This window comes from Fistularia commersonii, chromosome 35 (genome assembly GCF_037954325.1).
Source record: "Fistularia commersonii isolate RoL2024-O1a breed Wild chromosome 35, RoL_Fcom_v1.0, whole genome shotgun sequence".
NCBI lineage: Eukaryota > Metazoa > Chordata > Actinopteri > Syngnathiformes > Fistulariidae > Fistularia > Fistularia commersonii.
This window is the reverse complement of record NC_141318.1, coordinates 10283409-10571766: the sequence shown is the minus strand read 5'-3', so window position 1 is coordinate 10571766 and position 288358 is coordinate 10283409. Positions and strand designations below refer to the sequence as shown.

The 288358-nt window shown below is 40.8% G+C and overlaps 8 protein-coding genes, 2 long non-coding RNA genes and 1 other non-coding gene across 24 annotated transcripts; 7 read left to right on the top strand and 4 right to left on the bottom strand.

Moving 5' to 3' along the window:
- The first annotated feature begins 18669 nt into the window (after nt 1–18669).
- Nucleotides 18670–42837, top strand: LOC147214111 (rho GDP-dissociation inhibitor 1-like). 2 transcript variants are annotated; one of them, XM_086142940.1, is made up of 6 exons: nt 18670–18776; nt 24286–24474; nt 29466–29549; nt 32219–32295; nt 33188–33251; nt 41311–42837. In XM_086142940.1, the coding sequence occupies exons 2-6, from the start codon at nt 24288–24290 to the stop codon at nt 41508–41510; spliced, it is 612 nt and encodes a 203-aa protein (XP_085999066.1). In that variant the 5' UTR covers nt 18670–18776; nt 24286–24287; the 3' UTR covers nt 41511–42837. The 2 variants fall into 2 exon arrangements, with proteins under 2 accessions (XP_085999066.1, XP_085999065.1); XM_086142939.1 differs by having other exon boundaries at nt 24286–24480.
- On the bottom strand, nt 42436–70490 carry ppp1r12c (protein phosphatase 1, regulatory subunit 12C). 5 transcript variants are annotated; one of them, XM_086142934.1, is made up of 20 exons: nt 70131–70487; nt 68019–68193; nt 67804–67934; nt 66522–66640; nt 65225–65384; nt 64103–64247; nt 61800–61874; nt 61646–61725; nt 60734–60846; nt 60568–60635; nt 57916–57998; nt 57500–57587; nt 55089–55212; nt 54031–54146; nt 49424–49476; nt 48133–48172; nt 47915–48019; nt 46129–46179; nt 45408–45458; nt 42436–44444 (listed from the first exon to the last, which is right to left on the bottom strand). In XM_086142934.1, the coding sequence occupies exons 1-20, from the start codon at nt 70325–70327 to the stop codon at nt 44358–44360; spliced, it is 2061 nt and encodes a 686-aa protein (XP_085999060.1). In that variant the 5' UTR covers nt 70328–70487; the 3' UTR covers nt 42436–44357. The 5 variants fall into 5 exon arrangements, 4 of the variants coding, with proteins under 4 accessions (XP_085999060.1, XP_085999063.1, XP_085999062.1 ...); XM_086142937.1 differs by having other exon boundaries at nt 68019–68155; nt 70131–70430; XM_086142936.1 differs by lacking the exon at nt 46129–46179 and having other exon boundaries at nt 70131–70488.
- Nucleotides 70491–71678: 1188 nt separating this feature from the next.
- On the top strand, nt 71679–71770 carry trnar-ucu (transfer RNA arginine (anticodon UCU)). Its single transcript is given in 2 exon segments — nt 71679–71715; nt 71735–71770. It is a non-coding gene; the product is annotated as a tRNA-Arg (tRNA).
- A 4114-nt stretch (nt 71771–75884) lies between these two features.
- LOC147214108 (fibrinogen-like protein 1) lies at nt 75885–78625 on the top strand. Its single transcript, XM_086142655.1, has 8 exons — nt 75885–75934; nt 76198–76382; nt 76949–77117; nt 77416–77575; nt 77645–77742; nt 77814–77902; nt 78074–78264; nt 78348–78625. The coding sequence occupies exons 2-8, from the start codon at nt 76326–76328 to the stop codon at nt 78586–78588; spliced, it is 1005 nt and encodes a 334-aa protein (XP_085998781.1). The 5' UTR covers nt 75885–75934; nt 76198–76325; the 3' UTR covers nt 78589–78625.
- Nucleotides 78626–111342: 32717 nt separating this feature from the next.
- Nucleotides 111343–112148, top strand: LOC147214107 (uncharacterized). The gene is made up of 2 exons (XR_015104460.1): nt 111343–111505; nt 111632–112148. It is a non-coding gene; the product is annotated as an uncharacterized LOC147214107 (long non-coding RNA).
- A 24069-nt stretch (nt 112149–136217) lies between these two features.
- LOC147214106 (uncharacterized) lies at nt 136218–137541 on the bottom strand. Its single transcript, XR_015104461.1, has 3 exons — nt 137372–137541; nt 136623–136687; nt 136218–136345 (listed from the first exon to the last, which is right to left on the bottom strand). It is a non-coding gene; the product is annotated as an uncharacterized LOC147214106 (long non-coding RNA).
- A 9246-nt stretch (nt 137542–146787) lies between these two features.
- On the top strand, nt 146788–167131 carry mtmr7b (myotubularin related protein 7b). 2 transcript variants are annotated; one of them, XM_086142487.1, is made up of 14 exons: nt 146788–146956; nt 147979–148104; nt 150417–150579; nt 150958–151115; nt 155639–155767; nt 155850–155984; nt 156073–156205; nt 157117–157226; nt 158017–158142; nt 158261–158310; nt 159826–160026; nt 164384–164518; nt 164620–164792; nt 166120–167131. In XM_086142487.1, the coding sequence occupies exons 1-14, from the start codon at nt 146930–146932 to the stop codon at nt 166185–166187; spliced, it is 1734 nt and encodes a 577-aa protein (XP_085998613.1). In that variant the 5' UTR covers nt 146788–146929; the 3' UTR covers nt 166188–167131. The 2 variants fall into 2 exon arrangements, with proteins under 2 accessions (XP_085998613.1, XP_085998612.1); XM_086142486.1 differs by having other exon boundaries at nt 164620–164746; nt 166120–167129.
- Nucleotides 167132–171808: 4677 nt separating this feature from the next.
- pmm2 (phosphomannomutase 2) lies at nt 171809–183229 on the bottom strand. Of its 2 annotated transcripts, XM_086142684.1 has the most exons (8): nt 182938–183229; nt 182153–182264; nt 179914–179990; nt 179051–179142; nt 178871–178970; nt 173471–173546; nt 173273–173388; nt 171809–172182 (listed from the first exon to the last, which is right to left on the bottom strand). In XM_086142684.1, exons 1-8 carry the CDS (start codon nt 182995–182997, stop codon nt 172078–172080), a joined length of 738 nt encoding a protein of 245 aa, XP_085998810.1. In that variant the 5' UTR covers nt 182998–183229; the 3' UTR covers nt 171809–172077. The 2 variants fall into 2 exon arrangements, with proteins under 2 accessions (XP_085998810.1, XP_085998809.1); XM_086142683.1 differs by lacking the exons at nt 173273–173388; nt 173471–173546 and having other exon boundaries at nt 178854–178970; nt 182938–183191.
- A 5034-nt stretch (nt 183230–188263) lies between these two features.
- hmgb2a (high mobility group box 2a) lies at nt 188264–190918 on the top strand. The gene is made up of 5 exons (XM_086142671.1): nt 188264–188390; nt 189178–189337; nt 189690–189838; nt 189916–190090; nt 190203–190918. Exons 2-5 carry the CDS (start codon nt 189191–189193, stop codon nt 190374–190376), a joined length of 645 nt encoding a protein of 214 aa, XP_085998797.1. The 5' UTR covers nt 188264–188390; nt 189178–189190; the 3' UTR covers nt 190377–190918.
- Nucleotides 190919–194511: 3593 nt separating this feature from the next.
- Nucleotides 194512–224814, top strand: wdr17 (WD repeat domain 17). 6 transcript variants are annotated; one of them, XM_086142755.1, is made up of 32 exons: nt 194512–194612; nt 197318–197446; nt 197842–198025; nt 198102–198332; nt 198479–198589; nt 198876–199016; nt 200068–200190; nt 200517–200704; nt 200819–200987; nt 202079–202170; nt 202734–202816; nt 202900–202986; nt 203646–203810; nt 205013–205128; nt 205936–206022; nt 207826–207975; nt 208052–208182; nt 209207–209332; nt 209702–209857; nt 210306–210370; nt 211034–211166; nt 212908–212996; nt 213399–213498; nt 214045–214184; nt 214922–215033; nt 215136–215277; nt 215500–215602; nt 215712–215813; nt 217753–217851; nt 223500–223567; nt 223786–223874; nt 223961–224814. In XM_086142755.1, exons 2-32 carry the CDS (start codon nt 197324–197326, stop codon nt 224078–224080), a joined length of 3825 nt encoding a protein of 1274 aa, XP_085998881.1. In that variant the 5' UTR covers nt 194512–194612; nt 197318–197323; the 3' UTR covers nt 224081–224814. The 6 variants fall into 6 exon arrangements, 5 of the variants coding, with proteins under 5 accessions (XP_085998881.1, XP_085998882.1, XP_085998880.1 ...); XM_086142756.1 differs by lacking the exon at nt 194512–194612 and adding an exon at nt 195102–195450 and having other exon boundaries at nt 214045–214163; XM_086142754.1 differs by lacking the exon at nt 194512–194612 and adding an exon at nt 195102–195450.
- Nucleotides 224815–243690: 18876 nt separating this feature from the next.
- hpgd (15-hydroxyprostaglandin dehydrogenase) lies at nt 243691–284667 on the bottom strand. 2 transcript variants are annotated; one of them, XM_086142752.1, is made up of 8 exons: nt 284355–284626; nt 282487–282610; nt 279505–279611; nt 276228–276324; nt 249058–249248; nt 246010–246086; nt 245744–245907; nt 243691–244171 (listed from the first exon to the last, which is right to left on the bottom strand). In XM_086142752.1, exons 1-7 carry the CDS (start codon nt 284445–284447, stop codon nt 245763–245765), a joined length of 834 nt encoding a protein of 277 aa, XP_085998878.1. In that variant the 5' UTR covers nt 284448–284626; the 3' UTR covers nt 243691–244171; nt 245744–245762. The 2 variants fall into 2 exon arrangements, with proteins under 2 accessions (XP_085998878.1, XP_085998879.1); XM_086142753.1 differs by lacking the exon at nt 249058–249248 and having other exon boundaries at nt 284355–284667.
- Between the last annotated feature and the right edge of the window lie 3691 nt (nt 284668–288358).

Below are 288358 nucleotides of genomic sequence, written 5' to 3'. Positions count from 1 at the left end.
CAAAGTTATTATCACTCCTAATCAAAAACGCTTCAACTCGGTGAGATAAGCACTTTTTGAACAAATGCCTATATATTTTGAACCTGTGAAGGGATTACACTGAATTTGACATATATTGTGCAGCATCAGGTCCTAAACAACATATTTCAACAGCAGAAACCAGCTTGATGAAATTCAAAAGTTATTTCCACTCCTGATCAAAAATGCTTCAACTCGGTGAGATAAGGACTTTCTGAACGAATGGCTATATCTTTTAAACTTGTTGCTGGATTACACTGAATTTGACATATATTGTGCAGACACATGTCCTAAACAACATATTTCAACAGCAGAAACCATCTTGATGAAATTCAAAAGTTATTTCCACTCCTGATCAAAAACGCTTCAACTCGGTGAGATAAGCACTTTTTGAACGAATGGCTATATCTTGTGAACCTGTGAAGGGATTACACTAAATTTGACATATATTGTGCAGAATCATGTCCTAAACAACATATTTCAACAGCAGAAACCAGCTTGATGAAATTCAAAAGTTATTTCCACTCCGAATAAAAAACGCTTCAAGACGGTGAGATAAGCACTTTTTGAACGAATGGCTATATCTTTTGAACATGTGATGGGATTACACTGAATTTGACAGTTATTGTGCAAAATCATGTCCTAAACAACATATTTCAACAGCAGAAACCAGCTTGATGAAATTCATAGTTATATAGACTCCTAATCAAAAACGCTTCATCTCGTTGAGATAAGCCCTTTTTGATGTAATGGCTATATCTTTTGAACTTGTAGCCGGATTACGCTGAATTTGACATATATTGTGCAGAATCATGTCCTATATAACATATTTCAACAGCAGAAACCAGCTTGGTGAAATTCATTAGTTATTTCCACTCCGAATAAAAAACGCTTCAACTCTGTGACATAAGCACTTTTTGACTGAATGGCTATATCTTTTGAACTTGTAGCTGGATTTCACTGCATTTCACTTATGTTTTGCAGATTCATGTCCTAAACAACATATTTCAACAGCAAAAACCAGCTTGATGAAATTCATTAGTTATTTCCACTCCTAATCAAAAACGCTTCAACTCGGTGAGATAAGCACTTTTTGAAAGTAAGTCAATATGTTTTGAATCTGTGATGGGATTACACTGATTTGACATATATTGTGCAGAATCATGTCCTAAACAACATATTTCAACAGCAAAAACCAGCTTGATGAAATTCATTAGTTGTTTCCACTCCTAATCAAAAACGCTTCAACTCGGTGAGATAAGCACTTTTTGAAAGTAAATCAATATGTTTTAAGTCTGTGATGGGATTACACTGATTCAACATATATTGTGCAGAATCATGTCCTAAACAACATATTTCAACAGCAGAAACCAGCTTGATGAAATTCATCAGTTATTTCCACTCCTAATCAAAAATGCTTCAACTCGGTGAGATAAGCACTTTTTGACGTAATGGCTATATCTTTTGAACATGTGATGGGATTACACTGAATTTGACAGTTATTGTGCAGAATCATGTCCTAAACAACATATTTCAACAGCAGAAACCAGCTTGATGAAATTCATGGTTATATGCACTCCTAATCAAAAACGCTTCAACTCGTTGAGATAAGCCCTTTTTGACGTAATGGCTATATCTTTTGAACTTGTAGCCGGATTACGCTGAATTTGACATATATTGTGCAGAATCATGTCCTATATAACATATTTCAACAGCAGAAACCAGCTTGGTGAAATTCATGAGTTATTTCCACTCCGAATAAAAAACGCTTCAACTCGGTGACATAAGCACTTTTTGACTGAATGGCTATATCTTTTGAACTTGTAGCTGGATTTCACTGCATTTCAATTATGTTTTGCAGACTCATGTCCTAAACAACATATTTCAACAGCAAAAACCAGCTTGATGAAATTCATTAGTTATTTCCACTCCTAATCATAAACGCTTCAACTCGGTGAGAAAAGCACTTTTTGAAAGTAAGTCAATATGTTTTGAATCTGTGATGGGATTACACTGATTTGACATATATTGTGCAGAATCATGTCCTAAACAACATATTTCAACAGCAAAAACCAGCTTGATGAAATTCATTAGTTATTTCCACTCCTAATCAAAAACGCTTCAACTCGGTGAGATAAGCACTTTTTGAAAGTAAGTCAATATGTTTTAAATCTGTGATGGGATTACACTGATTTGACATATATTGTGCAAAATCATGTCCTTAACAACATATTTCAACAGCAGAAACCAGCTTGATGAAATTCATCAGTTATTTCCACTCCTAATCAAAAACGCTTCAACTCGATGAGATAAGCCCTTTTTGACCGAATGGCTATATCTTTTGAACTTGTCGCTGAATTGCACAGAATTTGACATATATTGTGCAGAATCATGTCCTAAATAACATATTTCAACAGCAGACACCTGCTTGATTAAATTCATTAGTTATTTCCACTCCTAATTGAAAAACGCTTCAACTCCTTCAGATAAGCCCTTTTTGACCTTATGGCTATATCTTTTGAACATGTGACTGGATTGCACTGAATTTGACATATATTGTGCAGACACATGTCCTAAACAACATATTTCAACAGCAGAAACCAGCTTGATGAAATTCATGAGTTATTTCCACTCCTAATCAAAAACGCTTCAACTCGGTGAGATAAGAACTTTTTGAACGAATGGCTATATCTTTTGAACCAGTGAAAGGATTACACTGAATTTGACATATATTGTGAAGAATCATGTCCTAAACAACATATTGCAACAGCAGAAACCAGCTTGATGAAATTCAAAAGTTATTTCCACTCTGAATAAAAAAACGCTTCAACTTGTTGAGATAAGCCCTTTTTGACCTAATGGCTTTATCTTTTGTATATGTGATGGGATTACACTGAATTGACATATATTGTGCCGAAATCTTGTCCCAAAACAACATATTTCAGCAGCAGAAACCAGCTTGATGAAATTCATTAGTTAATTCCACTCCAAATCAAAAACGCTTCAACTCGGTGAGATAAGCACTTTTTGAACGAATGGCTATATCTTTTTAACTTGTGATGGGATTACACTGAATTTTACATATGTTGTGCAGAATCATGTCCTAAACAACATATTTCAACAGCAGACACCTGCTTGATGAAATTAATTAGTTATTTCCACTCCTAATTTAAAAACGCTTCAACTCCTTCAGATAAGCCCTTTTTTACCTAATGACTATATTGTATGAACTTGTGACTGGATTGCACTGAATTTGACATATGTTGTGCAGAGTCATGTCCTAAATAACATATTTCGACAGCAGAAACCAGTTTGATGAAATTCATGAGTTATTTCCACTCCTAATCAAAAACGCTTCAACTCGTTGAGATAAGCACTTTTTCCAACGAATGGCTATATCTTTTGAACCTGTCATGAGATTTCACTGAATTTTAAATATATTGTGCAGACTCATGTCCTAAAAAACATATTTCAACAGCAGAAACCAGCTTGATGAAATCATTAGTTATTTCCACTCCTAATCAAAAATGCTTCAACTCGGTGAGATAAGCACTTTTTGAACGAATGGCTATATCTTTTGAACATGTGATGGGATTACACTGAATTTGACATATATTGTGCAGAATCATGTCCTAAACAACATATTTCAACAGCAGAAACCAACTTGATGAAATTCATAGTTATATGCACTCCTAATCAAAAACGCTTCAACTCGTTGAGATAAGCCCTTTTTGACCTAATGGCTATATCTTTTGAACTTGTTGCCGGATTACGCTGAATTTGACATATATTGTGCAGAATCATGTCCTATATAACATATTTCAACAGCAGAAACCAGCTTGGTGAAATTCATGAGTTATTTCCACTCCGAATAAAAAACGCTTCAACTCGGTGACATAAGCACTTTTTGACTGAATGGCTATATCTTTTGAACTTGTAGCTGGATTTCACTGCATTTCACTTATGTTTTGCAGACTCATGTCCTAAACAACATATTTCAACAGCAAAAACCAGCTTGATGAAATTCATTAGTTATTTCCACTCCTAATCAAAAACGCTTCAACTCGGTGAGATAAGCACTTTTTGAAAGTAAGTCAATATGTTTTGAATCTGTGATGGGATTACACTGATTTGACATATATTGTGCAGAATCATGTCCTAAACAACATATTTCAACAGCAGAAACCAGCTTGATGAAATTCATTAGTTATTTCCACTCCTAATCAAAAACGCTTCAACTCGGTGAGATAAGCACTTTTTTGACGGAATGGCTATATCATATGAACATGTGATGGGATTTCACTGAATTGACATATTATGCAGAATCATGTCCTAAACAACATATTTCAACAGCAGAAATCAGCTTGATGAAATTCATTAGTTATTTCCACTCCTAATCAAAAAACACTTCAACTCGGTGAGATAAGCACTTTTTGAACGAATGGCTATGTCTTTTGAACCTGTGATGGGATTACACTGATTTGACATTTATTGTGCAGAATCATGTCCCCAACAACATATTTCAACAGCAGAAACCAACTTGATGAAATTCATCAGTTATTTCCCCTCCTAATCAAAAACGCTCCAACTCTGTGAGACAGGCACTTTTTGACCGAATGGCTATATCTTTTGAACTTGTCTCAGGATTACACTGTATTTCACATATGTTATGCAGACTCATGTCCTAAACAACATATTTCAACAGCAGAAACCAGCTTGATGAAATTCATTAGTTATATCCACTCCAAATCAAAAACGCTTCAACTCGGTGAGATAAGCACTTTTTGACCAAATGGCTGTATCTTTTAAATTTGTGGCTGGATTACACTGAATTTGACATATATTGTGCAGAATCATGTCCTAAACAACATATTTCAACAGCAGAAACCAGCTTGATGAAATTCATTGGTTATTTCCACTCCTAATCAAAAACGCTTCAACTCGTTGAGATAAGCCCTTTGTGACCCTATGGCTATATCTTTTTAACTTGTGGCTGGATTACACTGTATTTCACATATGTTGTGCAGACTCATGTCCTAAACAACATATTTCAACAGCAGAAACCAGCTTGATGAAATTCATTAGTTATTTCCACTCCTAATCAAAAAACACTTCAACTCGGTGAGATAAGCACTTTTTGAACGAATGGCTATGTCTTTTGAACCTGTGATGGGATTACACTGGTTTGACATATATTGTGAAGAATCATGTCCTAAACAACATATTTCAACAGCAGAAACCAGCTTGATGAAATTCATTGGTTATTTCCACTCCTAATCAAAAACGCTTCAACTCGGTGAGACAAGTTCTTTTTGACCGAATGGCTATATCTTTTGATCTTGTGACTGGATTACACTGTATTTCACATATGTTGTGCAGACTCATGTCCTAAACAACATATTTCAACAGCAGAAACCAGCTTGATGAAATTCATCAGTTATTTCCACTCCTAATCAAAAACGCTTCAACTCGTTGAGATGAGCACTTTTTGAACGAACGGCTTTATCTTTTGTATATGTGATGGGATTACACTGAATTGACATATATTGTGCCGAAATCTTGTCCTAAACAACATATTTCAACAGCAGAAACCAGCTTGATGAAATTCATTAGTTATTTCCACTCCAAATCAAAAACGCTTCAACTCGGTGAGATAAGCACTTTTTGAACGAATGTCTATATCTTTTTAACTTGTGATGGGATTACACTGAATTTTACATATGTTGTGCAGAATCATGTCCTAAACAACATATTTCAACAGCAGACACCTGCTTGATGAAATTCATTAGTTATTTCCACTCCGAATTGAAAAACGCTTCAACTCCTTCAGATAAGCCCTTTTTGACCTAATGGCTATATCTTTTGAACTTGTGACTGGATTGCACTGAATTTGACATATATTGTGCAGAGTCATGTCCTAAACAACATATTTCAACAGCAGAAACCAGCTTGATGAAATTCATGAGTCATTTCCACTCCTAATCAAAAACGCTTCAACTCGGTGAGATAAGAACTTTTTGAACGAATGGCTATATCTTTTGAACCTGTGAAGGGATTACACTGAATTTGACATATATTGTGAAGAATCATGTCCTAAACAACATATTTCAACAGCAGAAACCAGCTTGATGAAATTCATTGGTTATTTCCACTCCTAATCAAAAACACTTCAACTCGTTGAGATAAGCCCTTTGTGACCCTATGGCTATATCTTTTGAACTTGTCGCTGGATTACACTGTATTTCACATATGTTGTGCAGACTCATGTCCTAAACAACATATTTCAACAGCAGAAACCAGCTTGATGAAATTCATCAGTTATTTCCACTCCTAATCAAAAACGCTTCAACTCGTTGAGATGAGCACTTTTTGAACGAACGGCTTTATCTTTTGTATATGTGATGGGATTACACTGAATTGACATATATTGTGCCGAAATCTTGTCCTAAACAACATATTTCAACAGCAGAAACCAGCTTGATGAAATTCATTAGTTATTTCCACTCCAAATCAAAAACGCTTCAACTCGGTGAGATAAGCACTTTTTGAACGAATGTCTATATCTTTTTAACTTGTGATGGGATTACACTGAATTTTACATATGTTGTGCAGAATCATGTCCTAAACAACATATTTCAACAGCAGACACCTGCTTGATGAAATTCATTAGTTATTTCCACTCCGAATTGAAAAACGCTTCAACTCCTTCAGATAAGCCCTTTTTGACCTAATGGCTATATCTTTTGAACTTGTGACTGGATTGCACTGAATTTGACATATATTGTGCAGAGTCATGTCCTAAACAACATATTTCAACAGCAGAAACCAGCTTGATGAAATTCATGAGTTATTTCCACTCCTAATCAAAAACGCTTCAACTCGGTGAGATAAGAACTTTTTGAACGAATGGCTATATCTTTTGAACCTGTGAAGGGATTACACTGAATTTGACATATATTGTGAAGAATCATGTCCTAAACAACATATTTCAACAGCAGAAACCAGCTTGATGAAATTCATTAGTTATTTCCACTCCTAATCAAAAACGCTTCAACTCGTTGAGATAAGCACTTTTTGAACGAATGGCTATATCTTTTGAACCTGTCATGAGATTTCACTGAATTTTAAATATATTGTGCAGACTCATGTCCTAAACAACATATTTCAACAGCAGAAACCAGCTTGATGAAATCATTAGTTATTTCCACTCCTAATCAAAAATGCTTCAACTCGGTGAGATAAGCACTTTTTGACCTAATGGCTATATCTTTTGAACCTGTGATGGGATTACACTGATTTGAGATATATTGTGCAGAATCATGTCCTAAACAACATATTCCAACAACAGAAACCAGCTTGATAAAATTCATTAGTTATTCCCACTCCTAATCAAAAACGCTTAAACTCGGTGAGATAGCACTTTTTTGACGGAATGGCTATATCATTTGAACATGTGATGGGATTACACTGAATTGACATATTGTGCAGAATCATGTCCTAAACAACATATTTCAACAGCAAAAACCAGCTTGATGAAATTCATTAGTTATTTCCACTCCTAATCAAAAACGCTTCAACTCGTTGAGATAAGCACTTTTTGACCAAATGGCTGTATCTTTTGAACTTGTAGCTTAATTGCACAGAATTTGACATATATTTTACAGAATCATGTCCTAAACAACATATTTCAACAGCAGAAACCAGCTTGATGAAATTCATGAGTTATTTCCACTCCTAATCAAAAACGCTTCAACTCGGTGAGATAAGCGCTTTTTGAACGAATGGCTATATCTTTTCAATTTGTTGCTGGATTACAGTGATTTTGATATATATTGTGTAGAATCATGTTCTTTTCAACATATTTCATATTGAAAAGATATAGCAATACGGTCAAAAACTGCTTATCTCACTGAGTTAGAGCGCTTTTGATACAGAGTGTTAATAACTAAGGATTCCTTTCAAGAGGGTTAATGGTGCTGAAATATGTTGAAAAGGACAAGATTCTGCACAATATATGTCAAAATCATTGTGATCCTGCAACATGTTCAAAAGAAATAGCCATATGGTCAAAAAGTGCTGATCTCAATGAGTGAAGCCCTTTTTTATACAGAGTGTAAATAACTAAAGATTCCTTTGAAGATGGTTATTGGCGCTGAAATATGTTGAAAAGGACAAGATTCTGCACAATACATGTCAAAATCATTGTAATCCAGCAAGATATTGAAAAGATATAGCCATATGGTCAAAAAGTGCTTAACTCACCGAGTTGAAGCGATTTTGGTACACAGTGTAAATAAGTCATGAAAGTCTTCAAGCGGCTTAATGGTGCTGAAATATGTTGAAAAGGACATGATTCTGAACAACATATGTCAAAATCACTTTAATCCAGCATTATATTTAAAAGATATAGCAATATGGTCAAAAAGTGCTTATCTCACAGAGTTGGAGGCGCTTTTGATACAGAGTATAAATCACAAAAGATTCGTTTCAAGAGGGTTACTGGTGCTGAAATATGTTGAAAAGGACGTGATTCTGCACAATATATGTCAAAATTATTGTGATCCTGCAACATGTTCAAAAGAAATAGCCATATGGTCAAAAAGTGCTGATCTCAATGAGTGAAGCCCTTTTTTATACAGAGTGTAAATAACTAAAGATTCCTTTGAAGATGGTTATTGGCGCTGAAATATGTTGAAAAGGACAAGATTCTGCACAATACATGTCAAAATCATTGTAATCCAGCAAGATATTGAAAAGATATAGCCATATGGTCAAAAAGTGCTTAACTCACCGAGTTGAAGCGATTTTGGTACACAGTGTAAATAAGTCATGAAAGTCTTCAAGCGGCTTAATGGTGCTGAAATATGTTGAAAAGGACATGATTCTGAACAACATATGTCAAAATCACTTTAATCCAGCATTATATTTAAAAGATATAGCAATATGGTCAAAAAGTGCTTATCTCACAGAGTTGGAGGCGCTTTTGATACAGAGTATAAATCACAAAAGATTCGTTTCAAGAGGGTTACTGGTGCTGAAATATGTTGAAAAGGACGTGATTCTGCACAATATATGTCAAAATCATTGTGATCCTGCAACATATTCATAACATATAGCCATATGGTAAAAAAGTCCTTTTCTCACTGAGTTACAGCGTTTTTTATACGTGTGTAAATAACTGTAAATAACTGTGTGTGTAAATAAGTGTAAATAACTAAAGATTCCTTTCTAGCAGCTTACTGGTGCTTTAATATGTTTAAAAGGACCAGATTCTGAACAATACACGTCAAAATCAGTTTAAACCAGGGACAAATTTAAAAGATATAGCAATATGGTCAAAAAGTGCTTATCTCACAGAGTTGGAGTGCTTTTGATACAGAGTATAAATCACAAAAGATTCGTTTCAAGAGGGTTACTGGTGCTGAAATATGTTGAAAAGGACGTGATTCTGCACAATATATGCCAAAATCATTGTGATCCTGCAACATTTTCTAAAGATATAGCCACATGGTCAAAAAGTGCTCATCTCCTTGAGATGAAGCGTCGATGATACAGAGTGTAAATATCTAATGATTCCTTTGAAGATGGTAACTGGTGCTAAAATATGTTGAAAAGGACATGATTCTGCACGATATAGGTCAGAATCATTTCAATCCAGCATTACATTCAAAGATATGGTTGAAGTGTTTTTGATATTAAGTTTAAATAACTAAAGATTTCTTTCAAGCGGGTTACTGATGCTGAAATATGTTGAAAAGGACCAGATTCTGCACGATATATGTCAAAATCATTGTGATCCTGCAACATATTCAAAAGATATAGCCAAATAGTCAAAAAATGCTTATTTCCCTAAGATGAAGGGTCGATGATACAGAGTGTAAATAACTAAAGATTCCTTAGAAGCAGGTTACTGGTGCTGGAATATGTTGAAAAGGACATGATTCTGCACAATACATGTCAAAATGATTGTGATCCTAAAACATATTCAAAAAAGATAGACATAGGGTCAAAAAGTGCTTATCTCGTTAAGTTGAAGTGTTTTTGATATTTAGTGTAACTTACTATATTTCTTTCAAGCAGGTAACTGGTGCTGAAATATGTTGAAAAGGACATGATTCCGCACAATATATGTCAAATTCATTGTAATCCAGCAAGATATTCAAAAGATATTGCAATATGGTCAAAAAGTGCTTATCTCACTTAGTCGAACCGTTTTTGATACAGAGTGTAAATAACTAAAGATTCCTTTCAAGCAGGTTACTAGCGGTGAAATATGTTGAAAATGACCAGATTCTGCACAATATATGTCAAATTCATTGTGATCCTGCAACATATTCAAAACATATAGCCAAATGGTCATAAAGTGCTTATCTCAGTGAGTGAAGCGTTTTTTTATACAGAGTGTAAATAACTAAATATTCCTTTGAAGATGGTTACTGGTGCTGAAATATGTTGAAAAGGACCAGATTCTGCAAAATATGTATCAAAATCATTGTGAGCCTGCAATATATTCAAAAGATATAGCCATATGGTCGAAAAGTGCTTATCTAACTGAGTTGAAGCGTTTTTGATACAGAGTTTAAATAACGAAAGATTCCTTTCTGGCAGGTTACTAATGCTGAAATATGTTGAAAAGGACCAGATTCTGCACAATATATGTTAAAATCATTTTAAACCAGCAACATATTGAAAAGATATAGCCATTCGGTCAAAAAGTGCTTATCTCACTGGGTTAGAGCGCTTTTAATACAGTGTAATTAACAAAAGATTCGTTTCAAGCAGGTTACTGGTGCTGAAATGTGTTGAAAAGGACTAGATTCTGCACAATATATGTCAAAAACATTGTGACCATGCAACATGTTCAAAAGATATAGCCATATGGTCAAAAAGCGCTTATCTCACTGAGTTGAAGCTTTTTTGATACAGAGTGTAAACAACTAAAGATTCCCTTTTAGGGGCTTAATGGTGCTGACATATGTTGAAAAGGACATGATTCTAAACAACGTAGGTCAAATTCACATTAATCCAGCATTATATTCAAAAGATATAGCCATACGGTCAAAAAGTGCTGAGTTAGAGTGTTTTTGATACGGAGTGTAAATACCTAAAGATTCCTTTCAAGCAGCTTACTGGTGCTTTAAATGTTGAAAAGGACCAGATTCTGCACAATATATGTAAAAATCAATTTAAACCGGCAACGTAATTAAAAGATATAGCATTTTGGTCAAAAAGTTCTTATCTCCCTGAGTTGGAGCACTTTTGATACAGAGAGTTAATAACAAAAGATTCGTTTCAAGAGTGTTACTGGTGCTGAAAGATGTTGAAAATGACATGATTCTGCACAATATATGTCAAAATCATTGTGATCCTGCAACATATTCAAAAGATATAGCAATATGGTCAAAAAGTGCTTATCTCCTTGAGATGAAGGGTCTATGATACAGAGTGTAAATAACTAAAGATTCCTTAGAAGCAGGTTACTGGTGCTGAAATATGTTGAAAAGGACATGATTCTGCACAATACATGTCAAAATCATTGTGATCCTGAAACATATTAGAAAGAGAGAGCCATGTGGTCAAAAAGTGCTTATCTCACCGAGTTGAAGCGATTTTTGTACACAGTGTAATGAGTCATGAAAGTCTTCAAGCATGTTACTGGTGCTGAAATATGTTGAAAAGGACCAGATTCTGCACAATATATGTCAAAATCATTGTGATCCTGCAATATATTCAAAAGATATCGCCATACGGTCAAAAAGTGCTTATCTCACTGAGTTGAAGAGTTTTTGATATTAAGCCTAAAAAAACTAGAGATTTCTTTCCAGCAGGTCACTGGTGCTGAATTATGTTGAAAAGGACATGATTCCGCACAATATATATCAAATTCATTGTAATCCAGCAAGATATTCAAAAGATATAGCAATATGGTCAAAAAGTGCTTATTTTACTTAGTCGAAGTGTTTTTGATCCAGAGTGTTAATAACCAAAGATTTCTTTCAAGCAGGCAACTGTTGCTGAAATATGTTGAAAAGGACCAGATTCTGCACAATATATGTCAAAATCAATGTGATCCTGCAATATATTAAAAATATATAGCCATATGGTCAAAAAGTGCTTTTCTCACCGAGTTAGAGCATTTTTGATACAGAGTGTAAATAACTAAAGATTCCTTTCAAGCAGGTTACTGGTGCTGAAATATGTTGAAAAGGACCAGATTCTGCACAATATTTGTCAAAATCATTGTGACCCTGCAACATATTCAAAAGATATAGCATACGGTCAAAAAGTGCTTATCTCACCGAGTTGAAGAGTTTTTGATATTAAGTGTAAAAAAACTAAAGATTTCTTTCAAGCAGGTTACTGGTGCTGAATTATGTTGAAAAAGACCAGATTATGCACAATATATGTCAAAATCATTGTGATCCTGCAAGATATTCAAAAGATATAGCAATATGGTCAAAAAGTGCTTATTTCACTTAGTCGAACCGTTTTTGATAAAGAGTGTGAATAACCAAAAATTTCTTTCAAGTAGGTGACTGATGCTGAAATATGTTGAAAAGGTCCAGATTCTGCACCATATTCGTCAAAATCGTTGTAATCCAGCAAGATATTGAAAAGATATAGCCATACGGTCAAATAGTGTTTATCCCGCCGAGCTGAAGCGTTTTTGATACAGAATGTAAATAACTAAAGATTCCTTTCAAGCAGGTTAATAGTGCTGAAATAGGTTGAAAAGATAATAATTCTGCACCATATATGTCGATATCATTGTGATCCTGCAACATATTCAAAAGATATACCATATGGTCAAAAAGTGTTTATCTCACCGAGTTGAAGCAATTTTTTTACACAGTGTAATTAGTCATGAAAGTCTTCAAGCAGGTTACGGGTGCTGAAATATGTTGAAAAGGACATGATTCTGCACAATATATCTCAAAATCACTGTAATCCGGCAACATATTGAAAAGATATTGCCATACGGTCAAAAAGTGCTTATCTCACTGCGTTGAAGCTTTTTGATAAAGAGTGTAAACAATTAAAGATTCCTTTCTAGCAGCTTAATCTTGCTGAAATAGGTTGAAAAGGACATGATTCTGAACAATTTATGTCAAAATCATTTTAATCCAGCATTACATTCAAAAGATATAGCCATACGGTCAAAAAGTGCTTATCTCAATGAGTTAGAGCACTTTTGATAGAGAGTGTTAATAACAAAAAATTCATTTCAAGAGGGTTACTGGTGCTGAAATATGTTGAAAAAGACCAGATTCTGCACAATATATGTCAAAATCATTATGATCCTGCAACATATTCAAAAGATATAGCCATATGGTCAAAAAGTGTTTATCTCACCGAGTTGAAGCAATTTTTGTACACAGTGTAAATAAGTCATGAAAATCTTCATTACGGGTGCTGAAATATGTTGAAAAGGACCAACCGTATATGTCAAAATCATTGTAAACCAGCAAGATATTGAAAAGATATAGCCATATGGTCAAAAAGTGTTTATCTCACCGAGTTGAAGCGTTTTTGATACAGAGTGTGAATTACTAAAGATTCCTTTCTAGCAGCTTACTGGTGCTGAAATATGTTGAAAAGGACATAATTCTGCACAACATATGTCAAAATCACTTTAATCCAGCAACATATTCAAAAGATGTAGCCATTTGGTCAAAAAGTGCTTGTCTCACTGTGTTAGAGCGTTTTTGATACAGAGTGTTAAAAACTAAAGATTCCTTTCAAGCAGGTTACTGGTGCTGAAGTATGTTGAAAAGGACCAGATTCTGCACAATATAAGTCCAAATTATTGTGATCCTGCAACATATTCCAAACATATAGCCATATGGTCAAAAAGTGCTTATCAAATTGAGTTGAAGCGTTTTTTGATAGAGAGTGTAAATACCTAAATGATCCTTTCAAGCAGGTTACTGGTGCTGAAATATGTTGAAAAGGACCAGATTCTGCACAATATATGTCAAAATCATGGCGATCCTGACACATATTCAAAACAAATAGCCACATGGTCAAAAAGTGCTTATCTCCCTGAGATGAAGCGTTTTTGATATTAAGTATGAATAACTAAAGATTTCTTTCAAGCAGGTAACTGGTGCATAAATATGTCTAAAAGGACCAGATTCTGCACAATACATGTCAAAATCACTTTAAACCAGCAACATATTTAAAAGATATAGCCATAAGGTCATAAAGTGCATATCTCACTCAATTGAAGAGCACTTTTGATACAGAGTGTAAATAACTAAAGATTCCTTTCAAGTTGGTTACTGGTGCATAAATATGTCTAAAAGGACCAGATTCTGCACAATATATGTCAAAATCACTTTAAACCAGCACCATATTCAAAAGATATAGCCATATGGTCAATAAGTGCTTATCTCAATAGAGCGTTTTTGATACAGATCCCTTTGAAGCAGGTTACTCGTGCTGAAATTACAAGCATGTGGTCAAAAAGTGCTTAATCTCACTGAGTTGAAGTTTTTTCGGTACAAGTGTAGATAAGAAATGAATTCTTTCCAGCAGGTTACTGGAGATGAAATATGTTGAATAGGACATGATTCTGCATAATATATGTCAGAATCATGGGTAATCCGGCCTCAGGTTCAAAAGATATAGCCCTGTGGTCAAAAAGTGCTTATTTCACCAAGTTGAATTGTTTTTGGTACAAAGTTTAAATAACTAATATGTTCCATCAAGCTGTTATCTGGTGCTGAAATATGTTGAAAAGGACATGATTCTGCACAATATATGTCAAAATTTTATAATCCTCCCACAGTTTCAAGACATACAGGCATGTGGTCAAAAAGTGCTTATCTCACCAAGTTGAAGTTTCATTGGTAAATATTAAAAATAAAAAAAGGAATTCTTTCTAGCAGGTTACTGCTGCTGAAATATGCTATATGGGACATGATTTTGCATAATATTTGTCAGAATCATGGGTAATACAGCCTCGGGTTCAAAAGATATAGCCCTGTGGTCAAAAAGTGCTTATCTCACCGAGTTGAGGCATTTTTGGTAAAAGTGTGAATAACTATAAAATTCCATCAAGCAGGTATTCGGTGCTGAAATATGTTTAATAGGACATGATTCTGCACAATATAAGTCAAAACCAATGTAACCCAGCCCCAGTGTCAAGAGATACAGAAATGGTCAAAAAGTGCTTATCTCACCGAGTTGAGGCATTTTTGGTAAAAGTGTGAATAACTATAAAATTCCATCAAGCAGGCATTCGGTGCTGAAATATGTTTAATAGGACATGATTCTGCACAATATAAGTCAAAACCAATATATGCATATGTCAAAATTTTTGTAATCCTCCTACATGTTCAAGTGATACAGGCATGTGGTCAAAAAGTTCTTATATCACCAAGTTGAAGTGTTTTTAGTGCAAGTGTAAATAAGAAATGAAAACTTTCTAGCAGGTTACTGGGGTTGAAATATGTTGAATAGGAAATGATTCTGCATAATATATGTCAGAATCATGGGTAATCCAGCCTCAGGCTCAAAAGATATAGCCCTGTGGTCAAAAAGTGCTAATCTCCCCGAGTTTAGGCATTTTTGGTAAAAGTGTGAATAACTATTAAATTCCATCAAGCAGGTATTCGGAGCTGAAATATGTTTAATAGGACATAATTCTGCACAATATAAGACAAAATCAATGTAACCCAGCCCCACATTCATGAGATACAGGAAAATGGTCAAAAAGTGCTTATCTCATCAAGTTGAACCGTTTTTGGAAAATATTCAAAATAGAAAAATGAAGTCTTTCAAGCAGGTTACTCCTGCTGAAATATGTTAAATATGACATGATTTTTCATAATATATGTCAGAATCACTTTTATCCAAACGCTGGTTCAAACATGATTCTGCACGATATATGTAACAATCACGCAAATCCAGAGACAAGCTCAAAATTTATAGCCACGTGGTCAAAAAATGATTATCTCACAACGTTGAAGCGTTTTTGGGACAAAGTGTAAATAACTATAGAATCCTTTCAAGCTGGTGTCTGGTGCTGAAATATGTAGAAAATGACATGATTCTATACAATATATGTCGAAATAACTGTCATCAAGCCACAGGTTCAAAAGATATAGCCATATGGTCAAAAATTGCCTATCTCACCAAGTTGAAGCATTTTTGGTACAGAGTGTAAATAACTAATGACTTCTATCAAGCTGGTGTCTGGTAGTGAAATATGTTGAATAGGATATGTTTCTGCACAATACATGTCAAAATCACTGAAATCCAACAACAGGCTCAAAATTTATTGCCATGCGGTCAAAAAGTGCTCATCTCCCCGATATCAATGATTAATGGTAGAAATGTGAATAAGTTATGAATTCTTTCAAGCATTTGTCTGGTGCTGAAATATGTTGAATAGGACATGATTTTGCACAATACATGTCAAAATCAATCAAAACCAGCTGCAGGTTTAAAAGATATAGCCATGTGGTCAAAAAGTGCTTATCTCACCGAGTGGAAGCGTTCATGGTGGAAATTGCAAATAACTTATGAATTCTCTCAAGCTTGGTTCTGGTGCTGAAATATACTGAAGAGGATATGTTTCTGCACAAAATCAATCAAATTCAGCCACAGGTTTTAAAGACATAGCCATGTGGTCCAAAAGTGCTTATATCACAGAGTTGAAGCTTTGATGGTACAAACTGGTTAAATGCTTTAATATGAAAATGCATGTCTTGAACTAACACAACCAGGAGAAAAGCTATTCAAGGAAGTATGCAGACCATTTCGAATTATTAAGTAATCATGGACAAAATATAATTAACGTTTGTGATTCAGATATTTTTTTAGGCCAGCAGAGAAGGCCTTGTAGGCCCTGACGGCCCACCACTGCCTCGTCTATACAAGATGCAGTCTACCTGCGTGCTCCTACCTCCGCTCTCATAAGTTACCCTTTAGTCCTGTTTTTTTCTGGAAAAAAGTGTTCACTACAGCCATTTCCGTCCTTTTTGCAAAATCTACCACCATCTTTCCCTCTGCATTCCTATTCTGGATACCAAATCTACCCATCACTTCTTCATCCCCTCTTTTGCCTTCACCAACATGTCCATTGAAGTCTGCACCAATTACCACTCTCTCATTTCTGAGGGATATTCTGCATCGCTTCATCTAACTCATTCAAGAACTTCTCCTTCTCTTCAAATTCACATCCCACCTGCGGGGCATAGCTACTAACAACATTGAGCATCACATCTTCAATTTCCAGCTTCAGACTCATAAGTCTATCTGACATTCTTTTCACGTCCAGAACATTCCTCACAAACTCCGCCTTCTATCTAACTCCTACTCCATTTCTCATCCTATCGGTGCCATGATAGTACAACTTAAAAATTTGCCTTACTACTACTAGCCTTACCACATTTCTATTTGGTCTCCTGGACACACAGTATATCCACCTTCCTTCTCTGCATCATGTCGACCAACTCTCTACCTTTTCTTGTCATAGTCCCGATATTCAAAGTCCGTACTCTCAGTCCCAGGCTCTTTGTTTTCCTCTTCTATCTATGCTTCGGAACACGCCTTTCTTCTCTCCTTCTTTGACCTAGAGTAGCCCAGTTTCCATTGTTTCCATGCAGGTCATTGGTACCAATGGCAGTCTTGATCTGCTTATTATAGTTGATTTGCATGTTTGGTTTTGGCAAAAGTTTTACGCCGGATGCCCTTCCTTACACAACCCTCTGCATTTATCGGAGCTTGGGACCGGCTCAGGGAGACACTGCCCCGTTTCCCCCCGAGGCTGGCTTGGGGAAACGGGGCAGTGCCACCCTGAGGCTGCATTTTATATTGACCATGATTTAATTTTTAAAAAAAGGGGGAAACTTCCAAAGGGGGTTAATACTTTTTACAGGCTTTGTAATTGCAACGAAGAAAGCACCTCAAACTAACTAGGTGAGGACAAGCTTCCCACCCTCTATAGATCGGTAATTATTTTCATATAAATACATAAAGCTTGATCTCTAGAATTACAGTTTTGGAAGGCTGCATCCTTGAAATCAAAAGTATCAACAAGCAAATAAAAAAAGGAAAACATGCTAAAATCTAAATAGAATATATGTCCAAAATGTTCGTCCAAATTTATTTACGTTCAAATTTTGTTAACATGTGGATGTCCACCCTTATCTTGCTCCTCTTATTTTAATAGTGGAAATGGTATTTGGTGCAAAAATAGATCAGAGAAGTTAACAAACTTTTTGAAATTCCAGTTCAACAACAAAATAGTCATTACCCCCTTAATTTCAACCAATTAAGACATACAATTGCACAAGATAACCTGAACCTATTATCTCATGCTGACACAGGGAAAAAAAAAGAGTAATGTTAAGAATACAATTTATCCAACTTATTATACATTTAAATACATAGGAACTGAATGCATTTGTATGTTTTTTTCCTCAGTAAAATACAGCTACATTGTGTTGAAGACATGAAAGTGAGCTTTTAAAATTAGGTAACATTGCGAACTTTTATATTACGGACCCAAATATGTGCATTATAAGTTTGTATGTTCGAGAGGTTTCATACATGTCGATATTTTTATTGTCAACCAGATGGCGAGAAATGTAACTGTACAATGCTTGCGACCTGTTCCCGGAAACGTGTTGCGCTTACGGCGCACCGGGCGGCGCCGTCACTTGATCGCCATACTTGAACATCGGCGCAGACCAACGAACCCACTCACTGCGGAGGCACCTTGAATCACTGCAGCATTCAGTGTACAGGTTAGTCATCTCATTCCCCCCATTACCGTGAATTTCACTGGTCTTTCTACAATGCTTTCTGCCGGCCGGGATCGGTTGTATCATTTACTCGCTAACGGTGACTCCCCTCCCATCCACGAATGAGTACTTGTCGGGCTAGTGTTAGCCCGCAGGCTGTGGTTAGCCAGGCTGAATTGTTCCGACCGCATTAGCTGGTCATTTGTCTCTCCTCCGCCCCACCCAGAAGGAAGTGCTGGGCTCCAAGAAAAGTTGAGACTCGTAAATAACTGTATGGTGTTTCTCGTGTTTTTTTTTTCTTCTAGTTTTTTGGCAGCTAGCATACGGCCGCCCCCAATCGGGCGTGCTTAACAAAAAGTGAACGTTAGCCGGTTCTCCAAAAAGCTGGTGATGTATTGTTAAATCGGTCCCCCCACCTCCCCTTCTCTTCGTGAGGTTCGGTTCCCTCACTGAAAAACCGCTACGGCCGGGCTGAGGACGGAGCTATTGGGTTGGAGTGAGGGGTTGATCAGGCTAAACATGTTGGGTCGGGCTGAAGGATTAAAAAATCGCTTGTTATCGGGAAATATATAGACTAGCACAACCCTCAGCAGAAGTAGCTAAAGTTAGCAGTTTCATCAATGTACGTTCATGTCATTGGTCTACATCATTAAGTGCAATATCATCACAGCTGAGAGTGGTAACGAAAGTAAACGATCGCTGGGAACTGGACTATATTGTCATGTGTCTATATAAGTTTAAATATACTGAAATTTCCTGACTGCTTTTTTTGTATACAGAAATTCTTGTATAATTATTTTGCACAAGACAGGAGGGTGCCAAGTAGATGTAAGCTAAAGGTAGGGAAGCAAGGCAGTAAAACCCAAACACTGAAATAAAAATACTTCTGGATAAAAAGCGTGGGTCAGACAGAATAGACCCAAATCCTCTAAGTTTCCTTGAAGTTTTTCAGGTTTTATTTACCGTGTAATGTATTGTTATTATGTTTGTATAAATGTTAATTATTATTAAAGCTGCCTGTTCCTTTCTGTCGGGAATATTTCATTGCAGCTCTATTCCTCTTTACCGTCATAATGCATTTTATTTGACCTAATTTTTACATCGAGACAAGGAAAGAGGAACCAAAATGTTTTTTTTTTTGCCTTTTGCCAGAAGTTACATAACAAGAACAGAGATGAGAAATGAAGATGCTGAGGTTCTCTTTGGGAGTGACCAGGATGGATAGGATCAGGAATGAGTCTATCAGAGGAACAACACATGTTAGATGTTTTGGACAGAAGGTCAGAGAAGCCAGACTGAGATGGTTCGGTCATGTACAGAGGAGGGATAGTGCTATTGTTAGACGGGTGCTGGAATTGGAGCTTCCAGGCAGGAGGTCTCGAGGAGGACCAAAGAGAAGATTTATGGACGTAGTGAGAGAGGATATGAAGGTACTTGGTGTGAGAGAGGGGGATACAGAGAATTGGGTAAGCTGGAGAAGGTTGATTTGCTGTGGGGACCCCTGAATGGAAAAGCCATAAGAAGAAGTAGACATAACAAGAACAACCTCCCTTGTCGCTATCACACAGCCTTCAAACTATAAATGTTCTCGTTTGGATTTTCTTAGCTATACCCAAAGGAGAAATACATTTCCAGTTGAAATGAATGCTGTGTTGCTGCATCCTGTCATATATCAGTTTGCTGCCAGGGCCTGCATCTAAGCGTAATTTTAAGATAGACAATCTGGCAGGAATCAAGTATGCCTTACAATGCCAGAATTGTGCAAATTATGTTGTAGCGTTAGCATCACAAGGAATTTGAAAAAGGGTCTTTTGTCAAAGAACTTGCCTGAGCAGAAGCAAGACAGTGCAGGTTGCTATAAAGCACTGGCAGACATTCCTCTGATAGCTGCTAGTTTGGGCAGGTTAGAAGGTTTCATTGCAGACCTGGAACCTGACTGGTAAATAACATTATGTTTAGAGATATGATTTACATAACAGATACTCTCATTTTTTCAGTGTACATTAATGATGGAAATATAATTTGAAGTTATAGATAAAAATCCCTTTGGGACTATTTTGCCATTCTACAGGACATATATAACCTATAGTTTGTTAGCATTTGCCTTTTTTTTTGTTTTTCAAAATTCAGAATTGTATTGGGACAGAAATGCTTACTTGCTAATTTCTTTCTGATTCATCGAACATGGAAAATGTTAATGCACTGATCAGCATCTTTCTTATGATGAACAAAGATTTACTTAAATCAAGCAGTGACCTTACAAATACACCTGGAATTAGATTAAAAAAAAATCAGCAAGGAATTACTTAAAAATTAGACAGATTTAATTAAACGATATAGAATGAAACTTTCTTTGTTATCATTGAAACTTTACTAGGTCATATCTTTGAGCCCACTTTCTTTCAACTACATGCTTAGAAAAGGCTTCTTAAAGGTTTTGCTAAGAGATTTTTAGAATTTTGGTATCCTTAAAGGAAAACAGTGCCCTTTGTACTGAGGTTCTTCTAATATAGGAAAGTAAAGGGAAATCATTTTCTTTCTCTTACCTCCTGCTTTTTCACTTGGCATGAGAAAACTTTGCTCACAGGGATGGTTTTTGAAGGCAACTATAGTAACAGCTTGCTCACCCTGCATCAACTTCTCCCGTACTATGAGCAGCATAATTGTCTAATATGACTCTTATACACTTTCGAGTATTTTTTCAGGCAGGAGGCTAATTTTTATAATTCCCAATAAGATAGGTGATGGTTTTTACGATGATCTTGCAATTTACAAAATAAAAAACTACTAGGCAGATACATATAAATGTTGATGTTTGGGGGGTATCATATCAGCAACTTTAATGCGGGATTTGAAAGTAAATGACACTTTACTGCACACTTAAATTCAAAGGTAGCTTTAGCACAGTTTACTTGTGTGTGTAAAGACAAGTGATCTTCATAGACAAATTATTGATCTTACAATGGTTTACAATCTTTTTTTTCTTCAAACACTCCTAAATACTACCTTCTTCTTTTAGTCTTCATACTTCACCTCTATTCTTTAAAAACAGGATTATGAATAGCAATTTACAGTATAAGATGAAGAAAATATTAAAGAATAAAGAAGACAAAAATCTTTTGATTGTGGAACAACTTCTACACTACATTCACAGCACTCACAAACATCCCTAGTCATCCAGTGCCTGGGAGACCTATCAATAGATTAAGCTTAAACTTTTTTTCTTTTTGCTCTCCCACTGATGATTTATTCTGCAATGTAAATAGAAAAGTACAGAGAAGGTCAGAGGGAGTTGCATTGCGTTTTTGTAGACCTAGAAAAAGCATATGACAGGGTGCCAAGAGAGGAGCTCTGGTATTGTATGAGGGAGTCTGGAGTGGCAGAGAAGTATGTTAGACTGGTGCAGGACATGTATGCTAGCTGTGAGACACTGGTACGGTGTGCTGTAGGGGTAACAGAGAAGTTCAAGGTGGAGGTGGGACTCCATCAGGGATCAGCTCTGAGCCCCTTCTTGTTCGCAATGGTGATGGATAGGCTGACAGATGAGGTTAGACAGGAATCCCCATGGACCATGATGTTTGCGGATGACATTGTGATCTTTAGTGAGAGCAGAAAACAGGTAGAGGAAAATCAAGAGAGGTGGAGGTATGCTCTGGAAAGGAGAGGAATGAATGTTAGTCGCAGCAAGACAGAATATATGTGTGTGAATGAGAGGAACTCGGGTGGAACGGTGAGGCTACAGGGAGTGGAGATCAAAAAGCTTGAGGATTTCGGGTACTTAGGGTCAACAGTCCAGAGCAACGGAGAGTGTGGAAAAGAGTTGAAGAGACGTTTCCAAGCAGGTTGGAATGGGTGGAGAAATGTGTCAGGGTTACTATGTGATAGAAGACTTTCAGCCAGAATAAAAGGAAAGGTGTACAAGACAGTGGTGAGACCAACGATGATGTATGGACTAGAAACTGTTACAATGACCAAAAGACAGCAGGCAGAACTAGAGGTTGCAGAGATGAAGATGTTGAGGTTCTCTTTGGGAGTGACCAGGATGGATAGGATCAGGAATGAGTCTATCAGAGGAACAGCACATGTTAGATGTTTTGGAGAGAAGGTCAGAGAAGCCAGACTGAGATGGTTCGGTCATGTACAGAGGAGGGATAGAGAATATATCGGTAGACGGATGCTGGAATTGGAGCTGCCAGGCAAGAGGTCTCGAGGAAGACCAAAGAGAAGATTTCTGGACGTAGTGAGAGAAGATAAGAATGTAGTTGGTGTGAGAGAGGAGGATACAGAGAATAGGGTTAGATGGAGAAAGTTGACTTGCCGTGGCGACCCCTGACGGGAAAAAGAAGAAAAAGAAGAAGAAGAAGAAGAAGAAGACTGATGATTTATTCTGCATCATGCAAACACTTTTAATTTAGCAGAAATTGTCATTGCTGACATTTCTTTAGGCTGATCTAGTAGACAGTAAAGGGGTAGTCCTGTGTACAGCAACATGATTTCATGAAAATTGTTTTGCATTTGGGCTCAGCCCTTATATCTGATATGGAGTTATCTAGCTGGCCTAAATACATTGCTTGGTACTAGGCTCTGTGAGTCGACAGTATCATCCCCAAAGCGTCCTCTCATTGCCTATGTAACTGGTTATAGTGTGAAGGGACATAGAACCAGTATCCACTTAACTGTGTTGTTTTTTTGTTTTTTTTTTTGTGTAGTGTAAATTAGCAATTACTCACCTGTTAGATTAGCTAAATATGACCCAAAAGCTATTACTACACAATCAAGAGGAAAAAAACATTACAAACAGCAAGAAATTACCCAGAAACATGCATAGAAATTACAGAGATAAATATTTCATATGGTAATTCACCTGGAAAACATCAGAAAATTAGGAACAAAATATTTTCCAATATTGCCCTATTGTTTCAGTGATAAACTTCGGAAGTCAGGTCATCGATTTAGATTTATTTTATGTAAAGCCATTGAGCATTCAAACACCTCCAAGACTCGTTTGAATGAAGTGAAATTAGACTGCTCCCGAGGCTCATTTTAGTAGTGTTGTATATCTGGCGATTACCAAACCTGAACAGATAATGTGGCACATATTTACATGAAAAGTGATGTTGTAATTTTTATTTCAGTTTGTACTCTTAAAAAAAACAAAAACACTTCTTGAAGGGACTCTATGTCATGTTGCTCTGTAATGAGTTGCTGAAGTGATGATGTAGTTTCACAGAGGATTACTGTAATGATGTCACCGGCAAGTAGCATGATGACACTGACTTATCAGCTCCTCCATAGTGCAGCTTAAGATTCAGGAGGCTACAATGCTTTGGTTTCTATTCCAATGCTGGTGTTAAGGTTGTGGTCATAAATTTTTCAAGTGATATAGCCCTCTTTCCCTTAACCCTGGAGCTCATCAGAAGATGATGCCTGCATGTTATTCATAGTCCTTTCTATACCTTTGGCTGAATTTGTCATCAAATTGTTCTACACTTTCAACAAAATTATTCTGCAGCCATGGCTGACGACGAGGTGACTCGGGAGCAACTAGAGGCCATTGCTGCTGAGAATGAGGAACCAGAGACGGTGAATTACAAGCCACCAGCCCAGAAGACAGTACAGGAGATCCACGAACTGGACAAGGATGACGAGAGTCTACGCAAATATAAGGAAACTTTGCTCGGCTCTGGGGTGGCGGAGGCTGGTAATGGTGTGTGCGTGTGCATGTGCGAAAGAAAGTACAGTAGAGTAGTGTAACGGACATAAATAAGAGTAAAAGCCAGACCTGAACAGTCTTAAATTGATACCAGTCAGTCAAAAGTGCTTGAGCACAATATTACAAACACCAGGACCCAGGCTTTTATAGATATTCTTGGGTTTGGCCAGCCCTGAAGATAAGTCCATGGTTCTTTTATGTAAATATCAGTCTTAACCTCTGACCCAGAGTGATTCCTGGGTTATGTTTTATTAGAAATTGTAATATTTTTGTGAAAATAGTCAATATCTGAGACTTCCACTGGTCTGGACAGAATTGGCTTTACTGTCTCATTAGAGAACTACACCCACAGATTGAAGCTGCTGTATTGAACCCTCATTAGTACAGATTCAATTAATGTGAATCTTTGCACCCTGCTCTTTTTGTCACACCAATCTCCTGATGATTATGTTCTGACATGACTGATATGCCCTTTTTCTTTTTTTGCATTGGAATATACTGTATAGAGCAGGTTTGCCCAATAAGTCGATCGTGATCTACCGGTTGATGGCAAAGGTAGTGTGGGTAGATCGCATGGCATAAAAACGTCAGCCTATCCTCTTCGCTATGAAATTTGTCACTTGACTGACAGTTGGTCTGTCCAATCTGACATTTTCTGACACAGGCGTCACTGCACATGTGCACATATTGGCGCGTTCTAGAAGGCTAGCGAGTTAGCTTCCAATTTATGTCTTCTAAAGTTATGGGTATAAAAATGAGTGGGGGAGCTGGACGAAGTAAAAAGACTAAAACATATCACTTCCATATGGAATGGGAGGATGACTTTTCTTACTATGTCATTTTTCAAAGTGCATTTGCCTCATCTGCTAGTCTGCCATTGCTATACCGAAAAAGGGAAATGTGGAGTGGCATTTTCAGACTGTCCATAAAAACTACGACATTCTCCTTCTCAGCTCACTTTTTGGAGGGAAGTCAAAGGTGAAAGAACTAAAATCCCAGCTGACAAGACAGCAGTCATTTTTCTCACAGCTAACTTCAACTATGCTGCTGACTTCATTCAAGTCATCAGAATAAGGTTTTTAACAAAAAAATACTCTGCATGAGCCCTTATGGCACAGTACAACAGTTATGCAAGATCCACAAACATTTATTGTGTTAAGTATACATAGTAGATATATAGATAAATACATTTTCAGCATATTTAGTGGCGGTAGATCATTTTCACATGGTCATTTGAAAAGTAGCTCACAAGGCGAAAAAGGGCGCGCCCCAGGTATAGAGTATTTCACTTATGATAATTAAATCTCAAAAGAGGTCAAAGTTCAGAAGTGAAAAGTGAATATTAGTATATCTCACTTGTTAATAAGCTGGACCCTCCTAAAAGGAAATGTATGCATTATTTAATAACACCAAATATTTTCCCTCATCAAACCCATTATGTTCTAAACCTGCACTTCTTTGTAAGTGACTTGATTTGAGTGGATCTCTCCCCTTTCCTCTTAAGCTGTTTTAGTCGGATGATGGAAACTTGCTCCTCTGCAGCTTAATTACTTTGTAATACTGAAATTCTTCTGATGTGCATTTGTGTTTATTAATGCTTTTCTACTGTGTATGTTTTCTGTGTGCATGATGCTATATAAGCAGTCATCCATTTTCAAGCCTCAGATTGAACAATCAGTTTTACTAAGACCTCTAAACTGATTTATGCTAAATCCATCACTTTCACCAAGTTGATCAGTAGTAACACCCTTATTCAAATATAAAACAATTTGTGGTAGTTTGGTTAATCTAGTTGACTAAATTAGAATAAGGCGTAACAGCTTCTGATCACAGAAAATTACGAGCAATATAAGCACTAAATGTTTTAGTGCCTGCCTCTTTAAATTAAGAGATTAAAATTTATACCTAAATGATGTTTAACTATTACATTATCTGGTGTTTTTTACAGATGTGTTTGCCATAACAACATTTCCTGGATGTTTTGTCAAAGCTGTTCAAAGGTTTTGCTAATTCTTGGCGAGATACACTTAAAATTAGCTATAATTTGTTTTGAAGATTATAATGGTAATTTTGTAATTGATCTCCCTCAGACTTTACCATGATCTGTGTCGGGGTGTAAAACTATTTATAAAAAATTAGAAACTAGATTAAAAGGATTTTAAATATCAGTATCAAAAGCAATTTTATTAATGGATGTCAATATCTTGCTAAGCGGATAAGATGCTTGGACTATGGATTATGGACAGGGACAATGGCATTTCAAATCCCATAGTTTGTTTAATGCACAGGCTGGCCTGATGTCAGCTTTCCTGTCATAAACACATGCACTCGCACTTTGTCAGGTGAATATTTTTGTGTGTGAATCTCTTCAAGAAGAGTAGCAACAAATCTCACATTCTATGTGTTGTTGCCAGAGGTTGACATTTTAACAGAATCCCTTCATTTGTACTTGTGCTGAAATATATCTGTCATGTTTAATGCTAGCCTTGCACACTACTCATCACTTGCAAGCAGGTCTGGTGATTTGACCTCTCAATAGTCAGACCCATTTCAAGTAACTCCACAGCATATAGATAGGCCAGCACTTCGCTGAGTGACAACCATAGGTCCTCTGTATAGACCAGTAAAGACTTTATGCTTAGCTCCCATTTCGTCACAGAAAGATGTAATCATCCAATTTTCACAGGTCTCATCTTTCATTAGTCTATCATGTATACATCACCGCTTGGAACTAGATCTGCTGGTGAAGTCTTTATAACGAGTGCCTTTTGGCACAAAAAGCTCCTCCATCAGTGCAGACACCTATGCATTAAATCCTCTTTAAGCCCTCCTTGTACAAGATATCTGATGCAACCCAAAAAATTCCTCACTTGTTTTTTTTTTCTTGGCAAATCCTTTTAAAAAAAGTTTTCTCTGATGGCCTCTCCATCCACAAAATGAACATTCACGAGTTGAGCATGTCCACTAATATTTCTTAACTCAAAAAAGTTGCAATGCCAATTTTCCACTGATGCGTATCTTTTGCGAAACAACACTTTTGATGTCTGCAGAATGTCATTGGTAGGTCTGTGTTATCTGAGAGTGGGATTTAGCTATGCCTTTAAATATTTCTGTTACTATTGCAATGGCTTTGCAGCCTGGTAGTATTCATGTCTCTGCAAATGTGTGTAGATTTTTTTATTTCGCTTAGAGTTCGGCAAATTGGTGGCTAGTTTTCAGGGCTCTTTCATTCACCTTTGTGGTTTTTGTCATTAATGTTGCCTGTTTTTCTCTGTGTGTTCACACAGGCAAGCAAAATAGTTCACATTCTTGTTTTGAAGTGACCGTTTTAGTGGCACTGGATATGTTCCCATGTATAATAGTGTCTTCTTATACCTATTGACATTAAATCCAAATGAAAGACAGATTTCAATGTATTGCCTCAAGTTTGCTGTCTTTGTCCATGCCTGCCCTAGCCTGAGTGGTAGACATAAGGGAACAAACTACCGCCCGGATTTTAATTCAGGCTGCTGAACTTGAACTTTTATTTTAATTAAACCTGATTTATTTCACCTTTTCCCTGAAATACCTGTGTTCCCCAATAGATAGCATACATACACATTGACCTATGTTTGAGTGTGGCTCATTACACTCTTTCTTTTTCGATTTGCCCTTTGAACCTTTCTGTAAAGATGTGAGCGGATCATAGAAAAGGAAAGGGGACAGTGAGGGCCTGATGTTTAGTAAGCAGTGGACAAAAAATGTTCTACAGCTGTATGCCTGATATGCCAAGAAACTTCCGGTTTGCAAAGAATACAATATTAGCTATCACTTTGCTTTTACTTTCTGTGCTTGTGAGAAGTCAACACGTGAACGGGCAACCATGTCTCAGAGGTTCGCGGCTAATTTACAGACTCCGGAGCAAAAAATTTTCACTGACAAACCTTTGAACTACAAAAACCATGGAAGAGTTCATAGACTCTACTGAGGCTCTCTTTGCAGGTGAATAGTTTTTAATAGCAGAACGCAGAAGAAGCAGGGGTATCAGAGACAGGCAAGTGTGGGGGCTCCCGAAGCCCACCTAGAGAGCACAGAGACAGACCAGGTTGGTTCTGGTAGGTCCCCCATGGCAAACAAGGCGACCTGTCCACTGACAAGTGAAAGAAGACAACCTGGCCACTAGTGAGGCTGGAAGCGAGACTTAAGTCCACACTGATTGGCTGCCATGGATGAAAGCTGTTTGTCTAGGTAGACCACATCATTTGATGAGATGGAACCACCAGAAAAAGTAGACAACAATGACAGCCAAGTTTTATGCCGGCACTCAAATTAGGGATTAGCCATGTTTCCAAATCTCCAGAGGATGGCGCATAAGATGCTGACGTTTGTCTTGGCCTAGCGTCATGTACAACAACAAAGCCCTTCACAGATCCAAGTTAACTGACCAAATCTTCAATCCATCCTGAGAATTGCCACAACAAAACTAACTCCAGGCTTTGATGCACTGGCAAAAAAGGGGATCAACAACCCTGTTTCCATTTAAACTGAACATGAATTTCTCAACTGTGTGCTGCAATCAATGCATTTAGGAGGACAATCTGTACAATGAGCCTTGCAAATTTATGTTTTGCTAAAAGGCCAACTCCCTTCATGTAATGGCTTTTAGATGTACTTCTATCCTATCAATGTCATTTAGATTATTAGAAACCAACTGGTTTCTCATGTGGGAATTTTGGGTTTCTGTTAATCATCAAGAGTGTGGTCTAGACCTGCTTTAAATGTAAAGTGTCATAATACAACTGTGATAGGGTCCTATAAAAATAACATTCTACCTGACTATAAAATGTTTCGAAGAAATTTGAGGCATAACAATAGATGCGATTCAAATAGTTCAAATCCACTCAACATCTGTGTTCAAGACATTAATTTCAAGAGGTTTGAAAGTTACTGATGCATATTGGAGAGTCCATGTATTGAACAGTCTTTTGTCTCTGTCTCAGACCCCAGTATTCCCAATGTCCAGGTGACCCGCATGTCTCTTGTATGTGACTCTGCCCCATCCCAGCTGATGCTTGACCTTCAAGGTGAGTCAAATGTGCATGACATGGCAAAAATCAAACTTCTGTAAAGAGTAAGACCTAAAGCAATTAACTCAGTAATTATTAGCTGAACAGTAAGCAGTAATTAGTTCCACATCTACATACTGTCACAGAAATACAGCCCTCCATTGCTTTCTGCTCTGAAAATATTTTGTTTAAAAATGCCATTACAATACAGACTCAGACCAAATTAACTCTGTCAAGCCTCTCTGACATGTAAAGGTCTGAAATGTTTGTTGAAAGTTTTTATTGCCTATGGAGATGCATAGAGTGGTGTTGGTGTAGAGGTGTTGGTGTAAAGCTGAATTCATTATAATCCCACTCATGATTTGGCAGGTCAGACATTGCAATTATCACATCCATAGATTTCAATGCCATCTCAAACATTTTGTTAGGTGGCTTTTACCCTGCATCAATCTAGTCTCCTACTTTCTCAGCTTAAAATAAATTCTGCCTCTGCCAGCAGTGCCTTAAACTTGAGCTTCATTTAAATGCATAACTCTATATATCTATTCAGCCAAGCTCTCTATAATTTGTTCAGGTCTGTCATGGGCATCCAATCTGAGATTGTCTGTAATCCTATTTGATTCCGTAAATATGGTGGCATGGTGCGGAAGATAGAGCAATCGCCTTTGGAACCGAAAATTCCTGGTCGATTCCCGGCTCCTCCTAGTGTGTCGAAGTGTTGTCGAGCAAGAAACTGAACCCTGGTGCTGGTCGGCAGTATGCTTACTGCCCATGGTCCATTGATGGGTCAACTGCAGAGAATGAACCTGTTATGAAATTATAAATTGTGTGACAACATTTGGGAGTACCTGGCTAACTAGTCTCAGGGCCCAAACAAGCTGTGAAGAAGATCATCGGCCTCTGACATCACTCCTCTGCTGCTTGGGATTGAGAAACCAAATACAATTTGAATACCTTTTTTACATGACGGGATGTGAAAAAACAGTGTGGATAACTTATTGCTCATTTTGGTTATGAGTTTAAATATGCTACCACATTCTGAAAATGAAAAAGCATTTTTCTATAACATTTTGATTTAAATTATGATACCTATATGCCTCCATTCCACACGTGTGTTGAAAAGCACCCTTTAAACGATCTGTTGTTCTATGTTTAAAGGAGATACATTCTTCTGGTTTACACTGCTCCTAACAATAACATTTCTGAAAGGAAGGCAATGCTACTCAGTTTGAAAGTAGTTTTAGGAGATGAGGATGAATCAACATCTGCTGAAGATGACTCACAAACTTAGAGGCAGCGGTAGAATTTCTTGCTAGATTATTCAACAGGATATTTGAGAGGGAGAAGATGCCTGAGGATTGGAGAAGTGAGGTGGTTCCCATTTTTAAGATTAAGGGGGATGTGCAGAATTGCGGCGACTATAAAGGGATAAACATTTTATTACAGTCATTTGGCAGATGCCTTACAACACATAAAGTTGATGAACCATACACTGAATCTGCAATGAGTATAGGGAAACAGTTGTAGAAACTAGACTTGAGAGCAGAAGTCAGCATTTGCGCTTTTGTAGAACTAGAAAATGCATAATATGACAGGGTGCCAAGAGAGGAGCTCTGGTACTGTATGAGGAAGTCTGGAGTGGCAGAGAAGTATGTTAGACTGGTGCAGGACATGTGCGCTAGCTGTGAGACAGTGGTGAGGTGTGCTGTAGGGGTAACAGTGAAGTTCAAGGTGGAGGTCGGGGATCAGCTCTGAACCCCTTCTTGTTTGTAGTGGTGATGGACAGGTAGTTAGACAAAGTTAGGCAGGAATCTTCATAGATCATGATGTTTGCAGATGACATTATGATCTTTTGTGAGAGCAGGGAACATTTTGAGGGAAATCTAAAGAGGTGGAGGTATGCTCTGGAAAGGAGAGAGTTGATCACAGTAAGACTAAGGGAACGGGGAGGCTACAGGGAGTGGAGATCAAGAAGTTAGTGGATTTCAGGTGATTGAGGTCAACAGACCAGAACAGCGGAGAGTGTGGAAAAGAGGTGAAGAGACTGTTTCAAGCAGGTTTGAACGGGTGAAGAAAAGTGTCAGAGGTACTATGCGATAGACAACTAACAACGAGAATGAAAGCAAAGGTGTACAAGACATTGGTGAGACCAGCGATGGGCTAGAAATGGTGACAATGACTAAAAGACAGGAGGCAGGAGCAAGACGTTGCAGAGATGAAGATGCTATGGTTCTCTTTGGGAGTGACCAGGAGGGATAGAATCAGGAAGGACACAGACTGAGGAGAGAGGGTCAGAGAGGCCAGACTTAGGTGGTTCGGTCATTTACAGTGGAGGGATAGTGATTATATTGGTAGACGGATGCTGGAATTGTAGCTGCCAGGCAGGAGGTCTAGAGGAAGACCAAAGAGAAGATTTATGGCCGTAGTGAGAGCATATTAAGGTAGTTGTTGGGAGGGGGGAGGATGCAAAGAATACGGTTAGATCGAGAAGGTTGATTCGCTTTGGTGACCCCTGAAGGTTAAAGCCGAAAGGAGAAGACATTAGTGATGTTCTAACTTTTGAGGTGTTAAAGTTATCATAAATATAGAACTTTGATCTGTTATTGTAGGCTCTTATCCTCATCCCTCTACTGAATAGGAAGAAGTATTTGTTGAAAGTTTATTTTGTTCCCTTCTGCCCATTTCAGGAGACCTGGAAGCCATTAAAAAGGAGGCATTTGTTCTGAAGGAGGGAGTTGAATACAAAATAAAGATCAGCTTTAAGGTGAGAACTTCTGCAATAAGCAGAGGCACTTCTTCCACATACATGGGTTTTATGGACTAGAAAGGAACACCTCTCAATTTTTACCGCACTAATGAAAAGTAGATCTCTACAAACATCAGTATACACAGATATTTTTTACATTTGTTGGTAGAGTCCGGTGACACCACGAATTGAAAAATACAACAAAAGCCACCACCACACAGGACTTTCAGAGCCAGTATAGTTTCAAGTAAATTAATGCAATTTCTGAATTTAAATAGAAACACACACTCCCTAGAATGTCCCGCCTAATAATGAGTTAACTACTATTAGTTACTATTAGTCTACTAGCTTTTTGCTCTCTCCATTATGTTGTGTGAATTGTATGAATACGGCAGCAATAATAGTAATTACTCTTAATTATCCTAGGAAGTGTGTTCCAAGTCTCCTCCATATTCTGACTAACTGAAATAACTATTTTCAAGAAAAGAAAGGAAAAGTAATCTATAATTGGTAAACCTTGTGTTTTCCTCATAAAGTCCTTTTTTTCATCACCACATTTGTGAACCCTAATGGTCCTGTAAATGGTAGAAATTACTATTAGCATTTTTCCAGAAAAACAAAAGGAAATCAAGTGCTATGACTTGAAAGGACTGTAAATCCTGCTGTCTCTATTGTTTTTCTAAAATAACAAAGTTGTCATCTGCATGGGTTTATCAATAACTTAGTTTAGTTCAATAAATTAGTTCAGTGTGTTTGGTAACATAAATTGATATGATTGTTCGTTTATACTTAAAATTCATGCTTGTTTTTTCCAGTTTGATTTTCGATGTCTTGACTAAAACGAAAGTATATTCCATTGAATTTCTTGATATGACAGGAGACCAACGATGTGACATGAATTTCCCCTCAGGTGAACCGAGAGATTGTTTCAGGCCTGAAGTATGTGCAACAGACATACAGGAGAGGACTGATGAGTGAGTGTACAATTTCTTAAATTACAACTATCCGCCGAAATGCAGCGATTGTTCATGGCTTAACCCTCGTGTTGTCTTGCGGGTCAAAAGTGACCCACTACCATGTCCATGTTTAGCTGTAGAAAAAACACCTTAACCTATTTTTTTCCAACTTGAAATTTTATGACTTTTCCTAAAAAGACCCCATAATTATAAAAAGTGATACTTCTTTTTTGTTTATGTTTCCATGTGGGCTTTACACCACTAGGGTACAAAGATTGTCTTATGGGTCGTTTTTGACCCGTGAATTATAACAGCATTTAAACAACAGAAAAATATTTAAAAGGCCCCACACAGACTCTCTTTAATACTCATATAGACACACACACACACATACATCAAATAATTTGAAATGTACCTGTACTCTTGAGTTGCAGCCAACCCCTCACATCACACAAGCCCCCAAACAAAACAAAAACAATCTCTGACATTATAAAAACTAATTCAGTATAGAGGATATAAAGGTACCCTGAATCAAAGGACCCCTAGTTGGCTCCTTACTGAAGCCATGAGTAGACGTTTCACTGTCCAACAGATCATGGATGAGATCATTTCAGGAGCTCAGAAGGAACAAGAGGATGAAGATGTATCTGAAGAGGAAGATGGGTATGAATACAACCCAGAAGATGATGCATCTTCAGATGAAGAAGAAGAGGAAATCCTTCAAGCTGACAGAGAGACATTTTTGTCAAAGAACAGCAAAATTGCATTGTCATCAAATTCAGACAGCTACCAGGGAAGAGCAGCAGCACCAAACATCATGAGGATGACCAAACATCATGAGGATGACTCCAGGGCCAACAAGGTATTCAGCTGCCCATGTCCAGGACATTTTATCCACCTTTCTCCTGTTCATCACACCAGCCATCGAAAAAATCATCCTGGAGAATAAAAATTTGGAGGGTTTTCAGAAATATGGAGAGAACCAGAAAAATATGGATGAGATTGACCTGCATGGCTACATAGGGCTTTTGTTATTAGCAGGTGGCGTGGACAACCTAGACAAGGTTATTGGAACGTACAGCTGCAGAAGGATGACTGCAAGCTGGCCCCTGGTCATCTTCCATAACATCATTGATGTGTCCTTATATGATGCCTTCGTGATATGGCAGGAGATCAACCCGACCTGGATGTCAGGGAAGAGAAACAAGAGAAGGATGTCGAAGAGAAGTTGTTTAATTTTTCAAAATAGATATTGGATTTAAAATTCAATTAAGCTCCTTTATTTTGGGGCTTTGGTAGTGCGAGTCATTTTTGACCCGTAAGACAAGGGGAGTAAACACAATGTTAAGATCGCATGAGGATTAAATATGTTTTCAGTGTCAATTTCTTCTAACAGCATGTTAAAGTTTTGCTCATTCTGTCTCTCCTTCATCTACTAATAGGAAATGTTAACTGTTTCCAGTCGTAGCTCTAGTGACATTCACTTAATACTAGGGAACACCATCACAGCACAGAGCTGCGTCTTTCAAATCACAACCTTCCCCACATCTGATCAATTGGGAGTGTTTAATAATTGAGATAATTCAGAATCCAGTTCTTTAACTTTGTGAATGATATGCCTTGGTCGATAATAATCAGAGTCGTAGGATAGGGCAGTGATGAGTATCATTGAGTGAGAGTCAAGCTAACCCTGGATCAGTCACCAGTCCGTCACAGTGTCACATACAATCATTCACGCTGTAGTTCACACCTGCATGGAAATTGACCTCCAAAGTCTTCAATAATACTGCATGTTTCTGGACTTTGAGAGAACCGGGGGACCCTGGACGATTCAAGTTGGTGTGGGGAGACGTGCAAAATCTAGAACAGGCCCAAGCCTTTCTTGCAGTGAGGCGACAGCTCCAACCAATGCAATACATATGCAACCCTATATCATATACAGTTGTGTTCAAAATAATAGCAATTTTTTAAAATGTGAGTAAAGCTCAAAATCCTTATATATTTTTATTTCCATTCATTGGGAACACTGCACATTATATTTTACATCAAAACATGAAGAATAATTACAGAAAATGAAGGAAAAAATTATATTGGGCTGTCCAAAATAATAGAAGTTTCTGCATTTTTCATTACAAACTCAAATAAACTGAAAAAATGTTGATATTAGTTTAGTGATTCTCAGGAATGCTAAGCCTTTACCGTATTTTTTGGACAATACGTTGCTCCGGATTCTAAGTCGCACCAGCCAAAAATGCATAATAAAGAACGAAAGAACAAATATAAGTCGCACTGGAGTACACTCACCGGCCACTTAATTAGGTACACCTGTCCAACTGCTCGTTAAAACTTAATTTCTAATCAGCCAATCACATGGCGGCAACTCAGTGCATTTAGGCATGTAGACATGGTCAAGACAATCTCCTGCAGTTCAAACCGAGCATCAGTATGGGGAAGAAAGGTGATTTGAGTGACTTTGAACGTGGCATGGTTGTTGGTGCCAGAAGGGCTGGTCTGAGCATTTCAGAAACTGCTGATCTACTGGGATTTTCACGCTCAACCATCTCTAGGGTTTACAGAGAATGGTCCGAAAAAGAAAAAATATCCAGTGAGCGGCAGTTCTGTGGGCGGAACTGCCTTGTTGATGCCAGAGGTCAGAGGAGAATGGCCAGACTGGTTTGAGCTGATATAAAGGCAACAGTGACTCAAATAACCACCCATTACAACCAAGGTAGGCAGAAGAGCATCTCTGAACGCACAGTACGTTAAACTTTGAGGCAGATGGGCTACAGCAGCAGAAGACCACGCCAGGTGCCACTCCTTACAGCTAAGAACAGGAAACTGAGGTTACAATTTGCACAAGCTCATCGAAATTGGACAATAGAAGATTGGAAAAACGTTCCCTGGTCTGATGAGTCTCGATTTCTGCTGCGACATTCGGATGGTAGGGTCAGAATTTGGCGTCAACAACATGAAAGCATGGATCCATCCTGCCTTGTATCAACGGTTCAGGCTGGTGGTGGTGGTGTAATGATGTGGGGAATATTTTCTTGGCACTCTTTGGGGCCCCTTGGTACCAATTAAGCATCATTGCAACGCCACAGCCTACCTGAGTATTGTTGCTGACCATGTACATCCCTTTATGACCACAGTGTACCCAACTTCTGATGGCTACTTTCAGCAGGATAATGCGCCATGTCATAAAGCTGGAATCATCTCAGACTGGTTTCTTGATCATGACAATGAGTTCACTGTACTCAAATGGCCTCCACAGTCACCAGATCTCAATCCAATAGAGCATCTTTGGGATGTGGTGGAACGGGAGATTCGCATCATGGATGTGCAGCTGACAAATCTGCGCCAACTGTGTGATGCCATTATGTCAATATGGACCAACTCTCTGAGGAATGCTTCCAGTACCTTGTTGAATCTATGCCACAAATAATTGAGGCAGTTCTGAAGGCAAAAGGGGGTCCAACTTGTTACTAGCATGGTGTACCTAATAAAGTGGCCAGTGAGTGTATAAGTCACATTTGGGGGGAAATTTATTTGATAAAATCCAACACCAAGAATAGACATTTCATCTTGAAAGGCAACTTAAAATAAAAATAGAATAGAGAACAACAGACTGAAAAACTGTAGCCTAGTATAGCCTATTTGGCGCATAAACAACGAACTGAGAACATGCCTGGTAGGCTATGTTAACGTAACATATTACGGTAAGTCATTCAAATAACTAGCGTGTAGCACATGCTACAACCAAACAATCGGTGTCACCCTTAATCACTAAATCCAACAAAATCTTCTTCTTCGGTGTCACTCCTGAACAACTCCCCCAACTCCAAAGGTAGACAATGCGCCGCTTCCTCTTCTACCGGTACATTGCTTACATCAGAGTTGTCAGTTGCAGTTCCAATTATTCCAGCCTTTCTGTATCCCAACAGAATGGTGTCCTTGCTCTGATAGAGAGGCAATTGCGTTGCATGAAGGGGTAACACCAAGAAGGTCCTCCTGCAAAGTCATTTATAATCATCTCCTTGGCAACTACCTGGGTGTGAAGATGCAACTGTACTGTTGATAAGCCTCTCCTGGCAGCACGTTGTTCAAACACCAATGTGTAAACCTGTTCCTCTAGCTGTGGCCACCTAGCTTTTAGCCCCCCATTAGCTTTTTTAGTTTTCTTCATTTCAGTAAGAATAACGTCTGCTTTTTGCCAGTCCCTTACAAGTTTCTCACTAACTTCAAACTTTCTTTCTACTGCTCAGTTGCCGTTTTCAGCGGCATATTTCACTACCTCCAGCTTGTAACCTGCAGAATATGATTTCCTTTTCGGTGCCATTTTTGTTCAGCCCTTCTCAGTGGTTTTTATAGGTTACCGCGAATGTTGAAATTATCAATTTTCATAGGTACAGAAGTAGTAGGTAGCATCTTTTTTCACAACGCATTTCTGCCATGACCTACCCCTGCTGAATTTTGATTGGTTGGCGTGTGTGTGAGACGATCGCTGTTATATTAAAGACACACACACATACACAGACACACACACATCAGAGCAAGAGAGCTTAATGACTTCACATATAAGTCACTCCAGAGTATAAGTCGCACCCCGGCAAAACTATGAAAAAAACTGCGACTTATAGTCCGAAAAATACAGTAGTTGTAGAACCAATGTTTTTGACAACTGCTTCACATCTGTGCTGCATGGAGTTGACCAATTTCTGGCACTCTATTCTAGCCCAGGATGATTTGACAACCTTCCACAATTCCTCTGCACTTCTTGGTTTTGCCTCGGAAACAGCATTTTTGATGTCACCCCACAAGTTTTCTATTGGATTAAGGTCAGGGGATTGGGCTAGCCACTCTATAACCTTTATTTTGTTGGTCTGGAACCAAGATGCTGCTCGCTTACTGGTGTTTTTGGGGTTGTTGTCTTGTTGAAACACCCATTTCAAGGTCATTTCCTCTTCGGCATAAGGCCGCATGATCTCTTCAGGTATTTTGATATACTGGTAAGCAAAGTGATCCATGATCCCTGGTATGCAATAAATAGGCCAAACACCATAGTCAGAAAAACAGCCACATATCGTGACGCTTGCAACAACATGCTTCACAGTCTTTGGAGTGTACTGTGGCTTTAATTCAGTGTTTAGGGGCCATCTGACAAACTGTCTCCAGCCCTTGGACTCAAAAAGAACAATCTTACTTTCATCAGTCCACAAAATGTTTCTCCATTTCTCTTCGGGGCAGTCGATATGTTTTTTGGCTAATTGTATCCTCTTCAGCACATGCCTCTTTTTTAACAGTGGGACTTGCGGGGGTTTCTTGCCGATAATTAGAAGAGGCTTGTGTGAGGCTAATCTGTCACAGTACTCGCAGGTAACTTCAGACGTCTCTGATTTCCCTGGAGCTGATCATTTTTCAATCCATTTGAATGGTAGTCGTCTGTTTTCTTCCTAGCTCTCTGGTTTGACTTTCCATTTTAAAGCATTGTCGATCATTTTAGCTGAGCTTTGTAGGTTATGTTTTCCCCTCTCCAATCTATAGGTCCTTCTCAAAAAATTAGCATATTGTGATAAAGTCCATTATTTTCCATAATGTAATGATAAAAATTTAACTTTCATATATTTTAGATTCATTACACGTAACTGAAGTAGTTCAAGACTTTTATTGTTTTAATATTGATGATTTTGGCAAAAAAGTAAAGAAAAAACAAAAATCCCGATCTCGAAAAATTTGCATATGTCATCCAACCCAAAAAAAAAAAAGTGTTCTTAATACAAAAAAAAGTCAACCTTCAAATAATTATGTTCAGTTATGCACTCAATACTCCATCGGGAATCCTTTTGCAGAAATGACTGCTTCAATGCGGCGTGGCATTGTGGCAATCTGTCACTGGCACTGCTGTGGTGTTATGGAGGCCCAGGATGTTTCGATAGCGACCTTAAGCTCATCCACAGTGTTGGGTCTGGTGTGTCTCAACATCCTCTTCACAATATCCCACAGATTCTCAATGAGGTTCAGGTCAGGAGAGTTGGCAGGCCAGTTGAGCACAGTAATACCATGGTCAGTAAACCATTTACCAGTGGTTTTGGCACTGTGAGCAGGTGCCAGGTCATGCTGAAAAATGAAATCTTCATCTCCATAAAGCTTTTCAGCAGATGGAAGCATGAAGTGCTTCAAAATCTGACAACTAGCTGCATTGACCCTGCCCTTGATAAAACACAGTGGACTAGCACCAGCAGCTGACACGGCAACCAGAACATCACTGACTGTGGGTACTTGACACTGGACTTCAGTCATTTTGGCATTTCCTTCACACCATTCTTCCTCCAGACTCTGGCACCTTGATTTCCGAATGACATGCAAAACTTGCTTTCATCCACTGAGCAACGGTCCAGTGCTGCTTCTCTGTAGAACCAGAAACAGCGACAGAAGCGCCTGACCTGGGCTAAATTGGCTTGACCTGGGGAGTGCGGAACTGTAGCCCATTACCTGCACACACCTGTGCACGGTAGCTCTGGATGTTTCTACTCCAGACTCAGTCCACTGCTTCCACAGCTCCCCCAAGGTCTAGAATAATCCCTTCTCAACAATCTTCCTCAGGGTCCGGTAACCTCTTCTGGTTGTGCAGTGTTTTCTGCCACACTTTTTCCTTCCCACAGACGTCTCACTGAGGTGCCTTGATATAACACTCAGGGAACAGCATATTTGATCAGAGATTTTTTTCTGTGTCTTACCCTCTTGCTTGAGGGTGTCAATGATGGCCTTCTGGACAGCAGTCAGGTCGGCAGTCTTACCCATGATTGCGGTTTTGAGTAATAAACCAGACTGGGAGTTTTTAAAAGCCTCAGGAATCTTTTGCAGGTGTTTAGAGTTAATTTGTTGATTCAGATGATTAGATTAATAGCTCGTTTAGCGTACCTTTTCATGATATGCTAATTTTTTGAGATAGGAATTTGGGGTTTTCATGAGCTGTATGCTGAAATCATCAGTATTAAAACAATAAAAGACCTGAAATATATCAGTTGGTGTGCAATGAATCTAAAATATATGAAAGTTACATTTTTATCATTACATTATGCAAAATAATGAACTTTATCACAATATGCTAATTTTTTGAGAAGGACCTGTACGTTTTAATTGAAGCACGCTTCTGAACAATGTTTGGCACGACCCATCTTTCTCTTTCAGAGAGAATTATGAACATGCCCCTTTCACTTTATTATTCAATTACACAGTCTCAGGAACATTCCTTTCATGAATGTTGGGTCTGTTGTTTTCTCTGACCACTACACCTACTGGTAAATTATTTGCCATATGATAATATAATTTATACCCAAAACAGTGATTTATCTGATTAGTTATGTTAGACTGCTATTATTTTGAACACAACTGTAACTGCCACCAAAATATTTATTATCATGTGTCACCATACTCTTTAACAGGTGAGCTGATCCTTCTTTGTTTTTGAAGGTTATGGCACAATCGATAAGTTACTGACATCAGCAGACTGAACTAAGAGTACAACGCCAAATCCAAATCCTTCGCCCCCGTGTACAAAACAAAGACATGAGATAGCTTGTACAGGGCACCAAAGCCACATACTGTAATCTGGATAAGATGCAGAAAACATCCAGAATTGTAGTTCTTTCAATTTAAAGAAGCACAAAAACAAATACACCCAGTCACAGCTGGACTATGATCTAGTATCTCCATGATCCTAAGTGCCGGTTGAGCAGTAGATAATGGGTGGATTAATGGAAAACAAATAAAATTAAAAACAAAGCGCTTGGAACCAAAAAGGTGGTCTGCAACTGCTGGGACTGATTAAAAATGCTTACTGATTACGTGCTGATACACATTTGCAAAAGTAATTTTTGTTGGTAGTTTGAAAAGCCCTCTGTTTGTAAATGGAGGTATCACTGAGTTTTTGTTGTTTGACACCATTGCGAGTAAACAATTATGTCAGAGTATCACTCAGAAAATACCCATAAGTCACCGTTTTTTTTACCACTAACTCATACTAAATGCACTTGCTCTCCCTCACCTCCTAATCACATGCTTTTGTCTTTGCCTGTAGTCGACAAATCTGATTACATGGTTGGCAGCTATGGGCCGCGTGCCACCGAATACGACTTTATGACCACGTTGGAGGAGGCCCCAAAAGGAATGATAGCTCGTGGCAACTACCTGATCAAGTCCAAGTTCACCGACGATGACAAGCATGACCACCTGTCCTGGGAGTGGAACCTCAATATCAAGAAAGACTGGAAAGACTAAAACAAAAAATGAGGTCAATGCATTAGAAATGGTGGGGGGCACTGAAATGAAACCCCCCTCAGCTACCTGTGTAATCCTCAGCCCTGCCCCTCCTCGAAGCCCTGCCCACAGTCAGCCATCCTACCTTCTTTGGTTCTACACGGTTGTGCATTTCATGCTCTCATGCCTTATTTCCTGACCCAACCCTACCCCTTCTCTGTCAACAGTAGTAGCAGCAACAGCAGCACCCTCCACCCCCCTCCCCTGGCCGTCCATCCATTCATCCATCACTCCCAACTGAGCAATTTCATTTCCGACCTCCGCACCTTTTTTGTTCTGGGGGGGGGTCCCTCTGCTTGAAGAGATTAGCTCCGCCCTCCACTATACCCACCACCACCTCCATCTCTCCAGAATTGTGTCTTCCTCTCAGTATGAAGTACATGATATGGAAAGCAAGTGTACAATCAGCTTTAATTTGCCTTCTTTTATATAATTGTAATTATGCTTGTCATGTGTCTGTTTATCCTTGTGAATCAGCTGTTGTAGTCATGCCAACCCACTCTCAGAGGCACCCAACTTTCCCTTGTCTGTACCTGCTTGCTGTCTTTTGATAAGATAACCAACAACTGCCTTGTTTAAAAAAAAAAATCTCTCTAAATGTATACCCCACTCCCCGGGTCAAAATATAAGGGTAAGAAGAAAAAAGGTTGCCTTATGTATCAACTTGAGCGTGCACTATGAGCACACCTTTATGTCTGGTCTTTGGATGAGGGGTTACTGCTGTTGCATGCTGCCCCACTAAGGTAACTCTTGACACCCCAAGCTGACACCCTGTAATCACAGGGGATTGAATGTCACATTTCTGTGAGGAAAATTGGCACCATCTCAAAGCCAAGAGGCCTTATCCTGATAAGTAGTGACAAACTGTAACCAATGTTCTGCATTGTTTTGTTTTGTTTTGTTTTTTATTTAGCTTTGGTGGTTTTTTCCTCCTGCCTTAATGTAAATCAACACCCCTTCATCCTCTCTGTTCATAAAAACCTTGTCACTCCTGGGCGTGCTGTGGATGGAGCCAGGTGCAGTCCGCTGCTGCCAGAGACCTCAACAGCATCCTGATATTTACTGGGATGAGTGATCATACTTTTCTGGGGGGGACTAAGGGTCTATGTAGAGGTCAGGTGACTCATACCAGACATGATTTGTTGTCATGGTGAAAGCAATGCTTTACTGCTCCCCTAACATTCCTTCACATTGTACAGTTTCTATGATAATCGCTGGCCTGCTGGTGAGGTTCTATCGTCTTTCATTGTGATTGCTTGTTTGTCAATAAACATATTGCTCCACTTGGTCTGTTGTGTGCAAAGTATTAGAAAAACAAATACTTTCTTAGCTACCAAATACACAAAACAAGTATCCCTGTATGCATTTGAGTTATTTCCAATGGAAATCTGTGCTAACAGACTAGATTTGGGCTAGATTCACATTTTTTAACAGTAATTGTTGCTTGATCGTTTTAATTTGAAAGACACCTGGTCTGGAGTCACTTTGGCAAATACACAATGCATGGTCAAAAATGGCAACCTTTTTTGAAGCCATTGCACAGGGTAGTGCAGGGATTGTGCCAAGGCGGAATAATGATTAACATAAGTGTAGAGACAGGAACAGAATACATGCATTTTTTTTTTCATTTTTAAGTTCAGCTCATTAAAGAATCCAATCCTCTCACAAATGTCTGTCACTGGATGAATTCTTAGGGGTCGTTGCTTCCAGAAGCATCCAATATGATCATGTGAAATCTGCAAGGGTCAGACCCATATGAATCTATCTGATATCATCCATCTGCCATACTTGTTTTTTTCTCATGTGAAAAAGTGGGCTATTCTTTATGTCTAGATGTAGTTGTCTAGCAAAAACAAGTGGCATTAACTATTTTGTGAGTGTCAGTACTATCTTGTTGATATATTAATTAGTAAATTGTGTGGATCTGTAAAGCTTCATTTTCTGAAATGACCAGGTTCATAAAGTGACCTTGAAAGAAAGCCACAAATGACCTAACAAGCAATACCTGAAAATGTTATTCAACCACAAATTACCATGGAATTTAAGAATTAACCATAAAAATCTTGCTTTGTCATACTTCCTCTATAAACACTGAATGTGAAAAGCATACTCATTCAGTCAGTGATAATCATTTGAATCAAACTGAGCCAGTAAGTCTTTTGTTAGCCCAGCCCTAATCTCACATTTTCTAATTTCCTCCATAAATCAGCAGGACCCTGGCAGCATGAACATGATGAGCACCATTACATCACTGCATCAAGACAGAAGCTGACCAGCCCCCACATACATTCAGTGTGTGGGGGGGTGGGGGTTGGGGGGGCATTTGGTCCACATTTACAGCAGTTTGCTCGGCTAAAAAGCAGATTCATCCTGAGAAAGTGATCTCTTCCTTGCAATGTCATTGAAATCAAACTGTTTTGGCACATTTACATTACTTCAACTTTGTCGACATCTTAATTATTTCTTTTAATCTATTTACCCCTCCTGAGATCAAGAAAAACAAATAAATCTCTAATTGTCAATGCATCAAGTCTTAGTACAGAATTTTAAAGTGTCACAGAAACAAAGCACATAAAATGTTCCAGTTAAAAAATAACAATACAAAGAGAATATAAAGGGAATGTGAGTGGAAATGTCCCATATGTGCACTGGAGGTGCAGCTCTGCTCATATTTGGGTCCAGTGGATCGGCTGATCTACTGAACCAGCTGAGAACCCTGAAATCTGTTTTCTCTTTTTTGGCCCTCCATGCAGCCATCTCTCATCCCAGCTTTTCCAAGAAGAGTCCTGGCCAGGCATTCTTTCAAGTTCATCGGGAGAGTTTGCTGATGACTCTGATGAGGGCGGCATTCTCGTCCTTCAGCCTCTGGTTGTCGGCTTTGAGGTCACCCAGAACCTTCAGGATGATGTCAAATCACATTTTTTTAATCCATGCGGAGATATAGAAGAGTGACGAGAAGAAATGTACCTTAACTAACAATTTTTTGGGACCATTTTTTTTGATATCGCAGCTTTCACAAACAGGTTTTCATGTTTTTAGGTCATTCATACCTCTGATATTTGGACTTTCTAGCATTCCTCTGATTTTCTTTTAATGATGTTCAAGGCTAAAGGTGAGCGAGCTTTGCTTGGAAAAAAAGGAATAAAAGGTAGGTGAAGACCCATTTGTTGTACCTGCATGATTTTTTTTCTTTAGAATGTTAAATGGGTCCCACATTGACAAACCTTTTTACAATGGTTCAAGAACAAAAAAAAAGAGAGAAAATGTCGACTTGGTTATCATAAATATAGACCTCTTCCCAAAGATACCACACTCACGTTTAAGAGATCATTTTTCTAAATATATTTGATGTTATTCAAAATTTATCTTCCATAATTATTATGTCTAAAAATTCATCAGCACAAATGAGTAACATCAGAATCCATGCATTCTATGGACCTGTTCAAATCCTGTCCATAAGACTTTAACTGAAATAGATTTCAATTAATAATTGGATGCTGAGCCAAGCCACCCCAATTACACTGCATTTTTTTTCCAAACATTGTCTTGTCTTGTGGTGGGGGAGATCTGTTCATTTTTTTTTCTTTTACTTCATCTATACATTTTTATGAAATATGTCGCTTCTGGATATTTTCAGATCACTTGAATGTTTGGAGTGCTTACAAAAGTGTCATTTCTAATCAGAGGGCAGGGGCACAAAGTTGAAGTGAACCTGGATGATACTGACCTCTAGTGGCTTTTTCTACTTCAATCAAGGTTGAAAAAGAACCTCCTACACATCAACTAGTTCATCAACCTTCCAATGGGAACAATTAGGAGGGTCAAAGTCTTATATGATCCAGTTGCTTCCATCTTTACCTTTAACTCATCTTCCAGTTCCATGGCTTTCCTCTGGAGGGACAACTTCTCCTGGGAATTGAACACAGCAAAAAGTCAACTTTGAAAATAAAGTTTGGTTTTAAAAAAAAAAAAAGGAATATTTTGTGTTTTTTGTTTCAAATTAATTTAAAATGTTAGCTTTATATTTGCAACTGGTCGCCACCCATAATAATGATAAAACTTAGTATAGTTAATGAACACATTTTTATTTCACAAATTACCCTGCAGTCAGGGTCATGGGGGGGGGCTGCAACCTATCCCAGCTCTCATTGGGTGGAAGGCAGGGTGCGCCATAGTCGCCAGTTGATTGCATGGTCACATATAAAGAAAATTATTCACATGTCTGGCCAATTTTGAGCCTACCATTAACCTGCTGCATGTTTTTGTGCCTGAAGGGGTTTGTCTGGAGTTTATATGGTCTCCCCATGTTTGTGCAGATTTCTTCCCACATTCTTTTAAACTGGCAGTTTATCTAAAAATTTGATTCTGACTGTTATGTAAAAAAACTTTTCATTTAGTTATTTCTTTTAAAGTAAATTCAAAAGGACAGATAATTCTGTGTTCAATTATTTACACACTTATGACAGGCTTTTGATTGCAGTGGAAATAATCCTCCCCTCCTTTAATAGGCTTTTCATTTATTAATTTGAAAAAAAAAAAAAAAAAAAAAGGGGGGGGGGGGGGAGAAAAACAGACTAACAAATCTCTCCAGCTCCAGCAGGGCCGGTCTGTCAGCGGTGTTCTCTTGACTCTGTAAAACAGAAATATTAGTACTGTAACAGGAGGAGTAGGGCCCCAAATACAACAATGGTGTCTCTGCACCAACAGAGACTGAGCCCAGCATCAGGTAAACAGTTCATAATAGCACAACACAAGTGAAGCAGGCAAATCAGATACAGGGAAGAGTGGCGAGAGAGCGCGGAGACACAGGGTTGGTTCCAGAAGCTCTCCCATGGCAAACAAGACCTGGGAAGGGAAAAAAGTAACCTAGCCACTAGTGGGACTGCAGCTGAAGCTTTTAAGTCCAGAGATTGTCAGTCATGGGCAGCAGCTGTGCATCCAGGTACACCAAATAACCTGACGAGGTGGAACCAAGGTAAGGTTTATGCTAGCATTCAAATAAGTGATTAACCACGTTTCCTAACTTCCGGAGGACGGCATGTAAGATGCTGATATTGTTTACTCACATAATTATGTATATTGAGCCAGACATTAAGCTTCAGGAACACCAACAAAGAACTGTGACAGAGCCCCACTATAAGGAATGGCCCCCTATGAAAAGAAAATCCGGAGAATCATGGTTGGGAGGAAGGGAAAAACTGGAAGGTGGGCTGAAATTGTTGAGCCTGAAAGCTCTGAACTCGGAAAGTCAGAATCTAGAACTCAGGGACTCAGAAGCCGGAGCTTGGGGGATAAGAATCTGGAATAGAAAGCCGGAGCTTGGGGGATAAGAATCAGTTCTGATTCTTATCCCCCAAGCTCCGGCTTTCTATTCCAGAGTTCTAAGACACTCAACTGCTGCACTAGTGGGACTTCAGACCAAAGCTTCAGCGGCAATCTACTGAAGTCTGTACTGATTACCTCGACCAAATAAGCGGACATGGTGGAACTAAGGGAAAAAGCATTGAGAACCGTACCTGTAAACTGCAACCGTAGACCTTATGAGGTATGAGTATCCAACAGAAAACAAAACAAAAATCAGCCTAAAGTATTTCTGCCTGACAAAACGATAAATTGGGTGTTTACTTTAAACCTTTGTTTTTTTTTTGACACAAAATTCTCTCATCTTGGCTCTTAAAACATTCTAGTATTAATCTTTTCAACTAAAATAGTGAACAACTTTCAGACATCTGGGGGAAACACTGTTTATGAATTGATTTATTTCTCCATGAAATATTCGAAAGCGCTCGGCTACAAATCAAATATAATATTTGAAAGAAACCAGATCTATGGCATTGGGGAAGCTACAAGCATAATATTTGGATAAGTGTAATATATTTTATATTAATTAATTACATAATATTCTTACTTATTTTCAGCCATCACTTTGAATCAACATTTTTGTATCATATTATATGATTCTGTTTTTTAATAGTACACTGTGTGACATAGTTACATGAAAATGCTTTATAAATAGTTAAAGTCTTTTCTGATTATCATTATTGTACTTGACAGGTTTTTTATTATTGTAAATCATATGCTGAGGGAAAAAACATTTCAAAATCAGGTAAAATCATTTTAAATGCTCTTTTACCAAAAAATATTTTTGTGACTTTCTCCTTTAAATATGTTTTGTCTATTATTGCTTTTTCCCAACATTAAAATTGAAATAACTTATCAAATCATTTCTACCCATTTTGATCACATGATTATACATCCTACCTCTGAAAGCACCTCTGAAACTGGGTTTTATCATTATTTTTTGTTATATGAGAAACGCACTGTTCTTATCCCATACTAAACACGTTATGGCTCATCTATCCCACCTGTCTCAGCCTCTCCAGGTCCACTTTGTTTTGGCTGAGCAAGAGCTCCATCTCCTGCAACTGGTCCTTGAGTGAGAGGTTCTGCTGCAGTACCTTGAAGTACAGCTGGGGGGAAATACGCATGGAAAATCCTCAGAGGGCACAACTGTTCAGAAGGAAACAAGCTTCTAGCTCAGATTATCTGGTGTGTTTCTGTGGGAAGATACTTGGACTCATACCGTTCTGTAGTCTGTCAATGAGTCTCCCAGTCCTTCCTCGCTGCAGATGCACACATTTAGAAAACAGACACCTTTAGAAAACATTGGCCTTCCTCTGCATGAAACTCACCTGCATTTCTGCTGTTGTCACCACTTAACAGGAGCAGATTCAACATCCAACTGCACGTTTGTCTTTAAAGCTTGGAAAAAATTTAAGTGTACATATTATGCCCTTACATTTTGGGTGTCAGTGGGTTGTGTGTGTGTGTGAATGTATACAGCATATATCTATGAGATGACTTTTTTTGTCTTCTCTTATTCGGACATTTCAGCATTTTTTTAATGGGAACTATTTCCTTCTGTATTTTCAAGTGAATGTTTTTTTAAGACTGGGGGCAAAAGCAAGCTGGCAATTGCTCATCTTAAGCAATAAGCAGGAAATTGGACTAGCCATCAGCACAAAACTACTTGAAAATTAAGCAAAATTAAGAAAAATTGAACTTTTGAAATCTAAAATAAATGACAAGTAATTAAATAATCAGAGGGATTTAATAACCAAACCATTGGACACAAAATAGGAAAGCTAATGACTAAAATGTGCTTGAGCTATAAAAAGAACAGTCAGTAATTGTGTATCACATTGCAATTATACAATTATACATTATTTGGGGTTTTACTAATTGAAAAGTGTTTTTTTTTTTTTTAATATTGTGATGTTCATGTTCCCATGTGCCAAAGCCTGAATCAATATACACAATGGGGCTGGATGGAGCTCAAATGCACCCAATCACATAACTACTAATAGTTCGTACGGCTAGCTATAGTGAGGTTTTAAATCCAGAAATATCTTTTAAATGCAAGAAATGTGTGTTTCAAATTCACTTCGTCAAAGTGGTTCTAATAGTGGTACAAATCTGTGTTTATGAAACACCATTCTAGTAAGTAAAAGTATGCTTTTTTTACATCTGATACACACAAAATTTTACTCAATTAGATGGAAAAATACAAACTTTTCACTTGGTTTAACTTATGCTGCATATAAACGCAAAAATTAAATGTTTGGGTGACATGAAATAACCTTACCTGTAGTTTGTACCCCCATGCACTTCATAACTTAAAGTGCACAATGACATTAAACAGTTACCATTAAACTGTATTATTATTATTTTGTTCATTTCACCGTGGGATTGGGAGGAATGTAGAGTAAAAATAGTAATCTCGATTTCTCGGTATGTCTAGTACATGAAGAGAAACTGACAAAGCTGACTTTGAGGAAGACAGAAAACAGGAGAATAGGACAGAGGTCACTTACTTTGATGGGCTGTAACTGTTGGTATAACCCACTTGAGCTTCCTCATCTTCGTTCTGAAAATACAATGATTTTGACTGTCAGCAGCAGCAGGGACTTTTGATAGTGGGTGGCCATGTCCCTTACCAAGGTCTTCTAATCCCCTAATCCCTGCATATGATGTAGGTACTGTATTTTTCGGACTATAAATCGCTCTGGAATAAGTCACAGCAGCCAAAAAGAAATGCATAATGAAGAAAAATATTTAAGCCGCATTGGACTGCATTTTTGGGGTAAATTTATTTTATCAAATCAGAGACCAAGAACAGACATTTCACTTTGAGAAGTAAGTAACAGTGTAATGTCCCAGCGGACAGGCCCAATAATGACTACTTGCTGGCTAAACTTTATCTTTATTAGAACAATTAATAGTTAAGAAACTGCAGCTCCACTTGATCTTCTCTGTCTCAGCGCTCTCTCTCCTCCCACCCCGCCCCCCGCTCTGTATCATCCCAAAACACTTCATAGTTCTGTCAATTTGTACTGGCTGCTGAACAGTTCTATTGTTATTACTTTTGTAACAACTTGCAGAATAGACAACTACAGGCCGAACAGGTGTCTGAATAGCTCTTAATATGTTATGCTATTTTGCCTATGCTTAATTTATCTGGTATGTTAACATAACAAGTTAACCAAACCCTCAATGTCACTCCAAATCACTGAATAGCTCTTAATATGTTATGCTATTTTGCCTATGCTTAATTTATCTGGTATGTTAACATAACAAGTTAACCAAACCCTCAATGTCACTCCAAATCACTAAATCCATTGCATTTTTCATCCTTAATGTCAGTTCTGAGCAACGGCCGACTCCAGTGGTAGACGGTGCTCTGCTTCCTCTTCTGCATGGCTGTTTTTGGGACATACTGTATTTTCCGTACCATAAGGCGTCCAGGTTATAAAGCACCTTAACGGAACAGCCTATTTAAAAAAAAACAAAAAACAGTCATATATAAGGCGCACCGCATTATAGGGCGCATATAATAGAAGCTACAGTGGCTGGGGTTGCGTTATGCAACCACTAAATTGAGCCGTGCTAAAGGGAATGTCAACAAAACAGTCAGATAAGTCAGTCAAAATGTATTAACATTGTGTTTACTCCCCTTGTCCTACAGGTCAAAAGTGACCCATAAGACAATCTTTGTACCCTTGTGGTGAACAGCCCACATGGAAACATAAACAAAAAAAGAAGTATCACTTTTTCTAATTATGGGGTCTCTTTAGGAAAAGTCATAAAATTTCAAGTTGGAAAAAAATTAGGTTAAGGTGTTTTTTTCTACAGCTAAACATGGTAATGGGTCACTTTTGACCCGCAAGACAACACAAGGGTTAATAGAATACAAACCTACATTCTGACAACTCCGTTCACTCCCAAAACAAGTTAGTGCCTTCACAATACGATACCGTAGGTAACATATTGTTCTTACCGGTACTTGTGCCGCCTTCGTTGAAAACAATGTATTTCCGACTCCATTTGTCACAGTTCAAAGCGTTTCATAAAACGAACGCACCAAGAGGGACCGCCTCTAAATTCATTGATGTCTCTAGCTACCTTACCCTGACCACCCAGAGCCTTTCTCAACTCCTCCCTGAAAACCACACTATACTCCTCGCTTTTTAGCTTCTACCACTTTGTCCTCTTGATCTTCCTGGACACCAGAGCCATCCTACAAACCACCATCCTATTCTGTCTAGCTACACTCTCACCTACAACAACTTTGCAGCCTCTGATCGCTTTTAAGGTAACCTCATCTATACAAAATGTAGTCTACCGGTGTCCTCCTTCCTCCACTCTTATATATTACCCAATGTCCATGTCTTTTCTGGAAAAAGGTGTTCACTACAGCCATTTTCATCCTTTTTAGCAAAATCTGCACCATCTGTCCCTCTTCGTTCCCATCCTGTGTACCAAATCTGCCCATCACTTCTTCATCCCCTCTTTTGCCTGGAACAACATGCCCATTTAAGTCTGCACCAATAACCACTCTCTCATCTCTGAGGATATTCTGCATTACTTCATCTAACTCATCCCAGAACTTCCCCTTCTCCTCAAACTCACATCCCACCTGCGGGGCACAGCCACTAATAACATTGAGCATCACTTTCAATTTCCAGTTTCAGACTCAGTCTATCTGACACTCTTCACCTCCAGAGCGTTCCTAAAAAACTCCTTCAAGATAACTCCATTTCTCTTCTTCTGTCAGTACCATGATAGTACAACTTAAAAGCCTGCTCCTCAGCATCTAGCCTTACTACCTTTCCACCTGGTCTCCTGGACAGACAGTACATCCACTTTTTCTTCTCTGCATCAAGTCGACCAACTCTCTACATTATCCTGTCATAGTCCCAATATTCAAAGTCCCTACTCTTAGTCTCAGACTCTTGCCTCTCCTCTTCAATCTCTGACTTACTCTCTCTCTCTTTGACTTACAGTAGCCCAGTTTCCATTGGCTCCCTGTAGGTCATCGGTCCCATTGGTGGTCATTGTTAACCCGGGCCTCAATCGATCCGGTATGATCTGGTTATTATGATTGATTTGCATGTTTTGTTTTGGCAAGTTTTACGCCGGACGCCCTTCCTGACGCAACCCTCTGCATTTATCCAGGCTTGGGACCGGCTCAGAGAGACACTGGCTTGTGCCCTCCCGAGTCTGGCTCAGGGAGACACCTGGCCATGCCGCCCTGAGGTTTCATTGCCCAACCACAATATCTACATCCTGGAAAATCTTCATGATCCAGTACAGGCCTGGCCGGCCTGTGGCTCCTAAGCCACATGCGGCTGTTACGTTCATGTCGATTTTTGTGTTTGTGTGGGTTTGGTTTTTGCTTTGTGCGGAGAACGCTGGAGCAGCACCTGATTGCACAAGTAAAAAAAAAAAAAACACAAACACAAAATTCAGCATGAACTTAAGGGCCGCATGCGGCTCGGGAGCTACAGGTTGGCCAAGCCTGATCAAGTAGAACTGAAGAAGCCTCAAAAATCAAAAGTGTATCATCAGAAACAAGTCTCGTTGCAACAACAAGTTTTGACAATTAACCATGACCTGGATGACTGAGAACCTTTGTAGTCACATAGACTTTTTATTACCGTATTCTCCACACTATAAGTCGTATCTAAAAGCTTTTAATTTTCTCAAAAACCAACAATGTGCCTTATATTCTGATGGGTCTTATATATGGATCAATATTGGTTAATCATGGCTACCGTTGTCAGGGGGCGTTGCAAAAGTAGCAGCAGTAACAATGGGAAAAGGGAATTCCAGTCCCAAACCACTTGTGTATGTATAAAAAACCCCAAATGGTGCCTGTCAAGAGACACGCTTTACAATGCAGAGTTCATACTCAAGGCGTTCAGTCACGCAGTAGAACTAGAGTAGAACTGGAAATAGAGCAGAAGCGAGACAACTCAACATTAAGGAATCAATGGTACGGAAGTGGAGGAAGCACCAGGATGACCTGCGCCAAGTAAACAAGACTAAACAGAGTTTCTGAGTAAACAAAGCTAGATTGTTCAACAACCCACTGTTCAAGTTTGTCTGCCAACCGTGGCAGAGAGCAGCAAGTAGAAGCGTCTCTACAGTCACTATTCGAATGAAGGCAACAGCGCTAGCTAGAGATATCAATGAATATAGAGGCGGTCCTTCTTGGTGTTTTCGTTTTATGAAACGCTTTGAACTGTGACAAATGGAGCTGGAAATACATTGTTTTCAACGAAGGTGGCGCAAATACCTGTAAGAACAATACGTTACGTACCCCATTGTGAATGCACTAACTTGTTTTGGGAATGAACGGAGATGTCAGAACATTGGTTTGTATTCCATTAATAAAGTTTGACTGACTGACTTATCTGACTGTTTTGTTGACATTCCCTTTAGCGCAGCTACATCTAGTGGATGCATAACGCAACCTCAGTCACTACAGTAGTTTCTATTCTGTTTTCATAAATAGGGCCCACTGCATTATAAGGCGCACAGTTTTAAAACAGGCCATTCATTGAAGGGGCGCCTTATAATCCGATGCACCTTATAGTGAAGAAAATAAGGTATTTGTCAAAATAGTGGTCAAAATTTGCAGTGTTGAATTGGGAGAGGGGGATCTCTGTAAGTCACAGGGAACTGTTATTTAATTCTGGTATATGTTTGTCCAACATTACAACCACTATTAATTCTGCATGTGACTTTTTTAAAGAAACTCGTTAACACAGTTTTTGTAAAAATAGCTGAGGGAATATCCTCTTAATCAGAGCAAAGTATCTCCAATATCCTGTGCATTGATTCAATGACCTGAGAGATTTGTGTGTAGCAAAACCTGTAAATGGCTGAGACAGAGTAGACTGCACACACTATGAGCACCTGTGGACATTTTCTGCCCACCCAGTGAACTCTATTATGTGTTCCAGAGACAATTGCAAACAGAAGTCTTACAGGTATGATTAAAAAACAAAGCTAGAAAGTACTCCGTTGTCAAAGTGCCATTTCACTAATATTTTTTACTGAATGAAAAATTAGGTCAAATAAGTAAAACTCTACCGGTTTGACTAAACAAAGCTTGCTATACTGAGAGATGTCTCACCTCCCCTCCCAGCTGGAAGATACCAGTGGAGCGTCTCTCCTTTCTGGCTCTCCTCCTGTCCTTCACTCCCAGGCGCTTCTCACCTTCGGGCTCTATCTGCTTTACTGGGTCTGTATCTGAGACGCAGATAGCCTGTTGTGTGTGCTGTATTGGCAAAACTGCACTATGACAACTGGGCATGTGCAAACAAGGCTGAGTTTAGACCAATCACTATTGATCCAGATAACAATGAGCTCTGACCATAAATGAGATTCATGCTGGTTCAGGCCTGATGGGATCTGAAAACACTCCTTTATGAGCCAAATGTTGGCTAAATCTCACTCCTAGCATTCATTCTCATATGTTGACTGAGGTAATGTGCCATCTAACGGACATGTTGTAGCAGGATAAGTTGTGAGAGAAGGGGAAAATAATCCCATTAAGATGGTTGGAAATTCCTGATGTGACATGATATTGCTGAGAACCACAAAGCTGTACAGCAGAGCAAATTTTTAAAAAGCCTTTAAAAAAAAAATCATTTTCACAGTTCCAACCAAAGCCTTTATCCTTTGTTTTCCTACTATTAGGGCTCTGCTTGGGTCACCAGATTATCAATTGTGCTTACCAGAGGCCAGGGGATGACAGGGGATAACTCTCTACATTACTCTCTACATTACTCAGAGACTAGATGTCTGAGACCAAATTATACTTATCTATTGGCATTAATGTGTTATGATGGTGATCCCTTCAGGGAAACTTGTGGCATAATACCTACAGGCATATTTAGGTATAAATAATATCTATAGGATAGTTATTTTTCAAAGGAATAATAGGAATTACTTATATTATGTTTTACAAATAAAGAGAGATGTCTCTTCTTTAGCCAAAATCCACAAGCTACAGACAAGATGGAAAACATATAATGTTTACCAATCAAGTGCTTCCAAGATTTTGTGCTGGTGCAAGTACGCCAGTGCAGCCCTGCTGTCTGACATCTTTGGTCAAGATATTTGTCTACAAAGATCATGAAGTAACAAGTACAGAGAGAATCAAAGAATCCATACGCCACTGTGACTCACCCCTCTCAGCAGGCGTGACTGTGACCGTGATGATGGGGCTGACAGGCTGGATGGTGCGGGGTTGGGGATCAGCAGCTTTGGCTGCAGTCTTCTCTGCCTCCTTTAGGTCTGTTAAAGTTACACCCTGTCAGCAGAACAAACAACACTCAATGACCTTCTGGTACCCAAGCAACTGCTTCTTGTTAAAGGAAGTAATGTGGTTTTAGTGGTGTCTAGCTGACAGTGATAAGTACAGAACTGGATGTATGTAGAATGCTATTTCTCTAAGTTTTAGCTCTAATTTTAGCTAACCTTTAGCTCTAATTTTCCCCTTGCCCCAATTTCCCGGTCTTACAATCTGAAGCCTCAAGATGGAACACAGAGCTTACAAATTTATGGTTTCTTCAGTAGCAAAACCCTTTGAGATAACAGTTGATGGGAGAGGCACTCAATACAAAAAAGTAAGCATAAAATAAAAATTGAAGGAAGACTGAAATTAAAAAAATGAATGTATGGAGAACTGACAAGATCTCCATCACAAATAATCATAATTGATTAAATCAATATGGAGCCCCAAAGCACATTGGAAACACAACTCAAGAGTTGGTGCCAAAGGTGGCAGAGAAGAAACACCACCCCTTTCCAAAATAAGAGCACAGGACAGCCAGCTATATCATCCATAAATTGTCCTTGATGTCATTAAACCCAAACTTTTCAATAATTCATTATCTATTCTACTTATCCTGCACACAGGGTCAAATGGAGACTGAAGCTGACATAACTGACATTGAACAAGAGGTAGCGATCCCTGACACAAACTACCAGTCCATTACAGGACCACATACAGAAAAAAAAGTATTAATTCTCTCATTTACACCTACAGCCAATTTAAAGTCTTCATTTGACTAGCTGCATGCTTCTATACTGTGGGGAAAACCCGAAGACTCTGGCATCGAACCAATGCTGACACAAGTAGAACATTTAACTCCACATAGAAGAGCTCCGTCCGGCCACTGGAATCGAACCACATAGAAGAGCTCCGTCCGGCCACTGGAATCGAACCATTTACCCTTCTATCTTGGGGAACAGTTCAAACCACTGTGCCACCATGCTGCCCCAGCAGCACTGGTGTGTGATACAGCACAACAGACATTTTTTGAGCCCTGCTGAAGTGTTGCTGAGCAAGACACCGAACCCTGAATTGCTTCCTAGATGCTGCTCACTGCTCAAGGTTCATCCATTCATCCATGATAAATGCAAATAACTATTTCCCACAAGGGAATAATAAAATGTAAAAAAAGATACCTTAATGAGGCCAAAAACAATCATCAGCAATAAGTTTTTTCTGAACTGATTAACATAGTATGTTTGTTTGCATGAGCAATAATGAGCTCTGGCTGTAAATATGATTTAGACAACCAGGACAACCAACATCAACTGGCCAAAATGCACAGGAAAGGACTAGCCAAAGGTGTTAGTGTGATCTGAATAGTGATATATTACTATGTAGTCACTTGTGTTCTTCAGAGACATTCCCTGCCAGACACACTGTCCTAGAAAACATTTCAAAGACTTCGACGTAAACTCTTTAGCTTCTTTTTCTTTTTCTTCTTCTTATTCTTTCGGCTTTTGCCGTCAGGGGTCGCCACAGCAAGTCAACTTTCTCCATCTAACCCTATTCTCTGTGTCCTCCTCTCTCACACCAACTACCTTCATATCCTCTCTCACTACGTCCAGAAATCTTCTCTTTGGTCTTCCTCGAGACCTCTTGCCTGGCAGCTCCAATTCCAGCATCCGTCTACCAATATATTCTCTATCCCTCCTCTGTACATGACCGAACCATCTCAGTCTGGCTTCTCTGACCTTCTCTCCAAAACATCTGACGTGTGCTGCTCCTCTGATAGACTCATTCCTGATCCTATCCATCCTGGTCACTCCCAAAGAGAACCTCAACATCTTCATTTCTGCAACCTCTAGTTCTGCCTGCAGTCTTTTGGTCATTGTAACAGTTTCTAGGCCATACATCGTTGCTGGCCTCACCACTGTCTTGTACACCTTTCCCTTCATTCTGGCCGATAGGGGTACTACAGTATGTGATAGAAGACTGACACTTTTCTCCACCCATTCCAACCTGCTTGGACCTGTCTCTTCACCTCTTTTCCACACTCTCTGTTGCTCTGGACTGTTGACCCTAAGTACCTGAAATCCTCCAGCTTCTTGATCTCCACTCCCTGTAGCCTTACCGTTCCACCCGAGTTCCTCTCATTCACACACATATATTCTGTCTTGCTGCGACTTGCTGCATTATAAACTCTTTAGCTTCAACTACCCTAATTTTAGACATCAAATTGTGCTAAGTAAGTCATTGCTACAGTTATCTGACCTCTTTTGAAAGTCAAGTGCAGTAGCATCAACAACTTTATCAAAAGAACCTGTGTGGAGCGGCGAGTCTGGCGTAGCAGCCGCGAGCGAGCTTTCCTCTGAGACTCTGACTCCTCATCTCTTGCAGGGGCCTGAAACCTGAACACAAAATGTATTTAATCTCAAACCCATGTCATAGAAGAAATATAACAAGAGCGTTTTGATGCTATCTTAAATATGTATATTTGTTAATGAATAATTTCGATCTTTATGAGACTTTGGGCAGCATGGCGCAGGAGGTAAAGCAACTGTCTTTGGAACCAAACATTCCTGGTTCCTGGCTCCTCCTGCTGTGTCGAAGTGTTCTTGAGGACTAATCAACGGCAGCCTACTGCTCATGGTTCGTCCATGATGTGTTAGAGAACAAATTTCCCCACAGGGATTATTAAAGGGTAAATTATTATTATTACTCTCAGATTTAAAATACCTAGTTTGCGGCGTGGGCTGGACTCTAGCTGTGGGAGTTGCCATATCTTGCTCCTTCTCCATGTCATCTTTTTCCTCTGGTGTCTGGATCAAGTAAAGACAAAAATAAAAAGCTGCACTGTTCATCACTGTTCTTCAACAGAGCTGGAATTAATTAACCTGAATGGGAAACATTAAATGCAAACAGTTTACAGAAAACGTTTTGTGTTAATTCATTCCAAAAAACCAGTATCTTTGATATCTCAACTTATACGGGGGGGTTTAAATTGATCCGACACGCAGGTTTGTTCACACATTGAGGACATGTTAAGATCCAATCTGTTCAGAGCAGGTCTGGACAAATGGGCAATCTACAGCCCACTGGGCTTTTTAATCAAGCCTGCCAAACTTGACAATTTATTTTAATTAAACCTCATTTATTTGATATTTCCCTTTGAAGCCTTCTGCAAAATGAGCAAGTGGACAGTGAGTGCTGAGTGTTTAATAGTGAATGGACAGCAAAATATTTTTTCACTGAAGTCCAACCAATGGCTGTATGCTTGATATGCCAAGAAACTGTTGCTGTTTTAAGAATACAATATTAGCCGTCACTTTGTCATGAAACTAACAATGACAATGAGCAGTTAACACCAGAACAGGCGCCCACAGCTAAAAAGGTTGACTGGTAATTTATAGACTTTTACCAAACAAACTAGGAACTATGAAAACTATGAAAGAGTTCATCCATGTTACTATGGCTCTGAGAGTGGATGAAGAGTTTGTAACAGTGAAGCAGGTGAAAAGGGGGAAATGAAGAGACGGGCAAGGTTGTGACTGGGAAGAAAGGCAAGAGAGCGTGGGCTCCCAAAGCCCAGCAAGTGCTGAGATGCAAGGTTGGTTCCAGGAGGCCTCCCATGGTAAACAAGGTAACCTGTCCACTGGGAAGGAAAAGAAGACAACCTTGCAACTGGTGAGACTGGAAGCACGGCTTCTAAGTCCTCACTGATGGTTTGCCATGGACAACAGCTGCAGGTCCTGATAGCCCATATCAGTTACAGAGGTGGAACCACCAGAAAAAAATGAGAACCCTGACAACCATGGCAAGTTCTAGGCTGGCATTTAAATTAGTGATTAGCCACGTTTCCAAGCCTCTGGAGGACAGCATATAAGATGCTGAGGTATTTTGTCTCGAAACCTATGAGAGCAGACATTAAGCATCCTCAACACCAACAAAGCCCTTCTCAAATCCAAATTAACTGACCAACACCATCGGACGTGAGTTTCCTGAATATGTTATGAAATCAATTCATTTGGAAAACTGTACAATGAGCCTTGCAAATTCATGCTTTGAAAAAAGGCCAAATCCTTTCATGTAATGGCTTTTAGATGTTCTTCTATGCTTTCTATGTTATTTATATAAGGTCACACAAACACTCCATCTATCAGTTAATGGCCAGGCCCCCCAGTTTTAGAACCCATTGTAGCCCACAAGTCGAAAAATGTGTCCAACCCTGGTTTAGATTCAAAAATCACTGCGTAAATTTGTTGCATAGTTTCCTAACAAAATTTGCATGAATAAATGAAAAGAGATATGCTAAATAAAAAAAAGAAAAGAATCACTGAAGCGAAGGACTAGTAAGGACAAATTCTTATCCAACACCACAAATACATCCTGGACCGCATTGGAAGACTTCTGACTGAACTGGGATAAATGTTCATTAATATTGCGACGGTGGCACTGAACTATTTACACAACAATTAATGGCTGTTCTAGAAATAATGTTTGTCCTTTTTTCCATTTAATTTCTGTAGCAGGCAAAATCTGAATCTGAAAACTGAATCAAAAATATGAGCATCTTCTGTCTCCAAATTTACTTTTTCTGATCAGAGAAACTGAATGGGTAGAATGTGTTGTACCAGTAAGACTGACAATATGATCACCTGTCTGTTCCAACGATATTCTTATCGCAAAGAATATTAACAGGCTCATTATCAGAACATGCTAAGATCTGGGAGAGCTGCGTGTTCACTATTATCCTGATAGCATGACAGAAAGCTTGATGTATTTTTCCGCTCTCTTCTGCATTATAGAGTTTGACCCTATCTTGCTAATCAGCTAGGCTCAATGAATGGTAACAAATGAAATTTGCAACTCCTTCTTCATTAAATATACATTGTATCACTCCTGAACACTCACAAGTTTATGGTGTGACTTGTTCATTCATCAATATATGAGAAATTGTATTTTTAAAAGGAAAGAAAGCAGGAAATGTGTGACGAACCAGAGATGTCAGTCAACTTACATTAAATGGCTTACTGAGAAACCTTCAATTCCATCGTTTTGATTGTTGCTGATGCTGCATTTACATGTAAATCACATGCTACTTTAAAATAACTCTCTTCAAAAGAAAAAGGGCTTTACTCTTAAAATACTTGATGACTAAGTTGAATTGGAATCAGATTTTTAGTCTGTAGAAAACAGTCTTAGAAAACAAATATGAAAACAGAGCATTAACTCCCTGAAATTATTACGTGTTTTTCATCTACTTTTAAGACCTAGAGACTAAAATCTAAGTAATTTTTCAATCAAACAAGAAATGTTTACGATTAGTTGTCACTTCTCAGTGTCAACATAAGAAGGTAGTGTTTAAAAAACCTCCAGAGTAAATTTTACCTTTTCAACAGGACTGAGATTGGATGTGGTCACACACTCAGTTTCTGGACTGGACAACGTAGAGCTTTCTGCCAAAAGAAAAAGAACAGTGGTTTGCAAAATCAGTAAATTAATGTATATTTATGGAAAATTGAGTAACTGCGGTTAGCTAGTCCACATAGATTACCAGGGCTGCTCTCTTTATCCTCACTCAGTTCCAGGCCTCCAGAAACACCTCTCTCTTTGGACTGATCCTGAACATTCATTTTGTCTTTGCTGCTCATCCTGCACACCGAACTCCTGAAGACATAAACATAGTGACTGGTATGCAGATACTATACAATTGATTCAAGCACTTACAATTTCTTATTTTCTAACAATAACAATTTTTTTTTTTAATAACAGTCCTGCAGAGGTCTCTCTCACCTTATTTGCAAATCTAACCACAATACAGCCGTGTCTGCGTTAAATACATCATTTTAAAGCACTTGGGACCAAGTTTAAACTTTGTCAGAATGAAAAAAACAGATATGTAGATTCCATTATTTTGGAAGAATCTAATCATCGGTCAGTTTGCTTGCAGTAACTAATTCTCTACTCCTTTCTGATGTTTTACAATTGTATTTGCTGAATAAAAGAAGAAACAGTCAAATCTGTTCCTAATAGAGTTCATGTTATGCTTGCAGTGCTTTAGCTACTTTCCATTCCAGCGCCCCTGCTCCCTGCCCAGGAAATGTAAAACACTTAATTTTCAGGTCAATCAGTTAAAATGTCATGTTTTTAGTTTTAGCTCTTTAGTCTCACCCTGAAATCTCCATTTAAATTACTTTGCAAGTAGGTTAATCTTCACATAAATTTAGTCACAACATGGTACAGCCAAAGCTGCATATTTGCAACTTTGGTAGGAAAACAGGATAGAGATTAAAAAATGGCAGGACAAACAGTAACTTAAGTAACGTCGTAGTTTTCGCTTTTCCTCTTGTTCTCTGTTCCCAAATGAACAGACAGTACACTGGCTACTTTCAATGTTTTTCTTTTGAATTTTAGAATTTAATCCCAACCAGAGAAAGCAGAAATTAGTTTACATATCAATACTAACCTCCGCCGTTTGTTTTGTGTGTTTGCAGTGGTGGGGCCTTGCTGGTTCTGTCGGTCTCGTATGGACTGCTCATTACGCCACTGTGGAGAAAGACAGCTGCCAGTGACTCACTTAATTAGGAATACAAGTATATTAGTTATACACTCTGTCTTACATTGGCTTGTTTCTGAGATAAGTCTTCCAGCAGTTCCTCAACACTTTCATCAGCCACGTCAAATGGGGTTTGCCCCTGTTGAGGACATTTTAGACACATTAAATACAAAAGCAATAAGTAAGACAATTGTTGAATGGATAAATTATAAATATCTGCCAAAATAATATTCAATAATTGAGCAGTGGTCTGAGGCTGTTGGAGCCCCGTTAATGTAGCCAGCAATTTCAGAAATTATTATTAATGGCCTCATTACAATGCAGCCTCAGGTTGGCACTGGCCAGAGTCTCCCCGAGCAGGCCTCGGGGGAGCACTGAGCAGTGTCTCTCTGAGCCGGTCCCAAGCCTAGATAAATGCAGAGGGTTGCGTCAGGAGGGGCATCCGGCATAAAAATTTTGCCAAACCCAAACATGCTATTCAACATTATAACCAGATCATACTGGATCGATCGAGGCCTGGGTTAACAACAACCGCTATTGATACGGATGACCTACAGGGAACCAATGGAAATTGGGCTACTTTAGGTCAAAGGAGAGAAGGGAGGCGTGTTCAGAAGCAGAAAGAGAAGAGGAAAGGCAAGAGTCTGAGACAGAGTAGGGACTTTGAATAATGGGACTATGACAGGAAAAGGTAAAGAGTTGGTCGACATGATGTAGAGAAGGAAAGTGAACATACTGTGTGTCCAGGAGACCAGGTGGAAAGGTAGTAAAGCTAGAAGCTTTGGTGAAGGCTTCAAGTTTTACTATCATGGTATTGATAGGAAGAGAAATGGAGTGGGAGTTGTCTTGAAGAAGGAGTTTGTTAGGAACTTTCTGGAGGTGAAAAGAATGTCAAATAGACTTATGAGTCTGAAACTGGAAATTGAAGGTATGATGTTCAATAGGATTAGTGACTGCCTCGCAAGTGGGATGTGAGTTTTAGGAGAAGGAGAAGTTCTGGAATGAGTTAGAAGAAGTGAGAAAGAACATCCTCAGAGACAACAGAGTAGTAATTGGTGCAGACTTCCATGGACATGTTAATGAAGGCAATAGAGGGGATGAAGAAGTAATGGGTAGATTTGGTATACAGGATAAGAACGCAGAGGGACAAATGGTGGTAAATTTGCAAAAGGGATGGAAATTGCTGTAGTGAACACTTTTTTCCAGAAAAGACAGGAACATCAGGTAACGTATAAGAGTGGAGGTAAGAGCACGCAGGTAGACTACATCTTGTATAGACGAGGTAACTTAAAAGAGATCAGTGACTGCAAAGTAGTTGTAGGTGAGAGTGTAGCCAGACAGCATAGGTTGGTGGTTTGTAGGATGACTGGTGACAAGGAAGATCAAGAGGACAAAGGCAGAGCAAAGGACAAAGTGGTGGAAGCTGAAAAGGGAAGAGTGTTGTCAGAGTTTACACTGGTGTGTGACACAACACAACAGACATTTTTCTGGGGCCTGCTGAAGTGTTGCTGAGCAAGACACCTGAATTGCTCCCTAGATGCTGTGAAGAGGCTGCTCATGGTTCATCCATTCATCCATGATAAATGCAAATAACTATTTCCCACAAGGGAATAATAAAAAGTAAAAAAAGATACCTTAATGAGGCCAAAAACAATCATCAGCATCAAATTTTTTCTGAACTGATTAACATAGTATGTTTGTTTGCATGAGCAATAATGAGCTCTGGCTGTAAATATGATTTAGACAACCAGGACAACCAAAATCGACTGGCCAACATGCACAGGAAAGGACTAGCCAAAGGTTTCAGTGTGATCTCAATAGTGATATATTATTGTGTAGTTACTTGCGTTCTTCAGAGACATTCCCTGCCAGACACACTGTCCTGTAAAACATTTTTAAGAGTTTGTAGTCCATACAGCATCAGTGGTGAGACCACTGATGCTGTATGGACTACAAACAGTTACCATACAAGAGGCAGAGCTAGAGGTCGCAGAGATGAAGATGTTGAGGTTCTCTTTGGGATTGACCAGGATGGATGGGATCAGAAATGAGTCTATCAGAGGAACAGCACATATCAGATGTTTTGGAGAGAAGGTCAGAGAAGCCAGACTGAGATGATTCGGTCATGTACAGAGGAGGGATAGTGAATATATTGGTAGATTAATGCTGGAATTGGAGCTGCCAGGCAGGAGGTCTCGAGGAAGACCGAAGAGAAGATTTATGGTAGTGAGAGAGTATATGAAGGTAGGTGGTGTGAGAGAGGAGGATACAGAGAATAGGGTTAGGTGGAGAATGTTGATTCACTGTGGCGACCCCTGAAGGGAAAAGCCGAAAGGAGAAGTAGAAGAAGATTATTCATGGCCTAACCGCATTGCTGCGAGCCTCCATATTGCACATCTGTTCAGCCAAGATGCGACAGGCCTCCCCCTGTCCCCAATGTGCAGCTGCATGGAGGGGTGTCCAGCCATCGTAGTCAATAGCAGACACATCCAGCCCACACTGACAAAGCAGCCTGTACAACACAAATGCAGAGCTTCACTAGGTACATTATCAAAGATATAAGATTTGGATGAATTCTTAAATCAAAAAATTATCTGTCACAATTCACTCCCTACAGAATTCTCTCCTTCTCTCTCCCTTCCTATTCTCTTATTTACTACGCAAAACTCACTGGCCACGGCTGATAATGCCATTAATATTTTTTATTCATGAATTCAAGCATTACCACCAGAACCATCAATGGGTAAAATTTACCCACAGCTGTCTTTCAAGTTTACCTCATTTTTGAGTAGAAATATTGGTGCTTCTGACTTTTCCTGAAAGTGTGTCAGATAGCATGCCAAATAACGGTAGTTAAAAATTGTAAACATCAAGCTAGATGTAAACAAATACCATATATACCTAAAAGCGCTAGCAGGTAAACTGTTTCCCCATAGAGAATAAAGTCATTTTCACATGATTTGTTTTGCGCTTACAGATCAAAATGTTGTCTGTTGCTATGACAACCCCTTTTTTCTTTACGAATGTTTGTGATAGATGTTTGTGATAAATCATGGAAGAGATGCAGGAATATAAGTCCAGGCATTATATTTGGTGCCCTTTTTTTTTTTTAAGGAGAGTTGATGGTGTGGAGCACCACCTACAACACTGCAACCGCGCCAGATGGTCTCGGGATTCAGAAATATTGCCTAGTCTTAATCACAGGGATTCAAAAATATTGCCTGGTCTTAATCACATTCTGACTTATTTGAAGCAGATCCAGAGAACCCTTGAAAAGGGAGGCTGTCCTGCCCTCGACTTTGCAATTACTTACAGCCCTTGCATTCATTATAATATATAATATAATAATTATGAAAACTAACCACACTAAACAGATGAACTAACCAATGATCATGATCATAACTATTTAAGGGGATTGGACTGAAAATTCTGTCCACTGTGAAAGGGCGTTCACTTGTAATTGTTCAAAAACATCAGGAGGGTGCTTACTTCAGGGCCTCCAAGTAGCCTTTAGCTGCTGCCACATGCATGGGAGTGGCTCCAGTCTTGGGATGTCGTATGTCATCAGGGGGTCCCTCGGTCAGCCATTTCCTGGCATCCGCCATGATATGCTCCTCTTCCTCCCGCTTCACTGCCTCCAGGTCAACACCTGAAGAGAAACATGCATATAGAAACAAATCCAGAGGTGTAAAATATTCAAAAATCTTCACATAACATATATACTGGTACAGTCTGGTACAGTAGCAGTGTTGCAGATGTGGCTCCACATTATCACACTCTCCTTCATTCATTGAAAAAAAAACAAATACAATGTCTGATTTACATCTGTGCATGACTTGTTTTATAGTTTAGTCATCAATTTTGAGAAATAATTTGCACTGAACCCATCATGACCTGAGCAGTAATGAGCCACTTAGCAGCGCCTAGATAGCCATTAGAGCTAGGAGAAGCTTCGAAATCAAACCAGGAACGTTCTGTTCAAAGACTACCGCTTTCTTACCTGAGCCATGACCCTTGCTTACAACAGAATACAAATATCATGAAATCCTGAAATAGCTGGTTAGGAAATTGCCTAAGGCAATTTCATTGATAAGTGGGAGCCTCAGGATGATTTGAGAAATCAGAAATTATAATTTCTAAAGTGTTAATGATTGCAATTGATAATAGTTAAAATACTACTACTTTAAATACTACCACTGCTACTTTTTCCATCCATTCATATATCCATCATCTCCTGGTCATCCTACTTAAGGTTGTGTGGGATACTGGAGCCTATCTCAGCTGCCATCAGCTGAGGAGGATCCAGTGGATGGATATGGAGAACCAGGAAAGAAAACTTAAGGAAACTGAGGCATCTATCTCTGTATGACACTAACACCAAGTCAGATTTACCAAGTTTAAAATAGATCTGACAGGATGAACTCCCACAGTGTCCCTCATCCTTTTTGAAATTGTAGCAATTATCCATCGTCTAGGGCTTACTCCACAGTTAGGGTTGCAAGGTATGCTGGAGCCTATCCCAGCTGCCATCAGGTGAGAGGCGGGATACCCTGGAATGGTCACCAGTCAACAGCACAGCCATACTCACACTCTCATTCATACAAAAGGGCTATTTTCACCCTTTTTCCAATTAACCTCTTCATATTTTTGGACTGTTGGAGGAGACTAGAGTCTTAAAAACTATTGGTATGAGAGTGACATCATGCTTTTGAGTATTGTAGGGGTCATTGAGGAACAAAACTTCTTTGCTTTTAAAATGTTTTGGGCCTGGGCATGAAAATTTTACCCTGTCTGATTGTGTACTCCTGAAGAAGTGACTCTGTGCTCTCATCCAGAGCAATGTCCAGAGGAACATCTCCATCACAATTCACAGCTGAGAGAGATGCTCCTACCTGTAAGAGGAAGCTGTCAAAACACAAAGATTAACAAAGTCAAGAACAGAGGGCAGGTCAACTTAGCCATGAATACTGACTTAACACAATGCAACTTTAAGAACTATTTAAATATTGAATATTGTGATACATAGCTTTTATGCCTATAGACAGATTGATCATCTTCTATAAAACAAGTATGGGTATGTAACATTTTTCATGACATTCATAAATCAATTTTCAAAACCATTGAAAACAGGTGGTCAGGGTCTGATCAGGAGTTCATGCCATTTCAACTCCCAAGGAAATTCACTGCTTCATATACCCTCCAACGTTATTTAGACACTGTTTTTGCAGCTGGGGACTTTAAACATGCTGACTTGAAAATTTTTCTGCCTAAACTCATGTCAGACCATCTTTTCACTTATGCTACATCCATGCTATACACCAAAAAATTAAAATTGCTGGACCTATGGTTTAGTCAGTAGGAACATGGCCTGAGGGGGCTATCCCTGAGCTCCAGGACTGCTTTCATGACACAGACTGAAATGGAATTTTATGCCTGTTTTGACAGACGACACAGATTGCCTACCTGCCCCTCTTGTGACACCGCCCCAGTCCTGATCACACACAAAGTAAGATTCTGCCGCCGGACCAGAGTCCTGGGTAGGCGCTAAAAAACTATGGATGAGCTGGCAGAGATCTTCACCACCTTATATAACAGATACAGCTACAATTGTTCCTGTCCCCTAGGTTTAAACAACTACAGACCTGTGGCACTCACCCCCATACCAGCCAAATGCCTAGAGAGGCTGGTCATCAAGTGCATCAACGCAGCAAAACCATAGACACTGGACCCATTTCAGTTTGTATATAGGGAGAAGAGGTCAACAAAAGATTCCATAGCTATCATACTCCAAACTCTTCTTGAACATCAAGAGCAGAAAAGAAACCTATGCCAAGCAGCATTGCATGTTAGACGTTGCAGGCACACTTCATCCATACTTATCCTCCATGTCTATATACACTTTACACACGACCGCTGCACCACCCTCCTCAACAACCACATCATTAAATTTGCAGACAAAACTATTGTGCTTTGGCTCATTAGTAACAACAATGAGTCCAACAAAAGTGAGGTGCAACATCTGGTGACATGGTTATGGTCTGCTGATTGTGGACACATAAATGGCATACTCTGCTATTTCAGGATAGCCACAGGAGGCAGCGACGTGTAGCGGAGTCCAGCCCTCACTGTCCACCTGGTTGACATTGGCACCATGCTCCAGAAGAAAAGACACCATCTCCATGCTGCCATCAATGCAAGCCTTAGTGGAGAACATACCAAACAATATTAGCGTTAATAGGTTTCATGTTCCATTCACCAGCTTGTACTTCCATCAGAGCCTCACCTGATGCAAAGCAGTTATTCCATCTGCATTGGAACAGTTGATTATTTTTGGCATGTCATCCCCATCTTCTCTTGTGGTCTCTTTAGCATCCTTCAGCATTACCTGAGCTTCCTCTGTGTCACCACACGCACAAGCAGCTAGGAATTCAGCAGCTTGGTCAAACCTCACCCGTTTGCTGAACACAGGAGACAGCCAACAAGATGATGTAATGGTAGCTGGTTCATAGCATGTTTTTGCAGTTACATGGGGTGAGGATAAAAATAAATCTTGAGCCTGAGCAATACTGAAAGTTCAGAGCCCATTTTGGGGTGTAAAACTCAATGTACAAAAATGACTGTGTTGCCTTTAAATGTTGTTATATTAAAATGAATGTATACACATAGTTAAGCTGATTTGAATGTAACAACCACTTCTACAATGCTGAGGTAACTTCTGAAAGACTGTATATTCAAAGTCCAAAAACCAGACCAATATGTACTAAAAGATATTTTTTTAAGCTGGAATTGAAAATCAGTGTAGGATTAAAACTCAGCACTGAATTGAAATATAATACATTAAGCGGACATTAACATTTGAGAGATTGAGTTAGGTTACAGTAGTTAAAAATATTAAAAAAAGAAACACATGATCAATGTTTGCTTCTGCCACCATCTTAATCAAATGATTTCATTAAACATGCTGACACTGATATCAAAAACTTAATTCAACCAAATAATAATGTCTTTATTTGTTCTATTAGAAGTATATTCATCCAGTTGCTATGAAAAGAAGATTTTTTTACTACAGATTGCGATGACCTGGATGACTGAGAACTTCCACAGAAATCACCAATGATTAGTTGTACCTTCTATTTATTTCCCTTATGCATTATCACAAGGCACCTGCGGGCTGGTAAAAGTCAGTGACATTATTCAAGCTATGTAATTTTATTTTTCAAAACAGGAGTACGGTTACAGTGTTCAATGATCCTGTTGACACCGCGAAGCACCAAAGAACAGGCTAAGCATTACATTTGATACACAGACAACAATGCCATGATTATTTCATTGTGAGTAATGGTCTTTTCACATAGGTACAATAAGAGAGGAGCTGAGGCAATGAGGGATTCTACTGGTTTCTACTTCAATTAAAGGCATTGATATGACAATAAAGAGGTCATACATGGTTCTATTAGCTTATAGAATATCTGTGCAGGTATGGTAAATCATCTAATGTGATTTTCTGGTAATTTCTCTAATCTTAAGACAGCTTTTGTTAATATTAAAATAAACATGCTAGTAAAATAAAATACATTTTACTAGCATGTGAATGGGATACTTTTCAAATGTATTCAATGTTTGACTATCATTTCGGCAGTGAATAGCACATGATCAACAAAAAGATACCGATTTTGCATAGAATAATGTAAAACTACATTATATCAGTGTAATGGGAACCCATCAGCTCTCGTTAAATAAATAAAACAAAAACAATACTGACAAATCCTATTGCTTTTACTCGTAACAGAATTAAAAAGTAAAATAACCAAGAGATATTATGAATCCATTTTCATATCTACATGGAACCTAAAGTGTGAACGTTATTTTAAACATTTGTCTTATTTCAGACATATGTAGTAAATTGATGCTCTGCTCGGGGATCTGCACTCTCGTCGCATGTTCTGACAAACACATAAATATGTTGTTTATCAATCCCTAATAATCTGGAAAAGATAATGACTGATAATGATAATATTGAATGTCGAGTGTAATTTAATTGCCCCATGAGTGGCGATACTCTGGCATTGTGGTTAATGTAAAAAAAGAGAAATGTGTTCATATGAGAAAGATGAGGCAGTGACACACGAAAACTCATGGGGGTAACAGTAAAATATATATTAGCAATCATAGTGAAAAGAAATGAAAAGCGTCTGCCTCCGAAAAGCCTTTTAACCTGCCCACAAAGTATTAGCTTCGTTACAATGTCAACAGTATTAGCCGTTAATGTTAGCCTTGATGTTGACCGGTAATTCCTCAAGCCTACACGTAACATTCTTGTTGTATTTAAGCTAAGCTAACTAAAGGCTGGCAGGTGAATAGTTTTGAAGTGAAGGACAATAGGCGCTTTCCTCACCGTCTCTTGGGGAGAGGGCTGTTGTCTTCCCTCCACGACACTGGCTGTTCGCTTCGCGGGTCCCTGATTTCGGCCTCGGGGCCCTCGACTCCATCTCCGCGCCACCTCCTCCTGGGCACAGCCGACGCATTATCGGTGTATGAGCCGGCCCAGTGCTTCAGCTGCTCCCGCCGCTTTGTCCTCGCCGAGTCGCCCATTGAATTATCAAAGGAGGGCTGTGTATTCAAAAATAAAGCATACACTGACGAAGAACGACACACCCTCCATGTGCATACTTTCACTTCCTGGTTCTGGCTGGCTGAAGATGAGGACGGAGGAAGCTTCCACTCGTGCTCTTATGCCCAGGAAGCGTGCAAAGATCAACAGTACTGCCCACATGACGTCACTCGGAGCGGTGGCCCCCGTCCCTGCAGGAAATGCTGAAATAGCTCCAAAGAAGCAGTTGCAACGACACTTCCTGACATTGTACAACCAAGAATCTCAATCCTGTGAATTTCCATCCAGAGAACAGTATACGATGTTCGATAGCTCACGTTTCAAGACAGTAGTTGTGGAATTCAAACCAATGGCTAAAACAAGATATCATAAATCTGTTATATGGCAGTAATAATATTTAACTTAGAAAAGAGTAATTATAGATGAAGCTGAGGAAACAACATTTATCTGACTGGTTTCTGGCATAATCATCAGGCTCTTAATTTACTGTTGTAAGCATCCACAAGTAGAAGGCAGGGGTACTAGAAATGCCAAAGTGAGGCTATAAGGATCAGTGACAGAGTACATGAAAGTAATAGTGAGAGAAAAGGATGCAGAGAAAATGGTTAGATGAAGGAATTTGAATAGCTGTGATGATCCCCGAGGTGAGTTGCCAAAAGGAAGATTGGCTATGTATATACACAATGACAACTGGGCATCAACTGTCTTAAAAATAACATGCTTTTAGTTTGATAGTGAATGTGCTGCTGGTTAAGGTTTGTTTTGTACCAGTGTGGTTGATGTTGCAATAAGTTTCCCATGCATGATGAGCGCGCCCCTACAGGCCAAGCCCTCCAGGCGACCTATGAAAAAGAAGGATGCCTAGCATGTCCTGATAATAATGGAGAAGACATTTCTAGAATCAAACAGGTGGAGGCATGCACTGTGGCAGACATTAATGATGAAGGTTTTTGTGAAGTCAAAGACTATTATTGTATTATTATTAGTATAATAATACTATATTATTATTATAGTATTATTATTGTCTCCAATACCGACACTACTGCTGATTTGTATTTCGAAAAGCATTGGGTCATTTATTGTGGTCCTGGATAATTTGCGGTTTCTTATTATGGATAAAATCGGTCATATGTATCATGAACATTAGAACTAAGAGTTAGTGAAGCTCAAATCTTATAATCAGGTTTTGTTGCCAGACTCCAAATTTTGGAATTATATTGTCGTCTATATAAGCGAATATTAATGTTAATATTAATATTAATTCACCATAACACCTCACGCAGCTTCCCCATGAAAATCTTTATATATTGTACTGTCTCGAATGCAACAGGTGGCTCCGTGGCGCAATGGATAGCGCATTGGACTTCTAGTTTGACTTCCACGAAGTGATTCAAAGGTTGTGGGTTCGAGTCCCACCGGAGTCGATGGCTTTTTCATGTAGAATCATGTGCGATTAGACAGACATCCTTTTACCAAAAATTATGAGCGCAACTTTTATATAATAAAAATATATTCCTTAATTTAGTTTTCCATAGATTCGGATGTTTAAGATTAGAGAAGAAATGGTTGGTTCATGATGCGTTAATTGCAGAGAACAAATTTCCCTGCGGGGAATAATAAAGGAAAAATTATAATTATTATTAGTAAGTGCCTCCTTGTCAGGAACCCAACAAAAAGCTTTTAATTTGCACAGTGAATTTCAGGGTTGCTCACTATGTCCTGCACATTCTGCTCTCAATAGAAAGACATCAAAAAGGACACAGACAACAACAGCAAAAACAAATACCAAACTTCCTCCTCTTCTCCTTTCGGCTTTTACCTTCAAGGGTCGCCACAGCAAATCAACCTTCTCCATCTAATCCTATTCTCTATATCTTCCTATCTCACACCAACTACCTTCGTATCATCTCTCACTACGTCCATAAATATTGTCATTGGTCTTCCTCGAGACCTCATGCCTGGCATCTACCAATATATTAACTCTCCCTCCTCTGTACATGACCAAACCATCTCAGTCTGGCTTCTCTGACCTTCTCTCCAAAACATCTAACATGAGCTGTTTCTCTGATTGACTCATTCCTGATCCTATCCATCCTGGTCACTCCCAAAGAGTACCTTAGCATTTTCAACTCTGTGATCTGTAGCTCTGCCACCTCACTTTTTGTCATTGGAACTTGTAAGAGTTTTCTCGCTATATCCATAGCTATGTTATTTCGACTACTCACATGAAGACAGCCAGATGTGTGAGCACAAATGGCCTTCATCCTTAAACAGGAACCTACCCCCTTCTTCTTCATCTTCTTCTTCTTCTTCTTCTTCTTCTTCTTCTTTCGGCTTTTCCCGTCAGGGGTCGCCACTGCGCGTCAACTCTGCCTGGCAGCTCCAATTCCAGCATCAATCTACCAATATATTCTCTATCCCTCCTCTGTACATGACCGAACCACCTCAGTCTGGCTTCTCTGACCTTCTCTCCAAACCATCTGACATGTGCTGTTCCTCTGATAGACTCATTCCTGATCCTATCCATCAAGAATGAGGATGTAACAGTTTCTAGGCGATACATCATCGCTGGTCTCACCGCTGTATTGCACACCTTTCCTTTCATTCCGGCCGATAGTCTTCGATCACATAGTACCCCTGACACTTTTCTCCACCCATTCCAACCTGCTTGGACCTGTCTCTTCACCTCTTTTCCACACTCTCCGCTGCTCTGGACTGTTGACCCTAAGTACCTGAAATCCTCCAGCTTCTTGATCTCCACTCCCTGTAGCCTTACCGTTCCACCCGAGTTCCTCTCATTCACACACATATATTCTGTCTTGCTGCGACAAACTTTCATTCCTCTCCTTTCCAGAGCATACCTCCACCTCTCTAGATTTTCCTCTACCTGTTGTATGCTATCACTACAGATCACAATGTCATCCGCAAACATCATGGTCCATGGGGATTCCTGTTTAACCTCAACTGTCAGCCTGTCCATGACCATTGCGAACAAGAAGGGGCTCAGAGCTGATCCCTGATGGAGTCCCACCTCCACTTTGAACTTCTCTACCCCATACATGTCCATACATGTATACATGTCCTGCACCAGTCTAACATACTTCTCTGCCACTCCAGACTTCCTCATACAATACCAGAGCTCCTCTCTTGGCACCCTGTCATATGCTTTTTCTAGGTCTACAAAAACGCAATGTAACTCTCTCTGGCCTTCTCTGTACTTTTCTATTAGCATTCTCAACGCAAATACTGCATCTGTAGTACTCTTCCTAGGCATGAAGCCATACTGCTGTTCACAAATGCTGACTTCTGCTCTCAGTCTAGTTTCCACTACTCTTTCCCATAGCTTCATTGTATGGCTCATCAACTTTATCCCTCTATAGTTGCCACAATTCTGCACATCCCCTTTATTCTTAAAAATAGGCACCATCACATTTTGTCTCCATTCTTCAGGCATCTTCTCACTCTCTAAGATCCTGTTGAATAATCTAGTCAGAAAATCTACCGCTGCCTCTTCGAGACACTTTCACACCTCCACAGGTATATCATCAGGACCAACTTTTCCACTCTTCATCCTCTTCAATGCCTTCGTCACTTCACTTTTACTAATTTGTGCTACTTTGTGGTCAACAATAGTCCCCTCTTCTACCCTTGCCTCTCTTTCATTTTCCACATTCATCAGCGCTTCAAAGAACTCTTTCCATCTTCCCATCACTCTTCTAGCATCAGTCAATACATTTCCCTCTCTGTCCTTAATCCCCCGGACCTGTTGTACATCCTTTCCATCTTTATCTCTCTGTTTCGCCAACCCGTATAGATCATTCTCTCTCTCCCTTATTGTCCAACTGAACATGCAAGTTTGCTTTGCCTTTGCTACCTCTATCTTTACCTTTCGCTGCATCCCCCTGAACTCCTGTCTGTTCTCTTCAGTCCTCTCAGTGTCCCACTTCTTCTTTGCTAACCGCTTTCTCTGTATACACTCCTGCACTTCCTCATTCCACCACCAAGTCTCCTTATCTACTTTCCTTCCAGGTGACACACCGAGTACTCCTCTACCTGTCTCCCTGAAGCTCACCCTGACCACCCAGACCCTTTCTCAACTCCTCCCTGAAAACCATGCAACACTCCTCCCTTTTCAGCTTCTACCACTTTGTCCTCTGCTCTGTCTTTGTCCTCTTCATCTTCCTTGTCACCAGAGTCATCCTACAAACCACCATCCTATGCTGTCTGGCTACACTCCCACCTACAACTACTTTGCAGTCACTGATCTCTTTCAGGTTACCTCGTCTATACAAGATGTAGTCTACCTGCGTGCTCTTACCTCCGCTCTTATAAGTTACTCTATGTTCCTGTCTTTTCTGGAAAAGGGTATTCACTACAGCCATTTCCATCCTTTTTGCAAAATCTACCACCATCTGTCCCTCTGCATTCCTATCCTGGATACCAAATCTGCCCATCACTTCTTCATTCCCTCTATTGCCTTCACCAACATGTCCATTGAAGTCTGCACCAATTACCACTCTCTCATTTCTGGGAATATTCTGCATCCCTTCATCCAACTCATTCCAGAACTTCTTCTTCTCTTCAGATTCACATCCCACCTGTGGGGCATAGCCACTAATAACATTGAGCATCACATCTTCAATTTCCTATTTCAGACTCATAAGTCTATCTGACATTCTTTTCACCTCTAGGACGTTCCTAACAAACTCCTCCTTCAAGATAACTCCTAATCCATTTCTCTTCTTGTCAGTACCATGATAGTACAACTTAAAGCCTGGTCCTAAGCTTCTAGCCTTACTACCTTTCCACCTGGTCTCCTGGACACACAGTATATCCACCTTCCTTTTCTGCATCATGTCGACCAACTCTCTACCTTTTCCTGTCATAGTCCCAATATTCCCAATAGAGTCCCTACTCTCAATCCCAGGCTCTTTCCTTTCCTCTTCTCTCTCTGCTTCCGAACACGCACTCCTCCTCTTCTTCTTGTTCTTGTTCTTCGACCCACAGTTGCCCAATTTCCATTAGTACCCTGTCATCAGTACCAATGGCAGTCGTTTTTAACCCAGTCCGTGACCGATCCGGTATGGTATAGTTTTGGTTGACTCGCATGTTTGGTTTTGGCAAAAGTTTTAGGCCAGATGCCCTTCCTGACGCAACCCTCTGCATTTATCCGGGCTTGGGACCGGCACAGGGAGGCACTGCTCCGTGCCCCCCCAAGGCAGGCTTGGAGAGACACGGGCCAGTGCCCCCCTGAGGCTGCATTAAACAGGAACCTACCCCCATTATCGTAAATTCAAATAAGCATAAAGGTGTTGCAGCTCAGTGGTAGAACGCATGCATGAGGTCCTGGGTTCAATCCCCGGCACCTCCACTGTAAGTCACTTTTGATGAAAGCGTCTGCCAAATGACTGCAAAGCAAATGGGAACCTACCTCCCTGATAAGGAACCTACCCCCCTGAATGTAAACAGGAACTACCCTCCCCCTGTATATGATCTTGTCAACAACACCAATACACTTTCACACAATAAAAGGAGGAACTCGGTTCCAGGAACTCGGTGGGATTCTCTGGATCTTGACTCCAAAGAGGGTGATGAGTCTCCCCCTCTGCAGGGCTCAAAAGAATAGTCACTTTTCTGTGTTATTTCTTGTGATAACCTCGGTCTCTTCTTTACAGGCTTCAACTTAGACCAGCATGAATTAAGATTTCTCTCCAACAAAACTGTTTCTAGGTCATACAGCATCGCTGGTCTCACCAGCTGGTCTCACCTGTCCTGTACACCTTTCCTTTCATTCTGACTGCCAAACTACTACATAACTATATATATCTATATGTGCTTGTGGTTGTTGCAGGATTCTACCACTAGATAGAGACCTCACGCTTTGCTGAGTTGCATTTGGAAACAAAGATACTACCAATTACAGTGGTGGAGAGGAAAGGCAAGAGCAGAGAGAGCAAGAAGACTGGTAGATCATTCATCATGGGTTTGCTGAAAGCATCTGTTGTTTTACTCCTCCACATGGCTGCCTCGACAGCGGTAAGAATCTTAAGCTCATGCAGTTTTTTTTTTGTCATTTTCTGTTAAAAGCATGCTGACTGTTAAATTATGACACTGTAGGCTTTATGAACCAGCAAAAGGTTATTGTAGACAGTTAAAATGCATCATCAAAATGCAAATCAGCTTTTGTGTTTGATCATACACAAAATAAGGATCTTAACTCACAATTTAAACAATTCTATTATTTATTTATTATGTACGATTTTCAGATATATTTTAATTTTCTTCAACTGTTTAATGTTTTGTCGTAATATCTACATTATCATATAATTTTCATTTAATTCATAGCATTTTTTCATGATTTTAAACATAAAAGTGAATTTTATGATTAATGAACTACACAATTATTATCTCAATTGGCACACAAATACAAAATTAAAAATTAAAGAAAAATTAAAGGTATTTTTAGGCATTGCTCCATATCAGCTATCATTGTTCTACTCACTCAGAATAGCTTTCACACAGCATTTTACTGGGGGAAAATATTTTCCCCCAGTAAAACGTTGAGTTTGTCCTTTTCTATTACTGATCACTATATCGCTCAGGCTCCAGTTCCCTGTGACGAGAAGGTGATTCGTCTAGAGGCAGAGATCCAGGGCCTGAAGAAGGTAATTGATGACCAGCACCGGTACATCCAGGAACTCCACCAGAGCCAGTCTGCTCAGCTGGAGCGCCTGCCCAACTCACACCTGGGGCCTGACAATCTCTATCGAGGTACACAAATACACCGCTTTATCACGCACACACACACGAACACACACGCAAACGTACACACACAATTGTTGCATAGACGACAAACTAGTGATTGTACATCCAGTAAGAGATTTATGGCTCGAAAAAACATTGGCATGTATTTGACTATGTACATGTAATGCTAAAAAAAACAAGAGGTTTTTCTTTTGATCCAATCTCACTCTCAGATGACTCAGATTATTAAAACACACTGATTACAATGAACAAAAAACAGATTTCATCACTGCATGTTTATGTGTGCATATGCATGTGTATGCAGATTGCTCTGAGGTGTTTTCTGGTGGTAATGTGGCTAGTGGTCTGTACGTGATTCGGCCTGATGGCTCCCCCATGGCATTAAGCGTCTACTGTGACATGAACAACGGAGGAGGATGGACTGTATTTCAGCGCAGAAGAGACGGCAAAGAGAATTTTGACAGGTATGTGTGCATTTGTGTATTTTATTATCACAGATTCGTAACGAATACTGACTTTGTGTGTCTTTGCAGGGCTTGGGTTGAGTACAAGCATGGGTTTGGAGATCTCCACTCTCCCGATGGGGAATTCTGGCTTGGAAATGAGAATCTGCACCTCCTGACCTCCCAGGGTATGTGTTCCTTTGTGTATTCTGGTTGTGCGTAAGACATCTCACTGTAGTAATGTAACTGCGTCTCCTAGGAACCTACGACCTTCATATTGACATGGAGGATTTTGAGGGGAATCAGCGCTTTGCAGAATACAAGAACTTTAAAGTGGACAATGAAAATGTAAAACAGCTTCTTCTATTCCAAACTACTTATTTAGACTAGCTTTGACATATACCTCAAACACAGTACTCTGCTCTCTGTACTGTGGGATTTCAAATTGAAATTCAAAACAGAGGTCTTGCTGAGGAGAACAATACATTTGTTATAGTAAGTTTTCAATTTCCCTTGAAGGACAAGTACCAGCTGCATGTAGGACAGTACCATGGGAATGCAGGAGATGCTCTTGCTGATGCCCCCGCCTCTCCTTCTGCAAATAAATTTAAAGGCATAAAATTTACCACCTTTGACCACAAGGATGAAGATGAAAAGGACAACGATGTCAAGTGCATCAGACTCAGCAAGTCTGGCTGGTGGTTCAGCAGGTGAACTTTCTACACTAGTTGTCTAGTGAGCATCCCACAAATAAGTATGAAATATTTAGGTACATGTTTGGTTCCACATGCAGGTGTGATGCTGGGAACCTAAATGGCCATTACTACAATGGGCCGTACAAAGCCATGGCTGATGATGGTGTGGTGTGGTACACATGGCATGGATGGTGGTACTCGATCAAATCGGTGGTCATGATGGTACGAGCTGCAGATGTGGAGCACCCACCGCCTGTCATCGCTCAGATGTCAGGACACATGGATCCAGATCAAGGGGCGGGAACTGCTGTTGATCACCTGCAAGGCCCCTTGGCTTGAAGAGCTGTGTTAGATTGTCCTGCTGTCCGATACATTATTATCACTGCATGTATTTGACAGTTGGAAATAAGTTGGAAATAAAACCACACTCCTTTACTATTATGTCATATTTTTCTTTTTTATTCTGTGTTCAAAATCAAACAGAACATGGTTCTGAGGCATTTTAGGTACAGCTGAGGCTTTTCGAAGGAGAAAGTAGAAAAAAAGCCAGTGTGTTAAGTTTTCACATGGGAAACAACCGCAGTCACTGGAACAAACCCAAGGCAAACTTTTTAAATTATAGATTGACCAGTTTTACGTCTTTGCTTTATTTCCTTTCGGGCACAAGGTGAAGATGGGGGTCTTCTCTTATTGTTGATCAAGGATAAAGGGACAAAGTAAGTAGGGTGAACAGGGTCATGAGCAGCACCCTTTTTTCTAAATAGATTGCATATGGCTCTGGTGTTAAAGAGTCTGAACTGGCCTGCTCAGACTGAGCATCTGGCTGATTTACATTCTACATAGATTAACGTCGAGGCTGTGAAGAGCGCACATAAGATATCCACTGGATTTGTTTCAGGTCAGTAATAATTCCTTAAACTGAGTGTTTGCTCCTGTATCCTCACAAACGCATGACATCATTCACTTCTTCCAGGTCACAATCAGAACAGTGATTGAGCTTCGCTCTTTGGGGTAAACCATTCTTTTTAAAAGGAGGTGAAGGCAAAACAATCTGTGTAATCCACCATCATGTACCTGTCAAACCCAAACAATTTCAGTCCGTTCCCACAAAACACAAGATCATGTGCCGTGAGTTTTTTAATTGTCAGATGAGGAACAGTGTGAGCAGAACTTCAAACTGTACATAACATGAGCAGCACAAGGGGATAGTCACAACGAGGGCAAGGCGATATATACAGACCCTGAGGTTTGCCTGCTGTTTTCTTTGGAGAGATGAGGAGATTTGATGGATGAGCAGGTGGCCACAGACAGAGCAAGGCCAGTCCCACGCTCACATATTTGTCATGTCTGGTCACTTTCACAAGTGAGTTTCCTTCATGCAAATATGCAAAATGTAAACCGTGGGATTAAAATCCAACAACACTGTATTTGGAACAGCTTGGACCTTCTTGAGAGGAGTGGAGGTGAGGTTCACAGGTGGGTTGGTTATCTGGGAGATAACGGTGCAGCAGTCGGGAAGGAGGCAGAGTTCTGGGGCAGGTGGGAGAAAGGTGGCCTGGACTTCCCAGTAGGTCACTGTTGTGCAGCTTCCACAGCAATTCCTCATTCTCCATTGATAGACGCTTGTTGTCTTTGGACTCCTTCTGCAGTGTTTGCTTGAGTGTGGCCTGCTCATTGGACAGCTGCCTGCAGGGGGCAACATTCAGGGTTAAGAAGGTCAAATGGCATTGTTTTTGAATGAAATGAATGATCTACTTGGATATTTAGGCCTACTTTAGTTCAAATTTTATTATCTTAAAACTTTCTGCCATCCACATATTATGTTTAAGACCATGAAAAAAAAGCTATGAAATTCTGTAAAAAAGTGCTTCGGCAAATTTTATAAAGCCTTTGAAAAGTCCCCACTCTTTGACGATTAAAGGCACGTTCAATACTATTCTATTCTAATTCTATTCACAAGTCTTCACTGAAAGGTCTACTAGCAGCCTGAGAAAACACTGTTTTTTTACATTTTACTTTGCTGACTGACCCTGAATTATGTTCCACTCATATTTCTAGGTATTAAATGTCTAAATATACTTATTTTCCACAAATACTCTATTCAGATCCTTCACCTAAATGACCTTAAGTAAATAAAAAACACAGTCAGTGTTACAACTGTCTATGATATTGTTTTCCTATTGCTGAAAAATACAATTATTTTCATAGTGTGGTTGTGTCAACGTGGAGCTCCAGACTTAGAAGCTGTAGATAGGTGTACAATATTTAGTGTTTTACAATTTAAAAAGAAAATCTGAAATATTGTGGATATAAAATAATTTTATGATGATTTTCAGTAAGTTATCAAAATTTAGAAATTCAGATCACACATACACAGACAGACAAACAAATAGAAGATACTTTGAAAGGGCAGCATGTTTGTCCATCCGAGCCTTGTAGTCTTCATTCTCCTGTTGCACCTTCTTCAGACACTCCTCCAGCTTCATATTTGTGTCAAGCTATGACACACACACACACACACACACACACACACACACACACACACACACACACACACACACACACACACACACACACACACACACACACACACATATCCTAATGAGTTCTCTGTTAATATATGATAAACTCAGTTGGAGCAAAAACATGGCATTTGGATGAGTACTGAGGACTTATGTCTGCCCACCAGTTTTTCCATCTCCATCAGCGTCTTCTCTTTTTGGTGCAGCTGGTTGTTCTTGATCTCCAGTACCACCTTAAGACTGTCCAGCTCTTGCTCCAGGTAAAGAGTGTGGGACTCCCTCTGCAAGTAATCATGGTCAGTTAAAGATGACACAATCTGTTTTTACTGCTGCCACAAGACAAACTTTTTCTCTTAAAATACTGATCATCACAGAAGAGTGACAAAAATAACTGCTTTCCAATGTGGGTCTGGAAAGACTTTAGAGGGAAGTGAAACAATTCAGAAACAAAAATGTATCAAGGACTGCTAACAGCCAATTACAACCATACTTGTAACAGAAGGCCTCATCAATAAATGAGAACTTATCTTCTTTATATATCTTCCTTAATTGCTCCTTACAATATTGCTTTTTGTCAGATCATGTCCATATATTTTATTAGCACCATTTGAAAACTCCTACTTTGCACGTACAAAAATTAAGCTCAGTGTGTGACTTCTGTGGAAGGTGCAAGGGGATGCAATGCTTTGTTTGAACCAGCAGGTGAGTCATCAAACAGTTGAGCCATGTGGTTATATGCTCTGAGAAATTAGGCGATCAGGTCCTTTAGCCATGCCTGTTTCATTCTGTTTATTCCAACGCTCCAATTGAAGTTAAGAGCCATGGTTTACATTTGTAAACATCTTTACCTGGCTTTTGTCTAAGAGAATCTTTCATCGCTCCTCTTCTGCCTTCAGCTCCTCATCCAGGACCGCTTTCTCTGCTGTCAGCAGTGACAGTTTCTCCTGGAAGGAGAGGAAGGGGGGATGTAACAAAAAAAAACTTGTATTGCAACACTTGCAAGCAAGCTGAATGTCCCACCCAAACGGTATCAACACTTTTACATCTCCTTTGTTTATTTAATTCATATCTAATGTCAGCACTGGAAGCTGGAACTTTGACATATTACAGGTAATTGTTAAATTTCAATAATGGATGTTCTTTAAAAGAAGACTGTGGAACAAAATTTGATTGTCAGCTTGTCATTTGGCAAGAGGTGCACCCTGGACCAGCTGCCAGATGATCCAACTATTAAGTGTTTTTTTTGTGACTGATTTTAATTTCTTTTTTGGAAATGCTTTCCTGATTTTCTAAATAATGGCAAAAATCACCTTCCTCAGAAACATTTTATTGAATCCTAATATTAGTCAAAAACATTTATTTGAAAAGTTAGTAAGAAATAGTAAGTTATTGATGAAATAAATATGATATGAAAGATGTTTTTTAAATGTTTGTGAAACTGGTGGCTGAATGCATCATTCACAGGCCATTCACAACTTAATCAAAAGTCAAATTAAATAATCAAACTATGCATTTATATATTACTGAACATTTCAATGGCAGCATGGTGATGCAGGGGTTAGTGCTTCTGCCTCACAGAGCAAGGGACCCTGATTCAATTCCAACAGGGGACCTTTCTGTGTGGAGTTTGCATGTCCTCCCCTTGTCTGCCTGGGTTTCCTCCAGGTTCTCTGGTCTCCTCCCAAGGTCCATAAACATGCAGAAGGTTAATTTGAAAAAATGGAAGAATTGCCCTTATGTGTGAATGGGAGAGTGATTGTGACCCTGCAATTGAGTAGCGACCAGTCCAGGTTACTCCGCCTCTCAACTGATGGGAGCTAGGATAGGCTCCAGCATGCCCTGCAACCCTAACTGTAGGGTAAGCAGTAGATGATGGATGGATGTTTCAATTTCAAAAAGGAAGAGACACTGTCAGAGTTCATCCTATCAGATATATTTTAAATTAGATAGTCAGACTTGGAGTAAGTGTCATACAGAGAGAGATGCTTCAGTCTCCTTAAGTTCCCTTTCCAGGTTCTCCACGTCCATCCGTTGGATCCTCTTCAGCTCTGCAATTCAATTACAGAAATATATTATCACTCATTCAGTTAATCAAAAACTTGAAGTCAAAGTCAACTTCCATTATCCATCCATCTTCTATTGCCAAGCAGCAGCCGAAGCAGAGGCCCAGACTTCCCTCTCCCCAGCCACTTGGTCCAGTTCTTCCGGCAGGATCCGGAGGCATTCCCAGCCCAGCCAAGAGACATTGTCCCTCCAGCATGTCCTGGGTCTTCTCCGGGGCCTCCTCCTGGTTGGAGATGCCCGGAACATCTCATCAGGGAGGGAGGCATCCAGGAGGCATCCTTACCAGTTCCCGAGCCACCTCATCTGACTCCTCTCCACTCAGAGGAGTGTGACTTGACTGGCCGAACTCCTCACCCTTTCTCTAAGGGAGAGCCCGGACACCCTACGGAGGAAGCTCATTTCTGACGCTTGGAATCTTGTTCTTACTGTCACGGCCACAGCTAGTGACCATGGTGAGGGTGGGAACATAGATCGATTGGCAAATTGAGAACTTTGCCTTTTTTTTGCCTGAGAGCCCAGCTCCTTTTTCACCAAGACAGAGCTGTGCAGAGTCTGCATCACTCCTGATGCCACACTGATCCGCCTGTCTATCTCGTGTTCCATCATTCCCTCACTCGTGAACAAGACCCCGAGATACATGAACTTCTCCACTTAGGCAGGACCTCCTCCCTTACCCAGAGTGGGCAATCCACCCGTTTCCGGCCGAACCAACATTCAGCTGCAAATCACACCAGCAAGAGCTGGAGATCACAGTCTGATTAACAGAACCATTAACAGAACCACATCATCCGTAAAAAAACAGAGACCCAATCTTGAGGCCACCAAACTGGATTCCCTCAACACACTGGCAGCGCCAAGAAATTCTGTCCATAAAAGTTATTAACAAAATCTGTGACAAAGGGCAGCCGTGACAGAGACCAGCCCTCACTGGAAACAAATTTGACTTACAAACGGCAATGCAGACCTTGCTCTGACACCAATCATACAAGGACTGAAGAGCCTCTATTACAGGGTACAGTACCCTATACTACTGGATCACCCCCTACAAGATTCCCCCCTGGGACATGGTTGAATGCCTTCTCCAGGTTCACAAAACACATGTAGACTGGTTGGGGAAACTCTGATGCGCTGAGGGTGAAGAGACACTCCAGTGTTCTATGGCAAGGATGAAAACTACACTACTCCTCCTGTATCTGAGGTTCAACGACCCATTGGACCTTTCATTGGAACCAGCATCCCTGAGAAGACTTTTCGAGGGAGGCTGATGAGTGTGACCGCCTGTAGTTGGAAAACACCCTCCAAACCCCCTTTCTAAAGAGGGGGATGACCACCCCGGTCTGTCAATCCAGTGACACTGCCCCCGCAGAGGCCTTGTCAACCAGGACAACCCCACAACATCCAGAGCCTTAAGGAACTCAGGGATTTCATCTACACCAGGGGCTCCACCACTGAGGAGCCATTTGAATACCTCAGACACTTTAGTTCCGGAAATAGGAGAGTCCATCCCAAAGTCCCCTGACTCTGCTTCCTCATTGGAAGGTTAGTCATTGGGATTGAGGAAGCCTTAGAAGTATCCCTTCCACTGATCCACAACATCCTAAGTCGAGGTCAGCAGCCCATCATCCCCATTGTACACAGCATTAATGGTGAACTTGTTTCCCCCTCCCAAGCTGCTGGTTGTCAGACCAGAATCTCCTTTAGTGACTTCTGAAAATCATTTTCCATGGCCTCAACAAACTCCTCACACGCACAGGTGCATCCACCAAAGCCGCCTGCCAGTTGGCCTGCCAGTTGGCCTGCCAGTTGGCTCTGGAGCCCCACAGACCAGAAAGGCTTGGTGGGACTTCTTCTTTGTCTGAACATGGTGTTCATTATGACGAGCACAGGAATCCTGAAACAAAACACTGCTCGGGTTCAGAATGGAGGACAGTTCCTCCCAGTCACGCCTTTCCAGGTCTTGTTGTTGCTGCCCACCCGAGGGTTGAAGTCCCCCAGTAAGACAAGGGAGTCTCAGACAAGTGTTCTCTCTTGCAGCTCCTCTACGGATCCCAAAAAGGGTGGGTTGTCTGAAATGTTGTTGGGTGCATAGGCACACAAAAGACAGAACCCATCCCCCAACATGAAGGGGGAGGGGGGCTACCCGTTCATCCACTGGGTTGAATCCCAACATGCAGGCGCTGATTTGTAGGGCAATCAATATGTCTTCACCTGACTGATGCCTCTCAGTGGCGACAACTACACAGCAAAAAGAGTCCAACCTCTCTCAAAAGGCCTGGTTCCAGAGACTGAGCTGTGCATCAAGGTGAATCTGACTATATCAACCTGGAGCCCCTCAGCCTCATGCACCCCTGACCACAATGGCTGTCCAATGGGTGTTGAGCCCAAGGGAAGGTTACCCAATCAAGTTAAGGCCAGCCGAGCCCCATGAGCACAGGCCCGGTCACCAGGTGCTTGCCCTCGAGGCCTTGGGTGGCCCTACCAGGGCCATAAAGCCCGAAGCAATTAGCTCCTAGGATCATGGGGACACACAAACGTCTCCAGCACCATAAGCTGGAGGCTCAAGGAGGGGTCAAAGTCAACTTTATTATCCATACTGCGATATGTTTCACACATACAGAGAATTGAAATTGCATTTTCTCTCTCATATGTGTGTGAATCTGTGTGTATATATATATGTATATATGTATATATATATATATATATATATATACACACACACACACACACACACACACACACACATATATATATATATATATATATATACAGACAATGACTGTGCAGAGAAAATACAAATTTCAGTGGGTTAATTTTGTAAGTCTTGTCCTGAAGTTACCCTCTGTAGTTGTCTCGTATTGCTGTTTAATAAACTCCATCTTCTGGTCATGACTTGTGTCTTGGGTCTTCCTCTCCACTTCCTGACAGCTCCTCAGTTCCTCCACCTGCAGGACAGACACATAAGTCAGTGGCAAAGCACTAAACTGCTTCAATGAGAAGCATTTTGTCCATATTTTAGCAAAATGGCAAACAATATCTATCGTTAATGTTCTTGCTGCATCAGATGTAGGAGTATCTAATTTGGAGTTCGATTTCAAGACTAACGATTTTTGGCCATGATGCAGAAACTCTACGACATCTATTTTAAATAATTTTCGGGTGTGAATAAGGTGATCAAATGTCTGCTCCTCCCTGTTGCTAACAGTTATTATTCCCTGTAAAGTCATCCATTGGTAAAAAATGATCTCATTTTCCCTTTGTTGTTCCACTCAAGGATCTGCTGTTTCACTTAAGTTTCTCCACAATGAATCAGCTACCTCCATCTAACCCTTCGGGAACTCCTGAAAGGGTTCCCATTTTCATTAAATGAAACAACATCAACATTAATTTGAAATTATCACCTGAAATAATGATTTGGACATTTTGACTAGCTGTTGCATGAAACTAGTTGGAGCTTAGGTTCACATTATTTTCCAGCGAGCTGAATGAGTCTTTATCCTGCTACTTGAATGATGCCTGAGTTTCAGGGAACTATACTGTAAACAAAATTTCACCATGTAAATGCAGACCATGACATCACAATGAGGATAAGAAAAACACTTTCAAAGGGCAGTTAGGGAGTCAAGGATAACATAAAGGATTTGGTTTTGAGGGTGAGGATTAGATGGTAAAGAGCAACATGTCAATGTGTGTGATTGTGTTTGTGTCTGACCTGCTGCTCCATTAGCACACGACATTTATCTGTCTCCACTTGATATGTCTGGTGGACTTTGTCCCACTCAGTTTGGTAGAAACTCCTCAGCCTGACCGGCACAAATAAACAAAGAATAGGAGACTCAATTCAGGCTTTGTTTGAAATGTATGTGTTCTTTATGATTACATGCACAATTTAGCAAGCAGGCATGTAAGTGGATGTACCGTATTTTGTGGACCATAAGGGCCACCGCATTATAAACCCCACCGCATTACAAGGCGCAATCTCAAGGAACAGGTCTATTTTCATACATAATACACACCATGTTATAAGGTGCATAATAAAACATACAAACAAAGTGAAACAAAATAGTCAGTTGCGTCGAACCTTATTCAAGTAATTCACCTATTCAATAACCCACTGTTCAATTTTGTCCTATAACTCGGTGGTCCCCAACTCCGAGGCCGCGGACTAGACTGGTCAGTGGATCATTTGGTACTGTGCTGCCCAAGAAATAATTAATTATTTCCGTTGGATTTATTATCTGAGTCTGAACAATCTTCATTTTGAAAAATCTCTTATTTTGAAAAATGACTGGATTCTCTCGATTACATCTCAGTCAATTGAGCATTAAAAATCTGACCAACAAGCTAGCAAAATTAGTAAAAAAACAGACGTCTTTGGAAAGTTTCTTTTCAAAGGGGAAAAGGCCCTGTGAAGAGAAAGAGGAAGAGCCTACAACTTCAAAGAAAAACACAGCTTTTAACAGACAATACCAAGAGTTCTACTTGAAATTTGGATTTTTCGCAACAGGTGATTCCTATTAACCAAGTCCGCTCTGCATAATGTGAGGCAACTGGCTCTCTAATGAGGCAATGAAGCCTTCAAAGCTGCTTCGCCACTTGGGGACCAAGCACCCTGGATTAAAAGACAAGCCCCCGGCATATTTTGAAAGAAAAAATAGGAACACAAAAGACAGAAGAAAATACTGGTGGCCACAACATCAATAAGTCCGAATGCACTGAGAGCATCATACATGGTGGCGAACCGTATTGCTAAGATTAAAAAGCCATTCACTATCGGTGAAGAATTCATCTTGCCGTCTACTAAAGACATGTGCCGTGAAGTTCAAGGAGAGGCTGCTGTTTAAAAGATAGCACAGGTGCCTCTGCCGGCCAGCACTGTGATTTGAGGAAATAGACGAAGACCTTTAGAAATAATTGTTGGAGAGGATTAATACATCATCGTGGTATGCATTCCAGGTTGGCAAATCTACAGATGTTGACAACAAGGCGATACTACTTGTTTATTTGCAATATCAGGAGGATGTACATGAGGATATGTTATGTGCACTATCACTGCCAACCAGCACCACAGCTGCAGAACTGTTCAAGTCACTGGATGGTTATATCAGGAAAACTGAAATGGTCCTTTTGCGTCGGCATATGCACAGACAGAGCTGCAGCCATGTCTGATTTAAATGCTCGGATTAAGGAGGTGGCACCTGAGTGTGAACCTATGCATTGTATCATTCACAGGGAATGCTGTCAAGCCGAAAAATTCCACTGAATTGAACAGCTTACTGAATGATACGGTTAAACTTATTAACCACATCAAAGGCACATTTTGAGGGCGTGTTGGCATGTTGAGGGCGGCTTCTCTTATACATAGAAATAAAATGGTTATCCTGAGGGAAATCGCTGGCCAGAGTGTTTGAATTATGAGAGGCGCTGCAAAGATTTCTCTCAAAAAAGAATTCACAGCTGGCAGCACATTTCAATGACGAGGAATGGGTCAAAAAACCGGCTTACTTAGTGACATATTCAGCCTGCTCAATGAACTCAATCTGTCACTTCATGGGTAAATGACAAAGATAAGATAAGATAAGATAAGATAAGATAAGATAAGATAAGATAAGATAAGATAAGATAAGAACAACTTTATTTATCCCGAAGGAAATTGTTGTGCTAGAGTTTCAAGCAAAACATAACAATAATATATAATATTAGGAAGGAGGGAGAATAAGAAATACAATAAAATATAAAGTGTCAAAGTTAAAGCTATCAAGTGTTTTAAGTTCTTAGAAAGGAAGGAAGAGGAATTAAAAAGTCTGATAGCCTCAGGTAGGAAAGACCTCCTGTGGCGTTTAGTGGAGCTCCTTGGTGGTATCAATCTACAACTGAAAGAGCTCTGACAGGATGTCAGTGTGGGATGCAGGGGGTGATGGATGTTGTCCATGATGCTGAGGAGCTTCCTCAGCATCCTCCTCTCTGACACCTGCACAACAGACTCCAGCTCCACTACCAGGATAGACCCAGCTCTCCTGATGAGCTTGTTGAGTCTGTGGGTGTCAGCTGTCTTGAGCCTGCTGCCCCAGCACACAACAGCGTAGAAGATGACACTGGACACCACCTAGTGGTAAATCATCTGCAGCATGGTCCTGCAGATGTTGAAAGATCTGAGCCTCCTGAGGAAGAACAGGCGGCTCTGACCCTTCTCGAAGATGGCATTGGTGTTCAAGGTCCAGTCCAGTTTATTGTCCAAGTGGATACCCAGGTATTTGTTGGTATCCACGATGTCCACTTCTGTACCCCTGATGGTGACCGGATTCAGGTGGGTCCTTTGTTTCCTGAAATCCACCACTAGTTCCTTTGTCTTAGACACATTGAGCTGCAGGTGGTTCAGTCCACACCACTCCACAAACCTGTCCACCACGCTCCTGTACTCCTCCTCCTGGCCTCCGTTGATGCAGTCCACGATGGCAGAGTCATCTGAGAATTTCTGCAGGTGGCAGGACTGTGAGGAGAACCTGAAATCTGAGGTGTAGAGCGTAAACAGGAAGGGAGACAGGACCGGCCCCTGTGGCGCCCACCTGCTGCTCACAATGGTGTCCAATGTGATGTTCCCCAGCCTCACGTACTGCGGCCGACCTGTGAGGTAGTTGTTGATCCAGGCCGCAAGTGGAGCATCCACCTGCATGTCCAGAAGCTTCCTGTTCAGCAGGGCAGGTCGAATGGTGTTGAAAGCACTGTAGAAGTCAAAGAACATGACTCTCACAATGCTTCCTGCCTCCTCAAGGTGGGTATAGACTCTGTGCAGCAGTAAGATGATGGCGTCTTCCACTCCTATCCGGGGCTGGTATGCGAACTGCAGGGGGTCCAGCGAAGGTCCGACAACAGTACGAAGGTGCCACAGGACGAGCCTCTCCAGCGACTTCATGACGTGTGATGTCAGGGCCACTAGTCTGTAGTCGCTGTGTGTGCTGGGATGCTTTTTCTTGGGCACTGGGACTAGGCATGAGGTTTTCCACCTGTCAGGGACAACCATCTGGATCAGGCACAGGTTAAAGAGATATGTGAAGATCCCACACAGCTGAGAGGCACATCCTTTCAGCACGCTGGGGCTAAGTCCGTCAGGGCCAGCGGCTTTCTTGGGACGAAGGCGACTGAACTCTCTTCTCACCTCCTCAGCGGTCCCAGTGGGGGGCAGGAGGGCTGAGGTGTTGACGAGACATCGTACAGGGAAGCAGAAGAGATGCGTGGGGGAGGGGGGAAAGTTTTAGAGGTGAGGGGTGAGGGCACAGGGCAAGGAAAGTCCTGAGCGGGGGGAGGGAGGGTGAGCAGAGACTTCTTCATCAAATCTGTTTAAAAGCAGGTTTAGTTCGTTGGCCTCATGCAGGTCTCCTACCATCATCTGGCTTGCTTGTTTTCCATGGCCAGTGATGGTTTTCAACCCACTCCACATCTCCCTCATGTTGTTCTGCTGGAGTTTGCTCTCCAGCTTTCTCCTATAACTGTCCTTGCCCTCTGCGATCTTCTCCCTCAGCTCAGCCTGCACCTTCGTCAGCTCCTCTTTATCTCCGCTCCTGAATAACGCCTTCTTCCTGTTCAGCGTGTCCTTAATGTCCTTAGTCACCCAGGTCACCCAGGTCACAAAGGTCTTCAAGTTGGCAGATACAGTTGTTGAATTTAAAGCTACACTAGATTTGTGGGGACAGCGTGTGAACCGAGGCATATTGGACATGTTTCAAAAATTAAAGGGGATTTTGTGTGAGACTGAGCCTGAGATGATGAGATGAAATGAGATGAGATGAGAACAACTTTATTCATCCCGAAGGAAATTGTTGTGCCAGAGTTTCAAGTAAAAACATAACAGTAAGAATAAGAAATACAATGAAATATAAATTGTCTTAACTGTTAACTTCAAAGATTTGAACATTCCCTGCGGCTAAGGGAAGAGGAATTAAAAAGTCTGATAGCCTCAGGTAGGAAAGACCTCCTGTGGCGTTTAGTGGAGCTCCTTGGTGGTATCAGTCTACGACTGAAAGAGCTCTGACAGGACGTCAATGTGGCATGCAGGGGGTGATGGACGTTGTCCATGATGCTGAGGAGCTTCCTCAGCATCCTCCTCTCTGACACCTGCACAACAGACTCCTGATTCTTCATTCTCCCAGCTTCTAAAACCATTTGAGCGCTACTTCCCAACCAAAAAGGATACACAAACTGGTAAGGAAAGGATTTGTGATCCATTTATCAACAAACCAGGTGAATCCAGCATGTCTGTGCAAGAAGAAGATCAACTGCTAGAGATCGCAAACGACAGTGCCTTTACAGTATATTCGAGATAACTCTGCAGGTGTTCTGGATTAAAGTCATGGCAGAATACCCTGAGATCGCCACCACAGCACGGAAAACCCTGTTGCTATTTCCGACATCCTATCTGTAAGAATACGAGTACACAGTGGATTCACGTTTCTTATTATATTCGCAATATAAACAATCTACGTGTACCCCTCCAGTCCACGGGAAACTTGTCAAGCGTTGACCGGTCTGGGGTGATACAAAGGTTTGGGACCACTGCCTTAACTGTGGCCATCTCATTTTGTTCCTTCTGAAACCCTGTTTGAACAATGGCGCTCGTTGGGTCGGCTCAGTGGTAGAGTACATGCTTAGCTCTTATGAGGCCCTGGGTTGCATCTCCAGTATAAGTCACTTGAGATAGAAGTGTCTGCCAAATGACTGTAATGGTCTTCCTTACTTGGTGCAGTTCATCTGCTTGCTTCCTCCACTTCTGTACTGTTTACTTTGAAATCTTTTGCAGCTGCTCTATTCCTGTGACCTACTGATAGCCTTGAGTTAGAATTCCGCTTTGTAAGCATGTCTCTTAACATTTGCCATTTTGGGGGGTCCTCATATACACAAACATTAATATTCATTAACACATTAATGTACATCAATATTCTGTTGAAGCACAGAACATACCACTATAAAAAAGGGGCGGACTAAGCAAGGGTACTAGGTACTCTTCTCTAATTGGTTTATTGATACCAGCGACAACGGACACCTGAGGTAGGAATACCATTGCATTCCAGCACTATATAATTAGTTATCTAATGCTGTCTGGTGTTGTAACCCATATTCAACCAGGACCAACTTCAATACAACCTTCCTGTCTCAGGTGAGAATTGGTCTGACAATCAATCAAGCGGATCGTCTTCATCGCTTACAAAAGTCACACTAAAACATTTTGACAGATTTTTGAGTGCATTGTACCACATTAAATTGGTTTGAGGGTCAGTAAGCACAACAACAAGAATTCATACATTAGGCGCACAAGATTATAAGGTGCATGGCTGATTTTTGAGAAAATTTAAGGATTATAAGTTCGCCCTATAGTGCAAGAAATGCAATAAGTGCCATACCTGCCCTCCAGCTGCACCAGCTCCTCCTTGTGCTGCTCCGCCAACCGTCTCAGGGCCTCCTCAGAGCTCACTCGCATCTCCTCCTTCTCTTTCTGCAAACATTCGCAGCACTGACACAAGGCAACTGCCGCGACAAAAGTATGTGTAAATGTAGCTTCAAAGACCCTTAAAATCATTGGGTTGAGTCTAGTGATTATTTTTATTATTCCCACGTCATTGTATTTTTTTCCATTATTGAGTAATTTGGGTGGTGTATAAAATGCCTGGGAATTGTGAAAATCATGGATCAGCAGTTCAAAAAACAAGATAATGTTGGTTGTCCTAAAATCAATGCTGTCCTAAGCAGGATAATAAAGGGACATTTCCATTTAGAGAGGTGGAATAGCTGTTCAGTGCAGCTGTGGCTGCACAGAATTATACCTACTTTTATGACTGAATTTGGCTCAAGTACTGGCAAAAATCAAAGGGCAACTTAAAAAAAAACATTGCTTTCAAGGTTTTGGAGAGTTTTAGAAAATTTAGGGACTTGACAGTTTAGGAGGCAATACTGAGTATAAAGAATATGAGTATCAGTTTTTTGACTAGCAAATAAGTGTCTGATCCCAAAATCCTGCATTGTTTGGACTGTGATGCAAATGGTTCATAAGGAATGGATGTGTTGTGTGGTAGAAAACTGAAAAAGAGAAAAACAAAAGAGGCATCAGCATCATCAATTACACACAGAGGATCTCAGGAATCTTTGTGAGGGCAGATGTTGCTCTGTGGCAATATTACCACAAATCACAAAACATATCCCCCTCCCACACAGACACAGTCCCCAATGTACAGATGTGTAACATACCTGCAACAAGTCACTGATCAACAGATAACCAGTAACAGTGTGTGGATGTATAGTCATTGCAATCTAATAACTCTTACAGAAGATAAAGGGTTGGCTCTCATGTCTGCAATAGTCACCTAAAATTACGCAGAAGCGCTCATTCCTTTTGTGACTTATTTCATCTCTTACAAGCACAAGCCTGCCTCTCAATCCAGCACCAAAGCACTACTCAGACTCATTCAGTACGTCCTAGATGAGGTAAGGCTGAAGTATCAGTGCAAAGCAGCACAACAATCATCTACTGTTGGAAAACTGTAATCTAGTCAATGAAATAGTCTTCTGTAAAATTGGAACAACTGTCTGCAGAAGGTCAGTTGCTCTGTCCTTTTATATCGAGCTGAATGGCAGGAGAGTGAGGGCCTGTGGCGATGGAGACGTAAAGCCACCAACAGCTAAAAGCAGCTCAGGCACAAGCTACCCTTTAATGTTGTGCCGGAAGAGGTGGACTTTGTGCGTGTGTGTGTGTGTGTGTGTGTGTGTGTGTGTGTGTGTGCGCGCGCGTGTGTGTGTGCGTGCGTGCGCGCGTGTGTGTGCGCATGCACACTCATGTTTTCATGTTTGTGTCACTGAAAGCACATGTTATGGCAGGTGGTATTGGTGGAAACTAATGACATTGTTTTATCACACAGTAGGGCAATGTTTGCTTACAGTGAAATATTTATCAATTTAATCAAATTGCATTTAGAAACATGTGGCTGAAAATTTTAGATATATTTTGTTAAAATTTCAATAAATTCCAATTTTGTATAGTAATGTAATCCATAAATAGAAATCAATTAATCTTCAAATATCACCAAGACAATTCAGGTAAATGACTGATAGTAGCAATGATAACAATAGAAATTATCATTATAAAGTGTTTGTTTAGTTGTGGAAAGATTACCAGAAAATTGAGCGTCATAATGGTGATGCTATTTGAAATTTCTTCCTCGTAAATGCTTTTCAGCATCTATAAAAACAAATTTCCTACATAATTACAACTACTACAAAGCAGATATTATAGCATACATTGATATACCAGCCACTGAATATCATCACATATAGTTTTTACATGTAGACCAGCCAACTGAAGATGTCTTTTCACATACATTTTGACAAGTCAAAACCAGTTAACTTCCTGTAACAAGGAAGATAGATAACCATCACAGAAATTATCTAAACTTATTCATGTTGTCAGGTTTCTTTTGACAGCTTTTGTTTCACAAAGTCCTTAATTACTTTTGCCATCTTTATTGACAGGTGTCCACAATACTGTCAGCCCAAAGAAAATTGATACATCAGTATTGGTACGGTTTTGAGTTTGACATGTGACAAAAGGTAAACAGATATTTTGTGATGAGTTAAGGTGAACGGTTTCTTCGTATAGTACTTTTGCCATCAGGCGAGAGGCAAGGATAAATAGACTGACTTGCGTTTCAGCACACTGTAACACCTAGCCAGGGAGACAGGATTGTTGCTGTGTGTGTGTGTGTGTATGTGTGTCTGTGTGTGTGTGTGTGTGTGTGTGTGTGTGTGTGTGTGCGTGTGTGTGTGTGTGTGTCTGTGTGTCTGTGTGTGTGTGTGTGTGTGTGTGTGTGTGTATGTGACACCATGGTTCTATACACTGCAAACATTCCTCAACTCTGTGCAAAGAGAGTGGTTAAAGGTCAAAGAAGCAATAGAAGAAGACAGATTACAATCATCAGTGCTCATGATAGTTGGAGGCAGAGCAGAAGAGGAAAGAAGGTGTGTGTGTAAGTGTGTGTCTGTGTGTGTGTCTATTACATCTTGTCAGAAAACAACATCCATAAGAGTTTGACAAAAATGGAGAGGAAAAAAATTGTACTAAGAGTGTGTGTATGCGGAGCGAAATAGTTCTGTGAGGCATCTTACCAAACTCGTCTCGGAGGTTTCCCAGCTCCAGTAACAACTCCTTCTTCTGCTTCAAGGCCTCTTCTCGCTGCAGAGAAAAGCAGCAGATACTCCATAAGACAATTAAACTTTGCAGCAAACAGTGTTCAGTAAGCATCCACATTAGCATGTGTGTCTTGGACCATGTACGGCCTCGTGGCAGAGAACAAAGTAAACTAGATGTGGTCACAAATACTTGGGATCCATCAAATATAGCAAGTGGAAATTGAAGCTAATAAAATCCATCAAAGTAGATAATCAGTAATCCCACTATGGCTGACGAAGACAGTAAACAACCACCAATCCTTAATGGATTCAATTTAGATTGGTTGAAAATATACAAAAGAAGTGAACATATTCTTATGAACAGGGCTAAACATTGTATTGAACACATTTCACCTCCACCTCCTCCTCCTTTTCTCTTTTCCCTTCAGGGGTCAACAAAGCGAATCAACTTTTCAATCCAACCCTTTCTCTCTGTATCCTCCTCTCTCACACCAACTACCTTCATATCCTCTCTTATGACGTCCCCCTGCCTGGCAGCTTCAATTCAAGAATCCGTCTACCAATATATACACTATCCCTCCTCTGTCAGCCTGGCTTCTCTGACCACTCCAAAACATCGAACATATGCTGTTCCTCTGACTCATTCATGATCCTATCCATCCTGGTCACTCCCAAAGAGAATCTCAGCATCTTCATCTCTGCTACCTTTAGCTCTGCCTCCTTGAGCTGATCCCTGATGGAGTCCAACCTTCAACTTCTCTGTTACCCAACACCTCACCACTGTCTTACAGCTAGCATACATGTCCTGCACCAGTCTAACGTACTTCTCTGCCACTCCAGATTTCCTCATACAATACCAGAGTTCCTCTCTTCCTCTGTCATATGCTTTTTCTAGGTCAACAAAAACACAATGCAGCTCCCTCTGGCCTTCTCTGGGTCAGAGTCTCAGAGGAAAGCTCGCTCGCAGCTGCTACGCCAGACCCCCGCTCTACACAGCTTCTTATGATAAAGTTGTTGATGCTACTGTACTTGACTTTCAAAGAGGTCAGATACCTGTAGCAATGACTTACTTAGCACAACTTGTTTTCTAAAATTAGGGTAGTTACAGCTAAAGAGTTTATGTCAAACTCTTAAAAAAGTTTTACAGGACAGTGTGTCCGGCAGGGAATGTCTCTGAAGAACACAAGTAACTACACAATAATATATCACTATTTAGATCACACTGAAACCTTTGGCTAGTCCTTTCCTGTGCATGTTGGCCAGTCGATGTTGGTTGTCCTGGTTGTCTAAATCATATTCTAGGTCAACAAAAACACAATGCAGCTCCCTCTGGCCTTCTCTATACTTCTCTATTAGGATTCTCAAAGCAAATACTGCATCTGGAGTACTCTTTCTAGGCATGAAGCCATACTACTGTTCACAAATCCTGACTTCTGCTCTCAGTCTAGTTTCCACTACTCTTTCCCATTACTTCATTGTATGGCTTATCAAATTTTTCCCTCAATAGTTGCTGCAATTCTGCATCCCCCCCCCTTATTTTGGAAAATGGGCACCATCACACTTCTTCTCCATTCTTCAGGCATCTTCTCACTCTCCAAGATCCTGTTGAATTATTCTAGTCAGAAACTCTACTGCTGCCTCCCCTAGATACTTCCACACCTCCACAGGTATATCAGGACCAACTGTCTTTCCACTCTTCATCCTCTTCAATGCCTTTCTCACTTCATTTTTACTAATCTCTGCTACGTTGTTGTCTACAATATTCACCTCATCTACCCTTGCCTCACTTCCACTTTCCCACATTCATCAGCTCTTCAAAGTACTCTTTCATCTTCCAATAACTCTTGAAGCATCTGTCAATACGTTTTCCCTCTCTATCCTTAACCTGTTGTACATCCTTTCCATCTTTATCTCTCTGTTTTGCCAACCTGTATAGATCATTATCTACCTTCTTACCAACCTAGCATACAAGTCATCGTATGCCCTTTGTTTTACCTTTGTTACCTCTATCTTTACCTTACGTTGTATCTACCTGTACTCCTGTCTGTTCTCTTCAGTCCTCTCAGTCTGCCACTTCTTCTTTGCTAACCGCTTTCTCTGTATATACTCCTGCACTTCCTCATTCCACCACCAAGTCTCCTTATCTACTTTCCTTTCGGATGACACACCAAGTACTCTCCTACCTGTCTCCCTGATACCACTAGCTGTTGTCCATTCATCTGGAAGTGGACCCTTTCTCAACTCCTCCATGAAAACCATACAACACTCCTCCCTTTTCAGTTTCCACGACTCTTTCCTCTGCTCTGCCTTTGTCCTCTTGATCTTCCTTGCCAACACTCTCACCTTCAGTACTTTGCAGTCACTGATCTCTTTCAGGTTACCTCGTCTATACAAGATGTAGTCTTCGTCCATGCTCCTACCCCCGCTCTTATCAGTTACCCGATGTTTCTCTTTTTTCTAGAAAAAAGTGTTCACTACAGCCATTTCCTTTGTTTTTGCAAATCTGTCACCATCTGTCCCTCTGCATTCCTATCCTGTATGCCAAATCTGGCCATCGCTTTTTCATCCCCTCTATTGCCTTCACCAACATGTCCATTGAAGTCTGCACCAATTACTACTCTCTCATCTCTGGAGATATTCTGCATTACTTTATCTAACTCATTCCAGAACTTCTTCTCCTCAAATTCACATCACACCTGCGGGGCATAGCCAAAAACAACATTGAGCATCACACCTTCAATTTCCAGTTTCAGACTCATAAGTCAATATGACATTCCTTTAACCTCCAGAACATTCCTTACAAACTCCTCCTTCAAGATAACTCCTACTCCATGTCTCTTCCTATCAATACCATGATGGTACAACTTAAAGCCTGCTCCTAAGCTTCTAATCTAGCCTTACTACTTTTCTACCTGGTCTCCTGGATACACAGTATATCCACCTTCCTTCTCTGCATCATTTCGACCAACTCCCCACCTTTTCATTCATAGTCCCAATATTCAAAGTCCCTACTCTCAGTCCCAGACTCTTAGCTTTCCTCTTCTCTCTCTGCTTCTGAACACACCTTCCTCCTCTCTGTCTTTGACCTGTGGTAGCCCAATTTGCACTAGTTCCCTGTAGGTCATCAGTACCAATGGCCGTCGTTGTTAACCCGGGCCTCGACTGATCCAGTATGATCTGGTTATCATGGTTGAATCACATTTTTGGTTTTGGCAAAAGTTTTACGCCCTTCCTGACGCAATCTGCTGCATTTATCCAGGCTTGGGACCGGCCTAGGGAGACACTGCCCCTTTCCCCCAAGGCTGGCTCAACCCAATACTAGGGTCTCCAGTCTTTACTGGGGTTTCGCATACTGGGAGAACTGGTGTGTTGGCGCCATTAGTTGCCTAGCAGGAAGGACATTTTAAATTCATGACAGGGATAATTAGCACCTTAAAGCTGCAGAATGGAACAGGGCTTACCAGAGCTGAAGAACTCTGCTGGTTCTGGTTGTTCCCCCCTGTAGGTACTGGTACCAATGAACTGTTGTTTGAGGGTCTTCCTGGAATATCCCGGGGTTTGTTTTTGTCTACTGCAAGAGAAAGGCATCCGCTTAGTGGGTGGATGGCAGGCACAATGTTCAACATGGTGTCCACACATTCAGCCCATAACAAATTGTAAAAAAGACACTACAGCAGTGTCAGGACAGGAAACTAAATAAATCCTTAGAAAAATACAGCAATAGAGAAACACATATTTGTAGATAAATGAACAGACACACTCTAGATTTTAGGTTAGAGACAGACAGCCACATCATCCAAACATAGTCAAATCATTCTCTCAGCATCTGCTAAACATGAAGACACCCTGCTCTCAAGGCTGAGACAGATGCATTTTGGGATTGTGTGGCTAATTATGTTGTCTTTGTCTGTGCACAGGCAAGTCTGATATATCTGTGTGTGTGTGTGTGTGTGTTGGATCTCTGAGAGCGCATTAAGGAGTGCATTACCAGAGACAGAGCAACTACAGAGATCAACACATCCTTTGTGTAGCACCTCTTCTTTCCCTGCAGTCCATTCCATTTCACCCTGTCACTCACTCATAATTAAAGCCACTGTTACCCTAATTATTGATGAATTGTTGACTCCATGGGAGCTTCAGTGATTCCCTGACTGGACATAAAATTTCAGTGTTGAAAAATTTACTTAAAGCTGTCATGACTGATGGATAAAGTCCTCACAACCCTTGACAGTATTATGAAGAAGTACTATCATCACACAAAGTCAAAGCTCTACGTTGAAAACCTTTATAAGTGCAGATGTCTGAGCTAGACTTCAAGTCTAAAAGTTAGAGCAGTAACTGGGCAGACAAGATGTGTATATTATGTAGGATGTTTGAATGAATGCTGCATTTTACAACTGTAACTGTTATTTTTAATTATTTGATATGCTGTTGATTGTTTAATTGATAAGATCATGTTCTGTGAGAAACTTCTTTCTCATGAATATAATGAATAGTGACCAATATCCATTTCAATTCATTCAAATGTGTCTTAAATTGAACAATATATAATCCCTAAAGTATGAATAATTTCTGACTGTAATTATCATAGTATCAGCAATAAAAGTAAATATTAGCTGAATTGCCTGTATGACCTTTCTGTCTATAAGGCATCACAATCCTATAATTCTAAACGGGATGTTCCATTGTTCTTGGCAAAATGCAAACAGTATGGATACATGAGTAGTTGCTGGGATAACTTGTTAGGATAGGGGAAATCTGAACAGTACCAACTATAAGCTGTCTGACAAATGCAGTGGATGAAAAGCATACAAAATCTGAAACATAGTAGAGTGTGAGAAGCACATTATGAAAATAAGCACAATAGAATCTCTTCCTTTTTTTGTATAGGACTCAATGCACTTTGCAGTCGATTTCTGACATTACATAATGAACTCCACAGACTGTCTTTAAGGATATAATATCTGATAATATTACTGTTTTAGAACATTGTTCGAACCAAACGTTTGGTCTGAATCAGCAGTCACAGTACTGATACCATTCTGTAATGTGGTATTAAACAGTTTTTCTTGTGATGTCAACAAGATCCTTTGAAAACAGAAAACTGAAATCTATCTGAATGTACAAACAAAAACAGAGTGAATTCAAACTCAATCATATAAAAATGTCAAAATCAATTTAAATTACAAAATTAAGTTCAGTATCTTTTGAGCGTTTCTAGACGTAAAACAGAAGAGGCCTGGTGAAATTCAGAGCTGATGCTCAGGTCCAACCAGTGGGTCCATGGTTTTGAAATTATATTGGTGGTTTGCATTGGTTCTGAGGACAGAAGCACGTGGTAAAATTTTCTCAAAAAGTATCTTTGGAATTCAGGTCTTATCAAATGAAAAGTTTGTGACAGCAGAAACCAGCTAATGCCTTGCACACCTTTCTATAAAATTCTGTACAGAAATGGAACTGTGATTATTGCTTACCCTTAGCATTAACGTAGTGAGTATGACAAAAAAATACCAACACCAACTCATTTGAATTTCAAACATCCTGTATTGTTCTTCAAGATTTACCTGTAATTGAATAAAAACCCTTATAATCAGAATGAAAAAATAATCACATTAAGATGTGAAGTATCTCAAGCTCAAAGTTTTTGAGTTTTCCAGAATCCAGTTTTCCGTTTTTTTATTTATATATAGTCAAAGTAAATCCTGATGTTTTAATTCTTCAATCTTACTTCATATAGTTTTGAGTTTAGGAGCTTAATCTAAGGTTGTTGAGTCAGTGCATGCATCTGAACTTTACCTACAGTTTTCTGCTTATCAGTAATGTAGGTGATCAGCTCATTGGCAGCACAAAAAAGCCAACGGTCACTGATTCACCATAGCGTCGGACTGACTAGTAAAACACGAGTAGGTTCAACCGGATGCATACTGATCATCTTAAAATTAACTGGAAATGAGATCATTGAGTCAAACAAGCACATGGGAGGCATAACACGAAGGCAGCTGCAAGAACTACTTTTTCTTTTGGCTGCTCCCGTCAGGTTTCACCACAGGAATCACCTTCCTACATCTAACCCTATTCTCTGTATCCTCTCTTCTCACAGCAACTAACTTTATGTCCTCTTTCAGTTTATCCATAAATCTTGGTCTTCTTCTAGCCCTTCTGTCTGGCAGTTCCAACCTCAGCATCCCTCTACCTATATATTCAGTATCCCTATATATTCAGCGCACAGCAAATCTATGCTGCGCATCAAATAAAATCCAAGCTGAACTGTAAATAACAGAAATGTGTTTAATTTATTTACAGTTTATTTACAGCTTTGCTGTGCGCGGAGAGCACTGGAGCAGTGCATGATTGCACAAATGCATGGCTTAGCGGGAAGCATTGCTTCATTCCTCTCCTTTCCAGGGCAGCCCTCCACATCTGGACTGTTTCCTACCTTGCCTTCCTGCTCTCACTACAAATGTGAAGGACATCATGCCATTTTGATATGGAGAGGTGTTGATCAGATCGAGTTGAGGGTGACAGAAAAGCAGGAGCTTGTTGACCAAAGAGCAATAAAAAAGGATAGCAGGTTAAAGGTCATAGCAAGAAAAAACAGGGAAGCGAATAAGAGACAATGGTGGGGAGACGTGGGGTGGATCACGGGACGAGGACAATATGCTGACTACAGTATATCACTACTTTAGATTGATCAGTATATGGCAAGATCAAGCCCTAATTAGACTGAGGAAATATCACAGAGCTTTTACAAGCCTTGTTATTAAAAAAGTCAAAGCCTCTATCAAAACCACTAAAGGCGGAGCAAAATTTTGCTGCATGGCCATTTAGCCGGACCAAATTAAATGCCACCAGCTCAGAGACAGATTCATGCCAGATTACTCAGATGTCTGTTCAACTGACATCCAAGTAATCAAACTAAAGAAAAACAAAACGTCAGCCTCTAAAAGCAGGAATCATCTTGAATTAATTTGAGGGAACAAGTAGAATCTGAAAGCAAAACTTCAAATTGTTCAGGTGAAATTGCACTCTAACTCCATCTAATGCCCTCATCTGCCACCACATTAGGAAAAAACAATAACCCAACATCTGATTAAAGCTTGCACAATAGGCCAACCCCTGCTGAACCATAATGCAGACTACACCCATCGACAATGTTTGTGTGGCTGTCAACATGACTAAAGCCTGCTCCAACCTTCATTTGAGAATGCTGGCAGGCAGTAGTGAGGGAGTGGGCCAGACGACTTTAGATTGAAAAAATGCTGTAGCTAAAGATGTGCTCCTTGGCTTCTTGGCTCAGATGGACCGCTCACAGTAAAACTCGATGGTGTGGCCAAGCAGGAGCACGTATTAAAGAAATTGTCATGGGAAAAACCAAACCCAAAGAATAACAGCCACAGAACATGAGTTGTTTTTTAGATCATTTACTGTTGAGCATGAAAGAGTAGACAATTTTTCACCAGCTGATGAATAAGTTGAGAGTCATTTCACTAAGAAAAAAATGTGTGTCAGAGTGCAAACCCACTAGAGAGATGATTTGGGCAAATATGCAAGACAAATCTGATCAACCTTACCAAGGCTGCCTTTCATCCATGAAAACCACACAATGTGCTTGATGGGCAAGGAGGAAGATTAATTATTATGAAATGCATTTCTCTCATCATCTAGAACCCAAAATTTGAAATTACAATGGTGTTGACTCCATGCTCCAGGTGATCATCAAAATATTATTTACCCCAAACATATGATTATGTTCTGGGCCAAACTACATCGAGTTGGATTAGAGTAACTGGCTGAATATAGATCTATCCAGCAGCCCCAGCCTTGAGAGCTCTGTATGGATGTGTTTAGGCTTCACTGAAGATGAACAAAGAGCCAACTGGATATAATCCTCACATTGTGTAGCAGTTCATTTTCATTTCTGATTCATGAGAAAATGAGAAAGGTGTTAAATATATTTGCGACTACTACTACTACTACAAATACAATGAACAGAACAATCCCACTGATACTTCTGGATGGAAAGGACCTAATCACTACATCCTCGTGACTATTTGAAATTTGGGTTATCTAAAGCAACTTTAGATAATCCAAGTAAATATCACAATTATTCAGAAGACCTGAATATGTGACTATGTAGATTGTCACATATTTTAGCCCATCCATTATCTACCGCTGCACACTCTGGACCGGTCACCAGTGTCACACCCACATCAGGCTCCAGTGTGCTAGCCACACCCAGTCACCAGCCACAGCCCAGATCAGGGTCTCCAACTAATTAGAACTCGTTCAGCTGCCCCTACCAAGCCTGTGTGTGTTTCCCTAATTCATCTATATGGCAGAGCCCCTTTGACCAGGTATATGTTATCTGGCCTCGTCTGGTCTGGTTGATGATATTACTCCTTTAATTCCTTTGTTGTGACTTCTGGTGTTCAGGAACTATGGTCAGTTTTGTTTCAAGTCTCAGGCTACTCTGTGATGTTGAATCCCTAAGGGGCTGTCTTTGTAAATAAATGCGAATAAAAGAAATACTGTGTCTAGGGGTCTGTAACAGCCAGTTGATCGCAGAGTTGCATCTAGAGAACCAATCACTCACTTGCTCACTTGGGCAACTTTCAAATTAACCTTCTATGTTTGGACAGTGGTAGGAAACTAGAGAACCTGTAAGAAAACGACGCATGCAAGGGAAGAGCATGCATCTCTCCACAGAAGGGGACCCCTGTTGGAATCAGACCAGGGTCCTTGCTGTTAGGTAGAAGCGCTAACCACTGCACCACCATATTTTTTAGGTCTGAAGAATCGCATGATACACAACATTGAATGTGTATCGCAAGCATGAGAAGACTAATACCCATTTTATAAACAAAGCTATCAGGTAAACTCTGACACCACAGAGATAAGCTTTTCAATATCTCATTTTGAAAACTGTAGTTTCAATTATCTTGGTCATTTTCATTGAAATGCAAACTATTTTCTTGATAATTCGCAATTAGTTTTCTAGTCTATTTGTGGAAAGTGTTCTGCTGACTAATTCCTAATTTAAGCATGGTGTTTTTCAGTGATTTTTAAACAAAATGACATACTATAAATTATAAAGTAGTATATATTAACATTAAATACTAGTATGAATTTGATTTTACCATATTCTCATTTTATTAAAATATCCCAGCAGGAATATTCACAAGCGATATATTTCCTCACATTTAGTAACTATGATATTCAGTTAGTGTTGGGTCTTGATTCAGCTGACTGAAATTGTCATTGTTAAGCATATAAAGCTCATTTTTATAACAGAATGCTACTGTGGTGTTTTGTTTTCTTTATTATCTAAGTAAACTCAGTCACAGACTTTTGCCATGAAATACCACCGCCCTGATTTTTATCATACGTGGGAATATGTAGAGCCTTGATCTTTAATTGTAGCCCTTTGATGCATCAATACTAAGAAAATATCCAAAAGATACATTGTAGAATAATTTGTTTTTTCTTCTTTGAAAAAAAGGCACTATGACCACAGCTGGCAGGTTCTGCCATGTAGAACAAATGACACAAATGCTCCTTTAGACAGAGAGTCCCCTTTTAATGGCTGAATAAGTCAGAGCCAGATGTGTCCTTAGCTCTTTCGAGTTTGTATATGTGTGTGAGTCATGTGCGAACCCCCTAGTCGTGTGTATCACAGCTGAAAGGAGACTGGAGCCATGGTAATTCATCAGGCCACTGCTGAAGCACTCATGGAGAAAGCTGAGACACACAGACACACACATGCACACACAGTGTTGAGACAAATGATGCCTCTTGTACTATACATCAGTGGAGGTTCTGGTAACTGCTGTGCACAATGTTGAAAGCCCCAGAGTGGAGAGGACACAAAGGCAACAATGGCTGCCAACATCATGCAGGAAACAGGAGCAGCCAGGGAGGAAGAAGTTGGAGGAGTGCCCTTTATGGCTGATTTTAAGTGAGATTAATCTTTAAAAACACAAGGGAAACAAATCCATCCATCCATCTTCTGTCTCTTATCCAAAGTCGCCCCCAAACCATATGGCACAGCTCTCCTGGGGGATCCCAAGGCATCCCCAGGACAAACTGGAGACATAATCTCTCCTGCAGGTCTCCTGGGTCTTCCCCAAGGCTCCCTTCTAGATTTGCATGCCAGGAATAGGCATCCTGCCCAAGCCTCCTCATCTGACTCCTCTTTATGTGGGCAGAACCTATTTCCCACCCAGAGTGGGCTCTCCACCTATTTCAGGTTGAGCACCATGGTCTCGGATTTGGAGGTGCTGATCCTCATTTCAACTGCTTCACTTTCAGCTGCAAACTTCTCCAGTGAGAGCTGGAGATGTGTAAACAAATGATGTGTATACCTTTCCAGGGAGGCAGAGTAGTGTGATCTCCCTTGGAGCATACCCTACCATACTTTCGTCTGGAGTTGCCCCCGTTGAGAGGTGCCAGGCAAGTGTGGGAATAATGGTTGCCCCCGAACTCAGCGCCTGCATGATGGGGCTCAACCTGGTGGAAGAGAGGGTAGCATCGGTTCTGACTGTTGTTTGCGGCTATGCACCAAACAGCAGTTCAGTTTACCCACCCTTCTTGGGGTCCCTAGAGAGGCTGCAAGAGAGCGGTCCTATTGGGGACTCCCTTGTTCTACTTCAACACTCACTTGGACAATGACAGTGCAACTTGGATGGGCGTGATTGGGAGGAATGGCCCCCCAGATCTGAGCCCATGCATTGATTTGTTATTGGACTTCTGTGCTCCTTGGGGATTATCCATAACAAACACCATGTTCAGGCATAAAGGTATCCATTTGTGCGCTTGGCATCAACACATCTTAGGCCGCAGTTCTTTGACCAACCTTGTGGTAGTCATCAGACTTTTGCAGAGCTACAACCACGTCCTGAGGGAGGTGGGGGACATTGAGTGCGAATAGGCCATGTTCCGTGCTTCCATTGTCGAAATGGCAGACTGGAGCTGTGCCCATAAGGCGGTTGGCGCCCTCCAACCTACTGGAGGACACCAGCGGTGAAGCACGCCATCAAACTGAAGGAATCCTATCAGACCTTACTGGCCTGTGGAGCTCCTGAGGCAGCCGACAGGTAGCAGGTCAAGCTGTATGGGGCTTCAGTGGTCACCAAGGCAAAAAGTCAGGCATGGGAGGGGTTCCGGGAGGCCATGAAGAATGACCTTGGGTGGGAAACAAATCAACATTCACAAATCAAAGGCAATCTCACACATCAAAATGATAATAAAGACAGATTAAAGTGTGGAAAAGGTGACTTGTAGACCAATATATGGGCCCGACTGGAGATTTTTTTCACCTGCTATGATGCTCCATTATTTCCAAACTCAACATTCATGTTGTAGCAGGTCAAGAGATACATGAGACCACATGAGCCTTCTATACAAGTAGAAGCAACAATAACTGGGCAGTATTTAAAGATATGGAAGCTCTTTTCACAAATTAATAATAGCAAAAGGTTAGAAAATTAAATGCATGATATACAATTATATAGCTGTTTGATTAGTTCATTACTGTTGTCCCCATATCTGGTCAGTTTCAGCATTCCATTATAGCTAAATTCTAGGTTATTTTCAGGTAATTCTATCCTGCGGATTTTCAAAGGTGATTTGCAAGTTTTTGAATTTTCTAACTATTTTGAAAACAGATCATTTTTAAAGCAAAAGTGATTGGAGGTAAGAAAGTAATTTTTTTATCAAAATGTTCAACTCAAAAAAGTGAAACAATGATCCCAGCACACATCTTTACATTGCCCCACCATTTTTCTATTGCGGATAAATAATGAAAACTGAATACCAGCTTTAGGAATGTATGAAAAAAAGAGGACTGATGGGAAAGGAAGATGTTAAAAAACTTAGACAGGGCCACATGGATGGTGAAGTTTTGATTGATGAAAGGTTTGTTGGTGGGTTAATGGAGAGAGGGACACACTGGTGTCTTACGACCTGCATGGAAGACCACCATGTTCTTCTTGCATCCTGATAGCAGCTGAATGTTTCTTAGAAGTCATCTGGCTGTCAGCTTCACATGGAAGTTGGATAGTGATAGCCTGGGAGACCATAACATCATCTCTGCTTGTCCTCCTGAACAGATGACCCACTTCAGCCGATGGCAAGATCCCAATTGTCAATACCACTGGCACAGACTTAATGCTATTTGAGTTTTAGGTTGGAATACTCTTGCTGGAAGTCGTTGGATTATATATTTGACTTTTAAAAAGTCTATGATTGTATTGACCTCAATTCCTGGTTGCAAACTCTAAATGTGCCCTGCCTAACAAGTGTGCAACTGTCACCCATCCATTTCTTTTTCTTACACTAAATCTATTGCAAGTATGCTCTTACTCTGATTGTTTTGATCTAAAAACTGACCAACTAGTCAGATCAAGTACATGTCAAATAAGTTTCACAAGTAAAAATGTTCCATTTATCTTTAAATCCAAGAGTAAGTAAAAATTATTCAAAAAAAAAATGGAAAAAACACATATGCCAAAACTTGGCCGTGTGGGGAAGAAGAAATCTGAAAGAAACAGGATGCTGACTTTAAACCGTGAATCTTCAACATCCTTTCAAAAAAACAGTGAAGTATTAAAAAAACTAAGAGTTAGATAAAATGATCTTTGTTAAACTGCATCACATCGAGCATGTGAGGAGGCACATTAGTGAAACAAATAAGAAGAACAGAAACTGTTTCCAGCAAATAGTAGAAGAATAGAAAATGGTGCCAAAAAAAGCTGTGTACTTCAGAGGTAATCAGGTGGTAGTGAATCCTCCAGCAATAGAAGATGGATAGGAAGAGTGAGGGATAGAACTCCATTAAGCAAGATAATCCTGCAGACCATTAGACGTCATACTCTGATCCTACATTCTAAACACGCACTCGTGTGTCCTGTCTGTGTGCTTACGTAGCATCATACAAATCAGATCACAATGGTTTCTCACCCAGGCAACATTTCATCCCCGTTTCTAACGCTCTGTGTACCAGCACATAGACACACAGAGGGATATTGCATGAGGTAGGGGGAGGGAGAATGGGTGGGATTTGAATAATCTCTGCTTGCTCGTTTCCTCCCTCCTACCATCCTTCCCTCCCCTCTTTGCACAATATTGCAGATGTCTCCCATCTCCAGGATTCCTTTGAATGAAACCATGACGGGATTTTCAAGGTTAAACATGATTAGGGACAACGATTAAAACAGAAACACTGCAGTGGACGGGGCGGGGGGGGGGGGGGGGGCAACCCGTCCCATCCCGTCTGTCTTTTCATTTCTCAGTGGCAAGAGCCCCAGAAAGACCAGTTTGCCTCACACAGAGGCCATTGTTTACAGACACCCTCACACCCACATGCACACACACATACACACACACACACACACACACACTCAAGAAACTGGAGAAGAGTTCTTAGCAAGCAAATTAAAAGAAATGAACAATATGTTAAATAATATTTAACAAAAAACAATATAAAACTGGAAAATAAAACCAAAAGTCAATAACTAAATAATAAAATGGCAACACAAACCTGAAAGAAACAAGAAAATTGAATCATTAGTGAAGAAGGAGAGTTGTCTGGCTCCTCAATTTTTGGGGTCTAACTTAACTATGTTCCAAAACATTGTAGTTTCTACACATAATAACTTCTCTATAGATGCATTTGAGGATCAGACCAAAGTTGCTTGAGAACATGTTTTTCTTTATATAAGGTAATTTTCTCTTCAAGTGGAGAAATTTTGGGTGAGTTACTGATCAATGATGATGCCTCAGGTATCCACTACTTCCTGAGAAAATTTTACAGACCTCACACAAGGTATACTAGCCAATACAAGCCTTATTGATTTTTGGGTAAACTGTGACTTAGACAATGCCAGCATATTTCAAATTATTATGTTTACTACATCACTACCACACCTGCCTGCCTGAAATGAATGGCTTTGGGTTTGGGGTCAACACCATCTATTATGGAAGATCGCTTATAACTAAACTGTTAGTTCTATATTCAATAAAATTACCAATTTAAACGACTAAAATGCATGCTTTTTATTCATTCATTGACTCCACTACTTATCCTGCAGTCAGGGTTGCAGTGGGGCTGCAGCCAATCCCAGCTATCGTTGGGCGAGAGGTGGAATATGTCCTGGACCATTCATCAGTCAATCAAAGGACTACATATAGAAACATATAGCAATTCATTCTCACTCACATGACTAATTTGTTAAGTCATTGGTTATGTATAAAATGCATAAAAATCAGGAATTCTGCTTAAAAACGTCTAAAAATGGCACTTACATATATGTTTCTATTTCATGTGATATGTGAGACATAATTGGCTTATTCTGTCCAAGATAGCTCGGGCATGAAATAAACAATCCCCTGAGAGCATAAAATTCTTAAAAAAAACAGAATCTCTTGTGTGTCCTGTTTGTGTGTCGGAATCAATAAAAAACCCATGTCCAATAGAGACAAAAAGAGCAAAAGAAAGCCACCCTACTTGTTACACCCCTACTAAAAGCCCACACAGCAAACCATTGTCTCTTGAGGTTTGCTATGGTCAATGCGAATAACAGAGGGTTTATGAATCAAATATGTGTGGGACTTATGAAGTTCTCTTTACTTGTGTGTGTCTGTTAAGACATCACAAAGATGACAGCATGTCTGTGACCAGTGGCCTCCCACAGGCTGCAGAGAAACTGAGAAAGGTGTAGATGATGTATACAACAATCTTTTTTTTATCTAATATTGGTTGATATACTCATAATGCAGCCTCAGGGCGGCGCTGGCCCGTGTCTCTCAAAACCTGCCTTGGGGAAGCACGGAGCAGTGTCTCCCTGTGCCGGTTGATATACTCATATTCAAAATGAATTATATGTATACATTACTTTGCAATTAAAACATATAGCACTGACTACAAAAGAGAATCTCAATCAACTAACACTGCATGATGAATTAGATACAAATGCGTCATGTAAATCAGAAATTTGACAAGGACTGTTCTTAAAGAGACCAGACGGTCACCTCCTCACCTGAACTGGTAAGTCGACTGAGCCTTGCTGATCCACTCCTGTGCAGTGTATAATGAGACGCTTGCTTCATCAAGCCGTGAGAAACAGACAGTGCCTTTGCTGTTTTTTGGCTGGTCAAGACTGTAGCAGTCTTGGCCATGCTGTGGTTGGTGACTGACAGGGCCTTCAGACCTTTTTGTGAGGAGGGACAGAGGAAGTCAAAGCAGTCTGGATGTGGAAGACTAATCAGCTACTAAAAAAATACACAATCTGATATAACTATTAGACAATTAATGCAGTGACATCAGGGACAGACTTGTAGCTGTGGTCCTGGCTTGCAATGACAGAGCTCTGCTTCTCATTAAAGAAGGCTTTGGAGTGGCAAGGACTCCGTTGCTATGGGTCACTGTACCAACAGGTGCATTGGGAGTAATGTTGCAGGTGGTGACTGCAGTGCTAGTGCTGCTGGGTTATGATGCACTCTGGCTGCCTGGCCCTGCAGTGCTCCTGCTTGGATGCGCTTCCTCCTTGGACCCATTGGGTCCTGGGGATCCTAAGGAGAGAATTAAAAAGGAGGGTTAAAATACTCAATTTTTGTTCATCGGAAAAACTTTATTTATAAGTATTCTACATATAAGAATTGTGTTAGTGTTAAATCCTACAATATTTCTTTATCAATTTTGTGTATTTGTACATGTACAAAACTAAGCGTCCCAGTGTAAAAAATAGCTAGTATGTATACAACATGCATATAAAGCAAACCAGAAACAACATTCCAACACGATTAAGCAGCACTATGTAAGCTACAATGAAGGAGAAAAGAAAATAATAAAACATCCTGCCTACATTTCAAAACAGACCAAAAGTGATGACAGATTTCAAGAGCCATTTAGGGCATAGACAGAAATTGCAAGCGTCCCAACTAAATTGAGGTCAGAGCTTAACAGCAATCTAGGTGTAGCCCGGTCTAAAATTTCATTACAGACCATACAGGCTAAAATGTAAATATGTTTTAACATTCAAGTAAAATTAAATAAGACTGAATGGCAATAAAACATTTAATATTGCATGTATTGCATGTTTAAAATGTGTTCATAAATGGTTAAAAACAAGGTTTAATCTTATCTAAGGTTTTTGTCATTTATTTGGGAATCGTGTTTTTAATCGCCGCAAGCTTGTGTGAAACGTACATTAGAAACATTACAAACAACATTAGAAACAACATGTGCTTTTGTTTGCATCCGAACTTGTTAAGTGTCAATATGTTATTTTCTTTAATTGTATTGGTTGATGTACACTTAGTGTCCAATCCCATGCGTGAGGGCGGGATCTGAATAAGGAAGTGCAATAGAACATCTAGGCGCGAGGCATTGGACTGCTGCGTTTGCCCGAGGGAAGTTTGTGAAGCTAAGCTGAAAGGAGAATGGTCATAAAACATTGTGGATGCAGAGTCTACGTTGTTGTTTTCGACTATGTACCCTGTGATGAGTGAGTACTCGATGTATATGATTTTTATGCTTAGACCATATGTTTAAGTGCACATATGCGATGCTAATCGAGCGTCAGCATTGTTAGCATTTTACCGCGAATTAATTTCATATTCTGTATGTCAAGTGTATGAGCTTGGAATTGGAGACTTTTAATGCTCAGTGGACCGAGAGGAATTCTCTGGACTCTTCTGCTGAGGCTTTACCGATGAGTTTCACCGAGTACACTTCGTACTGCCATGATGCCAAGTTATTGCCAACCCATTTGCCGAGAGGGAATCGCATGGTGATGGACAACATTTGACTATCCATTGCTTCGACACCAAAAGGATTCGTGAGTACATCAAAGTACGCGCATCTTATTTTGGGGCTTGTGAACAAGTGAAACGGCCATTTTCTGTTCTTCTGGTCCAACGATCCCGAGCATCGAATCAGGCCTGCCACGATTGAACTTTCTGAGAAAAACAAAAAGGACTTTAAGGTTATGGTTTTTGAACTGAACTGAACTTGAAGGGATTTACATGGTTTTTGAAAATGTTTATGTAGTTGCAAAGCGACAAAATCTCAAATGAACGCACTACCAATTTTATGTCATTTTTCTTTCTTTCAATTTTGTGAAACTAAACTTTAACTTTGTACTTAAAGAGATCTGTGTTTTGTCTTAATTCATATTTTCTCCTTAGGAGATGGAGGCACCGCTATAATTAAAAAGCATAAATAAGTTTAAGTTTAAAAAAAAAAAAAAGTATTATTGTTTCTCCTGTTTACCACTAAAAATTTCACCTAAGTAACTTTCCCAGGGCCCTACCCATTGTACTATCACTGCATTAACTAAGAGGTTAATACCTAGCTACATGGGTTGGGTGCTACATAGGAATGAGAGATTATGTAGTTAGTGAGTCAGCAGAAGGAAAGATCAGCCAGAAAAAACCCTAACTGTGATCATGAAGAGATCTTCATGAAGGCCAGATTTTGTTCCACATGATTTTCACAGCAGGAGATAAAGAAATAACATCATCCATGATGGCATGTTAAAGGATGAGTTGATGGGGAAAAAGAATTCCTCATACATGCCCAAACTATATGCATTGTTCTGTATCAATATTTTCATAGCAGACATCTGAATTGCCAAACCAGGAGAAGCAACTGTGAAACTATTCCATAGATTGCAATACCATTGTGTAAGTTACTGAGCCTCCAGAAAAGCAGCATTCTATAGCACAACACCTAAATGGAATGCAACTGTTCCTATAACTATTATTTCAGATACTATTACTTGTATACTTTTAAAGAAAGTCAAAATATATGTTGACAAACCAAATGAAAAATTGAGCTGACTTAAATGCCAGATTGCAAGACCAAAGTGGTCATTATTAAGTAGGTTTTGAATCTTACAGACCTGGCGTTGAACGGATTTGCTGATGCCTCAGGAAAATTGAGCTGAGGCATCAGCAGTTCCGTTCAACTCAAGTTCTGTCTTGGAAAGTTGATGAGATGTGAATATCGAAGGTTCCCTAAAATTTACCGTATGTAAGAAACAACAGTGGAGTTAGCCTATAAATTACAATCATTGCTGCAAACGATACAGTGGAAAGGAATATACAGTAAGTTAGTGAAGCCTTGCTTGTAGTTTCCTCTATTCATGTCCGTGAAAAGGAAAGAAAGGGACAGCAACCAGGTCTAAAAGTACTGTCCTGAAGTGTCATGCAACAAATGACTTGAACATTTTAGTTTGAAAGCAGGGACTGAGAAGATACAAATAGCATGTAAATGCAACCACAGACAACTAGGGATATTTGTGATGTTATACAGAAACCTCAAAAGTTTTCAGGTTACAAACAGCAGAAACCAAAAACATCAATTATGTACTTTGGCAGACATAACAAACATTTGCTCTCTGCAATCTAACATTAACACTGATCCAAAGTTGCATAAAACACAATTTTCATGTGGCACAGCAGAGCTCAGATGAGCAGAGGAGGCCTGGACAGACAGAAAAGTTAAGGTACTTTAAAAGAAAGTAACAGCTTAAGCAATTTCTTCAGGAAAGTAACACAGAATGGAACTTGGATGCAGATTTACAGGTGACAGTGAAAAAGAATGGAGTTTGCATGTTCCCCCCATGTCTGCGTGCGTTCCTCCGGGGTCTCTGCTTTCCTCCCACATTTCAAAAACATGCAGCAGGTTGATTGGAAAAAAAACTGGTGCGAATGAGTGAGTTGTCTTTCTTTGTATGTGGCCCTTCGATTGACTGGCGAACAGTCCAGGGCATACCTCGCCTCTCACCCGATGGCATTATTGTTAATTAACAATCATGTCAAATATACAGAAGGAATGGTGTGTAAAAATTCTGACTTAAAAAACTTAAATACTTATCTCACTTTCAATGATCTGTAAAATAATAATTTTACTTGAATGACTGTTACTGTGCAAAAAAAAAAAAAAGATTTGTGACAATATTTATATGCTGTCATTTTATTATAATTGGACAAATTCTTCTTTGCTCTTATCTTATCACTTGCAATTTGGGTGGAATTAGAGTTCATCTACTTCTATCAGCATCAAAATGCATTTTCTTTTTGTTATTGAAATAGTACCATTACTTAAATTACCTGAGTATCTCCTGAGTATCAATTATTTTCCATTTGGTTTCATTTTCTGACCAAAAATTTCCAAGCACTGGTTTGCCTTTTTCTTCCTCAATATAAACTTAAATGGAGATTTAAATGTTTTTGTTTTTGAGATTTTGTGTTCAATTCATCCATCCATCCATCCATCCATCTTCCACTGCTCATCTGGAGTCGGGTCGCAGGGGGAGCAGCTGGAGCAGAGGCCCAGACCCCCCCTCTTCCTGCCACATGGTCCAGCTCTTCAGGGGGGAATGCAAGGTGTTCCTAGGCCAGCCTGAAGATATAGTCTCCCCAGTGTGTCCTCGGCCTTCCCTGTGGCCTCCTCCCAGATGGACATGCACGGAATACCTTTCCCGGGAGGTGTCCAGGAGGCATCCTGACCAGATGCCCGAGCTACCTCATGTGACTCCTCTCTATGAGGAGGAGCAGCGACTCTTTTCAAAGCTCCCCCCGAATGGCTGACCTTCTCACCCTATAGCCAAGGAAGAGCCACCCTGTGGAGAAAACTAATTTTGGCTACTTTTAACCACAATCTTGTTCTTTCGGTCACTACCCACAGCTTGTGACCATAGGTGAGGGTAGGAGCATAAATCGGACAGTAAATCCTTCATCACCACAACAGACCAGTAAAGAGTCCGCCCTCCACCCACTTCCGGTTGAACACCATGGTCTCAGATTTGGAGGTGCTGATCCTAATCCCAACCCACTCGAACTACGAACTGCTCCATGGAGAGCTGGAGATCATGGCCTGATGAAGCCAACAGAACCACATCATCTGCAAAAGGCAGAGACTTGATCTTGTGGCCACCAAACCAAATTCCCTCGACGCCCTGGCTGCACCCAAAAATTCTGTTCATAAGTTGTGCACAGACTCTGTGACAAAGGGTAGCCCTGGTGGAGTCCAACTCTCCCCAGAAACGGGTCAGACTTACTACTGCCAATGCAGACCAAGCTCCGACACCGATCATACAGGGACCGAGCTGCTCATATAACAGGGTTCAGTAATCCATGCTCCTGGAGCACCCCCCAGAGGACATCATCGAATGCCTTTTCCAGATCCACAAAACACATGTAGACTGGTTGGGCAAACTCCCATGCTCCCTGGAGGACCCTCCTGAGGGTATAGAGCTGGTCCACTGTTTCACGACAAGGACAAAAACCACACTGCTCCTCCTGGATCAGAGGTTCAACAACCCGGCAGATCATGGTGTTGCGACAGGATTAAGAAGGTCTTGGAAGTATTCCTGCCACCGCGATCTTTAACGTGTCAAGTCAAGGTCCGCAGCATGCTCTCACAGCACTCTACAGTGTTGACAGAGAACAGCTTCTCAATCCTGAGCAGAATCTCCTCGACACCCCCTGGAAGTCATTCCCATGCCCGAGTTTTTGCCTCCGAAACCCCCGAAGCCGCATACTGCTTGGCTGCCTCTGAAGCTCCACAGGCCAAAGAGGCCCGATAGGACACTTTCTTCAGTTTGACGGTACTCATCACCACTGGAGTCCACCAGCGGGTTCGAGGGTTGCTGCCCTTTATCGCCGCAGCTTTGGTCTGCTGTCTCGACAATGGAAGCACGCAACATGGCCCATTTGGACTCCAGCGATCTTATTTTGCGGCGATAATATTTCTACCATATACAAGAATTGCATTATATAATTTGTGAAAAAAATATGAAAAATACTTTTAAGAACTGATCCTTGTTTTGATCACTTGCTGGCTCCCCCTGCTGGCATTGGTGATTGAAATGGCTTTTGTTCTGTAATGCTCCCATGGCCAGCTGATGTGTCTATCTTGGCTCTGACTTACCATTGGTCTACTGCAGAACAACATGGGCACATATTAAAACACAGGCCCTATTTTGCCTCTGAGAAACCTTGCTTATGCCGGATGAAACTGTATCTCACTGTTCTGCTCACTCTCCCCAATCATAACCAAAGTGCTCATTTGTTTGCAACAGCCTGTCCCATTTAATCAGGACAGGTATGTCACCGCACAATGGCAGAATTATTATTCTGCCATGTAACTGCATGACTGATTTTACATATATCACAACTGAGTACTTTTAATGCCTGAGTTATTACCTGTTCTGTGTCCATGCTCTTAAGGTCATAAGTGATTTTTCATATCATGAGGCTGACAAGATAAGAAGCTCTTTCATCATCAAAACATTAAACATGTGACTCTTTCCATTCATATAGGGTGAGAAGATGAAAAGATTTATGACTGGGAGAAATGATAGTCGAAGCTTGATATATGCAAGTTAAGTGATGTGGGTGATTTCAAATCAACTTGCAGTTGCAGTTTATTTCATATTCCATTTTCCTTGCTCCATGTGCTATGTGGTGTGATCAGCATGACCAATGAAACCCCTCTATAAAATGACAGCATAGATTCAGATCAAGATCCTAGATCAGATCATGCAATTTGACTAACAGCAGGGGGTTGGGTGACATCATTCAAGAAGACAATGTCCCTTTTGCATCTGAGAATATCGGACCTCCATTTTTACATGCACAGAAACATTAAATGTCTTTTCACTTGAAAGATAGATAGGGAGAAACTATTAATACTACTGTTTACATTGAAAATTATGCTGCATGTCAATGGTATAATGTGAATTATCATATCAAAATAGGTCAAACACCATCATTGCTGCTGCCATTGCTCCAACCAGTTAAAATAGGTGCTATGAAAACAGGAAATCTGTCAGTTAAAATTCAAAAACTATATGTAATAAGACAGCCTGTTATGAATATTGTGCTGCCTATTTGAAAATTTAACATAATATGCTTGACACTAACTTTATTTTGATAGTAGAAACACTATCTGACATGCTCTAATTCCAATTACTTGGTCCAGATTTGGAACCAGAGCAGCCTGTGGATCACCACCAGGCCGTTGACCATTGGTTACTGGGCCTCAAAGAAAAAATAATGTTCTAAATTTGTATCTATTTTATTGTGATTAGTCTTCCAGATACTTTTTTTTTTGAAAAATGTCCTTTTCCCCCAGCACATCACTCCTGTAGTTGACTGTCGTAGGGATTTTCCGTGTATCAGCAAGTTGGCAATCTAACTTTCGTTAAAATGGCCCTCAAACAAAGGTCACTGGAGGGCTTTTTTTGAAAAGGGAAAGAGCCAATAATGAGACATTAGAGGGGTTTCAGAGTGCCAAAAAAGCTGCGTTTTAAAGACCACATCAAGAGTCCTACTTAAGCTGAGGATACTTTGTAACAGGTGATTCACACACTCCACACCTGCTCTAAATAACATGCAGTCACCAGCTAGCTAATGAAGCCATGAAATCCTCAAAACTGCTTTGCCACATAGAGACCAAGCACTCTCCCACATTGTACTTTTTTGAGGAGTTTTCTACACTGGCAGCAACGAAAACAAAATAATGGCGTAGACCGGAAAGGCACTGCATTTGTCACTGTCTACCATCATCTTTAGCAGGTGGGACCGTCTAGTTGCAGCAAAATAAGCTCAGGGCTCTGACTGACTCTACATTATTGTGAATAGATATTGGGGTGACAATCAAAGATATTAAAAGTGCATAATATAAAATGCAGTAGTTACATTAACATTAAAATTTGTCCGTGGCAGAAAAGCGGTTGGGGAACGCTGATATACTGTATTTTTCATTGATAACTGTAATAAAAATACAATGCATACCATTATAGTGTCCATTTTCTACTTTATGTATTATTTGGAACTTGTTGTAGGCTGGACTCTTCTAATATGAAGTTCCTCCAAGTGAGAGGCGCTGCGCGTGCGTGCATGCGCACATGTGTGTGAATGAGTGAGTGACCTTTGCTCACAGCGCCATTGTTCTCATTACTTCCCAAGAGTGAGGAGCTGAGGTTTGGGGATAACCCTTTACTGGGGAGTTTCGATGTGGTAGTTGATGCAAGTCTTCCAGGAGGTCCCAGCATTTGCTGATGATTAGCTGCTAGTTTGGAGCTAGAAGTGGAGGGGCATGGAGCAGCTAATGTTGGTGGTCTCTCACGAGGTTTGGCAATACCTACAAGAGAGGTTTAAATTGTTATTTATCAAGAATCCAAGAATCTGTGTTTTCAAAATAGTCATTTAGCTTCAAGGTCATCATGTCTGATCTTGGAGCTTCTTTTGCAGACCATCACACCCTTGAATTAAAAATGAATGGGAAAATTAACAATGTCCGTAAAAGATTTTAATCTGGTGGACTTCAATGCCTTTATATTTAAAAGTGCAAAATGCTACTAAAATATGCTAATATGGTTTGTCGTTATGACACCTATTTGAGTGGGGCATGATCTTCAAAATAGAATTCTTTCAATATCTACTTATGTAAAGAACATATAAGAAAAAAAACAATGTAAATTGCAGCACTAGGAGTTGACTGTGTGATTGGCATGTAAATGCTTTTACTTTGTTTACAAAATGTTAAAAAAGGTTTTGTGATTATACTTATGTGTCTTTTTTAAAAAAGACACATAAGCTAAAAATGTATCTTCAAATTGTGAAAATTAGCAGATTATATTGTTGCATAATCTCCCAATTCTCAATAAATAAATTAGTTCAATAAAGAACAGATGATATTTGATGTATTTAATGCATTGAATGCAATGTATTGACACTTTATGGTTTTATTTGTATTTCTTATTCTCCCTCCTTCCCACTATTATTTATTATTGTTGTGTTTTTACTTGAAACTCTGATACAACAATTTCCTTTGGGATAAATAAAGTTGTTTGTCTTCTTATTCTTATTCTTATTCAGAAAATTTAATGCCTACCCCTGTAACATGTCAAAACTAACTACTGCATCAACTAAGAGCACAGGAAGCACCACTATGACAACCATTGTCTTCCAAGAATGGTAAATTCTGCATTCAGTGCACCTAACACCCCATCTTTTAAAACTGTGCAGAATGGACCCAACCGAGATCTATCAGTCCCATGTATATGCTACATGTACATGAAAACATTTCTATGTGTTTTATATAAATAGCAGACTTCACACAACAATACTTCAAAGAAAGACAGAAACTTTGCCAACATTTGCTGTGTTCAGGAGAGGGAGTTCTGACTTCTGTTCAGGAAAGTACAGACGAAACATTTTAAAATTTGTATTTAAAAAAATAAACAACAATTATCAAAGACTAGTTTTGTTTCTGAATTGTGTGTAGAAGCAAAGGACAATTTTAAAATGTAAACATTGAGTAAACACACAGGGCCATGTCACAGAAGTTGAATACACGAGACAGGATATTAGTACTCACCCAGATAGGGTTTCTTGATTTCTCCACTTTGACCTCGACAGGACCCATGAATAGATTGTCTTGATCATCACAGTAGCCATTATGGTGACTTCAAGCATGTCATAGTCCTGTGGAATGTCAATCCGTCCTCTGTGGATGTTGCTCCCACTCCCACTCCCCAGTCACTCTGGTGATGGCTCCCCGAGACAAGATGAGGAGGAGGACAAAGAAGCGGAAAGTGTGAAAGCGTTTCCATTTTGGTCTCCTTCAGTTTGAAGAGGAAACCTCATGATGGTTCCCGTCTTCCTCTTTACATGGAAGCTCTCTTCTGACTGAGAAACATTCATGTCTGAGCACAGGGAGGTACAAGGTCACTACACAATATTGAAAGTCTCCCAATGGTCTACAGGGTTATGTTTGTAAATTGATTTTTAGTCTGGTTGGGGAGCAAATAAAAAAATTACTTGACTGAATCATTACTTCCCCTGAATTCAATCATACACTTACACCAGGTCGCTCAAATTCTCTCTGGGTCTTTGTTTGAAGTTTGGGGTTTTCTATGTCTATGTCTATGTCTGAAGAAGTGTGTGAGCTTCAACCTCTCACAACTATGCTGCAGTTCATCCAAATGAACCAGTCTTGCACTGCTCTCTCGTTCAGTGCAAGACTAGTTTTAAAAAGGTAGCAATTTAAAGGGTCCAGTAACTGATGCTCTATCTTTGAAGCATCTTAGGAATTCACCATTGATGCAAAAAATATCAGTGACAAGAGTGCTGTCCACCAAATCTGAAAAACACAGAGTGAAAACCAAGTTGAAAGTATATACTACACAATGGGAGACTTGTGTGTAACTATAGACTCATTTCTGATTAGCTAAACATTAAAAAGTAGATTGGGAAATATCTTACTGTTTAATGGACTATGAGGTCCAAAAGTGAAAAGAAACATTTTGGGGTAAATTTACAAATAGTATTAAAGTCAATGCAAAAGTCAGTGTGTGTGGTTGTGCTAAAGGAATTTAAATTGCTTTTTCAAACAAATGCCAATTTATTATACATCAGTAAATAGGCTTGCAGTTTTCAGAATTTTTCTAAAGGGACTTCTGAAAAACTAGTGCTGTCAAAAATCTAATTTCTCTCTCCATGCAGTTCTTCATGTGATTAATTACTTGAATACAGAGGAAATTCAGATCATTTCTCAATAAAATCTGCTCTCAGTCACACAGTTACTCAGGTAGTGCTAAATCTACCCTTGATTTGCAACATGAAATTGTAAAAACCGTTTGAAATAGTTATATTGTTCTGTATATTTCCTGTGCATCGTGTATTTGCAGGTGTATTTGCAGTCCCTATGTCCTCTATTGTAAGTCGCTTTGGATAAAAGCGTCTGCCAAATGTAATGTAATGTAATGTAATATTGCTCTTGGTCAGAGTTGTGCAATACTGCCATCTGCAGGCTACGGTTAAAGTGGTGGTAACAGTATATTACTGACTAATTAGAGCAGCAAGTGCCACAACAATCTGAGATTAGTCTTTTGTCTGTCACTATATCTATTTTTTTCTTTCTTTCTTTTCTAACTCCTTTGTTTATTGTGGTGTCCATTAAACTGTAATTCATGCCCAAAAGTATGGTTCAGATGAAACTCCTTTCCACAGACACACATAAAAATACTTGAGTAATTTCTCATCAGTTGAACTGGAATTTATAACTGAAATCAGTTCAAGTCAATATGCTATTTTCAAGCTCCAGTTCTAGAGTAAATAGCAAAAGCCCAAACAAAGACTTTTTTAAATTATAAAAAGAAAGGGGGTAAAATATTATTGCAAATTGGGGGCGGCGCACTCATCTTTTGAACCTAACATTCCTGGTTCGATTCCTGGCTCCTCCAAGTAAGTCAAAGTGTTATTGAGCAAGACAATGAACCCCTAACTGCTCCCCTGGCGCTGATGGATGGCAGCCTACTGCTCATGGTTCATCCATGATGGGTTAATTGCAGTGAACGAATTTCCCGACAGGGGATTAATGAAGGGTAAGTTATTATTAGAAAGTGCATCCCCTTGGTGCCCTTTAGACTGACAACTGCTTTATATGAGAAGATGTGTTGGAGTTTGTGCACACACATAGAAGGACCTATTAGCTGCTAAAACTAAATCTAAAGCAATTTATTTAATTTCTTTCATTGAGTGACTTTTAGATTTTTGCTACATCGAATCCATTGTTTGCTCTGCTGTGTTTTTCCCGATTGGTCATTGGGAACAATACTCCTTCAAAAGCCCTCTTGGAAAACATGTTTAACTTAAGCAGGCTGCCTAATCTAAAAAGATCAAGTAAATAAACCATGCACCATAGTCTATGTGAGCTAATGGGGTCAACATTGGTATAGTGTTTTATTCTCTTATCCTAATGCCAGTCTGAACTATGGTTTAATAGTTCTGATGTTGTGGTACTATGCTTAATGATAGTGACAAATGCAAAAAAACAACAAAAAACTACTGAGTCCATGATGTAGGGCTACAAAGATGAAGTACCCAAGGCAATGTGTTGACGTTTTGAACTTACCAATGGATTACAGATAACATGGAGAATTGGATTCAGATTTGGAAGATTTTGAACCATGGGTGATGGTCAACTTGACAGCATATATGTGGATTAATGAAGATCCTAAATGTGCCGTCAAAGTCCAACTGCATTTGTAAGTTGCTACACAACTAGACTGTTGCTGGAGAGGACTCCAATGCAGTTTTTCTGTTTGAAGTCTGTGTTACAAATACCATGTAGTTTTTGCTTTACTGTCTACCTGTACTAATTCTCCTCCCTGGTCTTCAGGTGCATCATCTATATTCACATTTTTAATCCCTCCTCTATGTCTGGAAAAATCAAATGGCCTTGCGTGGTTGCTGTGACCTTGTATATTCTGCTTTTTTTAAAATGCCAGGACCACTAAAACTGTAACTCCCACCTTGAAAAAATTGTCAGCAGCATTCTACATTTACTCGTCAGACCAAACCAACCCCTACTGGAGTTACTGCAGTACTGACCACAGAGCAAGCTAAACTGACTGACAGTCATTGATGACAATAATTGACCAAGTCTGTTTTAAAGGGAACCCGCTCACCAAGTTTGTACAAGTTGATCAATATTTGTAGCAGCGTCATAAAAACAAAAATGAAATCTTAGACGTCATGACTGTGAACTGGGGTCTGTCCCATTCATTTTACCTTACGGTTCAAAAACATCAGCCATGCAACCCTTTCCATTTGAAACCAAGAAAGATGTGTGCGAGGTGGATATCGCTGAAGACAGAAGTCGAAATAAGCTTGAAAATGAACACGATCAAAGACGCAAAGAGACAACAGTTGGCAAAAATTGCTGGCGTGCATGCTGCAACTGCATTGCTATGCCAACAGAGATCAAGTGTCTGTTGTTAGACGCTCCGCTTTTTGTCATCCGCTGTTTCGCCATAGAAGACAGAGTAACAGACTGCTGAGCTGACTGATCGAGTGAGTGTCCTCATTGATTGTGCTGGTGCTCGGTCATTCTCAAAGCAAATACTGCAGCTGTAGTACTGGTACTCTTTTTAGGCATGAAGCCATACTGCTGTTCACAAATGCTGACTTGTTCTCTTAGTCTAGTTTCCACTTCTCTTTCCCATAACTTCATTGTATGGCTCATCAACTTTATCCCTCGATAGTTGCCGCAATTCTCCATATCCCCCTTATTCTTAAAAATGGGCACCATCACACTTTGTCTCTTTTCTTCAGGCATCTCTCCCTCTCTAAGGTCCTGTTGAATAATAGTCAGAAAGTCTACCACAGCCTCTCCTACATACTTTCACACTGCCTTTCCACTCTTCATCCTCTCCAATGCCTTCCTCACTTCACTTTTACTAATCTGTGCTACTTTGTGGTCTACAATAGTCACCCCTTCTACCCTTGCCTCTTTCATTTTCCACATTCACCAGCTCTTCAAAGTACTCTTTCTATCTTCCCATCACTCTTCTAGCATCTGTCAATACATTGCCCTCTCTATCCTAATCATCCAGACCTGTTGTACATCCATTCCATCTTTATCTCTCTGTTTCGTCAACCCGTAAAGATCATTGTCACCCTCCTGTCCAACCGAGCATACAGGCCATTGTACGCCCTTTGTATTGCCTTTGCTACCTCTATCTTTACCTTACGTTGTATCTCCCTGTACTCCTGTCTGTTCTTTTCAGTCCTCTCAGTGTCCCACTGTTTCTAAGCTAACTCCTTTTTCTGTATATACTCCCGCACTTCCTCATTCCACCCCCAAGTCTCCTTATCTACTTTCCTTCCAGATGACACACCAAGTACTCCCCTTGTTTCCCTGTAGATCATCAGTACCAATGGTGGTCGTTGTCAATGAGATGAGATGATGAGATGAGAACAAATTAATCCCAAAGGAAATTGTTGTGCCAGAGTTTCAAGTAAAAAACATAACAGTAATAGATAATAGTAGAAAGGAGGAAGAATAAGATATACAATGAAATATGAATTGTCCTAACTGTTAACTGTAACTACAAAGATTGAAGATTCCCTGCGGCTGAGGAAAGATGTTAACCTGGGCCTCGACCGATCCGTTATGATCTGGTTATTAGGTTTCATTCGTATGTTAGGTTTTGGCAAAAGATTTACGCTGGATGCCCTTCCTAACGCAACTCTCTGCATTTATCTAGGCCTGGGACTGGCTCAGGGAGACACTGGCCTGTGCCCCATCCAGGCTGGCTCTGGGGGACACCGACCCGTGCCGCCCTGAGACTGCATTCTTTTCTATTCTATTACAGTGATTTAATCAATTTAAAAAAACAAGCAAATAATTACTTAACTTCAATCCATAATATGGCAAGGAACAGCATCTTATACACAATTCTCATTTCTCAGAACCATATAATTATTGAAATCTATCAGATCATCATTGCATTAAACAATAATAGTTAGACTACAGATCAAGGGTGCTCACACTTGTTTAGCATTCAAGCTACTTGTAGAATTACCATGTCAAAATGATCTACCCACAGCAAAAATGCAAAACATTCTTTATATAAATAATGTATGCTGATGTACCTTGCATACCCGCAACACAAAATATTATGTAAATTTTTTGTCATTACCCAAGTTCACTCTGATTTGCACTGATTTGAATCAGCCGGGGATGCATAGTTCGGACAGTAACACGACAAATAATACAGAATAATGGCGAAAAGATTAGGTAAGAGAACAATAGATTCAGAATATATAGTATTTAACCTGGTAGGTGTATTTAACTTGGTTGGTGTTGGTATTAGTTCGGTTTTATAGCCTGCTTGCTTTCTGGTTTTCACAGTGAATTTGATATGAGAGAGCTGCAAACAGTTGTGTCTACAAGAAAGTTAATGTTCCCTGGTCTTTTTTTCTGTAAAAAACTTGAAAAGGGTTATTTGGTTATTATTGACTTCATAAATAGTTTAATTTATTTTGTTTATAATGTTATTATTTATTTTCATTTTTTTTCCTGTCAAGATCCCAGAAAGGGTTCATTTTTGGTTATGTGTGGCTTTATGGAAAACAATCAATGTTTACGTTTAGACAGGTCTGTGACCGTCACACTTTTTGTTACAAACTGCCCCGGCCCCCCATCAGAGAAGGGAAAAGTTATTTGGCCCTCGCAGGAAATAGTTTTGGGACCCCTAGCAAAGGGCAAAGACTGCAGAGAGAATAGATATTCTAACTGTTTTCACAGGCACATTGTGCCTGTGAAATGGCTCAATTTATGGTGAATGATTTGAGAAAAAAAGGCAGTCTGATCCCAGTACACCAGAAATCCCAGCATAAAAACAAGAGACAGGGTTCCCTCTGGCATTTACCGAGCAATCTTAACTTGTCTACAATATGTCAATTTAAGCCTTATCCTAATGGCAGTGTCATTTCACATTTTTGAAGGGGAATCTTTCCCCAGAAAGTGCTGATTCCCCGAAAATCTAAAAATTTCTAATAGCTCTTTTAATGGTTTTATTGTTCTTTAGTTTTTGGGTAATTTCAACAGATTTTGAATGTATTTTCTTGCTTTTTACATTCTATTTTTTCCATTTTTCCAGGATTTTTGAAAGCTGTCAAAATAATTTGCTCATCAAAAAATTTAGAATGATATTAGTAGGACTGACACTGCTGAATGTTTCTTAGAAACAGTGTCCTACATTACAGTAAGACATTGTCAGCAATCCGTTCCCCTTGACATGAAGCATCTAAAACTGACCTGACTTCATCTAGATTAAACTGCTGGATTTCCCCATCAACAACCACCCCTCTTATCCATTCCTGTTAGAATCAGTTTCACCATCAGCCTTTGGGTCTCAATAGGGCTATGTGTGTGCAAGTATGAAGAGAAGCCAGTGTATAGGTAATTGTTGCGTGGTTGGAGCCTGCTACGCATTAAGATACGGTTGTCAAGCAGGTTAGGGCCAGAGTTGGATGGAGTGAAAGATGAAAAGACATGAGCACAGGAACGTGAAACAAGCCAACAGAGCCCACACATAGCCCCACCAACCCCCCTCCACCTGCCAAACAGCATTAGCACCGCAGTACAGCCCCCACCTCCACACAGGAAGCGCTGTGAGTCACTTTCTTTGACTTCTTCATTGCCTTCAACAGCGTTCAATCCACCCTCCTCAAGGACAAGCTGCTGGGCACGCAACTTCACCCTGACATCACTGCGTGGATCCTGGACTACCTCACAGGACAGCCACAATATGTTAGGGTGGATGGCTGTGTTTCTGAGGCCGTGGTGTGCAGCACAGGAGTGGCCCAAGGTACTGTCCTGTCTCCATTCCCCTTCGCCCTCTTCACCTCCGACTTCCGGTACAACTCCGGTTCCTGCCATCTCCAGAAGTTCTTCGATGACTCTTCCATCCTTGAACAAGGAGGAGTTCAGAGGTCTGATCACCAGTTTTGTTGAGTTGAGCAAACAAAACCCCCTCCTACTCAACATCTCGAAGACCAAGGAGGTGGTTGTGGACTTCCGGAAGATTCGGAGGAGACAGGTACCAATTACCATCCAGGGTGAAGAGGTGGAGATAGTGGACTCCTACAAGTACCTTGGGGTCCACATCAACAACAAACTGGACTTGTCACACAACACTGATGCACTCTACAGCAAGGGTCAGAGCAGGATGTTCTTCCTGAGGAGACTGAGGTCGTTTGGTGTCTGTAGTGGGCTCCTCAAGACCTTCAAGGACTAGTGAGGTCAATAGGCTCAATAAGATAGTGAGGAAAGCTCGCTCGGTGGTGGGACTGAACCTGGACAATCCTCAATCAGTGACAGTGGGGAGGGTGAAGGACAAACTGGAAGCAACCCTGGACAGTCCTTCCCACCCCCTGCATGACGAGCTGTGGCTTATGTGCAGCTCCTTCAGCCAACGGTTCAACTCCACGCCGGTGCAGAACTGAACACTTCAGACACTTCTTTGGGCCAACATCCATCAGACTGTACAACAGCAGTCTGGACGGCACACAACTCCATGCACCTGTGCTGCTTCCACAATTCCACAATCTCACTACCGTACCCCATTCACTACCACACCCATTCACATGTCATGCCCTAACTCAGCTGTCTTTCTTGTTGTTATCTGCTGTCTATCTATTTGTGGCTGTCTTGTTATCTTCTGTCTTTCTATTCATATTTATATTCATATTTATTTTCCTTTGTTTGACATTATAACTGTTATGCAGCTGTGACAAAGGAAACTCCGCCATGGGGATCAATAACGTTTATCTTATCTTATCTGATCTGATCTAATCTGATCTAATCTGATCTTATCTTATCTTATCTTATCTTATCTTAATTTATCTTATCTTATCTTATCTTATGAAGAAGCAACTCAGCAATTACAACAGAACAATTAACTCTACCAGCACTAATGCAGGAGACTGTAAAACTAGTTAGCCACCTTGAGTAAGGGCTAGTTTAACAGCCATCAGAATGTAGCCATACAATGTTCGACTGATGTAATTCTTGTAAATATCTTCTTGTCTTGGCAACTGGATTTGGATTTCTCCAGTTGCCAAGGCAAAGGAGATTTTAACAAGGATTCCTCATGACCTGGAAAACTGAGAACCTCCATGTCACAGTCTGCTCTCCTCTCCCCTGCTCTGTTGCTCAGCCACACCCCTCATCAGCTTAACTGCTTTCACCTGCTGTTGTCACCTGCTCACCATCTCCAATCAAGCCAGCTTATATGCAACCTCACTCCACTCACTCTTTGCCAGATTGTCTTCGCTCTCATGCCTGACTCTCCAGCGGTTATTTCCGGATTGCTTCCCTGGTATCGCCCCAACTCTCCTCCGGCCTCTGCTTCTCATCTCGTCCCCAACCTAATGCGTCAGCTTCACCCCGTCAGCTCCTCACCGCTGGTACCGTCAGCCGACCCGATCCAACTGCAGTCTTGTGGTACCGTTCCTGCCTGCCACACAGGAGACCTGGTTTCAAATCCAGCCATACCCACTGACGCATCTGTGTGCCCACTGAAATAAAACTGCTTCACTGCAGACCTGATTCGTTTGTGCTGCAATTGGGTCCATCCTACATTCGTTACACTCCACAGACATAGACTAGAACATTAGTGCTCTTTTAGATGCTTTTGGTTGAAATTCTTTAAGAAGGGCAAATTGTCAGCCTTGATGCACAGGCTTACTGAAATTTTCTCAATTTCCTCTTTGCAGCTCTCTCCTAACCCTTCCAATGACATAATTACAGCAAAATCATCTTATGAAAGAAGTCGCAAATTGCTTTTTACTGCTTCATCTTTTTTTTTTTAATTGATTGTTGCTTTTTAAGAAGTTTTCACTTATGTCATTCCAAATTCAGCAAGCACCAGAGAAACCGTGTTAAAGAAATCAAGAACATCAGGCTATGCCTGTTCCTGGGGCAAGATGTCGTGCTGTTGGGTGAAATGTTTCAGAGCTAACAATGATTGGAATAGGTCCAAAACTGAGTGCAAGGCAGCGACTGGTAATGTTTAAACAGCTGCAGAGTAATTCTCCAAGTCAAAGCAAGCTGACAGACTTTGGCTGTTGTTTTAAATGTTAGGCAACATTTAAAAAAAATACATCTTGGGACATACCTACGTTAATTCAATAAAGTATTTCGTTTTTCGATCAATGCCACGTGATATATCTTACCCTCTAAAAAGCTGTTTGTTTAGTTAATTGTCTCCCGGGAGTTATTTAAACAAATTCATAGAATAGGGTATTCCTCAAATGTAACGAAAACAACTATGGTTTCTGACAAAATTTCAAGGTTAGTCGTTGCTTAAGGGAATAGTGAATTGATACAGGCAAACACATATCAAGGATATTTTTGGTTAGAACATCTTAATGAAATCTTTGTACCTCATACAAATTGTAGGATGAAAATATGAAGGTAGCCTTAGAGTTTCATGTAGCTACTCTAACAAAGCTAATGCTCTTTTAATGGGCACATTGGTTAGGACACCTTTGCTTCTGCTTACTTACAAGATATTGTACAAGGTGACACTCTTCCCTCAAATTGTTGTTTTTGATATGCCTGATAATGCCAAATAAATGTCATGTAGAAGCAGCATTGTCTCATATGAACTATAAAAGGAGGCCCAAACTTGGCTGATGTCGCACCACTGTAGTGCATCATCATATGCCAATTTCATTTCAAAGAAAACAATTACAGAAACCATGAAGCCAGAGAAACCAGACCTCGGTCACTGGACAGATCAAGCCTTGTGACTGCAGAGGGCAGAGCTTTCACGAGTTCCATGACACACAAAGCATGGAATCAACGTAACAAACTGGTAGCACAATTGTTTGAACACTATTGTTTTCATTAATGTTGCTCCCACTTGTCCTGTTTCCTAATCTCTGCAGAGTCCATACCTCTGTTTTTGCCACTAACTTTCCACTCCATAATCAGCACTACTTTGTGCCACGCTGCCCTCAGAAGACCACAATATCTTGTTACTTCACACCCATACTCTTACTAGTAAATTCTCTTAGTGTTGTCCCTTCATTTGGAGTGTGTCACCCGAACCAGTTTCATCTACAAATATTTGCCCATACATAAAAACTTTTGTAAAAGATCCTTGACGTTTTTGTCCTTCTGTTTTACTTTGCTTACACAATTTTATCTATTCAGATTCTTCTTGTAAGCTCATGAGGTTATAGAAAGAAAAGCATTTTTGTATTATTTCCAAGGAAAAGAGCACATCAGGGACCTCCAATGCTTTCAGTGAGTCAGTCTTTTCTTTATCTGTACTTTTCATATCTCCCCCTCATTCTATTCTGCCTGTCCTGTCTTGACCGTCTGTTCACCTTTAAATATCCAGCTTGCCTGACCCAAATACATATCAATGTCTAGCCAACAATTGTGGATTCACATCACAAATTGAAAAGTAGCCTGAACTGGAAAAAAAAATTAGAAAAGAAAAAGCAAACAAAAAAAAACAACCAACTTGCAACTCCACTTTGATGTCAACATCACCAACGAACAGGACTTGAGTATAAAGACTTGAGATTTACTTAGTAAATTGTGTATTAATGATAGGACTAACCTCTGCTTTTTCTTATTTTTACTTGTTCACAGTCTTGTCACAGTCTTGTTTGTTGCTTTGCCAGTATCAAAGCAAGTTAAAATGAATTAATCCCAGCTGCAGTCACTGCAGTAGAAAGTATATGCGGTTACAATGAGAATGTTTCATTGTTAAATCTTGATCACATACAGGTATAGAAGCAAGCTTCTAAAGCTCCTTTGGGACCAACCAAGTTGTCAGCCAGTGTGGCAACAATCAATATGCATCTTCAAAGGACTTATTTGTGTTTATTTTTTTTATGTCATCACATCTGCTATGAGAAAGGTAATTCCAGAAGGGTTCAGTTTGTTTTGTCCACTTCATGTCAGAATGTCTCCGTTGACCATTTTGCGTTAGCAACTGATGAACTCTGATGGGGGGGAGCTCAACTGACTCATGTATGCTGTGTTTTCAAAGTACCCCTGTGTGTAGCTGTGAGTTTGCAAGGACCCTGGTCAAGGTCCACACTCCACCCACCAGATGACACGAAGGAAGTCTAGTCAAGTTCAACTTGATTATTTGTTGCTAGGCTGCACTGGGCCCCTCCCTCTTATTGGTTGAAGGAGTCTAAGCAGAAAGAGAAGGAGATTTGGGGTTGATGAAGAAAGGGAATGGGCATAATGAAAAAGTTAAACAATGTACTATAATTGTGAAAAGGTTGGAGGAGGGTAAATTGTAGAAAAGAGAGACCAGTGAGAAATTAAACAAATGCAAATGCATAAAACAGCTAGAGGTTGGCAATTGGGACCCAAATTAACACAAAGTTAGAGAAGCTTGGGTTTCCACACAGTCAAGATTTATATCAAATCAATTGTGGGGTAAAGGGGTAGATTCAGAGTCAATGACAGGACTAGTTGTTACAATCACTGACGTTTTGCGTCGCTGTTCAATGCATAACACAGTTAGAGGTTGGTGATTCGTTGGGTAATGGGGTAGGAGCGAGTGCAGAAGAAATGTCAATGTGACATACTTGTATTATGGATGTTTTTTGTATTATGGATGTTTTCACATGTTTGGAATAAACTCTAAATTGAAATATGTCAACTGAAAGCAGATGTGGATTACAGTGGGGAACTTAAAAGCAAATCACCAAATTGAAAAAAATAGTGAACTGATTTCATACAATAATATCTGCCCATTACTGGAGAGCTAAAAATGCCAGATACATGGCAGATAAAATGGGTGAGTCTCCAGTGTAATAAGGACTAAGGACTAGTTAAAATCTGACCTGGCATAACTAATCATTGACAATTGTATTATTACATTCTTTGACAAAATACTCCTAATCCTGGTTCTTGGTCCTGGCCAATTTATTGAAAATATTTATGTTAAAAATAAAACAAAACTAAATCCCCAAAACTTGTAGGTAGGGTCTTGAGGATAAATTTGTAATCATAAACAGGAAATATTTCTTTTTTTTTTTTTTTTGCCTGATTATGAGCTCTGTCAATAGCCAATGTTTTTTTTTTTAATTAAGGCAGGACAGAAACTTTTAGTACTGGGCATCAAAATGAAAAAGAAATCCAATATCACATTTAACAGTTATCGGTCTGTATTGCCTTATTTCCCCAATTTTCAAAACTGCATATATGAAATGATATTTTGAAATCATTGGCCATAATTGCTATCTTTCTTATCCATCCTCTATCTCTCTATCTCTACCAGAATCAGCAGATCTATACACACTGAGACCATTACCGAGCCCTGTTTCCTGCACTAATTCTGTCCTTTTCTGATGGTACAGCACTGTCAGGAGAATTCATTCTGCAGAAGAGGTCTCTTAATAAATATGCTAGAGTTTAATGTAAGTCTTGAGCTAAAACACTTAATATGTTAGATGTTAACTATCTCATTAATCACTAACTATTTTACTTAATAAATAAAAATGGATTATCTTTAGGTTATGGACATAAAAAGCTTCTTTTAACTGTTGAAAATTTTTTGGGGGGTTCAGGGGGCTAGAGATGTTGTCCTTTGAAACCTAACATTCCTGGTTCGATTCCTGGTTCCTCCGAACCTGCAAAGTGTTGTTGAGCAAGACACTGAACCCCGAACGGCTCCTCTGGCACTGCGCCTTGGCTGCCTTATGCTCATGGTTCATCCTTGATGGGTCAAATGCAGTGGTCAAATTTCACTGAAGATGTGCTCTATGTATAACTGTATGTGAAAATAAAGGCATTTGTTCTTCTAGTTGTGTGGTTTTTGTTACGAAAAAAAAGCAAAAATTGAGCAGGCAGTGAAAGATTAGACAGTATTTTCCCTAAGTTCTGCTTATAAGGGTGCTTATAACCACAATTGGTTAAACAAGAAAAACAAAAGTCTGACAAAGCTGAAGAAAGACACTTTTAAAGAAAACATTTTGGAATGTTTGATAAAGGAACACAAGCAGAAATGTGATGATTGCAACTACCTTGTTAGAAAAGGTTACATTTACTAGCTAATCTGCCAGACAACAGTCTTATGTCCAAAACTAATACAAAAATTTAAAGGAAAAAGTAATATTTGACATATATTCAAAAACAGAGCTTAGAGGCTAAAGTTTCACCATATACCCTACAAATGACAGATGTCAGTCATTAGTAACTGCCCAAACCTTTATCTTTTCATTCTTCATATCTATTTCAACTGCTAAATTGTTTGGGGAAAAAAGTACAAACATCATAATTGTTTTCAGCTTATTTATTTAGCTTGAGGTTTCAGCTTTAATGAGTCACTGCACCGCGAATAAACAACTAAATGACCTGAATTTTTTTGATCAATCATACATACTTGCATTTAACCTAGTGTGACACAAATCAGAATGGCTGTAGTGTAAGTTCTCTTATGGAGCTGGAGCGTATCAATAAATACATAACCACTGCATATCCCTCCCATTAAAAGAATAATCCAGATGTTTGTGGGTGTTAGTGAGGATTTTCTCTGGTATTAAATACAGCAGTATGACTATAAAGGCAATGAAGTTGAAACCAGAAGCATCCCGACCGCAAGACAAGATTTTACAAGAAAGTCAAACATTGTATCCAGCAGGACGAAGCCAGGGATTTTTTGAGAGAGGATGTGTTTTTTTAAGTATATAAACTAGGCCCAGACAATACAGTTATCAATAAATTTTATCAGATAGTACAATCTTTGATAGATCCACCAATCTATTACATACTGTAAAAGCTCAGTTTGCTTTATCTACAAATCCATGATCCCGGCTGGACACAGCCATTGCGAAAATAATGAGTGTAAAATTTGCCATCAGCATCAAAATGGCCACAGTAACCATAAGATTTAAAAACTAATTATATCTGGTGCTGATAGGGGGTTGTTTACCAGCCAAAATATATTACAGTTGTCAAAATATTAACATACCCACAATAAGCTACTTCAACATCCTTGGACATTTATATTTTTGTTGTTCCATCAGACTGGAACCACAATGTTTTTTTTTGACACTCAACTAAAATATTGTCAGGTTGTAGTTCAGTAACAGCTGGATATAGTTTCTGAATTATCCCAATTTGGACAAGCAATAAGGAAGCAGAACATTTATGTGCTATACATCAAGCGAACAATTGCTGAACGACTCTGCAAAGGAATGGTTGAAGGTAACTTCAAGGTGTCTCTTACTGCTTTTATTAAAAAGTGCTCGAGGGGCTTAGGCACTTAGAATATCAGGAATCTTCATGTCGCATTAATAATGTGCATGTCATGATTATGAAATAGCAACTTAAATTTGCTCACTTGAAGTACCTGTAAGAGCGACCATTTTTATGTTAATCTCTAAATAGGCTTACTAAGGTGGTGGACTTAAAGCTGCTATAACTCTTTGTTTCTTGTCTTTGTCTGTGAAACATTGAATATTTTCAACCTGTAATACTACTTACTGTCTAACACATGAATATAAATATTCATGCATTAATAATACATGAATATGAACTCATGTATTATCCATCCATCACTCATTCAGGGCAATTTTTTGAAATATTTCCAATTAAACTTATGCATGTTTTTGGACTGTGGGAGGAAACCAGAAAATCCCCACGCAGACAATAAGTCCACACAGAAAGGTCCGCTTGCTGAAATCGAACCAGCGTCCTTCATGCCTTGAGGCTGAAGCATTGGAATTAGAATCAGAGAAAACTTTATTTGTACCAAAGGGGTGATTGGGAAACACTAACCACTGCATCACTGTGCCGCCACAATTCATGTATCATATAGGCTTAATTTTTTAATTTATTTTTTTGCCTTGGCAGAGTATGGAAGAGCCAGTGGTTGGCCGTCAGGACTTGCAAGGCCTTCTCTGCTGGCCTAAAAAAATATCTGAATCACATACGTAAATTAAAATTTGTCCATGAATACTTATTAAGTAATTCCAAATGGTCTGATCACTTCCCTTCATAGCTTTTTCTCCCAGTTGTGCCCCTTCCAGACATGCATTTTCATACTAAAGCATTTAACCAATCAAATTTCAGCCATAATCTGTTGCCAGGCAGGTCAAAGTCAAAGGAGTCTGCCTGAAGAGGGGGGGGGAGGAGGCTGCACAATCGGTTCGCATGCCCTTCACACAAAAAATTTGTGTTGATGACGCTGTTGCTTCAACCAATCAGATTTTGAGTTGGCGACATCAAAGCCCTCTAGCAGGTTTCAGCCACAATTTTCAAACCACATTTTCAAGCCACAAACTACGACCGGTACCCCTGGCTCACAGGCTCACAGGCAAATTTTATTGCTAGCAGTGCTTGGAGCCGAAGCACACAGATAATCTGTACGACAGAATAATTGAACTCTGTTTGAGAAAGAAAGGAGGATGGCTTTTGTCTACAAATGCTACTATTTTCCTGAATAATACTGCAAGTTTATCAGGTTATTATTGGTGCTTTTTATGTGTCGCAACTGTTTGCTATAAAGGCATTTATTGTGGCTTCTGTCCGTTGATGTGGCTCCTGCCATGGGACCGGACTTTTGTTATCCCGGTGTGTACAGGAACTGATCAAGCAAGAATGGTTTATTCAAAGTCAGGAAATACACTTACAAGATATCCCAAGTCAAAGATAATCCTGGGCTAGAATGTATGTCATCCCGAGAGGATTGTTCTCCCTCTCTGGACACCCGATGAGACGCGTCCAGCGGATGTGCAGGGGAGGAGGTTCTCACCCCGAGCCGAGGAGGCGCTGCCATTTTATACCATCGCCTCAACGGTCGGGTTTATTTCCTAATAAGGACTTGTTTTACACACTCTTGGAATTGTGGCACTTGGGGTGCCGGGCCGCGCCCCGGACAAAGCCGCAGGTGCGGGATCGATTACGCACAGGGGGGTGTCAGTGGAAGAGTCCAGAGTTGGGCATGCCTTTGTCGTCACATGATGCGCTCCCGTGAGTGAATTTTAACACTACATCGGTTATCTATCTGCAACGCACCCCTCTTTATACTGCATTAGATGTTTTTTTATAGCCATATACTAATTATTGGGGGGTGGATTGATTTGGAGCACTACTGAAGGCCTTGGTGTAAAATGCATGGCCCGCCACTGGGAGGAACACATGGCATACTACATTTTAACAAATTTGATGCAGTTTGATAAAACTTTTGGCTATCCAAACAATGCCTTCACAATTTGTATTAAATTTCAGAAGAACCAAAATTTGTTTTTAGGAAGAGCCCAAAGACCATTATACCATTTGTGCTCTATTAAATAGGCATTGTATAAAAGACCTGTAAACTTGAACCATGAAATCAAAATATATATTTAGAGAAAAAAAAACATTATCTTATGTTTATTTATTTGGGACAGTGCATGTTAATGAACACACATGAGACATGTAAACAAACCACTCCGATTGTAGCCATGGGCCAATTTGCATCCGTTGTCCCACAGTTGCGCTCACAAACACACTCTCATTCATCCTAACCTATTGTACATGTTTTAAGTGGTAGGAGAAACCGGAGGAAACCTGAGCCGACATGGGGAGAGCGACGCAAACTCCACACAGAAAGGCCCCGTCAGGCCCAGGAATTGAACCCGGGACCTTGCTACCATGCTATGAGGTCTGTGTTAATATCAAATGCTATGTCCAAAATTGCAGCAGCAGGCACAGCAGCAGCATCTGCTTTCTGTTACGGTAATGTAATTCATAAATGGACCTCAACTGGAAAACAAACTGCTGCATAGCTCATACAATGCAGTGACCAAGCAAACTGAAATAAAGAAGGCCTTTTTAAAGATACTTTTGAATTTGAAACAGACCTGCATGAAGCTTGTTTTGGCCGATGCAAAAGTGTCCAAAGGATTTACTGAAGCGAAGGCTAAAGCTGTGTTGTCTCAATCCCCACAGAAAGAAAGAGTGCTGTGCTGTGCTGGTAAGAAATCAGATCTTTACTTAATCCTGGGCAGCCCTGCAGGACGATGCAGAGGACAACCTGTTACGTAACAGATTGCTGCTGCAGCAGAAATGTCCATTACATACTCACTGGACAGACACAATGCTACAAGTGACAACATGTACGGTCATTCATTAATGCACTATTGCAAGAGGCCAGAGAAGACACATATACACAACCCAACATTAGCAATTTTGAAAATAACACATGCAATAAGATCAAATTGTAATGGGGGAGGGGGGGGGCACGTGCCACACACCTATAGTCACACCAGTGTGATATTGGGACATACCATAACAGACCTTGAATATGAAGACATTGCAGGTTTTCTTTTGGACAAGAGAACAGAGACTTAGGCTGAAAAAGAGGAGAATATTTACAATTGTATAATTAAATTACCAACTTGACATAAACTCAAGGAATAGACACAAATGTACAACTATGCTCTTGGTAAGGCAAGTTTCAACCGAGACAAGCTGACTTCAAATAAAGAAAAAATTAAACACAATAACTGTTTTTTCCTATCCTCCAGGAAATTGCACAATACACCTTGAGAAAACCAAGTCACTTTGTTCTTATTTTAAAAGGTCAAAATATATTTTTACATGCTACTGCAACAAATTCTAGTGACTAGATGTCATACTTTGCTTTCATTCTCTACAACAGTGACGTTACAATAATATTAACCTTGTGATTTACTTGGAATGTCGAGATGCTCACAGAATACCAAGTGCGTAGACTTATACACATATGTCTGAGTATTTCCATCGTGTCTTTGGTATAGGTGAGGAAGATACACAGTTTACTGGTACACAAACTAATCTTTCTGGACATTTTTTCTGACTGGCGTTGGGTGAATTTGGACAGCACCGCGAAGTTGGCGCTCGCAAACTTCTCCACGTTAAAATGCCGGGTTAGCTAAGGGACTGAGGGCATATTCAAGACGATACGACTTAGGTGGTGAGAAAAAAAAAGAAACTAGTATTTTTATTTATATTTTTACCAGATTTAATAAGTACTACAGAGGGTTTCTTCACTCACCGATTTATCGTGCCTGAGCAATCTGCTGCTCGTAGCAGTCGTCTGACGACACCTCGGTTACTGCACGGAGGCTTTATTCCCCGATCTATACGCAGATTCTCTCCTCTCTATCTGCCGCCCAAACTATGCGTTCCGTTTCTTTAGATCCGTGTTTCGCTGCGGTCACGAAGGCTGACAGTCACGAATGTGCCCGACCACGCACACGCGGACGAACGCACGCGCTCACACAACATATATAAACACACACACACATGCTTATGGACAAAGATTATTATTATTATTATTATTATTATTATTATTATTATTATTATTATCATTATTATTATTATTATTATTATTATTATTAGATTATAATAGAGATTATTAGGATCAATTACTGTACCTACTCTCATGTTCGGAACTATACAGACAAGCGGAAATGACATTTCGTATGGCCAGATAGTTTTTTTTGTTGTAACTTTTTTACAATTGTAGAATTCAGTTTATAAAATAATGTCTTTTATTGAATGTCTGATGATTTTTTTTCCAACTTTCCCTTGGAACTAGGTCAATTCCAGAAGTGATTAGCGCGTCTGCTTCGCCAGTGATCTATAGACATATATTTATAGACGGATACTGCTTCCCTGTGGTCAATACCTCTTAGTGCTACTTTAGGTCTGGTCTTGTGTATTTGTTAGTCCCAAATCATATATATCGGTTTTGTGCCTTTTTTCCAGACATGAAAAGATAGAACTGATACGGTTTTATAAGCTTTTATCAACATGAATACACAGCTGAAATTCAGTCGTGGATTGATACCACCAAGGACGTCCACTGAACGCCACAGGAGGTCTTTCCTACCTGAGGCTATCAGACTTTTTAATTCCTCTTCCTTCAACCAAAGGGAATATTCAAATGTTTGTACTTGCTAAGACCTTGAAACACTTGATAGCCTTAATCTTGACACTTTATATTTTATTGTATGTCTTATGCTCCCTCCTTCCTACTATTAGCTATTATTGTTATGTTTTGCTTGAAACTCTGGCACAACAATTTCCTTCGGAATAAATAAAGTTGTTCTTATCTTCTTATCTTATCTTAAATATATAATTTAAAAGAATGGCATTTTTAATCTTCCCACAATATAGGAATGTTTTAACAGAAAATCTGATGCTGAAGGACAGGCCTATGGGCAGGATTTGTCACCTCAAACTTTATGTTTTCAAGATATTTAGAGTATGTATGTTATTAAGAAAATGTTGAAAATAAATTAAGATTTTGGTGGGTTTGAATATAAAACCACATGGTTAATTTATAAGCTGAAAAAATAAATAGTTGTCCTTCTGAAAAAGTTGATATGATAATTTTTTGTTTGTATCATTTTTTCCCACCTTGAACAATAGATGGGTGTTACCTCAGATTGTAGTTCTTCCTTATTTCCATTTTTTTCATCTCATTTATTTCTACTTTTATAAGTCCCAACTGACCTAAATATGAATCCTAATGTGTTTATGACTTGAAGATTGAAGTAATACTAGCAAAAGTATTTAAGGTCCACTGTTTCAGGAAAAGTTTTTCTGCCCAGAAGAGAAGACTGTTATTCATATGTATGTCGACTATAGCCAATCGGCTATAGTCGACATACATTTGAATAACAGTCTATAGGAACTATACTATAGGAACTTTCTGCGGATCCTAGAACCTTTCAATAACCATTCAGACATTTTTTGTGTGTAGAAGAATTGAGTGGTAGAATTTGCCGGGGAAGATTTCCTGTCTTACTGTAAAAGGAGTTAATCTGTTCCTTGTTGGTGAAGCTTGTTTCATAAGGAGAAAACCAGGAAACTGAATGAATGGTGTCCATTAGACATTAGACATAATGCAAGCCACGAAATGGTAAAGCGAGTCTTGCACTAAAGAAGCTTCCGCCAATCTGGTTATCTCACCATCTAAAATAAATTCAAAACAACTGAGGTTTGCATTCATTCATTCATTCATTCATTCATTCATTCATTCATTCATCCATTATTAATTACTTATCCAACAGTTAGGGTTCAGGGGAATGCTGCAGTCTATCCCTGCTGTCATTGGGCGAAGACAGGGTATACCCTGGACTGGTCACCAGCTGATCACATCCAATTAACCTTCTGCATGTTTTTTGAATGTCGGAGTAAACTGGAGAACCCAGAGGGCACCCAAAAGAGAACATGCAAACTTCATACAGAAAGGCTTCCTGCAGGAATCAGACCAGGGCCTTTTGTGCTGCTGTGCCACCATGACACAGCTGAGGTTTACATGGCAATGTGAAAAGCTGACTCTGAAATGGGGAAGCTGTAATGAAATAATGTCACACGGGCACCCACTGGTTTTTCACAGTGTTATCAGAAGCTATCGTCAAAGGATTTACTCCCGAGGGGTGGGACAGGGGTCAGCACTTCTGCCCAAACAGGGGAGGTCAGCACTTCTGCCCAAACAGGGGAGCTTTCTGTGTGGCATTTGCATGTTCTCCCAGTGTCTGTGTGTTTCTTCTGGGTTATCAGGTTTCCTCCCACAGTCCAAAAACATGCAGTAGGTTCATTGTAAAAATTGGAAAATTTGCCATAGTGTATGAATGAGAGAGTGAATGCATGTTTGTCTTTATATGTGGTCTTGCATTTGACTGACGACCAGTCCAAGGTGTACACCGCTTCTTGCCCAATGACAGCTGGGATAGGCTCCAGCATCCCGACCCCAAGTATGTGGTAGATAATGGATGGATGGATTGATTTACTTCCTATACTGGGGTTTCCATTGATGCTTGTTTTCTGTGTGATTTTGGGATTGCTGGGAATTTTGTGGGTGTGGTTTGGGGTGCAAGGAATTCTGTTTTTTTTTTTACCTGGAAGCGGGAACAGTTAGTTGTGTAACATATCTTTCTTTTCTTGTTCCGATTGTAAGCAGTAACCACAATAGATGCTGAGAGCTCTTATTGTGAAACCCTAAGAGAGGGCGGAAGTGTGGCATGCTGTGGGTTTGGAAGATTGACGGTGCGACAGACTTGGACAAGAATAAAAAGATGGAATCGTTACCCTAGAGAGCTCTGGAGTCTTCGCTTTAATTGTTTTGTGGATTCATTGAATTAGGCCACTTCCCCCAATAACTCGGCTACATTGGTGACAGCGGTGGGATTCTTACAGAGAGAGACGGTTATTGACCGCAAAGCAAAGTTTAGCGAGGCAGCTAGCATACTCGTTAACACCAGCTAGCGCTCGCACCGGCTAGCGAGGTTAGTGTTGGAAACCAGCGCGGACGTGTTGTTGTTGGATTAAAAGGTGACCTACTACTGTCCAACGGGGACCAACATGTACCGATTCGAGGAGGACCCACTGGATTATAACTATAGGGAGCGACGAGGAGGACCGCCGGTCTACAGCGGCGGAGAATTGAACTCCCGCCGCCATTCTCCGGAGGGGGGAAACAAAGTTTCCCCTGCTGGGCCCGACAGTATGAGGTAGCGGTGAAGGCATTGATCGGAGGCACTGGTGATAACCTTGACCGTGAGTTATCGAGGATTTTGCCAACACGCCTGACAGAAGCAGCTTTTCTTTTTTGGGACAGCTTACCAGCATTTGTCCAGGCAGATTATGCACAAGTGAAGGAGAAATTGGTAGAGGCCTTTGGACAGAAGCAGTTCCTTGATAGGTTCAAAACAAACCTCTCCGCCCGTACCCGTGCTTCAGGGGAGAGCCTCGAGGTCTATGCAGCTGACATAAGCCGGCTAGTTCATGAGGCATTCCCGAACTATGGCGATTTAGCACAGAGTGAGGAGAAATTTAGTAGGTTTCTGGCTGGACTAGATCCTGCTCTGAAAGCCAAATGCCAAGAACAGGGAGCTACGGATTTGGAGGAGGCTCTGACCATTGCTGGCAGGTGTGGGATGGCCCGAGAGGCCTTGAGAACAGACTACGTCAGCGCCCAGGGCTGCCAGCCTCCCATGGCAAGTAGTACGGTGGCAATGGTGCACTCCATATCCGATGGAAGCAGGTTGTACAGAGCTATGGACCAGCTGGCGGCGGATATGCAGGTAATGAAAATGGACCTTAGACAATTAGCCGAGGAAAACCACCGACTGAGAGCCAACCACTGGAAAGAGGAACGGAAACCCTCTCACCTGGTACGAGGGGGTCAGTGCCAGTCTAATTGTGGGGAGCAGTGCTGTCCGTCTCGGCCGTGGAGTGAGCAGAGAGGACGTTCACCTGATCGTGGCTGGCGTGAGCGGAGAGCAGAAGGAGGGGCCAGGGAGAAACAGGACTGCGGTCCCCCTTACAATCACCGAGCCCACTCCCCAAAGTGGCGAAGTCCCAGACCTTCCGATGATGAGCCACAGAGACGGCGAGGGGTGCGTTTCCTTTCCCCCACGAGGGAAGACTCAGCGTACCAGTCGGGAAAAGATTTGTAGCTGATGTTATGGCCCAAACACCAGCTGGAGAGCCTATGGGCCCCCTGGAGAGAATGATACTCGGATCTAAGACATTGACACTGGACCTGACAGAACAGCCAACCTCATGTGTGAGGGGATGCATCGAAGGGACAGAAGTGAACATATTGGTCGACTGGAGCAACGGAGTCATTTATTAGTGATCATCTTCGCATGTCTGTTCCAGCACTACACAAGCGACCTCTTAGTACGGACTTTATTGCTGCGCGAGGGGTAAATGGACAGATGCTTGACACCCTGGGCGCCATAAGAGCTACACTGCATCTAGGGGATACTTCCCAACAGCAGGTCTTCCACATCATTCGGGGATCCACACAAACAGTCTTGCTGGGTCTGGATTTCCTTGTTGCCAACCGTGCCCTACTGGAATACGCTCGTGGAAAGCTGCACCTATGGGACACTGTACGCCCTCTGTTGAGTGGCAAGGACCTAATACCGGACTGTTGCAATGCTTCTGTCGCTACAGACACCAAGCTGGGTCCACTCTGTGAGGCGCTGGTGCCTGTGAGGGTGTCCCCACCTGGACTTGTCGATCAGCTCCCTAACTTTGTGGGCTACTTATCACCGAACCCGAAAAGCCAAAGTGATTGTGTCATAGCCCACACTGTGACGTCGGTGGAAGATGGGGTTTCCATAGCCTGGGTGTTGAACCCCACCAACCAAGACCTCATAATAAGAGAAGGCGTGCACCTGGGAGAGGTGTTTGCAGGGGGTGAATCTGACATTGTGTTGCTACCGCAAGACACTGCTGTTACGGCCTCTGCTTCTGCCTCCCCATCCAGTCCTGTGCCTGTCGTGTCCCTGAAGGAATCCCAAGCTAGTCAGCGGCAGAAAGCGCAACTGACTGCACTGCTGGTGGAGCACCAAGAGATATTCAGCACAGAGGGAGGAAGACCAGGCAAGTGCAACCTTATCCAGCACCATATCAACACTGGGAAACATCCTCCCCTCCGGCAACGTGCCTACCGGACCTCACCTGAAAAGAGGGAGGAAATAGACAGATAGGTGGCTGCCCTGCTGGCCGACGGGGTAATTGAGGAAAGCTGCAGCCCCTGGGCCTCACCTGTTGTCCTGGTGAAGAAGAAGAATGGTGAGTGGAGGTTCTGCCTGGACTATCGTCGTCTGAACAGCGTTACAGTGAAGGACTGTCACCCCCTCCCCAGGGTGGACGAGACCTTGGACGCCCTGGCGGGCTCCAGGTGGTTCAGCACGTTGGATTTTTCAAACGGTTACTGGCAGATTGAGGTTGCTGAGGACGATAGGGAGAAGACGGCGTTCACGACAGGCCGGGGCCTTTATCAGTGGCGATCGATGCCCATGGGCCTTACAAACACACCAGCGACATTCCAACGCATGATGGAACTCGTGCTCAGAGGGCTTCCATGGCAGGTATGCATGGTGTATCTCGATGATGTCCTGATAAATAGCCCCACCTTTGAGGACCATCTCTCCAACTTGCGTGAAGTCTTCTCAAGAATTCGAGCAGCGGGTCTCAGGCTGAATCCTAAAAAGTGCCACCTGGCGCGGGATCATGTTGTCTTACTAGGGCATGTTGTCTCACGCCATGGCTTGCAGCCTGATCTCCGAAACACGGACAAGGTCAGAACTTGGCCCACACCACAGAATCCAACCGAAGTGAGAGCATTTGTGGGCCTATGCTCTTACTACCGACGTTTCGTCAAGGATTTTGCTCTGCGTGCGGCTCCTCTGCACCGCCTCACCAGTAAGGGCACCCCTTTCAAGTGGACAGCTGAATGTAACATGGCTTTTGAATACCTGAAGGGGGTGCTCTCGTCAGCCCCAGTCGTCACCATGCTGGACTTCAGCCTTCCATTCAAAGTATACACAGACGCCTCCACAGACGCCGTTGGGGCTGTGTTGGCCCAGGACAAGGACGGGCTAGAGCGAGTGGTGGTATACGCTAGCCAGGTGCTCTCTTCAACAGAGAAGCGTTGGTCTACATTTTACAGGGAGCTGTGGGTGATAGTGTGGGCTGTCCGTCAGTTCCGGCATTATATTGGGTCAGCGGTATTTACCATCGTCACTGACCACAAGCCTCTGCTCGGTCTGCGTGGCATGTCCATTGACAAGGACCCCACAGGACGCAGAGCAAGATGGGTGTTGGAGCTAGATCCGTTCAACTGGGTTCTAGTGCACAAGGACGGGCGACACCACACTAATGCAGATGCACTCTCGCGGCGTCCATCTGACCCTGAGGCCTAGGTGGTAAAGGCTACCTCACTCACAGTGGCCGCACCAGTATATACCATTGACTGTGACAGAGAACCCTGTACTCCCCAAAGAGACTCTCTACTAATTCCGCCACTCACCGTGCACCCTACTACCTCGAACTCCACCCTGGGGAGGGAACACCATGAGGTGGGGGATTGCGAGGTGCCGGACTCGTCCTTCGTGCTGGCACTCTCCCGGGATAACACAGAAATGAGAGCATTGCAACAAGTCGATCCAGATATTACCCAGGTATTGGACTGTCTTGAGGGCAGTGGCTCTCGACCACCTAAAGGGCTAATGAGAGGTAGCTCCCAGTGGCTGCGTAAATTATGGACAGAATATCCCCGCCTCTCAGTTGTCAATGGACTCCTCCATAGAACCGTAACCTCCCCCCTCACAGGAGATGTGCTGTGTCAAATTGTCTTACCCTCCTCGCTTATCCCTGAGGTGCTGCAGCACCTACATGGGGGTACAGCTTCTGCTCATTTCTCAGTGGAATGAGTGTGGGAAAGTGCACGAAAAATTTGCTACTGGCCCTTCATGGTCAAGGATATCCAACAGTGGTGCGAACAATGCATTCCATGTCAGACCCGCAGGGCCCCAGTGCCGAAGCATCGCGCACCGATGGGGAGTGTTCAGGCCACCCGGCCGTTTCAGAGAGTGGCAGCTGACATTCTGGAACTTCCACTAGCATCTAAGGGGAACAGATATGTACTGGTGGTAGAGGATTACTTTTCTAAGTTTGTAAATCTGTTTGCTCCCTCTAACCAGACCGCCCCATCAGTAGCACAGTGTTTGTTTGAGGATTACGTGTTGGTGCATGGTGTCCCTGGGGTGATCCACAGCGATCAGGGACGACAGTTTGAAGCAGAAATTGTACAAAGGCTGTGTCGGCTCTTGAGAATTAAGAAAACAAGTACCACACCGTATAATCCCAAATCTGACGGAATGGTGGAACGCTTTAACCGCACCCTCATCGACCAGCTAGCTAAATTGTTGCTGGCCTATGGTGGTGAGTGGGACGGTTACCTAAAACAGGTGGTGTTCGCCTATAATACGTCTGTACATGCCTCCACCAACTACACCCCGTACTTCCTGACACACGGACGGGAAGCCCGTGTTCCACTGGATGTGCTGTTACCACCGTCAGCGGTGCGTTCAGACTTGCCTTTACCTCACGCTGACTTTGCAGCCGCGGTGGCAGCTAAACTGAAGATTGCTTTTGCTGACGCGAGGCGGGGTGTTACCGAGGCCCACGAGAAACAGAAACTGTACCATGATGGCGTGGGCCGCCACCAACCATATATAGAGGGGGACCTGGTATGGATGCGTAACCCAACGGAAGACCGGATGAAACTTGCTCCCCATTGGAAGGGACCCTTCAGGGTCCTGTCTGTGCTTGGGTCCCGGGGGGAACCGGGGCTCACCTATCATATTGCCGGCCCACTGGACCTTGATGGGCAGGGGCAAGTTGTGCATCATGATAGGCTGAAACCTTAAACACTACCAGGGCCAGCGAGTTCAACAGGCTGCCTCCCATCTTCCCCTATTCATGATCTCTTGCTGCCAGACGGGGGGTCGCCGGACAGGGGCCTCGAGGCTATGGGAGGTTCCAGGACTAATCGGGTTTCGGAATTGGTGAGCCACAGCACGCTGTTTCTCGTGCTGGAAGGACTGTGCGACCCCCAAGTCATTGGAAGGACTTTGTCATGTTTAGTTAGTTTGGGGGAAAAGGGAGGCAATAGAAGGAAGATGGGAGTGGTGTGCTCTTGATGTGTTGGGAACCATGCAGCGGGATTGTTGGTGTTGGTTTTATTGTGGTATCATTGTTATAAGTATTGTTTGTTGTTGTTCACACTCGGTTTTGTTGGCATTTTGAAACGGGGACGTTTCTCTTTATGGGGGAGAGAAATGTAACATATCTTTCTTTTCTTGTTCCGATTGTAAGCAGTAACCACAATAGATGCTTAGGGCTCTTATTGTGAAACCCTAAGAGAGGGCGGAAGTGTGGCATGCTGTGGGTTTGGAAGATTGACGGTGTGACGGACTTGGACAAGAATAAAAAGACGTGATCGTTACCCCAGAGAGCTCTGGAGTCTTCGCTTTAATTGTTTTGTGGATTCATTGAATCAGGCCACTTCCCCCAATAACTCGGCTACAGTTGTATTGCAGGGTTGTGTGGCGTGGCTGTGGCCAACAGCAGCTATTCCTTATTAAACTGACATTTTTACCGTCAACCAGGTGTTTTCCCTGACTAAAACACTACAATACTTTATACTTCTTTGGTAAAATCTCTTGGAAAATACCATATCATGTGTAAAAGCCCTGCATTCAGGACCTTCCTCAGTCAAAAATATGTACACTAAGTGTCACCAAATGTGTCAAAAAATGAAAGTAGCATTTCCTGACAGAAGAAGAAATGTGTTGACTGATGTACAAATTGTCATCTGTGATATACCATCCCTCTTGTCATAAGAACAATTAGGGAGTACATGTAGTTTTGTCTGGTCAGCCAGCTCGGTTCTTCAGCTCAGCAAAAACGGTGAACTGCTGGTTCAGCGGAGTGATTCGCTTCAGCGTGTTCGGTTCGTCCGGGAACGGTACACTACTGGCTGTCGTTGTAGCAGTTGCACGGAGACTTGAGGCAGAGGTTAGACCGTTACCCATGTCAAGTACCTCTCGACACATTTTCCGTCAATAACGAAACTACCACAAGGTAAAGGTAGGAGGGAATCATGGACGATAATCCGGAACAGTCTTTGAGGTGCACCCACGGAGAATTCCGAACGCCTGTCGACGGAAAACGCAGGATGTAAGCATTAAACCCGCCAGGCTACCCTCCTCCATCACCACCATTTTGGCTGACAGTGATGATGGAGCATATCCGGACGCCCAAGGTAACGTCTCTGCGATTCAGCATCCATTTTTGTCAGGACGCTGTCTTGTCTTTGTCTTCCCTCCCTGGTATATTGGCAAGCTTTTGCCTTTGCGGGAACATCGCGTCTTGTTCTGTGCAGCGACGTGGCGCCCCTTTTATTCTTCCATTTCATTATCAAATATAATTAATTATCCATAATTTATCAATTTCAGATGTTTGCCAGTTATTGTATCCCTTTCACGACGCTCGGTTCAGGACACCTCACCTGCAGAACTATACGGTGGTGTCCGATATTGGATCTAGGCTTTTTTGTCTTTTGGAATATGCCAATGCCAATACATCCATAAATTGTTGCATTTTTCACGTGTATTAGATAATAATTTACCTGTATTATTTTGATACTATATGAATCATGAAAAAGTAAATCCATACGCAAATAGACGTCCAACCATGACGTCGCATCATGGCGTGCCCCCCCCCCCCCCATACACACACACACACACACACACACACACACACACACACACACACACACACACACAATTTTCCTTATGTTTTGCTGTCTGGCAAAGACATCCCCCCTTCTCTTTATAAGCATACACACTGGTTGTTGGAGGACAAAGCATGAATCTACAGGGCAGACAGTGTGTGGTTAAATCTGCAGGAACATCCATACTTGATTATCTCGAAATCCCCTGATAAATAGTATTTTTCTAAATACATTATCAATGGCGCAATAAATTTAAATTACAGAAAGGATATATTGCTGCATTATATAAAATAAAGTCATGCATTTTTCTTATAAAATGCTGACATTTTCCAATTAGCTAATATGAGGAATTCTGCTCTAATTACAAAAAACAGCACTGTAAACACCGTGTACAGCACTGTGAGGCTGTGTTTTGTTTTTAAGTGAAAAACACATTCCATTTAAACCCTCTCCGGGATGAATGGACTGTATTTTATAGCTTTTTTTCAGGTTAATCCGCTTTTTCATGCAAACCTAGGACCTTTTGCTGTTTGCTTGCATTCCTCCGCTAGGTGGAGAACGTGCGTCTCCTGGATCGGTCCATTGGCCAGAGGAAGGCCAGTGTTGGGACCCTCTACCTGTCTGCAACACACACCATGTTTATTGAAAACAACCCAGACACACGCAAAGAGACCTGGGTAAACTTCATTTAATCCACAACACAGACAAGATGGAGACATTGATATAAACAGTCTGTAGGTTGTGTTTTGTCAGCCCAAGCTGTCATGAGTAATCAAAGTGGAATCACAGGTTCACTTAAAAAGCTGTTTGATACCAAATGTATGTATGGAGGTTCTCAGTCATCCAGGTCATGGTTAATCACTGTCAAATCTGTTTCACCTCTCATTGGAGTGGCTTCTTCAGTTCTCAGAGCTGTTGACTGTATCATCAATAAATAAATGTACATATATTGTAAATCATGGTGAAAAGAGCCTGAATATGAGAGAATTTCTTTTTGGGAAAGCTACGTTTGTCAGTCAAGTCAATCATAATAAAATAAAAATGTTGCTTTTTTTAAATGGTAATTTGTTTTTACACCAATTGCTGTCATTTGCTATTGCCATCACTAGTCAAAAATCGAGTTATGATGTCAGTGGTGGAGAAAAAAAACATAAGTATGCTAAACTAAACTAAAATAATAGATGTTTAGAATTGTTGAATAATTAGCAAAAACCCCTCTGCATTGGATCTTGATAATGAATTGGAAAAGAAGCAAATTTCATACACTTTAGTGCTTTTTTAAGGGCTTTAAAATTATTTTTTATGAGCATGTCAATTTGACTCTAAATCTACTAATGTAATATGTTATAATGCTGGTAATTGGGAAAGACACATTTTTGGACCTACTCATTCAAAATAGTGCAATTGCACAGACTATGTCATCTATTTATTTAACCTAAACATCAACTTCAAACTTCATATCCAGTAATGAACAGTTCACTAATATGAATCAAGGACTTAGTGGCATGTTGCAGACATAGGATATCTTTACATGGGTTGCAATGGCTCCTATGCATATATTACAAAAAAACCTACTGCCAAGCCTTACTGACTATGACCTTAAAAGTTAGTTGTTAATGTATCTCTTATTCTTTACGATTCTCTCCATACATCAATGCTGTAAAACAGTGTATAGTCTGTGAAAGGTAGGCAATTATCTTCTTAAAACTAATCACTTTAACATCATCAGTAGTATCATAAGCCAAGGTAAATTTGAGCTACATATTAATATAATTTACACATTTACAGAAAAAAACACTTCTGTGTTATTTCCATGTTTATTTCAGAGTAACATTTTGAATCTTAGAAGATATAGGTGTTCACATTTTCACCAGAGTGGTTCAATGGCCCTCAAATTGTCATGTTTTATTTATATTTTTTTATTGATTTAGGATTTATTTTTCCCAGATTTTTATTGATTCGTGTTCATTTTTTTTAAGTTTAATTCAAGTTGTTTGCTGGAAAAACTTGAAAAAAAGGTGAAAAAGAAAGCTACATATTTTTTAAGGTGATATTTTCTTTCCAGAAATCACAAATACACAACATATGGATACATATTATGTTAGCATTTGTAATTTTTATTTTCTCTTCATTGCAAAGCAGACCTCCAAGTGTTATCTATCTGTTCAATAACCTACAACCAAGTTGTATCTTTCAAGCAACTGAATCTAACTGACACATTGACACATCTCTATAATTTTGAGTTTAGAATAGAAATGAAACTCCTGAGTTCATAATCGTGGTCACAATGTCATGTTTGTTGTTATTTTGCAGATTTGGCAGGTAAGTAGAAGGCGATATCAGTACTAGTTTGTTAGTTTTGGTAGCTTGAGTTGTTATAATTCTTTAAAAAACATAATGCAGACATGTTTGAATGAACTCCCCAATATTGCAGATTTGTGTAATCAGTTTAAAAGCCTAAAATGTCCTGAGTGAAATATTCACCCAAGATGTTGATAATTTGCAATATTTTCAAGTTTAAAGGCAAAGTTTTCCCCTCTTGTGGGATGTCTGAGTAAGGACTTTGCAAATACAGGATGGAAAGATACTACAGCAGATGTCTTGCATAGCATCTGCTGGAGAAGGATGAGCCTCTCATATCCCCCACCTACCAGTTGATAGTGTTGGTATCCAGAGGTGTCAGTTTCTACTGAACAGACATTCACTGTGTCTGCTGGAGTAACTGAAGCCAGTGAGACAGATTCTAATAAGTTTGTTGTAAACCAGCTGCAAAAGCCTCTTATTTCTCTTCCCCAAAAAGTAAATGTCATAATTTCCCCCCGATGGCTTAAAATCACAAGGGTTAAATAACAATGTGACATGTGTTGAACATGAAACCACTGTCTTTTGATACTCACTTAGAGAGGTGTATGTATGTATGTATGTATGTGTCTGTGTGCATTTGTGCGTTTCTGTGTGCATGCGTGCCGTACATGTTTCTATGTGTCAGATGTTGCACAGCATGGTGAGCAGTGTTGAGAGGCTGCCCACCACCCCGACGGGAAGCCAGCTCATCTTACGCTGCAAGGACTTTCGCGTAGTCCAGCTTTTCATCCCGCAGGAGCGAGACTGTATTGATTTTCAAGCGTCTTTGGTCAGACTGTCACGACCAGGTTTGTGTGCAACTGTGTGTGCTGGTATAAGTGCCTGCTATTCTATAAGATGGAACTATTTAACTTTATTCCTTGCCTAAAATAACTTCACATATAATTTAGTTTTCTTCTAAAAAAAAATTACAATTTGCAGCCATTCAAAGCTTCTCACACCTTCACATTAGATAATCTCATGGAACTGATTTAACATAGTAATTATGGAAATATTTACAATTTGATGACATTGAAATGTTATTGTAATGTTTCCTATTCTACCCATGACAGTAGAATACACTGTTGTAAACCAAATAAAACAACATACAACTCACACACATTTTTACTTTGGGGAGTATGTTAATAGTTAGTCATTTATTCATTGTATTATATTTTATATCCCAGAGAAGTACAGTGAGCTGTACTGCCTTTCCTTCAACCCTAACGTGAACAAGGAGGAGAGAGAAGAGACATGGAATTTCATGGATCTAATGGCCGATTACAAGAGGATGGGGGTTCCTAATAATCTCTGGGTATCTACGGCGGCAAACAGTGAATACAGGGTAAGTCTCATTGTCATAGTTCTTTAATTAAATGGGATCAAAATGATTTTCGAGTCCAACTGGAGCTGGTAGTATCTTCTACAATCTTTACCTAAGTATTTCTCTCAATCACAGTGAAAATGCAGATGATGCTTACAAGTCTATTTGTTGTGATAAAATGGATAAAAAAGATAAAAAATGGATAAAAAAGTAAAAAATTTGGGGATTACAGGTAGCCTTGACACATCGTCTGTTCTCATGATAAATCAACAGATATGTTTGACCCCCAGCCCCATTCAACTTCCTTTCGTGTTATTTTTCCTTTCTGAGCCAATTTCACCTAGTTATATCATAATGCCTGGGTTTAATGAGGAATGCTAAATGTCTGCTACCACCAAAGTTGTTTGGACATTCAGTTTGGTTTATTTTACTTAAAAAAATTAAACATACGCTTAAAGATTTTGGTTAGAAGACACTTTTTTGCTGGATTTCAAGGGTCATTTGGTAGCAATAAGTCATCTGTCAGGAGTGCTCACACTTTTTCAGCATGGGAGTTACTTATAAAATGACTAAGTCAAAATGATCTACCCACAACAAAAATGCAAAACATTCTTTATATGTACAATGTATGTTGATGTACCTTGCATTAGCACATGAGCCGATACTGCACAACACAAAATAATTCTATAAATTTTTTTATGATTACCCAAGTTCAGTCTGATGACTTGCACTGCATTGAATCAGCTAGGGATGCATAGTCTGGACAATAGCTGCTGCCAGCCAGCCTTATTAACGATGACGTGACTCACCCCGAACGATGCTTCGGTCATGGCTTTCGCTTTTGAATTATGTTGTGTGAAAAGTGACTGCTGGCCGGACAACTGAGATTTTATTTCCTTCACCTTTCTCTTTCTCAGCTCGCTTTTCAGCGGGATGTCCGTGTCCGTATTTTCCATGAACAGTCCGAAAAATGACAAAAAGTCCATTCCATATGAAAGTAATACATTTTTTGTCTTCTTACTTGGTCCAGCTCCCCCACTCATTTTATACCCTTTCTAAAGTTTAAGAGAAAAAAACGATGGCTAAAAGTTGGAGGTAACTTGCTGACTAGCTTGTAAGTTTTGCCCCACTTTGCGCTGTTATTTGTGCATGTGAACTGACTTCAGTGTCAGAAAAAATCAGATGTCATCTGACTGGCTGCCCTGTATATGAATGAAGTGACAGGATGGATGATAGGCTGACGTCTATTTTTTTTAGTGTCATGCAATTTACCAGTATTACCTTTGAGATAGACTGGAAGATTGCGATTGACGTATTGAGCACCCCTGGTCTACATTGTTCGGTCAGTCCACAATTGGTTGTTGCATCACATGTTTCTTTATTCTGCTTTGTAGAAAGTCTAGTCAAAGCAGTGCTTAGCCTAAGATTGATGTTAATTCGTCCTGGAAACTTTAATCAACTAGAACACCTCGAGGACAATCCTGTGGGGGGTGCTCCAAGAGTATGGGGTACACCAATCATACAGCGACCGAACAGACCATATAACGGGGTTTGGTCCCTGTATGATTGGATATTGGAGCTTGGTCCGTATTGCCGGATGTAAGTTGGACCTGTTTCTGGTGAGAGTTGGAGTCCGCGAGGGCTGCCCTTTATCACCGATTCTGTTCTTAATGTTTATGGACAGAATTTCTAGGCGTACCCAGGGCGTCGAAGGGATCCGGTTCGGTTGCCACAGGATCAAGTCTCTACTTTTTGCAGATGAAGTGGTTCTGTTGGCTTCATCAGGCCATGATCTCCAGCTCTTACTGGAGCGATTCGCAGCCGAGTGTGAAGCGGCCGGGATGAGGATCAGCACTTCCAAATCTGAGACCATGGTGCTCATGGTAGAAATGGCGGAATGCCCACTCCAGGTAGGGGAAGACGTCCTGCCCCAAGTGGAGTAGTTATAGTATGTCGGGGTCTTGTTCACGGGTGAGGGAAGGATGGAGCGAGAGATAAACAGGTGGATCAATGCGATGTCTGCAGTGATCCGGATTCTGTACCTGTCTGTTGTGGTAAAGCATGAGCTGAGCCGGAAAGCGAAGCTCTCAATTTACTGGTTGACCTACGTTCCCACTCGCACCTATGGTCACTTTGGGGAGTTTTGGGTCGTGACCAAAAGAACAAGATAGCAAATACAAGCGGGTGAAAGGTGTTTTCTCCGCAGCGTGGCTGGGTGAGAAGTACGGTCATCCGGGAGGAGCTCGGAGTAGAGCAGCCACTCCGCCGCATAGAGAGGACTCAGATCCTCTCTCTGAGGTGACTTGGGCATCTGGTCAGGGTACCCCCTGAACACCTCCAGGGGAGGGTATTCCGGGCATGTCCATCTGGGAGGAGACCACGGGTAAGACTCAGGACACACTGGAGAGATTAGGTCTCCAGGCTGATGTGGAAACGCATTGGAGTCCGCCCAGAGGAGCTTGACCATGTGGTTGGGGAGAGGGGGAAATGGGCCTCACTGCTCCGGCTGCTGCCCCTGCAACCCGACTCCGGATAAGTTGGGGAAGATGGATAGATGGATCGATACTTCTGTATACTCCCTATGATACCATTTTGTTTACTCTGTATCAACATACAGGACTGTCTCAGAAAATTAGAATATTGTATGTGTAATATCTTCTGTAATGCAATTACAAAAACAAAAATGTCATACATTCTGGATTCATTACAAATCAACTGAAATATTGCAAGCCTTTTATTATTTTAATATTGTTGATTATGGCTTACATCTTAAGAGAACTCAAAAATCCTATCTCAAAATATTAGAATATCATGAAAAAGTATTTTTTGTTTTTTTAATTGCATTACTGAAGATAAAGAACTTTAACACAATATTCTGATTTTCTGAGACAGTCCTGTATATTTCTGAATGTTATAAGAAAAAGCATAATTGTTTCAGCAAACATGCTATCATATGATTTTCCTACGATAAACAGTGGACTTTATCATGCCAAGTCCTGAGTCTTGTCATTTAAACAGGATCCTTCTCAGTAAATCTAATAGAGCAGATCCTGATGCCTTCTTTATGGTCCAAACCACTTCAGATTTAGACTTGCAGCACCTTTTCTGGTCAGTCATCCTTAATGCCATCAGTATAACAAACTCAAATGTGTACACATGCAAAGAATCAGATGCTCTTTTGCCAAACAACACTGGAAAGTGAATGAAAACACACTCAGCTACTACTTTATCAGAGCCATAATTTGTACTAATAGTCTCTGCCTTCATGTTTTATTGATTCTATCGAAGTGTCGCCAGGTCAACAAATGAGTCATCTGAATTCCAAAAATGTTCAACAGGACACCCAACTAATCCCTTTCCCATACACTGAGAAATCAGGGTGCAAACTTATAACACTTTGCCTGGCATATTCAGAAGTGTAAAAGGTAAAACCTAGTGATAAAATCTGTCTGTGAAGGTTCCAAGTCATCCAAGTCATGGTTAATGCTTGTCAAAATCTTCTTCTCATGGCAACCGGACTTAATTTTCATACCTTGAAGATGTTTCACTTCTCATCCAAGATGCTTCTTCGGTTTGAATTGATCGGTAAATGGTACAATCCTACAAGTTTTCAAGATGTTAAACTGATGCTTAAAAACATAAAAATAGGCTAAAGCGATTTTTCTGCGCGTGTACCATGTGAATTGTCCACAGCTCATGTCCATCCTTCTCCATACATCCACCAGGCCATGGTAAGAGACCAGCTGCTTCTGTGTGTGCTGAGAGGCTCGATGAGGCTCTATATAGTTGTGATCTAAAAGTTAATTCTCGGCACAATTAAAATCACCACCTGAGAAAACATTTTCATAGAACATACAGTCTTTTAATTTCTCAAAAAAGAATTATTTCTCTGCAACTTTGTTGCGAGTCATAAATATTGATTGAAACAACACTAAAATGATCAAAGGCCGCTTTGACAAACAGGCCTGAACTTCCCTGGACTAGGTGTTCTATGTTGATGAAGTTTGGGGCGAAGGTTCTAGAGAAGTGCAGTGTAGCAGGGTAAACACTCTCACTGTACACGCTCACCATCCTGCTTGATTCTTACCTCACCTGTCCGCCCACTCTGTACTTTGCATTCATCTTGCTAATCTCACCCTTGTTGTTTGCTACGGGACCATGCAAACCCTCCACTGGCCATGTTGCACTGCAGTGTCAGGGGTTGAGGTCCAGAGTGATGCGCCAACTGTGTCACTGGGTTACAGGGCACTACCCCTCACCAATTCAGTGTGGACACATCCTCATAATATGGCCCCCTTCACCACATCCAAAACACTTCATGTGCAAGGAGATCACATACAACATACACATGCTTTGAAACAAAAAAAATTTGAAAGCTCTAATGGGAGACAATTTACCATTTTGTTAGCTGTTACACTTTCTTTAAAAATTATAAAGTGCCATCAAAGCCTCAAAATCTCACTAATGTGATGATTGCTGATTCTATCTTAAATTGAATGCAACTATACTTTTGATGTGACAGGCATGTTTGTGTCTCCTACCAGGTGTGTGACACGTACCCATCAGTCCTGTTTGTCCCAAAGTCAGCCACACCCTCCACCATTGTGGGCAGTTCAAGGTTCAGGAGTCGAGGACGATTTCCTGCTCTGTCTTACTTCCACCAGGACACCCTGGTCAGTGATCACCCACAGTAGAAGAATGAGATTCAGAATTTCTGTAACCTTGAAAGTGCGACAAGATCTATGTTGCCTCTAGGCGGCAGTGTGCCGGTGTAGTCAGCCACTGTCAGGATTCAGCGGACGCTGTCAGGATGATGAGGCAATGTTGCAGGCTGTGATGAAGTCCAACCCTGGAAGCGACTACATCTACGTGGTTGATACAAGGCCAAAGGTACCTCGCGCCTCACTCACACTCAGTGAAAAACACAGAACTTGCAGCAAGCAGTAATGCCTGCATGGTCTCCTTGGTGTCTGCACAGCTGAATGCGATGGCAAACCGAGCCGCAGGTAAAGGCTATGAGAACGAGGACCACTACACAAACATCAAGCTGCAGTTCATCGGTATAGAAAACATTCATGTGATGAGGAACAGCCAGCAGAAAATCATTGATGGTAAGAATTGTCTATGTGTCCTTGTGTCTGAGCATGCTAATGTGTTGATGAAGTGTCTGTGCGGTTTTTTGGATACCTGGTTTTCATCAAACCCATCAGTATAATGTCATGTACTCCATCTTCCACCAGAAAATGCAGTAATGGGATGTTGTTTTAGCAACATACCAGAAGTCCAACGCCTCTCTGCTGAGTGTGAAATACTCAGCATCTAGTTTCTGATGGAAGCTGCATCAAAATTAAATAGAATAGATCAGATTGCACGGAATAGGAAATTAGAACACATGATATACACCAAATCATATTTAACATTGCTTCAACAATATTGTACTGGCTGCAGCAGGAGGTCACAAACAAGGCAGCCAGAGGATCTTCTCAGGATTCTTCAGAGGACTCACAGAGGTGTCAGGCAGATTGTGTCTCTCTATCTTGCTCTCTTTCTCTCTCTATCGCTCTCTCCTACGCGCACACACACACACACACACACACACACACACACACACAAACACACACGCACGCACGCACCCACACACGCACCCACACACACACACACTCACACACACACACACACACACACAAACACATACACACACAGACACTTCTCACTCCGTAGCATTTGTGTTACATTCAAAAAATCATTCTATATGCAGCAGTTTTTCCCCCTGGTGTCTTTGTTCAATGCTGTACGTACCACTGCGTTTGTTGAGCAATCACATGCCCTAAATCTAATGAGGATATCATAGTTGCATGGATGCAATACACTTTGAGTTATTACACTGATCTGCTCTTACTAAAAAAAAAAAAATCACTTTTTCTGATGATATGTTTCTCATATCCCTACATACCTGTGTGCATGTATATGTATGTGTGTGTGTTTGAATCCCCCATCCATCCGTACGTCCGTTTTCATGCAGTGAGTGAAATGCGCTCTCCATCAATGACTGACTTCCTGTGGGGTCTGGAAAATTCTGGTTGGCTCAAGCACATTAAAGCCATTCTAGATGCAGGGGTCTTCATAGCCAGGGTATGTATGCACAAGTGCACATGCTCACATGCTCGCACACACACACACACAAACACACACGCACACACACACAAACACACACACACACACAGTAGCACTAGAGTCATGATGTGAATTCAGTGGCCACAAGTGCAACAATCTGGATACTATAATAAAAACCAACTGTTTGATGATAAAAGCAAAATTGGATATAAAACATCTCCTAATTAGCTTAAAACATTAGTCTTCTCCTGTCAGCTGAATATTTCTGCCATTATACAATACAAAGCGAAATAAATGTTTCACCATGAGGACTATTTATTGGTGATAATGTCAGCTGTCTTTCACATTCACACTCCAGGCACCAATCTACCTATCAACCTACATGAATAAAAATGTGTAAAAGAGGCAACGGGACTATAGAAGGAACAATGTGACATATTGTGCTTTATTTTTGTGACCTAACTCATGGTTCACTTGAAGAGAAAAACTATGCTATATTCATCTAACTGCAAAATTTGTGATGCAGATACATGAGAACAGCAAAATGAAAGCCAAATTAAATTCTATTTCGTTGATTGTATGAGTCTAATTAGTTGCTAAGAGGTTTTTTAGATGCTCATTGCAGAAAATAGGGCCACAGTTTGTCAGTTTGGGTTGATTTGAATTTTGATGTTATTGTAATATTTTGATAAATCTGGCAGCCTAATTTCCTTTAGGACAAATAAAGCTGTATTTCAACTTTTCTAGCTTTCATCATGAGGCAGTTGTGCCTTTTTTCAGGAGTGTTTGTTCTGTCGTGTCTTGTTAGGCGGTGGCTGATGAAGGGTTGAGTGTGTTGGTCCACTGCTCTGATGGCTGGGACAGGACGGCCCAGGCCTGCTCTGTGGCCAGCGTCCTGTTGGACCCCTTCTACCGCACCATTAAAGGACTCATGGTACCACACACATGCACTTAGACACACGGACATTCTTTTTTATCAGTTCATTTCAATTCACCTTCAATTCACCTTTCCCTTATTACCCAGCCCTCATTCTGATTTATCCCTGTTGAAGGTGCTGATAGAGAGGGACTGGGTTTCTTTCGGACACAAGTTCTCCCAAAGGTCAGTTACAGATCACAAGCGTGTATTACAATAGCAACAATAACAACAATAGCCATTTTGTGAACTTTGCTGTTACATGTTTTGCCAAAAGTTTTTAAGGTAGACCATAACAGTTGTGAAAAATATGCTGCCTCAGGGCGTCTCTGGCTCATGTCTCTCCAAGGCAGTAGATAAGGAGACTTGGTGGTGGAATGAGGAAGTGCAGGAGTATATACAGAGAAAGCAGTTAGCGAAGAAGAAGTGGGATACTGAGAGGACTGAAGAGAACAGACAGGAGTTCATGGAGATGCGGCGAAAGGTAAAGATAGAGGTAGCAAAGGCAAAACAAAGGGCGTACGATGACTTGTACGCTCGGTTGGATAGTAAGGAGGGTGAGAATTATCTATACAGGTTGGCAAAACAGAGAGATAAAGATGGAAAGGATGTACAACAGGTCCGGGTGATTAAGAACAGAGAGGGAAATGTATTGACAGATGCTAGAAGAGTGATGGGAAGATTGAAAGAGTACTCTAAAGAGCTGATGAATCTGGAAAATGAAAGAGAGGCAAGGGTAGAAGAGGGGACTATTGTAGATCACAAAGTAGCACAAATTTGTAAAAGTGAAGTGAGGAAGGCATTGAAGAGGATGAAGAGTGGAAAAGCAATTGGTCCTGATGATATACCTGTGAACATGTGGAAGTGTCTAGGAGAGGCAGCGGTAGATTTTCTGACTAGATTATTCAACAGGATCTTAGAGAGTGAGAAGATGCCTAAAAAATGGAGACAAAGTGTGATGGTGCCTATTTTTAAGAATAAAGGGGATTTGCAGAATTGTGGCAACTATAGAGGGATAAAGTTGATGAGCCATACAATGACGTTATGGGAAAGAGTAGTGGATACTAGACTGAGAGCAGAAGTCAGCATTTGTGAACAGCATCCTTGGAAGAGTACTACAGGTGCAGTATTTGCGTTGAGAATGCTGATAGAAAAGTACAGAGAAGGCCAGAGGGAGCTGCATTGTGTTTTAGTAGACCTAGAAAAAGCATATGACAGGGTGCCAAGAGAGGAGCTCTGGTATTGTATGAGGAAGTCTGGAGCGGCAGAGAAGTATGTTAGATTGGTGCAGGACATGTATGCTAGCTGTGAGACACTGGTACAGTGGGCTGTAGGGGCAACAGAGAAGTTCAAGGTGGAGGTGGGACTCCATCAGGGATCAGCTCTGAGCCCCACAGAAAATGCTGCCTTGATAGTGACAAAGATTATATTCATATGAGGATCAGATGCCTTGTTAAGCCAAAAGCAGATATTCAAAATACATACAGGAAGTATATAAATCAACCGAAGCAATGCAGTGGCCCTGAGAGGTCAATGCATCACATTTACAAAGTGTGCTGTGTGTTTTGTTGAAAACTATTTACACTGTTAATTTGTTAATAATCCATATAATAAGCACATTGCATAACATTTTCTACTGGTAGGCAATGATCTTAACTTAACAGTGTGCATTTCAGCTTTATTGAAATCTTTCTCTTACAGATATGCACACCTGGATGGAGACCCTAAGGAGGTGTCCCCTGTTATTGATCAGTTCTTAGAGAGCGTGTGGCAGCTGTCGGAGCAGTTCCCATGTGCCTTTGAGTTCAACGAGCGCTTCCTGGTGGCCATACACAATCAGGTTTACTCCTGCCAGTATGGGAACTTCCTGGGAAACTGCCAGAAGGAACGCAGGGATCTGAGGTAAGACTGACACCAGCCACTCTAGGCGCTCAGTATATTTTTAATGTTATTTAGGTAGCAGTGTCTCCCTAAGCCAGCCTCGGGGGGGGGCACAGGCCAGTGTCTCTCTGAGCAGGTCCCAAGCCGAGATAAATGCAGAGGGTTGCGTCAGGAATGGCATCCAGTGTAAAACTTTTGACAAAACCAAACATGCAAATCAAACCTAATAACAAGATCATACCAGATCGGTCGAGGTCAGGGTTAACAACAACCGCCATTGGTACCTATGACAAACAGGGTACCAATGGAAACTGATACTCAAAGGAGAGGAGGAAGGTGTGTTCAAAAGCAGAGGGAGAAGAGAAAAGGCAAGAGTCTGGGACTGAGAGTAGGGACTTTGAATATCGGGACCATGACAGCAAAAGGTAGAGAGTTTGTCAACATGATGCAGAGAAGGAAAATGGATATACTGTCTGTCCAGGAGACCAGGTGGAAAAGAAGTAAGGCCAGAGGCTTAGGAGCAGGCTTTAAGTTGTACTTAAAGAGAATACTAATAGAGAAGTACAGAGAAGGCCAGAGGGAGCTGCATTGTGTTTTTGTAGACCTAGAAAAAGCATATGACAGGGTGCCAAGAGAGGAGCTCTGGGATAGTGTGAGGAAGTCTGGCGTGGCAGAGAAGTATGTTTAACTGGTGCGGGACATGTATGCTAGCTGTGAGACAGCGGTACGGTGTGCTGTAGGGGTAACAGAGAAGTTCAAGGTGGAGGTGGGACTCCATCAGGGATCAGCTCTGAGCCCTTTCCTGTTTGCAGTGGTGATGGACAGGCTCACAGATAAGGTTAGACAGGAATCCCGATGGACCATGATGTTTGCAGATGACATTCTGATCTTTAGTGAGAGCAGAAAACAGGTCGAGGAAAATCTAGAGCGGTGGATGTATGCGTTGGAAAGGGGAGGAATGAAGGTAAGTCACAGCAAGACAGAGTATGTTTGTATGAATGAGAGACGTATGGGTATGCCTGGCAGCTCCAATTCCAGCATCTGTCCACCAATAAATTCTCCATCCCTCCTCTGTACATGACCGAACCATCTCAGTCTGGCTTCTCTGACCTTCTCTCCAAAACATCTAACATGTGCTGTTCCTCTGATTGCCTCATTCCTGATCCTATCCATCCTGGTCACTTCCAAAGAGAACCCCAACATCCTCATCTCTGCAACCTCTAGTTCTGCCTGCTGTCTTTTGGTGATTGTAACAGTTTCTAGTCCATACATCATCACTGGTCTCACCGCTGTCTTGTATACCTTTCCTTTTATTCTGGCTGAAAGTCTTCTATCACATAGTACCCCTGACACCTTTCTCCACCCATTCCAACCTGCTTGGACCCGTCTCTTCACCTCTTTTCCACACTCTCCGTTGCTCTGTACTGTTGACCCTAAGTACCTGAAATCCTCCAGCTTCTTGATCTCCACCCCCTGTAGCCTCACTGTTCCACCCGAGTTCCTCTCATTCACACACATATATTCTGTCTTGCTGCGACAAACTTTCATTCCTCTCCTTTCCAGAGCATACCTCCACCTCTCTAGATTTTCCTCAACCTGTTGTCTGCTCTCACTACAGATCACAATGTCATCCGCAAACATCATGGTCCATGGGGATTCCTGTCTAACCTCATCTGTCAGCCTGTCCATCACCATTGTGAACAAGAAAGGGCTCAGAGCTGATCCCTGATGGAGTCCCACCTCCACCTTGAACTTCTCTGTTACCCCTACAGCACACCGTACCAGTGTCTCACAGCTAGCATACATGTCCTGCACCAATCTAACATACTTCTCTGCCACTCCAGACTTCCTCATACAATACCAGAGCTCCTCTCTTGGCACCCTGTCATATGCTTTTTCTAGGTCTACTAAAACACAATGCAACTCCCTCTGGCCTTCTCTGTACTTCCCTATCAGCATTCTCAACGCAAATACTGCACCTGTAGTACTCTTCCAAGGCTGCTGTTCACAAATGCTGACTTCTGCTCTCAGTCTAGTATCCACTACTCTTTCCCATAACGTCATTGTATGGCTCATCAACTTTATCCCTCTATAGTTGCCACAATTCTGCAAATCCCCTTTATTCTTAAAAATAGGCACCATCACACTTTGTCTCCATTTTTTAGGCATCTTCTCACTCTCTAAGATCCTGTTGAATAATCTAGTCAGAAAATCTACCGCTGCCTCTCCTAGACACTTCCACATGTTCACAGGTATATCATCAGGACCAATTGCTTTTCCACTCTTCATCCTCTTCAATGCCTTCCTCACTTCACTTTTACAAATTTGTGCTACTTTGTGGTCTACAATAGTCCCCTCTTCTACCCTTGCCTCTCTTTCATTTTCCAGATTCATCAGCTCTTTAGAGTACTCTTTCAATCTTCCCATCACTCTTCTAGCATCTGTCAATACATTTCCCTCTCTGTTCTTAATCACCCGGACCTGTTGTACATCCTTTCCATCTTTATCTCTCTGTTTTGCCAACCTGTATAGATAATTCTCACCCTCCTTACTATCCAACCGAGCGTACAAGTCATCGTACGCCCTTTGTTTTGCCTTTGCTACCTCTATCTTTACCTTTCGCCGCATGTCCATGAACTCCTGTTAGTTCTCTTCAGTCCTCTCAGTATCCCACTTCTATCCCACATATACTCCTGCACTTCCTCATTCCACCACCAAGTCTCCTTATCTACTTTCCTTCCAGGCGACACACCAAGTACTCTTCTACCTGTCTCCCTGATAACACTAGCTGTAGTTGTCCAATCATCTGGAAGCTCACCCTGACCACCCAGACCCTTTCTGGGTAAAAACCATGCAACACTCCTCCCTTTTCAGCTTCCACCACTTTGTCCTCTGCTCTGCCTTTGCCCTCTTCATCTTCCTTGTCACCAGAGTCATCCTACAAACCACCATCCTATGCTGTCTGGCAACACTCTCACCTACAACTACTTTGCAGTCACTGATCTCTTTCAAGTTACCTCGTCTATACAAGATGTAGTCTACCTGCATGTTCCTACCTCCGCTCTTATAAGTTACCCTATGTTCCTGTTTTTTCTGGAAAAAGGTATTCACTACAGCCATTTCCATCCTTTTTGCAAAATCTACCACCACCTGTCCCTCTGCATTCCTATCCTGGATACCAAATCTGTCCATCACTTCTTCATCCCCTCTATTGCCTTCACCGACATGTCCATTGAAGTCTGCACCAATTACCACTCTCCCATTTCTGGGAATATTCTGCATCACTTCATCTAACTCATTCCAGAACTTCCCACTTGCGGGGCATAGCCACTAACAACATTGAGCATCACACTGTCAATTTCCAATTTCAGACTCATAAGTCTATCTGACATTCTTTTCACTTCTAGGATGTTCCTAACAAACTCCCTCAAGATAACTCCTACTCCACTTCTCTTCTTGTCTGTACCATAATAGTACAACTTAAAGCCTGCTCATAAGCTTCTAGCCTTAGTACCTTTCCACCTGGTCTCCTGGACACACAGTATATCCACCTTACTTCTCTGCATCATGTCGACCAACTCTCTACCTTTTCCTGTCATAGTCCCAATATTCAAAGTCCCTACTCTCAGTCCCAGACTCTTTCCTTTCCTCCTTTCTCTCTCTGCTTCCGAACACGCACTCCTCCTCTTCTTCTCGTTCTTGTTCTTCGACCTACAGTAGCTCAATTTCCATCAGTGACCTGTAGGTCATCAGTACTAATGGCAGTCGTTGTTAACCCGGTCCACGACCGATCGTGTATGATATAGTTTTGTTTGACTCGCATGTTTGGTTTTGGCAAAAGTTTTACGCCGGATGCTCTTCCTGACGCAACCCTCTGCATTTATCCGGGCTTTGGACCGGCACAGGGAGACACTGCTCCATGCCCCCCAGGGAAGCCTTGGAGAGACACGGGCCAGTGCCACCCTGAGGCTGCATTGGTGGAAATATCATATAGCGAGGTTTGATTAAACCACAAACCACAGAACCACAGCTTAAATGGCCAGAATTGTCACTTTAACCAACCAATTGTTTTAATGCATAAAAAATGCTTTAATAATAATGATTACATATTTTTGAATTAAATACATCAAATATTTGAGTTTTCATTTTTTTTCATGTACATGTCACTAACTAATCTGTGTATCAATTTCTCAGAGGAAATCACAAAGTCACATTTAACATCACAATAACAGACAGAATAAAAAAATCTATCAATCTGTAAAAATTCTGCTGCAACCTTTTGTCTGATTAGATTTACTTCAGAGTAATTATTTTAAAGCACACGCAATAATCTTTTGTGGGTATATTTCCGTGTGTGTGTACGTGTGTGGGAGGACAGTCTTCGCGAGCGGAGTCATAGTGTGTGGCCTCAGTTGTGGAAGGACAGAGCTAACTTCATCAACCCCCTGTACCAGGCTGAGCTCAGCCAATGTCAGGGCATCCTGAGACCCAACACAACACCCTACTGCTTCAAGTCAGTCACACAAGAAACACAAAGTCAAACACAAATTGTTTTCCCCAAATCTAGTGTTTGAACATTCTGTCTTCACTCAATTCCCCCTTCTTCCTTTGCAGAATGTGGAAAGGTCTTTACAACCATGTGGAGAAGTCTACCCCTCCCCGGCAGTCACCCGCCGACTTCCTGTCAGCTGTGAGGGAGGAGTCTCAGCAGCTTGAGGAGGAGCTGGCAAATCACCAGGAGGTACCGCCAGGAGGAATCGTCCACCACCACCCTGGCTCCAGACAAGGCATACAACACACAAAGACACCACCATAAACCGTTCTAATTATGGGACTTATTTGGACTATTCTCTTCATATAATCTTTGGCAAAAGGGATTTGCACTGCATAAACACATGAAACTCATGACCCTAGATTTAAATATTTTTTGCAGATTTTGGATCAGATTAGCCAGAATTTCAAAAACTTTGCATGGCTTACCTACTCCTTTGTCACCATTACCTACCAAGCAGCATCTCTTCATGTGATATAAATGCTTGAGTCCCAGAAAAACTCCCAAAATTTAATTTGCCACAGTAGTCCGAAAGTCAGCCAGCTGTTTCCTATCATACAGTAGAATCATTTCCCATATCTCCTTAAAGATAGAAACAACATGTCATATTTAAGATTTTCCACATCTTTTACAAGCTTTTGAAAGAAAGAATCCCATGTAGCATCACTGATCTCCCCTTCAAAATATGTAATTTCAATAATTTATAATGGAAATGCTCTCCTGGTCATTTGCTTTCTCCTGATTTCAGATTTTTAGATAATTTCTCAAATATCTCCAACTTACACGTAGTCAGAGAGATGTCTTGGTAATTTTTAAAGAGTTTTTTAAGTTCTTGACAATGTCCCTTATTTTTTCAGCTTTTCAGCAAATCAGTGATTTGAAGGTGATTTCTTGCTAGATTTCCGATACTTACTTTTTATATTAAGGACTTTGTCAAACAATCAACAGCTCATTGTGGGTAATACTTTCATCTTAGCTATCTCATTGGAATTATTTGGCATGATCTAATGCTTATATATTTTCTAGTATAGAAAAAGGAGTTGAATATGAGCACAGACAAAGATGTGAGGCAAGGTTGATATGTTTCATTTGGTAAGTTTTCATTTTTCCACTATCAACATTTACAATCTTACCTCTTCATGTTTTCTATCTGATGTGGGATATTCATATTGAAGCAAGTATTGTGGAGTATATCTAAAATAGCTGTATCTTAATATTAGGATGTTTGTTTTATTTCACATTAGCCTACCCTGTATTTATAAGGAAGAGGGAGATCATAATGTTGGCGAAATGACAACATCTTAGTGTTGGGGTTTGAGTAACTCATCACCAGGATAAGAAATGTGTGCTTTGTGAATATGGTGTGGATCATGTTAGCTATGACACAGACATTATGATTAAAGTACTGTGTAAATTCACCTCTGTTCACCTTTTTACGTGGAAATTAAGTGTTTGAAACAGTTGCTCTGGGTCATGTCTGAAAACTATTAGTTTGGGGCCCTCCTCAGCAGGAAGCACGGACTGAATGAAGTAAAGTTTATTATTGGCTCTTGTGTCTGCAGAGGATCAGAGCCCTGATGGGGACGCCAGTCACATGGGAGAAGGAGGAGGTTCAGCGGAGGAGGACTAGGCACATTGGAGACATATTGGGACACACTGGGCCAGACCAGCCCACCACAGACCCCATCACCAGCTCCACACAGGACCACAGGACCAATCAGAAGCCTCAGATCAGAGACTCAGCTCTCACACTGTCCCTCCATGAGCCTGACGACCTCCTTAGCAGCGACCTGGAGTCGGGCGTGGCTGACCTCAGCAGCCGCTCGTCCAGTGGTGGGGATGAAGGCAAGGACTCAGATGAGGCTGCCTTTGCCACAGCCTGACCAAAATATCGCTGCCGGGTTGGAAGGTGAGAGAGGAGATCAACCGTGTGGATGCCGGAAATATTTAATTTAATACTGAAAGGACTGAGCAATTAAAGATGCCGAATGACTGACTGAAATACACATGTAGTTAATTTCCTGTTTTCTGGATCACTAAAGACAATCAGGTTGAGTTTGGGAGAAACCTCAATGTGCAGTTGGGCAGTATTAAAAAATAAATATCACAGCTTACAGGAACAGATTTTTCAGTCTTGACACAGTCCCATAATTTTTTATTTGTTTTGAAAACCACACATTATACCAGAGATACACACACAGACTGAGGGGGAAGAAAACTAGCAATCAGGAAGTCATCAAAAAATATGAAAGGAGTAAAAACTGACTCAATCTCAGATACTGGATACTAATCAAATACTGGGATTTTGTAATAATTCACAGTTTCAATCAGGAAACAGTATCACTCAAGCAATATTAGATATTTAGTGATATATTGTCCAGCCCTGGTATTTATCATTATTGGTGATTTGGTATTGTTCTCTTTTTTGACAACCAGACAGTCCCTTTAGATCTGACTGTTTATTTTCATTTGGGTTTAAATTGCCGTGATTCGTACCTGTATTTGAGGAAAGGTTTCGCCCTGGCTGGACAGATCTTTGACTTCTTTGTTTATCATCAACCTGCACCCCCCCTATTGGTACTTTTCTCTCCCGCTTCAGTCCTGGTGTCATCACTAATTTACAGCAAGATACAAGACTGGAAATATAGAGGATATTAGCCTGACACAGAAATATTCTGAAAATAAAAGTTGACTTTTTTGTGCTTGTGTTCAAGCCTGCACCTTCCTCCTCAGTCTTTTTTATTCCATTATCTTTGTCAGACTTCTCCAACAAGCAAAGTTATTTGCAAAAGTTCTTAACACTTTGAGATGGAATTGACTATATTTGAATTTTCTAAGTCTGACCTATAAAACTATCTTTACTGATATCATTATTGGTTGGAAATAATTACATAACAAGATCCATAAGTGTAGTTTTTGCTATTTTAATGATGAAAATACTTCAAAATAACCATAACAGGCAAATGGGTGGACAATAAAGCCACATGTTTGCTTTTCTGCTCACATTAAATTTTTGAAGGCAAAAGCAACTTGCAGAATCAATCAGATATTTGGAAACAGGTAGTCACTTAATTGTTTTTCGATCATTAAATAATTGCCTGGTGATTTTAGGGACAGTTCACACAACATTGCTTACACACCCAAAGGCATTTTTCTCTTTTGTTAAACTGTATTTGTCTTGCTTCTTGTGAAATGAAATAGCTCTTATTAGACTTGTTTACAGGAATAAACGTGAAAGGAAATGTTTTCTACCAAGCAATACTGCTTTCAGTTTTATTTTGACGGTCTATAAACCTGTCCCCCTTTTTGAAAAGCAAATTAAAACATTGTTGTTGGAAATGGCGTAGAGCTTTAATCACACCACAAATTTTTTATACTTTCCTTTCAATTTTGAACCTCATGTTACTGGAAAAAAATGGATATCAGAGTGAGGCATTACCATAAAGAAATGCTGCAATAGATGCATGCAATAGCATGAGATTATACTGTCTTCAAAAATTGAGCCCTTTTCTCTCAGAGATGCTTCATGTTAAGTGATTGTCTCATCACAGCTGTTTGAACTTGAAATCAGACAAATATCCTCCGTTTCAGAGCAGATATGGAAAATTACCTGTATGTAACATTGAAATGAAAACAAGAGAGGGGTGTAATGAAGTTCCCCTAACTTCTCATCACTTTTAAATCTATTTTTAAGATATGTTAGTTTGACCGAAGGTCTTATTTTTTCAGACTATCCAGTATTAGGTGTGAAGGTCTGTTAAGCCTGCAGGAAACAGTTGACATGGAAGGGGACAAAAGTCTGTGTACCGGTATATCATGACAACGAACAAAATGGAAACAATGCTTATAACTGCTAATATAACTCCTTGTAATACTATTACATTCCCAACACTGCCAAGGAGTTTTGGGCGAAAAATGTAAAAATATGTGATAATTGGATGGTGTGTGCAGAGAGGGTGTGTGTGTGTGTGTGTGTGTGTGTGAGATAAGAGTTGACCTGTCATAGGTTTAACCCTGATCAGAAAACTTCAGAGAAGACCTCTCAATGTTCAGGAGATCTGAGAAAACCCAAATTTTAGCCTAGCAGATAACATTTAAGTGGATCATTTTACATTACTGAGTCTGTTGAATCATAAGGACTGTGGATGTGTAACATAGTTATTATCAACAAAGCAGTGAAGCATCAGTTGCTTCACTGCAGTATGCCCCCCTCCATACATTAACAGTTTTAAGACCCCATTTGAAAATTACTTGATTTTAGTTGCTTTGTGGACTGGGATATCTATAGGTTTCAATGAAGTAAAACACGGGAAAATAAGCAAATATTCTTAAGAAACAAACCGGAATATCCATTTTCAACAATCTTGCAATTAATATATTTAACTATGATCGAAAATATATAATGTTCAGAACCATTTAATCAAAAGTAAAGTCAATTCAACAACACTGATTTGACTAAGTATATTCATAAGTAAAAACAATGCTTCATTTGTTTCTGCTCTCTTTGTTTTACAAGTATCCTTTTTATCATGTTTTTTTCCTTCCTCAACAAGAAATCATTTTTTTTATTTTAGTTGACCAAAAAGCTCATCATCAAAGCTGTTGACCAAACTATTTTAAATGTCACAAACTATCCATGTCTAATTCCAATCTGTTAGTGACAGTGTTTAGTATTAGATTTTAACCAGATTAGTATTGAAATGCCTTTTGCAAACATTTCAATGAAATTTATATATCCTCTCATTGCTAAGACTGACTTAGGAGAACCTAAAGGACCCCTTAGGGTCCATGGACCCCAGCTTGGGAGCCCTTGGATTTATGGCCAGATAACCTGCTGATCTCAACTCACATTCACATTTATCGTAGTTCATGGTGTATGTATGTGCAATACTATGTGTGAGTTACCAGATCCACTGATGTACCTGATATACGAATAAAAGCAATGCTTAAAGCAAAGCTGCATAACTGGTCTCTATCAGAATTTGAAGGGAGCTGAAGTGGATCTAACATAAGGACATTTATTCTGATTGTCCGAATGTTATGATCAGAACGTTTTCAAAGTAGGTACCAGACAGTTGTGGCAGAACTGAGTTTCATATCTAGTGTCTGAAGAGTCAAGGCAGTTTCCTTTATTAATGAGCAGGCAAAGAAACACAAGACAAAAATGTGAAATAAAGCAGAAATAATAGGGAAGTAGTGAAATAAATCAGCAGATATAAGGAAATTGATAAAGCCCTTATGTAAAATAAATGATGGGGAAATTATAAATTGTGTGTTACAGGTGGTTCAAAGACTCAGGTGCGTAGCAACAAGACACGAGCAGGACTTAGAAATTAGTAATAAATATTTGATTGCCAAAATACAAACAGAAATGGAGCCAAACAAGAACTGAATAAGGGACAAAGGACAGCTACCAACACTAGTGAACAGGTAAACTAAAGGCAACAAGAAAATCTAGTGAACAGGCTAACAAACTGAAGGCAACTAGCTTTAACGCTAGTGAACAGACCTAAGTGGCGATACAAACAAACGTTATCAATTATCGAACGGGCCATGAACAAACAGGAGAACGAACGAGCTAGCAAATCTCGTAAGGCAAGGATTCCTAATCTAAACAAACCTACGATACTCAACTGGTGGGAAAGCAGAGAGTCAAGCAGGGGGGTTCCAGGCAGGCAGAGCACGGTGTGTGGCGGTGGAGTTGGAGGACTGTGTAGCAGACCGGTGGAATGATCCAGGGGTTCTGACGGACAGAAGCTGAGCTGGCGAGGTGGCACTAACAAATCTAGTAGGTGGGCCGTCCAGGTGGTTTCATGTGTGACCCAGTGGTCATAGCTGTGGAATGGAACGTTCCGGCGATTACACATCCGGTGTGTGCGCCTTTTAAACTGCACAAGAAGGGTGTGGCCAATCAGCTGCGCCTTGTTTGCTGATAGTCAATTGCTTCCACCTGTCTGCCTCACCGCCACACAACGTCACATGCCCACCTGGAATCAGAGAAGGGAGAGGGAGGAACAGGGAGAACACAACAAACATTGCTTCTAGCGAACATTCCTAGTGGACAATCATGGGCGGAAAAAAAAATTGAGTTAAAACTAACAAAACTTCAAACTATGGAAAAAGGCATGAAGAAAATTGGGGTGAAAAAAAATATTTAGTGAAATAAATTAAAGCAAAACACAAATAAGTAATTGTATAAATTAACATAATCTTTCAAATCTTTCCACTCGCAGTGGTTTTGGAGTATGTAGCAAGAGGTCCATCATAATTGTAAACTTCTGTAGAAATCATGTCACTGGAAATACATTTTGATCAAAATTAATTTTTAAAAATGTTATTGTTGGGCTGACAAAATAGGTGTGAATTATTTTGTCTTCAACTTTTGATACTCTATAGTTAGTGAGATACAGCGATCATATTGAAACCCCATTAGTCTACCTCCTGGTCATGTCCTCTGGGAGTTGCACTGAGCACCATCTACTAATCACCAGGCCAGATATAGAGACAACCATTTACTCTCTCATTCACACATTTTGGACATTTTTTTTTTTTTTTCAATTAACCGTCTGCATGTCTGGAGGTTCTCAGTCATCCAGGCCATGGTGAATGCATCAGTTCAACTGAAAGAGCCTCTTGCATGAGGGGTAAAACATCTTCAAGTGAAGAAATTCAAGTCCAGTTGCCATGACAAGAAGATTTCAACAACCTTCTCCATATTTTTGGACTGTGGGAGGAAGCCCACACAGACATGGGGAGAACATACAAACTCCACACAGAAAGACCCTGTCGAAATTGAAACAGGGTTCTTCATTCTGTGAGGCGGAGGCGCTAACCACTATGCTCTCACAATATCAATCACATTAATTTTACACACACAAATGTATAGCATCCAAATGATGAATAACAAGAAGATACCATGATGAATTAACCTTTTAATTTTTCAATCTTTACAGTAACATACTCCCTCTTTTATCAGGAGGCCGCACTCTGCCTTTTCCCACTGAACCAGATTGTCCGTATTTAGCAGCAATGAGCAGGCACAAAGTCTTTAGCCTAAATTACTTGATTCTCCACCAAACGCTAGTCGGTTAAGTAATTGACATTAAAAAGAGCTTCATTACAAGGAGAAAAGAAAGAGTGATATAGATGATGTATTGATTTCTGATATTCATGAGGCAATGATGCAGTTACAGAATGTTAATATATATTACCCATCTATACATCATATCAAATGAAACACCTCACCAACAGTTTATATTTAATTATTCCATTTTATTTGTTCCATAAGATTCCTAAAAGTAATTTAAAAAAAAACACAATCTCCTTTTGAAAATTAATGATCAAACCTCAAAACATCAGCAGCACTCCAGTCATTGCTCATCTCTCTTCAAAGCTTGTAGAAAAATCAAAGACACCAGACCCTTAGGTCAGATCCTTTCAAGACTATAAGACATTTACAAGAAAAGTCTCAAACATTATTTTTTGTTTGTTTGTTGCAGGGATTCGACACAGCTGGTGGCTCAGGAAAGGAAAAGCTGCTGACACAGCTGCCGTGTCTCTTCAGGACAGGAAACCTCATGGCCGATGGTACGTGGGTCGTTGTAGATTTCAAAGTCATTTCCCCCCTGAAACATGAACACACATGTGAGATATCTTTTGGGAAAAAAACAAAAAAAACACTAAGTTAGCTTTCAACCCAATTTCAATAGAAACTACCAAAACTGCACTGGGATGTGACTTAGAGGAGCTTTACTATCTTGTTGAGCATTTAATAAGGGTAATACAAAGGGGACTGGTAGGCACTTCATGATGTTCTGGACACTGCTCATGCTTCCTAGATCAAGGGGTCCCAAAAGGATGTTGGGACCTCTGAGGTGTTGCAATATGATTGACAGTGAGGCAATGTAAGCCAAAGAGTTTTACCCATGAAAAGAGCTCCAAGTAGCTGATTGAATTTACAATGAATAAAAAAGGTAAGTTGTTCAGTTTTTTCCCCATTTGTTTGGGGGAGAAAAAGAATCTCTGCACCCCTCCTCAATAGAAAAATCTTCAGAAACACAGTTCTATACCTAGATTGTCTCTTTCCACTGTGTTGGTTGTGTTCTGAAATCACTAGGCAAACAAAGATTGATTTGGGTGCAGTCATGACAGAAAAAAACTCTGACTGTATTTTTGTTTCTGTTTACAAGAAAGCATTTTTGTTTATATTTTTCTCAGATTTGAAATTTTCAATCTTCATGACAATGCTGATAACTATTTAATGTGATGAGGATTTTTTCCTTCTCCTAAGGATCAAAAGAGATATCAGGTGATTTTATTATACTAGTGTTGAATTAGTTTCTATAATCGAACATAATAGCAGGTTCCATTTCTCTCACTCACTCACTCACACTCTCTCACACACACACACACACGCACACACACACACGCACACACACACGCACACACACACACACACACACACACCAATTGTGTTTTTGTTTAGCATTTAATTGTGTGGAATATTACTTAATCTTGTCATAGGTAACGTATGACTGTTTTTTGACATGACTGAGGAATCAAAGTACTACCGCTTGACTCATGGGCGTCATAGACCATGAGATTTTGTGTTAACATGCATTCTCCATGCTCCCATTAGCACAGGAACCCCAGATTTTCTGGGGTTCCAATGGGGTGTTTTTAACATGAGAATTAGCCAGCTCAGCAGTCACTCACAGGTTTTGTTTTATCCCCAAAGAAGTGAATAGTTGAGTAGCTGTCCTTTTCAACTATTCCCAGGCAGTATCGCTTATCCCAGCCATCAGGGAAGACATCGAAGCTGATCTGCCCTCCTGCAGAGACATGTGATTTTACATTACACTGTCTGAAAATGCAATGGCTGACCAATCACAATTGGTAGAAGAGCTGACTCACCAATCGAATACGTCAACCCCTTTCCTTTGAACTCCTCCTTAAGAACAGACACAAACTTCTCGCGGATTTTCTCTTTCTGTTGAGGACAGAAAAGATGTAACAAAGCATTACCTGATTTTTTAACAAGTCCTAAAAGTAGATAAAGAAAGCTTAGATAATCTTTTTCTTTTCCTTTCGGCTGCTCCCTTCAGGGGTTGCGACAGCAAACCATCCCCCCTATTTAACCCTACTCTCTGTATCTCAGTAAATACGTCCCTGCTTATCCGGTGTTTTCTATGGACAATCTGTGATGAGCACAGAGGTCCAATAACAAAACACCACTCAGACTCAGATTGGGGGGACCCCATCATGCCCTTCCAAGTCGCCCTGTTGTTGCCCTTGTGAGCAATGAACCAGTAGAAGGACTGTTTTGGGGTACATAGTCACAAACAACAGTCAGAACCCGCCCCCCCCACCTGAAGGCTGAGTGAGGCTACCCCAGGGTGGGCAAACTACGGTCTGCAAGCCACATCTGGCCCGATGGTCCTTTTATTCGGCCCGCCAAAGATTGGTACAGAATTCATACTTGATGTGAATGAATGAATGATTGGATCAATGAATGTGAGAGCTCAAACGAGACATTATTTCATTTTTGGAGCTACTGGAGAACATTTCAGAATTTTCCTGAGCTGAATGACACAGATTGGCTTTGTGATTTAGCCTTTACTGTGGACATACTGGCACACGAGTGAGCTGGACGTGAAGCTACAAGCGAAAAAACTGGTTTGTGCGTGAAATGTCACAGCCTTCAAAACCAAGCTGGTTTTATTTTCAAAGCAAATGTCTGACGAGTCTGATATGTACTGTTAAGAAATGTTTTTTTGTTTTTTTTTTAATGTGAATCGAATCTTGTGCTGACCCGGCCCATCTGTCAAATTTTAAAAGTCATTGTGGCCGCTGAGCCAAAAAATTGCCCAGCTCTGGGCTACCCTCTTGTCCACTGGGTTGAGCCCCAACGTCCAGGCGCCGAGACAGGGGCAATCAATATGCCCACAACCGCGTGGAACCTCTCCCCAGAGGCAACTCCAGAATAAAAAAAGAAATAAAAAAAGAGAGTCCACCCCCTCTCAAGAGGCTTGGTTCCAGACCCCACGGTGTGTGTTGCGTTCCCCGCAAGAGAGGTGACATTCCATGTTCCAAGAGCGAGCTTTTGCAACCGAGGATCGGACCGCTCTGGCAACTGCCCGGCTCACCCAGGGGAAGAGGAACCCATATCGTTCCTTCAGGCTGTGGCTGGCCGAGCCCCATGGGTGAGGGCCAGGCCACCAGGCTCTCGTCACTGAGCCCCATCCCTGGGCCTGGTTCCGGGAACCCACTGACCCACATCCGGGCAAAAAATATATTTGTTTATGAGTTTATTGGAAAACTCATTCAATAATATATCTGTAGCATGTAGCAAAAGTGTGGGTGATGCCAATGGAAGATAGTCTGTTGAGGAGACAGATGGTATGGCTGGACTTGGGTTGAGGAGGATGAGGATGCTGAGGAGTCCAGAATCGGCTGCCATAAGGAGGTGATTGGTGATTTTGATGAGTACTGTTTCAGTACTATGAAGTGGGCAGAAACTTGACAGGAACAAGTTTCATTCCACCAAATAATTTTTAACCATTCTCTGGTGGAATGAGTGTTAAGGTCATTGTCTTGCTTGCATGATCTACCATCTCCTGAGATTGAGCTCATGGCCAGATGGCTTGGCATTTTCCTTTGCAATTCACTGACATAGTTCAGAATTCAATGTTCCATCATAGTAACCTAGGTCTAGATACAGTAAAAAAGACCCAAACAACAACACTCAAATGGTTCTTGTGCTGAAATGCTACAATGCAATTCTTCTCATTTAAGCCAAAAAGATCTTTTTGGTTTCATCTGTCCACAAAAAATTCTTCCAGTATCCTTCTGGTTTGTTCACATGAAATTTAGTGAACTGTAGACCATGAGGTATGTTTTGGGGAAGAGCAGTTTCCTTGATACACACCGCTGCTGTGGCTCATGAACATCAAGATTTGCCAATGTGGGAAAGGCCCATCAGTTACCCTGGGATCTTTTGTGATGTCTCGGACTATTACGTGCAACGTGCTTAGAGTTATCTTTGTTGGTCGACCACCTCTGCATAGGGTAACAACGGTCATAAATTTCCTCCATTTATACACAAGCTGTCAGACTGTGGTTCATTAGAGTCCAAACTCTTTAGAGATGGTCTTATAACCTAATCCAACTTCATGAGTATCAACAATTGTTGCCTGTGTGATCAGGCATTGCTGGATCCCTGTTCTGTAAATAAAACAGGGTCTGCCACACATGATCATCAACCAAGAGATTCAAAACAGACTGATTTCACCTTCCAAGGATTCACTTACTTTTGCCGCAACAAAGTGTTAGATTTTTCTTCAATAAATACATGACCAAATGTATTTTTTCCTCTCACACATTCGATGAACAGTATTTCTTTAACATACTTTTAAGACTTCAGGCAAAATCAGGGAAAGTTTTGTGTCACATTATGTAAAACTATGGAAAATTCCAGAGGGTTCATTAACTTTCAAGAACCACTGTACATCTGCTAAAGTTTGAAAAGTCTTTATTCATATATTATCGACAGCTTATCCAGAACTGCGCTTATCCTGCTGGGATGCTGGAGCTGGTCCCAGCTGTAGTCCAGCAAAAGGCAAGATGATCACATGGCCACCCATAGAGATAAAGAACCATTCACTCTGTCATTCACACATCTGGCCAATTTTTCCCAATTAACCTTCTACATATATTTTTGGACAATTTGAGGAGACCGAAGAAACCTGGGAGGAAACCCACACAGACATGGGGAGAATGTGCAAAATTCACACAGAGATGGCACCTCTCAGAAACCTTCTTGTTGAGAGGCTGAGGTACTAACCACTGTGCCACCATGCCACCTGTTTGCAAAGTCTTTTCACTGCTAATTAGGTCAACTATGATGAAAAAACATGTTAATTACACTTTCCTTATTGATATACAAAAGAAATATATAAATTATATGTAAAAGAAATCTGACAGCATCTATGGTAGTAAAAGTTTGCAATTTTAAAGTGCTTTGCGCACACACACACACACACACACACACACACACACACACACACACACACACACACACACACACACACACACACACACACACACACACACACACACACACACACACACACACACACACACACACACACACACACACACACACACACACACACACACACACACACACACAGCTGCAATGCAAGGTGCTACCCAAACCATAGGCAACAACTTGGGGTCAATGTTTTGCCCAATGACACTTCGTGTTCACTATATAATCCTAATTTAATTCAATGTCCAGGTTAAGATTACAATGATTCAATAATCAAATTGTCCTCATGTTATTTTGTAACTTTTTCAATTAACTTAATTTAGGTTTCCGCTTTATGAACATCAAGTAAGCTGTTGCTGATTAGTCAACTGCTATGCAAGTTGTATACAGTGAAGATGCAACAAAGAATAAGTATCAATATGAGAAATAAAAAAAAACAACTTGGAATCCAATGTTCTGGTATAGGATGAAGATCAAGAGCACAACAGACCAAGAACATTTAAAGCTATATTACTTCATGCTTTAGTCACTATGTACTGATGTCTCAGGTGACATATTTGTGGTCACTGGTATAAAGCTTATATTCAATGTGGGTTTTTTCAGCAGCATTTTCTGATAAAAGTTGAAGGTACAGGTACGTCTCAAAAAAAGTAGAATATCATTAAAAAGTTCTATATTTTTTGTCACTCATTTCAGACAATGAAACCTACATATTACGTAGTACCATTACACAAACACTGTGATAAATCAAAGAACAATTTGTAGGAATAACTGATTCAATGCAGCCTGGCATGGAGGCAATCAGCCTTAGGCACTGCTAAAGTATAATGGAAGCCCAGGCTGCTTTGATAGTAGCCTCCTTCCTTGTCTCAAGAGACTTACAATATTGTGAAAAAGTTCAATATTGGCAAATCACAGTGTAACCCTTAACAGCTAAACCCTAAAACTCAAAAAAACAGCAAAAGTTTTGTGACCTTTTAAATGTTCTCTCAGTCTGGGTCAGTGGACTGCAGACTTACCAGATGTCCAGAAGACAATCATTGACACCCTCCATGAGGAGAGAGAGCCATAAAAAGTCATTGCTAAAGAGGCTGGCTGTCCAAGATTATTTATAGACTAGTTTAGTGAAAGGAAAGTGTGGTAGGAAAATGTGCACCAGCAAAAGGCATACCTGCAGCCTTGAGAGGAATGTTAAGCGAAATCCATTCAAGAATTTTGGGGAACTTCAGGAGTGGACTGAGGCTGAAGTCAGCGCATCAAGAGCCACTATGTAAAGACAAATCCTAGACACGGGCTACAAATGCCGCATTCCTCATATCAAGCCACTCCTGAACCAGAGACAACATCAGAAGAATTTTTCCTGGGTTGTGACGAAAAAACAACTGGGCTGTTACTTAGTGGTCTTAAGTGCTCTTTTCAGATGAAAGTAAGTTTTGCATGCCATTTGGAAATCAAGGTCACACAGTCTGGAGGAGACGTGAAGAGGCACAGAATCCCATCTGCCTGTAGTCCAGTGTGAAGTTTCCACAGTCAGTGATGATTTGGGCAGCCATGTCATGTGCTGTTGTTGGCCCACTGTGTTTTCTGAAATCCACAGTCAAAACAGCTATTTACTCGGAAATTTCAGAGCACTTCATGCTTCCTTCAGCTGACTAGCTTTAAGGAGATGCTGATATCATTTTCCAGCAGGACTTGGCACCTACCCACACTGCCAAAGGTACGAAAAGCTGGTTCAATAACCACTGGATTACTGTTCTAGATTGGCAAGTCAACTCGCCTGTATTAACTCCCATAGAGAATCTACAGGGCATTATCAAGAGGAACATGAGAGACACCCAGGTCCAATAATGCAGATGACCTAGAGACCACTATCAAAGAAACCTTAGTTTCCATTACACCTGAGCACTGCCACAGGCTGATTTCCGCCATGCCACACTGCATTGATGCAGTAATTCATGCAAAAGGTGGCCCATCAAAGTATTGAGTGAATAGAAATGAACATACTATTAAGAAGACTGCAAATTCTGTTTAAAATATAATATTTTATTGATTTTCTAATATTGTAATTTTCTAACCACTTAATTTTGCATTTCATTATCTGTAAGCGATAACTATCAAAATTTCAAGAGATAAAGGCCTGAAACATTTCACTGTAATGACGCTATACAATATATGGGTTTTATTTTCTGAAATGAGTAACAATATATGTTGAACTCTTTCACGATATTGCAGTTTTTTGAGATGTACCTGCGTGTGCAATCTACCTGGTCCAGTTTGTAGAACTCCTGTCTCTCCTCCTGAGAGCAGCTGCGCCCAATAGGCGAGACATTCAACATTCCATTACGGAATTCAATGAATGTACCCCTGTAAAAATATGATTCAGTTCAACATGAGGGGTTTGCCACAAAGGACAAAGACTGATAAAGATTGAGTGAGTCCACTACCTTTTCTTGGGCAGTTTGATCTTGGCCATGTAGTTTAGACAGAAGTTGATAAAATCTTGCAGCAGTTCTTCTCCCATGTGAGCCTGGATGGACTGAAAATAGCAGTAAATGCAACTTGTGCTCAATGTCAGTGAGATGAAACACAAAACTGGGCAAAATACAAGACCGCATAACACGGCATTCTGAAGACTGAAAGTTTCATTAGTGACAAATCATCATCAAAGTCATTTGAATGAAAATAACTTTATTCCCTATTTTATTTCAATTTGTGAAATGCATGAAAAAATAACAATCAAACATTTAAAGCAAAGAAACTACAAAAAAACAAGGAACTACATCACTTTAGTTTTGATGTATTTTTTTCAATAATTACACATAAATCATTATTTACATTACCAGTTTTAGTATATTTTCTTTATTTTTTCACCATATCACTAACAGTAGAGGACTCTGTTACAGTTTTACCAAGTTCAATTCCTTTATTAATCCACATGGGGAAATTCGCTGTCTGCAATTGACCCCTCAGTATGAGTAGTAGGCATGCCGTCAACCAGTTCAGAAGTCCAGTGTCTTGCTCAAAAACACTTCGACACACTAGACGACAAATTCTACAGAGAGTGATTTCCAACTTGTGCAAGGCAGTGTCCTTTGACTTTGGACAGTAAAAAAATGATGAAGAACTGGTTGGCAAATTAGCAAATACGTCAAATACGCAGAAAAATCAGCAGTGCAATATGGCTATTAAATTATTTTTAGTAAAAATGTATTTAATGACAGCCCTAAGGTGGCATAATCACAAAGCATATCTGGATGGGAGGTAGCTTTATATGTTTTTGACACTATGAACAAAAAGACAGTTGTACCTGAACAGAGAGCAACTGTCCTTTCCTGTAGGCCACAAGACCATTTTCGGCAAAGACATAGTCCACTTTGTGGATCACTGAGTGTAGACACAAAAAAAGCCGACAGTAAACTCAACCGTCATAATTTCATTCTGGAGCTCATTATAGTGAAAAGAAAAAAAATCACTATGACATCTGGCAATGAAAAAAAACAAACAAACAAGCAAACAAAAACAAACAACAAATGATTTTGCAAAAGTTTCACTGTATTTTCCGGACAATAAGCCGCTACTTTTTTCACATGCTTTGAATACTGTGGCTTAATCCTTGTACATTACTCTGATGGAAAGGTAAACAACCTGATAAGATGTGTCTGTGAAGGTTGAGTCATCCAGGTCATGGTCAATGACTGTCCATTATTATTGCGGCAGCTGGACTTAGTGTCTCTCCTTGAAGATATTTCACCCCTCATCCTAGCAGCTTCTTCAGTTCTAACACACTGTGGGGAGTTTATCTAAGACCCACAGTGCAAAAGTACAAAAATTATAAATACTACAGAAAACAGCAAGTTAAGGCAAGGCCACATGGTTGTTGCACAGTCCAAAACTGCAGAGGCCTACAGTTATTAGTGTTTGTATTTGTGAGGTTACGTCCATGAGACAGTTCTTAGGGGTGACAAGGTCCAGTGTGTGTATGTGCGTCTGTGTGTAAGGGGGAAGGGGGAAGAGGGGAGGCCAGTTTGTGTGTGTGTGTGGGGGGGGGGGGGGGGGGGGGGGGGGGCAGAGCTTCCTGACAGCCTGGTTGATGAAGCTGTCTTTAAGACTGCTGGTCCAGACCTGGAGCCTCCTCATTCCCTTAGCCAATGGCAGCAGGCTGAGATAGCTGTGAGGTGGGTGGGAGGGATCACCTGCAATACGGGGTACATTGTGGTTGAGGTGGATGCTGTAGATGACTTTGAGGGAGGGGAGAGGGGCACTAATATTATTCTAAGCTGCTCTCGATATGTACTGATATGTACTGGAGGCTCTGATGGCAGGGCACAGTACAGGTGCCGTGCCATGCTGTGGTGCAGCAGCTCAGGATGCTTTCAATGGTGCCCCTGTATGATGACTATGGGAAGTGGTGCTCTAAGTCTTCTCAGCTTGTGGAAGAAGTAAAGATGCCAGTGTACTTTCTCAGCCAGCGACCCGTACCAGAACATCATTGTTTGTCAGAAAGCTGTACTGCTTTGTACTGAGTATGCTTTTTCCCCTAAATCCGCAACAATCTCTTTCGTCTTCTCCACGTTCAGAGAAAGATTGTTGTCATCGCACCACTCAGCAAGGTGGCTTACCGCACTTCTGCTGTTAGTGCCATCGCCATTGTTGATGAGAACACCCATAGTCATGTTGTTTGCGTGCTTGACAAGACGTTGGTGTTGTGCAATTGTGGGACAGCAGAGAGAACAAAAGGGGGCTCAACACAAATCCTTAGGGCGTCCCTCTGGTCACAGTGATCCTGCTGGATGAGGGCCTAACAGTGATGGTCTTGGTGTATGTGACATCATCCATATTATACTTCATGATGCTGTGTCAGACTCTGTGTACTCCAGTGGTATTTCCAGAGGTGTTGTCGAAGGTGGCAGCCTGCTTGAACATTTCCCTCACTCTGATTCGCTATTAGCCTTACAATGACTGATTTAGATTCCAACTCAGACTACTCTCCGAAAATGTCACCTTTGTTCCCAAAACAACACATATACTGACGCACACATTTACACAGCAACCCCATTCAACCCAATTGCAGTACGACAACCAACTCATTAACGTAAAGAACCCTTTGGAGTTAGATCAATGCCCAACCCCAGCACCAGAAGCTAAATACCAACAAACTCCCAACAAATGTGTTAAAAGCCAAAAGAAGCTTCTTATGTGGGAGGTCAAATGTCTTCAAAAGAGAAACTAAGTCCAGCCATCAGAAGATCTTGCAATGATCAAACCGGTTAAATCTCTTGCCAATAAAAATATTGACAATAATGTTTTCATGTATTGATAGTGCTGTGACAGATTATCAGACGACCCATTTCTTTGTCAGGATTTGGTAGAACCTGAAAATATCTATTTTCCTTCTGTTTTACAATAGACCATCAGTTTTTCTCAAGATGAATTCAAGGATTCAAAGTGTTAATAGTCATGTGTACAGTAAATAAATATGCTTCCCGAAAAAGGTTGTTTCATGGCTGAATTTGCATACCAGGTAGTATAACGAAGTAGTGACTCACCATCATCGCCTAGTTGTTCTTTGATTTTGGAGAGGTCTGACCCCCCAACCACTCCAACCCGAACCCTGGTTTGCAGTTTCTGGAGGAACTCTGTCATTTCTACAGTTGCAGGCTGGAATGACACAGGAGTATTTTGTGTGCATAAATATTCGGTCTAAATGTATGCACATGCCTATTTCAGATGGTACAATCAGTGATGTCGTATCATATTTTGTGACATATGTCAATTTTGTGAGACCTAAATAAACTTTTTCTGACGATGTCATGGGCACACTGTGACTTACCCATAATAGCAGATATAGTCATAGATATCCTCTGCTAAATTTGAATTGCATGAATTAGATCACAGGACAAATAAAAGGTAACAAAACGGATATATATTTAAAATGTTCATTTGATTGTAAACCTACAGAGCCGACGAAGAATGCTTATCAAATTCGAGAAACGGCCCAAAAAACTACCACGGTCCTTCATGCTTTATCTTCCGGTGTCTACTTCTTGTTATTACAGAAGCATGGCAAAACTATTTAGAGATTAAAAGTGTGGGTGGCCTTTCAATGATTTGTTATGAAGTCCATACAATGGCATTGCGCTTATTCTATACCAGTGAACGTAGAGAAGCTTAAAAACTGGTGAAAAGAGACGTTGAGTGGCAAGTAACCACGGAGGACTTTTTTCGAGGCACAGGACCCACATGGAACCGGAAGTGAAATAGTCGACCAGTTTTTTTAAATTTTTCCTAAATGTTATCGATTGTCACCAGAACTACACTGCTCAATCACTACCTGTCTCGCGGCTGTGAGCGTGCCGTCAACATCAAAAAGGCAGAGCGTGCTTGAGTCCATGTCCAGAGCCTCTCCGACACCGGTGTAGCCAACAAAATGGCTATTTCTATCCGTAGACAAAGATTGTCCACTGAGCGGCTTTTTTTCTGAATCTCTCTCGCGTTCGCCTTGACACACTTTTTTCTGTATGTGTCCTAGTCTTCTTCGAATAGTTAAGCCAACGTGCTTCGAAAGACTGACTTCTTCTTCGTTGGTGTTCCGAGACTGCGCTTGTCTGACGCGACTAGCTCGTTCTTCTTCTTCATCTAGTTTTATTTTAGCGAGCAGCGATCCACACCGCCCCCCTGACCGTTGACAAGAGCCTCTGGGGAGCCGGTTTATACCAGATGAACGGTGTTGAAACCAGATTGGGCTGAACTGCTTCCTGACTGAGGAAATATATTCAAAGACTGTATGAAAACTCGCGGAAACACTGGAATTAGGTAATTAGAGGACCGCTTGATATAAACAAATCCTTACACCATGAACCTGGCTCGAAAATTAACATAGCATAAGATTCTTCTCCAATGATATCCCCCAAACACACACCCAGCCCCCAACTATCATTCCTTTATCCAAAGAAATAGTAGGACCTGTTTTTTATCCCCCCAAATCCTTAATACTCAGTGAAAAGATGTCAGTGACATTGTTAAAAACAAAGCAGTGACAAAATCCATACTACAGGATCCTTCTCCTTAATCAGACATTTGGTAATCTTCACTTTGCAGAGAGTCTTCACTCACCATTCTCTTTGCTCCTGTCATAGCGCAATAAGCCCAAAGCAACATATACAAATAACTTTTTTGATGATTTTTTACAAATATTAAAAATTATAATCCTTGATATTGTCTGAAATGTAAGTGCAAAATATGAATATGTCACTTATGCTTTGTGCTGAAGTTGACCTGTCTATCGAGGTTCTCAGTCATGGAGGTCATGGTTAATTTTTGTCAAAATCTTGTTGTAGCAACTGGAATTGATTTCTTCCCTGGAAGATATTTCCCCCCAAAAAGAAAGTGTTACAGGTCTTTCAAAGTAAATGGACGGATTATCTCTTGTAAAGGTTAATGGACTACGAAGCATTTCAAATTTGTTTTTACCTTTCATAACTTGTATTTTTATGGGTCAGTGTAGAATGTTTTTTTTTTGGAGAATCCCTGATGCTTGCTGTTGCCAAGATATCTGGTCTTATACAAAGGGAGAAAATGGAGACTAATAAGAAACTAAATAACATTTTCCTTGGCAGAGTAGGAAGTCAAACATTTAGAATTTTTTTTTTTAAATCTAGATAATAGTAAAACTACATTTTACATTGTCTTACACTTTCTGGACATTGAAAGTTAAGAGGTACAAATGTTTGGTTAACACTGGTATACACTGCACAACAGCAGATTAATTGGAAATAAGGAAGCTTTGTGCCATGCTTGGTTTATAGAGAAACAAGAAATGCTATCTGCTCATCATTTCTTGTTTGAAGCATCATCACATTGTCAAGCTGATATTGGCACAATGACACAGATGATAAAGAAAATTGATTTCATTGTGTTGAATCTTCAGACTCTGTATGACTTGCATTATTATCATAGGCCAGTAACTGGTACCTTATTCATGAATAACCTCAAAAAAATCATTAACATGTGCATACACACATCAGCAAGACATTTTCATCACATGAGTATTTGTATTCTTGCCGTGCATTTCATTTGTGGATCGTCTTTTAAAACTTTTGCCTGCCTTGGGGGGGGGGGGTGTACGGAGCAGTGTCTCCCTGTGCCTGTCCCAAGCCCGGATAAATGCAGAGGGTTATGTCAGGAGGGGCATCTGGCATAAAACTTTTGCAAAAACCAAATATGCGAGTCAACCACGACCATATCATACACGATCGGTCGAGGACTGGGTTAAAAACGAGCGCCATTAGTACTAATGACCAGCAGGGTATCAGTGGCAATTGGGCTACTGTGGGTCGAAGAACAAGAACAAGAAGAAGAGGAGGAGTGCGTGTTCAGAAGCAGAGAGAGATGAGGAAAGGCAAGAGTCTAGGGCCGAGAGTAGGGACTTCGAATATTGGGACAGTGACAGGAAAAGGTAGAGAGCTGGTCGACATGATGCAGAGAAGGAAGGTGGATATACTGTGAGTCCAGGAGACCAGGTGGAAAGGTAGTAATGCTTGAAGCTGAGGGGCAGGCTTTAAGTTGTACTATTATGGTACTGACAAGAAGAGAAATGGAGTAGACGTTATCTTGAAGAGGAGTTTGTTAGGAAGGTGCTGGAGGTGAAAAGAATTTCAGTTAGACTTATGAGTCTGAAACTGACATTGAAGGTGTGATACTCAGTGTTGTTCGTGGCTATAACCCGCAGGTGGGATGTGAATCTGAAGAGAAGGAGAAGTTCTGGAATGAGTTAGATGAAGTGATACAGAATATTGCCAGAAATGAGAGAGTGGTAATTGGTGCAAACTTCAATGGACATGATGGTGAAGGCAATAGAGGTGATGAAGAAGTGATGGACAGATTTGGCATACAGTATAGGAATGCAGAGGGACAGGTGGTGGTAGATTTTGCAAAAAGGATGGAAATGGCTGAAGTGAACACCTTTTTCCAGAAAAAACAGGGACATAGGGTAACTTATAAGAGCGGAGGTCAGAGCACGCAGGTAGACTACATCTTGTATAGACGAGGTAACCTGAAAGAGATCAGTGACTGCAAAGTAGTTGTAGGTGAGAGTGTAGCCAGACAGCATAGGATGGTGGTTTGTAGGATGACTCTGGTGACAAAGAAGATGAAGAGGACAAAGGCAGAGCAGAGGACAAAATGGTGGAAGCTGAAAAGGGAGGAGTGTTGCATAGTTTTCAGAGAGGAGTTGAGAAAGGGTCTGGGTGGTCAGAGTGTGCTTCCAGATGATTGGACAACAACAGCTAGCGTTATCAGGGAGACAGGTAGAGGAGTACTTGGTTTGTCATCTGGAAGGAAAGTAGATAAGGACACTTGGTGGTGGAATGAAGAAGTGCAGGAGTGTATGCAGAGAAAGTGGTTAGCGAAGAGGAAGTGGGATACTGAGAGGACTGAAGAGAACAGACAGGAGTTCAGGGAGATGCGGCGAAAGGTAAAGATAGAGGTAGCAAAGGCAAAACAAAGGGCTTATGATGACTTGTATGCTTGGTTGGATAGTAAGGAGGGTGAGAATGATCTATACAGGTTGGCGAAACAGAGGGATAAAGATGGAAAGGATGTACAACAGGTCTGGGTGATTAAGGACAGAGAGGGAAATGTATTGACAGATGCTAGAAGAGTGATGGGAAGATGGAAAGAGTACTTTGAAGAGCTGATGAATGTGGAAAATGAAAGAGACCCTTGCCTGAGAGAGAGGCAAGGGTAGAAGAAGTGACTATTGTGGACCAAAAAGTAGCACAAATGAGTAAAAGTGAAGTAAGGAAGGCATTGAAGAGGATGAAGAGTGGAAAAGCAATTGGTCCTGATGATATACCAGTTGAGTGGAAGTGTCTAAGAGAGGCAGCGGTAGATTTTCTGACTATATTATTCAACAGGATCTTAGAGAGTGAGAAGATGCCTGAAAAATGGAGACAAAGTGTGATGGTGCCTATTTTTAAGAATAAAGGGGATGTGCAGAATTGTGGCAACTATAGAGGATACAGATGATGAGCCATACAATAAAGGTATGGGAAAGAGAAGTTGAAACTAGACTGAGAGCACATGTCAGCATTTGTGAACAGCAGTATGGCTTCATGCCTGGAAAGAGTACTACGGGTGCAGTATTCACGTTGAGAACGCTAATAGAGAAGTACATAGAAGGCCAGAGGGAGCTGCACTGTGTTTTTGTAGACCTTAAAAATGCATATGACAGGGTGCCAAGGGAGGAGCTCTGGTATTTTGAGAGGAAGTCTGGAGTGGCAGAGAAGTATGTTAGACTGGTGCAGGACATGTATGCTAGCTGTGAGACAGTGGTACGGTGTGCTGTAGGGGTAACACAGAAGTTCAAGGTGGAGGTGGGACTCCATCAGGGATCAGCTCTGAGCCCTTTCTTGTTCACAATGGTGATGGACAAGCTGACAGATGAGGTTAAACAGGAATCTCCATGGACTATGATGTTTGCAGATGACATGGTGATCTGTAGTGAGAGCAGAAAACAGGTGGAGGAAAATCTAGAGGTGGAGAATGATCTTGAAAGGAGAGGAATGAAAGTTAGTCACAGCAAGACAGAATATACGTGTGTGAATGAGAGGAACTCGGGTGGAACGGTGAGGCTACAGGGAGTGGAGATCAAGAACCTGGAGGATTTCAGGTACTTGGGGTCAACAGTCCAGAGCAATGGAGAGCGTGAGAAAGTGGTGAAGAGACGGGTCCAAGCAGGTTGGAATGGTTGGAGAAAAGTGTCAGGGGTACTATGTAATAGAAGACTATCTGCCAGAATGAAAGGAAAGGTGTACAAGATAGTTGTGAGACCAGCGATGCTGTATGGCCAAGAAACAGTTACAATGATGAAAAGTCAGGAGGCAGAACTAGAGGTTGCGGGGATGAAGATGTTGAGGTTCTCTTTGGGAGTGACCAGGATGGAGAGGATCAGGAATGAGGCTATCAGAGGGACGGCACATGTTAGATGTTTTGGAGAGAAGGTCAGAGAACCCAGATTGAGATGGTTTGGTCATGTACAAAGGAGGAATAGAGAAAACATTGGTAGACAGATGCTGGAATTGGAGCTGCCAGGCAAGAGGTCTCGAGGAAGACCAAAGGGAAGACTCATGGATGTAGTGAGAGAGAATATGAAGGTAATGGGTGTGAGAGAGAAGGATACAGAGAATAGAGTTAGATGGAGAAAGTTGATTCGCTGTGGCGACCTCAGAAGGGAAAAGCTGAAAGAAGAAGAAGAAGACTAATCGAATTTGTTATTGTCATACTGTCGTCATCCTAATGTCTGGAACTGTTTAAAGGCAAATGAGTTTCCTTGTACGTTTTTGAACCAGGCTTGTGTATTTGTCTTTGCTCGTAATTGATTTATTGGACGTGAATACGGGCCGATGGTCATCTCTTCGTCCGCCGACCTAATCCACAAAACAAACTCTTAGAACCTCTGGGGATCCCAGAAACCTCACATCAATCTATTATGTTTCTTAAGGAACAAAGGCATTTTCGCGCCCTACGTTTAAACCCCCCCGAATAACCAATCAGTAAACAAATCGAACACTCAAACTTGATGTGGTAACGTAACATGTTTTGACTAATCACGGTACGACATCTATGTTGAACCGGTCGTTCAAATTCCATCTGACCAATAGGATCACGGAAGGGCGGAGTTGTCTAAGTACTTCTGGGCAAGTTAGGTGGACTTTGGGAACGATGACAAACCCGTTTCTCTGAACGCACCATTCAGTCGTTATCAACTTGTCTTGCCAGGTAGAGGTAAGTAAAGGCTTCATATATGTCTATTGTAATTAAAGTCAGTTCTTTTAAGTCATCAGTGTTTCATTAATAAAGATCGGTTGTATTTGAAAATAGAATAAATGTACATTTACTTGCTAAATAGTATAACATAATTTTCATCTTGAAAAACGTAACTGTATTAAGGCGGAGATTATAGATAATGTTAGCCATTTTGTTTCGCCTTTAAAAGTCAAAAGTGTGGTCACACTAGCTGTTCTTGAGCTTCGAGTGCGCAACATGCAGTCCAAACGCCATTTGGTTTGGTAGCTTAGCGTTGCTACTCCACGACGCAACGCTCAAAGTAAAGTTCGAAATGACTCAATATACTCCAGGTTCAGAACCGCCATGGGCAACCCCGTCGTCACAAGTCATGGCAGAGCATGGCAGGCGTGACACTAAAGTATGGGGCTCTTCTCCTGCTTTGTGTAGTAAGTTAGGGTGCAGTCGAGTTTCGGCGGGAAGATACAAAATGGAGTCGCGTCTTGTTGTCCCAGCGAGGCAGAAATCCGATTAGAGCCTTCAAACAGCCCTAGGCGTCCGAACGCCCCATTTCTACCTCCAAGAAACCAAGTTACCACCGTCGATTTTCGTCCGATTATTAGCAGACGGAAAATGTCCCGCCGCACAAATTTTCATTCCGTCGTATATTTTGCTGTTGGCCACATTTAATCCCTAACTCTTAAACTCGACACCGAGTCTTTGTTATATGCCCACATAACTTTTCTGTTACCTCTTGCCAGCGTTTAAAGTGATAATTTGTATGTAGATATTTCGCAGCCATGACAAAGGATCCGAATAAGCCGCGAGGTAAAACCTCGTCCTACGCTTTCTTTGTCGCGACTTGCCGCGAGGAGCACAAGAAGAAACACCCCGGGACCAGCGTGAGCTTCTCAGACTTTTCCAAGAAATGCTCCGAAAGATGGAAAGTAAGTTCAAATCACACGAATTTCCACGATCCACGAGTCTTGAGTATTGTATTCGTTCAATACACCTTACAATATTTACAAAGATTAAAGGCTAAAATAACCTCACAGCAACAACAGGTCTAGAAGCAATTAAGCCTTTAATTGATAGCATGAGGTTGTTGAAAGTGAGGCTCTTATGGTTCTGTGTCTCAGGTTGTTTGATTTCCTGGACAAATTTAGACTAATGTGCTGTGCCACAAATTATCTCAGACAATATAAATAAAACTATGCACTGATTATGATTGACCAGTTTGATCTAATTTGCTGCCGAACCTCTGCATGTGCTGTACTTAATATTTGCTGTGTCTTGTAGACTATGTCTGGAAAGGAAAAGCTCAAGTTCGAGGAGATGGCCAAGAACGACAAGATCCGCTATGACAGAGAAATGAAATCCTACGTTCCACCAAAAGGTGCCAAAAAGGGAAAAAAGAAGAAGGATCCCAATGCCCCTAAAAGGCCACCGTAAGTCATGGCCTGTAATGATCAGTAGCTTGAGAATCCAGTCTCTGATTCTTAACCCTTCTCTTTGTTTCTTCCAGCTCCGCATTCTTTGTCTTCTGCTCTGACCACCGTCCCAGGATCAAGGAGGAGAACCCTGGCATTTCCATTGGTGACATTGCCAAGAAGCTTGGGGAGTTGTGGGCCACACAAAGTTCTAAAGACAAAGCTCCTTATGAGGCCAAGGCTGCAAAACTCAAGGAGAAATATGAGAAGGTGACACAATGTTTGGGTAGATTATAGTCCATTTGACTCAAGCTGTGCTGAATAAAGGTTATTCAAAAGCTGGGAGTGCCGAAAGTATTAATAGAGGTTCTTTATGTTTCAGGACATTGCTGCCTACAGAGCCTCAAGTGGTTCAGGGAAGACTGATGCTGGCAAGAAGAGTGGTCCAGGCAGGCCCCCTGCCAAGAAAGCTGAGCCCATGGATGACGAGGACGAAGAAGATGAAGATGAGGATGACGAAGATGAAGACGAGGATGATGAGGAAGATGATGACTAAATGGTTTATGTGTTGTGTGGTTTGCAATACATCATTCAGCTAAATTTTTGTGTGGATTTTCCAACAGTATAGCCTGCTGTCCCTGTTTTGGTCTGCCTCTAGGATTCAAGTGTTTTTTTTTTTTTTATCCTCAAAATCAGGGATTTAGTTTTTTTTCCCCCTCCCACTTAGTCCCCATGAATGAGGATTTTTTTTGTTTGTGTGTGTGCGCGTGTGCGTGTTCAGCAGTGTTTCTGTTTTGTCACATCTTTAGACCTTGTTGCTGTGTTGAGAATAAGCAGTTACATTTTGGTTACCTGTATAAAACTTTCAAAGGACTACATTTTCTGTAGAGGCACTGGACAGCAGCAGATAAGTCAGGTTTTAAACAATTTATTTCTCTGAAAGCACTGCTTATGTTTACTGTTTAGTGGTGCTGTTTTCTTCACTGTTTTATTACCAGGATTTATTTCTTGATTTAAAAATAAAAAAATGCAGCCATTTTAATGTGGGACATTGTAGAACAGTTTTTTGTAATAAAGTTTTGTATATTATAATCATGATTTGCATCAGCTTGGCAGTGAAATGTATGGTTTATTAAGGGATATACTAACAACCTAAGTTTCTCTGTATTAGCCTGATTTTTCCAGTTGTAAAATTAAATGAGACCTATTAAAACCAGGCCAAATCTTGAGATGGATCTCAAATTTAGTTGTTGGAACTGCCTAATAAGTGAAAATAATTCCCTGCTATTCAGCAAAATTTGACCTTTGGAATACACAATGACTTGCACATAAGTTGCATTTAGGTTGGCTTTTCATAAGGATACAAGTAGTCCTGCTGAAACTTATCAGAAACCTCTACCTGGCCTAAGAAATATTGAAAAAATAAAATGATCTAGTATTAGTTTTTGTGCTATAATCATAGTTCACCGATGGTGTAATGTACTTAGAATAAATCTTATTTTTGCTTCTGACTCCAAGTTGGGTATCAAGAGTGCCCATTAGTTTGGTTCCTCAGATTGTGTGCAAATTCTAGATGTAAGACAAATCAACCAGTATTTTGGCTCACTTATGTCATGAGCCTTTTGTTAAAATCTATTTCCAAAGTCCTTGTCTTTTGAAGGAATAATCTTTCATTTTTAACAAAGTGCTGCAAGAATGAAAGCGATTTTTGTATGATTTGCCATGTAATTAATTTAATTGAGTAACTATAATGTAATTTTAAACTAGTTTACTGTAGGGGTAGAAAAACTATACCGAAGCCATTTCTCATATATTTGTAGATTTTGTTCAACTCAGCACATTTACTGTATCTAGTTTAACTTTTCAGACAACCTTGGAAACCCAGTGCTGCATTTCTATTTCCAAGGACCAGATTCCCTCATAAAACAAAACCTTCAACTTACCTTTAGTGACTTGATATCAAGGGGGGGTTTGGGCTTGGATTCTAAAGTAGTGCCAACCCCTTCCTTTTGGGGTTGGCAGTTTTCACCCCATGTTCATCCTGCCCCCCCCCCCCTATATTCTCTCAGTGCCACTATTGGCATGCGTGGTGAGTTGATGAATAAGAAATTGAGTGTAGTTTGACTAATTGGAGGCCATTTGCCATAATGAAAAAGATAATCCCTCATATTTATAATAAAGGTCTTTATGTTTTTTTAATTACATTGAATCAATACTGATGTATTTTACAACTTCGACATGAAAGTAGTCTTTTTCGCATCACCCAAAAATGCTTGAATAATTTCCATTAATACATTTTCACAAACTAATGGTCTCATATCCATATCAATGTCTATTCATAGATGTGGTTTGATAAACTTGGGAACAATCTTTATGAATTAGTCACTTATTGACTAAATCTAATAGGTCTTAAATGAAACCCCTGTCACTTTTCCATGAAATATATTATATTACATAACGGTCATTTGGCAGGCGCTTTTATCCAAAGCGACTTACAAAATGTGCAATTCAGTCCCTGAAGATCCGGAGTACCAGTAGTCGGAAGTCAGAAGTGACCACCTTACCAAATAACCATCTCAAAACCATATACATACATACATTTGTTATTTTTTTTCCGGGGGGGTTGGGGGCTAAGTGTGATTAGTGGGGTAGTGCATGGGGAAGAGGTATGTTTTCAGCTCAGGGTGAAAGATGGGCAGTGACCCCGCTGCTGAGACCTTTCTCGGGAGTTCGTTCCACCACTGAGGAGCCAAGACTGAGCAGAGCCGAGACCGGTTCGATCGGCAACGGGGGGGTCTGAGTGATGGGGTGGATGGTCGCCGAGAGGTGGCAGATTGGAGGGGACAGGTAGGGACATGTGGCTCAACCATATCCTGGCGATAAGACAGGACTGTCCCATTCACTGCCCAGTAGGCAAGCACCAGGGTCTTGAACTTGATGCGGGCGGCTACCGGGAGCCAGTATAGGGACATAAGAAAAGGAGTTGTGTGGGAGAATTTGGGACGGTTGAACACCAGGCTAGCTCCAGAGGCCTGATGGTCACCGCGTAAGATGATAAGAGTAATATGATACAAGAACGTCTACCTGCGTGCAGCTACCTCAGCTCTTATAAGTTAGCATATGTTCCTGTCTTTTCTGGAAAAAAGTGTTCAATACGGCCATTTCCATCCTTTCTGCAAAATCTACCACCGTTTGTCCCTCTGCGATCCTATCTTGTATACCAAATCTGCCCATCACTTCTTCATCCCCTCAATTGTTTTCCCCAACACACCCATTGATGTCTGCTCCAATTACCACGCTCTCATCTCTGGGGATATTCTGCATCACTTCATCTAGCTCATTCCAGAACTTCTCCTTCTCAAACTCACATCCCACCTGCGGGGCATAGCCACTAATAAAACTGAGCGACACACCTTCAATTTCAGTGTCAGACTCATAAGTCTATCTGACATTCTTTTCACCTCCAGAACATTCCTAACAAACTCCTCCTTCAAGATAACTCCTACTCCATTTCTCTTCCTGTCAGTACCATGATAGCACAACTGAAAGCCTGCTCCGAGGCCTCTAGCCTTAGTACCTTTCCACCTGGTCTCCTGGACACACAGTATATCCACTTTCCTTCTCTGCATCATGTCGACCAACTCTCCACCTTGTTCTGTCATAGTCCCAATATTTGAAGTCCCTACTCTCAGCCCCAGCCTTTCCTCATCTCTCTCTGCTACTGAACACACCTTCCTCCTCTCCTTCTTTGAACTACAGTAGCCCAGTTTCCATTGGTTCCCTGTAAGTCATCAATACCAAAGGCAGTCGTTGTTAGCCTCGACCGATTTTGGTATGATCTGATTATTATGATTGAGTCGCATGTTTAGTTTTGGCAAAAGTTTTACGCCGGATGGCCTTCCCGACGCACCCTCTGCATTTATCTGGGCTTCAAACTGGCTCAGGGTGACACTGGCCCATGCCCCCCCAAGGCTGACTTGGGGAGACACTGGCCCATGCTGCCCTGAGGCTGCAGTTCTTTCCATCCTAATGCTAATGTAAAAAATAATCCTCTATATCACTACTGGACATACAGACGTACTACATATTGTAAATATATGACATATATATCACTGTAGTTTGTGTTTCTTGTTTGCTTTCGCAGCCTCAAATGTTATGACTCCTTTTTCTTATTTACTTCTAAATTATTTTTGTGAACTATTTATATCATAGAGATATTAAATTTAGTCATTCACGTATTTATTCTCAAACTCATGACCAGTATATGTTTTGAGTGTCTTGATACTTGTTCAGTTGTGCCTTTAATACAAAAGGCTATGTAAATTGTATCAACTGCATTATCAGGGTTTTGTTTCTTCACACATCTACTCTTGCATGTCATTATATGCGGTTGTTATTAATTTTTGGTCTCGAGATATATAGTTTTAGCTGTGCTTTATGTCTTATATTCTTCATTTTACACATACTTTAAATTCATTGCTTGGGGACTCTATATTATAAGCATAATGGTTAAAGTTAATGGTTTTGTCACTGAGGTTTAAAATGAGATGCTATTTCAGCTTTAGGGATTAAATGAAACCATTAATATAATCCTACATCATGTCAGTGACAATATGCTGGTGTTTGGCGATCAACGCTGATTCGAATACCCAACCGCTGAGCGAGACGGTGATACAAGCGGACCAATCCCAGCCACTGCTATACTGTATCACCCACGAAGGATAGTGAGTTCAGAATCAGTACCTGGAAGCTGTCCGTGGCGTACCAGCCACTGGCGAACGGACACCAGACGGTAAGAAGACAAACACGCAGGCGTTCCGGCAGGCCGTTATCACCGGAATACAAACACAGCGGTATACGGCCGCACACACTCATGGACCTGCCCCTGCTGAACGATTACCCGTTACCGCCAACCGGCCGTTCTGTGCCATAAATCTATGCCTATATTTTCACGGCACGTATCTGCGACACAGCTTTTATCCGTTTTACTTTGTGTGTCTGTTACCTGTTGATAACATCAACATACAAATACCAGGTGAATAGCGGTAATACAGACACAAATGAAGCTCCTAATAGCGTGTCGTTGACCAGCAATTAGGTAAAATTAGCTTGTTTAGTAGCTTAAACGTGGGACTGGGGTGCTGATTTAACGGTGACTCACGAGAGGTTGTATCTAATACTGATATCATTATTATGACGATGTCGATGATGAAACGGGCACGTACCGCCGCCATGTGTTATAAGAACCCCCACGGTCACAGCGTTTGACCGACGCAGAAAATGCTAGTAGGGTTGAGGTCAGGTTAGAATCGTGAGACTGCCTATGTGCCTGAATGAATCAAAGAGACGCTGGTGAAACGCGTGACGCAACGCAGGCGCGTAGCTTTTACCTTAAAAATGTAGAGTACAATTCCAGTGACAATTACTGAACATTCACGGAACTTCTGTGCACGCGCTCGCTGGACCATATGCGGAATATCCCTTTCGCAGCCGAGAACTTTTCAATGATCCCGGGAACGTATTTAATGCTAATAGTGCAATTACAGAGGGGAAAACCTGGCGTAATTAACATTCATGGATGTGAGCCACTTCTTGGACAAGACTACACTTCCAGGCTGTTTTGGCCATGAGTATGTTTGTGTTGTTTACTGTTTAATTTAATGCAGTTCTGTTTAAGTATAATATAGTGAGTAAGAAAATTATTGATTCCAGTATCTTCATGGAATTGGATATTTTTTTTCGGGGGGGGGGGGGGGGGGGGGGCGCTTCTTGAATATAAGGGTATCTAGAACAATTTTCTCACACAAGTCAAAGAAACTGTTCGGTAATGGAAAATTACATGTTATTACATATTTAAACAACAAAACACTCTAAAGTTTAAAATTGTCATCCATTTTTGAAAAATGTTTTAATTTCCATTTCTCCAATATTTTCCTGTTCATTTTCTTATAACTGCTTCATAATTGTTTGCCTTTTACTTTGATTTTAGATACTTTATTTAATGAGTTGTCCTTTAATTTGATCATTTCAAGGTAAGTTTGTCTAACCTGAAAATTTCACAAGGCTGCTATCCATGGTGCTGAATTGATTGAACGCTTGTGTTTCAATTAAAATGTAGGAACATCAAAAAGACAAAGTATGTACGAAACAATATATTAGGGTTGTTTCAGTTGTATGTTTGCATTTTTAAGGGGAAATGCCATGAGTACATTCACGGTCACTTTCAAATATTAACTGATGGGAAGTGACTAAAACAGTAGAGAAAAAAAATGTCTGTAGGAAATAGTTTAGATATGATCAAAATCATCGATAATAAGCATGAAATCAGGAAAGCATTTGATCAAAAAATGATCAAAGAAATGTCCTGGAATGACCAAACCTATAACCTGAGAATCAACGAGAAATTACTTTAAAACAAGATCAAATTACCTGAAAAGTTCCCATCAATCCCCCAATCAACTGACACGCTTTCATCCTGTTGGGATGACTATCATTAAATATGTTGACAAGCAAAGATAAATGTATCATTTATATGGTGCACTATAGATTTTAACCTCAAGGTCAGAAATTGGTTCAACTACAGGATTTTTTTTATAAATTAATTCTGAACTCTAGAGTGATAAATCTATTGGTCCCCATCTTGATATGTTCAGTATGGGAGTGTCATGGTTGTATTGCATTTTTTATTAAGTTAAAAAGTTGTCATTCTTTATTGCTTGTGAGGAGGCTGCTTCACTGTGTTCTCTGGGTTTTCTTGTGAACCCCAATTCCAGACAAGAATTTAGGTGAAAAGACAGATATATGATTCAGGATGTTTAGAGACTGCAAGAAGCAATACAAACCAGGATTTAGACACATTGTAGGCAACAGAAACAGTATTCTCTCAGCACTTGCCACCAATCACAGAGCAGATTAATGCAATCCTCTCCCCACGTCACCGTCTCTTTAATCATCTTATCCTCTTCCAACTATGGGTCTCTGTAATGGGTTTGAGCTGTGTTGCTGCTGTTACTGTGGCTTTAGCTCTAGTGTATGCCATAGTAAACACAAACTGTCCTGACCAACTGTGACAGTTTGTGCTTAGAGCAGTTTTTGCAGTGAGGGCTTGGGTTTGTGTCATGTTGTAGGAACCCAGAGTGCTGCTATTCATGTTTTTGTGCCTGGATAATATTTCTGATGTACTAGCTGTTGATCAGCTTAAAATTTTCTAAATATAAGAAAATCAAATTTAGTCTGCTGATATGTATGTGATTATCCGGCTAATTTTAAGGCAATTGCTTGACAATTCTTTATGTAATTTCTTGTTCAGTTTTGTTGGCTTTTGTTGATGGAAATACAACTTAATCAATCAAATAAAATTTAACACCACTGTTCAATACTTCATTAGTATCTCTGTAAATAATTGTTCACATACAGTAAAAGGGTACGGTTGCATAGACATAGACTCTTCTATTTTCACACAAGTCAAAAACTTAATTTGTGTGTGTGTGTTTGTAGGTGAAGATGGCCAAGGTGAAACAGGTGGGCTTGCTGGCAGCAGGCTGTCAGCCCTGGAATAAGGATGTGTGTGCTGCAAGTGGAGACCGCTTTGCCTACTGTGCAACTCTAGCCATATACATTTATCAGGTAAGTTCTAAACCAGCATTTCTTTCATATTTTCTAATGTCATATGAAACATTATATGTATTATTGCATGCTTGACTTATAAATACGTCTTGATTATAATATCAAAAGAATAAATAAACCATTGCATGATGTGTATTCTCAAACTCTGATGAGTATTCTGCAATTCAGTGTACTAAAATGTCAGTATACCCTTGATTGTACACACTCCTAATTTATCTTTAAACAAAACGATGAACTAAAGAAATTCTGAAAAATATTTCAGATCAATTTCTATAGCCACATATTTATCAGATTTCACCAAATTATTTTCTCAGGAAATAAAAGCTGATGAAGGATTTTTTTTTTGTGTGTATTTTCTTTCACTAAATCTCCTGCATGTGTTCTCCATCCTGTAGTTGGATCAGCAATACAATGAATTTAAGTTAAGGTCAATCATGTCAGAGCACAAGAAGACCATAACAGCCATCAGCTGGTGTCCCGACAACCCGGACCTGTTTGCATCAGCTTCTGCAGATAACCTGCTCATTGTGTGGAACGTAGCAGAACAAAAGACTGTTGCACGGCTGGACAACACTAAAGGTAGACATAGGATCCACAGAGGCTTGTATCATCATTCATTGTGTGTGCTATTATCATAACTGCTCTTTGTTCCCAGGGATCCCTGCGTCAGTAAGCTGGTGCTGGAACTCAGCTGATGGCATGGCATTTGTCTCACAGCGTGGTCCGCTTTACATTTGGCTCTACGGGGGTCCTGATCCTGGGGTAACTGTGCATAAAGATGCCCATTCTTTCCTGTCTGACATCTGTCTCTTCAGATGGCACCCCAACAAAAAGGGCAAACTGGTATTTGGACACACAGATGGAAGCTTGTCTATTTTTCAGCCAGGTAGAGTTGTTTTTCACAAGTTCTATCTGACTGATATTCAATACTTGAATTGTAGCCCTGACATGCACAACTGAGCCTATGTTCAGGTAAACAGGGTGATATGTCTGCAACAGCTACCTCTACTAACTGCCTGTCTTCTCTTTCAGGCTGTAAAAGTCAAAAGCATGTGCTACGTCCAGAGTCTTTAGAAGGGACAGATGAAGAAGACCCAATCAGTGCTCTGGAATGGGACCCTTTGTCAGCTGAATATTTATTAGGTAGGACAAAATAGTAACATTCTATTCCTATACTTATAAATAAGTAATGATGAAGCACTAATAATACACAATCATTTTTATGATGTACTGCAACAATTATTTTATTAGTTAGAGTCTGGGTGAAACTAGATTGTTGACACTGAACAGTTGTATTGATACAAACCACTTTGATATTGAACATATGTAATCAACATTAAAATGAAGATCATTGTTGAACTAAAAAATATGATTTTTTTAACAAAAATTTAACAAAATGATGTTTAACACTGTTTTCCCTCTTTCACAGTGTCTAACCTTCACAATGGCATCCGGCTAGTGGACAGTGAGGCCTTGGCTTGTATCACGTCTTTTTGCTTCCCCTCAGCTGCTGCATCAGTTCAGTGTCTTGCCTGGGTCCCCTCTGCACCAGGCATGTTTATCACTGGAGGTAAAGCCATAAAATATGGGTTGATGCTGACTATGGAATGTGTGCATGAATTATGAATTATCCTTTACAGTTAGTCAAAACATTTGCCAAAAACATTGGACCCTTGTATCTACAGGGCTGACACTAGTCATTTGGATTTACCTGTCTCATATGTCCCACATTGGCTGGCAGGCTCTTTGGGCCCATATTTCTGTTTGGTATGAGGTGGTCTAAACCTGTGGAGAGGAAATCACTCTTACCATAAACACAGGGGACAGCAATCATACCTGTGTATACAGTAACTCTTGCTCACTCTGATCAAAATCACAATTAAAACATCTCCAGGTCTGATTTATGAACAGATAACCATATTGACACGCTATATCTACCTGCCAATATTTGATGAGGGTCTGCCATCATTTTTCATGACAGAATAAAGCTAGTACTCTTTACTTTCTTCTGCATTTGTGTTTATATCAACTTTACCATTAGATCACCTGGCATAAATATCATAATATCATATTGTAGTGTTAGCTTTTTTGGAAATGGAGGGGGGCATTGGGGTAAGAGCGGTCATCTTTTTTAACATTGTTGGTTAAATTCCTGTGCTTTTCCTAGCCTGTAAAAGTGTTGTTGATCAAGACACTGAACTCCAACTGCTCCCCTGGTACTGCTAAGCGGCTACCTACTGGTCATGGTTCATCCATGATGGGTTTAATGTGGTGGTCAATTTTCGCTGATGTTTTGCTGTCTGTATGAATGAATGTGACAAAATAAAGGGCTTTATTAAAATTGTAATATGAGCCATGTGCCTAGATTTTTACAGGCTAGTTTTGTCTAAAGCAGTAGACTAGATCAAAATTTCCCCTTACTAATTCTCTAGCTCAAGAGAATTAGTGAAACAATTTTCTCAAAACTTTATGTATGTTTCTAATATGATTTTATGTTCAGAAAATGATGACTTTAATGTAAGGCTATGTCTCCTTTCTTGAAAAAATGTGACACATTAACATGAGTAAAAGTTTCTTTAAGTGCAAAGTACATAATTAGGTTTTATCCCTGTCTCTGTCAGACTCACAGGTTGGTGTGTTGAGGGTATGGAATGTATCTCGCTCTACTCCTCTTGACAGCTTTAAACTGAAGAAGACTGGATTTCATGCTTTACATGTCCTCAACTCTCCTCTGGCAAAGAAAGGTCAGATTCAAAACAAATGTCATCAGACCAAGTAAACATCAGAAAGATATGTCACAGTGGCTGCTAGATCAGTTTAGTCCAAAAATCCTCATCCACTGATTTGTTCCAACTCTTAAGGCAGAAATACACAAAACAAAAGGAAATCTGTCATGGGTAGTTTTGATATTGTATGTATCCTTCTTGGGTATAAAGCAGGTCGACACATTCTGAAGAAAAAATACTGCACTTCTTCATGTGATCGACTGGGTGTTATTAATTGTCAGTTTTTTTTTTTCATTAGATTAGGTATTTTTGCTTTATGTTTACACCCTTGTCTCTCTTTGTAGCTCAGACTTCTTGTTCTCCCAGCAAAAGTCAGCATACAAGTTCTACCAGTGAGGCAGTGCCACCTCCATCCCTGTCACAAAACCACTCCTTCTCACTGCCTCCGGGTCATGCAGTCTGCTGTTTTATGGATGGAGGGGTTGGACTCTATGACATGGGGGCAAAGAAGTGGGAATTCCTACGAGACCTGGTATGAAGTGACTAATTCAATATAAAAACAAGCCCTACTGTGTGCATTTTTTTGATTTGAAATGTTGCATTTGTTACAATAAAATATTTTGGATATGTCTTTGTCTGTTTTCAGGGTCATGTAGAAACCATCTTTGACTGCAAGTTTAAGCCTGATGACCCAAATTTATTGGCCACAGCTAGTTTTGATGGCACAATCAAAATCTGGGACACAAATACACTGACAGCTGTTTATACATCACCTGGCAATGAAGGAGTGGTCTATTCACTGTCCTGGGCTCCAGGTACATTAACCACTCCCAAAATACCAAAAGACTACATTTACACAGTTCAGACCACATCTTTTTACAGGGTATTGCACAGAGTTTTGTCTCCCTCATTCTCACATTCTCATATTATATGCCGAAAAGATGATATTATTGTATTTCTGTGTGTATATATATATATATATATATATATATATATATAATTTATTTAAAATCCTTGCCATATCAAACACTCATAGGCCTATACTAATCCTGCATCAAGTTAAATGTGTAGTTGATTTTGATATCCCTCCTTTATGACTAAATCTTGCCAGTTTCCATCATACCACTGCTCTGAGGAACTCCACAAGAATCCTTCAGCAGCATACATGAGCCTTTTGTAAGCATTTCAATAAAGGAAATCTGACACAGCAACACTGAGGTGAAATCTATATCATCATAATAAGAAATTCTTGCTGGGTACATTGTTTGATGTACTTTCTCATTTATCCTTTGTCATTTTTCTGACTTGTTTGGTGATTCGTAGGTAATTTGTCAGTGATTTAATTGTAATTTCTGAGCTTCCTAAATCTAGATTTGGGAATATTTAATCAGGGAATGTTTTGCAGATTTTTTAAGGGGGTAAATCAAAGTTTTTTTTAATTTTTATGAGACAAAGATTCCTGTCTGGATTTGTAATCGTGTATTCTTATATTTGATATTAAAAAAAGAGAATACAGTACAGTACCTAGATAAATGCTGATATTGAATTGTTTCCCAGGCCCAGCTTAAATGTTGGTAACAGATATTTGAGCGCCAACCCAAATATTTCTAGCTATTTCATCTAAATAATGAATGGATTATTATGCATAACTTAGAATCCTGCTATTGATTCTTGGTAATTAAAATTATGCTTTTAACAACTATTGTTCTTCTTTCTCTTCTTCTCCTTTCGGGTGTTCGCTGAAGGGGTGGTTACAGTGATTCAACTTTGTCCTTTTAATAACCGAACTGTCTCAGCATAAAATTACCGTCTCATCATCAGTATTTCAGCATTAGAACGTTATCAGGTCTTCATCTGCTTAAAAATGACTAACCTTTTGTCTTTGTTTTGGGATTTTTTTTCTTAGGAGATCTTAACTGCATCGCGGGCGCAACGTCTCGTAATGGAGCTTTTATCTGGGATGTCCGGAAAGGAAAGATCATCATGCGTTTCAATGAGGTTTTAATCACCCTCCGATGCTATAAAATCGTGCAACTGCATAACTAGAGAAAGCATATAGTGCTATTGCATGCAGTTAATATTCTTGTAGTATTCACTGTTTGAATGATGTGCTGTGCAGTTTATTATTTTGCACACTTGGTAAAGCCATTTCTATCATCAGACCTTTTGTGAATTGTTAATTTTGCCTCTGTCCTCCCAAGTGATGTGGGTAACATACAGCAAAAGCAAAAGTAACCTGATACATTAGAGACATTTTGACATTAAATAGTGGGAAACAAATTATACTGAGTTAATTAAGAGGGGCTTTGTTAAATTACCAGAACCTTCATTGATGAATTAATTGTAGTGTAAAACCATGTTTACCTGCTATTTAACCCTCTTATTATGTTAAGGGTCAATTTGACCCATTTCACCCATTGACCCAATGGGTCAAATTGACCCTTAACATAATATGAGGGTTAATGTCAGAGAGATAGTCAGGAAAATGGTCTGTTATTGTCTTTGCGAACCAATAAGCCTGCAAAATTGCCTGAATGGTGACTCCCTCTTTTCTTTTCAAGCATGGTAAAAATGGTATATTCTGTATATCATGGAGCCATAAAGACTCTAAGAGGATTGCGACCTGTAGTGGGGATGGTTTCTGGTATGTTGCAGTCTATCCTGAATCTTTGAGTGATTCTATTGTCATGAAAACGTTTTGCAGAGATATACTTTTTCTCCCAACAGTATAATCCGTACCATTGATGGTAAAATCCTTCATAAGTACAAACATCCGGCAGCTGTTTTTGGCTGTGATTGGAGCCAGAACAATAAGTGAGATGCCCTTTTTATATGTTCAATATAATCAAAAGTATAACTAAACACAATTACATGTTTTACTCGTCAAAGACAGGAGAATAATTAAACAAAACTTTATTTGTAAAGCTTAAACATTTTGATATACAACTTACAATCCATGCTCAGATAGTTTTCTGGCAGAACTCTGACAAAACTATTTATTTAATTTAGAAAAAAAATATTCATAAAAAACAATCTAGCAAATCAACTGAACTTATTTTAAAAGAAAGAACAGAAATTAAATACAAATTATCAAATAAAAATGAATAATTACTACTAAGGTAATATCACCAACAATTATTAATGCTTTTAGACTAAATTAAAAACTGATGATTTGAGCTATGTCAGACCGATATGTTTCTTAAAGTCTCTTCATGTAGCTTTAACTTTCATAAGCACTTTAGTAAAGTGGAATTAAGTCCTAGTTTTCCTAGAGGCACTCTTTCATTGTATTAGGGTTTCGTCTGATGTGATTTTTCCACACATAAACCAATATTGTGATATTTTAGTCAAAAATCTGTTTCTATGTAGTGTATTATTAATGCTCCAAATTGTACAGCTCATATTGTGACTGCATACTGTTTATAATAATTGCTATCAAGTCTTCACATAATTAGTACATTTTGTCTTTGTAGGGACATGATTGCAACTGGGTGTGAGGATAAAAATGTCCGTGTCTATTACCTGGCAACCAGCTCTGACCAGCCTCTGAAAGTCTTTACCGGTCACCTAGCCAAGGTATTCCATGTCCGCTGGTCCCCACTCCGAGAAGGAATATTGTGTTCTGGATCAGATGATGGGTAAGTGAAGGGGCAGAACAAAGGTGCATTATTATGTCTTTTCAGGCTCTTATACAAAACTTAGGTGGATACATTTTACCAGTTTTAAGCCTGCGTTTAATGGTAACTCATGTCATCACATATCAAATAGACGTTAAAAAATCATTCTTTTGTCAGACCAGTATCCTTCTCCTTTTTCTCAACCAATCATGCTGTTTAAGATCATAACTCCATCTGCACTTAATGGATTCAGCAGTTTCAAACATTGGACATGATTTTAATGTCCCAGCCCCATGACTATGACCAAACTGCCTGAATCCAGAGTTGCTGAAGAAATAAATATTGTAAAACTGGTATCATACTTAATTGTGATTTTTTGTTTGTTTATGGCGTTCTTTACTTTCTTAGCAAAATTTGGTTCATTTGCTCAATATGTTTTTTTCCCTCTGTGAATTATGTGGTAGTTTTCAATATCATTGTGAACTTATATTACTTAAATGTGCAAATATTTATCTTTGAAATGAAAGCAAACTTAAAAACTTACTTAAAAATCCTAAAAAAACAACAACTTAAAATTAGAATGAAGTTAAAAATGAAAACCTACTGGTAAATGTCTGCAAGAAATCATCCAAATGTAAAGGAAGATTCAATCAAAAATCAAAAAGGAATTTTTGTGGGAGACATTTCTTAATAGTTACAAGTAACTGACCAAGTAATTAGCACATTATACCCTTTATTGTGTATTCAGCTATCTAAAAGCAGGCTTCTGAAGATGTCAATATTGCATTTTTTTTTCCATATTTTCAGGGTCTAGTCTATTCTGTCTATCATGTTTTTTAACATCATCATTTGGCCACACAGGTTATTGAAATACATTTATGGCTGGACAATTGACTGCTGTCCACAATACATCCCTGCCTAGCTTCTCAGTTTCTATTAAACATTTTAATAAGCAGACCAAGAAAGTGCTACTATCGCAGGGATAATTAATGATGAATCATGATGATGCACAATTAATGATGTAAATAATGTTACACTATGAATGTAAAAGTCGATCTCATAAATTGAATATATACATACCTGTATTGTATTTAGAAAAAGGAATACTAAATGAATGCTCTGTGTGTGTGTGGTGGGGGGTGGGGGTGGGTTTGTGTGTGTGTGTATATGTGTGTGTGTGTGTATGTGTGTGTATTTGTGTGTGTGTGTGCCCACGTGCACAGCACTGTACGTGTATGGGATTACACACAGGACGCATGCATCAATGTGCTGAGTGGTCACACTGCTCCAGTCAGAGGGCTAATGTGGAACACAGAGGTTCCTTATCTCCTAATTTCAGGTAGGGATCTCGGTTTTCTTCTCCTTGCATTGAACTTGCTTCAAGGGGTGTGACAGCTGCTGTTACAAAACATTAGGCACTCCTTAGAATATGTGACTGATTATATCATGTTATCAGCTGGAGGCAAAACTGAGTCTGAAGATAAGTGCAACACCTCACCCTACATGTGATACCATAATCTTGTTGTGTTGTTGACGTCAGACTGGTATATGTTTTTCCATCTTGTTGTTTTGTCAGTTACTGGCTGCCAATATCAGTCAAAACATGATTTCTGTCTTTTGTATTAATATATACTGTACCGTTAATAATGTTCAGCTTGAAATTCATGAAAGACTCATTTAAAAAACTCATTAAATATATTAAGTTTAAAATATATGTTACCTTCTGCACTGTAAAGGCCATTGATTCTACATATGTGGGATGCAGATGGTTCAAACGTCCATTTCACACTAGTGTACTGGATATTTTGGGTAATCTCAAAATATATTCTGCACCATCTTTCAAATACCCTGCTCCACCCTTCAAAATAAGCTTTTTGTGAGCTATCAAAAATATTACATTTTGATCAGTTACTTTGGAAAACTGTCCATCTACCACCACAGCTCATATAAGGAAAGATATTTGCTTGATAGGTTGGACTTTAAATGTAGTTATTATTTCAGGATCTCTTCTCTTCTTGTCAAAGACACATGTAATATTGACATCAATGCTGAAACTGATAGTGTGTCAGTGGTTGAATGTTCTTGTTTCTTATGGCTCTATTATAAATGGTTAAATTACATTACTGTGTTTGTGTGTGGTTTTAAGGTTCTTGGGATTACACAATCAGAGTTTGGGATACAAGAAATGGCGCTTGTCTAGATGCAGTTTATGATCATGGAGCTGACGTGTATGGTAAGATAGCCTTATATGACGGACCTAAAGTCAGTTACATGACGGCACATTAATTAAACATGACCTGCTGTTGACTAAAATAACATGCAAGAAAGTTTCATAACCCCATTACAACATATTCAGATAGTCAGTCTGTGTCTGTGAGATCATAAAACTTGCCATATCTCCTGCAATACTCATACTAGACAAGATTCAAACAGGTGCAAAGACCAGTTATTCAGACTCATTTAATGAATGCATCAGACCAATGCCAATAAGATCCCATAGAAACACATATTTTTGAATTCATTTTTGATGTATGTATTACAAAATATATTTATTTACAGTTTTATGTATGTATGGGTCAAGTCAGACCCCTCTGTGAGTTGCCACCTTACTGTGGTGCTATGTTGTCGGGGGCTTTATGCCTCCAGAAGGCTCACCATGGGCAAACAGGTCCCTGGTGAGGGACCATACAAAGTGTGGTTCAGAAGACAATCATTGGACCTAGTTTTCCCTTGCCCGGATGCGGGTCACCTCCCCAGAGCCAGGCCTGGGGATGGGGTTTGGGTGCAGTGTGAGCCGGGCGGTAGCTGGAGCAGGGTACCTTGGTGGTCCGATCCTCGGCTGCAGAACCTGGCTCTTGGAACATGGAATGTTACCTCTCTGGTGGGGAAGGAGCCCGAGCTGGTGCTGAGAGATTCAAACTAGATATAATCGGACTCACCTCGACGCACAGTGTATGGTCTGGAACCTGGCTTTTCGGGAGGGGCTGGACTCTTTTTTCATTCTGGAGTTGCCCCCGGTGAGAGGCCCCGGACAGGTGGGGGCATATTGATTGCCCACCACCTGCACATTGGGATTCAACCCAGTGGACGAGAGGGTAGCCTCCCTTCAGGTGGGGTGATGGGTTCCGACTTGTTTTTGGCTATGCACCCAACAACAGTTCAGAAATTCTGGCCCACCATCTGGTGGCTCAGGAGTTGGAAGCAGTGCTCTGTCAACACTATGTACAGTGGGAGCGGGGCGCTGCTCCCCTCAACTCGAGATGTTGTAGATCGGTGGCAGGAATACTTCCGAGACCTCCTCAACTCTGTTGAAACGCCTTCCAATGAAGAGGCAGAGCAAGGGGACTCTGGAGCGGACAGACCTATTTCTGGGGCTGAAGTTGCTGAAGCGCGAACCCCCGCGAACCGATTCAGGATAAGCTGGGGAAGATGGATGGATGGGTCATATCAGAGATGGTGTGATGCAAAAATCAGCACAATTCTTTAAAATCAGAAAACATTAATGGGCAGTAAAAAAATAATTTGCAGTTGATTTCCTGAGACTCAGGAACACTTTTGACAAATTGTCAAAAGAAATATGCATAAATCCAAAATTTAGTACCTCAAAGATAGACATAATTTCCAGGAAACAGTCATGTGAAAATTGCTTAGAATTTTTACAAAAAGTATCATGACAAATTTTGATGAAAAAATTTTCAACAGCAAGAAAACCTTTTTCCAATTTTTAAAATTAAATCTCTCCCTCTCTCTCTCTCTCTCTCTCTCTCTCTCTCTCTCTCTCTCTCTCTCTCTCTCGCTCTCTCTCTCTGTATATATATATATGTATATATATTTTTTTTATTGGTGCAGTGTGTCCACACCCTGACCCTGATTTCCCTTTTGAATGGTTGATATGTAATCTATAAGTGGAACTTGCAGTAATGGCAGATATCACTGTATCTAGAGGTCCTCTTTTCAATATTTTTTTGTATTTTATATTACCCAGCCCTAATGTTATTGTAGTAAATTATGTTGATGGTAAATTTGATATTCATAGGCCTAACATGTCATCAGAGTCGTCCATTCACAATGGCCAGCTGCAGCAGAGACAGTACTGTGAGGTTGTGGTCTCTGACTCCCCTCATCTCCCCTCTGCTTCTAAACATCCTCACCAGTCAGCCGTGGGAGAAGATCATAGGAAACACTGGTAATCAGACTCCGTGTTTAGTAGTTGATTGTGTTCTATACCTTTGCTTAACAATGCTGATCATGTTTCCAAGCAGACATAGCAATGGTTCCTGGCTCGCCACCACTGCTTTGTGGCAAAGTGTCAAGGGACATCAAACAGGAGCTTGATAAACTCAGCGGAGACATCACAGCCAAGAAGCTCCTGTGGTTCTCCGAATGCTTTTCGGTACCTGCTACATGTTAACATTGTGTGTTACCTTATTTGGGCTTTGTAATATGGTGCTGCAATTATAAATTTATTTTGCACTTCTGAGTGCTCTTGAGAACGTATCATTCAGAGTCCTGCCAGGCACTCTATTCAAACAGAACTATACAAATGACATTTGTAATTCATAAAAATGAGAGAGGTTTGTGTGTGTGTTTGTGTGAGAGGGCGAGTGAGTGTACTGTATGTGCAGGTGAGAGAGAGAAAATGAGAGACAGTCTTAGTTAGTCATCATCAAACAATAATAAGGCCCTGAAAAAAATAACATTCTACTTTTGATTTCAAACTTGCTTTTTGTCAGATTCAAGCATAAAGTCAGTTGAGGGATTCAAGCACAAAATAAATTCCCCGTGCTGAGAGGAATGTTATACGAGAACCTATATGGATCTTGTCATAATAATGTAATCAGCCAAAACAGCATTTTAAGATGTAAATGTAATTATTTCACTTAACATGGAATTACACAGCAAGGAAGAAAAAAAAAAAACACAAACTTATGCTGTTGCAGGGAAGACTTTTGTTATATTTTTGTGTTTATGAATATACTTTTGACCTACAAACTAATTCTTGTTTGGATAATAAATTATGAATGATTTTGAATCTCATACACAGTTTTTTAACTGATAACAGAAATTAGTCAGAACTTTGAGTGCACTGGCCGCAGCACTACAGCTGAATATGAGGAGCTTGTAATTCCTGTTTTATTTTCTAGTATAAATAAAACCCTGTGTACAAAAAACCCCACATAAAATCAAATCCAAATTAAACTCAGTACTAAAAAGTAATAACAAAAATCATAAGCCTCTTCTGGACAAATCCTATTTTTATCCTACTTTAATTTTTTATTTGAAATGTAATGTTTTAAATAAAATAACGCAAATATGTATATACATATGTAAATTCTGTATGTATGCACACACTTGTGTATATACTGTATATGCACTGTATATGCATATTTATATATTTACTGTATGTTTTCTGATAGCCACCAGGCGGCAGCAGTAACCTGTGGGACTTGGTGTCAGTCATTAATGGTCAGGATGACTCACTGCTCCCAAGCAGCTACAGCAAGGGAGTGATGCACATGAAGCACCTACTTAAGTTTAAAACGGTGAGATTCCTTGTGTCAGAACAGAGATGCATTTAGTAACTCAGTGACAGGGCTTAACAAACATCACATATGCAACACAAATGTACTGTGGAAAATGAGCATTATTACAGTTCCACTTTTACCAATTATTTTGAAGCAATTCTGAAAGTAATTTTAAAGTATTTTATTACTTAAGCCTGGTTATTATTATTGATTATTGGTGAGCCAATGAAATCATTTATGTTTAGACCTTGCTATATTGTTTTTGCAATCATTACATTTAAACTGTATCGGCATCTGTCTTTAATATTGTGATTTTTAAGTTGGAATTTTATATGTCAGATGTCTCTTCACTATCACTTTCTGCTTTTGTATTGCCTGCTGTCACAGTCAGAGGCCCAGGAGCTCACTATAGTCAAGATGTCAAAGTTTGGAGGAGGCATTGGAGCTCCCAGTAAAGAAGAGCGCCTGAAAGAAGCAGCAGATATCTATCTGAGACTGGGACAACTTCAGCGATACTGTGAATTAATGGTGGAGCTTGGACAGGTATATTTGTATGTCTACTTTCAAGATAGCTTTTCTTCATATATTTGTCCAGCCAGACCTCTGTAACAACTCTACATTACCTGTTATGTTTGAAGGGTAGAGTACAAAAGAAATCTTGCCTATATTTGCCACAAAACCACACACTACTATGACAAGTATACCCATCTTTTTTTTTTGTTGGTTGTTTTCACATTTCCTATATCTCAATGTTCTAAAGAATAAAAAAAAAAAACAGCCTGTTTTTTGAAGGAATGAATGATTTTCTATTGAAGCCCCCTTGTAACTAGTGATCTTTGTTGATTGTGGTGGAAATCCAAATTTTAGTATGATTATTTTGATGTTCTAACAGCAATAGCTAACTGTGCGGACAGTAGAAATCAGTTAATGCAAATGAATTGACTATGCTGATAAGGTATGAAATTTGTTTGAAAGAATGTTTCTCTTTTAGTGGGAGAAAGCATTATCCGTGGCACCAGGAGTATCCCTGAAGTACTGGAGCAAACTCATGCAGAGGTGAGACATTTCTTAGATTGCCTCTTTCAGGTTTGTAGTATAAACTGATTAATTTTTTAGTGGCAATGAACCAGGCTGCAATTTTTAAGTGAGCCAAGTCTGACAGTTACAGACCACCAATGGTCCGAGTGTAAATTAAGAGAAAACAGTCTTTTTTATCTCTGGCTACCTCAGTCATGGGGTAAGGGCAAGGGATTAAACAGGAATAAAACAGCTTTTCAAAGCCAAGTTAAATACTTTCCAGGTATTTCAAGGTGCATTTTTAGCTTGTCCAGTATCCCAAGCAGGACCCAATTCAAATATATGTTATTTTTAATCAGTTACAAAAAAAAAAAAAAAAAGATAAACTAGTCAAGTGAAATGTAGTAACACCTCTAACTTAGCCTGTAAGTACCATGTCAGATTATTATACCAGATAAATATATATATATATATATATATATATATATACATATATATATAATAAAAAAATATATATATATAAAAATAAAAAAATATATAACCAGATAATACCAGATAATAATATACCAGATAATATTATACCATGGTAATATTTTTTTAAATTTTTATTTGGATGGTCAGTGTGCAGCTTTGTCCAATTCTGGTGCAAAACATTGTTTAATTGCTCTAAAGATAAAGCTACACAAAATGCTGGTGTTGCAGGAGAGCAGAACAGCTGATGGCTGAAGACAATGATGATGCAATTCCATACTGCATTGCTACAGGAGACACAAAGAAACTAGTAACCTTCTTCACTGGCAGAGGACAACTGTTGGAGGCCTTACTGATAGCACAGGTACAGCTACACAGTTTTTTGAATAATGAATAAGTACTGATCGATGGTGGTGCTGTATATTGAAAATCTAATTTAAACATTGATAAAATGGTTCAGCATTTATCTCCAAATATAAAAATCAATCGTAATATATTATGTAAATTATCTGATTAGTTAGTTGTATAAAACATTCCAAAATGTATACCAGTATTATTTTGACAGTTATATGGATTAAATGCAGGATTCACTCACACTGTTTAGACCAGCAGCCCCCAACCTTTTTTGCGCCACGACCGCTTTAATATCAGACAATATTTTCATGTACCGGCCTTTTAGGTATGTTGGATAAATGCAACGAAATACAATGATACGACCAAGAAAAAACGCTGGTATTTTGTAAATATAAAATAAACGGGAATCCACAATGTACTTGTATATAACTTTATTAGTAGCATCCTCCTGACCTCCGCCAACAACATAATAAGAGTAACATCCTCTCTGCCCCCATAACGCCCTCTGGTCGCTATGGTTACACTTAAACATGCCTTCAAAATAAGATACACCACAAAACATATGTAAAGAACATGAAAAATACAACTCACCATAACGCCAAATCAATGAGAGCCCTGAGCTTGTTTCTTTGCAGGGCAGGCATGGTGCGTGGGAGTCACCTGTCACGATAAATCCATATTTTAAGTAGGTCTCCTACTACTTGTCTGTGAAATGCAGCTTTCTTTTTCTTAGTGGTCATAGGCTCTTCTTCTGTCTCCTCACTGGGCCTTTTCCCCTTTGCAAAGACATCTGTATTTTTTTTGCTTTTTTTCACTAATTTTGCTAGCTTGAAGGTTTAAGATTAGCATCAAGTATCACATGACCGAGACAAGCATCTTGACATGCATCAAGAGTGAGTCATAGACGGATGTTAAGGGGAGAATTAGGTCATTTTTCAAAATAAATCATTGTTCAGACTCAGATAATAAGTAAAACAGAGTTACTGTAAGTTATGTATTCTTTCTGTGCGGCCCGGTACCAAAAGACACCATGGGCCGGTACTGGTTCTTGGCCCAGAGGTTCGGGAAGACCAAAGTCTGAAGCAAACCACATGACAAATTATTTTCATTTGGATTATTAACAAGCAGACATCCAACATCTTCCAATTATCAGAATATTGTAATTCCCACAATGTCAAATTTCAATATTCAACTATACATCCATTCATGATCTCCTGCTTGTCCAACACTTAGGGTTGTGGGGATGCTGTCATTGGGCAATAGGCAGGGTACATCCTGGCCACATTGAGACAAACTACCATTCACTCAATGAATCTCGGATCTGACGAATTTGGGCTTACCAATTGACAGCCTGCATGGTTTTGGGGTCATGGGAGGAAAATGGAAAAACCACAAGGAAACCCATACAAGCAAACTCCACACAGAAAGGTTACCTATCAGAAATGAACTACGGACCTTCTAGTTCTGAGCCAGAAGTGCTAATCACTACGCCACCCTTGTTTGAAAGTGTTATGATTTTTTTGGAAAAAAAAATTGGAAAAATATTTCCCTCGTTCTTTAAATTGATGGAGCTGGTTTTAGAATTTTTTAGACATGTCAGCATTTTTAGATTCAATATTACATGCCATTACATAATGCATTTAGCACTGTGCCTTGAATCAGCACATATCAATGACTTGATTCAGCTAAAATTCATTCCTGATATATCAGTATCTATTTTTATGTGCTTATGTCAGTATTTTAATTTTCAGGGGGCATGTGAGGGGAACATTCGGTCTCTTCAAAGTTCCTTAGTCAACCACATTACAAATGATGTGGATAACAGACAACAATACCAAAGGTAAGACTTGCAAATACACAACCTTATGTCAACATCCTCTTATTTATTGAGTTGAAGCCAAACTGAAACTGGAAGTAAAACAAGCAGTTCCTATTGTTCAAAAATGACAGTATAGTCTTTTGTTTTTTGTGAAGTATCATCCATTTTTATCCATCTTTTTTCTACTGTTTACATACTTTATCGATTTAAAATGCCGGGACTCCCTAAAAAGATGCATTAATCTTGCATAATGACATTAAAAACTCAAGAAAGAATTGGAGTCCCGAGAAAGTCACTCTCAAGTTTTCCATACAGTGCCATTTTGTATATTTTTCATCCAGTAAAGATTTAATGCAAATAGAGCATTTCAAAACATGTCTCAGTCAATAATTTTTAACCGTTTTAACGGAAATTTGGGTCCAGTGTCCTTCATAAAGTGTCTCAAGAATTGGCTGAGTGGTACTTCCAGGATGGGCGGTCAGTTCTAGCAGCGTGCTGCCATCTAGCTGTGGACAATATCAAGGTACACAGGTTTTTTCTTGTTTCCACTTTAAATATGTATTTGTTCCTTCTATCTGTATGAAATATGTTTGTGTAATGATGGGCCGGGTCACCACAAGATGCGATACATATAAAAAAAAAAACGCATTTGTTAGCATTTGAGTACACCTCACGCTCATCTGACATTTGCTCTGAAAATAAAACCAGCTTGGTTTTGAACGCTCTGACGTTTGCTTGCATTTCATGCATACACCGGTTTTTCCCTTGTAGCTTCATGTTCAGCTCATTCATGTGTGTCAGTATGTCCACAGTAAAGGCCAAATCACAAAGCCAGTATGTGTCATCCAGCTCAGGAAAATTCTCAAGTGTTCTCAAGTAGCTCCAAAAATGAAATAATCTCCTGTTCGAGCTCCCACATACATTGATCCAATCATTCAATCATTCACATCAAGTATGAATTCTGTACCAATCTTTAAAAAGACCATCGGGCCGGATGTGTAAATATATAATCTATTATATGTAATATAGATATATTATATAACTTATGTTTTTTCCCCCACGTTTCCAGTTAGCCATGTCGAGTCTTATCCGAGGTAATGAGTTGGAGTTGGCTGCATGTGTGGGTATCGTCCTTGGAGAAGCAGCCAATCAGAGCACCGCTTACTGCCTTGAACTCCTGTCCAGGAAGTACATGGCCGCGCCTACATGGTTAATTTCACAATTTATTTTAAATGTGTGGTTTGCTTTGAACAATGAAGATATAGTATATACTGTAGCTTGTTGTCTCCACCATAATGTAACCCTACCTATTCAGGTGAAAGCCATCATGAAGCATCTAGTAATTTAAATATGTTGGATTAACTGAGGTAATGCCCCTTGAACTTATTACAAACGTTAGTGTGCAGCTTTTTTTCTTTTGATTAATTGATTTGTGTTTTTTAACAGTAAAGGAACAGCCTTGTAATCTTTCTTGACCCAGTGAATGAAGAAACATGTTTACTGTGTGGATTGTGAACAAATTTTGCATTTATATGACAATGCAAAGGGCTTCAGGATGCTGATTTCTTTAGCAAGTAACTTTGTCATACAAAGATTTTTTTATAAAGTACACAAGATTCAGCCTATTATCTATTGGTCAGATGGATAGTTAATGTTTTAAATCACAAGCATAAAAGGTCAGTTATAATTCCAGGTATAACTTCACTGTATTGGCTACTAAAACCACTAATCCAAAGTTTTTTCTCATAAATTGGTTCAAATTTACAAAATCATTTTTTCAGTTGGACTCTCAATCTGCAATTCATATATTTAAGGACTGTGTGTTGTGTTTGATGTATCTCAATTCAACTATTCAGATTGTAATGGATACTTCTTTTTACTGTTTCTTATATTGACAGTTGTCGATTTTCTTGTTGTTTCTTTATCTTCGTTGTGAATATGTATAGGGAGCTCTCCACTAATCTACTGAAAATGATTCCTGAAAACCACATTTTACTGGTTAAGGTGTGTGCATATTACCCAGGAACCACTGTAGAAATCAACCAGTTATATGAAAGGGTAAGTGGGCTGTCTTAGGCGTCAACATAAACAAGTGAACACTAAATAACTGTAGTCATGGTTATTACATGGACTATGACCATGTGTTGTTTGTCATTCAAGTGCGGTCTCCCTTCATTAGAGGACTGTAAGCCTTTGGCAGAGGAAGCTGAGACACAAGGAGATCTGTTTTCTGCTGTTAAATTTCACCTCCTGAGTTCAGAGCCTGAGAACGCCCTTCATATTGGAATAGATTACATCAAAGGTACCAATACTTCATGTGTATGGTGACATCCGCAAATTTCACATGTGATCAGTCTTTAGTTCTGGAAGCTTATTTCTTGATGTCTTTTACAAACTTGGCTATGTTTTCTGGATGTATGTAAACATTCCTTGGGCTGGGGTTGAAGAATTGCAAAAGTGAGACATGAAAGTCTCACACTGGTGTTTTTAATTAACAATTGCCTGTAATTTTTACCCCCATCAGAACAGCTGTCTGGCTCTGATTGGACTGTCGATGATGTTCATCCAATACTTGACTTGATGAGTTACATCAGAACCGACCGCCTAGTTGTGGCCAGTTTGACCGAGTAAAACCTAAATTGTTCAATTTACACCCCTAACATATTACATTCTTATTCCTCATTCATTGTTTAATTAATCATGTGTGTGTATGTGTGTATGCGTGTGTGTGTGAAGAGCCCGTAGTGAGCTGTTGATCTTGTGTGGTTATATTGGTGGTTTGCTGGCCATCAGAAGGAAGTACACCAGCATTGTACCTGCACTCTACGAATACACCAGGTAATTTAACAATAAAAAGCTTGACGAAGTTTAAAATAAGAATATTTCATGTTAATATAGGTTTATTCCCACCTCACAGCAAGCAGGACCCTGGTTCAATCCCCATTGGGGGCTTTTCTTTGTGGAGTTTGCATTCTCCCCATGTGGTTGTGTGGGTTCCCTTCGAGAATGGAAAATTGAAAAAAAAATGCTGAGATGTGTATGTCCATGAGTAGGAGGATAATGAATGAGTGGATTGTTAAAAAAAAGTAAAAGTTTATAAATTCCAACCTAAAGTTTTAACAAAATAAAAAGGATGAATAAAATAGGATAGGAAAAGAGCAAATGTGCATGTCCAGCAATGTCTACCCAAACCTCTTATACACCTAGTGCACACTGAGGAGCTTCTTCACATATTCATCAACATTCACCTGGGATATGGCTTGATGATGTCCCTAATAGGGGGCAATAGGTCTCCTCCTTTTCTTTGCTTAGATTTTGCACACCCTTGATCCAACCATTCTTTTCGGTTTGACGCTGTCCTTAGACTGTCAGTGACAACTGACAGGTACTCAGGTTGCCACCATGGCAAGAACTAATGACCTTCTGACCACAGCTCAGGGAAATTACTTTTACAATGGAGAGCTTGAACATGGCCTTATCAGATTCTACATTCTTAACTGGTTCCTTATTGTAGGAGAAACACCTCTAGTGTGAACTAAAGAAAATAGATTCCATTCTGACTGACTTTACCTATGTAGGTTTGCCAGGTCTGACCATCATTGTCTTGTTGAATCTGATCTAACCTACAACCAGTTGGGATTTGTCTGACCATCACCCAAGTGACTGAAGCATGCAGCTGTATATTCACTTACCGGTATTTATGTAAAAAAAAAGATTGACCCCGTCCTGTGGTGACTGGCCCAGCAGTTACCCACATGTCAATGGGCGCTGCTCCCACATCAGGCTTCAACAGGATGCCCTATTACATCATCGGAATTGCTTTAAATCTTTTGATGTCCAATAACCACCACTCTTTTGGGAATCACCGGAGCCTCATTTCCCACACAGTTGTCAGGATCAATGGGACACACGATCTCCTTTACCTTGATAAGATGTCCTTGTGTAGGACAAGAGGAACTCATTTCAGTTTAAAAAGTCAACAGTTCCTCTGAACATGAACTGTTTTTTTGCAAAAAAAAATTCTTATTTTAAGCCAATGGAGAAATAGTAAAGTTGTGTTAATGCACAAAATCCATGTAAAAGGATTATTGCCGTCCTGTCCCACTCCCATTTTGGCAAATTCGCATTGTGATTGTGGGTGCAGGGTGTATGCTCACTGACTTGTATCTGTATATCAAGTGCAAAAGTTAAAAAATGTAAAAATAACTGTTAAGCCACAAAAGCAGTGTTTTTTGTATCTTTTTCTTTTCTGTGGTAGATTGATTACTTACAGAAAGAAATGTCCTTATAAATCCTTTCAATCACTGCCCTATAATGTGTTCCCTTATTTATTTGTATTACGTCGTCCCTAACTACCCATGTCTCTTCTATGTAACTTAAGCCTTGTCAAATTATCTGGTGTCACTGTGGACTGCAAAGTAAGAATTTCAATATACAGGGAAACATGTTCTACAAATGACGATAAACACATTGAGTCCTTGAATCCTGGTATCCTTATATGAGGATTCAGGGTTTCAAGGTCATAATATATACAAAATATTTGCCGTCCCATGGATGTTGCCAGTATTATGTGACATCAGATAACTATTCAGTTGAAAAGCTTAATAGAAGTGAATACAAGACAATCAAACACATAATGTGCTAATTATCAAAAAGGTGCAGAGTCTTAGTGATTATATGACACCTGGCTGCACATACACAAATTAGATTGTGAATTAAAAGCCATAATCTGGCTGAATGTGGATGAATGATCCTTAACATCTGGTTCTTTTCCCAGTCAGTTGTTAAAGCGGAGGGAGGTGAGGGTTCCTCTGGAGATTGAGCAGCTGTCTGTAGAGCTGGAAGCCTGGCGGGCCTGTACACAAACTAACAGCAAGTAGGTCACCCAGCCATACACACACACACACACACACACACACACACACACACACACACGGTCATGAACATGTAATAAGCCTAGAACCTCTGAAGTGTAATGACTGGATGGCAGTGTTATATATTCAGCGGTAATGAAAAACCTCCTAATAGTAGAGCAGAGAGTTAGCTTTCTCTGCCCTCCTCTTCCATGACTGCTAGAAAATGTTTAACCAATTATAACCTCATTAATGATGTTATCAATTATGCTATCTTTAGAATGCAAGTGCACGAAGCACGAACTGACAGACACTAGTGCATATACTGCTGAGGAAACAAAGGGTTGCTTCACTCTTTTCATCCATTTTTGAAAAGATGATTCACCTAAACAAAACGCACACGCATGCACACACACACACACATTCATGCATACACACACACACACACACACACACACACACACACACACACACGTGGGCACAAACACATGCATTTTTGTTGTAGATTGATGGAATTAAGTACACTATGAAGTATGATATCTTGAATAAATTCACTGGGCCAACTGTTATGATAGATTTGCAGAGCAAGTTTGAGCTGCATTAAAGTGATAGAAACATTAATGATTGTCATTCAAGGTGGGGAAAAGACAAACAGGACTACATTATCTTTTAACATTTCTCTGTAAAGATTCTGACCCAAACTTTGTCCGAATTTTCGAGGCATTGAACTCTGGATACCTAGTTCAGATGTACACGCATCAATACATTAAAATAAGCGGCTAAGTGAGTCTGTTGTGTAGGACTAGGTGTTGGTATCCCTTGATGAAAGCATACCTAAGGCACCGATGAGACTCTGTGGGGTTTCAAGTGAGGGATGGCCTCCTTCGGGTTGACAAGTGAGCGCCCTCCTTCATGGATGTTTCGCTGATTGGCCCACGACATCTCGAGAGGGTTCAGCAGTGAATCCCAGCGTCCCAGGTTCACTCCCTAGATGCCATCAGCTCACCTGAAGGCCCACGTTGGATCTCTTCTCTTCAGCCACAGGCACTGGCTCCCATTTTCAGCAGCCCTGGAGAAGTCCTTGACTACCTGTCTGTGGGCACGTCCTTTAATTCCCATCTCCCCGAGTAGCCTAGATGTTGATGTGGCTATGAAACCTCTGCAGCCTATTTCCGCTGGACGAACCTTCGCTTTCCAGCCTTGTCGCTGAGCATCTGTGACAAGTTCAGCATATCTCAGCTTCTTCCATTCATAGGCCTCCTCCACTGCCCCCTCCCAGGGCACTGTGAGCTCTATGATGTAGACGAGCCTGAGTGATGATGACCACAGAACGAGGTCCGATCGCAAGTTGGTGGATGCGATCTCAGCTGGGAAGCAAAGTTTCTTGTCCAGGTCCGCTAGCAGCTTCCAGTCCCGTGCACTGGCCAGTGGCCCAAGGTCAGTTCTCGTGGGGGGAGGCTGGCTTGCCCCTCCTGCACGAATGGAGTTGTGTGCCAACGGGATGACGGGGGAGGAAGGGCCTTCGCGTTCATCCGGCGAGTTTCCAGCACCGGTGCAAGGCATTTTAGTACCTGGTTGTGTCGCCAGGTATAACGGCCTTGGTTGAGGCTGGTCTTGCATCCCACTAGGATGTGCTTCAATGTTGCTGGGCTGGAGCATAGAGGGCATGTAGGGTCTTCGCCATACCACTGGTTTAGATTTGCAGGACATCATATGCTGCCCTGATAGTAAAGCTGGCCCTGAAGGCCTCCATCTCCCACAGATCTTTCCAGGAGATCTTCCGCTTCTCGACTCCCTCCCATGTCATCCACTGCCCTTGCTTCGCCTGTGACACATCTTGTGCGCGCCTTCCCGTTTCCTCCTCCCGGCAAACTTCCTGGACCACCAGCTTGCGTCTCTGGGCTGGATTGGCCGTATATATAGAGTGTCTGTATGATAAAAAAATGAACAAACTATGCCATTTAATTGTTAATTGAGAGCTTTAAAATGAAGAACCAGAGTTGAAGTGGCAGAATTGAAAATTTAAAAAATTCTATATATGGATAGACCCTCTATGGCTTGGATGTCAGAAAGCTAAGTTTTTAAATCTTCAATTCTAGTGACTTCATTTGCCTTTATTAGATTTCTTCTGATCCAAAATGAAGAAGCCCCGAGAATGAGATGCACAATGTCTCAAAATGTCTCGAGTGTCTCGAGGTTACAATTTTTTAACACAATACCATACATATATGTCTCTCGTCTCTCTCTCTCCCTATATCTTCTTCTTCTTCTTTCGGCTTTTCCCGTCAGGGGTCGCCACAACGAGTCAACTCTCTCCATCTAACCCTATTCTCTGTATCCTCCTCTCTCACACCAACTACCTTCATATCCTCTCTCACTACGTCCATAAATCCTCTCTTTGGTCTTCCTCGAGACCTCTTGCCTGGCAGCTCCAATTCCAGCATCCGTCTACCAAAATATTCTCTATCCCTCCTCTGTACGTGACCGAACCATCTCAGTCTGGCTTCTCTGACCTTCTCTCCAAAACATCTGACATGTGCCGTCCCTCTGATTGCCTCATTCCTGATCCTATCCATCCTGGTCACTCCCAAAGAGAACCTCAACATCTTCATCTCTGCAACCTCTAGTTCTGCCTGCTGTCTTTTGGTCATTGTAACAGTCTCTAGTCCATACATCGTTGCTGGTCTCACCACTGTCTTGTACACTTATTCTGGCTGAAAGTCTTCTATCACATAGTAACCCTGACACTTTTCTCCACCCATTCCAACCTGCTTGGACCCGTCTCTTGACCTCTTTTCCACACTCTTCGTTACTCTGGACTATTGACCCCAAGTACCTGAAATCCTCCAGCTTCTTGATCTCCACTCCCTGTAGCCTCACCGTTCCACCTGAGTTCCTCTAATTCACACACATATATTCTGTCTTGCTGCGACTAACTTTCATTCCTCTCCTTTCTAGAGCATACCTCCACCTCTCTAGATTTTCCTCTACCTGTTGTCTGCTCTCACTACAGATCACAATGTCATCCGGAAACATCATGGTCCATAGGGATTCCTGTCTAACCTCATCTGTCAGCCTATTCATCACCATTGCGAACAAGAAGGGGCTCAGAGCTGATCCCTGATGGAGTCCCACCTCCACCTTGAACTTCTCTGTTACCCCTACAGCACAGCGTACCAATGTCTCACAGCTAGAATACATGTCCTGCACCAGTCTAACATACTTCTCTGCCACGCCAGACTTCCTCATACAATACCAGAGCTCCTCTCTTGGCACCCTGTCATATGCTTTTTCTAGGTCTACAAAAACACAATGCAGCTCCCTCTGGCCTTCTCTCGTTGTCCTGTGCTCTGCCTTTGTCCTATTTCATCTTCCTTGTCACCAGAGTCATCCTACAAACCACCATCCTATGCTGTCTGGCAACACTCTCACCTACAACTACTTTGCAGTCACTGATCTCTTTCAGGTTACCTCGTCTATACAAGATGTAGTCTACCTGCGTGCTCCTACCTCCGCTCTTACAAGTTACCCTACGTTCCTGTTTTTTCTGGAAAAAGGTATTCACTACAGCCATTTCCATCCTTTTTGTAAATCTACCACCATCTGTCCCTCTGCATTCCTATCCTGGATACCAAATCTGTCCATCACTTCTTCATCCCCTCTATTGCCTTCACCAACATGTCTATTGAAGTCTGCACCAATTACCACTCTCTCATTTCTGGGAATATTCTGCATCACTTCATCTAACTCATTCCAGAACTTCTCCTTCTCTTCAGATTCACATCCCACCTGCGGGGCATTGCCACTAACAACATTGAGCATCACACCTTCAATTTCCAATTTCAGACTCATAAGTCTATCTGACATTCTTTTCACTTCTAGGATGTTCCTAACAAACTCCCTCAAGATAACTCCTACTCCACTTCTCTTCTTGTCTGTACCATAATAGTACAACTTAAAGCCTGCTCATAAGCGTCTAGCCTTAGTACCTTTCCACCTGGTCTCCTGGACACACAGTATATCCACCTTACTTCTCTGCATCATGTCGACCAACTCTCTACCTTTTCCTGTCATAGTCCCAATATTCAAAGTCCCTAACTTCTCTCAGTCCCAGACTCTTTCCTTTCCTCTTCTCTCTCTGCTTCCGAACACGCACTCCTCCTCTTGTTCTTGTTCTTCGACCCACAGTAGCCCAATTTCCATAAGTACCCTGTAGGTCATCAGTACCAATGGTGGTCGTTGTTAACCCGGTCCGCGACCGATCGTGTATGGTATAGTTATGGTTGACGTATGGTATAGTTATGGTTGACTCGCATGTTTGGTTTTGGCAAAAGTTTTACGCCGGATGCTCTTCCTGACGCAACCCTCTGCATTTATCCGGGCTTGGGACCGGCACAGGGAGGCACTGCTCCTTGCCCCCCCAAGGCAGGCTTGGAGAGACACAGGCCAGTGCTGCCCTGTGGCTGCATTCCTCTCTCCCCATATATATATGTACTCTCTCCTACACATGTACACACATACATTTTTTTCATAGTTTGTCTGCTATGTCTCTTTCCTAGTCCCTGCCAAAGAAACGTCAACTCATTTTGGACGCTTGTATCCGCAATCTCGTTCTTTCAGTTGCTACCCACAGCTCGTGACAATAGGTGAGGGTGGGAACGTAGATCAACCGGTAAATTGAGAGCTTCGCCTTTTGGCTCAGCTCCCTGTTCACGACAAAAGACCAGTACAGAATCTGCATCGCTGCAGATGCCGCATCTGCCTATCAATCTCCCGCTTCATCCTTCCCTCAATCGTGAACAAGACCCCAAGATACTTGAACTCTTCTTGAGGCAGGACTTCTTTCCCGACCTGGAGTGGACATTTCACTCGTTTCCGACTGAGCACCATGGTCTCGGATTTTGAGGTGCTGATCCTCATTCCGCCCGCTTCACTCGGCTGCGATCTGTTCCAGTGAGAGCTGGAGCTCATGGCCAACAGAACCACATCATCTGAAAAAAGCAGAGACTCAATCGTGTGGCAACCAAACTGGATCCCCTCAATGCCCTGGCTGCACCTAGAAATTCTGCCTATAAAAGTTATGAACAGAATAGGTGACAAAGGGCAGCCCTGGCGGAGTCCAACTCTCACCGGAAACGGGTCCAACTTACAACTGTCAATGCGGACCAAGCTCCGACACTGATCATATTAAACAGCCCGTTTGATGGGGTTCGGTACCCCATGCTCCTGGAGTATCCCCCACAGGGGATAAATTCAAATTTTTTGAAAGCGGATTAATTTTCCATGTTTCCCCTATAATATTTCACAACGCAGCCTCAGGTCAAGTATGCTCAGGAAAAACATGCATGTTATGTGTGTTTTTTTGCAAATACTCCTCACACAATTGCAAACAGAAACTGTTCCTGCCCATGCTTCTTGATTGACTGAGCATTAGTCCTCCTTCCTAGGTATTTTTGGGTAATCAAGAAACTGATTTTTCATTGTCTGGTGCAAATTCATCCAATTTGTGGATTCTAGGCCTGGGACATGATGCAGTTAATATAGTTTTCATTTGGAGTGCTAAATATGTCTTTGTTTTGTTTTGTTTTCTAAGTCACTTTTTTGGAAATTCATTTCTTTCATGCTCCTGGGGGAAAGAAAGTTTAAAATAGTGTCTGCTTTTCTTCAAAAGTCCTCCATCTGACTGTCAAAAAGAGGAGTTTAGCTGCTTGGAGAAGAGAGTCCAGCCAACAACCACAGGTAATTTTAAATTTGCTGAACATTGTTTATCAGGAAATCAAAGAGCTTTTGGCAGTGACATACACAGACTGTCTATTAGTGAATGCCTCACAAAGGAGTTGGGGCATGTAGGCTATTTTATATTATTTAAACCCTATGCTAATTTAGTGTATAAATGTTCTGTGGCATGAATCAGTCATTCACCAGAAACCCCTCCTTTCCCCCCTCTGTGTTGTTAGTGTTGTGTGGAGCAGATTATGTAACAGGTTCAAATCTTCCTAGCCACTCAGATGTTCAGCTGTCCTGTTTCACGGGCCACAGAATCCAGGTGTGTTTCTCTGCTTCACTGGCTTGAGTGTGTCGTCACTCATTCACACATTCTTACAATGCTGAAGTTTTCTTTTCTACACACAGGGTCCAGTGTTTATATTGGAGGACGGCAAATCAGCAATTTCCCTTAACGATGCTCTAATGTGGGCAAAAGTTAACCCATTCTCGCCTCTAGGGACAGGACTCCGTATCAACCCCTTTTAACTCATACAGAATACTGAGCTAACAAACAGCAGTGGAGATGTTTATGTATTAATATTCAAGTTGGATAAAAACTCTGGTCATAGACTGTGTATAAAGATGGACAACATTAAGGCTCTCCTGAAGAGAGGTATATACCCATTAATATGGACAGACCAACCCACTGACGTGTTTGTTACTAGGATGGTGACAACACACCAGTGTCCAGAGGTAATTTACTCAGGATCAATTGGAGTATGTGCATCTCAAAGAAATAGAACATCATGGGAAAGTTCAATATTTTTCAACACTAATTTCAGAAGTGAAATGCATACATAATATAGACACAGAATGAAATATTTCAAGCCTTTATTTCTTGAAAATTTGATGATTATGGCATAGAGATAGTGAAACGCAAAATTCGATGTCTCAGAAAATATTAAAATTACAAAAGATGAAAAAAAAATAGTATATTTAACAGTATAGTCAGGCTTTTGAAAAATATGTTCTCATGCATAGTAATACCACGATCATTGAAACAGCTTTTGGCACCTGTGGCAGTGTGGCCAGGTGCAAAAACCAACGCAAATTGAAATTCACTGCCTGATTTTTGAGGTCGACTCCAGACAAGCAGCTGCTGAGTCTGCAATTTTTTTTTTCATTTTTATTAATTTTCCTGCTGGAAAATTTAATTAGCATCTCTATGAAGTCAGCAGAAGGAAGTGCTCTAAAATTTCCAGGTAGATGGCTATGCTGATTGTGGTCTTCATAAAACATAGTGGACCAACCTCTGCCCATGTCATGACAGCCCAAATCATCACTGACTGTAGAAACTTCACATTTGACTTGAACATTGTGGATTCTGTGCCTCTCCACTCTTCCACCAGACTCTGGGACCTTGATTTCCTAATGACATAAAAAATTTACTTTCATCTGAAAAGAGGACTTTGGATTACTGAGCAACAGTCCAGGTAAGACGCTTCTGATGTCTCTGGTTCTGTGGTGGTTTGTCACGAGGAATGCAGCGATTGTGTAGGAGTCATATGTGGCTAGGGGCTCTTGATGAGCTGACTCCAGCCTCAGTCCACTCTTTGTGAAGGTTCCCCAAATTCTCAAATTGATTTTGCTTGACAATCCCATCAAGGCCATGGTTATCCATGGTTATCCCTTTTGCTGGTGTACCTTTTCTACCTCCCCTTTCCTTCCAGTCAACTTTCTATGAATGCTCTTGGATGCAGCACCTGTGAATGACCAACTTATTAGCAATGACCTTTTGTGGCTTATCCTCCTTATGGAGGGTGTCAATGACTGTCTTCTGGACATTTGCCTACTCAGCTGCCTTCCCCATGATTGTGACGCCTACTAACTCAGACTCAAGGACCATTTTAGGGCTTTTTTGAGTTAAGTTGTTGGTTAAGGCGTGACACCCCAATACTCCAATATTGAACTTTTTCACATATATTCTCATTTTCTGAGAATTTTGTGTTTAGTCATTTGGAAGCCATAATAATCAACATTTCAAGAAATAAAGGCTTGAAATATTTCACTCGATGTGTAATTAATATATGAATGTGTTTCAGTGTCTGAAATGATTAACAAAATGATTTAAGTTTTCATGATATTCTCATTTTCTAAGATGTACCTGTATTTCTCATGAATATCCAGGTTGGGATGTGTGTATGCAAAGACTCAGTGGTAGACTGGCTGTCTAATTTGACACCCAGTTAATTCAGTAGCTATTTCTGACTGCATTAAGTGGTCTGTTTTTTGATAGCTACAGAAGTGAGACAGAGAAGCTCAAGTAAATCCCCTTGTGAAATCTATTGGTACAGATCATGCACAACATGTTAATTGTGATAAAAAAAGAGGGATATGATGAAAGAGGGAGACTTGACATTGGAGAGACAGCATTATTTTTGTCATGCAGAGGGATTCAGAGCCAAGAACCTGAAGCAGCATGGATGAAAAAAGTAGATAAAGAGCAGCAACAATTCCCAACCCAAAGCTGTATGTAAGAGAACTGTTAGGAATGTTTTTCAGCTTTCACCTCATGATCTGTACAAACCCATGTAATAGTTTCTGGCATTACATGTTTTCTGTAACAGCAGTTAGTTTATAATATGTGCAATGAGTGTATTAGCGATATGCAGTATCTTTAATTTGATGACATTAATCAGACTTTACTTGAGAACAGTTTTTCCCCAATAGATGCAAGATTTGCTTTGGATAGGAGCAGCCCATTGAAAAAAATGCTTTTAGAAGTACAGTTTAAGAGCATTTTGGTGTTGGTGCCTAATAAAAGATGGTGAATCAGTGAACTGAAGAGACCTCTCGGATGAGAGGTTAAACATCTTTTAGTGAAGAAATTCAAGTCCAGTTCCTTTTGACAAGAATGGTGAATAGTGAATCAGTCTTTTCTTCAGTACACAATATACACTAGTCACTAATTAATGTTAAAAAAAAAAATCACATCCCCTTCTGTTTCTTAATTTGTGATGGATAATGGCAGCTGACAAAACCACTGAATATGTGTGCAAAGATAAGGGTAAGAAATAGAAACGATGGATGTGATGCATTGAAGGAAAACGGCAAATATTTTAATTTTGATAATCAATCAAGATGGCAGCAGAAAAAATTGCCCCTACAACTGCTTGTCCTGACAAAATAACTGCACAACAATACTAGATGGAATCATGATGAGACTTGGTTTTCCTTTTACCAATGTATATATTCATATTTGCAATACATTCCGGTTGATGGCACTCTTGTGCAAAGCTGTGTGCAGATACCCAAATTTTCTTTCCTCTGATTTTTATCTGGATGAGAGAAATGGGGTTTTGTGATCCATCTGTATATAGAGCCTATGCTTTTGATAGAATTTGACACAGGTCAGCTTTGAAAATAGCAAACAAACAAATGCTGCATAAAAGGTGACAGCAGAGTCTGACCTTAAGAGACAAGAGGATCCTCTGACAGTCGCCTCTAACCTCCAGCAAGTATTTTCCATTACTTTGTGTTTGTACATACAGTATCAGCATTGAAATATCCCCACTATGGGATGATTAAAGACACATTGTATTATATTCTGTTCTATTTTAACATGGCTTTCCCCCACTGATGTAAAAAGGAAAATGTGAACAATTCTAACACTGCATATTGAGCTAAAATTGTCTGTATTGTTGCATACTGATGGAAAATAAAATGAGTGAAAACAAAAGGAGACTGCTGAGTGTGCAGGTGGAAAGGAAGTGTGTCTCCCACATTTCCACATTCCGCAAATGCAGCTTAATTTGCCTGTGGATGACTAGCTATTACGAAATTCAAGAAAATACTTTATTTCAAGCATGTACTGAAAATATATTGAAGTACAAGAATCAGTGACAACTGACAACTACACACTTAGGGAAGTGAGTGATAGTTGTGATTTGGTCTCAGCAGCGGATGTTATACAACTTTCTGGAAGTTATACTAAACTAAAAATTGGCATCAACTTCTTTTGATTTGTCTTCTATTCATGACAGGAAAACAATGATAAAAAACAACACCATGATTTTAAAATCAAAGGACAGCTCACAAGAGCATTTACAGATGAAGAAAACAAGTAATGTGATGTGTTCAAATACAATTGTAATAATTTTACGGACAAAGTACAATCCAAAAGCTACTGGAAAAACAACCTTGTGCTGGTCTAATTTGCACGGACACTTCCACCATCCGAGTTACTGCACAATCAAGGATTATGAGCAGAGCTTCACATGAAACAGTAAATATTTTCTGTCCTGAACAGACAGATCAAACTTTAATATTATGAAGGAGTCAAATAATCACACTGGGTTCTAGAAACAGTATGTCAAGTAGCTGTGGATGTGTAACATTTTTGTTGAGGAAGTCAGGAAAAAAGCTGTCAACTTAAAAATGCTACTAGAAATTAAACAAAAACAACCAAAACGTCTTGATTTATTAATAGTACAAGCATAGTTTAAATTTTCTATGACAGAAACCTACCATGTCCAGGAGAAACACAATTCAGGAATGTCTTTCACAATTGTTGAGCACTGGAGCACTACATGATTCCCTGTAGGTCAGTAAGCCACATAGAGGATACACACTATAAAACAAAGGCATTGTCAGTCAGATAATCAGGGTCTCCTCAGGGAAAGTGAGGTCCATAGTGTAGTTTCCAAAAGGTAATCCAACAAAAATAGCCTCCTTAAGTGTCTACGGGGGATGTTCTAAAGTGCCCCTGCTATAACCTTTAACTAAAAGCACAGAGACGTGGTGGTATAATTTATCATCAAAAAAAGACTAATTTAAAAAAGGGTAATGGGCATTTAGAAAGAAACTGTAAAAGTAGATTGAAGGAAACCTTGGAATTGCTTGATAAACATTCATGTGAGCAAGGGATCTTTCTGTATACTGTTTCTCAAACTAATAGTAAAAGTTGAAGCAAAAAGGACAGAATGCTGAATAGCAGTATTTTATTTTGCTGTGTATAACATCAGAAATACTACATTCAAACCAAAAATATAAGTTATGTAGCAGGTGCCCTGACATTAAGTTTATGTTGCCTCAGGCAAAATTCATAAGGATACCAGCAGCAAATATAGGCTTGGGAAGTGATGAAAGAATCTAAAAGACTGAAGACTTGGAAGTTAGGACAACACTGAATCAACTGATTGATGCAACACTGAATTCATAGCTCATCATTTTATGGGCACTTCACTATTTCTGTGAATCCAGAGCAAGAACTAGCAGTTGCAAACCTTACTCACTTGGAACACACTGAGTTATTTCCTGAGAGCTGCTGATCTTCTGTGATTTGGAAGTGCACGGTATTGTCCGTTTTTGTGGCTCCTGCCACGGGACCGGACTTTGTTGTCCCGGTGTGTTCAGATTATCATTCAGGGAAAAACGTCACAACGGCCAGGAACTAATCAAGCAAGAATGGTTTATTCAAAGTCAGGAAAATACACTTACGAGATATCCCGGGCCAGAATGAATGTCACCCCGCGAGGATCGTTCGGCTCCTCTAGACACCCGCTGAGACGCGTCCAGTCGAATGTGTAGATGAAGAAGTTCTGGCCCCGATCCAAAGGATCAGGCTCATTTTATACCATTTGGCCAAAAGGGTCGGAGGGAGTCCTGACAATGGCTTCCCCGACCCCCCCGGTTTTACGCTCTCTAGGAGTGCGACCATCTGGGGTGCGGGCGTCGTAAACTGCGCTTCGATCAGAGCTGTTGGTCGGAGGAAGTTTTGATAAACTTCCTTCGACCCCTGGTTTACGCTCTCTTGGACTGTGAGCACCTGGGTTGTGTAAAACCGTGCTTTGATCGAAGTCGCGGTTCGGAAGAAGTCCTGATAATGATTTCCTCCGACCCCCTGGCCATCCCTGGGGGTTGTCATTGGTAAAGGAGGGCACTCCTGGTAAACTTCTCCTGATCCCCTCGGTTTTATGCTCCCTAGGAGTGCGACCATCTGGGGTACGGGCCTCGTAAACTGCGCTTCGATCAGAGCTGTTGGTCGGAGGAAGTTTTGATAAACTTCCTTCGACCCCTGGTTTACGCTCTTTTGGAATATGAGCACCTGGGTTGTGTAAAAACCGTGCTTTGATCGAAGTCGCGGTTCGGAAGAAGTCCTGATAATGACTTCCTCCGACCCCTGGCTCTATCCCCGGGGGGTGTCATTGGAACAACAGGGTAGCGCATTTCTTCACCTTACATGATGGGGTCTCGCAGTTACATTTTACAGTCTTTGCAATTGATAGTGGAATAATGATGTGAGGTTGGAGATTCTATAATTTGACGTAGGAGATTTTGCAAGTCCCTCTCTTGACGTGAGCGTCCCCACGTCACACAAGGACTACAAAAAATAAGTAAATACAACAAATGCGTGCAAACACAAGGTATTATAACGGAATATTCTGACAATCCCTCTCTTGGTGTGACTTTGTCACACCACAACTCCTGAGAATGGCCTAGTACAGTATGCCAGGGTGTAGACTTCATCATTCTAGTGTTCTTAATTGTGTGATTGTTTTAGCTTTGCGATCTTTCTGTATGTTTGGTCCTCTGTCAGGTGCCTTCTTCGTGTTGTGCGTCAGGATCGTGTTGCAGTGAGTGCAGAGGTGCACACGTGCCTCACCGACTTTTTTCTAAAAGTGTTTTTCTTCAGACAGCCGGAGGTGTGTCTACGACCGCCCCTTTCGACTCTTTATTCTTCGTCTTTGCTTTTGCTTGGAGGTCCAGTCTTCTGCTGGTAACACGATGTTCCGAGGAGGGGGAACTGCCTTGGCGCAGTGGTTGAGGTGGAACCACGTCTTATGGCCCTCTACCTGTAGGCTGTGCGATGTCCGCTGTTGCACTCTGAGGGGGCCGTACCACCTTGGCGTCCACCAGCTGCTCTTGAACCTCTTCACATACACCCAGTCGAGAGCCTCGTCGTTTCGGTCCGGTTTTTCGTTGTCTGGTCCAGGCCTGCATTCACTTCGTCTTGCTCCTTTTGGGTAGTGCTACTTGGTTCTAAAGGAGGGGCAGACGGCATGACTATCTCTCTTGCTCTGTTCTTCACGTCCGGCCCCTCATTATCAGTGTCTTCATCGTCTGTTGGGAGGAGTTGTCCCCTCCCCTTTACTGTCCCGGTAATTTCAAACATGGGGAGGAGACTAGTTGAGGGAGCTGCGGGGGAGTCGCTGGGGGTGGAGTAAGGAGGAGGCAGGCTGGGGTGGAGTTGCCGTCTCATCTGAGTTTGATGTTTTGCCTTTCCTGAACATGCGGTCGGGGTGGTGGTGACAGCTGCGGCTATAGTGCAGTCCTCTGTTTGTCCCTCCATTTTTGCCACAAGGTTTGCAATATGTGATAACATACTTACTCGTTCTGAGACAATATCACCTTTCTTGGCCCACTTCCCAGTGTTGCGCCTCCATTTAGGCACGCTACATTCTTCCTCCCACCTGGCTTTACAATAAGATATTTCCATTTTTCCGCTTAATAACTGTGTCTTAAACATTCTTGTTAAAGGTCCGGTGTAATCTGGTTTTGGCCAATAAGTTCGCTTTTTCTCTTGTTTTTCAAATTGTTTAAGTTTTACGGTCATCATCTGGGGGGTGGTGGTGTACACCCCAGACGTGAGCGTTTCTACAATCATATTCCATCTATCGGCGAAGGTGGGGGAACCACCTTTACCCTCCTCCGCCAGCACCATCTTACGATCAGTTTTCTTTGTCATTCACACAGCAATCTGCACTTTCACGCCTACTTCAACAGGCTGCCAGTTTACGTTTGCACCGTTAGGTTTCCACTGACACTGCTGCTTCAGCGATCCGGCACAGCATTCACACACAGAATTCAATATACGTATATTATAACCCTTATCCTTATCCCCCCCCCCTTTTTTTTTTTTTCTGATGTTCTATTGTTTTTTGTCTTCCTGATGTTCTATTGTTTTTTGTCTTCCTAATATTCCATTGTTTTTTGTCTTTCTTTGGCTTTTTGAACACTAACAGTCAGCACGGAGTGATAACTCCCGATTGCCCTGTTAGGTGGGGTCGTAAAACCCCCACTGCGCTTTATTGCCAGTGTCTCAGAGATTTCCTTAATCTCGACTGGTCTCAGACTCAGCCACCATAAATTTTCTATATTATTTAATTCTTTTTGGTTACCAAAACAAAAAAAAAATAAAATAAATAATGGGAACGGTATTTTGAACACTAGCGATCCACACGGCGCGATCAGTTCCGCTGATCCACTAGGTGGAGTTTCCGGCTCCCACTGTCTTCTTTCACAGTGTCTCAGAGGTTCTCCTAACCTCGACCAATCCTACATCACATCATCTCCTCCCTTTCCTCGGGGGCGATCTTTTGAACACTAACGTCGGCACAGACCATTGTCTCACTATGTCTGATATTCCGTTAGGTGGAGTTTTCGGCTCCCACTGTCTTCTTTCACAGTGTCTCAGAGGTTTTCCTAACCTCGACTGGTTATGGATTGATCACCGTTCTCCAGGAGTCCTCGACTCCTCCGGAGGTTCTCTCTCAACCTCAACTTCACTTTACTTCGGATCCCACACAATAACCCTCTGACTCCCCACTTTGATCGATTAGTTCCTCTCCGTCTCTCGTTTTCCCGATTTATTTTCAAATTTCGGTTTTTAGTTTTTTCCCAATTCCAGGCTCTACTCTGTATCAGATTACGGTCATCCGTTGATTCCAGTAATTTATAATATCCAATCACAGTTTTTGGAAAAGGAAACTGCTTACCTTTAGTTGCGCGCGCTGTTTGGAATCGACAGTTTCCGTCCTCGAATACCTTCGAGCCTGCTTTTTTCCCGCTGAGAAATCACGTCGGGAAGACCACACCAGTTGACAATCACATTTGATAATCACGTCGGGGTCACCAATTTGTCCGTTTTTGTGGCTCCTGCCACGGGACCGGACTTTGTTGTCCCGGTGTGTTCAGATTATCATTCAGGGAAAAACGTCACAACGGCCAGGAACTAATCAAGCAAGAATGGTTTATTCAAAGTCAGGAAAATACACTTACGAGATATCCCGGGCCAGAATGAATGTCACCCCGCGAGGATCGTTCGGCTCCTCTAGACACCCGCTGAGACGCGTCCAGTCGAATGTGTAGATGAAGAAGTTCTGGCCCCGATCCAAAGGATCAGGCTCATTTTATACCATTTGGCCAAAAGGGTCGGAGGGAGTCCTGACAATGGCTTCCCCGACCCCCCCGGTTTTACGCTCTCTAGGAGTGCGACCATCTGGGGTGCGGGCGTCGTAAACTGCGCTTCGATCAGAGCTGTTGGTCGGAGGAAGTTTTGATAAACTTCCTTCGACCCCTGGTTTACGCTCTCTTGGACTGTGAGCACCTGGGTTGTGTAAAACCGTGCTTTGATCGAAGTCGCGGTTCGGAAGAAGTCCTGATAATGATTTCCTCCGACCCCCTGGCCATCCCTGGGGGTTGTCATTGGTAAAGGAGGGCACTCCTGGTAAACTTCTCCTGATCCCCTCGGTTTTATGCTCCCTAGGAGTGCGACCATCTGGGGTACGGGCCTCGTAAACTGCGCTTCGATCAGAGCTGTTGGTCGGAGGAAGTTTTGATAAACTTCCTTCGACCCCTGGTTTACGCTCTTTTGGAATATGAGCACCTGGGTTGTGTAAAAACCGTGCTTTGATCGAAGTCGCGGTTCGGAAGAAGTCCTGATAATGACTTCCTCCGACCCCTGGCTCTATCCCCGGGGGGTGTCATTGGAACAACAGGGTAGCGCATTTCTTCACCTTACATGATGGGGTCTCGCAGTTACATTTTACAGTCTTTGCAATTGATAGTGGAATAATGATGTGAGGTTGGAGATTCTATAATTTGACGTAGGAGATTTTGCAAGTCCCTCTCTTGACGTGAGCGTCCCCACGTCACACAAGGACTACAAAAAATAAGTAAATACAACAAATGCGTGCAAACACAAGGTATTATAACGGAATATTCTGACAGTATAATTGCTAGGAACTCTGAGGCGTAATATTTGTATAGGGTGGTAGGCTTTTTAACAGTGGCGGGCCGTGCATTTTACACCTAGGCCTTCGGTGGTGCTCCGAATCAATCCAGCCCCCAATAATTAGTTTATGGCTATAAAAAACATTTTATTATGCAGAAATGCAGTATAAAGAGGGGTGCATTGCAGATAGATAACTTTTGTAGTGTTAAAATTCGCCCGTGGGAGCGCATCACGAGACGACAAAGGGATGCCCAGCTCTGTACTCTTCCACTGACACCCCCCGCTGGTAATCGATCGCGCACCCCACGGCTTTGTCCGGGATGCAGCCCGGCACCCCAAGTGCCCAAATTCCAAGACTGTAAAACAGGTCCTTATTAGGAAATAAACCCAACCGTTGAGGCGATGGTATAAAATGACCACGCCTCCTCGGCTTGGGGCCAGAACCGCCTCGCCTCACATCCGCCGGACGCGCCTCAGGGGGTGTGCAGAGAGGGTGAACGATCCTCTCGGGGTGACATTCATTCTAGCCCGGGACATCTCTGGCGCGAGATATCTCGTACGTGTATTTCCTGACTTTGAATAAAACATTCTTGCTTGATCAGTTCCTGACCATTATGACGTTTTTCCCTGAATGAAATCTGAACACACCCTGACAAAGTCCGGTCCCCTGGCGGGGGCCAAAAGAACGGACAGAAGCCATAATAAATGCCTTTATAGCAAACATAAATGTAGAGTATTGAGCCATAATAAATGCCTTTAAAACTGTCGTGCAAAACAAATACGTGAAGAGAGAGAGCCATAAGAGTAAGTATGACAAGTTTAATGTTAAACCAGTTGCTTCTCACCACATCTCAAACTGCAACAACTGCGGTGGTAATCATATTGCCAAAAGAAGTAAATGCCCAGCTTTTGGACAACAGTGTAATGCATGCAAGAAAATGAACCATTTTAGAAAGTGCTGTAAATCCAGACCTCAGTTTGAGAGGCATAGACAAAAGAAGACAGTCCACCAGGTGGACATGGACCACAAAGAGGGCAGTGACAGTGATACTTACTATGTAAATGGAATTACATTGGACAGCAAAGATTCAGATTATGCAGAGACATTGGAGAGGGAAGAAGCTCACACCACTCAACAGATTAATGGCAATCTGGTTGAAATGAAAGTGGACACTGGTGCTAAATGCAATGTTCTCTCATTAAAGACTTTTGAAAAGATAAAAAGGAAGGAAAAAATAATGCCATGCAGTAAACCTATCAACCTCATTGCATAAGGTGGTAGTAAAATACAGATTCTTGGACTTGTTGACATATGCTGCTGTCTAGGAGCCAAACCTTATACTCTACCATTCTTCATTATAAATGAGAATGTGCTACCATTGCTAGGACTCAGTGCTTCACTTAAAATGGGACTGGTGTCTCTAAACAGAGAGGTCCACCAAGTGAATATTTCAACATTTCAAGATTTTACACAGCAAATCGAAGTTGAATACAGTGACCTTTTTGCTAATGAGCTTGGAAAAATACCAGTTACATATTCGATGACCCTTGACCCAGAGATAAGACCCGTAGACCCGTAAGACTACCATACCGCATTCCTGTTGCAATGAAAGACCAAGTCAAAGCTGAACGGGACAGAATGCAGGAGCTAGATGTCATCACACCTATCTCAGAGCCCACTGACTGGATTCCTCCATGGTCACTACCAACAAAAAGGGCAAAAAGGAAATTAGGATCTGCATCAATCCCAAAAGCTTGAACAGTGCTTTGAAAAGACCACATCACCCAATGAGAACAGTGGAAGAGATTGCATCCAAGACTGAGAACACTTTTGCTTTGGACATTTGAGAAGCAAAGAACTCATTCTGGCAGATATCCCTCAACCACAAATCCTCAATGTTAGCCACTTGTAGCACCTGTTTTGGCCGTTACAGGTTCTTGGGGATGCCGTTTGGAATCAGCTCTGCAAGTAAGGTGTTCCAGTGCTCCATGGAGCAGATTTTCGCATGTTACCCCTGCGCAATCATCGTGGATGATACACTGATTGGAGGCAAGGACATTGGGGAACATGATACAAACCTGAGAAAAGTACTCGACCGAGCTAGACAGGTAAAATTGAGACTCAACCCCCTCAAATGCAAGTTCAGGCTGAACCAGGTCAGTTATGTTGGTCATATTTTCATTGCTCAGGGCCTGAAAGCTGACCCATCTAAGACAAAAGCGATTAGTGACATGCTGGTGCCAACCAATGTCGCAGCCATGCAACGATTTCTTGGTATGCTACCTCTGGAAATTTATCCCCAACTTCAGTCAAATCGCTTCACCACTTCGACAACTCACCCACAAAGACACTGAGTGGTCATGTTATGAACAGTAGCAATATGCTTTCGATGCTCTAAAGAAACACATGTCTAACCCCCCTGTACTGTCATATTATGATGTTCATAAATCCGTGACACTGACATGTGACGCTTTGCAATTTGGACTTGGTGCAACATGCCTGCAGTAAGGCAAGCCTGTGGCTTATGCCTCGCGCACCCTCATGGACACAGAAACTCGATATGCACAGATAGAAAAAGATCTGCTAGCAGTTGTGTTTGCATGCACCATTCGACCTGCCCTGCTGAACAAGAAGCTTCTGGACATGCAGGTGAATGCTCCACTTGCGGCCTGGATCAACAACTACCTCACAGGTCAGCCGAAGTACATGAGGCTGGGAAACATCCCATCGGACACCATTGTGAGCAGCAGAGGGACGCCACAGGGGCCGGTCCTGTCTCTCTTCCTGTTTACGCTCTACACCTCAGACTTCAGGTTCTCCTCGCAGTCCTGCCACCTGCAGAAATTCTCAGATGACTCTGCCATCGTGGACTGCATCAGCGGAGGCCAGGAGGAGGAGCACAGGAGCGTGGTGGACAGGTTTGTGGAGTGGACTGAACCACCTGCAGCTCAATGTGTCTAAGACAAAGGAGCTAGTGGTGGATTTCAGGAAACAAAGGACTCACCTGAATCCGGTCACCATCAGGGGTACAGAAATGGACATTGTGGACACCAACAAATAACCTGGGTATCCACTTGGACAATAAACTGGACTGGACTTTGAACACCAATGCCATCTTTAAGAAGGGTCAGAAACGTCTGTTCTTCCTCAGGAGGCTCAGATCTTTCAACGTCTGCAGGACCATGCTGCAGATGTTTTACCACTCTGTTGGTGTCAGCTGTCTTGAGCCTGCTGCCCCAGCACACAACAACATAGAATATGATGCTGGACACCACGGACTCAACAAGCTCATCAGGAGAGCTTGATCTGTCCTGGGAGTGGAGCTGGAGTCTGTTGTGCAGGTGTCAGAGAGGAGGATGCTGAGGAAGCTCCACAGCATCATGGCCAACGTCGATCACCCCCTGCATGCCACACTGAAAGAGCTCTGACAGGATGTCAGCCATAGATTGATACCACCAAGGAGCTCCACTGAACGCCACAGGAGGTCTTTCCTACCTGAGGCTATCAGACTTTTTAATTCCTCTTCCCTCAGCCGCAAGGAATCTTCAAATCTTTGTACTTCAGACATTGTCAAAGTCAAGGCTATAAAGTGTTTCATATAGTTTCATTCGTATTTCTTATTCTCCCCCCCTTTTTTTACTGTTTATACAATTTCCTACTATTATTTATTATCGTTATGTTTTACTTGAAACTCTGGCACAACAATTTCCTTCGGGATAAATAAAGTGATTCTTATGGAAAACCAGTCACCATAGAAACTGACCATCAACCTCTGGTTACAGTCATCAAAAAGCCTATTCATGCAACACCTGCAAGACTACAACGCATGATGTTAAGGCTCCAGAAGTAGAACATCAGGCTTGTGTATAAAAGTGGAAAACAAATGCACTTGGCTGATACTTTATCACGGGCTCCCAGTAACTCCAAAACTCAACTGGCGGACGAAGTCGATGATTTCGAAGTAATGTCAGTTGCTGTAAATGAGCAGATGATACATAACAGACTAAGGGAACACATTGCCACTGATCCAACTTTCCAGATGCTCAGCAATATTAAAAGACATGGCTGGCCAAACAAGCTTCACAAGCTCCCAGATGCAGTACACCCCTACTTTACTTTCAGAGATGAACTGGTAATTGAGGATGGCATTGTCATGAAAGGACAGAAAGCTGTTATTCCTCTATGTAAAATGCTTGTGTACATTTTTTGTAAGCATAGAGGGCATCCAGGTACAGAAGCCATGAAACGGAGAGCAAGAGGAATAGTGTTTTGGCCGACAATGACAAAGGACATTGATGAGGAAGTGCAGGCATGCTCGGTATACAACTGCACAAAACCACACCAACAAAAAGAGACGCTTCTTCTCCACCCTGTTCCAGAGATGCCTTGGCAATGGGACTTCACTCATGTGACAAGCAGCCCCGAGTATCCCCAATCAAATGGATTAGCGGAGAGAGCTGTCCGTAGTGCTAAAAGCCTAATGGAGAAATGTCAGAGACAAAACCAACATCTCTCTCAACCTACTTAATTTAAGAAACATTCCTCGTGACGCTAAGCTTGGGTCTCCTGCATAAAAACTAATGTCACGACAGACGCTCACTACTCTCCCCGTCTCCGAAACACTGCTTGAATCCATCATGTGCAAGCCAGAAGTACGTGCTCGACTTCTCAAAAGACTCACACAAAAAATCTACTATGACAAAACAAGCCAACCTCTGAAACCTCTAACAGAAGGACAGGTAGTCAGGCTTCAAACACAGAAAGGAGATGACTGCATGGAAGTTGTGAAACAAACATGCAAAGAGCCCAGATCTTACCTGATTCAGTTGGAAGGACAAACATGCGGGAGAAGCAGAAAACACATCTAAACTGTTCCTGACCCCGCACCAACTCAGGTCAATCCAAGAGACTCTTATCAGGACACAGGGCCTGAACCAACAAGGCGTGCGACAGTCACTGAACATGGATATGCAAAACAAAATGTGGACCCTGACTGCCCAGCATCTTGAGGCTCTGCTTCCGAACCGTCTTTAAATGTGGATGTTTATAGAACGCGCTCCGGTTGCATCAGTAAACCTAACCAAGTATAAAGATCACTACTGCTAAGAGGGTATTTTACTAATTTCTGGTTAAGTTACATGATGCTCATTGAATGGTTATCACAGTTATTTGTACACTATATTTCATTGTTTAGATATGTCATATTGCATGCTACCATCAAACAAGTATGAATAAGTTTAACACTGTATTACTATTAAGATGTTGAAAATGTATTCATTGATAGAGGTTCCAACTAAGGAAAGGGGATGTGGAATATTGACTGTGGACACAGTAATATTGAATATATATCCTATAGGTTTACTGGAAATCTGCACAAATGCAGACGTGCTGTTAGCGGGGTCTTGCCTATGGGTACGAATTGCTTCTCTCCCCAGTGCCCAGTTCTTCAGTAAAGTAAATAAGTGCTACTGGGATCTCGTCTTTTACACAACACACACACTAATAAACATAAAAATGCAATAACAACCTTATAAACTAAAGAGGGGCTGGCTTTTCTTGTTGTCAGTTCATCACCATATGAGATAATAATGGCAAACAGGAAGTATCCATGAGACCTTTCAGAATAAAATAGGGACAACCACAAAAAATGATTATACAGTTTTCTTCCATGTTCTCCCCCCCCCCCCCCCCCCCACTTGTTCAAAGAAGTCAGTGGGGAAAAAAAAAAAAAAAACACAAATCTGTATTGTGCAGTTTGGGTTGTTGTGTCTTTGCTGACACATATCCCAAATCCCCAAGCTTATGAATGATCTGATTGTATGGTTTGAACAGAAGGAACCCATTCTTGCCTGTTTTGCTGTCTGGATATTCAGTAGTGCCAAATGTCAGTGCAGCGGCTGTCTTGATCATGACAGCTGGGGGAATCAGATATAGATTCCCACTTGACGAGTCTCCTATATTGGTGAGTTTATTACTTCGAGTTATGAATCATTGAATTAATGAAATAGAATTATTTCATGCTCAGAAGAAAGATTCACAGTGCAGAGAAAAAATACACGATATTTGTTTTACTATTAAATCATATCCAACTCCCACTATCACTGTGGAAGACCCATGAATAGTTATTGCAAAGAAAAGGAGCCATAAGAACCAGCTCCCTTCAAAGATGTGGAAATCCCATCATTAACATTCTACCCAGCCTCTGTGCAGCTACACGGAGCTTCACTTCTTTGTGGTACAGCCATAAATTCAAATAAATTTCAAGACCAACATAAATGGTTATAAGGCATCTTTGTGTATAAACACATGTGGGTGCTAACTGTTATCCATAACCTCGTTATCCTGTTTTCTTACTTTGACATTACAATACTATTAATGTGTAAGGTTGGTATGGAATACTTGTGTTCTCAGCTTTCTTTTGAGTTTGTTATCTTAAAGAAACAAATATGAAAAATGAAGTTAAAGATTAGGTATAATTGTTTTTTGGAGAAACAAAAAAACATACCTTATATACATTCCAACTTCCAAAAGTCGGAAAAACGATCCAAAATGCTGTTTACAAGGTTCAAAGACACAATAAAAGTTTTGGCACGAGGCATGATTTCAAGCTGTCATGGATCACACCAAACTTAAAACCCTACAATGCACAAATAAGCAAGAATGATAGAATTACACTTGTGTGCATTTACAGCATCTTCAGTGACTTGCTGAAACCCACATGTGAAATTGGCTTCAAGGGACATGGCCAACTGCATGTTACGGATGGTTCAAAGACTCAGGTGCGGAGCAACAAGACACGCCCAGGACTCCGTAATAAATATTTAATAGTTACAAAAATACAAACAAGAACTGAATAGGGAACAAAGGACAACTAGCGAACAGGTCAACTAAAGGAGACTAGGAAAATCTCGTGAACAGGCTAACAAACTGATGGAGACTAGTGGCGATACAAACATTATCAATTATCAAACGAGCTACGAACAAACTATGAATTTTTGCATTACTAGATTTGTTAATCTAAACTAACATACTGTACTCAACTGGTGGGAAAGCAGTGAGTGAGGCAGGGGGTTCCAGGCAGGCAGAGCACGGTGTTTGGCGGCGGCGTTGGATGACGGTGTAGCAGACAGGTGGAATGATCCAGGGGTTCTGACGGACAGAAGCTGAGCTGGCAAGGAGGCTCCAGTAGGTGAACGGTCCAGGTGGTTGCATGTGTAATCTAGCGATCATAGCTGTGAAATGTGACGTTCTGGCGATGAGTCATCCGGTGTGTGTGGCTTTTAAGCTGCACAAGAAGGGTGTGGTCAGCTGCAGCTGCGCCTTGTTTGCTGATTGTCAGTTGCTTCCATCTGTCTGCCTCACCGCCACACAACCGCACACGCCCACCTGGAATCAGAGAAAGGAGAGAGAGAGGAACAGGGAAAACACAACAGACATTGCTTCTAGCAGACATTACTAGCGGACGTAACACCGCAAGCCATGCCCTTGGCCATCATCCCTTCAGATCTCTATGCACAACATTTAAGAGGATTTGAATATTCTCAGATTAGTCATATTAGTCATATTGTTTTATTAGTGAAGCTAACTTTTCCCAACTCTGTAATTGTTACTACCCAGGCTTGGTATTCAAGGCGGGATTTCATCAGCCTAAAAGCGAGGAAAGGAAGGCATGGCATCAACATAACCATAATTCATTTACAGAGTCAGAAGTTTTTTTGTGACATCATGCAAATACGATTTTGACAGTGGACCAACCTTTTCATCACTGGATGTATGCATTTCAGAATGAATATTAGCTCAATAATAAGCTGTTATTATGAAGCTCAATCTTCTGAGTGTTCTTATTACTGTCAGACAACAAGGTCGGGTATTGGAACCATTTCTCTTTTCTCACAGAATCACTCAGTCTTTTGGGCAGATCTGAAATGACAAAATTAATTGACAGGGCATCCAAACTGAAGTGGATGATGTCATAATAGATGATCTACAAATCTATTAAGGAGGGGAAGGGAGGATTGATGTCATCTGGTTGCTACATTTGAATAAATGTCATATTGAAAAGAAACAAATAAGAATAAGGATTTATTTTAAATTCATTGCTGATGTGTTGGAATCCGGGGCTTGGGCTCTGGGTTCAGCCCCCGTCAGCGGTGAGCTTGATTGAGCAGGTAAATGATTCCAGCTGGGGGTGCTGGCACACATGCAGCTGATCAGGCCTTTTCAAGCAGGGGATAAGAGGAGCCTGCCACCAACCCTTCAACACCAAATTGTTGTTTTGGTCATGCAATTGCCAACAAGCTTTTCATTTTTTTTTTTTTTTTGCCAATGATGACAAAATGATTTAGTTGATGCACCCTTTAGTTGACGGTGATAAGATAAATATGGGTCTGATGACTAAAAAGCGAAGGGAATGGACATTCAAGACGTATGACATTTCTGCCCACCACCTGGTGTGCAGTGCGCTTTCTGCTCAGGACGTCTGTCAACAAAGGGGCATGGAGGCTGAAAACGCTGAGAAGATATATAGGTGTATTTTGAATATAAGAAGGGAAAAACAGGGAAATTCACCAGAGGGAGATGGTCAAAAAGTAGGTGGTAAGATTCCCACAACCTGAAGGCTCACCACGCCGCTATTTTTCAAAGCTACGTAAAAAGTCCTGTTACATATGCATATAATGTTTCTCGACAGTCGGCTAATGATAAACTTTATCATAAATTTTCCACATAATCTTGGTGCAAATGGGGCTGCTACCTTCTAAAGCTAGATTTATTTCCCAAATGTCAATTTGTTAGTTTGAGTGTATTAATGTACATTTAAAATAGGTGGGATTTTTGGCAAGTGTCCTCTTGACCCATGTCTGAGTTAGGGACTGAAACATACAGGAACAAGTAACATTTGCAAACTGGTTACTGTTCCTCACGTGTCTAAATGGAGAGCGAGAGCGGACACACAAACTCACAGTACAGAGACATTATGAATTTTGTGCAATGATAAAAAAAAGATCGAAGTGCCTCAGTGCAGGGTGGGTTAAGAAGTTATGTATTTTTCTTTAGCTTGTTTGATAGCTAATATCATTCTCTTTTCTTAATACGGTAGTATTTTGACTGTTTTTATGGTATTTTACGATATACCTACATTTCATTGTTTTGTATTTGCTTGTAAAGCTTTACAGGAGGTTTATGTTGTATACAGAGACAGAATAATTGTATTCCTTTGTTTTTTTTTCTCAAACTGATCTCAAAGAACGGAACTCCTGGCCAGATGTGAATGTGATCAGAAACTGGTGATCCAAAGAACAGCAGGGCACAGTCTTCTATCCCAGCAGCCTCTGCTGTAGGATCCAAATATCACCACACCCGCTGGTTGCATGATCTCCAATTTAAACATATGTATCTTAATTGCACTGACAGAAAAGGTGAAGCTGAGTACGTGTGTTCCTCATCAGTTGGTCATATTTCGGGCATGTGAATGTTCATTGCACATTCTGAGAAAGAAAGCAACAATTGCCAAAGTAAGAATGTTTTTGTTTTTTGGAGCAATAACCATTGATTCCACTGTTACCACTTTGTCAAATACTTTCTGATCCAATGATTAGACATACAAGGTTTCCACTCACTATCTATGTGAAATGTATAAGGCCATTCCTTTATTGTAATTATTAGTGAAAGAGCTGATCGACAAGCTCGTGATGAAGAACTTATAGATCAACTATTTTCTCATGTGTGACACACTTGTATGCGGAAGTAGGGCATCAATTCATGAAAATCAGTTGAAACATGGTCGAAAAAAGTTGAGCTTTGGAAAAAAGGTTTCTGCCCACCAGCTATCTTCAGTACTTATTTACCTAAAGGCATTTGTTAAAACGCTATACTTTTTTCAACTAAAACTGACTCAAAGTAGACGAAAACCTGTTTGAATTTTTGTTGACTAGAACTGGATTTGATTCAAAATTTGAAACACTCTTTTCATAGGCTGATTTGTTTGTGATTATGGGGCGTTCATAAGCTGAGGTTACAGGACAATTATTTTCCTTGGAAAAATGACATGTACCTTGCATGAGAAAACTGTGTGTCTCAAGTACTGATTTGCAGTGATATTCAACCAGACCAGATATTAAATTGTCATATCTCTCACACCATGATGCCACAAGTTTTATATTTGTTTTTGAAAAAACTATACCCAGCAGACATTAACATACTTACTATAATAACACTTTTCAAAGCAATTCCATAATTAGCTAAATATTCTTCTCCATCTGAGGTGAAGGGTATTAACCTTTTTATCATGTTTTGCCTACAATGAAAACTTCAGGCATAGCTGTCATTAGCACTATTATTACACTCAGGTGTATCTACATATCAGGAATCGTTCAGCCTCCTGCAGGAAATGTTGCTCTGATGCAGTAATTGCATAAAGGCCAGCAACACTAGATTGTGGGTTGTGGCTCTGGGACCACTTTACTCTTAAGAGTGGCATGAAGTCCAGAGTGTCAGCCATCAGGAAGACATGGGTTCATAGGTGTGGAAGTGGATTCCTTTCGAGCAGGTGATTTTCATGACTGCGCCGTTCAGACTGGTGTCCTGGATCAAACTCATCATGCCCTCTGCTATTAGGGATGGCCTGAAGATGAATACAGAAGAAGATATCAACAAAGAAATGGTATTAGGCATTTTACAGAAACAGATTTCACCATATATTACACAGGACCCAAAACAATGGGCAAAGAAAGGAAAGAGTTGTTTAAAATTAAGTATTTTATTTTCATTAGTCCTGTATTTGACTTAGTTGAAGAGTTTTTCCATGTGTCTGTAAGTCGGCAAGCTATCCCTCGCTTAAATGGCCTGATAACGAATGTCACAAATAAGCTCATTTGAAAAGGGAGAAAGATAACACACCAGAAGGGTCTTAGGTTATCCATTCAGGTAGGCTGCATTTAAAAGAAAATACCATGAGACCTACTTAAAGTATGGTTTTTCGCTTTAGCAGGGGATTTACACACTCCAAATTGGCATGATATGGCCTAATTGGCTAGTTAATGAAGTCATGAAACCCTCAAAACTACTTCTTTGCATAGAACCCAAGGACCCTGCATTAGAGACATAAAAAGATCCCTTTTTTGAAAGAAAAAACTTGTGCACTTGAAGGGAAATAGCGGTCATTGAGGACCAAAACAAGACCATGGAGTATACTGGACATAACCATGGAGTATACTGGACGTAAGGAACACACTTCGAGTGCCACCGTTTACCATCATCCCCAGTTGGGACCATCTAGCTGCAGGGAAACAAGCTCAGGGCTCCGACTGATTCTGCAGTTGTACATAGATGTTGTGAAAATTGTTTAAAAGTCATTAAAAGTGCATAATATAGGGTGTAGTGGTCACATTTTCTTTCATAACCTCCTCATAAAGTTGTCTGAGACAAAAAAGGTTTGGGAAGGCTGACATAGTGTGTTTTCAATGACAACTGCAATAGGAACGCATACCCTTATTGTGTCAATTTTCTACTTTTATGTATGATCTAAAGCACACACACACAAATAAATAAACAACTAAATATCTCCATCCATAAACAGATTAGTTGACATTACACAAGGACTTTTTGGAACTTTTCAATAATCATTCTAACTCTTAATGTATCTCCTTCTCCCACTCCTATTCTTACTACTGCTGCTGCTGCTACTGCTACTACTACTGCTACCGCTACAGAACTACTACTACTACTCATGATATAACTAAAGGATATGTTTTATCCAAATAATATTAACTTTTATTTTCATATTACTCTTATACCACAGAGTGAATTTACAGGAATGGTTTTGGCACTGAGGAATAGAGCAGTCATCCCTGGACCTAAACATCCTGGTTCGATTTTCGGCTCCTCCTAGCAATGTTGGTGAGCAAGACTCTGAGCCGTTAACTGCTCCCCAGGCACTGTTCAGTAGCTGCCTTCTGCTAATGGTTCATCTATGATGGGTTGTAGTGGTCACATTTCACTGATGTTGTGCTCCATGTATGATTGAATGTGACGTTAAAGATCTCTCTTCTAAACTTCAGAGAGGGTTTGTGTGTATGGGCTTAAATATAAATAGTATTTTGGTTTTGCATTGGACAAAATACTACCAATTCTATAATTGAAATTCAATTTTAGCTTAAGAGTAGATAATTACTAAAAAGGAAAAAAAGAAACTCACTTTAAAATTCCAAACTTTTTCATTCTATCTTTGATTTCATCCTTGAACTTGACGAACTTGCCCATGTTGTCCTCCTGCTCAACGGAATGCAGCAGAGGTGTGTCCACGAAGGCAGGGCACAGGACATTGATGCGGACACCATAGTCCCCCTTTGCTGATGCTTCCTGCAAGAGCAATTGACTGATCAGTCCCTAGAAATATAACAGTAACATCACATTTTGTTGATTTAGTTGTAAAATTGGATGTGCTAAGTGTGTACTGCTTACAGCCATAGCTCTTGTAAAACCAACGACTCCTTGCTTTGTGGCGGTGTAGACGGGCTGGTGCGGAGAGAAGATGAAGGCTGGATAATAAAAGACAGAAGCAAACCGAAAACAAGAAGCCGCAAACATGTTAGGTGAAGTGCTGCCATTGAGGAACAAGCAATTGAGATGCACCCGTGCTGAACTAAGTTTTTTGAGAGACGAACATTGGAGCTGACCTTTAAAATCCAACTCATATATTCATAGTGTGTTAAGAAACCATCTATCTGTCCATCTATCCATCTGTCTGTCAGCCTGCCTGACTGCCTGGTGGTTGGTCTGTCTGTCTGTCTATCTTTGCAGTAAATGCAACAATAGCAGTTGATGCAACAATAACACCCCCCCCCCGCCCCTAAAGGAATAAAACCTTTTGAAAGTTGTTTGTTTACAGTTGTGTCAATTCATACAGTATCTTGTAATGAATTTCACTGTGAATACAAATATAAAATTCCTGCAAAAATAAATTGAAATAAATAAATGAATCATGAAGTAATTTTAAGCATTTAAATAATCTAATCAAACTCCTAATAATCTAATCAAGCTCCTAAAGTTTCCATTCTTGACAATGGTAACCTCTGTGTACTTTTTTCTCCATCTGATCACTACATTACACATATCCTAGAAATCACTCCAATGAAACCACTTCTAATATCACAACCCAAGGCAGTTTTATACTCCCTTCATGACTTAACATACTGGCCTCTTCCATCTCTATATGTTAATTTAATCTCTGGGCACCCTTGCAAAGTTTAATTTCCCAACATTGTTTTTAGTAAGATCAGCTGGCTTCAACAGACCAGGTATACTTACTGCACTATGTTACTGAAATCCTGCCAGTTTTCAATAATCCAGGATTTTCATACCTCTACTTATTATTAGGCCTCTCTGAATCATCTCATTGTCTCCCCTATTTACATCTAAAGGCCTTACTTCCACTCTTGGCTGCTGCCATTGTCATCTTTCCAAATTACATGCTATCCTCTTTCACTCTTTTAGAATGATCTAATTTTGCTGGATGTAACTGTTGTCCAGTCATTATTCAGACTCATGCAGCAAGAATTTTGAGAACTGAAAATAATTGAGATCATATACTGTTATTTTTTCCCTCTGTGAAACCCAACTGAGTATTTATCATGTAGTAAGGACTGAGTGCACATTATTCGCCCTTTGTCCCTTTACATCAACATATGTGGCCACACTGAAGTTGTGTTCACTCAAAAACGAGTTTGTTTGCAACATCTAGCCCAGAAGTGTGGACAACAATGAAATAATAAAAAAAGATTAAGAGTTAGTAGGGTGAGTAGAAAATGGAGGGAATCATGAGGGAGAACCACCTTACTTTAATTCTGACAAGGATTCATCACTGATTTTACACAAATGCCAAAGAAACTGGAAGACAAGTTATAACCACCTTGGTATGTGACACATCTTATGGCAAAACAGAAGAAAATAAAAATGACTTTCACCAACCTCAGTATTACTGTTGAGAGTTTTGTTGAAAAACCCAATGCTGCTACCACTAATTCTACCACTAAATATTATGCTGCTAGTACCCATGAACGGCATTATCTAGTTAATGTGAGCTTTCATACCGCTTTTACCATAACTTCACTGTTAATCATGGTCATGTGTGAATGCAATATGAATGAGTAAGCTATTGTCTCATAGCCGCCATGACACACATAGGGGTTGGGGGGTATGTATATGCAAGCTGTGATGTTGTAAAATGGATAATAGCGTCTATAAAACTCACAGACCAAGTGGAAGCTCTGATGTCAGAAAGAGGAAGGACTTCATGGCATGCATTATTTCAATGGTAAGATGAATTGATACATTTTCAGGGAGGCTGTTATGCAACCCAACAGACTTCAGCTGCCATACCCTTGTACAGAAGGTTCTCCGCCATTTTTCAACTGCAGCCAAAGTTGTTTTAGATTGTCTCACTGACTTGCAGTAATGACGGGTAAAAGCACTTGTATTTTTCGTTTAAAACACAAGTGTGAAACTTTTACAAAAAAAAACAATTTCGAAAACAAAAAACAAATATTTGCAATTGTTGAAGGTTGAAAAGTTGTGGCAATGAAGGTAAATATGATGATACAGATAGTAATGGACAGGAATGGTGTTATTTCCTCTGTACTGGTGATAAATCAATGAATTGTGGGTCAAGTATCACACAGGAGGTCAGGGACAGCAGTGAATAGAAGAAAAAAGCAAAAGAAAATACTGTGATGGAGGGAAAACTGAGACCACATTATAAGTGATTAGGAGACTTGTGGCCTCTTTTCTGCAGTGGTCATTCCACGATGAGCCCCACCAACATATTCTGACTAACAATTTCCAAACAACTCTCATGGAGGGAACACCCCCTCTCCCCCTAGTTAATTTCCCTCTTCAGGTTATCGAGTTGTTTGGTTTAAATTTGTGACACACTTGACTGGAATCCCTAATAGGTGAGATCAGTTACAGGCACTGTGCCTGTAAGAACATTTAACAAATTCAGAGCTTAATCTCAGCATTGACTTGGACATTTCTGGTTTGCAAATCTATTTCCTCAGGACATAAAGTAGTTGCTTTAATACTGGAATAAATCCAACCACTATATTCATTTGGGAAACGGTTATTGAACATGGTCAATCAATTCTTGCTCGGTTGCTTCCCTGGAATGATAGCTTTAAGCTGGGCCTTGAGTTGCTCATAGGTTCTTTCCAGGCAGTAAATGATCTCTGTGTGTTTAGTTTCCTCCTCCTGGCGTCTCTCCTCTTCTCGTCTTTCATTTGCATCATATTTACCTCTCTCTTCACTCAGTTGCTTTTCCAAGACACAAATATCATCCTCAAGCTGAGCAATTCTTTGCTCTATTTCATCTCTGTCATGCAAAGCCTGCAGTTCCTTCCTCACACCAAAAGCCACACAGCTCTCATAAAGTGTCTGGTAGTTTGCCAAAGTTTTCTGAATCTCATCTCTCACTCTCAAAAGCAAGAGACCTCTCTCGGCACAGTTGATGGTCACCTGTCGAATAAGCTCATCAAAGCACTGTGTGTAGAGCTCCCTGCGCACAGGACAGATGCCCTGAGCCATGGCTTGTCCTTCCTCCATCTTCCTGTCCAGTAGCTGTCCAAGCTGCATAACATCTGCTTGGGTGCATGGATGGGTGGACACTTTCTGCACCATCAGCTGGTCATCCTCTTTCCACTCCCGGGCTGGGAACATTAAGTTGAGAATATATTCATTTTGCTGCAGGGCATCTTCATGTGAGTCTGGCTCGGATGGTGGAGGCAGGGCATTGGCAGCCTGGTGAGCACTCACTGTTATAGGTATTTTATCGGTGGTTTTACGAATAACAACTGGGTGCTCATATTTCAGGAGCGACCTTAGGGGTCGATTCATCGTGATAAACAATTAACAATAAAGCAGTTTCAAAAGAAAATTCCGCAAAAAGTTTGTCAGCTTCTCAAAACTTGTCTTCTTGTTCTCCTGTGATGCTTCAACGACCTCCGAGATGTGCGTGAATAGCTTAAATAATTTCAAAATGCTTTAGAATGCTGTGATGTCATACAATAGACTTATTTAATTCCATGCTAATATGATACTTGGTGGCTAAAAATAGCATGTCAGACTCAGTAAATTGGCTGTGACATCACAGACAGTGCGCTTCCCCTGTATGACATCACTTATTCGCCGTGACAGCTTGGCATACGCCACCCCTAAAAGCACCGATTTGCAGTAGTGCATAATCCATTCACTGCGTCACCTGTCATATCACAGCTCCCTCTTTTATAGTTCCATGGCTGGGAGACACCTTAATAACACAAAGATACCTATGTAGATTGCAGCTTTCTATTTAAGCAAAACTCATTAGCACATATCAGTCATTCTGTTGTCTTAGGTTAATTTTGATCCCTGTTTTGCCTTTTTCAATTTTGCATTTACATTGTGGATTGTTTTCTTCCTGGTGGATTATGTCTGTGATTTTTCTATGCACTCATTGCATTACATAGCTCTTTTAATGGTCAGTGTAACTATGAATTAAGTTTCATAATTATAGACAATAGACCATTTATTGACTATACTGTAGGCACATTAACACTTGATTCATGATGTAGCTGCAAAAGCAAAGGATGATATACTTTCAGAAGTTATAGGGAGGATTGTGAATCTTAAACGGAGCTCATATGGTACCTGCAGTTGTATTCATGTGTGTATGTGTGCGTGTATGCTATGCGTTTCCTGAAGGCTCCAGCCTCCCCAAGACCCTGAGCTCAAGGTAAGTGATCTAGATAATGAAAGAATAAATAAATGAATGATTACAGCAGACTTGGGTCATTCCATTGTACATACGGCAAAATAAAAAATCAATTGATATCTTCTTTATCTTCAATTGGTGTGTGTTGACATCTTCTATATCTGATAAATGCTAATTATTTTCTTGCAACCATAGCAACAAACTTTAATATATCCTTTTTCTCTCAGATAATTTCATGAATTCCTCCTTGATCCCCATCCTCAAACATCTGTACCTGGTTTTGTGAAACTAAAGTAGCAGAAACCTTGCTTTGACATGGAAGCACATGGCAGAAATTAAACTATTATTACTCCCAAACAGACATTGAGATTGTGACACGGTAGTGATTCTGTAGTGACACAGCTCTGGCCAAGGATTAAAGCTTGACATCAGCTAAGTGTGAAACTACAGAGAGGTCACAAAGGCCTACTGGATTATTCCTATCCATATAAAAAGTATTATACATAAATTATAAATGGACAAAAACAAGCATGTCTTTAGACAGCAACTTTGACACCATGCTGTGTTTGTCATCAGAGATCCTCTGTGAACTTGCATAATTTTGATACTCTATCCCATATTATGTTGACAGGAAATAGACGGCACTTGTATTTGTCATTCATATGCTATCTTCCCTCAGCAGCAGGTAATCTTCAAATCTTTGTAGTTAACAGTTAAGACAATTATATTTTATTGTATTTCTTATTCTACTTCCTTTCTACTATTATCTAGTACCGTTATGTTTTTACTTGAAACTCTGGCACAACAATTTCCTTCGGGATAAATAAAGTTGTTCTCATCTCATCTATAGCTGTATTAGCAAACACATAAACCATGCAAACCTCAAGTGACTAATGTCACTTTGGACCAACTTTGATGTTGAAACAAGAACATGTTTTTGTGATGATTTTTGGATATGGTTTATATGAGAGATCTAAAGAAGTTAGATAATGCAGCCTCAGGGCGGCACTGGCCTGTGTCTCTCCAAGCCTGCCTTGGTGGGGCACAGAGCAGTATCTCCCTGTGCCGGTCCCAAGCCCGGATAAATGCAGAGGGTTGCGTCAAGAAGGGCATCCGGTGTAAAACTTTTGGCAAAACCAAACATGCGAGTCAACCAAAACTATACCATACCGGATCAGTCCCAGACTGGGTTAACAACTGCCTTTGGTACTGATGGAAATTGAGCTACTGTGGGTCGAAGAACAAGAACACGTGTTCTGAAGCAGAGAGAGGAGGAAAGAGCCTGGGACTGAGAGTAGGGACTATGACAAGAAAAGGTAGAGTTGGTCGACATGATGCAGAGAAAGGTGGATATACTGTGTGTCCACGAGACCAGGTGGAAAGGTAGTAAGGCTAGAAGCAGGCTTTAAGTTGTACTATTATGGTACAGACAAGAGAAATGGAATAGGAGTTATCTTGAAGGAGTTTGTTAGGAACGTGTCACAGGTCGTGGACTCTGGCAGGGAACCACACCTTCAAGGCTGAAATCAGGGTTGGAGCGCTTTATTTAGGTTGACAGGCAGGTTGGGTGTCGCTGGCAATTCCCTGGCCCCGCAACAGAGTCGCACAAGGCTGGGTCTCACCAGGACGGGCCCCAGGCAGGGTGGCTGGGTCAAGGCAGGCTCTCACGGGGTCAGGGTCCGAAGGTTCAGAGGGGGCTCTTGCAGAGTCAGGGTCCGGTGGTCCCGGTCTACACTCGGGGGTCGAAGGTCCAGAGGGGCTCTCGCAGGGTCGGGGTCCGAAGTTACACCGGCCGGCTGGGTCCGGTCGCAATGGGGTTCTCGCAGGGTCGTGGTCCGGTCGTGACCGGCGTTGTGGGGATAAACATGGCAAAGGGAAGTCCAGGAACCACAGCTAGGTCCAGTCATGGGGATCCACAGTGGTCAGGGTTGTTGGACAACCACAATCCCCCGGCGCCAGGCAGAGCATGCCGCTGCCCTTTATAGGGATCTTTATTAGCGGCCACTGCTGCAGCTGGCGCCGATTACGAACTGAACCCAGGCATGAGACCCTGACAGTACCCCCCCCAATGGGCACCTCCTGGCGCCCCACGGACCCGGCTTGGGTGGGTGTGGTTCTGAGTCCATGGCAGCCAGTGGATTCTATCACGGGGGCGCACTCGGGCAGGGAACCACACCTTCAAGGCTGAAATCAGGGTTGAAGCGCTTTATTTAGCTAGACCGGAAGGTTGGGTGTCGCTGGGAATTCCCTGGCCCTGCGAAAGAGTCACACAAGGCTGGGTCAAGACAGAATCTCAGAGTCAGGGTCCGGTGGTCCAACAGGGGGTCCCGGTCCACACTCGGGGTCCAGTGGTCCACCAGGGGGTCTCACAGGTTGGGGTCCAAAGGGGGCTCTCGCAGGGTCAGGGTCCAGTGGTCCACCAGGGGGTTCTCACAGGGTCCGAAGGTCCAGAGGGGCTCTCGCAGGGTCCGGTCATGACAGGCATTGTGGGGATAAACATGGCAAAGGGGAAGTCCAGGAACCACAGCTGGGTCCGGTCGTGGGGCTCCACAGTGGTCAGGGTTGTTGGGCAACCACAATCCCCCGGCACCAGGCAGAGCGTGCCGCTGCCCTTTATAAGGATCTTTATTAGCAGCCACTGCTGCAGCTGGCGCCGATTACGAATTGAACCCAGGTGTGAGACCCTGACAGACCGTCTTAGAGGTGAAAAGAATGTCAGATAGACTTATGAGTCTGAAATTGGAAATTGAAGGTGTGATGCTCAATGTTGTTAGTGGCTATGCCCCGCAGGTGGGATGTGAATCTGAAGAGAAGGAGAAGTTCTGGAATGAGTTAGATGAAGTGATGCAGAATATTCCCAGAAATGAGAGTGGTAAGTGGTGCAGACTTCAGTGGACATGTTGGTGAAGGCAATAGAGGGGATGAAGAAGTGATGGACAGATTTGGTATCCAGGATAGGAATACAGAGGGACAGATGTTGGTAGATTTTGCAAAAAGGATGGAAATGGATGTAATGAACACCTTTTTCCAGAAAAAACAGGAACATAGGTTAACTTATAAGAGCGGCGGTAGGAGCACGCAGGTAGACTACATCTTGTATAGACGAGGTAACCTGAAAGAGATCAGTGACTGCAAATTAGTTGTAGGTGAGAGTGTAGCCAGACAGCATAGGATGGTGGTTTGTAGGATGACTCTGGTGACAAGGAAGATGAAGAGGACAAAGGCAGAGCACAGGACAAAGTGGTGGAAGCTGAAAAGGGAGGAGTGTTGCATGGATTTCAGGGAGGAGTTGAGAAAGGGTCTGGGTGGTCAGGGTGAGCTTCCAGATGATTGGACAACTACAGCTAGGGTTATCAGGGAGATAGGTAGAAGAGTACTTGGTGTGTCATCTGGAAGAAAAATAGATAAGGAGACTTGGTGGAGGAATGAGGAAATGCAGGAGTGTATACAGAGAAAGAGGTTAGCAAAGAAGAAGTGGGATACTGAGAGGACTGAAGAGAACAGACAGGAGTTCAGGGAGATGTGGCGAAAGGTAAAGATAGAGGTAGCAAAGGCAAAACAAAGGGCGCACAATGACTTGTGTGCTCAGTTGGATAGTAAGGAGGGTAAGAATGATCTATACAGTGTGGCAAAACTGAGCGATAAAGATGGAAAGGATGTACAATAGGTCCGGGTGATTAAGGATAGAGAAGGAAATGTATTGACAGATGCTAAAAGAGTGATGGGAAGATGGAAAGAGTACTTTGAAGAGCTGATGAATGTGGAAATGAAAGAGGGGCAAGGGTAGAAGAGGTGACTATTGTAGACAATAAAGTAGCAGTGATAAGTAAAAGTGAAGTGAGGAAGGCATTGAAGAGGATGAAGAGTGGAAAGGCAGTTGGTCCTGATAATATACCTGAGGAAGTGAGGAAGTGTCTGAGTTTCTGACTCGATTATTCAACAGGATCTTAGAGAGTGGGAAAATGCCTGAAGAATTGAGACGAAGTGTGATGGTGCCTATTTTAAGAATAAGGGGGATATGCAGAAGTGCGGCAACTATAGAGGGATAAAGTTGATGATACATACAATGAAGTTATGGGAAAGAGTAGTGGAAACTAGACTGAGAGCAGAAGTCAGCATTTGTGAACAGCAGTATGGCTTCATGCCTAGGAAGAGTACTTCAGATGCAGTATTTGCATTGAGAATGCAAATAGAAAAGTACAGAGAAGGCCAGAGGGAGTTGCATTGTGTTTTAGTAGACCTAGAAAAAGCATATGACAGGGTGCCAAGAGAGGAGCTCTGGTATTGTATGAGGAAGTCTGGAGTGGCAGAGAAGTATGTTAGACTGGTGCAGGACATGTATGCTAGCTGTGAGACACTGGTACGCTGTGCTGTAGGGGTAACAAGGTGAACCTTGAGAAGTTCAAGGTGGAGGTGGGACTCTATCAGGGATCAGCTCTGAGCCCCTTCTTGTTCGCAATGGTGATGGACAGGCTGACAGATGAGGTTAGACAGGAATCTCCATGGACCATGATGTTTGCTCTCACTACAGATCACAATGTCATCTGCAGACAACAGGTAGAGGAAAATCCAGAGAGGTGGAGGTATGCTCTGGAAAGGAGAGGAATGAAAGTTTAATCGCAGCAAAACAGAATATATGTGTGTGAATGAGAGGAACTCGGGTGGAACGGTGAGGCTACAGGGAGTGGAGATCAAGAAGCTGGAGGATTTCAGGTACTTGGGGTCAACAATCCAGAGCAACGGAGAGTGTGGAAAAGAGGTGAAGAGACTGGTCCAAGCAGGTTGGAATGGATGGAGAAAAGTGTCAGGGGTACTATGTGACAGAAGACTTTCAGCCAGAATAAAAGGAAAGGTGTACAAGACAGTGGTGAGACCAGCGATGATGTATGGACTAGAAACCATTACAATGACCAAAAGACAGCAGGCAGAACTAGAGGTTGCAGAGATGAAGATGTTGAGGTTCTCTTTGGGAGTGACCAGGATGGATAGGATCAGGAATGAGTCTATCAGAGGAACAGCACATGTTAGATCAGTGGTTCTTAACCTGGGTTCGATCGAAAACCCCAGGGGTTTGGTGAGTCAGTCTCAGGGGTTCGGCGGAGGTCAAGACACACATTGGTGATGACATCACTGGCTGCAGGTGATCACGCAACATAGCTTGGCCTATCCGTGCTGCAGGGATTTTGGCGTGCTCAGTTGTAGTGACTTGTGAGTGTCGTGATGGTACGTCATGTGATTTCTTTCTTAATATTTTAATCCCTTCATACTAATTATGTCGGGCAAAAAAAGAAAGCGGTCGGAAGAATACGTACAATACGGATTCACATGTATGACGGAACGTGATTGGAATCGATGTCCTAACTGCATGATTTGCAAAGACAAGATGAGCAATTCTAGTCCAGCACCGGCAAAACTAAGGGAAGGCTTCCTTCAGCTGGATGGAGATGGGAACTACAAGAACATAGCGCTTGCTGAATTCAAGGTGAAGGGAGCCAGATTCGATGAAAAGGCTACTCTGCCTGTTCTTTCTACCCATCAACGAAACGATCATCGATCCAATAAAGAAGGGTTCGGTGAATGCGCATGTAAAACAGGTGGGGTTCAGTACCTCCAACAAGGTTAAGAACCACTGTGTTAGATGTTTTGGAGAGAAGGTCAGAGAAGCCAGACTGAGATGGTTCGGTCATGTACAGAGGAGGGACAGAGAATATATTGGTAGACGGATGCTGGAATTGGAGCTGCCAGGCAAGAGGTCTTGGGGAAGACCAAAGAGAAGATTTATGGACATAGTGAGAGAGGATATGAAGGTAGTTGGTGTGAGAGAGGAGGATACAGAGAATAGGGTTAGATGGAGAAAGTTGACTCGCTGTGGCGACCCCTGACGGGAAAAGCCAGAAGAAGAAGAAGAAGAAGAAGAAGAAGAAGAAGAAGAAGAAGAAGAAGAAGAAGAAGAAGAAGAAGAAGAAGAAGAAGAAGAAGAAGAAGAAGAAGAAGAAGAAGAAGAAGAAGAAGAAGAAGAAGAAGAAGAAGAAGAAGAAGAAGAAGAAGAAGAAGAAGAAGAAGAAGAAGAAGAAGAAGAAGAAGAAGAAGTTAGATATGTGAGAAGAGGTAAGAGGTGCTGGATGTGGTGCTGACTATGAGTGCAGTAACTGTCGTCAGGGAGTAGGATCACCAACTGTGGCTGTAAACAAATAGTATTTCTCACATGCAAGGTTTCAAAGCAAGATAGCTAGAGATGGGAAACGGGAGAAAGTATAAAAGTACAACTACGAGCGAGAAATCGCTTGCTGGCAGTAAATGTGTTATTTTGCCAGCAAAGATAAATGTGACATACAATAGAAAAGAATAGAATGCATCATGTATAGTTTTGACATTTGACAATTTGAAATTAATCTTAACATGAAACTATCCAGTTTGCAGACAAACTGAATAGTTTGAACCAGTTTACTTGAAATTAAGATTTAACAGGGGTCACATGGAAATTATTAGATGGTGCACCATATGCTTAACCACATTTGCCTGTGAAATGCAGGCTGTGAAGAGTCAATAGGAAGTGGTTGTGCTGACAAGTAACGTGTCAGAGTCACTAAGATAAGACATCCTTTTCCTCAGCATGTGAAAAGCAGAATCTGCAAATGTCAGAAATAATATGGGTAGTTATGATAATGGAAAGTGTATAAAAAGACCACTGATGCTGAGAGATCCTGTTCCTCTAGGATTATATCTTTTTTATTTATTTTCAAAAAACATAGCCTCAGCTCAACCATTAACTTGTGCTCGATTATTAACATCCCAGCACTATTGCATCTGTAATGCTTGCAGAGATTTGTCACAGTGTGCCCAGTTGACTGTAGATTATTTACTGGAGTCAAATAGGGAGAAGAAAAAAGATGCACAGGAGAATGTACTTTGATTCACGTATAAAAACTTAAGCTGAATGTAATTCTCAAGTACAAAAGTACTTGAGATTTACATTACATTCTCAAGTACTTTTGTACTTGAGAATTATATTCACAATAATCTGATAATTTAAGAGGAGGGAGGGAAAGTTAGTGATAAAACAACAAATTAATATTTGGAGGCTTTTAGTGTCAGTCTTCGATTGTTGGTCCTTCTACTGATGTGACCCTGACCATGTCGTGTTGACGGATCTAGTTATCCAAACTCTGGCTTCAAGAGATTAGCTAGAACTACTACAATTATTTCATCCCAAGACAAGGCAGGTGAAATGCCTTTGAAGTTTTTAAAGAGAGCAATTTCTAGTCACACTGAGCAATCATGGATCAATTCAGCTTAAAAAATGATCATTATAGAATTTGAAGAAATCAACACTCTTGCTTTCCTCATGAAGTAGACATTACATTTGCTTTGCTCAACATATAATCCAGTCAAACAGCAGCCCAGACAAACAACGCGAGAGTTCGATGCCTACAGGGAGCGAGCCAGACATAGTGTGACGTTAACAGCTCGCGATTGTAGGGGAGAAGGCCTCCTTCTCTCAGGTCACACCTGTTAGGGAGGGCAAGTTGTTGTCTTCTTATTTCAGACATCAGTGTGAGACGGACGAGATGTGCTGTCCCAGAGATAGTGGAGAAAGATAGAGAAGGATGGAGAACGCATATTGAAGAAAAACAAAGAACAAGGAGAGACCAAGGAGTTGTGACTTCAGCTCCTTAAACTACAGTTAGCTGAGGCCCGAGCCAAAACGATTAATAATAAACAAGAAAAGAAGATAAAAAGAGAAGAGTGTATAATGTGGCAGGGACCGGTTTACCAAGGGACCGTCTGCGAAATGGGGGGCAGACGGAGAGCATACGGCAGTTATCCTGGACCAGCAAGAGGAGGATTCAGTGTTCCACGAGGAGGGGGTCGTGGAAGAGGATGGCCGCCAGAAGCGTGTTTCTTATGTGGAGATCTGACACATTAGTCAAGAGAGTGTCCACTTCACCTGATGGGACAAGCCCAGAACCAAGGACCACCTGGACCCCCCGGAAAGGCTCCGGCAGACGCAAGAAGCCAAGGGAGAATCCCACCGCCGTGGCAATCCCGCCCCCAAGGTCAATATTGGCAAGACAACTGGGAGGAACAGGAATAGAGGTGCCTCAGGAATGAGGGAAGCAGTGGATGGGCAGAGCCAATGCTTCCATTGATCTTGAGTGGACTTAACATCTGTGGGCTGGTAGACACTGGAGCCACATACTCCGTCCTGAACATTTCGTTGCCAGAATGCACCCTTTCTAGCCGGACGATCTCATTGGTAGGCTTCTCGGGGACACCGCAATATCTGCCGCTAACTAAACCACTTGATATTGACCTGGCTGGACAGAAACTCCGACACTCCTTTGTGCACTCTCCAAAAACGCCTGTAACCCTCCTCTGGAGGGACTTGTTGATTGCATCCAGAGCGACCATCTTATGTTCACCTGATAGGTTAACAGTGACTTTCCCAAACGGACATTGGGTGCCCTGTGGACAAACATTAAGAACACACAGACATTACCTGATGTCCCCAGTAAACCTCCCACCGGCTGACATCTACTGGATGAAACTTGAACCAGGAAGAGGAGTGGAAGCAGTCTTCCAATTATGGAGGCTGTGGCTCGAAACTCTGCCCCCCTACCGCGCTCCAGCTGACCCCCTCCACTGAACGCTATTATGACAGAGAAGGCAATGATGTCTGTGCGGACGAGTTTCAATCAATAGAAGGTGAGGAATGGGATTTACCCTCTCGAAACATATATGTAGGACAGGGAGGAGTGGCAGTCACCTGCAAGTTAACGAGTGACCAGCGCCCATGGTAAATGATGAGTGACTCCTCCCTTCCTCATGTGTCTTTGGCCTTGGCCCCTGGCCATGAAGCGTGTGAACTTGGACCAACGGTAAAGAAACTCCAAAATACCAATGATTGGGAAAATGCCGAAATCCCCAACATGCAATATTCGCCATCGACCAAAACATATTGCATCCTGAAGAAACTAATTACCAACTGAGCTGTGTGAGAGCACCTCAGATTGACACGAGAACATGGTAGAGAACTGACTGACCATGACAAAACTGGAGAAATGTTGGCAACGGTCCCGGAGGGGCTGTGGTTGATGGGACCCTTTTGACGTTGGGTTCTGCGCAGACGTAGACCCAATCAGGGTACAATCTATTGTAAGCAATACCCATGGCCAACTGCCGCCGACTCAGTAATGGAAGAGACATTGCTTTTTCTATGGGATGCGGGTGTTATCAAACCGTCCACTTCTGACTGGAGCACTCCCTTCAGGCCAGTTTTGAAGGCAAATTTGACAGACTATAGAATAGCACATGACCTTAGAGCTATTAATGACGTTACAACCACTCCTGTCTTATCGGTTCCGGATCCAGCCCCTTTCGGCCCACATCTACAGTGGTATTCAGTAGTGGATCTGGCCAATGCCTTCTGCATAACACTGTCTCCAGAATGCCGTAAATAATTCCCATTCACATACAAGGGCTGTCGGTTGCAATATATCCGAATGCTCCAAGGTCACAACTGCAGCGCAGGTATTTTTAATATTGTGCTTAGAAAACAGTTGGAATTGCTCTCTCTACCCCCCGATTGCATTTTAGCGCAATATGTAGATGATCTGCTAATAGCAGCCGCCACCCCCGAAGCCCGCCTACAAGCAACTTTGCAGCAGCTGCTGAGATTATAGGAGTGCGGGCACAAGGTATCCGAGAAAAAGCTACAGTGTTGCTGGAGAGTAGTCACCTTTCTAGGGAGAGTGTTCTCTCCCATGGGATCAGAAATGTCTCCGAACAGCGACACTGCAACACCCTAAACCTGTGGTGGTAAAGGATATGTTGGCCTTCCTAGGATTGTGTGGATATAGCCGATCCTACATCCCATGTTATGTTGACAAAACCTCTCCATTGCGGGCAATGGTCCGCAAAGCAGGCATGAAGAACTTGAATGCTCGACTAGAAAGGGATGACGAGAAGTCTACTTCTTTCGTCTCCCTGGTACAAGCATTGGCCTCAACAGCAGCATTGGCATCGCCCGACTATGTTTTGGATTTCCACTTGGATGTCTCGCTGTCTCCCCAAGCGGAGAATGGAATACTCTTTCAAAAGGAACGAGGTACTTGCGTGTCTTGGCCTGCGTAAGCATAGCCCTAGATACCATGGAATTGAGGCAGCCCAACTGTACTCGCTTTGCGGCCAGCTTGACTGCTGTGATTAACAAAACCGCCCATCTGGTCATGGGTCACCCATTGCATGTCTTGACAGACCACTCAGTTACGGCCTATATCTGTTCATCTGCATTTACAGTGACCTCCCTGCGACAAAATTGTCTCCTGAAGACTCTTACAGCACCACACATAGTGTACCACCATGAGGGAATCAATATGGCGGACAATGGGCAGCGGATGGACAACCTCAAGAATGCCAATATCAGGTTGAGGTGGAGAACAAACCTAGACCGGACCTTACCTCCACCCCATTGGACCACGGAAATGTGGTCTTCATGGATGGATGTTGCTTCAGGGCTTGTGATGGCTCTCTCAAGGCAGAAGCAGCAGTGGTTGAGTACACCCCACACACCACTTCCCAGTTTACTCTTATTTGCTCACAGCTCTTGGTGGACAAACCTTGTGCACAAGCGGTAGAGGTGTTGGCCATCTGTTTAGCCTTAGAAGCCTTTGCTGGAACCGCAGTGACAATCTACTCTGATTCAGCCTACGCCGTCCATACTGCTGTATTGGACCTTGTCCAGTGGCAAAGAAATGGTTTTGTTGCAGCAAAAGGGACCCCCACTTCGTATAAAGAATTGATTGAATGTCTAGCCAAAAGCATCCTGCCTCAGGACATTCCAAGCTTGACTGTCGAAGCACTTGGGAATGATGCTGCGGACCGCCACGCTAAACAGGCCGCGGGATACACACCAGATTTGCAAATGATAGTTTGTACCCCAAATGACACTCTACCCCCTGCCATCTCGGAAGACACCCTTCAGGATCACCAAACTCGGGCATCCCCCTGAGGAGAAATCATGTTGGATAGCTCACGAAGCTAGACGAACAGCGGACGAACTTTGGCATGGACCGGAAGGGGCACCTGTACTACCTATGGGCCCCCTGTCTAAAGCTGCACTAGCTGAAGCCCACTCGCTATCCCACTTCGGACCAGAAGCCATGATTTCTCGCCTCCATATGTGGTGGCACCCAAATATGAAGGACATGGTATGGGAACACTGTCACAGCTGTACAACCTGCCAGTATTTCAATGTCCATCCGATTTGTTGACGGGTCGGCTAATGCCGGCCCAGCGGCCTCCCTTGTACTGGCCTCTGAAGTACCAATCCCCAAGCTATCATATAAAACATACTGGGCACAACTAAACTCACTAGCTTCTAGTGTTTCCAAACAGGTTGCTGATCGAGCTGCACCAACGGAGGTCGAAGACCCTCCAACTTGGGACCAAGTGTTCCTTAAATCGCTGTCCAGGAAGTGTCAGGAACCATGGTGGAGAGGCCCATTCACCGTCATGGCTCAAACCGGCAGGGCTGTCCAGCTCAAAGAGAAAGGAGCATCAAAGTGGTACCATTACTTTCAAATTCATCCCCATTTGATTCCGTGATTACTGAAATTATGACCATTTTCTGTGGATTGGGGTTCCCTCACTCGAAGAGGGGGAGGTGTGTTACAGGCTGTATCATAAGCTGTGCAGTAGTAATATGCTTCGTTCTAGTATTCTGTACCCGAACTGGAGAGGACTAGGCCGACCGGGGCTTTTGTAATCACACCACAAGACCACATGCATCAGTGGTTCTAGGCAGTAACAGGAGTATCCGCTTTTAACAATAATTGGTTACCAATGGCGGAACAACCCGCAAACCAAACCGAACAAGATTATGTAGTGTGTATGGGCCTGAGACCCTTGCTTAAAATTGTGCTAACCACTATAACGGCGGACTGTCTGCTGGCCGTTATGGACTCGACCATAATTATTCGTAAATCATGCCAATGATATGCTGATCCTCATCCGGTAGTCCCAACCGTGACAGTAAACCCGATATTTTACAAACATGTAGCTGCGAATCATTTCTCCTATGTTAAGTTTACAGGAACAACGAGAACAATAGGGTCAATACCACCGAACTGGTGCAAGATCATCATTTTCGTTCAATCTCAATTCACTCCCGTAAGTAGATGTGTAGTGGTGGTGTGGTGATGATAAAATATACAACAGGATCCTCAGAGATACATCAGGACTATGCGTTCTGATATGACTCATTTTACCTGTTTCTGTCCTGCAAATTTCCTCCTCAGAACTGATGGCTGCATATCAAAGCAAAAAAAAAGAGAGATACCAACCCTGAACCTTGGTTGTTGGCTAAAGATGTGACTTACCTAGACTAGGTAAGTCTACAAATTAGTCAATCAAGTGGCAGCAGGCTTCGAATCAATATTCCTTTGGGTAACTCAGATTAAAAATGTAGATCGTATTAATTAAAAACATTACAACATCCAGAAGACTTCCGGTGACGCAACGTACTGAGACATACGCATGGAGTTGAGCTCTCCCGAAAATTGGTAGTATTTGGCAGTTTATGAAAAAATACTTGACAGTTTAATGGTGGAAGAGTGAGTCTGAAGCATTGCAGATTAGGATGAGCACGCAGCAAAACAGCAAAAACAGCAAGAAGAAGCGAAAGGAAAAAATCGGTCACCATCTTCCCCAAGCCAGGTGAGCGGAAAAACGGATGAACAGAACATGGAGAACATTCTTCGCGAGTTGAAAGAGTTGAGGATAGAAAATAAGCAAGCATTTGCAGACACTAAGGAACAATTAACTAGACTGGAGGTGTCAGTCACGGACTTGATTCAAAGGATGGAGAAGCTAGAGCGGAGAACTGAGGAAGCACAGACCAGGGTATGCCAGGTGGAGGACACAGGCCAGCATCAAAAGAGGATGCTGAGGCACCTGTTGAAATGGGAGGCGGCCCTGACGAACAGGTGCGACGATCTACAGAACCGGATGCGCCGCAACAATCTGAGAATTTATCAAGTCCCCGAGGAAAGTGAGAAAGGTGACATGATTGGTTTTGTGAGGAACTTAATTGAGACGGCGCTACAACTCCCGCCCGAGCTAAATATAAAAATCGAGAGGGCACACAGATCACTGGGGCTAAAGCCTGCGAGTTCAGTGCCTCCGCGCTCCATTATCGTGAAGTTTCCGGATTATACAGTAAAGGAAGCAGTGCTGCGACAAGCATGGGCCCAAAAACAAGTGAAGTTCCAAAAAGGAGTGATTTATTTCGACCAGGATTACTCTCCAGAAACACAGAGGAAGAGAACGCGGGTCCGAGGAGTGATCAAGCAGCTGAAGGAGAAGGAGATCCGGGCAATGTGCCGCTATCCAGCGCAGCTGAGAATCAACTTGGAGTCAGGAGTGAAAATATTTCCTACGCTGGTGGATGCTGTGCCAACGTTGAAGAAGCTGGGCATCGAGTTGCAGATTAGCGAGAGAGAGAGACTGGAATGGGAACTCTCAAAAGATACATGGCAAAGACAGGATGGTGGGAAGGGAGAAAGAAAGGACACATCACTGTCCGCCGCAGACCTGCGGGCTGTTTTGCTGGACTAAAATGATGAGGAGTACTGTGCCCGGGTAATGTTAAAATAATTAGATAACGTTATTACTGTCAATCTTAAAGTTCTATGTGTATTACTGTTCATAGTTTAAACAGCCAAATATGCTGAAGTTAAGTGAATCATATTGTAAAGTCATTGAGAGGAGAGGAGCGTTAACTCTGCTATTATTTTCAATTAATATTTTTTTATGATGAGACCCGTGTTGGGATCACCGCCTCACCAAAGATTTTGTTTTTTTCTTTGGTCTGTGGTTTGGACAGCACTTAGTGCACTTTGCCCATAGGGAATCTTAAATCACAACCCTCTGCCTGCATTACAACAGGAGCTGGACAGATCTCTGTACTCAGCTGGACTATTGGAAGTCACATATGTTTACTTTAGTTTTTCTGTTCTGTGTTTAAGAGTTCTTATTTCCTTGACATGTCGGTTAGGTCGGTACAAGTAATTTTTGTTACTACTAGGGCAAGGATAGTTACTTTATGCAAAGGTGAATCTGGGGAGAGTAAAATGAAAATAAGAAATGCCGATTTATGTCAGAGGTAGGGATTGTCAGTTATAATGTCAAAGGATTAAATAATCCTATAAAAAGAAAGAAAATGCTGACTCAGTTGAAGAAATTTAATTGCTCAATAGCGTTACTACAGGAAACTCACTTAAATGAGGTAGAACATAAGAAATTGAGGAGAGACTGGGTTGCACAGGTATTCTATGCTTTTTGTTCAAACAGCAGAAAGAGAGGAGTAGCAATTTTAATTAGTCATTCAATTAGTTTTACAATTCAGAGAGAAGTGAAGGATAAAGCGGGGAGATATATACTTATTATGGGAACAGTAGGTGGAGTAGAGCTAACTATCATGAATATCCATGCCCCTAATGAAGATGACCCCAATTTCTTTAAAGAGGTGGCAACTGTAATGGCAAGAGAAGCCAGAGGTACTATAATTTTAGGAGGACATTTCAATTGTGTTTTAAATGTAAAATTGGATAAAACTCCCTCTGATTATGGGTCCATTAGCAGGAAATCCAGGGCAGCAAAACATATGTTGGAAGAATTAGGACTTGTGGATGTTTGGAGGGCTAAGAACCCAACCACGAGAGATTTCACCTTTCTGTCCATGGTACATGGGTCATACTCAAGAATTGATTTGATTTGCATTTCAAAACAAAGCTTATATAAAGTCAGAGAATGTGTTATTGAACCTGGTACCCTATCTGATCATGGTCCTGTATATATGAAATTAAATTTAGGCTTTGGTTGGCACTTCAAATACTGGAGACTAAATATTCCATTGTTGACAGATCCAAATATAAAGGAAAACATTAAAAAAAAAAAACAATTGATGAATACTTCAAAATTAATGACAATGGATCAGTATCCCCCTTGACTCTTTGGGAGGGGGCAAAGGTGGTGCTGAGAGGGAAATGTATTGAAATTGCGGTTAGATTAAACAGACAGAGAATGGAAAATGAAAAACAGCTGGAAAGTGACATAAAAAGACTAGTACATGAACACAAAATGACAAGGGACAAAAATGTCTTTAAACAAATTCAAGAAAGTAAAACCTCCTTGGATGAACTTCTCACACAAAAAGCAGAGGGAGCACTTCGATACACAAGCCAAAGGTACTATGAAAAGGGAAATCGGGCAAGCTGGTTACTTGCCTTTCAACTGAGGAAACAACAATCAAGCCGTATTGTCCCTAAGATAAAACATCCCTCCTCTCCGACCGAGGTCTCCCACCCAGAGGAGATAGCTGAGGCATTCCAAACTTACTAGAAAAATCTATATGATACATCAGGAGAAACACAAGACAAAAGGAAATTAGAAGATATATTCAAAAATCTTAATTTAAGAAAGCTCTCTGCATCTGAGGCGGACGAATTAATAGCTCCTATCCGAGAAAACGAGATACAAGACGTTATTAAATCATTAAAAAACAACAAATCCCCTGGCACAGATGGTCTACTGTTAGAATATTCCGTTATAATACATTGTGTTTACATACATTCATCGTATTTACTTATTTTGATTGTAGTCCTTGTGTGACGTGAGAACGCTCATGTCAAGAGAGGGACTTGCAAAATCCCCTACTTCAAATTATAGAGTCTCCAACCTTACACCATTATTCCACTATCAATTGCAAAGACTGTAAAATGTAACTGCGAGACCCCATCATGTAAGGTGAAGGAATGCGCTACCCTGCTGTTCCAATGACACCCCCCGGGGATAATAGATTAGAGCCAGGGGGTCGGAGGAAGTCATTATCAGGACTTCTTCCGAACCGCGACTTCGATCAAAGCACAGTTTTACACAACCCAGGTGCTCACATTCCAAGAGAGCGTAAACCAGGGGTTGGAGGAAGTTTATCAGGACTTCCTCCGATCAGCGGCTTTGATCGAAGCGCAGTTTACGAGGCCCGCACCCCAGATGGCCGCACTCCAAGAGAGCGTAAAACCGGGGGGGTCGGGGAAGCCATTGTCAGGACTCCCTCCGACCCTTTGGCCAAAAGGTATAAAATGAGCCTGATCCTTTGGATCGGGGCAAGAACTTCTTCATCTACACATTCGACTGGACGCGTCTCAGTGGGTGTCTAGAGGAGCCGAACGATCCTCGCGGGGTGACATTCATTCTGGCCCGGGATATCTCGTAAGTGTATTTTCCTGACTTTGAATAAACCATCCTTGCTTGATTAGTTCCTGGCCATTGTGACATTTTTCCCTGAATGATAATCTGAACACAGCGGGACAACAAAGTCCGGTCCCGTGGCAGGAGCCACAAAAACGGACACTACCAGGTGAATTTTATAAGGCCTTTGGAGAGGAGCTCGTGCCAAAACTTTGCCAGATCTTTAATTATGCCTTACAGGAAAATGACCCACCTAAGAGCTGTAATAACGGCAGTAATAACGGTTATACACAAAGAGGGGAAAGATCCATTAGATTGTGGTGCCTATAGGCCGATCAGTTTGTTGGGGAATGACTTAAGATTATTAGTGCCATATTAGCAAATAGAATGCAGAAGTACTTAGGTAAATTGATTAATCCAGACCAGACCGGTTTCATACCGGGTCGACAAGGAGCAAATAATATTAGAAGAGCATTACATGTACAATCAGTGGCAAGACATTCAGATTCACCCGTCAATGCTTCTCAGTCTAGATGCTGAGAAGGCGTTCGACAGGGAAGGAGGGGAGATGCACAAAATTTCGTTGTTCGTGGATGACGTTCTTTTGTTTATAAGAAATCCTCAGGCATCTATACCGGCCCTTATGCAATGCCTGAGGGACTATGGGGAGATGTCAGGGTACAAGGTGAATGAGGGGAAATCAGAAGCAATGTTGATAAAAGGATGCTGGCCGACATGCTTGGATGGACAGGTGAAATTCAAGTGGTCAAAAGGGGGCTTTAGATACCTGGGAATGATTCTCACACACGACACAAGTCAGCTATATAAGGCAAATTATGGTAAACTAATTTCTCTGATCAAAAATGACATGGAAAGATGGGAGGTGCTTCCTTTGTCCTTAGTTGGGAGGATAGAAAGTATCAGGATGAATGTCCTACCTAGAATGCTGTTTCTGTTCGATGCTCTGCCTATCACTGTTCCTGTATCTACCTTTACATTACTGGATAAGCTCATTTCCAAATATATATGGCAGAACAAGAGGCCCAGAGAGGGATTGAAAATACTCTGTGCACCCAGAGATAAGGGCGGATTGGCCTTGCCACACTTCCGAAGTTAATACCTGGCAGCACAACTTGGAAAATTGGTGTCATGGATAAAACTAGATATGTACACAAGATGGGTGCATAGAGAGCACGGTTCAGTTAAAAATGTGTCGCTTTCAACTCTTCCCTTTCTAAATTCAAAAGCAAGACGTGGACTTAAGATACAAAATGAATATGTCAACCATACACTTAAGGTTTGGGAAAAGACAAGACGATTCCTGAATCTACCTCTATCTCTATCGAGGGCAGCAAAAATAACAGCAGCAGGTGACTTTATGCCAGCAAAGATGGACGGTGGTTTCATTAGATGGGCAGGGAAAGGTTTAATCACAATAAATCAGTTATTTGAAGGAAGAACTCTGAGGGCTTTTTCACAACTTCAGGCAAAATACGACATTGACTCTATTTAGATATTTCCAAATTCAACATTATTTGATGACACACAAAGAATGGGACAATATTAAAGAAGCTTCAACTAATTTTGAACAATATTGGATTGAGATAGTTGAGAACAAAATGAACATTAAAAATACAATATCAGATATATATGGCAGGATACGTATGGACACTTTAGTAGACACACGGGATGTGAAAGCTAAGTGGAAACTGGAATCTAATGCCGTGATTGCTGATGGAGAATGGGAGAGTTCTTGGTTGCCCTGGCAAAAATGTTTAAGCAGCCCAACATGGAGGGAGTTCAGCTGGAAGTTAAGAATAAGGTATTTTACAAACTCCCTTGATAATTGCTTCTTATGATAGTACCTGTTCCCCCCTGTGTTGGAGGGGCTGTGGCATAACAGGGGACTTTTCCCACATTTTTTGGGACTGCCCTAAACTGATGAAATTCTGGGAAGAGGTAAAAAAACAAATAAGTGAGATTTTAAAATTAAACAGACCAATTGATCCACAGCAATTTATTATGGGTACAGCATCAATAAGCGATTTAAGGAAAAACCAGGGGTTTTTGCTTCGAGTTCTTCTATTAATTGCACATAAAATGATCACAGTAAACTGGCTCAAACCCCACCCACCTACCCTGGACCAGTGGCATCAGAGGCTTAAGGATGTAAACTGCATGGAACGCATAACAGCAAACTTACGACTTCAGACAGACCTATATCTTGACAAATGGGCACCCATTAAAAAATATTTGGAGAGTTGAAGATATTATCTGTATTTGACTGAGTTAGATGTTTTTTTTTGTTTTTGTTTGTTTTTGTGTGCCTATTTATTTATTTAGTCATTTATTTATTTAATTTTATTTTTCGCTTGCTAGTGAGGAAATAAGTGACCTATAAAGAATATTGTATATGTGTATCTTGTTATGAGGTTTTGTAAGACTGTGTGTGACTCTGTTAAGGAACCTGTTTTAATAAATGTTCAAAAAAAAAAAAACATCCAGAAATTGGGCAACTATACCAAGGCTGGATTTGCGGCCATACATGAGTTACTCAAGGCCACATCCCTAATGGCTTTTCAGAATCGTATTGTGTTAGACATGTTATTAGCAGAAAAGTCATAAGTATGTGGTATATTTGGTGACCAATGCTGTACATTCATTCCAAACAACACGGCCACAGGTGGGGAACTGTCGGTGGCTTTGGACGGCCTGTGCATGCTCAATAAAAAGATGAAGGACCACTTTGGAGTAGATACCAGTATGTGGGACGCGTGGCTTAACGTTTTTGGAAATACAATATATATGTTAGTCCAAAGGGAAGGTCGCATTTACGTATATAACGAACCACAACAAGAGGGGATGATCCTGAAGTGATTTTTATGTACCAGAAATGCACAGCTTAAAATGCGATGATTGTTATGATTTGGGGTGGCCTCTTTTGAAGAGGCCATGAGGGAAAATTAAGAAATCAACATACTTGCTTTCCTCATGAATTAGACATTACATTTGCTTTGCTCAACATATAATCCAATCAAACAGCAGCCCGGATAAACAACGCGAGAGTTCGGCGCCTACAGGGAGCGAGCCAGACGTAGTGTGACATTAACAGCTCGCGGTTGTAGTGGAGAAGGCCTCCTTCTTCCAGGTCACACCTGTTAGGGAGGGCAAGTTGTTGTCTTCTCTTTTCAGACATCAGTGTGAGACGGACGAGATGTGCTGACCCAGCGATAGTGGAGAAAGATGGAGAAGGAACTGGGGCAGAGTGAAAAGAAGACGTACGGGAGGAAAACAACGCACACGTGGAAGACCCTGTCTCGCCTGCAATGAATATTCATGTAAAAACTGTATGTAACAGCCAGTCAGGGAGAGAAGGGTGCTTTTTGCTGGGTGTTCCAAGCACAGGACCTGTTGACTGCAGACACTGGGGGAACAGTAAAAGCCCGGGTACCTGTATTAGATGATTATGTATTAGGGATTTTTGAAGAAGCTTTGCTTAATAAACACACATCTAAATTGATCCACCTCGTTGTGAATCGTCTTACTCCAGCCCGATTCCCACGACTTCAAATTAGAACTGTGATGTCATGGTCAAGGATGGAGAAAGGGCAAATCTGTTCAGCACAACTCTGCTTCAAAGCTCAGCAAGAAATAATTTAAGCCTAAAATGAGTTTTAGCTATCAAACCTCGGATTTGCTTTTTATTTCTTGTATTGCCAACGTTAATAATGGTGAATAAACGAGTGTTTAAGCCCCATTAAAATTAAGCCTCATAAAAATGTGAAAAAAGTGATTATTTTTCTGCCTGTCATGAATGAGTAGTATAAAGTCTGAGTTGCTCTTCCCTACTTTTTGAGGAAACTACAACAGTTTTCCTGTTGGATTCAATAACAGGTTGCTGGTCTAAAATACATGGCTGGACTCTAAGCAGCTTGGGAGTGAGTATGTAAAAGAAGAGAAGGGGATGAGAAGAATAGTGTCAGATGATTTGCTCTTTTGCCCTTAAAGGGAGCAATTGAAAGGAAGAGGAAGGAGCACGTACATTATGACTCACTGTCATTGTCTACTATTATCTTGGCTCCCTTGTTCCATTCTAACTTCCCATGAATTTGTCACGACATATTCATGCAAGAGTTTTTTGAAACATCTGGTGATTGTCCTATTTTGTTGGTCTAACAGCCAGAGTGTTTTAATGTGCATTCATCCCTTTTCTTCTATCAGCAATGAGGGATTTCTTGCATTATATCCTGACTTTTGGCTGTCTTACTCATTCTTGGGATTTGTCTGCCTCAACAGAATATTACTTAAGCACTCCGCATGTGCAAAGATAAATGTGCTGAGAGTAAACATGATGGATGTGTGTACACATGGTTTTCGACCCTCAGTAGGGTCCTTGAGGGTGCATGGGAGGTCCCCATCCAGTCTGCAGGCTGTTCGTTCCCTGTATGATTGTGTCAGAGAATGGTCCACATTGCTGGTTGTGGATTTATTTCCGGTGAGGGCTGGACTCCACTGCCCTTTGCCACCATTTCTGTTCAGAACTTTCTCGGTGCAGCTAGGTTATTGCAGGGATCTGGCTTGGCGGCCTCAATATTGGGTCTCTGCTTTTCCAATGATGAGGTTCTGCAGCCGAATGTGAAGTGGCCAGGATGTTGATCAGTAACTTCAAATCCAACACCATGATTTCTGGAGTGGCCACTCTAGATCGGGGATGAGGTCTTGCTTCAAGTGGAGAAGTTCAAGTTTTGAGGGAAGGATAGAGTGGGAGATTGACAGGCGGATCGGTGCGGCATCAGCAGTGACAGATGAAGATAGAGCTCTAAATTTACTTATCAATCTACATCCCTACCCTCACGTATGGTCACAACCCAAAGCTCGTGACTGAAAGAACAAAGTTGTGGATCTAAATTAGTTTTCTCTGCAAGGTTTCCAGGCTTTTTCTCAGAGATAAGGTGAGTTCAGCCATCTGGGAGGGGCTCAGCAGAGTCTCTGCTCCTCAAGGTGGAGAGGAGCCGGATGAGGTGGCTCTGTCGCCTGGTCAAGGTGCCTCCTGGACGCCTCCCTCTTGAGGTGTTCTGGGCATATCTAACACTAGAGGGAATATGCATCTTGGCTGGCCAGGTAATGCATTACGATTCCCCCTCAAGAGCTGGATCAAGTAGCCATGGAGAGGGAAGTCTGTGCCTCTTTCGAAGTCTGGGCCTCTGCAGCCCAACCCCGGATAAATGGTAGACGACGGATGGATGGAGATAAACATAAAGGCAAGGTAATATGAAACTAAATGCTATGAACACTGACAAAGAAAAGGGATTGTCTGCTAAAATGATTAGTCTTCTTCTTTTGGCTTTTCCCTTCAGGGGTTGCTACAGTGAATAAACCTCCATTTAACCCTATTCTCTGTTTCCTTCTCTCACACCCACTCCCTTAATATCCTCTCCCTAATCTCCTTGGTCTTCCTTGAGACCTCTGTACATGACTGAACCATCTCAGTCTGGCTTCTCTAACCTTCTCTCCACAACATCTAACATGTGCTGTTCCTCTGATAGACTCATTCCTGATCCTATCTGTCCTGGTCACCCCCAAAGAGAACCTCAACATCTTCATCTCTGCAACCTCTAGTTCTGCCTCCTGTCTTTTCGTCATTGTAACTGTTTCTAGGCAAAACAGCATAGGTTGTCTCACCACTGTCTTGTACACCTTTCCTTTCATTCTGGCCGATAATCTTCTATTGCATAGTACCCATGATACTTTTCTCCACCCATTCCAACCTGTTTGGACCCGTCTCTTCACCTCTTTTCCACACTTTCCGCTGCTCTGGAGTGCTGATCCCAAGTACCTGAAATTCTCCGCTCCCTGTAGCCTCACTGCTCCACCTGGGTCCATCTCATTCACACACATACACTCTGTCTTGCTGCGACTAATCTTCATTCCTCTCCTTTCCAGGGCATACCTCCACCTCTAGATTTTCCTCAACCTGTTCTGTGCTCTCACTACATATCACAATGTCATTTGCAAACATCATGGCCCACGGAGATTGATGTCTAACCTCGTCTGTCAGCCGGTCCATTACCACTGCTTATAAGAGGGGGCTTAGAGCTGATCCCTGATGGAGTCCCACCTTGAATTTCTCTGCTACCCCTACCGCACACTGCACCACTGTCTCACAGCTAGCATACATGTCCTGCACCAGTGTAACATACTTCTCTGCCATTTTAGACTTCCTCATACAATACCAGAGCTTTTCTCTTGGCACCCTGACATATGCTTTTTCAAGGTCTACAAAAACGCAATGCAGCTCCCTCTGGCATTCTCTGTACTTCTATATTAGCTCTTCACTTTTACTAATTTGTGCTATGTTGTGGTCTACAATAGTCATCTCCTCTACCCTTGCCTCTCTTTCATTTTCCACCATCAGCTCTTCAAAGTACTTTTTCCATCTTCCCATCACTCTTCTAGCATCTGTCAATACATATCCCTCTCTATCCTTAATCACCCGGACCTCTTATACAACCTTTCCATCATTATCTCTCTGTTTAGCCAACCTATATAGATCATTCTCACCCTCCTTACTATCCAACCGAGCATACAAGTCATCCTTTTTTTTGCCTTTGCTACCTCTATCTTTACCTTACGCTGTATCTCCCTGTACTCCTGTCTGTTCTTTTCAGTCCTCTCAGTAACCAACCACTTTCTCCGTATATACTCCTGCACTTGCTCATTCCACCACCAAGTCTCCTTATCTACTTTCCTTACAGATGATACACAAGGAACTCTTCTATCTGTCTGCCTGATAACACTAGCTGTTGCTGTCCAATCATCTGGAAGCTCACCCTGACCACTCAGAGCCTTTCTCAACTCCTCCCTGAAAACCATACAACACTCCTCCCTTTTCAGCTTCCACCACTTTATCCTCTGCTCTGCCTTTGTCCTCCTGATCTTCCTTGTCACCAGAGGCATCCTACAAAGCACCATCCTATGCTGTCTGGCTACAATCTCACCTAAAACTACTTTGCAGTCACTGATCTCTTTCAGGTTACCTCTTCTATACAAGATGTAGTCTACCTGCGTGCTCCTACCGCCGCTCTTATATCTTTCCCAATCTTCCTGTTTTTTTCTGGAAAAAGGTGTTCATGACAGCCATTTCCATCCTTTTGCAAAATTGACCACCATCTGTCCCCCTGCATTCCTATCCTGTATACCAAATCTGCCCATCACTTCTTCATCACTTCATTGCCTTCGCCAACATGTCAATTGAAGTCTGCGCCAATTACCACTCTCTAATCTCTGGGGATATTCTGCATCACTTCATCGAACTCATTCCAGAACTTCTCAACAAACTCATATCCCACCTGGGGGGCATAGCCACTAACGACACCGAGTATCACACCTTCAATGTCAGTTTCAGACTCATAAGTCTATCTGATATTCTTTTCTCCTCTAGAACGTCCCTAACAAACTCCTCCTTCAAGATAACTCCTACTCCATTTCTCTTCCTGGCAGAACCATGATAGCACAACTTAAAACCTGCTACTAACCTTCTAGCCTTATTACCTTTCCACCTGGTCTCCTGGACACACAGTATATCCACCTTCCTTCTCTGCATCATGTCATCCAACTCTACTTTTTCCTGTCATAGTCCCAATATTCAATGTCCCTACTCTCAGTCCCAGACTCTTGCCTTTCCTTTTCTCCTTCTTTGACCTACAGTAGCCCATTTTCCATTGGTTCCCTGTAGGTCATCGGTACCAATGGCGGTCGTTGTTAACCCGGGCCTTGACCGATCCAGTATGAGATTATTAGGTTTGATTCGCATGTTTGCTTGTGACAAAAGTTTTATGCCGGATGCCCTTCCTGATGCAACCCTCTGCATTTATCTGGGCTTGGGACCGGCTCAAGGAGACACTGGCCCGTGCTGCCCTTAGGCTGCGTTGCTAAAAGTATGAGTAATAACTTCATTTCAGCATGGCCAACCACGGATTGTTTAGGGCTCCAGTCGCTCTACCACAGTGAATTTGATTCTTGGATGCTCAAATTAATATATAAAATTACATTAAGAATATTTGCGACAGAGATTAGTGATGCATCATGAAGCAGGATGAAGAAAAGCATATGGACTCTGATATTCTTATATCTGAGATCTGAGGCCTCAGTGATACAAAGAAAATTAACCCAATATGAATATGATATCTGTCTATGGCACTGTCCTGTAACTAGTTGGATCAGATATCCTGTGTTACAATGTGCAACAATTTCAAATTCACAAATTGTTAAACTACTGCTCAAGAAATCAATGATTCCATCAGGACCTGGGCCTAAAAACCAGCAGCCAGTGCTAATACCCCCCAATATTTTTTTATTTCCATTCATTGAAAACTAGTTTCCTTTCACGTAGCCCCTGAAACTTGCATTTCTACAGACATCAAGTAGTGGTTTTTATTAGTTGGAAATTTAGCCATAGCTTTTCCAATATTTTCTAATGTGATGTGAAGCTGTCAAAATTACTTGTCACATTATGCCACCACTATTGCTTTATTGGCTCAACTATTCCAGATGAAAACAATAACAGGATCTTTCATTTGGCTTATTAAAAGACTACATGTGTTATGAAGAAATTGTTCAACAGAACAGAATATATAACCACTCAGAAGATGCCAACAGGGTAATAGTGTAAGAAGAAAACCCCTTGATTCTATTGTGTTTTTATGATATTTAAAAAAGGAATGCTTTGAGGTAAATCTGACAGCTCTCAAGAGACCAATTTGAAATTCATACACTGTCGATAATTTGAAAATCTTCTGGCCTATCGGCAGGTTTTTCACAATAGCAGAAAAACAAATAGGCCTCTGCAAATGTTGAAACCATGGACAGGTGCAATCAACTAAAATATGTTTGCGTGTGTGTATGAAGAGCTGAGGATTTAGGACAACAAGCATTGCAATGATCATGTAGATTCAGATGATGTACATGGACGCTTCTCAACCTCTCATTGTTGCTCAACATCTTGCATGATCCCCTCAAGTTTGAGGAAAATGAAAGTGTTATCATGATCTTGGCTTCTAGAGACTTTAAGAAGTACTAATTTTTGACATTGTTTACATAGAAACCTGTGTCTTTCTCTCAAAGTGCCAGCAAGATGATGTACTTCTAAACAAGCTATGTTCTAGAATCTATCATGAAGTGATTTTTTCACCACTTACAATTAATCAGAAACCTAGCAACTGCTCACTTGTGTAAAAAAAAATCTAGTTGATATCTATGTCTATATCTTAAAAAGTCTGACTTGAGTCCACGTCAGGTGACTCGTGACAGCATGGAAAGCAAAACTTGCACAAAATACAGTGTCAGTCAATGAATTCACATTTTGATGTAATTGATTACCAGCCAGTGTTGTTCAGTTCTTTTTCCATTGCAGAAAATCTGTATTAACACTATACCTCACACTACACCATTACCAACACCAATCTCTTCAGGAGCTGCAACATTGGTACAGAGACTAAGAATTTGAAATGTGGCCAGATGGTTTCTCATATTTTCATGTAACATTGCAAATCTAGCTGTTCCAGGAGGCTAGCATGTGAGTAACAGTGAGTGACATGGCATCCAATCAATTGACAAATCCCTGTTGGAAACAAGTCTGTTAGTAAGCGGCTGAGGAAATCTGTAGGTATTAGTGAGTATGCATTACCTGCCATGGAGGATACGTTGATAATAATCCCTCCTTCCTTGCCGTTTTCTTTACTCATATGTTCAAGAGCCAGGTAGGTCCCATTTATTACGGATGTCTACAAAATTAAAGGTGAGACAATGACACATGACATGCAGGAAGATCACAGGCCTCGAATAGGAAAGAGGTAAGGGTACACCTTTCAATAGCTGAGATTATGCAAAATAGTCAGCTATTATACCAGGCAGTATATAATTATATAGTTCAAACTTCTTCTTATTTCGGCTTTTCCCTTCAGGGGTCGCCACAGCAAGTCAAATCATAAGTAGTTAAACCTATATATCATTATGTGGAAAAAAAGAAACAAAATTATGGTGTTTCAATTACAGAACACACATTTGTTAAAAATAAAATATATATTAAAAAAAGACATCACTGCTTGACATTTTCCATTATCTAGCCCCCTTCTAAGGTGATTCTTCTTCTTCTTCTTTCGGCTTTTCCCGTCAGGGGTCGCCACAGCGAGTCAACTTTGACCATCTAACCCTATTCTCTGTATCTTCCTCTCTCACACCAACTACCTTCATATCCTCTCTCACTACGTCCATAAATCTTCTCTTTGGACTTCCTCGAGACCTCTTGCCTGGCAGCTCCAATTCCAGCATCCTTCTACCAATATATTCTCTATCCCTCCTCTGTACATGACCGAACAATCTCAGTCTGGCTTCTCTGACCTTCTCTCCAAAACATCCAACATGTGCTGTTCCTCTGATTAACTCTAAGTTATTTTCAAATATGTGCTTTACTCATATATTTTATTTGTAAAACTTTGATTGTATTTTTGTCTTTTTAGGTTTAGAAAATAGCAAGCACAAAAGATTAAAACCTCAAGAACAGAAAATCAGAACTTTGCAAGGCAGGAGTTGGATATTTTCTAGCAGTGTTCTAGCTGGAATAAAAGGAATCATGACAATTTATAAATTATATGGCAATTTAAGTTACAATTTATTGGATGATTTACTGTTTCAGCACTCATTTTTAGCTGCCCTCAAGAGATGACAATTTGAGGGAATTCATGCTCTACAGCACATTCTTACAGCTTCCATAAATGGCAGTTTAACATTTTTTAAGTGTTTACATTGACTCCACATCCTGCAGCTGTAGTTAATGTACATATCCAAAGTGTTTTAGTCACATAAGATTTGACTGTATGTCATTCACCAGTGGATAGTAACACAAGAACTTAAATGCAGTCTAGCAAGGGAAGATCCTGTTTGACATGAATAACTGTAAATCATAACAATTTCTCAAGTATATAATGTAAAGGGACCTCCTATTATAATCATACATATGGAGAGCATTATTTGGCATTTCCCTTTGAAGGATATTGCACTGTGCTTTTCAAATGAGTATTTCAATGACCTCTCCGAATGATGGGTTTAGGAGTGTACATGTACAGCACAAACCCAATCACTAGTAATCACTTTTTTGGTTAACAAGAGACCATAAATCAGTGTTTGCTATAATAAATCTAAAAAAAGTGGGAACAAATAGTTACATAGATATTCTATTTCAATTGTGATATTAACCATGGCTGCCTTTTTACTGAATTCTGGGGCTGCTTAGGTAGACAATATTATTAGATCATAGCTTTTTGTGTTGCTAGTTTGTATCTCTGTTGATATGGAATGTAGGATATTGAAGGGATCATTGGGAAACTGAAAGTCTCTCAGTCATTCTAGTTTATAGTGATTGCTTTATTGACAACTGTTACAGAAACCAGTATGGACCCTCATGCCAAAACAATTAGAGACATTGAGAATATGCAGCTGCAAGTATCTTTCCAGGAATCAGTTTTCAAAACTGTTATTTTTCCATGAAACAGCTGCAGGAAATGACTGCCTGTGGAGTCCACATTGCAAAGGTTGGGAAAAGACATTCAAAAGGAGTCTTAAAAGATGCTGTGGCAGCTCTAAACCAATTTGTATACTATTGCCTTGTAACAAGTTGCTTTCAAGCTATCTAAGCAGCATCATAAAGGATGTCATCAAGTGGCTGCAGATATTGCCAGCAAGGAGACCGACAAGGACCACCATGCCTGGTGCACCAGGCTGGAATCAAGAGACCTAAATTGAGAGAAGCTGGTTGTCAGCCTGGCAGATAAGGGGATTAAGAAAAAGACCAGAGGCATATTTTGAATTATTGAGTAAGAGGATGTCATCTATTTTTGGATTAACTGCACAATGAAAAACACATGTAACTGAACACGTGTATAGAATATTGAGTGAGCATGCTATCACTGTTGTTTTGAAACTGGCCATTTTTTCAGCATCCACCTTTGAAGACATATTTAGAAAAAGCTCCCTTGGAGAAAATGACACACAGAATATCTGAGCAGCTAGTCATGATGTTATGTACCCCAAATTGGTGGAGGCATAATGTTGGGCTGAACCTTTTCCCAGAAGTACATGTTGCTTGGCCATATCTTTACAGGGATTTGTTTCAGCTCTCCACCTCCCTGCTGCGAGGATTTAGTGACGCATTTATCTGACATAGAAGAGTAAGTTAGTCTACATTTTTATGGAATGAGTAATGGCGATTGTTTTCTCTCCATTCTCTTTGAACTGTGATGAATAATGTTGAGTCGTGAATATCAGGGTTTTCTTTCTTTCTCTCCTTTTTTCCATCCATCCAAGTTGAACTACAGAGGAATAGGTGTTCTGACAACTTAGCAATGTCATCACAATACATGAAAAGTGACAGAAGTCACAATTTATCAGTTTGATAAAAAAAAATTCAAAAGGCTGACACTATTGCTATCCAACACTGTGTGTGTGTGTGTGTGTGTGTGTGTGTGTGTGTGTGTGTGTGTGTGTGTGTGTGTGTGTGCGTGTGTCTTCGTGAGGTGCACAACAAGGGTGCAGTTGCATGTTAGGACAGGCTTCTGCCACCTTTGTGTGCCTCTGTATAAGTAAACACTGTCAATAACCAGATTACAATTCACATGCAAAAAAATCGCTGACGACTCTTTAACCTCTAATACTTGATTGTTTAAATACTACTTAATGAACACATGATGAATCTTCCTCTGTCTGTGCTGTAATGTTAGTTTCATATTAAGAACCAGCCAAACGCATCTTATCAAAAAACAGGTTAGACCCCTTTGTAAATGTACTTCCTCTTGAAAGCAATATTCAAATAGATAGGCTAGTGTTTGTGTGTGCATGCTATAAACCCTTCTCCTGAATACAAATCAGATTATCTTGACAAATTATCAGCTGCTGTTGTGTTATCTCACCAGATTGACTTGTATGGTCTTCTCCCAATTCTTCTCATTGTTGATTCCGGCATTATTAATGACAATGTCCAAGCGACCAAACTGATTGACAGTGGTGTGGAAAGCTTCTGCATCACAGAAACAAAAAGTTATTGCCAAAAAATTTCACACATTTGCGCAGGACTTTGATCACTTTCTCACAAAGATATCTCTTCTACCGGCATGGTTCTTGTTGAAATGTTAAGGTTTCAATTCTATATTATCATGTCATATTATACTATATGCTATATTGTACATCTGATTTGATCCAACTATGGATGACCTCTGATCTGACAAGTGAAGCCAGTAGAGCACAGAGGGCTGCAACACAATGACAGAATCAGTATACAGATATCGCAATAGCCGTTACATTTTCCACACAGTACTAATCCTAATACATCAGTATGTTAAAATTATACTGTCCACTGACAAAAAGATACTTAATGATAATAATTAAATGGATTATGTTCTATTTGTTATATTTTGTAGACTTGACCATTTTCTATATGGATTTAATGTTAATGGGGTTTTGTTGATATTTTAAAGACAGTTATGGACATTGACAAGGATAATAGCTTTGGGCTGATTATAGACTACAAAGTGAAACTGGGATTAAACTGGCATGGGATATGTTTAGCCTTGTGCTTGGGAAATGTCTGAATTCCTTTTGTGCCTATTTTGCATCCTGCATAGCAATCTTTGTCATGCCATCGTGTGCACAGTTCCCTCAACACAGAGGGAGAACATGGATAGACAAATTAGGAGTATCTTCAAGTATCCAAACACAATAGTACTGACATTTTTGTGTATTTTTTTTCCTGTAGTCTGTGGTAAAAACAAGCCCCACCCTCCTGGGGATGGGTAAAGGATATCTCCCCAGTTGCCCCCTCAGACATGTTGCTACATGCACAGGTACTTGTAGCCACAGAGACGCTCTGGAATGGCAGTTCCATGCCAATGTAGACTTTAAAGTCACATCCAGCATCCTTTTATCACCTCACATGAGCTGAGTATCTGACACAGCACAATGCAAGAAATGTATGCCTATTTGTGTGTGTGTGCATGGTTGCAGGGATGGGTATGGAGGTGCTCTTACACAAGGACCAAGCAGCACTTTGTTTACCTCTATGTGTGAAGCAACAGATTAGGTTGCATTAACTGTTGAAGGGAGAAACCTGAAGTGGTAAAACCAGCGTGTCATCAGCCGTCACATTCCACACCTGGACAGCCTGCTATTATACACAAACATACCCGTGCCTTTAACTCACTCATTTAACTAATGATCACAAAATCCACATGTATACAGGAAGCCACACTCTCAGACACAAATGCAGATATGCAGACAAATCCAAACCCAATCACATAGATGCGGACACCTGCATTTCTTATCCCCCAAAAATCCTCCCATTCACATTCTGTTGCCAATGTCTGTCAATCATCAGCAGCATGATCAGAAAGCCGCAACACCAAACAACATTCCGAACATGCAGGGATTTACTGTTTTGGTATTGAACGATGAAGTATTTTTCTCAATTGCTCCATTGAAGACAGAGTTATTCACATCTGCGTACTTTCATTCTTGCCCCCCCCCCAACACATACACACACACACAAAACCAAACACCCACACACAGTTGTAAAAACATGGTCAGGTGAGGTTGTGTAGTCACGTCAGCAGTCACATCGGACAAAACACAAACAAGATTAGACAAGCCTTTGGGACAGTATGTGCAGGGGGGTGGGGAAAACCAAACCAGTCACATGCTTTTTTTTATGCAAGACATGAGGGAGTTAGGAAATGTTGATTTGTTATTCAACCATGTGAGTTTGCAAACTGAGTGTATCAATGACAGTTGTTGACAATGCTTCTAACAGCTACATTTTAGAGCTGCGCTTTGCAATTTGATGAATGTTTATTTAATACAAGAAGCTTTGTGACACATATCCCAGAGTATAAGGCAAATATTCAAAATGAAATAACGCTTCAGCACAGTGAGTTTTACAATTCAATATTTTCTTTTTTTTTCAACATCTCACTCATTTGTTTATATTCTACCGATTTAAAAAATCTTTCTTATCTTCTTGGTACATGAGAAGTTAACCCAACCCAATGTGTGGTATGGATTGTTTACAATTATGAGAAATGAATAATTATAATTAAATCATAGAAAAATTATTCATTTTCTATATTTGGTTCCATTATTGGATCTTAAAACTGGGGATCACCGTTTTCAACTGTTTCCGTTGTTATGTTGACATGTCTCGATGGTGAAACTAAGTGTATCACACATTTTTCAGGAAGTACTGGTTTTGCAGAGGTAAAAATTGTCTTATAAGTGAGCTAACAATCATGTAACTGGCAAAAGCAAGAGCATTTGCATAGTTTCAGAGATCTTCTCCTCCACATTGAAATTATTTAAGAGAGAATAAACAACTACATTTATTGAGCAAAAAAGTAAACACACATAAACTTTGCTCAGAAAGTTTGTACACAACCAAATTACTTCTAAAAGTTATGAGGAACTACTGTGTCTGGATACTAAACAATTACAAAATCTCTATAGAATGAGGAAGGAATAATTTTTCATATCTAGTAGGAGAGCTATTTCTCTTAATGTTTAAAGTTCTCCTTTTCACTTAAATGCATGTTATGATAAAGCTGTGTCAGAGGAAACTTAAAAGCCTAACTGTCAGACAGAAAAAAAGAGGAATTTCATGGAATTTTCTTTTTCCCTTGCATGGGGTGGAGGAATTTGTCTCTCAAATTTCTTGGAAAACAACTGCCTTAAAAACTAAACACAACTCCCACCTTTTATTTCAATCTCTAACATTTACTTTAATTTCTATCTGCTCTTCCAAAATCAAAAGTGAGTTGTTGTGTATACTCATGTTCTTCAAGAAAATTGTTGTGGTAAATTGTCAAGAGAAGTAGGCGTTTGGATTCAACTGCATAGGAACGGATTACCTTTAAGTGCATTTCCGTTGGCCACGTCACACTGAATAAAGGTGCAGTTTCCTTCACCAAACTCCTTATCCAGCTCGGCCTTGCAGCCCTCACCGCAGGCTTTGTTCAGGTCGACCACAGCAACCTATAAGAGCAAAGCCTTGCATAATCCATATGCTGATGGAACTGTCAGTATCATTGAACGAAGTCACTCAAGAACTGTGAGTCTGGATTACACAAATCATTATCGAACAAGGATACTTAACACTCTTAACATTCTATCTCCTGCATGATTCATCATTCTGACTAGTCAGACAATATTGCTACGAAAATAGAATGGACTTCATTCAGTTTATATAAAAATGGAGACAGGTTTTGATCTTGTCTGTTCCAGTATAATATCCAACTGCTCAATTTCAAATGAATCAGTTTGCAATTTGTTTAATTGTATACTTTAATAAGAGTACAAATACAAGGTTTAAAAAGAGTTTGTATTGATCACATGAGTGAAAAAAAGTTTACATTTTCTCAACTGTGATGGGGGGGCTGAATTACCTGCTCAGAAAAGTACTTAGAAACCTATGAGATATGAATCTACTTGTATGCTGCTTGAGGCCAAATGAAACCAAGGACAGTGAACCTGATCCAACCAACCAAAAATAATTTCTTCATAGGATTTAAAAATCAATTCCAAAAACACTATGGAAAAATAAGAAGAATTTTATCTAGTCTAGTTTAGTTTAGTCTAGTCTAGTTTTCCTGGCCTTGGTTGAACCACAAAAAATGTATTTACCACATCAAACTTCATCTTTTCATCTATGATGCCCAGCCATTTACTCACATCTGTTTTTTACTATCTCATACGCAGCCCTGGAAAGAGTCAGGGTTCACAGAACTGTTCCTTGTCTATTTGTCATTTTATTACGCAAGTGTTTAACAAATATGTAATTATATTCAAGTGGGATGTAAAAAGGAAAAGGGGGATACACTTTTTACACAACATAAACCAAAATATAGGCTGGATTTATTATTTAAACTTCTGCATTAAGTATGTGATTTGTTTAGATTTGTTTATCTCATCATAATATATATATATGTACATATATATATAATTCTCTATCTCTATCTCTATCTCTATCTCTATCTCTATCTCTATCTCTATCTCTATCTCTATCTCTATCTCTATCTCTATCTCTATCTCTATCTCTATCTCTATCTCTATGCATATACATATATTAACAGAGAGCAACTCCATACACCCACATGTACTCAAGAGATGTAATGAGGCACAATCCTCTTATGCCCACATAATGATATTTATTTTTGAATGCACACTATTTAATCAACACTTTTTCTGACAAACATAAACAATAACCAATAGGATACATTGCAGTCTTGCTACTATCAATTAAGCATCTACAATTGTTAGTGAAGGTAGTACATAATTAACTGCACTATGAAATTACACACACACACAAAAAAAGATTTTGATACCTAATTTGCCAATATTCAGTAATGTGATTTTTTTTTTTTTTTGTTTACGTAATATGCTTAGACCTCAGCATGTCTTCATTTAATCTTTGTACAAGAAGGGCATGGCCTTCTTGTATGAACCGTGTCTGTAAGCGTATATGTGTGTGCTGTGACATGAAAAGGCTTCAAGATCGACACAGGATCAGCATGACATGTACATTCACAAAATTCATTTTCTGCTGTGCAGGTGTCACAACTGAGAAAGCAGCGCTAAACTGGGTTTACTCCAGGTTTTGCTTCGGCAGCAACAGTTAAGTCAGACACACAAACACATACATACACTAACTGCATTCAACTTACAAAGTACTGACTACAGTGTGTTGGGAAGTTATAAAATGTCAGAGGTGTAGACTAACCTTGACTGAGCTGTTCATCAGCAACTGGACCACCGCTCTCCCAATGCCCTGTGCCCCCCCGGTCACCAGCGCCACCTTCCTGCTAAGAGACATGATCTCTTCCAACTTTCTTCTGCTGTCTCTGCTGCACCCGCTCACTCACTCACTCACTCACTCACTCTTTCTCTTTCTTTCACTCTCTTCCTTGTAGTCTTTCTCCTTTTCCTTCCTCTCTCTCTCTCTCTCTCTCTCTCTCTCTCTCTCTCTCTCTCGCTCTCGCTCTCTCGCTCTCTCCCCAGCACTTTGACTGGCTTCCTCACTCATGAATGTTTTTACTCTTTCAGCTGGGCTGTTCTCCCTCCCTTCCCCCCTTGTGTTCCTTCTCTCTCTCTCTCTCTCTTGCTCTCTCTTGCTCTCTCCGTGCTTATCAGTCTATACAAACCAAGCAGTTAGTGAGTGAGTGAGAGTGAGAAAGAAACCTAAGTGAAACGTTCAGGGTTTTAATTGCAGGCCTCTTTCTACTAACATTACGACCTTTTCTGAAATCCTGTACACAAATCAGAATATAGAAGTATCTGAGTGGCCAAGATGCAAAACCTCAGTAAGTATAGTATTTAAATATTATAGTTATTTTTTGGATAATTTATCTCTTTATCATACTTTACAATATTTTTACAGTAATACAATATTTTACAATAAACAATATTTTGTTTATTTATAACCCTGTCTTGATAATCTTTTAAGAATTTCATACTTTTTGAGTATGAAATTTCAGTTCCCCTTTTTATTTTTGAAAATTTGACCAAATAGGAAATTTCTAAATTTAGTTTTTTTTTAATGTCTTTTTGTGAGCATTATGACTGAAATTAGGTATTGATTTTCAATCAGACAGAATGGAGCAGCTTGACAAAATTATGACTTGTGAATACAGGCAAACTACAAGCCTTTTTTTTACATGAAAAGTTCTACTTGGTCTCCAGACTTTGACCTGCCCCCCCCACCCTCATGTAATAAGTGTTATCTTTTAATGGTTGTTTAAACCCGTACAGTTTTCAGGGGAGTTCACGCATCATTATGTTATTCAGTATTATAGATGTAACAGTTGATATTGTATCTACATACACAATATGGCCTAAAGTTTTTGTCCTACTGCCTTGACTCGCACATGAACTTAAGTGACATCCCATTCCTAATCCATAGGGTTCAATATGATGTCTGTTCACCCTTTGGAGCTATAACAGCTTCAACTCTTCTGGGAAGCCTGTCCACAAGGTTAAGTAGTATGCATATGTGAATTTTTGACCAGTCCTCTAGAAGCGCAACACTGATGTTGGATAAGAAGGTCTGGCACTCAGTCTCCGCTCTAATTCATTCCAAAGGTGTTCTATGGGGTTTAGGTCAGGACTCTGCGCAGACCAGTCAAGCTCATCCACACCAGACTCTGTCATCCATGTCTTAATGGACCTTGCTTTGTGCACTGGTGCACAATCATATTGGAAAAGGAAGGAGTCAGCTCCAAACTGTTCCAGGAAAGTTGGGAGCATGGAATTGTCCAAAGTATCTTGGTATGCTGAAGCTTTCAGAGTTCCTTTCACTGGACCTAAGGGGCCGAGCCCAGCTCCTGAAAAACAAGCCCACACCATAATTCCCCCCTCAACCAAACTTTGAACTTGGCAGAATGCACTCAGACACGTACCGTTCTCCTGGAAACCACCAAACCCAGACTCGTCCATCAGATTACCAGATGGAGAAGCATGATTTGTCACTCCAGAGAAGGTGTCTCCATTGCTCTAAAGACCCTTTGCATTGCACCTGGTGATGTGTGGCTTGGATGCAGTTGCTTGGCCAGGGAAACCAATTCAACGAAGGTCTCTGTGCACTGTTCTAATCTGAAGGCAACATGAAATTTAGAGGTCTGAGGTGATTGACTGCAGAAAGTTGTCGACCTCTTTGCACTATGCGCAATGGGATCCGCTAACTCCGCTCCATTAGTTTACGTCACTTCGTGGCTGAGTCACTGTCGTGGCTGAGTCACTGTCGTGGCTGAGTTACTGTCATTCCCAAACACTTCCACTTTCTTATAATACAGCTGACAGTTGACTGTGGAATATTTAGGAGCGAGGAAATTTCATGACTGCACATGACTGACATTGCTGCACAGGTGGCGGGTGAGCAAATACTTTTGGTCATATAGTGTATGTGTCAATAAAGATGTGTACAAAAAAACGATACACAATTATATATTTATGTATATATGAGGTGGTGCAGTGGTTTGTGCTTTCGCCGCAAGAAGGACCTTCTCACTTTCTTTTTGTGTGGAGTTTGGATGTTGTCTGGTTCGGTTTTCTCCGTCTCCCAGAAATTGCCCAAAAGTGTGAATGAGAGAGTACGATTCTATCTCTATATGTGGCCCTGCGATCGACTGGTGACCGGTCCAGGGTTTACCCCACCTCTCATCCAATGATAGCTGGGATAGGCTCAAGCATTCCTACAACCCTGAGTGCAAGACAAGTGGTAGATAATGAAAATATCTATATCTATATCTATCTATCTATCTATCTATCTATCTATCTATCTATCTATCTATCTATCTATCTATCTATCTATCTATCTATCTATCTATCTATCTATCTATCTATCTATCTATCTATCTATCTATCTGTCTATCTATCTATCTATCTATCTATCTATCTATCTATCTATCTATCTATCTATCTATCTATCTATCTATCTATCAAATATAATATATAAAATAAATATATATATGAAACCCTTGATTTTACAGTGGTGAACTATTTTCTTCTACATCAAGATATGAATGTGCCAGACAGCCCATGAACATACACATGGGCTATTCACATGGCTCAGGTGCTGTGTGAGAGAAATGAAAACCGCATTGGCCATAAACTACCAATGACACTCTCATTGTGCTGCGCGCCGCTTTGCACCGGGCATAAGATTAGGCCCACTATCTTGTATATATAGTCTTGACAAAAGAGGTGTTTAATGTGCATCGCATTATCTCAGTTGTTATTCAACATGTCAGATTAAATGGCAGCAGACTGACAACCATTATAGTACATTTTATACAAACGACCTGAGGGAAGCAATATTTAACTTTTTTGCTTGTCCTTAATAATTGATGACCTTGAGCATTGTTATTTTATATTATATTCGGTGGTAACTGTAATCCATGTGCAGCTGTGGTCAGCAGTGTGACAGGAAATTATTTACTCGGTGGATTTGGTTAAAAAAATGATAAGGAAAAGCAGGAAGCTACTGATAAGATATTCACAGACAAGAATCTGGCTATGCAACCAACAACAGTTCAGTTTGCCCACCCCTCTAGAGGGACTGTCGGAGAGCGCTCCTACCAGGGACTCCCTCGTTCGACTGGGAGACTTCAACGCTCATGTGGGCAACAACAGTGCGACTTGGAAGGGCATGACTGGGAGGAACACCTCCCTCAATCTGGACCTGAGTGGTGTTTTGTTCCTGGACTTCTGTGCTCGTCGCAGATTGTCCGTATCAAACACCATGTTTAGGCATAAAGGTGTCCATATGCCGTCAAACTGAAGAAGGAGTCCTATCGGGCCTTTCTGGCCTGTAGGGCTCCAGAGGCAGCTGACAGGTACTGGCAGGCCAAGTGGCATGCGGCCTTGGTGGTTGCCAAGGGAAATACTCGGGTGTGGGAGGAGTTCGGGGAGACCATGGAGAACAAATCAGGTGGGCTTCAAGGAGATTCTGGTCTATCTGTCAACAATGTGTACAGTGGGAGCGGGCGCTATGAACTCAATTTGAGATGTTGTTGATCGCTGGCAGGAATACCTCCGAGACTTCCTCAACCCTGTTGAAACACCTTTCAATGAAGAAGCGAGGGGGGGGGACTCTGGAGCAGACAAACCTATTTCTGGGGCTGAAGTTGCTGAAGCAGTCTCAAAGCTCTTCAGTAGCGGGGCCCCAGGGGTGGATGAGGTCCGCCCTGGGTGCTGTAGGGCTGTCCTGGCTGACACACCTCTGCCGCA

Bases quoted from the DNA above. Each gene is read 5' to 3' on its own strand.
- ppp1r12c (XM_086142934.1), bottom strand. From the start codon at position 70,327: ATGGGCGACTCGGCGAGGACAAAGCGGCGGGAGCAGCTGAAGCACTGG. The intron at 61,875-64,102 runs GTTAGGCCATGA...TGTCCTCAACAG, and splicing joins TGGAGGCTCGCAGCAATGCG to GGGCAAACCCCATTTGACGT. The intron at 44,445-45,407 runs GTAAAGATGGAA...ATCATCCTGAAG, and splicing joins AACTGGAAGATGAGTTAAAG to GTTCTGGGTGACCTCAAAGC.
- hpgd (XM_086142752.1), bottom strand. From the start codon at position 284,447: ATGTCTCTTAGCAGGAAGGTGGCGCTGGTGACCGGGGGGGCACAGGGC. The intron at 282,611-284,354 runs GTTAGTCTACAC...TTGCTCTTATAG, and splicing joins TGATGAACAGCTCAGTCAAG to GTTGCTGTGGTCGACCTGAA. The intron at 276,325-279,504 runs GTGAGATAACAC...TTAATTTTGTAG, and splicing joins AGACCATACAAGTCAATCTG to ACATCCGTAATAAATGGGAC.
- hmgb2a (XM_086142671.1), top strand. From the start codon at position 189,191: ATGACAAAGGATCCGAATAAGCCGCGAGGTAAAACCTCGTCCTACGCT. The intron at 189,338-189,689 runs GTAAGTTCAAAT...TGTGTCTTGTAG, and splicing joins AATGCTCCGAAAGATGGAAA to ACTATGTCTGGAAAGGAAAA. The intron at 189,839-189,915 runs GTAAGTCATGGC...TGTTTCTTCCAG, and splicing joins AATGCCCCTAAAAGGCCACC to CTCCGCATTCTTTGTCTTCT.
- pmm2 (XM_086142684.1), bottom strand. From the start codon at position 182,997: ATGGACTCAAGCACGCTCTGCCTTTTTGATGTTGACGGCACGCTCACA. The intron at 179,143-179,913 runs GTACAACTGTCT...TGCTATTTTCAG, and splicing joins GACAGTTGCTCTCTGTTCAG to TCCATCCAGGCTCACATGGG. The intron at 173,547-178,870 runs GTAGATTGCACA...TGTCCTCAACAG, and splicing joins AGTTCTACAAACTGGACCAG to AAAGAGAAAATCCGCGAGAA.
- LOC147214108 (XM_086142655.1), top strand. From the start codon at position 76,326: ATGGGTTTGCTGAAAGCATCTGTTGTTTTACTCCTCCACATGGCTGCC. The intron at 76,383-76,948 runs GTAAGAATCTTA...TATATCGCTCAG, and splicing joins ACATGGCTGCCTCGACAGCG to GCTCCAGTTCCCTGTGACGA. The intron at 77,903-78,073 runs GTAAAACAGCTT...TTTCCCTTGAAG, and splicing joins TTAAAGTGGACAATGAAAAT to GACAAGTACCAGCTGCATGT.
- wdr17 (XM_086142755.1), top strand. From the start codon at position 197,324: ATGGCCAAGGTGAAACAGGTGGGCTTGCTGGCAGCAGGCTGTCAGCCC. The intron at 215,278-215,499 runs GTACCAATACTT...TACCCCCATCAG, and splicing joins TGGAATAGATTACATCAAAG to AACAGCTGTCTGGCTCTGAT. The intron at 215,603-215,711 runs GTAAAACCTAAA...GTGTGTGTGAAG, and splicing joins GTTGTGGCCAGTTTGACCGA to AGCCCGTAGTGAGCTGTTGA.
- LOC147214111 (XM_086142939.1), top strand. From the start codon at position 24,288: ATGGCTGACGACGAGGTGACTCGGGAGCAACTAGAGGCCATTGCTGCT. The intron at 32,296-33,187 runs GTGAGAACTTCT...ATTTCCCCTCAG, and splicing joins AAATAAAGATCAGCTTTAAG to GTGAACCGAGAGATTGTTTC. The intron at 33,252-41,310 runs GTGAGTGTACAA...CTTTGCCTGTAG, and splicing joins ATACAGGAGAGGACTGATGA to TCGACAAATCTGATTACATG.
- mtmr7b (XM_086142486.1), top strand. From the start codon at position 146,930: ATGATGGAGCATATCCGGACGCCCAAG. The intron at 155,768-155,849 runs GTCAGTGATCAC...TGTTGCCTCTAG, and splicing joins ACTTCCACCAGGACACCCTG to GCGGCAGTGTGCCGGTGTAG. The intron at 164,519-164,619 runs GTCAGTCACACA...CTTCCTTTGCAG, and splicing joins ACAACACCCTACTGCTTCAA to AATGTGGAAAGGTCTTTACA.